Consider the following 259,793-nt stretch of genomic DNA (forward strand, 5'->3'; position numbering starts at 1 on the left):
CTTCCCTCCTACCATCCCTTTGCTCTCCAACTCATCCCTAACCCCATATAACCACAAGACTTAATTCTTACAAAATTTTTATCATGAAAAATTTCAAATATACAGAAAAGTGGAGATAATGGTATAACAAACCTCAGGGGTGTCTGGCTGGCTCAGGTAGTAGAACACTGGCTCTCGGGGTCATGAGTTCGAGCCCCACGTTAGGGATGGAGATTACAAAAAAATAAAGTTAAAAACAACAATGACAACAAAAAGACTCAAGATGCCAGTTAACTGGGTTGAACAATTATTTATATTTTGCCACATTTTATTTATTATTTTTGCTGAACTATTTTGAAACAAACCATACCTGTAATGAAATTTCTTTGCTAAATATTTCAAAATCCATCTCCAAAACGTAAGGGCTTTTCTTTCTTCTGCTTCTCCTTCTTTTTTTTTTTTTTTTACATAACCATAATAACTGACAATTACATAACCCCATAACCACAATTATCATGCTTAACAAAAATAATTTCTTAATATTAGCTAATACACAGATGGTATTTACATTTCCCCAATTGTTTTTAAATAAATTCTTAGGATTTTTTTTCTTTTTTTTTTTTAAAGATTTTATTTATTTATTTGAGAGAGAATGAAAGAGAGAGAGAGCATATGAGAGAGGGGAGGGTCAGAGGGAGAGGCAGACTCCCTGCCGAGCAGGGAGCCCGATGCGGGACCCGATCCTGGGACTCCAGGATCATGACCTGAGCCGAAGGCAGTGGCTCAACCGACTGAGCCACCCAGGCGCCCCAGGATTTTTTTTTCAAATCAGAATACAAATAAGATCCACACATCACATTTGGTTCTTATGCCTCTTAAGTTTTTTTAAATCTAGAGTGGACCTCCTTTTTATTCATATCATTGATTTGTCTTGACCCCATATTCTGGATCTAATTGCTTCCTCATGGATTCGTTTATTTTCTTCCTTCATCCACTTCATTTATGCATGTCAGTATATATGGTATCTTTTTAAATAAACTTCTTTTATTAAAGTATACAAACAGAAAAGTACAGCTTGAGTTTTCACCAAATGGCCATTCATAAGTAAATAACAACCAGACATACAATTAGATCATTAGGGGCACCCACAAGACTGTCCAAGCCACCAACCCACCTCAGAGGTAACCACAATACTGAGGTCTAAAGACACGGCACCTACATTTGAATTTTTTATGAATGGAATTATTAGAATGTTTCCCTTTTATCTGATTTCTTTCATTCTGAATTCTATTTGTGAGAAGCATCCATGTTTTTGCAGGTAGCAATTATTTTATTGTTATTTTCTTTTCATCCATCTATATATTCAATTGTGTGGCTATACCATTATTTATCAGTTTTGCTGATGATAAATATTTGAGTTGGTCCAATTTGGGGGCTACTGCAAATAATATTGCTCTGAGTATTATTTTATATGTCTATTGGTATACATTTGAACACATATTTTGGGCATAGCCCAAGGAGTGAAAGCACTATGACATAGGGTATGCTTATATTAAAACTTCAGTAGATATTGACAGTTCTCCAAGTGATTCTACCAATATACTCTCCTAAAAGCAAATGAGAATTCTAGTTCTCTACATTCCATCAACACTTGGTATTGTCAATCTCTGTAATCTAATCCATCTGTGGGGTGGGTGGTGGCATCTTATTGTTTTAATTTGTCTTTTTCTTATGTTTAATGAGATTGAGGGCAATTCCTATGTTTATTGGATATATGAAATACCTGTTCAAATATTTTACCTATTTAAAATTGAGTTGCCTTGCTTTTTGTTATTGACTTGTAGTTGTTTTAGGTTGTAGATGCAAGTCCTATGATGACTATATGTGTTTAAACAAATCCTGTGTGTGTGTGTGAGTGTGTATTAAAACTGATCATGGGTTTACATGTTGTCAGCCAATCTTGACTTTAGCATTCTTACATTTCACCTAATGATCTTAGCAGCCACTGATGATTATTGCCTTGATTGAGACTGCCCAATAGAACTTTCAGTTAATGGAAATGTTCTAAATCTGTGCTGTCAGTATGATAGTTAATCAATTGAGCATTGAAATGTAATAATGTGACTGAGGAATTGAATTCTAATATCAATTAATTTAAATTTATTTATTTTTTAAAAGTTTTTATTTATTTATTTATTTATTTATTTATTTATTTATTTATTTAGAGAGCGTGAGCAGGGGGAGGAGCAAAGGGAGAGGGAGAGAGAGAATCTCAAGAAGGCTCTGTGCTGAGCTCAGAGCCTGATTTGGGGCTTGATCCCATGACCCTGAGATCATGACCTGAGCCAAAATCAGGAGTTAGATTCTGCTTAACGGACTGAGCCACCAAGCACCCCTTAATTAATTTAAATTTAAATAGCAAATTGTGGTCAGTGGTTACTATATTGGAAAGTACACGTTTAGGTTCATTATTTCATGCTTGTGGTATCCAATTTTATCATCCCTTCTATACTTTTTAGCTGAGATTCTTCTAGAAAAAAGGACATCCAGGATGGCTTTTAAATTCACAGCTTGAAGTTTCATATTCACGAGTGTGCATATGGTCTGCAAAGCAGAATAATGGTTGGTTTATAATTACAAACTTTCGGGTATGTGCTCCCCAGCTACCTTCTAATTTCTTGTAGGTGAGAATATGGGATGGGTTTTCTTCAAGTTCACTCCCTGCTTTGTGGGAAGATGGTTCCCGTTAGAGTCTCCACACTGGGATTTTGTCTTCTGTCATTCTCCTCCCTGGGCCTTGAAAACTAAACCTTAGAGTTTGGCCACGTTCAGGGCCAAAGCATCGTCGTTACTTGACTCATTTTTCTGTGTTCTTTAGACATTGGCCCGATAACTCTTATCTTGTCAGATCTCTGATGATTTACAGAAGACTTCTGAAAATACTTTATAAAGTATTTTTAGTTATTTCTAGTGGGAAGTTTTGTCCAATTTTGTGGTCCACCCTATTTCCAAACTAGAAATGGAACTCTATCATGTATTCTTTAAACTTCACAACAACTCTAAGGAGTTACTATTGTTCCTCTTTTTTTCCCAGATAGGCAGATGAGGCGCATAGAAGAAACTTGCACACAATCACACAGCTAGTGGACGGTGGAGCCAGAATTTAAACCCACTTTTATTTTACTCAAACCTTTTCCTTTAAACACCCAACTACTTATTTAGATTGGTTATCTAGATTGATTATTTAGATTGAAAACTTTCAGGGGCTTTTATGAAAAGTAATTTAACTTTTAATTTTGCTTTTTTAAAGTATTAGATAACAATGAACCCAGATGCTAAATAAAAAGGTGTTTAAATTTTTAAAATTCAGTTTTAGGGCGCCTGGGTGGCTCAGTTGGTTAAGCGACTGCCTTCAGCTCAGGTCATGATCCTGGAGTCCTGGGATCGAGTCCCGCATCGGGCTCCCTGCTCAGCGGGGAGTCTGCTTCTCCCTCTGACCCTCCCTCCTCTCATGTGCTCTCTCTCTCTCTCTCTCATTCTCTCTCTCAAATAAATAAATAAAATCTTAAAAAATAAAATAAAATAAAATAAAATTCAGTTTTATTTTTAACATATTAATGGCTACTACCAAAAAAGTTCTGGAGTTAAAATATGTACCTGAAGTAAATGGTGAGGTGTTAGGATAAAAGAAAAAAGAGCACAAATAAAAATATTATTTGTAGTTGCCCCAGCTGGTAAACTGGCCATAGCTCCTTTACCAGACCAACTGAGTGTTGGCAGCCAAGAACTCACAGCACATTTGTACTGAAACTTGCCTTCAACCAACAGGAGGTAGCACATCTGGCAATGTCTAGAAGGTAAAGGACTCTGTATCTGCGCTCCCCGGGCCCCCACACCCAGTGGTCACAAGCCAATATGAGGGTATCAAAGACCAATCCTCTTGCCTCAAGGAGACACAAGTCTGTGATAACATTCATTCTCTAGAGCTCCCTGTGGGATCAGGCTAAACATCTCTCATCGGTGTCTCGTCTTCTTTCCTGCTTTCCTCACTCCCTTACACATTTCTTCAGAGCACCACTCCCCTCAGGAAATCACTCACATGATTCTTCTCACACTTGGGCTTCCAGGGAACTGAACTCAATAGATTACCTTCCATCTCCTCCCTCTGCTCCATTTTCTCTTCCATAGAAATTCTCACTGAGTGGAAATGACTATGTACTCTGATTTTTTCCAGCCATGTTGAATATGGTCAGACAAGCATCTTGTTCGGAGAAGTTTTCACTAAAAGAAGGTTTTGAAATGGTAGCCTTCGGGGCTCAGTCAGTTAAGCGACTGCCTTCGGCTCAGGTCATGATCTCAGGGTCCTGGATCGAGTCCCACATTGGGCTCTCTGCTCAGCGGGGAGTCTGCTTCTCCCTCTCCCTCTCCCTCTCCCTTTGTCTCTCAAATCAATAAATAAAATCTTTTAAAAAAAGATATTGTAGCCTTGATTTCAAGGGAATTGAGAATTCAAGTCCACATCTTTTTCTTCTATGTCTTTCTTCTGTTCCAGGATCTGAATCACACATAGATGCCATTTTCCAAGGGATTGTACTTACTTTTAAACACACCATTGTGTGGTCCAAGGTAAGTTACCCACTGGTATTAGTAGTCTCTGCTTCCAACAAACATAGCTACACAAAAAATACTACCTATTTTACAATTTGTATGTATTTATCATTAAGTTCTGATCACAATGAGCATGGTTTCTATTCTTATCTTTAGTAGGCAGAATTAACACTTAGCCATGAATTATAACCGCTAAATTGCAAATGATCTCGCTAGAGATTTTTAAAAAATGATACTCCTGTGGCCTGTTAGATTCAATAAAATGCGTAATGTAGTTTCTAAATATATCTAATTTTCAGGAAGAATGTTATATGAAAGAAAACATTGTCTCAATATGTTTGATGATCTCTAAATTTAATTACACTGTCGTAGTGTAAAACATTTGCTTATATCTTTGTAAAAGCAAAGTGTTCCTACATAAAATAGCAATGCTAAAATTGCAAAGTAGTAGATGTGGTGAAGGCACAGGGATAGGAGAGGGTGAGAGGGATGGCAGGTCAAATTCAGGTATGTTTATTTATTTAACATCGTAAGTTATAGTGCTACATTAGATAATTAATATAAGGCATCCCATGTCAGAAATTGGCTCCAGGTGGATTTAAATAATTCACAGTTTAATGAAATGCAATCTAGAGACCCAATACCTTTAGCAAATGATGTAGCCAGTCTCTCAGTTTGCACTTCTCTCTTTTACCCCAACACTAGCTTCTACTTCACATGTATTCTTCACTTTGACCAGTCTCTAAAGTTGTTTGTCCAGTGGATCTCTTCCTACTATCCCAGGAAATGTTATCCTTTCTTGGTCTTTAAACTTCTTTTGGCTCTCTGTTAAACTTCTCTATTGGCTTTTCCCTATTAGATTAAAAATATATTCCAGCCACTTGCATCTTACAAAAACCATTCAAATCAAAACAAAAACTTTTCTGTCCATCTAACATTCAATAAGCAACACTTAAATAAAAGGATCATTATTTTTGTTAATTGTTTTTTAGTTACTTAAAAATACCATGAAATAAATCATGCATACAGAAGAATATATAATATTTACATGGACAATTTAACGATATAAATATGTATGTATCCGTTACTCAGATTAAAAAATAGAACATTTAAGTAACATAGAAACCCTCCATGTCCCTCCATCAATTGCATCCATCTCCCTTCCCTTAAAGATAAACATTACTTTGACATTTGTGTTAATCAGTTCCCTCTTTTAATTTATAGATTTGCTGGGCGCCTGGGTGGCTCAGTCAGTTAGGCATCTGCCGTGGGCTCAGGTCATGATCCTAGGGTCCTGGGAATGAGTACTGCTCTGCAGGGAGTCTGCTTCTCCCTCTGCCCCTCCTCCCACTCATTCTTTCAATTTCTCTCTCTCTCAAATAAATAAATGAAGTCTTTTAAAAATTTTATAGATTTGCCACCTACATATGTATCTCTAAATAATATATTCCTTAGTTAAAAAAAAGAAAAGAAAAGAACAGCTGAGCAGCAAGTGAGTAGCAAGCAGCAATCTTTCTGTATGAGGAAGGGTGACACTGCCACTATCAGATAATGGTTCTAGGAGAAAATCAACTCAACAGAGCCTATGGGTCATGATTTGGCATCAGGTTCCCTGAGCATTTATAGAAATCCTTTCTAGGGAGGTCAGTGGGCAAGGGCCTTCCAGCATCCTGGCAAGCATAAGGTTCACCATAGTTTGGGCCCTTGGACCAGATACTAGACATTCAGCAAAAGTATGGCTAGAGAGCGGCGCCTGGGTGGGCTCAGCTGCCTTCGGCTCGGGTCATGATGCCAGGGTCCTGGGATCGAGCCCCGCACCAGGCTCCCTGCTCAGTGGGGAGTCTGCTTCTCCCCCTCCCTCCTCCCCACCCCCTGCCCCCGCTTGTGCTCTCTCTCTCACACACTCTCTCTCCAAATAAATGGATAAAATCTTAAAAAAAAAAAAAAAGAAGAAGAAGTAGAAAGATCATGGCCAGAGAGAGTGGAGGGCTCTGTTTTCTGCCTATAAACCTCCCCTGGCTACTTGCAGCCCTCAAGAGAAAGTCAAAGCAGAAACCTGTAGAGCAAAGCAGCAGAGCATGGAGGCAGAATAGCTACTTTACAAGCTAAGTACAGGAAAGAATCTGAGCATGGCCTGTGGGGGGATTCTGTCCTCAGCTACAGGAGAAGGAGAAAGAGAAAGGGAGGAGGAAGAAGGTGGTGGCCGATGACAACAAGGATCCTAGGGATGCCAGTGCCCACCCGGTTTGTCTCGAGCTGCACTGCCCTAGTAGGAACTGGTTGCCTTCCACATCTGCTCCCCAGCTGCCATCCTGGGATCCGTATTCAGGCTTCTCTTGGGCATTCTCTTTATCCTTCTTCTGGTTCCATTTCCGGTTTTTTTTGTATCCCACGTTTTGTCTTTACTGGTTTCTCAGTGTGCAGTTTCTCCAGGAGCTTCTTTCTCGGGAAGGGTGGTAAATGTTTTGACACATTATACATCTTAAAATCACACAGTTGTCAGCAGTCTGGAGGTGCAGAGACGACCTAGAAACATAGCTGCTTCTCAAACAACTTTGACAGTAGTCCTCCTTTTTTTTAGCGACCATTCTACTCCCCCTCCCCTTCTTATTTATCACCAATTCCAGGGGTACTCTGGTGTTGCCAATTTCCAAGCCTTTTCAGGATTCTGAGGTATAAGTTAGGTTGGTCCTCAGTTTTCCCCAATATAGGTTGAGGACTTGGCTTTCTCAGTTTTATAAATCAGTTACCCCTCGTTCCACTGCTTTCTAGCTTATGTAATTTCCTTGCTCTTGTCCTCTCCTGTTCTCCGTATCCACAATTCCTCTTATTGGGGTTTTGGTGGGTTTCGGGAAGGAATAAAATTAGATATATATGTACAAGATACATTGACTCACCATTTATGGGTTAGCAGTTCTAGAAAAGAAAATGATAAAAATTAAGAATGGTCTTATGTGGGGCGCCTGGGTGGCTCAGTTGGTTAAGCAACTGCCTTCGGCTCAGGTCATGATCCTGGAGTCCCGGGGTCGAGTCCCACATCGGGCTCCCTGCTCAGTGGGGTGTCTGCTTCTCCCTCTGACCCTCTTCCCTCTCGTGCTCTCTGTCTCTCATTCTCTCTCTCTCAAATAAATAAATAAAATCTTTAAAAAAAAAAAGAATGGTCTTTTCCAAGGATCTATGCTAAAGTCAGTCATACCAAACATTTAAAAAAAATTGAAAGAGTGAAATTTGTAAACTTCTTAAAATTCTAATAATAAAATCTAAGGGAGAGAGTTGTAATTCAGGAAAATTTCACTTAGTAAATGGGCAAAAATTAGTGTACTTTTTTTTTTTCACTTTGTTTTTGGCCTGGCCAATGGAGCTCAATGAGAAGGAATGAAGAGGTGGTCCCAGGACCCTATGTGCTCCTGGCAATACCCATAGCTATCTCGTTAACACTTGTATCTTCACTACAACTATCTGCCTCAAAGACATCGTGATGGCTAATTTTATGTGTCAGTATGACTGGATCACAAGGTGCCCAGATATCTGGCGAAACATTACTTCTGGGTGTGTCTGTGTGAGGATGTTTGAGAATGAGACAAGCATTTGAATCTGTAGACTGAGTAAAGCAGTTTGCCCTCCTTAATGTGGGTGGGCAGCATCCAATCTGTTGAGGGCCCGAATAGAACAAAAGTCAGAGGAAGGGAAAATCTGCTGGAATGCTTGAGCTGAGACACCAGTCTTCTGCTCTTGGACTGGGATGATTCTGTTGGCTCTCCTAGTCTCAGAACTGTACTGCCAACTTTCCTGGATCTCCAGCCCGCAGAAAGCAGATTGTGTAGTTGGTTATGTATATATATAAAATGGATTCTATTTCTCTGGAGATTGATATAGCCATCAAGAATAACCTGGTTATGCCCTATAATTTTATTTATGTCAGTCAGTACAAGACATCCAAGGCTCCCAGCTCCCTCTACCCCCAAACTCTCATCACCAGGCAGCTCTATCCATTCTCTTGCCCTCTCCCCCAACCCCTGCATCTCCAACTCTCAAATTCTTTCTTGGTGTGCTGTGGAATTCAAGATCAAACCTTAACAAAATCCCCTATATTCTAAATTCTCAGAGGTTCCCCCCCACCGAAAATCCTCTAGAACTTCTCTTCACTTTGCTGTGACTGAAACGTAGCTTCCCCCTGAGGACACTGCTTTCCCTGCAGTCCTCTCAAGTGGCAGTTGTTTTTTCTCCCACACTGTCACACCACTGGTGGGAGCTTCACCCCCAGAAGCAACCCCTGTGATCTTGCCTTCTGGGAGTCATGCCCTGTATGGTCACCTCCCACAGTGAGTCAGCCTTGACCCTTTAACCCAATGGGAGGTGGTGTATGTGACAGTGAGTAACTCTTACTGCAACTTTCGGCTTGGTCTTTTGCATCAACATGCTCTGAGGAAAGGCACTGCCATACTATGAGGGCTCAAAGCAGCCTCTTGGAGAGGCCCATGCGGAGAGGAACTGAGGTCCCAAAGCAACAGTCAGCACCGGGTTGCTGGTCATGTAAATGAGACACCTTGAGAGTGGATCCTCCAGTTTCACCCAGACCTTTTGATGACTGGAGCCCCACATGGCTAATGAGGGCAACCTCATGAGAGACTGTGAGCCAGATCTGCTCACCTGAGCCGCTGCCAAATCCTCGACCCACAGAAACCATGAGAGAAAATGTTGAATGATTATTGCTGTTTTTGGCCTCTTGGGTTTTAGGTGATGTGTCATGCAGCATAGTAAGTAACTGGAACATGTCTGGGCCCAAAGTGATTGCCTTTTCTCCTGTTACTTCCAGACTCCTCTCCTTCACTCTTCCCTAAAACCCTAGCTTTGAATTTCATGTGAGAAAATAATGCCCCATGGGGCCCCTGGGTGGCTCAGTCAGTTGAGCATCTGTCTTCGGCTTAGGGGCCTGGGATGGAGCCCCGCATCGGGCTCCTTGGTCAGTGGGGAGCCTGCTTCTCCCACTCCCTCTCCCTGCCACTCCTCCTGCTTGTGCTCTCACTCTTTCTCTCTCTGTCAATCAAATAAATAAAACTGGGGCACCTGGGTGGGTCAGTTGGTTGGGCGACTGCCTTCAGCTCAGGTCATGATCCTGGAGTCCCATGGGGTGTCTGCTCCCCCTCAGCAGGGAGTCTGCTTCTCCCTCTGAGCCTCCCCCCCTCATGCTCACTCGCTCTCTCTCAAATAAATAAAATCTTCGATAAATAAATAAATAAATTCTTAAAAAAAAAGAAAGAAGAAAACAATGCCCCAGACTACCTGTCTTTATTATAATTGTGGACCAACTCACTCATGTTCCGCTTTTTATTGAAGATTTTTGTCCCTTGCTTATGGTCACTTTCCTCTATGCAGCTGTTTTTATACTTGGTGTTTTAGTCCATTTGGGTTGTTATAACAAAATACCACAGACCAGGTGGCTTATAAACAACAGAAGAGAAGTTCACTTCTCACAGTTCTGGAGGCTAGGACGTCCAGGATCAAGGTGCCAGCACAGTCGTGCTTTGGTGACACCCTCTTCCTGGTTCTTAGCTGGCACCTTCTCTCTGTGTCCTTACGCGTAGCAGGGGCAAAGAGCTCTCTGGAGCCTCTTTTATAAGAGCACTAATTCCATTCATGAGAGCAGAGCCTCCCAAATACCCCACCTCCCAAAGGTCCCACCTCCTGCTACCAACACCTTTGGGGGTTAGGATTGATTCAACATACAAATTTTGGGGGGACACATTCAGACCATAGCACTTGGTGATTTCAATATCCACTAAGATTCTATCTCCAATCTCTGGTTTTTTAATTCCTTGACTTCGCCCCCATCATTTTGTCTACTCTAGGCAGCCACCCACTCTGAGGCTCATATCAGAGAACTTACCGTTATAACCACAGCTTGTCCGTAATCTCAGTTGCAAGCACCATATCTTATTTTTCCAACTTATCACCTCTGATTATTTTCTTTAAAAAAAAAAAAATGTTCTGGGACACCTGGGTGGCTCAGTCGGTTAAGCGTCTGCCTTTGGCTCAGGTCATGATCTCTGGGTCCTGGGATTGAGCCCTGCGTTGGGATCCCTGCTCAGCTCCCTGCTCAGCAGGGAGTTTGCTTCTCCCTCTCCTTCTGCCCCTCACCCCTGCTTGTGCAATTGCTCTCTCTCTCTCTCTCTCTGTCTCAAATAAATAAATAAAATCTTTACAAAAAATGAATGTTCTTATGCATTGTGAGGAGTATCGGGTGTAGTATGAAGTGTTGAATCACCATATTGTACACTTGAAACTAATATTACACTGTATGTTAACTAACTGGAATTTAAATAAAAACTTAAAAAAGTTAATGTACTTATCCAAATTTTTATGAATTTTGCCAGGTGAGAAAGAGAATGAGCTTCTTCTTGTCACATTGTTTACATAGAGCTGACAACTCTTAATTGTAGCTATTACCAGCCATCCTTCAACCCCATCTAGATTTACATGCCTTTAATCCTAGTATATTTCACCTGTCTTTCACAGTCCTATAACCTTACTTTACCTCTTACCTAGTTGGGATTCCAAGGACAATCATTACTGCCACACACGCACACACACTCATTTCCCTTGCTCCCCTCTTGCTTTAGCATATTCACCTGGTAAAAGTCAACTTTAATTAAATCCAACTCAGCCCTTTCTGTGCTTGCCCTAGTGCAACTTCAGAAAAACACACACACCTGTGCAGGCTGGTTTCACTTTATTTTGACAGGTTATAATGGTTTTTAATTTTATGAAATAAGGAAAGTTGAAAAATAGTATAAAGACTTCCCATACACCCTTGACTCACATTCCCCAATTATTAACATTTCTGTCTTTGCTTTATTTGTTTGATTAACCTCTCTCTCTCTGCACATAATTTTTTTCCTGAATATTTGAGTTAAACCTAAATACATGACTTAAATAAATATATAGCAGTATATTCCCCCAAACAAGGACATTCTCACCATAGTACAATTATCAAAAATGGAAATTAATATTGAACAAATACTATCACCTAATCTGTAGACTTTATTCAAAGTTTTCCAGTTGTCCCAATAATGTCCTCTATAGGAAAAAAAAAAAGAAAGAAAGAAAAAAAATTCTGGTTTAGGATCCAATCCAAGATCATACACTACAGTTAGTTGCCACATGTCTTTCATCATCTTCTTTAATATGGAGCAATAGTACAGTCTTTCTATGGCTTTTAGGAGCTTGATATTTCTGAGGAATTCAAGTCAACTACTTGTAGAATGTCCCTCAACTTAAATTTCTCTGATGTTTTCTCCTGATTAGATTCATAGCATGCATTTTTGATATGTAGTTGTGTACCTTGCTTTTGTTCTTTAACAATATATTTTGTAGATCTTTCCATAATCAGTACTTAAAGAATTTCCTCATTCATTTTTTTTGTTTGGCCATTATTTCCTCAAATATTCTTTCTGTCTCTTTCTCTCTCTCCTCTCCTTCTGAGACTTTCATTATAGGTATGTTATTCCATTTGATGGTACCACAGATCTCTTAGATTCTGCTCATTTTTTCTTCAGCCTTTTTTCTCTCTCTCTGCTCCTCAGAATTGATAACTTCACTTGACCTGTCTCTAAGTTTGCTGACTCTTTCTTCTGCTGGCTCAAATCTGCTACTGAATCCCTCTAGTGAATTTTTCATTTCTGTGATTGTAATTTTCAACTCCAGATGTCCTATGTGGTCCCTTTTATAATTTCTTTATTGATAGTCTCTATTGGGTGAAACATCGTTCTCATAGTTTCCATGTTTGTACCTGGTTTCCTTTAGCTCTTTGAGCATATATAAAATAGTTGGTTTAAAGTTTTGTCTGTTCAGTGTCTGGGCTTTATTAGGGACAGTTTTGATGAACTTTTCCTATATATGGGTCATACTTTCTTGTTTCTTCTTACAAAAGTCTTGTAATTTTTTGTTGAGAACTGCACATTTTGAATATTATAATGTGGCAACTCTGAGAAATCAGATTGTCCCCCCTCCTCAGAGTTTGTTGTTGTTGCTTGTTCTAGTACTTCTTGGTTGTTTTTTTTTTATTGTGATAAAATATACATAAGATAAAGTTTACCATTTATCCATTTTAAGTGGCAGTAAATCCATTCATGTTGCTGTGCAGTTGTCACCACTGTCCCCCTTCAGAACTTCCTCAGCTTCCCAAACTGAAACTCCATACCCCTTAAACAATAGCTCCCCATTCTACCCTTCTTCCAGCCACTTGAAACCACCGTTCTACTTTCTGGCTCTATAAATTTGACTACTCATAAGTTGAACTAATTTTGTAAATTTATGCTCTTTGTTATGTGTGGCCATAGAAATCTATTCTGTTAGCTTAGTGATCAGCTAGTGATTTGACAGAGATTTTTAAACTCCAAAAACTAAAGGAAGGAAGGAAAGAAAGAAAGAAAGAGAAAGAGAAAGAAGGAGAGAAACAGAAAGAAGGAAAGAAAGAAAGAAATGAGGAGAAAAGAAATAAAAGAAAGAAAGGAGAGAAAGAAAGAAAAAGAAAGAGAAAGAAAGAAAGGAATAAAGAGAAAGAGAAAAAGAGAAAGAAGGAAAGAAAGAAATGAAGAAAGAAAAGAAAAAGAAATGAAGAAAGAAAGAGAAACGAAGAAAGAGAAAGAAAGAAAAAGAGAAAGAAAGGAAGGAATAAAGAGAAAAGGAAAGAACGAAAGAAAGAAGAAAGAAAAAGAAAGAAAGAAAGAAAGAAAGAAAGAAAGAAAGAAAGAAAGAAAGAAAGAAAGAAAAAGAAAACGAAAAAAGAAAGATCCATAGTCTTTGCAGGCCGTGTTTGGTCATGCCTACAACATTCATTCTGGCAGTTTACAACTCTGCCTTTGATTTGCCTTCTTGCTGTGCAGAGCCTCAAGGCAAGAGTTTAGGGCCTCCTGAGGTCGTTTCTGTGCAGGCTTCTGTGAGTATGTGTGACTTTCTAGATCCCCTGGAATTTGGAGGAGCTTTTCAAAGCCCTTATTCCCTAGCCTTTCCTCCCAAACTTTCCAGAAGTGTTGAATCACCATATTGTACACTTGAAACTAATATTACACTGTATGTTAACTAACTGGAATTTAAATAAAAACTTAAAAAAGTTTGTCTCAACTGTTTTCCTTTGCTCTAAGTTGCAGGGGCTAATTCATTTGCCTGCAAATGTTTGCTACCAGCCCTCCCCTTTTAAGTATCTGTCCCACCCCTGGGAGAGTTGTAAGTTATGTGAAATAAAGGCAAATCATTGAGCTGTCCTTCAGGGAGCCAGCAGACAGGTCAAAGCAAACAACCCCAATTCTTTAATAAGTTCTGTGCTACCCCTTCCAAGGCTAGGAACTTGAACCAGGAATGTGGGCTCTTGTGGAGTGGGGGATGGTACTAGAGTAAAATAAAATGTCACAGAGCTCTCTTACTAAGACTCAGCTGGTTTTTGTTTTGTTTTTGTTTTTGTTTTTTGTGAGAGGGGGAGAGGCAGGGGGAAGAGCAGAGGGAGAGAAGAGAGCGAATCTTAAGCAGGCTCCATGCCCAGCACAGAGCCCAAAGAGGGGCTTGATGGCACAACCCTGAGATCATGACCTGAGCCAAAATCAAGAGTTGGACCCTTAATCGCTTAACCAATTGAACCACCCAGGCACTCTTGTCCTTTCTATGGTTAGGTGTCTTAATAAATCGTATGTAGAAGTTGGGAGGAACAAAGTGCAGTGAAAACCGGTTGACAGAGAAGCAGCCGTGACTCCCATTAGCCAGCATAGGGGGATATTCGGTCCTCTTTGTGGTTGGAACCATGTCCATATTTTTGTCTCTGTTGACATGACTATGGAGTGGACTTGTTTTGGTCTTGCTCAGTCATGGTCGCAGAGTGGCTCTTTTAAAACACGGGTGTTGTGTGTAATTTTTTATGTTCAACAGACCACTGTGGCCTGCTAGGAGTACCCTGCCATCTCCTGCCAGTCAGGGACTGCTGGGAAGCAACCCTAAAAAACTTGCACAGAGACTCAACTCTTCACATCTATTCACTGGTCTGCACTGGTACCCTTATATTCTTTCATGATACTAAGGATGATGAGTCCACGTTCCTATTCTAGGCCAGCCCATCCACTTGCATTGTAGATCCTATCCCTTTACCCATTCAAGGTCTTCCCTCCAGCAGCCCTCTCTACCTCTCCAGCATCAGAAATTTTACCTCTCTGTTGGATCATTCCCATGAGTATTCAAATATGCTATTATTGTTCCTATCTTAGAAAAAACAAATAAAAATTTGCAAACGAGGCAAAAGAAAGAACCCTCCTTTGACCCTAAATCTCCCCTCTGCTACCACCCAATTTCACTGCCTCATTTAGAGCAAGACCCTTCCAAGTAGTTGTTTATACATACTGCCTTCTACTTCCTTCTTTTTCTCTTGAATTTGCTCTCAATCCAAAGTTGTTCTTGTTAAGGGCACTAATGATCTCCAGATTGCTAAATACACAGCGATACAGACCTATTCTTGGTTGTCATCCTACTTGAACTGTTAGCAATATCCGACATCTTTGATTTTTTCATCCTCCTTGAAATACTTTATTTGGCATCAGGGTGAGGTCTTTTATCTCACTGGCTATTCCTTCTCAGAGTCTTTGCTGTTTCCTCTTTATCTTCTTAACTTCTAAATCTCTATTTTAAAACTATGTCATCCTTGGGCGCCTGGGTGGCTCAGTTGGTTATGTGTCTGCCCTTTGGCTCAGGTCATGATCCCAGGGTGCTGGGATCGAGTCCGGCATCGGGGCTCCCTGCTCAGTGGGGAGCCTGCTTCTTCCTCTCCCTCTGCCTGCCGCTCCCCCCTCCTTATGCTCTCTCTCTCTGTGTCAAATAAATAAATAAAAACTTAAAAAGAAAATTATGTCATCCTTTTAAAATTGGGTCTAAAACCTAAATAGTGATTCACCTAGCCCAACCCCAGGATTGTTATTAGATTATTTTCATTTTTTTCCTCCTTTACAAATACTTTATTTTATTTTATTTTTTTAAAGATTTTATTTATTTATTTGACAGAGAGAGACACAGTGAGAGAGGGAACACAAGCAGAAGGGGTGGGAGAGAGAAGCCGGCTTCCCACCGAGTAGGGAGCCTGATGCGGGGCTTGATCTCAGGACCCCGGGATCATGACCTGAGCCAAAGGCAGACGCTTAATGACTGAGCCACCCAGGCGCCCCTCCTTTACAAATACTTTAAACCATTTAGTGGGGTGGCACTGTGAGGGGTTGTAAAATCTGAGCAGGGTAAGAAGGGTGTACATGCAGAATGCAGTGACCACGATGCCAGGGCAAGGGGTGTTAGGGTGGGATGGATGAAGAAGGAGTCTGTGCAGGGGGGCATTTAATATTGCACATTGAAGGAGATATAGCAACAAATGGTAGCATGTGATTTGGGGCTAGATTCTTTTACGACAAAGGATATTATTGGGACAACTGGTGGAATTTTAATATGGTGTGAGAATTAGAAGGTAGTAATATAATGTTAATTTCCCAATTTTGTTGGTCATATTATGATCGTTGGGGAGAAATGTTCACCTAAGTATTCAGAGTTGATAAGGCACGCTGTTGATAGTTTACTTTCAAATCGCTCAGGGAAAAGGTTATTGTAACATATTTGCAACTTTTCTGTAAGTTTGAAATTGTTTCAAAATTTTAAAAAATTTAAATAGTTTTAAAATACTTTACATAATAACCACATTCATCTTGTACCATTAAAAAATGTTGGCAATACTAAATTCCTTCAATCCAAAGTAGAGTTCTTGACGTGACTTCATTTCAAAAAATAGGCATTTTTTGATTCAGCCTATTCTTGTATACAATATTGAAGGAAAACACAACTTATGCTGTTTTGCAGGACAAAAACAAGAGTATATTCCTTCTTGATTATCTTATTTGGTAATTATTCTTTAACATGTAATACATTTAAAAAAATATATGCAGTATCTGACTTTTCATGAAAGTGGATTTGACTCTTTCTCTTCAACTTTTATGATTATTTTCAAACATACAGAAATAGAAAAAGAATAACTGAATAGTGGTATACCCTCCACATAGATGGAATAATTGTTAACATTTTGCTATTTTGCTCTCTCTTTCTCCTTATCTATTGTCTTAGTTTATATAGGCTGTTAGAACAAAAAATACCGTAAGTTAGGTGGCTGAAACAACAAACATTTCTCACAGTTCTGGAGTCTGGGGAGTCCAGGCTTGAGACACCTGCAGATTCTGTGTCTGGTGAGAACCCACATCCTGTTCATAGACTGTAGTATTCTTACAGTGTCCACATATAGTGGAAGGGGATTATGTGTCAACGTATGAATCTGAGGAGGACACATTCAGCCTATGGCATCCATATTTGTTGAAGGATTTGAAATTAAGTTGCAGGCATCATGACATGTCACTCCTAAATACCTGAGCACGAATTTTCTGGTAACAAAGACATTCTCCAACATAACCACAAAGTATTAATTATTCATAATGAATATCAATAACTTTATCCACAAATTTTTACTTCTTCCATAACACTAACTCTCATATATATTTCATATTCAAGCTTCCTCAATTGCTCTACGATGTCTTTTATAGCTGTTTTTTGGGAGGTAGGGAACCAGGATCTGCAACACTCAATAGCTTTTATTTGAAGGAACGAGACTGCCATGCAATTCACTTTTTTGCACATTGGAGCAGAGTATGTATTGTGAGAGAGGGTGAGGGGGGTGCTTTATGAGGAGTGACTTGTGCCCAGAAGCCATTTCAAGACAGGCACAGGAGTTTGAGGTTGGGAGGTAGGTAAGGACTGGGGCTCATCTTGATCCTCAGTAAAGACTGGCCTCCAGGCTAACAAATTAACATTACATCCTTACGAGTTAGCCAAAGGCAACTGCCGCCAGAGGGCGTAAGGCGCGCCGGCAGGACCCCAGGTGGCCCTCGGCGGTCTGGCGGCGGGGGCGCGAGGGGCCCAGAGTCCGGAGCGCGCTCCGGGTAGGGGGGGCGGTGGGAGGTGGGCGCGGGGAACGCGCCGGGCCGCCCCCTCCCCGCGCGGGGCGCGCGTGCGCGGTTCCGCGGCGGCGGAGGGAGCCGCGATGGAGGGCGCTTTGACTGTCCGCCAGGTAAGCGGCGCCTCGCTTGGGGCAGCTTCCCTAGCGGTGGCTGGACCGGCAGTTTTCTTCACGATAGTGGTTTGAACCCTCTCAGGTTATGATAATTAATTCGTCCCTTCTCTCGTCTTGGTGCTCTTTGGAGTAATTTGGAAAGTTGTTACCGAAGAAACGGTTTCCTGTGCTTCCTGCGAGCCTTTCCCTCTGGGCGACGGTGGAACGTCTGCTTCTCTGTGGGCGGGGAGAGCTGGCATTTGGTCCCGAAAAGTCCTAGTCCAGATGTCTCAGCCTCAGGCCCCACTGACTCAGGCCCCTTGGTCGCGATTCTGACCCGACATCACGTCGATCCAGTCTCACCCGCTTCCCCTATCAGCTCTTGAATAAAGGACCCAGAACTCGAGTTTAAATCACTGTGCTGTCAACCAAGCTTTTGGTTTCAACCAGTTTTGTTATTTGTTTACTGCCCTATTGGATAAACGGAAGAACTTGCTGATTAATCTTCAGGGTGAAAGCCTACTTTCGTTGCCGGAGTACCTGCATTTCTGAACACGATACTCATTACTTTTACATTGGTTGTGTGCATAGATTTTACTTTTAGAGAACTGCAATCAGTGCGATGCCTTTTATTTGAGAGGCATTTTACAGTTTACAAAATGGCAGAGGCGTTCAAATAATTGTTGAATGAGCAAATGGGTGTACTGTTTCAATTGATTCTTAAAACATTACTATGAAATAGGCATGATAGATATAAATGAACCCAGTGAGTTATTTTTTCACCCCTGTCCCTGGCACTGGGTGTTGAGATGGTGAGCAACAGAGACATGACCCCTGCTCTCAGTGAGTTTATAGTCTAGACCAGAGAGAGTTATTACCCCCACTGCAGAGTGGAGAAAATAGATTTAGAGAGACTGCCTGCCGAGATCACACAATTAATAAGTTAAAGAGTTAGGATTCTGTTGCAGGCACTTTATAAAGCCAGAATGAACCTTACCCCCCCCCCCCAAAGAGTTTGATTTGGGTATAGAATGATGCCACACACACACCGCCACACACACCATGCGTGTATGAAAAGGCTTATTACTTCTATATAATGTCTTATTAAACACCTACCTAATGAAAAGGAACAGCAGGACCGGCTTCTCAAGAAGACCCTAAACGACTTAAAAGGGCAAGGAAAGGAAGCTAGATCCGGGTTTTTATTGAGGTTAAAACTGGGGTCAGGGAGTGGGTTCCTGTGTGTGGACTGGGGCTTGCTTGGTTTGACTCACCCACACCAAAGCTAAGATTGCCCAGGCTTTCTTACCAGTTTCCCCGTTTGAGGGACAGAAGAGGAAGAGGAGGGGCTTAATAGCTGTCAGCAGGCAAACGTAAAAAAATTGAATCAAACTCCTTACTGTAATTCAGCCTGCATGTCCGGTTAATGACTGAAATGTACTATTTGTCATTTAGGTTTTGAACTTTTTAAAGTAAGCCATCATGGCTGTCCATGAGGCCTGCAGCCTGCACCTAGTAGGAAGATGAAAGTTACGTTGAGTGCCCTGTTCAAGAGCCCCTCCGTTTATTTTGAGAAATAAAATGAGTGCCTTGGTCACTGTTAGTAATGTCTGGAACTCTAACAGGGATAGGAGGGTCTTGGTGAGGCCTTTTATTATGGCTTTCGTGTATGAAGAGACATGTGTGATCTTGATTTATATTTTGAATATCTGTGAAACGAGAGATTTCCAGAGTTCTTTACCCCAAAGGGTGCAGCTCTTAGTGCCCCAAGAGTCTGTGAAAACGTGCAGATGAAGGCAATTGTTGGCCCAAGCATCCAGTAAGATGACTGTGGAAAGTTCAGCCAGTTGTGCTGACCTTTGGGTCCTTACCTTTATCAAGGACATCTTGGTGAAAAGCAGTAAATATCCGGTGAGCTCCATTGTGTGTAATGGTGGTGATGCTGTCCACTGAATAGAAAGTTTGTCCATTGAACTTCAAATGGGAGTCTGATTGCATTCACTCAGTTGAACCCAAGTTACTCCTCAGGTTTTCAAGGGATTCAGAAGAGTGGTGACCTCTTCCAGCACCATGACATCTGACAAAAGAATGAGGACGGGGGAGAGCATGTCGTCCTGCAAGTGAGATATGCCAGGGGGCCCAGATTTGGTTTTATCCTGTAGCAAGGCCTTGGTATTTATGCTGAGCTGCAAGGTGTTGGCTCCTAGCATGAACAGCTGGATATGGGGGATCACAGGCACAGGGCTTGTAGATCCTCTATTTCCAGGAGAGTCCATTATGCTGTCAGGAGCTGCCGCTCTAATGGCATGGAGTGTAGGGCTAGGGAGATAGTTTCTTGCATCAGAAGCCCATGGACAACTTACAGACACTGTGGGTGGTCCAGAGACTCCAGGAGTCATGGAAAGAAGCTGCGAAAGTCTCTATGGTGAAGGATTCTTTGTGTGTATGTGTGTGTGTTTGGGGTGGGGGGGGCGGGAGGGGAATAGCACGAATGAGAGTGTCTGTTATATTACAATTTTGACAAATTTTAGAATCATTTTCGGGAGGGGTCCTCATTTAGCATGACTCATTTGCAAGTAACAGTGTAGATAGGCTTAAGTGAAATTTGTAAACGAGGAAGCTATTTCTCTAGACCCCCAAAATGCCGAATAAATGTTGAGCTTGTTTTAATGTTGTGGGTGCTGAGAGGGTTTTCTTGACATTGTTAGGGGTGGAGAGGCCCTTGGTTTACCAAATAATTTTCAGGAATTTAACTAAGGTAGCAGTCCTTACGCTGTGTTTGGGCAATGGTCCATCCCCTTTTCGTGAACTCCTTTGTGCATATTTGTATATCCTGACTGGGTATGTCAGAAGAATGTCTTCAGAGGATGATGTAATCAATGTAATGTCATACCTGTGCTCCTGGAGAAGAACGGATACAATTACGATATTGCCTGTAAAGTCTGCATGTGATGGCAAGCCTTTTGAGGTATCCTGTGACTAGCTAGGTGAAGGTGTATCGTGTCCCACTAGAGGTGAAGGAAGAACATGACTGAGAGGTTATTGAAAGAGACATTGAATAGAATATTAGCCAAATTTAGAATATCAAGTATTTACCAGTTTCTGATTGGATAGAGTCAATAATTTCCATAGTATTGGGGATAGGGGCCTTCATGGGTAGGAGCACAGCATCAAGGGCCAGGTAATCAACTGTGAGGCACCATTCATTTTTCCAACTTTAACAGGCTGTTAAGTGGAGAAGCAGTAGCGATACTCACTCTTTCACTAATTAGGTCTTATATAATAAATCCCAATCCTTGAAGGCCCTGTTTTATGTTATATTGAGTTGTATTTACTGTTTTACCTAGGGATTGAAGGGTAGTCCATGGGGTCCTGCTTTTTAAAAGGCCATTTGTAAGCTCGGGTCATGATCTCAGGGTCCTGGGGTTGAGTCCCGCTGGGGCTCCCTGCTCAGCAGGGAGTCTGCTTCTCCCTTTCTCTCTGCCCCTTCCCCTGCTCATGCTCTCTCTCTGTGTCTTAAAAAAAAAATAAAATAAAAACCCTGAGCTTAAGTTGAGTTTGAATTATCCCCTCGCTATGCCACATGGGTGCGCTGGGTGGTTTTCTCTGTAACCCCAGAGGATTAGGATTTTTGTTGCAGCAGATGTATAGGTGGCAGCAGGAACAGGGCAAGCAGGAACAACAGAGGTATTTAGGGGCCCGGCGAGCTCATTGTTCTCACAATGGGTGCTCCCTTCCCTCCTCCCAACTCTTTTCTCTCTTTTTTTTAAACTCCATAATGACTCTCTTTCACGAGTGACCACCCACTGGGCCCATATCTTGCACAGGGTATAGTCTTTCCCCGAATGCTCCATAGATTGGGGGCCAATGCCTGATTCATTTATTTTTAACTCCACTGGTAGTATGAATCAGAGTGAATTTACCAACTTCCCACAAGTGTTAGTAAGGTTGCTTCCATTCTCGTAGTATTACAAACATGGTTGACTCCATGTACACCGGGTTTCAGTTTATACCCATTTTAGGCCTTACTAGGCATTGCAGATTACTCTCCAAAGAGGTTGAACTAATTGTCACTCCCATTACATGGTATTTTTTGCTCTTTAATGTTCCTCTAGCTGACTACGAACTTCTGGAGGCTAAGGACTTTGTTTTATTCAGTTTTTAATCCCCAGTGCCAATTAAACTACCTAACAAGTAGTAGTAGTTGGAGAATGTTTGTCACATGTGTAAATATATGAACTGTAGAAGAAAAAACATAAATTACTGTTTTCTAAAAGCTTAAATATTGTTTTCAAGTTAATTTATTTAGTTTGAACATTAACTCTTTTCATTTTAAAATGAGCATTTCCCAGTAAGTAATTTAAATTACTGATACTTGTTTCCAGGTAATAAACGAAGGGGAGTCAAGCTTTGCCACTGAGCCACAGGAAGAGTTAGCGGAGACTCCTAGTCCAGTTGTGGATGAGAATAATATAGTTTCAGCAAAAAAACAGGGGCCAAATTTACATAACTGGAGTAGTGACTGGAGCTTTTGGGTAATATTTTTCCTTTCTTATAACTTCATTTTAATCTTAAATGCAAAGTTTCTTTAAGTTTATAGCAATTCATATAATACTTATAGTATTGTCTTATTCGCTTCTAGATTTCAGATATTTAAGTTTTAGTCCAGAGTCCAGGACATTTCTGATTATGCTCTCCTTTGGCCACTAGAATGCACTGTTGTCTGGTTTGTTGGAGTGGAATTGTCTGCTTCCGTTTCCCTGGGAGAAAACTACACCACAGAATTGGTTTCCACTTACACTGTTGTTCACTGTATTGGCAAGACTAACGTTATGCAGAAACCATATTTCAAAGTATTACTGAGAAGTCAGCTATTTTACATAATTTTTATTTAAAGAATTAGTTTCGGTACCTAAAAGGAAGCTTAACAATGTTTGACCTGTAGCATATAATAATTATAAGATAGGTTTTAAAGTTAAGAGTTTCACATTCTATTTGCACTGTACTTACTTGGTTGCATAACCTGAATATGGTTCAGGTTTCCCCCACTGTAAAATGAGACTCCTGCTTGTTGACTAGGTGCACAGAATCTTTTGGTAAGAACAGCATTTCTATTGCTATATGAATGCTAGCATTTATTATCTTAAAGGGCTTGTTCTAAATCTAGCAGTTCCTATGAGAGTTATGAGATATTTGACAGAATCTGGTATAATGCAACTATAAGTGAAATTTATATAAGATTATAAGGCATTTATAGTTCCAATATTAACTTATTAGAAAGCTGATCTCTTGATGATTAGGTATACTTGGTGGCAGAATTTCTTATAATTTTAGAGTAGCTTAAAAAAGACATGATACTAACGGTTATAAAGATTAGTACAAGTACCATTATTCTGTTCATAATTAGTAGCTCAGTTTTTGAATATTATTGAATCTTAATTCCTATTAAGAAACTCAACATAAGTTTTTAAAAATCATATCCTAAGGAAAATGTTTAATTGCTAAGAAATATACCAAATAACTGCACATCCTGAAAATTATGTCATCTATATTGATTATATTATTTTTGGTTACATTCAGAGAAAGTTTGTGACTATTATAGTGTTTTGGCCCTTCTGCACTATGATTTTTGTAGCTTTCTTATGGATTGGAAAATCTTTATAGTTCCAAGAGCTATCTACAGGGCTAAAAAGTCACTCCACAGTGACTTTTTTATTCTTGGCAGACTTAAAGCAAGTGGAAGGGTAAAGCAAGAAAAGGAACAAGCAGGGGAATAAGGATTTAGTAATAGGAGAGAGAAAAAAAAAGAGGTATGTGTTCTAGAGCTTTGCCACTCAAAGTGTAGAATGTGGGACCAACAGACTTGGCATCACCTGTCAGCTGATTAGAAATGCAGAGTCTTGGGCCCAACCTCAGACCTATGGAATTAGAATCTTTATTTCACAAGAATTCCAGGAGATTTGTATGTGCATTCAAGTTTGAGAAGCACTTGTTTAGAGCGTTGAAGGTCTGCTTTGGCTCAGTTGAGGTCTCTGTGCTGATTACAAGCACTTTTATTTTGAGGAATTTTTTTTTTTGAGGAATTTTTATATGAATTCACATGGAATAGATTTATTTATTTATTGTATTTTATTTTTTTAAAGATTTTATTTATTTATTTGACAGAGAGAGAGAGAGAGCTAGCGAGAGCGGGAACACAAGCAGAGGGAGTGGGAGAGGGACAAGCAGGCCTCCCGCCAAGCGGGGAGCCCGATGCGGGGCTTGATCCCAGGACCCTTGATCCCAGGACCCTGGGATCATGACCTGAGCCAAAGGCAGGTGCTTAACAGCGGAGCCACCCAGGCGCCCCCACATGGAATAGATTTAAAGACGAATACAACATCTTAAAAGTCTTACTGACTTTTTCAGAGGTCACTTACCCAGAAACTGTACTATCAGAACTGAGAAGCAAACAAAAACGAAAAGAGCCTGAATAGCTAAATCAAAGGTCATGCTGATGTACCTTGTGGAGGAGAATTCCTCAATTATTCATTTGGAATACCTTTAATATATTTTTGACATATTTTTTATAAGCCTAAATTAGTTGGTTCCCATTTTGTAGTTGAAAAGGATATTGGAGATAGGGGAATTACTTGGTGATAACACATGGACAATAGGAAGAAATGACATCAGAAGGTCAAAAAGTGTAGCAACGTGGGCTTCTTAATGTGGAGGCCAAAGGTCTATGCAGATTAGTTGGCTCTAATATAATACAGTTATTGGTAGAAGTGATGGTTACGAAGTCTGCTTCAGAAGCAGAAGTCTCCATCTGCTTCTACCACTGACACCACCCTGTTGGTGTTTTCACATTCTCCTGGCAGTAAATGAATTGAATGAGTGTAGTAAGATGGCTGCATTCGCTGAGGGATCCAAGATCAACACAAGAAAGACCAGGACCAAAGCAGGAAAATATTCGTGAGGCAATGACCTGGTAGTTAAGCAAAGAATTGAAAAAACATCAGAGCCATTTCACTGGAATACCCAAGGAATCTGGATTTGTGCCTTCACACTTATGGAAGGTTTATGACCAAAGGAATTGATAACTTTTTAAAGTTTTGGTATTTAAAGAGTTAAGCTCCAAGGACCTGAAAAACTCACTGGTGTAGAATAACTCATATATTCTGGCTTGGCTAACTCAGTTGTTCCACAGTAGTGAATTTAGAGGGCAGCGTGAGATCATTGAATGAATTGGAGATTGGGAACAGAAAATCTGGCATAGGAGTGCCTGGGTGGCTCAGTCATTAAGCGTCTGCCTTCGGCTCAGGTCATGATCCCGGGGTCCTGGGATCGAGCCCCGCGTTGGGCTCCCTGCTCCACGGGAAGCCTGCTTCTCCCTCTCCCACTCCCCCTGCTTGTATTGCCTCTCTCACTGTGTCTCTCTCTCTCTGTCAAATAAATAAATAAAATCTTTAAAAAAATCTGGCATAGAGTGTACACTCTGTCCCTGGTAATTTCACTGTGTGGTGCTCTTGAGTATGTTGTTTAACCTGTCAGGTGCCTCATTTATAAAATGAGAGATTGGGCCATAGTATTGCAACATTGGTGTGTCTTGAATCAATATGAGAAAAAAGGTGGAGGGGGTGTTTGGCTAGCAAGTGCTCATAATTTACATTCCTGGTAGCTGCGTATCAGTCATAAAAAACTCTGGGCAAATACAGTGGGAGTATGTTACATGGGGAACACCTTTCCTTAAGAATGGTAAAAAGTGTTGAAAAGTGCTGGATAAGAGGACCTCCTATTTGTAATACTGGAAAATATATTTTGATGATTCCGCATAAATAAAAAAACTGTGAAAACTTGACAAAAGGATACAAGACAGTGAAACAGAGTTCACTAAAAGTTTTTTGTTGTTGTTGAGGTTGGTTTCTCTTTAGACGTTGTCCATTTAATCTTGTGCTGCTTAACAGATTGGCTAGTGAGTGTCTTTCTAACAGTAGGACTTAATTTTTTAAGTTCTATTTATTTATTTAATTCCAGGGCAGTTAACAGCTGACAGTAGGACTTTAATTTAAAGGAGTTTGATTAGAGCGCTTGGGTGGCTCAGTTGGTTAAGCGTCTGCCTTTGACTCAGGTCATGATCCCAGGATCCTGGGATTGAGTCCCACACCGGGCTCCCTGATCAGTGGGGAGTCTGCTTCTCCCTCTGTCTCCTGCTCCCCCTGCTTGTGCGCGCGCTCTCTCTCTCTGTCAAATAAATAAATAAAATCTTAAAAAAAAAGGAGTTTGATTAAATCACCATAGACCTGATAGTGAGACCAACAGCTGCAGATTTTCTATTTCAATCCTGTAATATAGAAAGAGGAATCTTAATTGTTATATTTGTTTTCTTTTTTATTTAAAAATTAAAATATTTAATCCTAGTATGTGGGAAATGAGTTTTATGAGTAACTTTTAAGTCTCAATGTAGCAAAAATTATGTGAAGGGAAAAAAACTTGAAATAAACTTAATGGCAAATAAATATTTATGCTTTTTTGGTCCTTAACTGTTAGTAAAAATACATAGCGGAAGCGACAATAACAACAAAACCAAACCCCAAAAAACCCACAAAACAAAACCTCTTTTTTTTTCCTGACTAAAATAATGGTGTATTCCAGGTGGATTAATGTCCCACAGGAAAAGCATATAGAGATTTGCAGCAGACACACTGATTTAATGTAACTTCTCTTAGTGATGTAGGGCTAGTAACTACTCAAAATAGAAAAAAGCCTTTGAGATTTTCTGTTGCCTGTGTTTAGAAAATGACATACTGGGGTGCCTGGGTGGCTCAGTTGTTTAAGCACCTGACTCTTGATTTCAGCTCAGGTCATGATCTCAGAGTTGTGAGGTCAAGCCCCACACTGGGCTCCACACTCAGCATGGAGCCTGGATAAGAGTCTCTCTCTCCCTTTCCATCTGTCCCCGCTCTCACCCCCCTACTTGCACACTCTCTCAAAAAATAAATAAAATAAAAATAAAAAATATTTTTGTCCTAAAACATTTTTTTAAAGATTTTATTTATTTATTTGAGAGAGAGAGAGAGCACATGGGCGGCGGGGGGAGTGAGGAGCAAAGGGAGAGGGAGAAGCAGACTGCCTGCTGAGCAGGAGCCCGATGCGGGACTCATGACTTGAGCCAAAGGCAGATGCCTAACTGACTAAGCCCCCCAGGTGCCCCTGTTCTAAAACAAGAATAAAACAAGTCTAGATTTTGAACCATTGTATATGTACAAATAAATACTATACTTATGTTTTGTTAGAAAAATATTTAGAATTGAATTTTTCTAGATTGTAATCAAGTTTTTTCTAATTATATAAGAAATCAGAAGTATTGACTCTTTATCATTGACTTATAGCATGATCATAGTCATGTTATTCACAAGTAAGCTTTTCTACTTATAAGTGGGGGGATAAAACTTGTCACAAACCTGATTTAGAGGTAGTTACGTCATGAGGATTAATTAATGTTGCACTGTTAAATAACAATAAAAACAAAAACCCAAGAGGATTAATTAGTATGTTTGTAACATACTTTGGCAACTTTGGAGAGCTCTTTTCTGTAATCACATGTTAGTCTTCCCCAATGTATCTTGGATTTATTCAAGCTAAAAAGGTTATTCTAGACTTTCACTTTGGTAACTGAGAGAAAACAATACATTTATTTTCCAATTTTTGTTGGATTTGAAAATCATATTTTATCCAATTAAAATTTAATTATAGATAGATTTTGTTTGAAAACCTAGATATCTTAATACTTTTAGGTTTAGTTGTAAAGGAATAGGAGCTAGCATTTCTGGCAATATGGAATGAGGACCGTTTAACTGCCGCTACAAAGTACCTGGAAATGCTGGATGAAATGTTACAAACATGTTTTTAAAATGAATGTCTGGGCTCACAAAATAACAAGGGAAATACCTAAGGGCTAAAAAAGAAGAGGGAACTGATTACCAGAGTTGTAAGCCCAGGAGCCAATGCTGAGGCTGCCCTGAGGAGTGTATTTGTCTCAGTAACGAAAGCTTTAATGGCCACACTGGGATCGGAGATGATGCCTTGGACTTGTAGGAATAAAATTGGCCTGTTTGACAGCTTCCTTACTTTATAAGGAACTCCTTATAAAGCCATGATTCTTGAAGAGTTAGACATTCTGTGAAAGGTAGACTAGGAAAGAAATTCACCTACACCTGCCCATTTGAAGACAAGGAAGCTTACCTGCCTAACTTGTGCTTGGAGTAGTGGAGGAGAGAAATCTTCCTGAGAGTACACAACTCTATCAATCTCTCATGATGTTTTGAGACCTGAATTTAATACTTCATGAGTGAGCAGAAGGAGATTCAATAAATAGCATATTAGACCCTCAAAACTTCAGATAAAACTACCAGATAAAAACTATAAAACCGGGGCACCTGGATGGCTCAGTTGGTTGGGCGTCTGCCTTCGGTTTGGGTTATGATCTCGGGGTCCTGGGATCGAGCCCCACATCGAGCCTGCTTCTCCCTCTGCCACTCCCTCTGGTTGTACTCTCTCTCTCTCTCTGCCAAATAAATAAAATCTTTAAAAAAAACTATACAACCATTATTTGATATTATTAAAGACTTATTAGAAGGAATTAAGCATGTGATAAATGGATAAGACATTCTTTTTTCTTTTTTTAATTTAGAGAGAGAGAATGAGCAGGGGGAGAGGCAGAGGGAGAGAATCTCAAGCAGATTCTGTGCTGCACACAGAGCCCAATGTGGGACTTGATCTCATGACCTGATCTGAAACCAAGAGTCAGACACTTAACTGACTGAGCCACCCAGGCACCTCTGGATAAGACATTCTTAAAGACACCAGGCAGATTTGGGAAACAACCAAATACAGTTTCTAGATAAAAAATATGGTGATTGAAATAATAATTTAAAAATTCAGTGGACATGGGCTATAGCAGCTAAAGAGAAAAATCAGTAAACTAGTATATGAGGAAATTGTTACACTGTGCCACTAGAGGTGACAATAGAAAAATTTGAAAGAGAATGGCTTAAGTGATAAGAAAAGAAGAGGAATCCAATATGAATCTAATAGAAGTTTCAGAAGATCAGCATAAAGGCAATATTCAAAAAGATATGCCTGAAAATTTTCTACTCTTGATGAAAGACCAGAATCAGTCTCTCACAGGATAAATGAAAAGAGTATATGAGCAGAGACATTATTATCAAACAAGTGGCAAAGGTAGATATACATGAATTAAGATAGGAATAGCTTTAAAAAAAAGTTTATTTTTTTTAGTAATTTCTACACCCAGCATGGGGCTTGAACTCACGACTCTGAGAGTCACATGCTCTTTTGACTGAGCCAGCCGGGTACCCCAGGAATAGTAATTTAGTAATTCATTTGAGTGTCTTCTGTGCACCAGGCTGTTCTAAATATCTCTGCCATTCTAGAGCTGATTGGGAGATGAATAGTATACACATAAGCAAATGTGTAATATATTTTTTTTTGTTTCAAGTTTTTATTTAAATTCTAGTTAACATAGAGTATAGTATTGGTTTCAGAGGTAATTTAGTGATTCATCACTTACATACAACACCCAGTGCTCATCACAAGTGCCCTCCTTAATACCTATCACCCACTTAGCCCATCTGCTGCCCACCTCCCCTCCAGCAACCCTCAGTTTATTCTCTATAGTTTATATAGCTAATAGTCTCTTATGGTTTGCCTCCCTCTCTCTTTCTCTTTTTTTGCAAATGTGTAATATTATGTCAGGTAGTGATAGAAGACAATAGAGGAATGTAAGGTATAGAGAATCACATGGAAGGGGGTAGCATTTTCAGTTAGGATGGTCTGGAAAAGCTTTTCTGAGGAGGTGGCATTTGAGAGAGCCCTGTATCGGGGACAAGGAAAGAACACAGATGAATCACGTGAGGAAGGGGAAAGGGGAGTGGTGTTCTGTGGAAAGGCAAGAGGCAGGAATAAGATTAGCCTGTTTGACAGCTTACTGATGGGGTCAGATGTCTCCATCAAATGACCCTGAGATCAGGATCTGAGCTGAAACCAAGAGTTGGACACTTAATTGACTGCACCACAACAGCTTATTCCTAAAGCACCCCTGGAAGGTCTTCAGAGATTTGCTTTTATGGTTTTGCTTTTCTCAAAATTAATTTTCTGGGGTGTGTGAGGAAGAAGAAAAAGGTCAAGGATAATGATTCCTAGGTTTCTGATCAGTGCAACTAGGTGCATGGAAGCATCACTTAGGGGAAGAGAAAGACAGGAGAGAAGTAGTTTTGGGGGTTGGGGAAATCAAGTGGATGCATATTTGATATGCAAGTAGCGAAGTCTAATAGGCTATTGGATTTATGACTTGAATCTCAGGAGAGAGATTGAAGCGGGGAGTAAATTTGGGAGACTTTGAGTATGGATGGTATTTAAAGACAAATTTATAAAGATTGGATGAGATCACCTAGGGAAAAAAGTGTGGATAAAGCAAAGAAGTGGACTCTCCAATGTTTAGAACCTCTCTCCAATGTTTAGGTGGTAGAGCAGGAACTAGCAAAAGAAACTGAGATTTGGCTAATGAGATAAAATCTTAGGAAGTGTGGCATGGACAGAGTGACCTATTGTGATAGAGTAAAGTGAGGCCTGAAAATTGACTATTGGATTTGCAAAGTAGAAGCTACTAGTGACATTAAAAAGTATAGTTTGGGGGCACCTGGGTAGCTCAGTCGGCTTAAGCATCTGTGTTCAAGTCAGGTCATGATCCCAGGGTCCTGGGATGGAGTCCTGGGTCAGTCTTCCTGCCCAGCGGGCAGTCTGCTTCTCTTTCTCGCTCTGCCCTTCCCCTCTGCCCCTCCCCTCCCCCCTCTCTCTCTCTCTCAAATAAATAATGTCTTTAAACATGTATACTTCTTTAAAGATGACAACATCAACATGGAAAAATATTTTGGAAAAGTAACATGACTACTAAGAAATTATCAATAAATTAACATATATAATGAATGACATAGAGAATATGGAAAATAACTGAAATAGTAATGTGTTATTGGGATATTAATTAAGACTTCATCCTAAGTATATGCTTTCTATTATCTAGGATAATGAGAAATTTTAAAGATTTTATTTATTTATTTGAGAGAGAGAGACAGCATGAGCAGGAGGGGCAGAGGGAGAGGGAGAGAGAGAATCCCAAGCAGACTCCCCGCTGAGCATGAGCCCGATGTGGGGCTCGATCCCAGGACCCTGAGATCATGACCTCAGCCGAAACCAAGAGTTGCATGCTTAACCAACTGCGCCATCCAGGTGCCCCTTCCTTTAATTCTTTAAGCATGGTTCTCTTCCGTTGTTTAACATATTTATAACTGCTTTGATGTTTTTGTCTGCTAAATCTAGTATCTGGGGACCTTGAAAGACTCTATTGCCTGCTTCTCTTTTTTTAGTATGAGTCACATTTTTCTTTTTCTTTGCATGTTTCATAATTTTTGTTAAGAATTGTACAATTTAGATGATGTATTGTAGCAACTGTGGATTCTGGTCATATCCTTTCTACCCCTAAATCTTGTCATTGATGATTTTTGTTTGTGTAGTAACTTGCCTAGAGTAAATCTGTGAAATCTATTTGTCTGGTCTCTGCTCAGCTTATTGTTATTGTTGTTGTCATTGTTTTTATTTTTAAGGCTGACTTCCCAGTGGTCACCCCTTATGTCAGCCAGTGATTGGTCAGAAATTGTGCTCAAATGCATAGTGCCAGTAGTATTTTTCCCTTCTTCTGAGAGATCTGTGTATAGGTTGGGGAATGCATTCAGTGTTCAGGACATTTTCAAGTTTGTCTCAATTTTTATGTTTTCCCTCAGGAAACTTCTTATGTCTCTAGCCAGGAATGTGTGGATAGTTCGGGAATTCTCTAGTCTCTGCTACACATGCATGCAGCTTCTGTTTAGCCAGGAATACATGGGAAGTTTATCAGGCCCATTTATGGCTATCTCTCCTCCAAGATCTCTTTGTTAAGTCCCCTGCTAATCTGCCATTGTGCTTGTTTCTTGCCCCAATTGAGACTGCAACCTCACACTCTCGTGGATTTTTCCCTTTTCTGGGCATAGCTTTTTTGCTCTCCACTCTGAATCAACTCAGCCACCTCTGTCAGCATAGCTGCTAGTTTTCATGGCCTGTAGAACTGTCACGTTGACTTAATCGATGGGGGAGGAAGAGTAATGGGAGCTGCTGGCCAAGGAAACAGTGCCACAGACTTCTGTGGCTCCTAAGTTCAGTAGATTTTCATGAACAAATACTTCTCAGTTTATTGTATGCCTTTGGTCAGTTTCCAGTAATTTGAGATGATATTTTTGAGTTTTTTTTTCCCAGCTGTATATTTGTTTTTGCAGAGAGAATTTGCTGAACTCCTTATTCCAGTATGCTGGGAGCTTCATTTGCTTCCTTTTGGTGGTTTTTGAAATGTTTATGTATGTGGTTTTTCATATAAAAACATACAAAATATTGCATAAAAAGCATGTTATTTTACAGCCCATTTTAAATTTATTTTCTAAGACACTACATTTCAGTTAATCTAATGAAGATTATAATTAAATGGAAATTTAATCTTTTTATTGTTGCAGATTTCAAGTTCTACCTATAAAGACAGGAATGAGGAATACAAAAGACAGTTCACTCATTTACCTGATACAGAGAAGCTGATAGCAGGTAAAAAAGACAGGAAGTTGTGAAAAAACCATTTTACTATGTCATTATCAAAGTAGAACTGAGGAGTGACAATATTTGTAGGAAATTTAAGCCTTTGTGCTAGACAGAAAATATTTTTCAAGATAAGCTTCATATTAGATCATGTAAAACCAAGTTGTAATTTGGGGAGGAGTGACTTCTTTCTCTCTCTCTCTCTCTTTTTTTTTTAAAGATTTTATATATTTATTTGACAGAGAGAGAGATAGAGAGAGCAGGAACACAAGCAGAGGGAGTGGGAGAGGGAGAAGCAGGCTTCCCGCCGAGCAGGGAGCCCGATGCGGGGCTCGATCCCAGGACCCTGGGATCATGACCTGAGCCGAAGGCAGAAGCTTAATCGACTGAACCACCCAGGTGCCCCAGGGAGGAGTGATTTCTGACATAAAAATATTAAGTACTCCCATGGGTCCTGTCCCTGTACTTTAATAAAAACCACCATTTTGCACCAAAAAAACAAAAACAAACAAACAAACAAAACCTAAGTACTAGCTAAGAAAATAGAACTAAAAGAAAATTATTGTCACAATTTCTTCTGGTGCTTGTTTCATATGATTTTGTAGGAAAAATTTTAAATTTGATGTTCAATATATATTACCTTTCCCTGGAAAAAGGTACTCCTTAACAGATGAGCAGTTTTATAAAACTTTCTAGGGCTATGTTATTTTCGTGTAATCATTCATTTCTTTAAAAGTTTATTTATTTATTCTTTTTATAATCTCTATACCTAGTGTGGGGCTTGAATTCATGACCTTGAGATCAGGAGTCACATGCTCTTCCAGCTGATCCGGCCAGGTGCCCCTCATGTAATCTCTCAGATAGATTTTGTTTGAAATAGACTTTAAGAGGAAAAATTTAGCCATTTTCCTTATAAAAGTGCTTCATTTTTGATATAAGCTTAATATAGATTCTTTGTAATCAAAATATAAAACTCAATTTTAATTTTAGTGTATATTTCATTTAAACCATTTATTCATAGAAATTTCTGATTTCTGGTACTGTTGGGCAATATTCAATAAAATGTAACTGAATTTCTGGATAGTTCAGCTCAGTACCAAAATATCATTATAATGAATTAAAACAATTTCTAAGAACATTTGAAAGTAATGCATTCTCATGACAAAATATTCAAACACTGTATAAGGGCATATAATGAGAAATGAGTGGTCCTTCTGACCAAGACCACTGCAATGTTCTTCCTAGGCTATATAACCACTTTTAGTGATTTCTTACATATATTTCCAGAAATTTTCTGTAGGTATTTCAAGAGGCATATATGCATATTCCTAACAGAATTTAAATGGGAACATACTGTGCTTACTCTTTGAATCTTGTTTTGAGCTCTTTTTATTAGCTTTACTTAAGGATCCACTTCATTCTTTTAATGCCTGCCTGGTATTCAATTAAATGAACTTTGTACCATAATTTATTTAACAAATCTTTTATTGATGGACATTTTGATTGCTTCTTGTCTTTTACTATTTCTGCTAATGTTGCACTGAAACTTTTACATTTGTTTTGGCACATTGTGCACACATATTGTAGGATAAAACATTTTATGAAGTGGAATTGTGGCAAAAAGGTAATGAGCATTTAAAAAGTTTACTATTGCCAAGTTACCCTTCAAAAAGGCTGTACCAATTTGCATTTTCATTAACAGTGTAAGTACCTGTTTTGCCACACCTTAGGACCTTTGCTTTAGTAAAATTTGGTAGGTAGAAATGGTACTTAATCATTGTTTAAATATGCATTTCTTTAATTAAAAGGAGATTGAACATCTATTCATATGTCTATAAACCATTTGTATTTCTTTTCCTGTGAACATTTCTCTTCAAAAACTTTGCCCATTTTTCTGGTGGTTGTTTGTCTTTTTCTTAATTTGTAGTAGCTTGTTAGATGTTTAAAAAATTAGATCTTTTTCATGTGTGTTGCAAATGTTTCTTGCCAGTTTGTCACTTGAAATTAAATACTTTCATGGAAACCTTTACAAAATTTATCATACTTGTCATTGCCATCTTGAAAGAATCTGATGATACAGTGACATATACTCTTTATAAAACATTAAAGCTATACAGAAAAATATAAAGAAAAAAAATTGAAAATTATCAGTAATCCTAACACCTACATATAATTTTGGTTAAAATTGTTTGGATAACTTTCTAGGTATTTTTCAGTGTGTAAATTCACTTTCAAAAATTTACATTTTATAGTTTTCTCTCACTGATATAATAAACCTATTCATTGTATAAAATTTGGAAGATGCAGACTTTTACAAAGTAGAAAACTAAAACCACGTATAATTCTACCAATCTACAGACTGAGAGAAAAAGTTGATAATCCCATATCTGATTTAAAAAAAACCCTTGTCTTTAGAATAAAACTATTCTTAAAAGTCAATAATAAGAACACAACTCACTTTAAAAACAGGTAAATAGGCACTTTACCAAAGATATATATGGATGACAAATAAGCATATAAAAAATGCTCAACATCAATTATTATAGGGAAATGCACCTTAAAGTACAAGTAAACTACTTGTACTGCTAATGAGAATTGCTAAAATTAAAAACAACAACAAAACAACTGACAACACCAAATGATGATGAGGATACAAAGCTATAGGTCTCTCATCCATTAGTGGTGGGAATGCAAACTGGTGCAGCTGCTTTGGGTGGCAAGTTGGCAGTTTCTTGTAAAGTTAAACATACACTTAATCATATGACCTACTAATCCTAGTTATTTTCTCAAGTGAACTGTAAACTTATGTTCACAAAAGTCCTGTACATGATTGTTTGTAGCATCTTTATTAACAATTGGGAATAACCAAGATGTCATTCAACTGGTGAATGAATAAACAAACTATGGTACATCTATACAATGGTATACTATTTAGCGGTAAGAAGGAACAAGCTATTAATATGCACAGCAACATGGATGAAACTTCAATACATTTTTCTTTTTTTTGTTGTTCATATTATTCCTTTATTATCCTTTTACTTTTTATTGGATCTGTAATTATGGCCCCTTTCATTTATTTTTTTTCATTTTTTAAAATTTAAATCCAATTAACATATATTATTGGTTTCTGAGGTAGAGGTCAGTGATTGAAAAAAGCAAAACTCCAAAGGTTACATATTTTATGATTCCATTTATATGACAATCTAAAAATGCAAATATATAAGGATGGAAGACAGATCTGTGGGCACTGGGAGGGGAGAGTGGTTTCACAAGGGAATTTTTACAGTGATTCTATATAGTACTGTGGTGGTGGTTACATAATTGCATGTTAAACCTTTACAGAGGTAACTTTATTGTATACAAATTAAATCAACCAGGTATCAGGAGATCCCAGGTTGCAGTGCCACTGGTAAAAAAAGAATCTAACTGTATTACAAATGAGTGACATAATTGGACTCAAGGGTGGATTAGCATATATACATCTATTCCCTACCTGTGTCTGTTGCTAGGGCCTAGAAACAGTGATATCCCAGTATCAGTGAGCATGTCCGGGACCCAGATATTGGTCTCTAAATACCATTCCCCAATGAAAGGAATGAGAGCTCCTTGAAAAGGTCCATTCTGGGGCTGGGACAGTGAAAATACAAGATGAATGACTGTGGAGTATCATACAGTCTTACAGTGCCAGAAAGTAATGAAGTGCTAAAAAAAAAAAAAAAAGGAAAGAAAGAAAAAAAAGGAGCTAACTTGAAAGAACTCCCAGTGATCAAAGACAGAATAATTTGAGCAATAAAATAATGACAATATCGGATTATAACCTGAAGAATAAAATAAATATCCATGAGTCTATATTGATATAAATGCTTGAATAATTAAATGCATGGGAGAGAAGACACAAATCGTCCTCCAGTAGTATTCCCAGGTAATTTATATGCACATTAAAGTTTGAGAAGCTCTGATGTAGGATAACACTTAAGTGCCATACCTAAGGGTGAAGGCTTAATCGGTTCTTATTCTCTGTGCATATAATAATAATGATGCAGAGGATCTCTAAAAGATTTTAACCAATCCATGTATATTTATACAACTGATTTCACCCATGTGTAGCATCCAATATACTGATAAACAAGCCACTAATTTCACTAATGAAAACCCTTTTCTAATGTGTCTATGCTAATTAGCCAAACATTTGTTGTTAAACAGTAATAAAGGTAACAGAAGGTCTTATAGTAGCCCTGGAAGGAGTGTAGTCCTAATTAAATTGTTAGCTGACCTATCCCAAGTGTGAATTCCTGATTAGGACAACTAACTATCCCTAGAATATTTCTAAACATCTGCTTTAGCTGGAGTCCGCCTTTTCACTTCTAATATTCATTTGTGCCTTCTTTTTTTCTTGCTTAATCTTGGCCAAAGAAAATGTTATGTTGGGGAAATATAATTAAAAAGAAAATATCCTACCCATCCTGAAAACTCCACAAAAGTAGAAAAGAAAGAAAACAGTTTTTATTATTGAATAAGCATTCAACTGGAATGGGATGTGCATCACAGGTAATCTGTAAAAGAGATTGTTAAGAAAGACAGAAAGAAATCTCACCCTTTTAAATAACCAAACAGATACAACCCTTTACACATGTTCTAAAGATAAATGATAACTAGTCCTCAAGTAAGAGGACTTGATAGTACTATTTATCACACACATTTCATCATAAATTCACCTGATAATTGGGGCTACTCTGTGTTAGCTAACTGACTTTATGCAAAGGAAAAATAAACTCATATCTTTATGACAGGAGTTAGTTTTGCAACTTGTAGCAAAGATGCCCACCGACCTTAAGCTCCTACCCTATCACAGAAACTGGGAGATAAGGGTACTATCTCTCTTGATGATTACATTTCAAAGAGATGGCTACTAGGTCCTTGAGAAAACATTCCTGGGTTCTAAAACTGGCAAGGGGCTTATTTTGCTTTTAAAAAGATTCTCGTAGGGGCACCTGGGTGGCTCAGTCATTAAGCGTCTGCCTTCGGCTCAGGTCACGATCCCAGGGTCCTGGGATCGAGTCCCGCATCAGGCTCCCTGCTCTGCAGGAAGCCTGCTTCTCCCTCTCCCACTCCCCCTGCTTGTGTTCCCTCTCTTGCTGTGTCTCTCTCTGTCAAATAAATAAAACAAAATCTTTAAAAAATAAATAAAAATAAAAAAATAAAAAGATTCACATATATCTCAAAGGAGCAAGAAAAAAGAATTTACAAATTTTCTTTTTTTTAATTTTTTAATTGTTATGTTAATTACCATACATTACATCATTAGTTTTTGATGTAGTGTTCCATGATTCATTGTTTGTGCATAACACCCAGTGCTCCACGCAGAACGTGCCCTCTTTAATACCCATCACCAGGCTAACCCATCCCCCCACCCCCCTCCCCTCTAGAACCCTCAGTTTGTTTTTCAGAGTCCATTGTCTCTCATGGTTCGTCTCCGCCTCCGACTTACTCCCCTTCATTCTTCCCCTCCTGCTATCTTCTTCTTTTTTTTTTTCTTAACATATATTGCATTATTTGTTTCAGAAGTACAGATCTGTGATTCAACAGTCTTGCACAATTCACAGCGCTCACCATAGCACATACCCTCCCCAATGTCTATCACCCAGCCACCCCATCCCTCCCACCCCCCACCACTCCAGCAACCCTCAGTTTGTTTCCTGAGGTTAAAAATTCCTCATATCAGCGAGGTCATATGATACATGTCTTTCTCTGATTGACTTATTTCACTCAGCATAACACCCTCCAGTTCCCTCCACGTCATTGCAAATGGCAAGATCTCATTCCTTTTGATGGCTGCATAATATTCCATTGTGTATATATACCACATCTTCTTTATCCATTCATCTGTCGATGGACATCTTGGCTCTTTCCACAGTTTGGCTATTGTGGACATTGCTGCTATAAACATTGGGGTGCACGTACCCCTTCGGATCCCTACATTTGTATCTTTGTGGTAAATACCCAGTAGTGCAATTGCTGGATCGTATGGTAGAATTTACAAATTTTCTACAGAAAATAATAAAAGAGAAGTGAAGAGGGAGTCTTTTTTTCCCATTTTGCACCAGGGAAAATTAATTTTTTTCTTTTTCAATTTGTATTTACCTTTACAGTTGTCTCAAGTAAAAAGCAAACAACACAAAAAATGTAAAGTATAAAAAAGGAGAATGGTTGGGGCACCTGGGTGGCTCAGTCGGTTGGGTGTCCAACTCTTGATTTCGGCTCAGGTCATGGTCTCGGGGTTGTGGGATCAAGCCCCACCTCAGTCTCCACACCCAATGTGGAGATTCCCTTTCTTCTCCCTCTGCCTCTCCCTGCTTGCTCTCTCTCCAATAAATAAATAAATAAATAAATAAATAAGGAAAATGGTTTCTTTTATAATTTAAATATTAAATCTGAAAGCAATCCTAAAAATGTTGTTCTGGGGAGTCTTTTTTAAAGCAATGTTAGCATTATTGGACTCCCAAAGATGATTGCTGCTAGAAAAGAATACTTTGGGATGTGTGTTTCCTGACATGATTGTTTAAAAACACATTCTTTTAATTCACTGTTATCTCCTTTATGGATAGATGATGTCTAAATTCTTTGATAAAACTATAAATAGGACATCTTGTTTATTTATTGTGTAATCTTACTCTAGAAGTATATGGTGCTGATTCATTCCATCTGTATTTCCATAACATAATTCCACTGTAACCTTTGTTATGTTATAGTTAAAAAAGTAAATCTGTAAGAATTAGAGCCATTCAATCGTTTCAAAATTGATTATGTAATAGCTAGTTAGTTGATGTTAACACACACATCAAAGTGATCTATGTTGCTTGGTTAATTTACTTAATTTTATTCTAACTTTCTAGTCACTAATTATAAAGTTATAAAATCCATAAAACAATTTTTGATAAACATTTTCTTATTCCATTCTAGATGAATCAGATTGTTATTTGACTCAAATTAGGTAGAATATTGCCTTCTGAAATGATAATTACATGTTTGCTTAACAGTAGAGAAATTGGGAGTAAAAAAAAAAAGGAAAATCTGGCTTAAAATTTTTTTTTCCATTTCCTGCGTGGACCATATTGCTAGAAAGCCATTTTATACAAATTTTTATTGAGGTATAAGTTTATTCCAATAAAATATATATGTTTTGGGACTCCAACCCCCCCCTTTAAAAAAAAAGATTTATTTATCCATCCTAGAGGTGGGGGCGAGGAGCAGAGGAAGAGGGAGAGAGAGAATCTTCTTGCTGAGCATGGAGCAGGACATGGAGCTCCATCCCACCACCCTGAGACTATGACCTGAGGCGAAATGAAGAGTCAGATGCTTAACTGACTGAGCCAGCCAGGTGCCCCAGGGAAACTCTTTTTTAAACCACTGAAAAAAGTCTGTCAATCTATATCAAATAGTCTTCAGTTAAAATAATCCGGTTGGTTGCTATGGCTTTGAACATAGTTTAATGTAAAATAGTGCCCTGGTTCTCATGGTGCGGTCCACAGGCTAGTGATGTTGGTGTTACCTGGGATCATGTTAGACTTGAAACTCTCTACCCTGCTCCAGACATGTTTAATCAGAAACTCTGGGAGGGTCCTGGAAATCTGTGTTTTAAAATAAGTCTGCCAAGTATTTCTGATCTGAAATGCGAGAAGCACTAAATTAATAAAATGTTTCAGTGGCTTAGATAAACATTTCAGGACACCCCAAGGTGACCTTGAGCCCAATCCCTGTTTTAGAGATGCATACTAGTAATGAGTAACTTAATCTACTTAATTATTTACTAGGATTTTTGTTTGGGGGCATCTCAGTTTTGTTTTGCTGAAGGAAACATTTTGAAAAACTGAATTACTTTGCTCAATTTTTACTTTGCTTACAAATTTAACATGATTAAATTTAAATATTTTTAGGTTTATACCTCAACGATGTTTTCCTAAATTGCTAATCACTTTATATAGTTTTTAAATTTATCAGTTAAACTAAATCTCCTCACAGTGATGAGTGAGCATAAGGCAAGCTAAAGACAAAGCATAAGCTGACACCCTGCAACCTCCCCCCTCCCCCCACTCCTGGGTGGAACATGTGTGACATTTTTCCAGGATTCTCCCAGCTGTCTTTTTTTTTTTTTTTAAGATTTTATTATTTATTTATTTGACAGAGAGAGAGAGAGAGAGAGAAAGCACAAGCAGGGGGAGCAGCAGAGGGAGAAGCATACTCCCTGCTGTCCCAACTGTCTTAATGTTACTATCTTGTTAGAAGGGAAAACAACCTTAACTTGATAATGTGATGGCCTCCGGTGTCTTGTAGGTACCTTGTAGGTTGGTCCTCTTTAGCATATGAAAGTTCTTTTGAAACCTCCCTTTTCCTTACTTCCCCCAACTCCTGAGTATAAAATCCCCCACCCCTGACAGCCCCAGTACCGCAGCTCTTTCTGCCCACCGGGTCCTGTTCCTGTGCTTTAATAAACTACCATTTTGTACCAAAGATGTCTCAAGAATCCTTTCTTGGTTGTGGGCTCTAGAACTCACCCACACCTCACCTATATTCCCAAACCCCATCAACAGTAGCCCTTTATATCTTGAGTTATTGATAATTTAGCCATATTATTTACATTAGCCAAAGAGCCAAATCTAAATCATGGTATTAACTTACTGGTGGATAGTGGCATTTACCAGAACTGGATTTTAGTGCTGAGGCAGAGAGGATCAACTTTGAAACTAACTTAAAATTAAGTATAAAATTTTTGGAGTAATTATTGTTCCTTTCCTCACCCTTTTCCAGTGTCTAACTAATCACCAATCTCCCATCAGTGCTACCTCTTAAATATCTCCGAATCTAACTGCTTCTTTCCCTTAATACTGTCATTTCTTGGTCTGAGCCACCATCAGTGTTCCCCTGGACTTCCAATTCACTTATATGAATCCATTCTCACAGTGTGAAAAAAGTAGTCTTTAATAATATACATCTGGGGGCACCTGGGTGGCTCAGTTGTTAAGTGTCTGCCTTCGGCTCAGGTCATGGTCCCAGGGTCCTGGGATCGAGCACCACATCCGGCTCCCTGCTCGGTGGGAAGCCTGCTTCTCCCTCTCCCACTCCCCCTGCTTGTGTTCCCTCTCTGGCTGTGTCTCTCTGTCAAATAAATAAATAAAATCTTTAAAAAAAAATAATATACATCTGATCATGCCCCTTCCACTTAAAACTCATCAATGGCAAAACAAAACAAAACAACTCATCAATGGCTTCTTGTAAAGTTCACAGTCTACCATAGCCCGTGAACCTTACATGATCTAGTTTCTCCAGCTTCTCTATCCCAGAGTTCTTTGTATAGTTGCTTAAATGTGCTTTTTCTTTCTACCACGGGGCTTTGCACATGCTCTTTCCTCATGGTCCAGCTGACCATTTATTGACCTTTAGTTCTCAGTTTAAAGACTACTTTTTCTGGAGAACTTTTTCTGATATACTCTCTCCCTGCTCAGTCCCCTCATACCTGTGCCCTCTTTGTTATAGTCTCTCAGACTTCCTCTACACTTTGATCATTATACTTACTTTTGTATTTGTTTATTGTATTCCTTCACTTCTAGAATGTTCTACGAGGGCAAGGTCCATGTTTGGTAACGTTAGTTTCCAGCAAAATATCTGGTGTATGGTGCCCAAAGTATCTGAATGAGTGATTGAATGAACAAACTAATGAACAAAGAGTGATGACTTTTCATGTGTTAAAGTAGGATAAGATTATAAAGTTGCCAGATTTTTGTGAATAAGTTGTTCCTTATTCTTGTGTATCTAGATTATGCTTGTGCTCTTCAGAGGGACATTTTGCTTCAGGGACGTCTATATCTTTCAGAAAACTGGCTGTGTTTCTATAGCAACATCTTCAGATGGGAAACTACAGTAAGACGTATTTGGATTTGATTTGTTGATACAAATAATTGCGTAGATAGAAATATATACAGTCCTCCTAAAAACAATATACTTTAGATTCCAAAGTAAATTTATGTATATTTGTATATAATACTTGTATATACATGTAATCGATATGTATACAATGTGTATATTGTAGAAGTGTGTGATCTATTTTCTTAATACATCGAGCTCCATTTGTACATATTTAATACAGTTGGAGAAAGAGATTTCAGGTTGAAAAAAGCTTGAACATACATCCATTTGACTGCCAAAATCATGTCTTACGTGACAGACTGTCTGAATTTTGTTTGTGTGTGTATGTGTTAATATGGAACACGAACACCCACATGTCTTTTCACACTCTATCCTAAACTTAGAGATAAGAGCTGTGGAGGAAATTATTGACGGGGGAGAATGTCTGGCTGCTTACTCTGTTTTTCTCAGAGAATGCAAGCATGTGCTTATTATTATTAATTCCTTACGGTTTTTCAACGGAATATTCTGGATTAGATTGATGTAATACTTGGTATTTTGTGCTTTACATGTTTCTGAAAAATCCATTTAATAATTTTTCATTCTTTTGTGTGCTTAGATTTGTATTGCTTTAAAGAATATAACCTTCATGACTAAGGAGAAAACTGCTCGACTCATCCCAAATGCTATCCAGATTGTTACAGAGGGTGAAAAGGTGAAAAACTTTTCTACCTTTGCTTTGTTATATAATGTGGAGAAAATCTGCATCATACTGATCCGTCAGTGTTGGTAATTCTTCTTGGAGTTAGGAATTTGTAATAGAGATATATTGTATTTAATACTAGATTTCTGTATAAATACTTACTTCTAATTAAATGACTGCTAACATTTTTTTAAACATGTAATCAGTGTTTTTTTTTATTAAATCTGCTAACATTTTTTGTGCTTTATAGTTCACAGAGAACTTTCTCCCATATTTTTCACTGCTGTAAGAGGTAGGTAGGGTAAGCTTTGGCAAAACATCATAATTTCTGAATACCCTAATAATCCCATGATATTGTTTAATCAATAATACCTGCACAGTGGCAACTAATAAAAACAAATGGTTCTGGTGAACAGAGATTTGGGCAGCATATAAGTAAACACATTATCACTATAATACTTTTTTTTAGGATGGCAGTTACCTACAATATCTGCCATTTTTTAGTGGGGATATATGAAGAATCTTTCTGAACCCACCTGGAAGATTGATTAGGGCTCTGTGTGTGACATTAGAAGCATAATGCTGAGAAAGAAAAGGAAAGAAGGAAGGAAAAGAAGGCAAGTATGGAAGGGAATGAGAGGGAAGGAGAAGGAAGGAAGGAAGGAAGCCCAGAAGGAATGAAGGTAAGCAGTGAAAGAAAAAGAGAAAGGAAAGAGAAGCAGGGGAGAGAAACATTATAACATTGAATCATTGTAATGATACTTTTAAATCTTGTAGTTTCTTTCAAATGTACTTTACATTTTATTTTTATTTTTAAATAATCTTATCCTTACAGAATGCTTCCCAGTACAGTATAAAAAACTTTCTCCTCTGAACTATTTGAGAGTAAGTTGTCACTCTGAAGCCTCATCACTCCAGATATCGCTCCAGATATTCTAGTGTGGATTTCCAACAAAGACATTCTCCTGCATAAACACATCCTAACCATCAAAATCAAGAAGTTAACATTGATCATTACCACAGTTCAGTCCTCAGACCTTCCTCAATTCCCCCAATTATTCCAATAATATCCTTTATAGCAAATAGACATAGTTTAGAAATACATAATTACATTTAGTTGTCATGGTCTTTAATTTCCTTATTCTGGGATAGTCCCTTAGTCTTTTTTGACTTTTCTGCCCTTGACTTTTTTAAAGATTACACGTAAGTTATTTTGTAAGATATCCCTCAGTTGTGTTTGTCTGATATTTCCTTGTAATTAAACTTGGGTTATGTAATTTTGGCAGAAATGTCATGAAAGTGATGCTCTGTTCTTTCCATTGCATCCCATCAGATGACCCATGATTTCAATTTCTACCATTACTGGTGATATTCACTTGGATCACCTGATTAAGATGGTGTCTGCAAGACTTTACTGTAAAGTTAGTTCATTTTCCTTTGTAATAATACTTTGTGGCAAGCTACTTTGAAACTATGTGAATATATGATTCCTTATCAGACTTTAAATTTATGCATTCACTTACTTAAATCAGTATGCCCTCATGGTTTCTTGTTTTATTCAATGAGTTCTAATCCATTTCTATCATTATTTATTTATATATTTATTTATTTATTTTAAAGATTTTATTTATTTATTTGTCAGGAGAGAGAGAGAGAACACATGTGTGCACAAGCAGGCTCCTTGTAAGGAGCCCGATGTGGGACTTGATGCGGGGCTTGATCTTAGGACCCCAGGATCATGACCTGAGCTGAAGGCAGACGCTTAACTGACTGAGTCACCCAGGCGTCCCAATCATTATTTATTTTGATGCTCAAATTGTCCCAAATTTGGCCAATGTGAGGCCGTCAGTGTCCTTCTGACTATTCTCAGCATTATTTGAGCATTTCCTTGATTTTTGGCATATTACAGGCTTTCCCTGCCTCAGCCCTGGAATCAGTCATTTCTCCAAAGAGTTCTGATTTCTTTTAAGGGGAGACTGATATTAGAAGCCAGTGTGTTCCTTGCTATTGGGGTGTCACTATTTCCAAGCCCTCTAAATGGTCAGAATAAGGGTATATGTAATATATATATATAATTATATAATATATACACGTATATATCCACTTGTACATCAATGTCTGTCTACTTATCTGTCATAAACCATGAATTTACCCTAATATCTCTAATACCTATCAAAGACCACAGAGTTCATTTTTGTTTTCTCCCTTTCCTGTTTGTAACTCCCTTCCCTGACTGTGAGAAACCAGGCTCCCATTATCCTCAGTATATTTACCTACTTGATCAGTTGGCCTCTATGTAACCAATCTTCCTCTCCTTTGCCACTCCTTCCCCACATGGATGCCCCTCTTTCCTTAAAAAAAAAAAAAGATTTATTTATTTATTTGAGAAAGAGAGAGAGTCTTAAGTAGCCTCTGTGCTGAGCACAGAGCCTGACACGGGACTTGATCTCATGACCTTGACATCATGACCTGAGCTGAAACCAAGAGTCAGATGCTCAGTCACCTGTGCCCTCCAGGCGCCCCCCCTCCATATGGATGCCCTTTTACCTGACTTGGTTTCTGACACTTCATGTCAGGCTGCTGCCCATCCCATCATGACACAGATGCTCTCACCATGTGAAAGCTTTCCTCACTCTGCTTAAGCTGATATCCCATACTAAGCACCTTTCCTGCATTTACTTTACCCTGTGCCAGGTCACTCATCTAAGAGGATGCCCTCCATTCCCTGCTTGTGCTTAATATTCTATGACAGTTTGTCACTGTGTGTGGTTGCCCCCCTCACCCTTTCAGGCTTTGACTCCCCAGCACAAAATCACCCTCATGGACTCCATCACACTATGTCACCCTCACCTGCTCCAGCTCTGACATGCTTTTGTAGGCTGCCACCATTTGTGGTCACATTCTTCACCATGCTTGGGTTCTGATGCCAGGCTACCACCCCTTTACACTGTCACCCTCTGTAGGCTCTGACTCATGCCTCTCACCCTGTTCTTGTTCTAACACCGTGCTCCATGGAGGCCCTTCTTACCTACTTGGGATCTGACACTCCACATAGGTCAATCCTACGTGACAACCTCCTCGACTTTTCTGGTTTTGACATTGTTTTGGGCTACTGCAGCTCCTTCTCCCTACCCTCACCTCTAGTGTGGATGCCTGCTTTCTCTGTTCCACCAACATCTTTATGGCTCAACTGTTCAGGAAGGGAAGAAGAGTTAAAAATCATATTCTTAATTTTATAATTAATACATGAATATATTGCATTCCCTAACAAAATCATCAAACAATTCTTAAACTAACATCTTCCTTCCATGCCTATAATCCCTAATCCCATTGCTTTTCTAGATGCAAACACTATTACCAGTTGGGTATATATCTTTTCAGACTTTTCCTTTGTGTGTTTATATATATAGATACATATATAGGCACATACACACACATATATATCTTTGTGTGTCTATATATATATAGACATATAGTTTTCATTTGTTTTTGAAGTAAATGCTATTTTATACATGTTGTTTTTCAGTTCTTTCTTAAGAAGAACTTAATAGGGGTGCCTGGGTGGCTCAGTCGTTAAGCATCTGCCTTCGGCTCAGGTCATGATCCCAGGGTCCTGGGATGGAGCCCTGCATCAGGCTCCCTGCTCCGCAGGGAACCTGCTTCTCCCTTTCCCACTCCCCCTGCTTGTGTTCCCTCTCTCATTGTCTTTTTCTTTGTCAAAAAATAAATAAAAATCTTTAATAAAAAAAAAAGAATATCTCTTGGAGTCACAGCTTAGCACATCTAGATGGAGCTATTTCTGTTTATTCATATGCTGTATAATATTTCATCAAATGAATTTACCATGGTTCATTTCCAATATTTTGTTATTATTAACACTGCTGCAGTGAACAGCCTGACCATGCCTTCGTAAGCCCAATGTGTGACTGTTTCTCACATATATAGTGACATTTCAGGGTCAAGCATTTTAATTTTAATAATGATAACAACAACTTAACATTTGCTGAACATACTTGTTCTAACACTGTTTTAAGTTCTTTATAGATATTTTCTCTTTTTTTTTTTAAAGATTTTATTTATTTATTCATGAGAGACAGAGGGAGAGGGAGAGAGAGAAGCAGAGGGAGAAGCAGGCTCCCGCTAAGCAGGGAGCCTGATGCGGGACTCGATCCCAGGACCCTGGGATCATGACCTGAGCCGAAGGCAGATTCTTAACCATCTGAGCCACCCAGGCGCCCAGATATTTTCTCTTTTAATTCTCACAAAAATTTGTTACTATAATTATTCCCGTTTTTCTCAGATGAGGAAACTAAGGAAAAGAAAAGTGACCCAAAGTTGTAGAACTAAGTGGTAGATTGTATACAAGAGTGGATAGAATTGATAAGTGATTTAGTTTAAGAAGTGTGGACTAGATAGACTAGGAGATTTTACTTATCTATATATCTGAACAAAAGGTTGTAAGATTATTATAATACAAGAAAGCAAAACAGTTTGGTCTAAGAAAAGGAAATGGAGGATAGTAATTAGTCATCATTAGGTCACATGTTATATATATAATTCCATTTGGAAAATCTCTTCGATATATCCTTGTTATGAAAATTTTTTGCTTTAAAAAAAGAAGATAGCAGGAGGGGAAGAATGAAGGGGAGTAAATCGGAGGGGGAGATGAACCATGAGAGACGATGGACTCTGAGAAACAAACTGAGGGTTCTAGAGGGGAGGGGGGTGGGGGAAGGGTTAGCCTGGTGATGGGTATTAAAGAGGGCACGTATTGAATGGAGCACTGGGTGTTATGCACAAACAATGAATCATGGAACACTACATCAAAAACTAATGATGTAATGTATGGTGATTAACATAACAATAAAAAATTTTTAAAAAGTTTTGCTTTATGGAGAGTATTACATAGCAACATTTCAATTTATTAATTGGAAAATAGCACTTTAAAATCTTTCTGTGAAAAGCGTAAACACCCAAAATATTATTTGTTTGACATTTTATTTAGCAAATCAAACATATAACTGAGCTTTCTCATCCCTAAAAATAACTACTCAATCATGAAAAGTCACTAACTATGGGGTCGGAAGAGATGATACACTGAGAGACTGTATTTAGTGCTGTCACTTGTCAGATTTTCTCATAAAGGCCTATTTTAAAACGTGACTTTGCAAAATCAGTTAAATGCAGAGGAAGAGATAGGGCTAAAAGCAAACATAGAATTATAGATTGAAACATGCTATTTTTTTTCTATAGCATTCAAAGCAAAGTTAAATTTTAACATGGGTGTTTTATATCTATAATTAGTAGAAATTAAGCATTTCTGGATTTTTTTAGACGACTATGAAAGATGATATGATTTGAAATTAAGATCCTTAAAATAAATTGATCTCTGAAATCCACTTGAATTTTTTAAAGATTTATTCATTTATTTATTTTTAGAGAGAGAGTGCGTGCACGAGTAGGGGGAGGGTCAGAAAGAATCTTCAAGCAGACTCCCTGCTGAGCACGGAGCCCCAAGCGGGCTCCATCTCATGACCCATGAGATCATGACCTGAGCCCAAACCAAGAGTCAGTCATTTAACTGACTGAGCCACTTGGGTGCCCCCACTTATATTTTTTTTATTCTTTATGTATACTTGGCTCAAATGGTCACCAAATCAAGTCTCTTTGGAAAGTTCAGAATAAATAAAATTTTAATTTTTTTTCGTACATTTTTAAGATTATTGTAATAAATTATATGCACATAAATATTTACCTATTCAAGCTTCTTTTCTGAATAAATATTGATAAAATTGTATTTGCTGTAAGATAAAGTTTTTAAAGATTTTATTTATTTATTTTATTTGAGAGAGAGAGAGCATTTGAGTGTGTGTTGGGGGGGTGGAGGGAGAAGGAGAGAATCTAAGCAGGCTCCACAATGTGGGGTTCTATCTCACAACCCTGAGATCAGACTTAAGATGCTGAGCCACCCAGGTGCCCCTGTAAGATAGTTTTTTTTTTTCCAGGTTCATAATTTATTGTACAAATTGAGTATCACATGATGAGTTGACATTAGCTTCTCCAGGCATGGGAATTTAACAGATGAGGTACAGGTTAAAAATCGTTTATGTTGCTTTCACAGCTGGTGTTTTTTTAGACCTTAACTTGAAGTATAAGATCATCAAAGCAATGCCTCCATATGTGGCCAGTACACAATTCATTCTACCTGTGAGAGTATAAGAGTTGAAATATTTTTTGATACCAGTGAAATGGAATTGAGCATCAGTTTCTGGACCTGCCATGATTTCAGTCTTGCAGAAGGCACCAATTCCTGTAAGATAGTTTTTAAAGACACCTTGTTCATGCACCAATTACCTGTTTTTCTTTTATTGTAGCAAAGAGCGAAACAAAAATAATATATGAAGTAGGGAATGGTGTCCTACTAGTTTGCTTTAACCATAGCAAGTGCCAACAGATCTTGACAGATACTCTCCCCCACCCCCACTTTTTTTTTAATGACACTAAAATTATTTTACCATTTTTCTTTGCAGTTTTTCTTTACATCTTTTGGTGCCAGAGATAGAAGTTACCTCAGTATCTTTAGGTTGTGGCAGAATGTACTATTAGAAAAGGTAAGTGTTCATACCAGAGGCAGGTGCTTCTTATAATATCAACCTCCCAATGTTTGTGAGTTGAATTTTTCTGGAGTTTTATTTTTCTGGAGTTAATTTTGACTAGATTATTTAAATTCTAAGATGAAACTTGAAGCAAAACAGAATCCATAGTTATGTTAAGATGTTAATTTTACAGTAAGTCTTGACCCCTTTATCTGCAGGGAATATGGTCCAAGACCCAGAGTGGATACCTGAAACTGCAAATAGTACTGAACTCAATATAGATGCTATGTTTTTTCCTATACATCCATACCTATGATAAAATTTAATTTATAAATGAGGCACAGTAAAAGATTAATAAAAATAATAAGATAGAATAATTATAACAATATACTGTAATAAAACTTACGTGAACGTGGTATCTCTCTCTCTCAAAATATCTTATTGTACTATACTCATCTTCTTGTGATGATATGAGATGGTAAAATGACTGCATGATGAAATGAAGTGAGGTGAATGACAGGCATTGTGACATATTGTTAGGCTACTTACTGACATTCTGATGGTATGTCAGAAGGAGGACAGTCTGCTTCCTGACTGTAGTTGACTGTGGGAACTGAAACTGGGGAAAGTGAACCTATGGATAAGGGGGGACTACTGCAATTCCCAGGGTAACCACCAAGAAAATAACTTTAAAAATATGGTAAAAGAAACATGAAGGGAGTTAAAATGGTACACTAGAACTATCTATTTAACATATAAGAAGGCAGTAATGGACGATGTAGATATAGAAAACAAATAGCAAAATGGCAGACATTACATTAAATCATTAAACATAAATAGATTAAGCACTTCAATCAGAAGGCAGAGGTAGGCAGAAAGAATGAAAAACAAAAACATATGATCTGACTATATGCTGTCTATATGAAATACGTTAGATTTATTTATTTATTTATTATTTATTTTTTAAGATTTTATTTATTTGCAAGAGAGTACAGCAGGGCGAGTGGCAGGCAGAGGGAGAGGGAGAAGCAGGCTTCCTGCTGAGCAGGGAGCCTGATGCGGGGCTCGATCCCAGGACCCTGGGATCATGACCTGAGCCGAAGGCAGGTGCTTAACCAACTGAGCCACCCAGGCATCCTGAAACATGTTAGTTTTAAAGATACAAACAGATGGAAAAAAATAAACCATACAAATAGTAACCAAAAGAGCTAAAGTGACTGCAGTTGTATCAGGCAAAATAGACTTTAAGACAAAGATTAATAGAGACAAGGAATGATATTTTATAATAATAAGAGTCAATCCATGTGGAATTCATAACAATTATAAGCATATATGCACCCAATAACAGAGCCCTAAATTACATGAAACAAAACTAGCAGAACTGAAAGGGGAAATAGATAATTCAACAATAATAGTTGGAGATTTCAATACCCTACTTTCAATGATGGATGGAGCAACCACAGAGATCAACAAGGAGATAGAAGGTTTGAACAAAACAATAAACTAGAACTAAAAGACATCTATGGGACACTCAAAGCAGAATATACATCTTTCTCAAGTACACATGGAACAATCTCCAGACAGACCATATGCTAAGGTCATAAAAGAAACCTTAATAAATTCAAGAGGATTGAAATAATACAATGGACTACAGTGAGTGACATTAGAAATCAGTAACAGAAATTTGGGAAATTCATAAAAAGTGGATATTAAACAAAACATTCCTAAATAACCAATGAGTAAAAGAAGAAATCACAAGAGAAGTTAGAACATACTTCGAGTTAAATGAAAACAAAAACACAACATACCAAAACTCATGAGGTACAGTTAAAGCAATGCTTAGAGGGGATTTTATAACTATAAATACCAATATTAAGAAAAGGAATGATCTCAAATCAATAACCTAACTTTCCACCTTAAAAAATTAGGGCAAGGGAAACAAACTAAACTTAAAGCAAATAGAAACAAGGATATGCTAAACATTGGAAGAGAATGAATGAAATAGAGAATAGAAAGACAAGCAACAGAACAAAAAGTTCTTTCTTTGAAAAGATCAATAAAGTTTAACTAGACTGACCAGGAAAAAAAGCTTAAAATTATTAAATTCAGAAGTGAAACTGACAACATTACTACTGACCTTACAAAATGAAAAGGGTTCATACTATGGACATCGTATGCCAACAAATTAGTTAACCTAAGTGAAATGGACAATTGTGACTGAAAAGTCATAAACCATTGCACTGACTCAAGTAGGAATAAAAAATCTGAATAAACCTATAACAAGGAAAGAGATTGAATTAGCAATAAAAAATCTATCTGCAAAGAAAAACTCAGGCTCAGATGGCTTCATTGGTGAATTCTGCCAAGTGTTTACCATAGAATTAACATCAATCCTTCACAAAGTATTTCAAACAATAGAAGAGGAGAGAACACTTTGCAACTCAGTCTATGAGGCCAGTATTACTTTGATAACCAAGTCCAAACAAAGAACATCACAAGAAACCTACAGGACAATATTTATGTTCACTGTGTCTATGAATATAGACATAAAAATCCTCAACAAAACCAAACCAATTTAGCAAAACAAATCCAGCAACATATAAAAACAGTTATATGCCATGACTAGGTAGGATTTATACAAGGTTGATTGAACATATGAAAATCAGTCAATGTAATACACTATATTAGTAGAATAAAGGACAAAAACCACACGATCATTTCAGTCTATACAGAAAAAATGTGACAATATCCAACATCCTTTCATGATAAAAACAAAAACAAAGTGGAACTAGCAGGGAATTTCTTTGACTTGATAAAGCTCACAGTTAACATAATGGCAAGAGACTAATGCTTCCCCGCCTTAGGTTGGGAACAAGACAAGGATGTCCTTTCTTACTATTTCTATTCAATATTGTATTGAAGGTTCTAGCTGGGGAAAATAGGTAAGAAAAAGAAGTAAAAGACATGCAGATTAACAATGAAGAAATATAACTATCTCCACTGGCAGGTGATATGGTTTTATATATGTAAAATTCTAAGAAAGTCAGTAGAAACCCATTAGAACTAATAAGTTCAGCAAGTTGCAGAATATATGATCAAAATACAAAAATCATATTTTATGTGCTCAAAATGAACAATCCAAAAATTAAATAGTTCACTTATAATAACATCAAAAATAATAAAATACTTGGGAATAAATTTAAAAAGGAACTTTAAGATGAACACTGAAAGCTACTAAATATTGTTAAAAGAAATTAAAGGGCGCCTGGGTGGCTCAGTTGGTTGAGCGACTGCCTTCGGCTCAGGTCATGATCCTGGAGTCCTGGGATCGGGTCCCGCATCGGGCTCCCTGCTCAGCGAGGAGCTGCTTCTCCCTCTAACCCTCCCCCCTCTCATGTACTCTCTCTCTCTCATTCTTGCTCTCTCAAATAAATAAATAAATCTTAAAAAAATAAAAAAAATAAAAAAATAAAAGAAATTAAGACAAGTGAAAAAAAAATCTCATGCTCATGGATCAGAAGACTTGATATTGTTAAGATGGCAATACTCCCCAGATTGATCTGCAGATCCCTATCAAAATCCCAACTGGAATTTTTTTTTTTTAAGAAATTGAAAAGCAGATCCTAAAATTCATATGGAAATGCAAGGTACCCAGAATAGTCAAAACAACCTTGAAAAAGAAGAACAAAACTGGATTAATTAGTCTGTTAGGGCTGCCATAACAAAATACTAGAGACTGGGTGGCTTAAACAACATAAATTTATTTTCTCATGCTTCTGGAGGCTGGAAGTCCCAGATCATGGAATAGGCAGGGTGAATATCTGGTGAAACGCCTCTTGTTGGCTTGCAGCCTTCTCACTGTGTCCTCACATGGCTTTCCCTCTGTTCATGCACACTCTTGGTATCTCTTCCTCTTATATGAATACCAGTCCTATTAGGGTAGGGCTCCACCCTCACAACTCTGTCTTAGCTCAGGCTGCAATAACAAAATGCTGAAGACTGGGAGGCTTAAACTACAGAAATTTATTTCCTCATAGTTCTAGAGGCTGGAAGTTTGAGATTGGGATGGCAGCTTTGGTTGGGTTCTGGTGAGAACACTTTCTGGCCTTCTCATTGTGTTCTGACACAGCCGGGAAGGAAAGAGAGAGCCAGAGCAAGCAAACTCTGGTGTCTTCTTATAAGGGCATTAATCCCTTCATGAGAGTCCCACCTGCATTTACCTCATCTAAAGCTAATTATCTCCCAAAGAATCCATCTCCAAATACCATCACATTGGGAGTTAGGGTTTCTTTCTTTCTTTCTTTTTTTTGGAGTTAGAGTTTCAACATAAGAATTTTGAGGGGACACAATTCAGTCCATAGCAACCTCATTAACCTTAAGTTTCCTATATCCAATTATAGTGACTTTGGGGGTTTAGGGCTTCACCTATCAATTTTAGGGGGATGCAATTCATTCCATAACATTGGAGGACTTGCACTTTTTTTTTTAAGACTTTATTTATCTGACAGAGAGAGACACAGCGAGAGAGGAAACACAAGCAGGGGGAATGGGAGAGGGAGAAGCAGGCTCTCCACGGAGCAGGGAGCCCGACGTGGGACTCGATCCCAGGACTCTGGGATCATGACCTGAGCCAAAGGCAGATGCTTAACCGACTGAGCCACCCAGGCGCCCCAGCACTTTTTGTTTTGATGTTTACTACAAAGCTGCAATAATCAAGGCAGTAGGTTTACTGGTGTAAGTCTAGATATATACATTAATGGAATAGAATTGAGAGTCCAGAAATAACATCTTACACTTATCAGCCCTAATTTGATTTTTGACAAGAGTGCCAAAACAGTTCCACAGGGAAAGAAGTCTTTTCACCAAATGGTACTGGAATAACTAGATAACACATACAAAAGAATGAATTTTGATTCCTACTTCAGACTATATACAGAAATTAATTCAAGATAGATCATAGACCTAAATAGACCTAAATGTAAGATCTTAAAGTATAAAACTCTCAGAAGAAACTGTAGTTATAAATCTTCATGACTTTTGGATTAGACAGTGGTTTCTTAGATATGACACTAAAAGCTCAAATGACAAAAGAAAAAAAATAGATAAATTGGACTTACCAAAATTAAAAACTTTTATGCTTGAAAGTGTCCATCAAGAAAATGAAAAGACAACTCATGGACTGGGAGAAAATATTTGCAAGTTCTATATCTCATCAGGTATTTATATCCAGGACATATAAAGAACTCTTACAATTCAACAAAAAAAAAGACAAATAACCCATTAAGAAAATACACAAATGTTTCAAATAGTCATTTCTCCAAAGAAAATATACAAATGACCAATAAGTGCATGCAGAGATGTGCAATGTCATTAGCCATTAGGGAAACATAAAACCATAACGAGATACCACTTCACATCCCCTGGGATGGCTGAAATAAAAAAAAACATTAACAAATGTTGAGGATATGGAGTAACTGGATCTCTCAGACATTCTGGTGGGGTTGTAAAATTTTGAAAACTTTGGAGAACAGTTTGTCAGTTTCTCAAAATGTTAAACATAGTTACTGCATGACCTGGTAATTCCATTCCTAGGTTTTTATGCAGGAGAATTTAAAGTGTATGTTCACACAGAAACTTGCACTTGAAGGTTCTTAGCATTATTCATAAAGCCAAAAAGTGGAAACATCCTAAATGTTCATCAACTGATGACTTATGAGCAAAATGTATATTCACACAATGGAGTATTATTCATCAATAAAAAGGAGTGAAGTACCAGTACATGTTACAACATAGATGAACCTTGAAGCATTATGGTATGTGAAAAAAGCCCGTCCCCAAAGAACATATATTATATGATTCTGCTTTTATGAAATGTCCAGAATAGGCAAACTCATAGAAGTAGAAAGTAAATTTGTTTCCAGGAGGAGGGAGGAATGAAAAGTTGAGTGCTAATGGATTTGGGTATCTTTTGGGTGGATGAAATGTTCTAAAACTTGTGATAGTTGTACAGCTTAAGATATGTGAAAAACTTCTGAATTGTACTTAAAGTGAATTTTGTGGTATGTGAATTATAGCTCAATAAACCTGTTAAATCTGTTATTTAAAAAAAAATGGTTTGGGGGGTGGAGTACAGATTTCCAGCTGATGAGAAAGGCTCCTTTGCTGCTGGTGCGCAAACATGGGCCAGAACTTTCCCTCCTCTCCTCCCCACTCTCCAGCTAAAACCTTCACTGGAGTGGACAAATTGTGGCCTCCGTGGCTCTAGGGTTGAATGGTTTTCCATTTTCCATTTAGGGCAGCTGCTGTGGTCAGGGACTTCCAAACAGTGCCCCACTGGGATGCTTTCACTTCCCCAAGTGCTGGGGACAAGAAGTGGCCTGGAAGTCCCCAGATGGAGGAGAGAGGTGGGGGGTGGGGGGGTTTGCTAAGTCTAGCCCCTCCTCCCTCCTTAAGGGAATAGACAAGGCTGGCAGTGAAGCACCATGTCCAAGCTTGTTCCGTTCTCGTGAGTCTTTCTTGGTATTTGGGCACTCTGACTCCTTGGAGCCCCATGTTCGGATGCATTGTTACAGTTGCAATGGGCTGCTTTTACTGGCATGGGCTGAAAACTCCAGTGTTGCCCTAGGGACCTGGTTAATGCTACCCTACAAAGCCAAGTTTTTTGAGTGCTCTGGAAATCCCCCAGGTGCATTCCCTCATTCTAACAAGGAGCCAAAGACGGCTACTGCATTTGATTATGCACCTGATCTGAGTGTCCTCCCCAAATCCCATTTGCGCTTATCACAGGTGAGAAAGTTGGTATACATCCTTATGAAAACAAATAACTCCAGGGAAGTGACAAAGTTCAGGTTTACCGATGAGCCAAGGAAGAAACTGAGATCTGAACTTTAATAAAAATATTTAAAAAGCTCTTTGGTTTTTTTTTTTTAAGATTTTATTTATTTGTTTATTAGAGAGAGAGTGCACATGAACAGTGGGGAGGGGCAGAGGGAGAGGGAGAAGCAGGCTTCCTGCTGAGCAGGGAGCCTGATGTGGGGCTGGATGTGGGGCTTGATCCCAGGACCCCAGGACCATGACCAGAGCTGAAGACAGGTGCTTAACCGACTGAGCCACCCAGGTGCCCCAACCTTCTAATTTTTTAAAGTGATAAAGCCACATTGGTTAGATTTCCTGATCTTTTGTAATACTATTTAAAAAAAAGGAAAATCTATAAAATACACAACATAACTACAGAGTTCTATAAAACAACACAAGTCATTTGAATAATACGTCTTATATATATTAAAAATATTTTAAGAGAATTTAAGTTAATATTATATTCATATTCACTTGTAATTGGGAATCTGAGAGTAAGAGTAAATATGTCTTACTTAGCTTACTTCTTACATGAGAAGGCCTTAAAAACAAAGCACATTAATCTAGAAAAAAGATTAAGGTATATACAACAAAATGATTTTAAAATTGTGTGTATGTGTATGTGTGTTTTATTGATTTCTCCAATAAAAAAAATCCACAAAAAGGGAAAAAAAACTGGAGACAAATATGGTGCCTTTGAGAAAGAATGATTTTTTTTAAAGATTTTATTTATTTATTTGAGAGAGAGAGCATGAGCAGAGAGAGGGAGAAGCAGACTCTATGCTGAGCAAGGAGCCCAATGCGGGGCTCGATCCCAGGACCCCAGGATCATGACCTGAGCCAAAGCAGACATTTAACCAACTGAGCCACCCAGGGTGCCCCAAGAAAGAATGCTTTTATTTTTATTTTTTCTTAAGATTATTTATTTGAGAGAGAGAGAACTCACAAGCCGGGGGAATGGCAGAGGGAGAGGGAGAAGCAAGTTCCCCACAAAGCAGGGAGCCTGAAGTGGGGCTTGACCCCAGGACCCTGAGATCATGACCTGAGCCGAAGACAGACACTTAACCGACTGAACCACCCAGGCTCCCTAGGAATGCTTTTAAAAGTACATTTTTTGGGGGGGTTGTCTGGGTGGCTGATTCGGTTAAGTGTCTACCTTTGGCTTGGGTCATTGTCCTGGGGTCCTCGGATCAAACCCTGAGTGGGGTTCCCTGCTCAGCAGGGAGTCTGCTTCTCACTCTCCCTCTGCCACCACCCTGTCATGTTCTCTCTCTCTCTCTCTCTCAAATGAATAAATAAAATCTTTTTTCAAAAAATAAAAGTACATCTTTTTCATTCATAAGTTTCCTCTGATGCACTGCTTCAGAAAGAACAGTTTATTTCAGATATTTGGCTTAGTTTGACATAAATCCTCAATGTTTAGACATGTGTTTAAACTGTCAGTATGCTTATTCGTGCAGTAATTTATATCATTTCAGCTTAGTTCACAACCTTTGAGCTTAGCACCCTTTTTCTAGATAGTACATTGAGGATCTGGGATTTGTGCGACCAAAAGACAGTGGCCGCTGCATTCTTTGATACAATTGATGGTTTCTGTCTTTTGTAAATAACTGTGCAACCATGGTTTAAGATAAGACTCTAGACCCTTCCCCACCCTCAGCTATTTTGTTTAGTTTAAAGCTCTTACCCCTTCCATGCTCTATATCAGAGCCAAGCATTCCTGCCAACTGTTTTTATAAGGTCCACAAAGTAGGAATGGTTTTATTTTTTATTTTATTTTTATTATTATTATTTTTTTTAGGGGAGTGAGGAGCAGAGGTAGAGGGAGAGGAAATCTTAAGCAGGCCCCGTTCCCAGCGCAGAGCCCAATGTGGGGCTTGCTCTCACTACCCTGAGATTATGACCTGAGCTGAAATCAAGAGTTAGACACTTAATGGGCTGAGCCACCCAGGCCCCCAGGCTTTACATTTTTAAACCGTTTTTCAAAAAATAAAATAAAGGAATATTTCATGACAGAATAATATTTCATGACAAATTCAGATTTCACTGTTCATTAATATAATTTGACGGACACATAGCCATGCTTGTTTGTTTATTATAGGGCTGCTTTCACACTGAAGCAGCAGAGTTGAGTAGTCCCAACAGAGACCTATTTGTCCGCAAAGCCTAAAATATTTCCTATATGGCCTTCCACAGAAAGTTTTTGACCTCTGAACAATACTACAGCCAAATTTATCTTTTTAAAAAATGTATACCTACTAATATTAGCTTCCTGCTTCATACCCATTTTCCTTGGAATAAAAATCTAAAATTTTTTTATAAGGACTGCATGATCTGGTGGCAGCCCACCACTCCAGCTTCATCTCAGTACATCTTCCCTGTTCTTAAATGCTCTGCCTTTTTTCCCCCCTGCACTAGATCTTCAAACATGGTCTTTGTGCCTGCTTCTTTCCCACACCTTAGTTTGAAGTGATACTCATTAATAAAACTAAGTCAGATCCATTCCTTCACCTTTCTGTAAAATCTTGCACTTTTCCTTTGTAACATTCATTACACTTATAATTCTTGTTTTATTTCTGTTCTCCTCACTTGACTATAAACGTCTTGAAGATAAGGACAATATCTGTCTTGTTCATTGTTTTATGTCCAGTGACAAGTGCAGTGTTTACTATATAACTGGTTTGGCATACATCTTGATTTACCCACTATCATCTAGCACTCTGTCAATAGTGCCCTTTATTCTCAAAAGTGGACAATAATTTATAGGGTTGTATTATAAATAGCTGATGCTCAATACTTTTTGACTCAATTTAGTAAAACCTCAATGATTTAGACTCCCGATAATCATTACATTTAAGTAACAACACTTTTTCACTTCTCTGCTCAAGGAAAAGGCAAATGATGGGGAGAAAACACAGGCATTTAGTTACAGAAACAGCATTCAAGGTATGCCCTAAGTTGAATGTTCATTTAACTCAATTTCTTAAACCTCTTTGTGCCATGAGAACAAATGATTATCTTGAAACACTAAAGAATCTTCAATTGCCAAAAGAATGTTATTTTCTGTATACTTGAGTTATTAAGAAAACAAGACGTAGGGACGCCTGGGTGGCTCAGTTTGTTAAGCATGTGCCTTTGGCTCAGGTCATAATCCTGGGGTCCTGGGATCCAGTGCCCCGCTGGGCTCCTTGCTCAGCAGGAGCCTGCTTCTCCCTCTGTCTGCCCCTCCCCCTGCTTGTGTTCTCTCTCTCTCTGATGAATAAATAAATAAAATCTTAAAGTGGGGCGCCTGGGTGGCTCAGTTGGTTAAGCGACTGCCTTCGGCTCAGGTCATGATCCTGGAGTCCCGGGATCATGTCCCACATTGGCCTCCCTGCTCAGCAGTGAGTCTGCCTCTCCGTCTGACCCTCTTCCCTCTCGTGCGTGCTCTCTATCTCTCATTCTCTCTCTCTCAAATAAATAAATAAAATCCTTTAAAAAAATAAAAAATAAAATCTTAGAAAAAAAAGATGTATATATAAGGTTATTACTTTTAACAGGCTTAAAACTTAAAAGACTTTTGTTTAAAGCTCAAATCTTAATATTAATCCTTTCATGTTCCTAGTGATATTATCATATAATTGGATTTAGGATTTTTGATACAATACAGGCAGGATGAATCAAAATGTTCTTTTTGCACTGTTTTTCTCTCAGATAATAGTGGTCTCTCTTGCCAGTACACAGAGGCTGCTATGAAGCTAGCTCTTCTTGCAAATTTGAGAGTACATTTAAGAGTGATTATTATTATTTTTTTCGTGAGAGAGAGAGCGAGTGGGAGAGGGGCAGAGGGAGAGGGAGAGAGAGAGAATCCCAAGCAGGGTCCATGTTCAGAATGGAGTCCGAAGGGGGACTCAATCTCTGATATCAAGACCTGAATCAAAATCAAGAGTTGGACCTTAACTAAGCCACCCAGGTGCCCCAAGAGAATGATTATTTAAATCCAGGGCCTCTGAGAGCAGAAATCTGCACACATTTTAAATTATAAGAGTTAGGGCGCCTGGGTGGCTCAGTTGTTAAGCGTCTGCCTTCGGCCCAGGTCATGATCCCAGAGTCCTGGGATCGAGTCCCACATCCGGCTTCCTGCTCAGCGGGAGGCCTGCTTCCCCCTCTCCCACTCCCCCTGCTTGTGTTCCTGCTCTCGCTCTCTCTCTCTATCAAATAAATAAATAAAATCTTAAAAAAAAAATTGTAAGAGTTAAAGAGACAGAATGGCTTTCACACTTAGTCCCTAAGGGCAGAAGGAGATGCATGTGTCAGAATTAGGGATGAGGTGGTGAGAGGCACTCTTCAGATGTGTACAGACCCCTCCCTTTCCAAATTATGATATCCCAGCTTCTATTTTGGGAATTGCTAATAGGAGAATGACAAAAAGGGGTCCTGTTCCTCAGGTGGGTTGGGAGAAAAATGGGTTTAAAAACAGTTGATTGAATGTGTTAGTATATATAAAGAAAATATGTCAGTCCGAAGGGGGTTTGGCTGGACTTAGGCCAAGAACTTAGGACTTAGGATAGAAAAATAGAGTCACAGAGGCAGACTGTTATCATTAGACAATGTACAGAGATGAATCATCAGGCCACACCAACATCAAAGTTGGTCCTTGAAAACTGTCTACCTTTGCCCTGATTCCATGCTTATCATGCAAATTTCTGATTACTAATACATGACTGCCAAGGTGTTGAGGCACCCTGTGTGGCAGAAGGAAAGATTTTGGATGATTAGAAAGGCCTGTTCCCCTATTGTGCATTAGCGTATTTACCACTGAGTGAGTATATGAGGTCTGGGAGTGTGGCTTGTTAAAGTTAGCCACTCTGAGTGCAACTCCAGGGCGCTGACAATGCTCAGGCCATTCTCCAAAAAGTGGTCAGTTTATGAAGTTAATGTCAAATTCTGAAACCTTTTGGAAGAGTGTCATCCCGCCTTCTGCAGACTCCTCAGCCTTATCAAATCCCCTTATTCTTTCTTGGGGCTCTCCCCAGTGATCACTTCTTTTGGAATTACTTGGAAATGTAGAAGTTTTCTAGTAGTGCTATAAATCTAGTAAGTGCAACATTCAAACCTACCTGGGAAAAAATAAATGTAAAATTGCTAACTATTTTAGTAACATTTTCTATATAATAGCCTGGTAATGGAGAAGTATTTGTATTCTTATATTGTTCCCTCTTTTTTGCCTTTTTGATTAGTAGAACTCCTCCACCTCTTTTCCCTTGGTCAGTGAAGTGTGCCTCCTTCTACCTGGTCCCCCAAGCCAGAAACCTGGAGGTATCCTTGTTCCTTACCTCTTCTTTTCCAACCATGTCATGTTTTTCATGAAGGCTCTCATCATGTCTAGCTTGAACCATTACAAAAGTCTCCTAATGATCTCTTTTTAACACTGTAATCTGTCCTTTAGATTGTTACCAAAGCGATAATAGTTTTAAAAGAGTATCTTTCAAACACACAGTTTTGAACTTTTTACTTTTCTATGTGAAACTAGTAGGTGACTTTTTATATTTTAACAGTGTAGACCCCATATTCTTCAGTGTGGCATACAAGGCTCCTCATGCTCTGGCTGCTTCCCCTTCCCACTGACTCTTTTCCTTCTCCCTTTCTCTACTTTCCCTACCACCAATGCTAGTCATGGTGAACTGGTTTGCCAGGCTGTTTCACTCCTTGGCACATTTGTACTTGCCATGTATGTGGTCCTTGTACTTGATCTGTCAGCAACCACCATATACTCCCTCCATTTTGAGCACCTTCTTCCCTTGATTTCCATGACAGCATTCCTTCTGGACTTCCCTCTTACCTCTCTGGTATTTCCCTCTTTTTTTTTTTTTTTTTTTTTGTTGGCCACTCCTCTTCTATTCAGCCTTTGTGTACCAGGCTTTTTTGGGGCTAAATCTTAGATTCTATTTTCCCCCTTAAGCCTACTAAATTTACTATATACTCATGGTTTGCTATAGGGATTTTTGTATTTAGCAAAGGTATATAAAATCACTTCTAGTATAGCTAATGTATATTTTTCTCATAGCAATTTGGTTATCATAGTAGAGTAAGGATATCTATCTACAGTTTCAGCCTGTGAGAACTACCATAATATGTCAAAACCACTAATTTTTAGACAGTGGACTCTAGCCCCCATGTGTGCTCTCTAGTTTGAGGGAGTAGTATTCTCCAGTGTTGCTCCGGTCCTTCATTCTGCTATTGCATACAATAATTAGGTTTTAACACCCCCCTGCAAAGGATATCGTCACAGTTCATTGAGTAGCATTTGATGTTGTCCCCACATCTTACTAAATTAAATGGAATAACTAGGTAGAAATTGGGGCAAGCTGTGATTTTTCATTTAGAAGAAAAGTTTTCTTCAGGGAAATACATTGGAATTGGTAGATGAGACTCTCTATAGTGTTTATTACAGTTCAGGTCCCTGCCAGGAAGTTATTCTGAAGAAAGTAAAAAATATTTTTAAAGGAAAGAACTATTGAGTAATGAAGATACAAACTTTTCAGTGGTGAATGATGTGCTGAGTGCTTATTGGAATTGCTGAAATTGAATAGCTTGCTCTTCCTGTTATTTCTTGGCGTTCCATTTATAATACTTAAGAGATAACAATCTTTGATAGTTGTAAAGGGTTAATGCACAAGTCTGATGGGGCTGCTACATCCATACTGAAGAAGTGGCATATGAAGAAGTAATAATGACATCGTCAGAGTTGAAAGAAAGTGTTAGCATGGAGAAAAAATTTAACCTTTAATATATTTAATCTCTAAAATGAGATTGGAATAATATTGCGATAGGCATCTTACATAATTGAGCACAAGCAGATATTTTCATTGGCATTTTATTGTTCCTAATCTTGTGTGGAAAAGAAGAAATTAAGAACTGTCCCTTTAATAAAACCCTGTTTACCTATCTTCTTTTAGTAGGAGTGGCTTAGGAACCTGTAGAGTGAGGTGTAACTACCACTTCTGCATTCTGACCTGCAACCTTGGAAAGTGCTGATTCTACAGACCAGGAAGTGACAAATAATGTGCTTTAAACTCAGTAGAACGTGTCTTTCATAAGGAAAAGCTTCTCATAACGAAATGAGAAGAGTAAAGCAGTGATTTCACATAGTTGTCATTAAGTATTTGGAACTCTGATGCAGATAAAGACTGCAGAATACTGAGGATACAAAGCTTTCTGGGCCAGAAATTGATCTTCTGACTTTTGAGTCTTATCTGATTGCTACTTGGTTCATCTTTATTTTATTAAAGTACTCTCTACAGGCTGAACCCGGGAGACCCTCCATTGTTTGCAGGTAGGTGGTCAGCCTTTGTTGAAAATTTAGGTTTGTTTTAGATTCAGAGAATTATTCAGAGAATCATGAATATCAGTGTGGGTATATGTTTTAATGTTTAAATATTCAGTATGACTAGAAATAACCACATTTTTTGCGACTTTTGACCAACTTTGTAGAAAAAGTTATTTTTAACAAATTAGCAGATCTGTAAGATGGTGAATTTAAAAAAAAAAGGTAAAAAAAAGATAGTGAACTAAATGAGTTGTATTTTGTTTTCCACTAATTTATATATGTACATGCTTTATACCTTTTATATAAAATACTATATATACTTTTATATTTTTATATTTGTATATATAAATATATACTTTATATATGAGTTCATATATATATAAACATAGATAAAAAAGTATATTACTCTATTTACTGTTAACTTCCTGATAGTATTTGATAATATATTTTAAACATTTATTTATGTAGTCAAAGAAAATTGTGTTTTTGTTGTTAATATTTTATGTCTAAGTTTCATATATTTCACTCTTAGGAAGCTGTCTGAATATTTATCATTGGTTTATCTATTTCCTTTAGTCTGTTTTTGGAATACTTTCATATTTATTATTCCAGAGAAGTTTTTATAAAAGGTTAATCTTCCACAAGTATATTGAAATAGTTCTTGTTTCTCTTTATAAAGTTAACCGTCCGTTTATGACACTAAAAGTATTTCAAAGATAGTGTCTTTGAAAGATTGAGTTATTAGTATGAGCTAATTGCTATTCACAAATGTCTTTTCTGGTGTGGGAGTCAGAAAAGAAATGTGTGGGGACACCTTTAGCATCAAGGACAGTGGCTCCTTAACTTTCTCTGCCACTAGTGATCCTTTTTATTTTTCTTTTATGGACACTAATCTTCAAAAAACTTTGCCCACCAAACAAATGGTGTATACCAAATAATAAAACGTTAGAACATTATTGTTCATTAGACACACATTATTTACAATGAGAGTTTCTTATCAGCCTTAGATAACTATTCTAGGCTAATGTAATTCAGACTCAAAGAGCCCTGACATTTTACTTAGTTTGAATAACTTTATTGTAGGTAACTGTTTGGATATTTTTTATTTTTTATTTTTTAAGATTTATTTATTTATTTATTTGACAGAGAGAGACACAGCGTGAGCGGGAACACAAGCAGGGGAGTGGGAGAGGGAGAAGCAGGTCTCCCACTGAGCAGGGAGTCCGATGTGGGGCTCAATCCCAGGATCGTGAGATCATGACCCGAGCCGAAGGCAGACGCTTAATGACTGAGCCACCCAGGCGCCCCCAGATATTATCAATACTTTAAAAAATCAAAAAATATCCTGGGATCAAGCCCCGCATCGGGCTCCCTGCTCGGTGGGACGCCTGCTTCTCCCTCTCCCACTCCCCCTGCTTGTTTTCCCGCTCTCTCTGTGTCTCTCTCTGTCAAATAAATAAATCTTTTTTAAAAAAAAATAAAGTACTGATAATATCTGAATTTTCATCAACTACTCTTGTGGAATCCTAGTAGTCTGGGTATGGCAAATTGAAAACTAGTGGTCTAAACTATAGAAATTTTGTTCTTAATCTCTTTGAGGTTCCATGAAATATAATGAAGGTCATCTAGTGTAATGTAACAAAGATTCCATAGCCACCAGACAGGGAGAAGAAACGAGGAGAAAGAAAGAAGTGGCATTTGTCAAGGGGAGTATCAGGGAGGAATTTAAGGCATATGTATGTTTTGGCCTCATTAAATCTCCCTATCTTTATTTTCTGACTTAAAATCCGACTTAAATTTCTTTGACTTAAATTTTTTACTCCAGTTAGGTCAATAAACTATTAACTGACTTCTGAACAAGTATTACCTGGGGGCACCTGGTGGCTCAGTCGGTTAGGTGGCCAACTCTTGATTTGGGCTCAGGTCATGACCTCAGGGTCCTGGCGTCAAGCCCTGCATTGGGCTTCATGCTCAGTGAGGGGTCTGCTTGAGGATTCTCTCTCCCTCTCTCTGCCCCTCCCCTCACCCATGCGAGCATGCGCGCTTGCTCTCTCTAAAATAAAAATAAATAAACCTTAAAAAAAAAGCAAGCATTACCTATGTTCTTTATGTATTTATTCTGTATTTGTATGTTGGTTTCCCTCTCCCAAAATTTCCTCATTTCTCTGTTTTCCCCATTCATGTCCTTCCTTCAGCTCTGCTGAAGACCCTTTTCCAACATGTAGCCTTATCTGATCACCTTTAATCCACAGTAATATTTCTTGCTTTTAGACTTTTATAGTATGTTGATTCTATCAGTACTTTAGTACTTAATAATATTATAGCCTGTCATATTTAACTTAAAAGTCTCCCATGTTTCTTCAACTATATTATAAGTTGTTTGAGAGCAAGGAGCTTAACTTGTACATTATTTTTTTTATTATTATGTTCAATTAGCCTACATGTAGTACATCATTAGTTTTTGATATAGTGTTCAACAGTTCATTAGTTGCATATAACACCCAGTGCTCGTCACAACACGTGCCCTCCTTAATACCCATTACCCAGTTACCCCATCCCCCCACTCCCCTCCCTTCTGTAACCCTCAGTTTGTATCCTGGAGTCCAGAGTCTCTCATGGTTTGTCTCCCTCTTTGCTTTCTTCCCATTCAGTTTTCCCTCCCTTCCCCTATGGTCCTCTGTGCAATTCCTTATGTTCCACATATGAGTGAAACCATGTGACGATTGTCTTTCTCTGCTTGACTTATTTCACTTAGCCTAATCCCCCTCCAGTTCCATCCATGTCAATGCAAATGGTAGGTATTCATCCTTTCTGATGGCTGAGTACTATTCCATTGTATATATGAACCACATCTTCTTTATCCACTGATCTGTTGCAGGATATCTCAACTCCTTCCATAGTTCGGCTCTTGTGGACATTACTGCTATGAACATTGGGGTGCATGTGCCCCTTGTTTTCACTACATCTGTATCTTTGGGGTAAATATCTAGTAGTGCAATTGCTGGGTTATGGGGTAGCTCTATTTTTAATATCTTGAGGAACCTCCATGCTGTTTTTCAGAGTGGTTATACCAGCTTGCATTCCCACCAACAATGTAAGACGGTTCCCCTTTCTCCACATCCTCAACAATATTTGTTGTTTCCTGTCTTATTAATTTTTGCCATACTAACTGGTGTAAGGTATTATCTCGTGTTTTTTTTTTTAAAAAGCTTATTTATTTATTTGAGGGTGGGAGAGATTGAGAGAACGAGTGGGGGGAGGGGCAGAGAGAGAAGCAGACTCCCTGTGGAGCAGGGAGCCTGATGTGGGACTTGATCCCAGGACCCTGGAATCATGACCTAAGCTGAAGGCAGACGCTTAACCCACTGAGCCATCCAGGCGCCCACATTGTGGTTTTGATTTGTATTTCCCTGATGGCTAGAGATGTTGAACATTTTTTCATGTGTCTGTTAGCCATTTGTATGTCTTTTTTGGAGAAATGTCAGTTCATGTCTTCTGCCCATTTCTTGACTGGATTATTTGTGTTTTGGGTGTTGAGTTTGAGAAGTTCTTTATAGATCTTGGATATCAGCCCCTTATCTGTAGTGTCATTTGCAAATATCTTCTCCCATTCCATGGGTTGCCTCTTAGTTTTGTTGACTGTTTCTTTGCTGTGCTGAAGCTTTTTATCTTGATGAAATCCCAAAAGTTCATTTTTGCTTTCTTGTACATTATTTTTGTCCTCCTTTGCCATGTAGTGCAGTGATACATGTTTGGTAGGTTCTAAATAAATATTTGTTGAATGAATGAGAGAGATAAAGAATCTTGCCAACAGTTGCCTCAGGTGTTATACTGCCTCCCTCTACCTTGCTTAATCATGTAATTAACCACTTGAAATATTTCTAAAAATCAGATCATTGGTTATCATACTATTACTGTTTTTGTTTTGCTATGTAATGCATGAGTTTTTTGTATTAGATGATTTTAACTCTGATATGATACCTACAAAGAAGGAACAAGCTGGATTTTGTTAAAAATAAATCAAAGAAAATACTCTGAATTCTAGCCTCTTGCCTTTTGTATTTTAGGAAAATATAACTTAAAGTTTTCTGAAATATAAGTTATTTTTTTTAAGATTTTATTCATTTATTTGACACAGAGAGAGAGAGAGAGAGCACAAGCAGGGAAAATGGCAGGCAGAGGGAGAGGGAGAGGGAGATGGAGAAGCAGTCTCCCGGCTGAGCAGAGAGCTCAACAAGGGGCTTGATCCCAGGACCCTGGGATCATGACCTGAGCCGAAGGCAGATGCTCAAGTGAGCCACCCAGGCACCCCTGATATATAAGGTTTTTAAAATGGTCAAAATATTCAGATAAATCATGAATTAAGAGGATGGTTCTGAATTGATGATTAGAACTCTGAATGTTGATCCAGTGGTCATAAAAGACTGATTGGATTGTAGAATTTAAATTGCAGATTGGTGATTGCCAGATACCGTGAACAAACTATAATAAGCAAAGGCCATTTTAAACATCTTACTTCCCATTTACAGTAGTTATTATGTTACACACTTTATTTATTTATTTTTTAATGTTTTATTTATTTATTCATGAAAGTCAGAGAGAGAGAGAGAGGGGCAGAGGCAGAGGGAGAAGCAGGCTCCCCGCCTAGCAGGGAGCCTGATGCGGGACTCGATCCCAGGACCCTGGGATCATGACCTGAGCCGGAGGCAGACGCTTAACCATCTGAGCCACCCAGGCGCCCTATGTTACACACTTTAAAATCAGCATTTTATCTACTCCCCCTATCAACCTGGTCAGATAAGTTTTGTGGACCCATTTTTTACAGATACAGAAAACTGACATCTAGAAAGGTCAAATAACGACCAAAGTTACTCATTTAGAATCTGCACAACAGGTCGTTTTGACTTCAGAATTCATGTTTTGAATCACTATGTTGTCCTATCCTATATTTTCCAATACTCAGTGTAATTTTTCTGTCATTTTAGAGCTTGACCAGACAGGAATTCTGGCAGCTGCTCCAGCAGAACTATGGCAATGAGCTAGGCTTAAGTGCTGAAGAGATGGAAAACTTGTCTCTGTCCATTGAGGATAATGTGCAGCCAAGGTAGAGCAAAATGTCTTGAAATTTCACGATTTATTAATCATTAATTCAAGCAGAATTATTTTAGACTTTACTGATTTAGAATTTCTGTTAATTCATCCTTGGGTGGAATTTGCCTCTGTTCACTGTAGTGGAATGCAGTGAAAGGTGAGGACAGCGAGTAGTTTGCTAAATTGGTAAGCAAATACAGGACATATAAGGAAATGTTAGTTTTGTAACTATGCTATCTAGGATTTGCTTAAAGTGTGGTTTTAGTAAAGCTTTTTTTAAGGATCTGGAGAAGTACCTAGTGACATCTCTGATCGTATAGATAACAATAAAATAAATTAGTAGTTATTTTGAAGGATACAAAGATAATTTGATGTTTCCTTGAGGAAACCCTAAAGTAGTGCTTGACATGTAGTTGGCACTCGATGAATATCGAATGCATTAATGAAAGGAATTGATAGTACTATGGGGAATGCAAATAATTATAATATAAGGTTGAAAATGATAAAGGCCAAAGAGCAATAGATAATGTAATAAAGAGATTCAGAGGTGAGAGAGATCATTTTTGACTGATTGTGATTCATTGGGAAGAATGGACATTTCTATTAACCTGTACAAGTAAAAGTGCATTTTGTCCAACGGTAATTGAGGTCATAGCAATAAAAACAATTAGGGATAATACATCAAATTCTATAGTAGACATTATAAGTGAAAGAAGCAAGTGAAAGGAGCAAGTCCCTGAAGACCACATATTTTATGATTCCATTTATATGAAATGGAATCCAGAATGAGTGGATCCATAGAGACAGAAGGTAGATTAGTAGTGGCCAGAGGCTGGGAGGAAGGGAGAATGGGGAGTGATTGCTAATGGGTACAGGATTTCTTTTTGGGGCTGAACATGTTCTAAAACTATATAGTGGTGATCATGACTGTGCAACTCTATCACCAGTGTATTGTACACTGTATTGGGGTGAATTTTATGGTATGTGAATTATATCTTAATAAAACTCTTACTTAAAAATTCTGTAGCAAATAAATCTTAAAATAGAAATCTTTTAGAAGTCTCACTGTGTACATAATTTTTCCTTTATTTAGGTAGCCTTCTAGTTATGCGGATCCTCCTTATACTCAGCATCAACATTTTTGTCTTTTTTATGTGGTTACACATACATATTTTATTAGTTTTCTGTAATGTTAAACATTTCCATTGTACTGCTCTTCTTGTGAAGTTTCCTGGTCTCTCTTAGGTATTGGAGCTGGGTAGAAAAGCAGTTGACATAATGCAGAGAACCTTGGATTATGGTGGAGAAGATCTGGATACTAGTCTGGACTTGGCCACCAAGTAACTGCACAACCTCAAGCAAATCTCTAAGCCTTTCTGATCCTCACTTTACTCATCTCTGAAATGAGATGAGCTCCAAGGTCCCTGCCACCTCGAGGAGTTTCTACTCTTTGAAGAAGAAGGGAATGAATATTTTTGATGAGTTGCTTTATATACTCTAAGGTCCAGCTTTTTGAAATCACCAGAGAAGCTGCTGTTTTCTTCTGGTGATTGAGTGCTTTCTCAGAGAATATGTGGCCAGATCCTCATTCCCTCTCCTCCTTTTCTCTTTCTTCCCATTACCCGAAAGAAGCATATATGTCTCAAACCTTTATTTCCTCAGCTCTTCCCATCTTCTTTGTCTTCATTTTCATTCTCTCTATCACTCTCTCCCTCCTCCTTTTTCCTTTCTGTATTTCTCCACAGCTCACTCCCATCCTTAAAATCCCCACATGCAGACACTCAGCTGCTGAGCGAGTCTCAAGGCCATTTTTCTTGTTGGGTCCCCTTAGCCCTGCCATTCTGCCTGGCCAAGAGTGACTTGGTGGCAGACCTAAGTATTATTTGGGTGGGGTAGAATAGGGGTGTTCCTTCCTTAGGATAACATGGCTAAAGATGATAGCCTGCTACTTTATTTTTAAAAAGCTTTAAGTCTCTATGTAGCAAAGATTACATAGGAATAATTGCTTAGTAAGTTTGAGACCTGGACATTAGATCAGTTGTACTCCTTTTATTTTTCATAGATTTTCCTTTCTTTATGTTCCTCCCTGAGATAGGAAAAGTAGGTCTCAGGACATTTGTTGTAGTCATGTTCCTATGACCATATGAAAGCTGTTCCTTAAACTTTGTTCTTAGGAAGGAGAAGAGCAAAAAGGTGGGCATGGACTAATTGATGGGGTCTGTGCTCAGATATCAGGAGCTCCCCCTCCTGGGAGGGACTCACCACCTCAGCTGGAACTGAATCAGAAGATCTGAAACTGCCTTCTGGTATTGACTGGCATCCAACAAACATCTACCCTGTACCTTTCAAAGCTGTGTGGTGGTCTATAACTGAAATTTAAACAAACTATAATACTCATTGTATTAGTTGTTGTTACAGCCGCTTGTACATGGTTAATTTTTTAATGGTTTCTAAAATTTATAAAATCTCATGTGAGCATATTTTGTTTTCTGAAATGAAGTCAATTTGCATGTGATTTAAGAAGATGGCCTTGTTATAAGTAGGGCTTATTTGTTACATTACAAAAACCCATTTGTTGTCAAAATGCTTTATAATAGCAAAGGACCTCAGTGGGGAGACTAAATCACTCATTTGTATAGAATTGACCTTGATTATATTTCTATAATGATGTGTTTCTTACAGAAGTCCAGGAAGAAGTAGCTTGGATGACTGTGGAGAGAGAGATGAAAAATTTTCCAAGTCCATCAGTTTTACCCGAGAATCAGTTAATCGGGTTTCAGAAGCAGAGTCAATTGATGGAAATCCACCAAAAGGGGTTAGTGCATGGTATCGCTTTTAAAATATATCTGATGCTGCTATGTGTTAATCGTAATGCAAGATCAAATAAAAATACACTGTACAAAATGTTTAAAACTTTAAGATGTCAGGCTGCTCCTTTATCTTAGGAGAAGGATTTTAAGTCTGTAAGTAGCAGAGGTTATATGGGAATAATACGTGGTTTTGTTCAGAGCTGGATATGGAGCAGAACTACCAGTTTCCTGAGCATTAGTCTATAAGGGGGTTGGATGTCATTAAAGATATAATAATATAGAGGAATTCATAGTTAGCAGAATTTTTCTCAGATTAAGTGGAATGTGTGGTAGAAAGAATCTGTTTTGAAGGGGGAGATGAGAACCCTGCGCTGCATGCTTGAGTAACAACGGGTGCTTCTTAAGTTGACTATGAAAGCAGGCACATCTGGTTAATTCATAGTTACTTAGTTTCTTCCTTTATTTTTTCAAGTATCATTATAAGCCCATTGCTTTTTTTTTTTAATTTCAGTGAGTTTCTATCACTTGAGTCATTATATTTATTATTTTAAATACTTGGTTTGTCTCCTCTGCCAACAGGAGCCACTTCAGATTGGCTTCTTTGTTTTTTAGAAATGATCAATAATCTTTGATGGCTTCCTTTCTTTCTAGCACAACTATGTGTCCCAGGCACACTTTGTATACTTACTGTCCCAGACTTAGTATCAACCATTTTCCTAATGGGCCATAGTTCTTAGTGAAGAGTGGCATTTGGAGACCACATTCTGAGTCTTGAGGGGGCTCCTACTGTAGAGCTTTCGTTCTGCTGACTGGGGATGCAAGTCTGGGCCACAGCTGAATTTCTTGGTTTAAAGCAGAGCGTTGCTTTCAGATCCTATCTCTGCCACTTGCTGCCTGAATGCCCTTAAAGAAGTTAACCTAATTACTTAACATTTCTATACTTTCATTTTCTCAGCTATAAGATGAAGACAATAATACCCCATTGAGGTTTTAAATAAGGATTAAATGAATTAATATATGTGAAAGTGCTTTGAACGATCCCTAACACACATTAAGTATTCAATAACCATGAGCTATTATAATTGAAGGTGAATCTGCATGTAGCCAGCAAGGGACCTTTTCTACCTTCTCCCATGGAGCTCCCAGCATCTGTGAAGAAGTGTTGGGAAAACACTGAAACAGAATATGTAAAGGCCACCAAGTTACCAACTGGTTTCAGGCCACCGTCATACGTTTATCCCAGTCTGATTTTGTACTGTGGATTTCTTACAAAACTATTCATCTAGAGACCCTTAGGAACTTATTATTGGTACAAGGGAGGTGATTTTGGATGCCAATCTCTGTATATGTTCGCATTGAGAAAACCAAACCACTCAATTTTAGGGAGGTACCAGGACGGGAGATCTCTTGCAATTTCCTGATCCTTTTACAAAAGCCTGACTTTGAGGACTGCATTCTCAAAACTACTAATCTTGAGTCTTTCTTACTACCGCCGTGACATCATCTTCTGTACCTGCTCTTACAATAGTTAATCCATTGGTTCTTGCCTAAAGGATGTTATATTTCCTTTAGGGAAAGGAAATGGAATATAGAGGAAGACTTTAACGTTTTAAGAGTGATCATACGTTCACTGATGTCTAGTATAGAGGTTTTTGGGTTATGGAATACAGGTAATATAGAAGTTCACTCCTTTTTTTTTTTTTTTTGCATTCGAGAACAGTATAGTGAGGTTCTCAGATGTCAACAAATATCATATGTCACTTACTTTGTTTCATTTATACTTCCAAGAAAGTTGGAAATAACAAAAAGTGAAAAATAACATTTTTAAAAACATTTTTAAATGGAATTACAACTTTCCTAAATTATAAAATTAATATTCTTTGGAAGAATTCAGGAAATATAGAAAAGAATGCAAAGAAATAAAAGTTGTCCAGATGCCAACCACTCAAAGACAGTGACTGTTACTTTTCCTAAAAGTATCTGTCCCTATTCTTTATAATAGGAACCATATCTTAATTACAAACAACAGGAGAAATATGTGTGGAAACTTACTCTACTTAGGATTTGCTAAAGAGGTTCTGGGTCAGCTAAGTAAGCATGTTGCTTTGTAGTGTGAAACTCCAAAATAAATCAAATCTCAATTTTAGCAGTAATCTCTGCTTGAAGAATCAGTCCTCTGACTAGGGTAGTATAATCCTTTCATAAATTGTGTCTTTGGTCCCAGTTGTTATTCTGCTCTCTGAGTGGCCAATAGAAACCTGTCTCCTCCTTGGAGCTTCTGCCCTTCAGTGCTGCTCAAAGATCTCACGGGGCAGGAAGTGTAAGAATTAGAAATATGCTGTCTTTCATCTGCTTACAGACAGATGATGCAAGAAGGTACTTTGCTGTATTGTTTATATTTTTACACTGTTCTATTAAACCTAATTATAATACAGTTCTACTTGAATACTAACATAGCAATAGCATTCATACTTTAATGCCTAACATTAAATTTATTATAGAAATGACGTATCTTGATTAAATCATCCCCAGAAAGTATGGATAGTATGATATATTGAATATCTTTTAATGCCCAATTTCTTAGTCCCTTAACAGCAAAGCCAACTGTGTTCTTACAAGTTTGCTATGAAACTAATGTTTCCTGTTAATCCAGTCTCCTCTACTGTACTCTTACCTGACTCTTATCTATTTCTCTCCCTTTCCCCTGTAGTTACTGGTCTTGAGAATGGGGGAGTTCTCTTCCTTGAGATGATGGGGCAGGTATTGTCTGGGGATACTAATTGGGCTTGATTCCTCTCCCTTTCCCACCCCAAAGAACCTGCTGTTCCATTATTTTTGTCCCCTGTTCCCCTTTCCCTTCTGCTTAAGTGATTTACATGATGCTGTGAGTTCTTTTTATATGATGTTCTTCATAAATTTATTGTTCATTACTGTGTAAGAAGATGACTTTAGAATTTGTTGTAAGATAATATATTATTATTTATCAATATTTTATGGACTGTATTAGAAATGTGATGTAAACATAACAAACATTTTTCAAAGAGCTATATTTCAAACCATCTTTATTATTAAAGCTCCCTCCTTAAAATCTAAGCCAATGAATGTTTTTTTAACTGGATTGTTTGCCTTTTAGGGGTTAGGGAAAGAGGCACCCCAAAGTGAAAAACAGATAAAAAAGAGTCCTTTACTAACTTCAGAAAAGAGGTTAAGTAGAATGCCATCAAAATCACTGGACTTGAATAAAAATGAGTATCTTTCTCTGGACAAAAGCAGCACCTCAGATTCTGTTGATGAAGGTAAAGAATTTCTTATAAAGTTTAATAAGATTTCAATTACATCTTTTAATGTTTATCTTTGTATTGGGTGAATGCAGATTGAGAATTTAGTTGCATTAGACACATTCTCACTCTATAAAGAACCAAAAGAAAGGTGGAAGTTAATAAAAAATAGTGGGAAGAAGCTGCTAGGTGTAACCCATCTCCACTTTTCAGCTTGGAATTTGAAGATCTCCATGAATGGAAAGGCAAATCTGAATAAAAATCTTCATAGTGTTATACACACCATAATTTACTTTCTTTTAACTACTAAAAAAAAAAAAAAAAGAAAGAAAGAAAAAAGGAAGGAAAAGAGAGAGAGAGAGAGAGATACAAAAGTAGAAAATTGCTTAAAGGAAACTTTATAAGAAATCATGTTCTCTCTACCTTCTCTCAGTTAATACCTGGGGCTTGTCATACTTATTAAGTGGGCATTTTAAGGAATCTTTTTTTTTTTTTTAACTGTAAGATTGTTGACATCTGAAACAGTGAAGTAGAGAGACATGGGGAAAGATACAGAAGAGTGACTGCTTTCCAATTTCAGGAAAGGGAGCAATGCCAGTGGATTTTGCTCTTTGTGCTTTCTGTCCAGCAATGCTCAGGATATTAGCATGGGGACATTATAGTGATTTGGATCTGTGGGATATGATTGTATTCGCTAGTCCAGTTACTGTTCAGATTAGACCTGGTGTGGAAGCCCCTGAAGCCTTTTATTATAGTGAGAACCAAATCCGTGGAAGCCAAAACTAAATCCAAGTCAAATCTAAAATCAAATCCAAATCTCAAAGCAAACCAAGACCAAATCTATGAAAACCAAATCTAAATCAACTTTGGTTTGGGAACACTGTAGCAAGTATCTTTAATGAAAACTAAATCCATTGCTCTTGAATACATAAATAAAAATTCAGTAGTTCCTAAAAATCACAGAATGCACTAAGAAGACAGTTGTTGAATTCTTTTGAAAAGATAGTTGAGAATAAGTTCTTTTAAAAGGATTGAGCTCCATGAATGACTAGACTCTCTTAGTGTCCTTACCATTCATGCTTTGGTATGCAGCAGTATGAATTAGTAATCTTGCCTGGCTGAACTTCTGACTTTAGGAAGGTCTGCTCTGGCACCCAGTGGCCACACAGGTAAGTGATGCCAAAACAGGGATTTCTTTTCCTCCTCTGTCTTACCTGCTCTTTTTTATAAGAATGGTTCTTAAAAAGAAGTTTCCTTATTGATCCTATCAAATTAACATTAATGATAAGCTTCATAAAGGGTAATATTAAATCTCATGTGAGCTGCGTTCATATCTAGAAATAAAGAATAGCAGTAGTGTAGTTGCTGTATTGCATGGGAGCCCTGATCCCATTTCCTCCCTTGCTGGTGTCCCTTAAAGACTGGCTTTACAGCATTGAGACGTTACATACGGTATCCAGCCTTCTTTTGTGGAGGTTTTCTTTAAGGTGAACGGGATGACTTTTTTCTTATTAGATTATCATTACATAACAAATCAAGTACTTCCATTGCTTTCGCTAAGCAGATTTCAAAATCTCAGGCTTATCAGACCTATTATGTGCATTAAATTAATGAATCTATTTTTTAGTTTTTGGAAGTTGTGAGGTTGTGAAGACACTTGAAGTCAGTGAACTGGGGAAAATAAGAAAGGTCAAAAGAAGCAAACCATCCCAGGAAATTTGTGTGTGTATTTAGAGGGAGTTAGGTAGGTGGCAGATTATTTTAAACCCAACATCATTTTATTTAAAATGATAGTATTTTGGGGTGCCTGGGTGGCTCAGTTGGTTAAGCGACTGCCTTCGGCTCGGGTCATGATCCTGGAGTCCCTGGATTGAGTCCCGCATCAGGCTCCCTGCTGAGCAGGGAGTCTGCTTCTCCCTCTGACCCTCCCCCCTCTCATGTGCTCTCTCTCTCAAATAAATAAAATCTTTAAAAAAAATAAAATGATAGTATTTTGATCTACCATTGTGAGCACTCAGTGAGAAAATGAGAGGATTTTCTTTTTTCCTCTTTTCTGCCACCTATAGATTGTAATCTTTGGGAGGGGGGCACTGGACCATTTGAAGTAGAGACTCATGTATCCCTGAGAGGAATCAGCAAAGCAGTGCATCATGAAATATCTCACAGAGGGACCAGAAGCAGCTAGTTCAGTCCCTTTGATGTGGAGTTTAACTGAAGCCTGTGTAGGGAAAGTTAGCCTAGAATCTGCTTTGGCTTCTTTTTTTAATGTTCTTACTCTTTGGTAGGCAGTTTAGAACCCACCAAGATTGAAGGGTGCCTTTGTAGGAATATTTCTGTACTTCCAGAAATGGGTTCTGGGCTGCCAGCTCCTGAACAAAATGCTAAGCATTGTGTTTTAATCTGTTAAACCATATACGAACTTAAAAATTTGATATGTAATACTTCACAGAATAAGCTGTAGAACCTTGTTTATCCAGAGTCTTGTTGCTGACAAGCTTTCTTCAGCTTATTAACTACATGCCCAGTTTTGGGGAGGAGTTTAGAGCATATGAGAAGGTGCTAGGGGTTTCCTGGCAGATGAAGATGAGTTGACACAATGTATTCACATCTACAAGTGTAAGGACATTATGGCCATGTTTTCGGCCACAATATTTCTGTTGCTGTTAGGATTTACTTCTTTCACCTGCCCTGCTCTATCATGTCATGGATAGTCTGTGAAACCTCTGCCCCAGGAGGTAGAGCCTTGAGTGGAAACTGACAAGCTGTCTGAGGGCATGAGACGCCTGGGCTGTGTCATGAAAGTTAAATTTAATTTTATATAGCTGGGATTAGAACGTGTGGCAGGATTCCCTAACCAAAGTCACTTATGTTGAGAATGGAAGCTAAGTCAGGCAAAGATTAGGCTGGGGGAGGGGCACATAAGAATAGCAAAATTGAAATCCGTGACCTATAGCTGACAGAACAAGATGAATGGGAAAGCCAAGCAAAGAAAAACAGGAATCAAATATCAGGTGATGCTTATTAATTACTAAAGGTGAGGACAAGTAGACCTCTGGAGAAAGCTTAGCAAAAGCCATGAAATAGTCTAGCACATCAGGGAAGCAGCCATGAGACTAAACCAGGTAACCCTGACATAGTTACCTGAGTCAGGTTTTTGAACAACGCTCTCAAATTGAACTTGGTTTTTCAGATGCAAAGAAAACCCTCAATCTGAGTCAAGAAGACAGCAGGTCACCAGTTTTTGGAAGATAGGAGATATAACAAATTGTGTGTCCTTAGTTACTCAAACTCCAAATCATACGCTGTTCTTGCATACCTACCTAGTACATTTTTCGTGAACCCTCAAAACACTGTCAACATATGTTTTATTCCTTTATGCCCATGTCCTTCTCATATTTATTTATCTGTCTCACTTTTCCCATCATTTCCACTGGCCAAAAACTGATAGATTTGAAAATTTTCAATTCAAGAAATATTCCTTCTTTATTGGAAATAGTAACCTGCTACCAGGTTGAGTGGTGTTCTTTCCCCACTTGAAATACCACTTGCTAGGGGCGCCTGGGTGGCTCAGATGGTTAAGCGTCTGCCTTCAGCTCAGGTCATGATCCCACAGTCCTGAGATCAAGCCCCGCATCGGGCTCCCTGCTCAGCGGGGAGCCTGCTTCTCCCTCTCTCCCTGCTCATGCTCTCTCTCTCTCTGTATCTCAAATGAATAATAAAAAAAAAAGAAATACCACTTGCTAGCTTCATATGTTACAACAATATTATTGGTGATGGTACCTGTACAGGAGGCTTTAAAGTACTGTGAATGTCATAAATATATAATCCCAGGTGGAAATAGTTTATTTCATGTCCTTACTTCTTTGAATTAATTTACATACAAAAGGTATTAATAATTTCCAGTGGTAGTACCATGAATTCTATTCTATCAGTCATAATACAGAACAATTTAATAATGGAGTTTAAGTGAAATATGAAAATATATTAAAATGTTTATATGAGTGTAATTTTCTTTCCTTCATAATTGTGAACAAGAAACTTGCTTTTGAAAAATGACAGTTTGAGAACTCCTTAGAGAAATGACTGCTTCTAGGGCTGAGGTGGGGAATACACAAAATGAAGCTGGAGTACTTTGTAGGCCCAGAAATAAAGAAATGCTTAAAAAAAAAAAAGAAGTATCAAAAGGGCATAGGAGTCAACCTGAAAGAGCTCCTAATGGCCAAAGTAAAAAAATTTGATCAACAAAATAAATAATGATAGCACTGGATTATAACCTAAAGTATAAAATAACTATTCATGAGTCCATACTGATATAAATGATCAAATAAATATGTAAATAGGGGAGAAAGCACAAGTTTCAAATAATATACATAGATACTCTCCCTTCCAGGAGGTGGAGCTTAATTCTCCTTCCCTTGAGTGTGGGCTGAACTTAGTGACTCATTTCTAACAAACAGAACATGGAAAGATGAACATGGTAATGTTTACAGTGGAAGAACCTGCCAGATGCCACCTTAACCAAGTGATCATGGTTACCATTATCATAAATCATGTTGATAGCCCGCATCCCCTGAGTCTGATGAGAAGGGCACTTCACCTTTGCAGGCATTCCTCCCCAAATTCACAACCCCAGTCTAATGGTGAAAAAAAGACAGACAAACCCAAATTGAGGGACATTTTACAAAATACCTAACCAGTGTTCTTCAAGTGTGTAAGGCCATTAAAAAACAAGGAAAGAACGAGGGACTGTTATGATTGGAGGAGACGAGGGAGATAAACAACTAAATGCAATGTGGCATTTTGGATTGGATCCTTGTACAGAAAAAGGACATTACTGGGAAAGGGTGGGAATAACACCCAGCTTCATTAGTTATAAATTAAAAATTATTCCAAAATAAAAAGCTAAAAAATATGGTTGTACAATGAAAGTCCTATAAATAAAAATTGATCCTAATATACTTTTTTTAAGCATCTTTAGTAGTTATTCAAAAATAGTTATTTAACACTTACATGCCAAGTACATAATGTATACAGGTGTTTAAAATTGACATGGTCTCTACTCACATGGAACTTAGACTCTTATGCAGGAGAGAGGCAATAAACAAGTCAATAAGCCAATAAAGATATAATTACAAATAGAGATAAGATCTGTGAGGGAAATGAGCAGGATCAATAGAATCACCTATACTTATCTGCTTTCTTTGTGAATATATGAATTATTTTTACAATGAACATATATTCTCTTTCAGAAAAAGCTATTTTTCAAGCCTAATTGGGAAGTTATCTCACAAAACCTTAGCACATTACCTAGTTTCAGTGATTTATTTCTATACCAAAGGAGCCATTATTTGAAATTGCCATGCCTAGCTTTTGCCTACATATAGTATTGTTGCAGGGAAAAGGTAAATCAATATCTGCCTGATAGCCCTAAGTTCTTTGCACCTGTAGCAAAATAGACACAAATCATTTAATGAGGGAGAAAAATCAATAGTTGGGATGAAGGCAGAGCTAGAAGAATTTTTCTGATTCTTAGACTACTGCCTTTACTTGACCAGACTGCTTCCCAATGGCTTAATATTGACAGATGCTCTACACAGATATTTCTTAGAGCATGATATCTGTAATATGGGGAGCTTTTGTCACAGTTTTTATTCTGTATTGATGGAGCATAATCTTGGAGATAATAAATAATCCCAGTCCTGAAATCATTAAAATTTCACATTGGATTGCTTTACTCTATTTCCTTTACCAGGCTCTTATTCCTGGCTGTCTTTTTCCTTCTCTTCTCTTTTTTAACCTCCTTTCCTTCCCTTCCCTTCCCTTCCCTTCCCTTCCCTTCCCTTCCCTTCCCTTCCCCTTCCCTTCCCTTCCCTTCCCTTCCCCTTCCCCTTCCCCTTCCCCTTCCCTTTCCCTTCCCTTTCCCTTCCCTTTCCCTTTCCCTTCCCTTTCCCTTCCCTTTCCCTTTCCCTCCCCTCCCCTCCCCTCCCCTCCCCTCCCCTTCCCCTTCCCCTCCCCCTCCCCCTCCCCCTTCCCCTTCCCCTTCCCCTTCCCCTTTCCCTTTCCCTTCCCTTTTCCCTTTCTCTTTCCCTTTCCCTTCCATTCCCATTCCATTCCATTCTTCTAAATTAAACTCCCGGCAGTATAAAATAGAGGTTAAGTTTGTGTGCCCTGGAGCTGCAGTAAATTCAAGTTCCATTTCAGTCACTCACTAGTTATGGAGCTTTGGCAATTCTGTTCCTCAGTTTTCCTCATCTATATGATGAGATGATGATGATATCACCCATCTCCCAGGATTGCTGTGAGGATAAGATGAATGGATACTTGTAAGATGCTTAGTATAATGCCTGACTTACAGTAAGTACCCTATAAGCATGGGCTATTTTATATAATGTTTCCAGGGAACATGAGGAGAGGTGAGCAGATATTGTTTCTTTATTTGCTACCAGTAGTTTTCAACATCATTATCATTATCAGGTTCCCAGAAAAATGTGATATTCCATTATTTAGCTTTGAAGAATACTTTTCAGAAGGATTTCTTAGTTCTTTTGTGTGGTATTGGGAATAGGTTGTGAATACGATGATACTTATCTTGGGGCAGTCAGCTTTAAATCAGGCTGGAAGCATTATTCAGCTGACTGAGTTAGTGAGTGCAGCAGATGTTAGAGCCATTCATTATTTAATATTTACTGAATGTATGAGCATTCAGAAATAGGACCTGCTAATTGCTGTGGTAGACACACTCCTATGTGTCCCAGTATTAACCTTGTCACTTTTGAAATACTCTTGAGAGATATATTGTGGAAGTTTGGTATCATTCAAGTTAGATATTTTTGTATCTTTTGGGTTTTGATGACTGAAATATTGATCATATATAGTTTAATTAGATATATATTATGTATACTTACATACAGTACCTATGTATATAATGCCAAATTAGAGTTTTAATAGTGTTTTGGAATGTGCTGATAATTGTGATCACATTTAAAAACCATTTTGTGCCAAAACAAACAAAACAAAATCTTGAAATTACCATTCCTTGGTTTCTTCCCTTTCAGTCTTGTGGTTTGTTTGTTTCCCCAGAAAATATTCCTGAGAAAGATCTTCATGGAAGACTTTATATCAACCGTGTTTTTCATATCAGTGCTGAGAGAATGTTTGAATTGCTCTTCACCAGTTCACGCTTTATGCAGAGATTTGCCAATTCTAGAAATATAATCGGTTGGTCTTGTGTCTATCTAATGATAAATATGGGAGAATTTTATTATCCTTTAAGAGTTGAGCCTGTATAAATTGATTTATGTTGTCAGGGGGAAAATTAATCTTTGATTTTATTTTGGTGATATATGAATTGGTATTTAAGCATTTTGGTTAAATTTACATGTAAACATTGACTAATTGTTCAGTTAGTCAGATCCTACCTACAATGAAGTTCAAACTCTTTGAAACTAAAACTCCATTTATTTATTAATGTAACAGTTCAGTTGGGTTGAACCTTATTTAAAAGGATTCCATTGTGGAACAGTTGGATTCTAGTAGGGTATAAAATGATACAGTCACTTTGCAAAATGGTTTGGCAGTAAGCTGAACATAAAAATTCTCTCTGATTCAACAATTCTACTAGTAGATATGTATCCTTCAGAAGTGGATACATGTGTACTCTGAATGACATGTAGTATAGAGTTCATGGCAGCATATTTATAATGGTCCCAAAACAAAACAGCCCAAATATCCACCAGTTCCTAGAATGGATAAACAAATTGTGTATGTTCACACAAAAGAGTACTGTATAGCAATGAAAAAACGCAAATGGCTGTTTCTTATAACAATATCAGTAAATCTTACAGATTTAATGTTAAGCAAAAGAAGCCAGACACAAAAGAGTACATACTATGATTTCTTGATATAACGTTCAAAACAGGCAAAACTAATTTATGGACACAAAATCAGCATAGTATTTACTGTGTGGAGAGTTGGGTGGGTAAAGAGTGGGAGGGAGCTTCTGGGATGTTGGTAAAGTCTATCTTGATCTGGGTAGTGGTACACATGTGTGTTTTCTTTGTGTAAATTCATGGAGCTATACACTTCAGATTGCAGTATCTATGGTATATCTCAATGAAAATACAAAAAAAAAGATTCCAGTTAGGAAATTAGTTATACTCATAAAAAGGATTTCATTGATTATATGTTGAAAGTTCTATTTTGGTAAACATCTCAAATAAGCTTATAGTTAGTTTGAAACTGAATTTCTCCTAAATATTCCAATATATTTTATAAACTTTGGGAGCACATGGTTTAGCTTGCTATAATTTTCTATAGCAAACAGTAGCAGCAGAGATTCATATAAGTTGAGTCATTTGATACAGTCAAAGAGAAAGTTATTCTGCAGTCAATTTATTATTTATTTTTATTTTTTATCTTTTTTAAGATTTAATTTTTATTTTTCGACAGACAGAGAGACAGTGAGAGAGGGAATGCAAGCAGGGAGAGTGGGAGAAGCAGGCTTCCTGCCGAGCAGGGCGCCCGATGTAGGGCTCGATCCCAGGGCCCTGGGATCATGACCCAAGCCAAAGGCAGACGCTTATCAACTGAGCCACCCAGGCACCATCTACAGTCAATTTAAATATAGTTCATAATTGAACCACTTTATTAACCATTAAGTATTATTGCTTTATGTGAAACTTCTATGTAAACATAACTACATGTTCATAGAATATATCATTGATATAGATTCTAGGTACAAAAAAATACCTTTTTCTTAGTATTCAGAGAGTATAGCAAAGTGATTTCTCATTGATAGCTATTGAGTCCTGTGATTATGTTAAGAACTTTATGTTTAAAAAAATCATTTTTTTCTGTTCTTCTAGTTTTAAGAATGTGGAATATCTGAGGGATATAAATTTTCCTCTTCCCTCAGTAACTTATGTTTAACTATATCTCTTCTGAATCTATTTTGTATTTTCCTGTTATTCGTGTCTATCTGGAGAACTTGATATTTCAGAAGAGCTGAATATGTTATTTTTCTTAATTTTCTAAGATGATGCCTGTTGATATTGCACTGCCATTGTTATGGCTGGAAAGGCCCACGAGGGACTAGCATGGTATTCCATGCTGGTACAAAATGAAGTTTTTTTTTTTTTTTAATAGATTTTATTTATTTATTTGAGAGAGAGAGCAAGGGGAGGGGCAAAGGGGAAGGGAGAGAGAGAATCTCAAGCAGACTCCACACTGAGCACAGAGCCCAACTTGATGCGTGATCCCAGGACCCTGAGATCATGACCTGAGCTGAAATTAAGAGTAGGAGCCACCCAGGCGCCCCTGAAGTTTATTCTTTGACTCACAACTGTATTAGGTGTCTGATATCATATCTAGCTTCAATATGGATGACCATATTTGCTATCTGATGTTATAAGTGGCTTTTGGAAGCAAAGTCTTCTTGCTAATTACAAGTATAAGCAGTAATAGGAATGTTGCTATTTAGACCTAGAATTAGTGAGAAGGTTTGCTCCCAAAGAGATAATCTGTTTATGATTACACACCATTCTGCTATCTTCTGAACTTGTTACCTGGTAATCAAAGTTCAGTTTCCAAGGCTTCTTTTTATTTTTATTATTTTTATTTTTTAAAAAGATTATTTATTTATTTGATCGAGGGAGAGAGCACAAGCAGGGGGAGCAGCAGAGGGAGAGGGAGAAGCAGGCCCCCTGCTGAACAGGCAGTCCAATATGGGGCTCAATCCTAGGACCCTGGGATTGACCTGAGCCAAAGGCAGACACTTAACCAACTGAGCCACATAGGTACCCCACAAAGCCTTCTTTTTAATAATATTAAGAAATATTTCTTTTTAACAGAAAGATTTGTGTATAGTCAATTGTTTGTGGATTTAATTTCAGCACTAAGATGGTACTATTGGATTTTTTTTTAATTACAGAGCTTTTAAATAGGTATTCATTTAAATTTTTGTTTACAGCTTGTGATACTACTTTTATAATTCAAAACTAAGTGTTAAGTCTTCCTATTCAACTTTTTAATTTTGAAAATTGTAAAACTTCAGAAAAGTTGCATGAGTAGTATAATAAAACCCATATGACTTTCCCAAGATTCACCAATTTTTTTTGTGGCAAAATGTACATAACATAAAGTATACCATTTGAACCACTTTTAAGTGTTCAATTCAGTGGCATTAAGTACATTCCTGTTGTGCAACCATCACCACCATCCACCTCCAGAACTGTTTCATCTTCCCAAACTGCAACTCTACCTATTAAATTATAATTCTCCATTCCCCCTACTCCCAACTGCTGATGATCACCATTCTACTTTGTGTCTTTATGAATTTGACTGCTTTAGATACCTCATATAAGTGGAACCACACAATATTTATCCCTTTGTGTCTGGCTTCTTTCTATTTTTTTTTAAGATTTTATTTATTTATTTGAGAGAGAGTGAGAGAGAGAGCACAAGCAGGGGCAGAGGGAGAGGGAGAAGCAGACTCCCCACTGAGCAGGGAGCCCAAAGCGGGGCTCGATCCCAGAATTCTGGGATCATGACCTGAGCCAAAGGCAGCCGCTTAATGGACTGAGCCACCCAGGCATCCGTGTCTGGCTTATTTCACTTAGTATGTCTTTAAGGTTTATCTATGTTGTAGCGTGTATCAGAATTTCATTCCTTTTTAAGGCTGAATACTATTCAATTGCATGTATATTGCACATTTTGCTTATCCATTCATACATTGATGGAGTTTTCAGTTGTTTCTACTTTTTATTGTGAATAATGCTGCTGTGAACACTGATATACAAATCTCTGTTTGTGTCCCTGCTTTCAATTCCTTTGGGTATATACCTAGAAGTGGAATTACTGGATCATAGGTAATTCTATGGTTAGCTTTTTGAGGAACGGCCATACTGTTTTCCATAGTGGCTGCATCATTTTACATTCTGCCCAGCAATGTATAATTACTCCACATCCTTGCCAGCGCTTGTGATTTTCAGTCTTTGTAATAACAGCCATCCTAATGGGTGTGAAGACTCACTAATTTAAAAACTTTATTACATCAAAGGAGTCACAGAATATTCTGCAATTCCTGCTTTTTTATTATCTTAACTCAGTGTATCAAAATGGCACATGTGTCCTTTGTATAGTGTTGCCATTTTTTCTTATATTTTCATCCCCAATTTTTTCTATCATGATGAGCTTTACTTAGGTATTGGGGGGCTTGATTATTCCAAAATATTGTTAATTGTATGATGTTATGGTATTCAGTAGGATTGTTGGCAACATTGGTGACAATACAAGTGGAAGACATACTTTTATCCTTGTTAATAGTTGCTTTGTTAAATAATATGCAGTTTTAACAATAGAATTCAATGATATCTTAAAATTCTGTTGCTAATTAATAATGGATTATTTGTATAATTTATAATTTTTTTGAAACAGACTGACATATCAATTTTTTGAAAATTATTTTAAAGTAACTTTTGTATCTTCTTTCATATCCAACTAAAAAAAATATTTTTACAGCAAATTCTGTATGGTAGGGGTGCCTGGCTGCTCAGTCAGAAGAGCATGCAACTCTTGATCTTGGGGTCATGAGTTCAAGCCCCATGTTGGGTGTAGAGATCATAATAAATAAATAAATAAATAAATAAATAAATAAATAAATAAAATAATATATATATTACAAAATTTTGCATGGTAGATTCTATAGTTTGTGATGCTCCCTTTTTAGTTTAAAGATTTTTCCAGATATTCAAAAGGCAGCTTTGGGGTCCCTCAAAAAATCTGGGACCTATCTGTATGAAAGAAGTTGAGTAAAATTGGCTATATCATAAAGCTTGCTTCATTTTTTTTGATGATGGGTAATGGGTTAGATAAAGACTTCTATATTTTAGGATGCTGACAAATAGCAGTCAAACATACTAATTGCCTAAGTCCATGAGTGCTAACAGCATTAGGTGATTTAGTCAGATCTTTGAAAAGAGTTCACGTTGTTGTTACTAGGAATCTAGTCTTTGGCTTGTTAAATGATCTTCGCTGTATGGTACTGTGTTCTAAAAATATATATGTATGTTCAAAGTATGTTTTTACTCACTGTGTTATTGTTTTTTTAAATAAAGATTTTATTTATTAGAGAGAGAGAGCGCGCGCGCGCGCGTGCAGTTGGGGGGGCAGAGGGAGAGGGAGAAGAAGAAGCAGACTCCCTGCTGAGCATGAGCAGATACCAGGCCCCTGAGATCATGACCTGAGCCAAAGGCAAATGCTTAACCAACTGAGCCACTCAGGCACCCCTCACTGTGTTATTATTAAGCAAATAAGAGGATTTTAACCAAGATCTTGCCATAAATACAGAGAGATTTTCTTATAGCTTTCTTAATTATAGAAATGTTATATAGTTATTTATATTCCATAGCCCCCTCCTTGATTAAAGATTTTGACAGATAAGCCATTAACATTACATGATTTCTCATTACATGATTTCTTATTAACGTGATTTTTCCACAAGTTGGGATCAAGGGCTTATTTTTGCATAATGGCAAATGTCTTTCAAGGTTTTGTCCTCAATAATGGGAATGTTAAAGTGTTGTTTTGTTTGTGTTTGATAAGGCAGGTGCCATTACTTCTCTTCCCAGGTACTGGGAACTTCAAAATGAAGACTAGAGATGAAACAACTTTTAATTTTCTTTTCTAAAGAAAAAAAGCGTATTAATAGACCACAATTAGAAGTAAATGGATCAAAGATGGGGAATATGTCACATACAAGAATAGTGCCTTACGTTTAATTTTATTTTCCTTTATTGTTGAAATGATAACACAGTCATAATGAAGTTAGGACTGGCCAAAAAAAATTTAAATAATTAAAAACTACTTCTTTCCATTAATCATCAGGAAAATGCAAATCAAAACCACAATGAGGTATCACCCCACACCTGTCAGAATGGCTAGAATCAGAAACACAGGAAATAACAAGTGTTGGCAAGGATGTGGAGAAAAAGGAACCTTTGTACAGTGTTGGTGGGAATGCAAATCAGTGCAGTCACTGTGGATAACAGTATGGAGTTTCCTGAAAACAATTAAAAATTACCACATGATCCAGTATTTCCATTACTGGATATTTACACAAAGAAAATGAAAACACTAATTCAAAAAGATATATGCACCCCCGTGTTTATTGCAGTATCATTTACAATAGCAAAGATATGGAAGCAACCCAGGTGTCCATCAATTGATGAATGGATAAAGAATGGTGTGTGTGTGTGTAGATATATATAATGGAATATTACCCAGCCATAAAAAAGGAATGAGATTTTGCCATTTCCAACAACATGGATGGACAAGGAGGGGTATAATGCAAAGTAAAATAAGGCAGAGAAAAACAAATACCATATGATTTCACTCATATGCGGAATTTAAGAAAACAAAAGAAAAAACAAAGAACAAAAGAGACAAAAAGCCAGAGTTAAATACAGAGAACAAGCTGGTGGTTGCCAGAGGGAAGGTGGGTGGGGGATGGGCAAAATACGTGAAGCGTATAAAGAGTACATTTATCATAGGTAAAGTATAGAATTGTTGAATCATTATATTGTACACCTGAAACTAATATAACGCTGTATGTTAATTATACTTAAAAAAAAACCTCTGGTTCCATTTTAAGTTGTACTCTTCAGATTTTTAGAACCAACTCTCTTTTTATGTTTGCTGTGAGTAGATGTAGTGTCCACCCCTTGGAAAGTAGAACCTGGTGGTGATCAACTGAGAACCATGACCTACACTATAGTCCTTAATAATCCACTTACTGGAAAGTGCACTGCTGCCACTGAAAAGCAGGTATGTCTACTTTGTCAGTGTTCCAAAATAATCATGTGTGGGAAGAGAGAAGATGCTTATCATAGTCACCAGTTTACAAGATAATTTTAAGAAACAAGTGGCAAAAAAAAAAAAGGGAGGAGAAACTGTCAGATTAAAAAGAGATTTAAGAGGCATATCAACCAAATCAACACAATCCTAATTCAAACAAACCAAGTAAAAATATATTTATGAGATTTAAGGAATTACTAACTTTTACATGTAATAATGGTACTGTAGCTATATTTTAAAGAAAAGATTATCTTTTAAAGAGATACCATAAAGAAATTGTAAAGAGATACACAGGCATATTTATGAATAAAATCATACTGTTGTCTGGGGTATCCTTTAAAGTTAATCTAGCCAGGCAGAGCATGGTGGTGGAGGGAGGGAATGTGGGGGTGGGGTACAGATGAAGCAGGACTGAGCAAGAGTTAATGTTGTTGAAGCCAGTTGATGAGTTTATGAGGGTTCATTAGACTTAATTTCTACTCTTGTGTGTGTTTGAATTTTTTCATAATAAATGGTTAAAATAGAACACTACTAGAATCTGATATACAGGATCACGTCAAGAGTTAGGGCCAAATAACTAGAGGGCTGCAGTGATGTATGGGAAGAGATTATAAGATAGTCAGTGCTCTACTCAGTGGCCATGCATGAGTATGGCACTGTCTTTATAGTGGAGTTTGTGTTTGATCAAATTGTATTGAAGTATAGTGTATCTGTTCTGGTGGCTCAGTTGGTTAAGCGTCTGCCTTCAGCTGAGGTCATGATCTCAGGGTCCTGGGATGGAGCCCCACGTTGGGCTCCCTGCTCATTCAGGAGCCTGCTTCTCCCTCTCCTTTTGCCCCTCCCCCTGCTTGTGCTTTCTCTCAAATAAATAATTAAAATCTTAAAAAAAAAAAAGAAAATATCTTAATGTCTGAACTAGTTATGTGATTGTGGCTTTTGTCCAGTATTAAAAGGACTTAAATTTTTTTCAAAAGATTTTCTTTCTTTTTTTTTTTTTAAGATTTTATTTATTTATTTGACAAAGGGAGACTGCGAGAGAGGGAACACAAGCAGGGGGAGTGGGAGAGGGAGAAGCAGGCTTCCCGCTGAGCAGGGAGCCCGACGCGGGGCTCGATCCCAGGACCCCGGGATCATGACCTGAGCCAAAGGCAGACGCTTAACAACTGAGCCACCCAGGTGCCCCTTCAAAAGATTTTCAAACATTTAAGAAAAGTTTGGTATTTTGATATTGGGGTCTTTGATAACCTTGAAAAGGTATGGTTAAAATGAGGAAGGATTGGCCAGCAACCACCCCAATCCTGTTTAGGGAAAACAGTGTTTTCTTTGGTTGTCCTTTTCCTTCACTTTTTTGGTGAAGGGTGATTGTTAAATTTTTAAGAATTTTGGTGTGGATCCTTGCTTCGTTCAATTGGATATTGAATTGTTCCCCTATGAGCAACATTTAAAATTCTTTATAAACTAATTACATACACAAGAGACTATATGGTTTCTCTCTCCTCCTCAAACCTAAAAGAAAGAAAATAATAATTGTACAATGAAATGACAGAGAGGCAGCAAATACTATTTCTGTAGGTCCCATCTTCTCAATTCATAGATGGCACAGCCAACATGGAGGCTCTTCTGGTTTGTATGTAGGCTTCTCATGTCTTATAATTTTTGAGAAGGAATTCTAGTTATATATATTCTAAATTGGCAAGGAATTTAATATATTAAACTTGTACCTGCAAAAAAATTTTTAATCTTATTTTGGCAGACACTCTATAAAGAAAGTCGGGAAGCAAAATTTTATTTGGTAGATTCAGAAGTACTGACACATGATGTTCCCTACCATGATTACTTCTATACCCTGAACAGATACCATATCATCCGATCCTCAAAACAGAAATGCCGGCTGAGGTGAGCTATGGTAACTGAGTGTTCTAGTCAGCCTAGGTGAGATTATATTCTGGAACACAGCAATCCTAAAATCTTAGTAGCCTTACACAACCAAGCTTTATTCCTTGCTCAATTTACACATCCACCAACGATCAGCAGAGGGATGGGGTTCCTCACTCAAGGCCCATTGCTGATGGGTGCTTTGACATCCTGGAGCAACACAATCCAGAATGTCTCGTTTCAGTTGCTACAGGAAGAAGAGAGAGTTATAGAACTGTGTTCACAGTCCAGTGGCCAAAACTAGTCACAGGAGTTTATTTAATGTCAAGGCGGCTGTGAGTTCTTGAGGAGCACATGGTGAGCACATTGCTGCAATGCGAAATAAGAAATGGTGGTGCATCAAAGATAGTGATGGGCCACCACGTGCTTTGCCTGGTCTTAGCGAATGTAGTTACTTTCAACCTAATTTTTGACCACTAGAGATTTTATTATAAAAGGCATTTAGAAAATTTAGAATTTATTTTGAGCCTTTATTGCTATTTAAAGTAAAGAAAATTCAGGCCTAGAGAAAGAAAAGAATACAATCCCAAGTACTTAGAAGGAAAATTTCATGAAGTTATTAGCAGCATACAGCAATTTTTTAAGAAATCATCATCAGGGAACAAATTTTCTTTTATAATCTAATGACTGAGTCTTTTTGGCTTTCCACTGAATATAATCTTACACTTAATTGCAATGTTAATAGAACTAAATTCTTTCCTTTAAATAAATATTCTTCTTTCCTCCTTATTTTATTAGAGTTTCTACAGATTTGAAATACAGAAAACAACCATGGGCCATTATCAAATCTCTAATTGAAAAGAATTCCTGGAGTTCCTTGGAGGACTATTTCAAACAGCTTGGTTTGTAAATTTCTTGATTTTTGTAAAGATAGTATTTTTTAACAAAACAGATTGATTCTTCATTTGGAATCATAGCTGGAACTAGTAGATGATATTGGATTGACTCCCACTGAATGGTTCTAACTCTACCCCACTGGAAATTTGAAAACTTTTAATTTTTTTCAAAGATTTTATTTATTTATTTGACAGAGAGAGAGAGACAGCGAGAGAGGGAACACAAGCAGGGGGAGTGGGAGAGGAAGAAGCAGGCTTTCCGCTGAGCAGGGAGCCCGATGCGGGGCTCGATCCCAGGACCCTGGGATCATGACCTGAGCCGAAGGCAGATGCTTAACAACTGAGCCACCCAGGCACCCCAGAAAACTTAATTTTCATTGGTCTAACAAACACTTATGTTTATTATATGCCAGTTGTGTCCTGTGTGCTTTATAATTAGCTCCTAACAACCCTGTGGGGTAGGTATTATTTTTTTTTCCATTTTACTAAAGAATAAATATTGAAAGAGAGAGAGAAGTTAAGTGACTTGTCCAAGATCACACAGTTAGGAGCTATCACAGCCTCTTCAAGGAGCCAAGGAATCTAACTGCAGTGAGAGACTGCTTCACTTGATCACAAATACACACTTCTGCTCTGTGGTGCACGCCCCTTCTCCTGCAATCCTTATAAATGCAGCTTCCCTGGGTTTATGCAGGCCCACTTAGCAATGGTAGCTATCATGTACCTGTATGGATTTGGTGACAGTGGGTACTAGACTGTGGAAGTGATATACTTGTTCTGTTTGAATATTCCTTAAAATAAAAGATGAGAAAAAATATATATATACATGAATATAATTCTGCTTAAAAGCTCAGGGTTAAATTAGGTCTTCATCATCTAATTTGTTGACTATTTTCCTTGCTCTTCTCTCTTGGCTATTCATTATTAAACTCCTAATCAGGAGGAAAGAAAATGAAATTCAAAAATTAGTTTGGCCACTGGATAATGAGCTTCTAATAAAAAATCTGGTGAAGGAAAGGTCGAAACAAATGACAAAAATGAGGTTTTTAGGTTGTTTGCAGATTTTCCTTGCCAATACTTACTTTTTTGCAAACCCTCATTGAAAAGTAGAACTATTATATGCTGCTACTTCCTTTGATATTGACAGTCAACTACCACAATCTATCTTGGAAATCTTTCTAATGATCCAATGTAAGTGGCTAGCCTGTTGTTTTCATAACTGAAATCTTTATGTTAATATTTAATATAGCACATGGTGAATTTGCTCTGATGATCCCATCATTTATTAATACAGATAATTCTTCCTAGAATAGTGAAGCCTCATTATAGGATCACTTTGCCGTCCAAAACTTTTTATTAAGAGTAAGTTTTGAATCTAGGCCATAAGAACCTAGAAAGTTACCAAGGCTTGAAAAAAAAAAGCAACCTAAAAACAAAACAACCCCTCCTGTCCCTATATCTTATAATTGAAGTTTCTCCACTATCTAAAGATTTTTCTTTCCTTCTTAGAATCAGACTTGTTAATGGAAGAATCTATGTTAAATCAGTCCATTGAAGACACAGGAAAACTTAGCGGCTTGCGAAGGAGAAGGCGAACATTCAACCGAACAGCAGAAACAGTTCCTAAACTTTCCTCTCAGCGTTCTTCTGGAGATGGGGGCTTAGATGCCAAAGGGGATATTTCAGGTAGCTTTTATCTGGTAAACGGAGATGGAAGATTTTAGTTTACTTACATGAAGCAGAATATGTGTCCTGTTTATGGACACGTCAGTTAGGAGGTCTCCCTTTTTCCTCTCCTTTTCTGATAATGTTTATCAAACTCTGAGTTCCTTAAAAATAACTAATGTATAAGTGTAAAGAAGCAATCACAAAATGGCAGGCATATGGCCAGTTGATGTATTTTATTGGGCCAATGTAATATTTTAAAAATTGGACATTTTTATATAAAAACTCCAATCTGACAGCTTTGGACTCAAATCCCTTCACAGCAACAATCAGTCAGAGCTTAGTAGTAGCTACTCCAATAGACAGAGCATGTGCTCCCCAAGTCACCAGTCCCTACCACTGTCCCCGGCTGCTGGATGCTTCACTCATGAATTTCTGACCTCGCATTTACAGACATTTGGTTTCTACCCTTGAAAGTACTAAACTGATTATATGCTTTTAGTCCTTATGTACTCTCAGGTCCAGCCCAACAACTTGCAAAGAAGAATTTGACTTTTACTATCCACACTCTCAATTTTGAAGACACCTTGCCTCTACTGTTACTCTCTCCCTCTCAGAACTATAAAACTATCTTCCTTCTCATCCCTCTACATTATCAAATCCTCTTCTAAGGCTTATATCTTAGTGTGAATGTTTATCTGTGATGTAAGCTTAATAATGCTTTAGTTTTGGAATTTAACATTTGGGCAGCAGAGAACAGGTGAGGATGATTAAAAAAATTTTTTTAAGGAGAGAATCACTGTACATAAACCCAGCTCAAATATTATTTGCAGAGATGGAACTTAGCTAGAGGTCATACATGATGCATTGAATTGCTTATTTTAGAGTAGATTAAATTGCAATGTAGGCTGAATTTGCAGGACTGGTATAGGTTTTCTTTTTGTAGATTTGTTTCAAATTAGTCCAGATATTAGAAATCAATAAAGGGTGCTGGGAATTTACCCTACATCAAGTTGTCTTTACAAATCATGTAAAAATTTTCTTCTCCAGTTCAAGTGGAATTAAATTTTAACCAGTCTTTGTTAATCACAGTCCTGTTCTAATATATTTGTGTGTGTGTGATCTGCAGGAAAGAAAAAGGAAATGGAAAGCTATAACATTGCCCTTATTGTGGTGATGAGTATTTTGTAAGTATTTGTTTTGAATGCTTATTTTGCTTGTGTCTTCACTTATGTTTTAATAATTTCCAAAAGGATTTGGATGCATTTGTATGTTGTGTAGAAATTGCCACTATTTGACTAATTTTGGTCTACAAAAACATTAATTTTATATGCTTCAGTGTGATAGTTTTTGGTTTTCAGGAGAATTATTAAATTTGAGGGAATGCCAAGTACACATTCAATAAATGTTTTTTAATTAATTAAGTAGGCTTCGCACATGGAGCCCAACGCAAGATTTGAACTCATGATGCTGAGATCAAGACCTGAGCTGAGATCAAGCATCAGACGCTTAACTGACTGAGCCACCTGGGTGCCCCTAAATGTTTTATTTGTTAAATTAATCTGACTTATTTCTACCATCATAAGTTTTTATTGGAAGTTCCCTAAACTTAAAGAGAATATTTATCTAGGGGCGCCTGGGTGGCTCAGTCGTTGGGCGTCTGCTTTCGGCTCAGGTCATGATCCCAGGGTCCTGAGATCAGGCCCGTGTCGGGCTCCCTGCTCGGTGGAAAGGCTGCTTCTCCCTCTCCCACTCCCCCTGCTTGTGTTCCCTCTCTCGCTGTGTCTCTCGGTGTCAAATAAATAAATAAAAAATCTTAAAAAAAAAAAGAGAATATTTATCGTTGTAGGCTGATGAAATTCCCAATAGTGTTATTTTGCTCTATTTGATTAGACCAGTGATCTTTACCCTTTAGGATCACTTTCTAAAATGCAGATTTCTAGGCCCCAGACCCAGAGATTGAGTCAGATCATCCAGATCCCTTAAGCAGGGATCGAGAACCTCAGAATCTACTCAGGTAGACATATTTAGATGACTATTATCTACATGGCTGTATTTGAGTATTGAGGTAGTCATTTGGATTTAATTGAATTGGTTCTGACTGGGTGATACACTCTTGGTGAATATTTTTTGGAATGAAGTTCTCAGATCAGCTACTTTTTCTAATTATAGATTTCAGAATGTAGAAAATGTTTGATATACCTTTGAGTTTTACAAAAGATTTTCATATTCTGCTTAAGTTGGTTTGCTATGACAATTTTGAATATTAAATATTATCAGTGATTTTTTATAGTACTATGTACTATGTACTTTTATAGTACTATAGTACTATGCAGAAAATTTATAGTCAGTGGTTGAAATGTTGATCTACATGCCATTTCAGTGCCACAATTATATCATAGATTTGATTTTCTTGCTCCTACTTTAGTTTTCATTAAAAAAAAAATCCTCTTCTGGGCAGGTAAAGATGAATACTGCATATTTTTAAGGGCAAGCCAATATTTTAACAGAAAAAATAAGAGAGATACGATGCCACCTATATATTTGCATATATGTGTAATAAGAAATATATCCATTCAATTGAAAGGCTGCTATGAGAACCAATAGAGTAAGTCCATTTAGCATGTAACATTTTATATATGATGCCGTTCATGTATATTTGGGATTTTATATTTCCTTTGTCTAAGTTGAACTAGAAGAAATTTTTCTGAATAGTAATTTAAAAAATTTGTTTTGGCTTTCCACGGGAGTAAGATGCCTGTTCATCTCTGTAAGATCAAGTCCATATTGATCTTCATTTCCTTTTTGAAGTGCAGCATTATGGGGTGTACAATTGCTTAAGCTGAAGGCACCCAAAAATAGATCTTGAAAGCTTACCTGGTAGATTTCTAAGCTGGTGGTCACACATCAGCACTGGCTGGGATTCCTCCCAGAGAGTAGAGATATCAGGGATAATCCCAATTGGCTTTCTTTGAGGACATTACTGTCACTCTAGTTACCTTTCAACTTTTTCCTGTCTATTTAATACCAAAATGTAGTTATTTCATACAATAAAATAGGAGTAACTGATTTAAATAATAACAATTGGAAACTAGTCTAGACAACATACGTTTTTAGAGTTTTTACGTGTATGTTCTACATGAGCTGTGCCTTGGGCCTGGATAAGAGTGGATTAACAGGTATGATTTGCTCTACCTAGTTTGCTGTTGCTAGTTCTGTTGAATGTGACGCTGTTTCTGAAGCTGTCAAAGATAGAATATGCTGCTCAGTCCTTTTACCGTCTCCACCTCCAAGAAGAGAAATCTTTACAGTAAGTCTTTCCCCCTAACCTGTTATTATTTCAATAATTCTTTAGTTGTAGAAAACTTATTCTAGTTTAGAGATTTGGATCTGCTAACTGTTCTGTAGTCATAAACTTTTTTTGTTTAATTTTTTGTTTTGTTTGCAAATTTATAGGACATGAATGATTTTTAGAAATGAAAGATTAGAAGCTATTCCCCTGATTTTTAAGATTTTTTTTTCAGTTTAGCCTCTGATATGGTGTCAAGAGTGGAAAATATTCAAAAGAAAAAGGATCAGGCCCAGAGTCTAAAAGGAGTGCTCCGAGACTCCATCATGATGCTTGAACAGGTAGGCAACTCTGTATCATAGGACTCAGTACTTAGCAGTATGAACCAGTTGCTCTTCTGGTTGTGTGAGAATATTCACGATACCATTATTTGAAGAAACTCCCCTCCTAGAGGCGACTACCCTTGCCAGTTTCTGTATTATGCATTTTATGTGTACAGTCACTTGTATTTTTTTTCAGAATGGAAGCATACACTGTTGCATGCCTTCATTTTATAAGTAGTAATATATTTTGAAGATGTTTCCTTATCAGCATGTACATTTGACTCTCGAATAATGGTAGGGTTAGGGCTGCTGACCCCTGCGCTGTCGAAAATTGTGTATAACTTTTGACTCCCCAGGAACTTAACTACAAATAGCCGACTGTTGAGCAGAAGCCTTACTAACACAGTCAAGTAACACATATTTTGTATGTTATATGTATTATATACTATATTTTTACAAAGTTAAGCTAGAGAGGAGAAAATGTTAAGAAAATCATAAAGAAGAGAAAACACATTTACAGTGCTGTCCTGCAAAAAATCTGTGTACAAGGGGTCCCATGCCGTTCAAACCCATGTTGTTCAAAGGTCAACTGTATACATCTACCTCATTCTTTTTATTGATACTCCTATCAATAAATTTATGCTTAATATTAACTTTTTATAGAAATGGTAGATACTGTATACACTGTTGATTATTTTATCTATTAACCAATATCTTGGAGATGCTTCCATATTAGTATATAAAGGACTTCCTCTTCTTTTAACGACTGCATAGAATTCAGCTGTATAAATGTGGTATAATTATTTTACCAGTTTTCCATTGAAGAATGAACATTTAGGTTATTTTGATGTTTTGCTATAAACATTTATCTCTTGAACACAGTATCATCAATATGTGCTGCTCAGTTCCATGAACCAAAACTTAGAATTCTCTTTGAAAAATAGAGATTACTATTTCCATTATGATATAGTGTATGCATACTTTTCGAGATTGAAAACTAGAGAGTGGTAGAAGAGAAGAAAACCTATAGTTCTAGCATTCAGGCAGTCACTGTTAATACTTTGTTTCCTCCCATCCTTTTCTGCTATGCATTGGTTTGTTTTTTAGAAGATCCATTTATTGAACATTTCTCAGGATATCATGTGGGGCATTAAACTACCTACCTTCAACTAGGCGTTTTTCAGATGCACAGTATCTACAGCTCCTGGTGACATTTTCCACCCCCCTACCCCCCTCAGCAAGAGTGGTTCATATTTGCACTTTTCCTCCTCAGCCTCCTATTTCCCCAACTCTCGACTGATAACCCTGCCTCAAGGAGAAAAGAGTTTTCCTCGCCTTTTATAACCAAATCTACAGATCTCCACTTGCTGCACCCCGTCCTCTTGTTCATGTCCATTGCTCTGTCAGAGCATTGCTCTGCCTGTCAGGAGAGTCCCAGCAGGTGTTAGTGGGAGATTCCATCCATCAGAGCATTGCTCTGCCTGTCAGGAGAGTCCCAGCAGGTGTTAGTGGGAGATTCCATCCGTCAGAGCATTGCTCTGCCTGTCAGGAGAGTCCCAGCAGGTGTTAGTGGGAGATTCCATCCGTCACCCTCCGGCATCTGCTTTCAGTCTCCTGCAGTCAGCTGGGTCTTTCCCGTCTGCACAGAGCCCTGCTCCGGTCTCTCCTACATTAAAGCACCCACACCATCCACATCCTTCTCTGTCTGCCCATCTCTCTCGCTTCCTTTCATGGTCTGGCTCTTTCAGAGTTGTCTGCTGTGGCTGTCACTACTTTGTCCTTCATAACCCATTCACTTTTTAAAGGTTTTATTTTCACCAAAGTGACTCCTTCACATGGTTAACTTTTCTACAAGGTTTGTTCAGAAAAACAGCAATCCCACTATATACTTTACCAAACACAACAATCTTTAACTCTTTTAGTTTCTTTTTGTGTTTACCTCATATTTATAAACAACAAGCATGTATTAATACTTCTTGATTTTTCAGTTTTAGACATGATCTTTCGACCTCCTATTATGGAAGACAAAGCTTTTCTTTCTTCTTGTCCTCTTTTCTGATTCCCCTGTCCTCCCAAGGAAGTTATAATTTTGGTTAGCTCAGTATCCAGTGTTTGCTTTGTTTTGACTAAGTTTGCTATTCTGAGCTGAGCCATGGAATAAACCATGACTACTTTTTCTTTTCTGTGCTTTTTCTTATCCCTGAAATTGTCTTATGACAGTTGATTAGTTTATTGTATTATTTATAAGTATCTCATCTCCTAAAGCTCTGTCTGTTGTAGATGTCTCCTCACCTAACCTTCATTCACCTCAGGTCTTCTATGAGTGGAGCCTTCTGACTGGCTCCAGTCAGGCCCAGGGGCCCTCTCCGCAGGTGCACAGCTCTGGTCCCGGGAATTCCTGTTGAATACCTCCTCTGTTTCCTATATCCAGAATGGTTTACTCCTTTCTTTTAATGAAGCATATCCTTTAGTAGCTTCCTAAGAAAGAGAACATGGACGTAATATTTTAAGACTTCACTAGTGTGAAAAGTTTTTATTCTATCCTTCCCCTTGATTAATAGTTTGGCTGGGGATAGAATTCTAGCTTGGAAACAATATTCCTTCAGAGCATTTCTCCATTGTTTTTCAGCTTCCAGTGTTGCTATTAAGAAACCTGAGACTGTTACCATCCCTCATTCTTCAGTCTGGAAACTCATGCCCTTTAGTTCTGGGAAATACTGAGTTACACAGTTGATGATCTCCTCCCCTCCACTCTCTCTCTTCTGACTTTCTACAGCTCCTGTAATTCAGATGTCTGCCTTCTTTTGGACAGGCTGTCTGATCTTATTTTTTCTTTCCAGCTTCCATGTTTTTGCCTTTTTGTTCTGCTTCCTCAGAGTTCCTCAACTTAATCTTCACATTCTTATGTCTTTCAATTTTTGCTAACAAGTTTTTAATTTCAAAGACCTACCACTTGTTTGACTTTTCTTTTTTTTTAATGGCACTGTGATCTTTTAAAATGACTATAGTATCTTCATCTCTCTGATCGTATTACTGATGGTTAAAAATGTTTCCCCTTCTTGCCTACTCACTTTCCATCAAGATCCTTTCTCCCTGTTTTGATTTCTATCCTTAGAGTAAGGGGATTTCATTAGATGTCTGTAGTCCTTGGTTGTCTGCTTGTGTGGATCAGAAGCTCTTAAGCTCTTAATGTGGGTTGGGCCGGTGTACCCTGAACTTCTCTGTAGATCTGGCAGAGCTATTGGTTGAGAAATCCCGGTATCACTATCTTTAGGTCTTTCCTCTTAGATTGGTCAGTTCCCATAGAGGAGCATCTGAAGGATTAAGGGCTGGCTGCCAGCATTTTAGAAGCAGAGTGAAAGTAGAGGGATGGAAGAGGGCAGGGCATAGGGGGATGGCCTCAACACTTTTTTGTATAATCATTTTTAGTCCCTTTCTCTTTATTCCGACTTCCAGAGATTCCTGTCAATTCCTGAGGCTTTTGAGGATTCTTCAGGGTAAATGTGGTTGGTTCTCAGCTTTCTCCACAGTTGGTTTAGGATTCCACTTTTTTTGGTCTGCGAAGTCATCCGCTTTCTAGTTTCTGATGTTGTGTTGCTGCTTTTGCTGTTTCTGTGCTCCCTGTCCTCCTGGATTTATGCCTTAAAAGATCCCTTTATTGTGCTTTTAGTGGGGTTTCAGGAGGGAGCAAAATTAGATGCCTATATTTAAGCCACTAATTTGCTCTTCACCTCACTCCTGCCTTGTTTTCTTCCCTCATATCTTCCAATGATATTGCTCAAGCTAAGGTCCCCAGTGACCTCTGGCTTTTAAAATTAATATACCTTTTTTTAGTTTACATCTTACAGTGTGAGCATTTGACAAGAGCTGACCACTCCTTTCTTGAAGCGTATCTAATCTTTCCTTCTTTAAAACCATAAAAAAACCCAGCCTTATTGTGATATAAATGACATACAATAAAATTAACCTTTGAAAGAATTCCTAGTATATTCACAAAGTTGCACAACCATCACCACTGCCTAAATCCAGAGCATTTTTATCACCCCCAAATGAAACCCTGTTCCCATTAGCAGTCTCTCAGCTCCTACAATCACTAATCTACTTTTTATTTCTATAGGTTTGCTCATTCTGGACATTTCATATAGATGGAATCATATACTATATGGTCTTTGTGACTTGTACCTAGCATAAAGTAAAACTGCTTTTTGCTGGTTAAAACCATCTCCTCTCCCTGGCCTAGTACTCCAGGCTTTCTCCTCTGCTTCCCTTTAGGTGGTCTGATCCACTCCCCTTACTTGTGCTACACATGTCATTGATTCCCAAACCCATCTCTCTTATCGGACCTCTTCCCTGAGCTCCAGGCCCACACAGTCACCTGCTGACGTGGCATATTCACCTGGATGCTAAGAGGCCACCACTGATTGATCATGTCCAAGATAGAATTCAGTTTTCATCCTGAGCCAGACTGATTCTCCTCTAGCTGATGTATTTCAGAAAATGACACTGTCATCCTCCAGTCAAAAACTTAATGCCTTGTGGAAGTACATATTTATATATGTGATGACTCGTTTTAGTTCTGTATCCCTCACTAGTCTGTAAGCTCCATGAAGGCAGGGATAGTGCCTATTTGGTTTACCATTGTATACCCAGTGCTTGGCTTAGCACAGACCCAGCATGTAGTAGATAAACAATTAACATTTGCTGAATGAATGAACAAATGAATGAATATAAAGAAGCATAAAACATAATTCTTGCTCTCAAGTCACCTATAGTTTTATTAGAGAAATCAGATGTCCATGTGTATTGTTAAAAACTACAAAAAAGTATAAAGTGTCAGGTAAGTAATAATACTTCGGGAGTTTAAAGGCAGGATGGTTAGGGAAGGTGACACGGAGAGGGTGGGGATGAGTACGTTTTAAATGGCTGAAGACAGGCATGAGCATAATAGCAAGCAGAGGCCTGGAGGGAGAACTTGAGTTGTGTAGGGGATAGTGGAGAGGCCAGTGCAACTTGAGAAACCATTTCAGAAAACCACCTGCTGGGAGGCAGAGTGCACGGCAGGAGAGTGGGGAGGAGTGCAGGACCAGAGTGGACAGGAAGAGCTCCTTAGCAGTCATACCGACGTAAACCCCGAGCAGCCATGTGTTTTATAAATTCAGTCTTTTATTTGGGCGTCAGTATAAACAAAACCATATTGAATGTAAACTTTTGGCATAAAAATAAGAAAAAATGTAAACAAACTGATTTTGAAAATTAATTTTGTTTGCAGTTAAAGAGCTCACTCATTACGCTTCAGAGAACTTTTGATCTACTAAATAAGAACAAGACTGGCATGACTGTCGAAAGCTAGTGATCTCAAGGCCTGAAAATGTAGAGATACTTGGAAGTAAAAGAAAACATCTTAAAGAAAACCAGAGGATGAAGGATTTTAATTGTCACAGGAACATTTCCACATTTTCTCATTATTGGTACTTCTAATATGAACATTCTTTTTAATAACATTAATTTGATAACTAGTTTCTGATAGCCTTACAATCAATTCTTTCACTTCTTATACATAATTCTAAGCAGTGAATTTCTCTAGTGAAGCATGAAATATGTTGTGGATTTGAATTTCTGATACAAAAAGAAAATGAGACACTCTGAACTGATTTTTACAGTGGGGTTTGAAGCTTGATGCTTTATCTGTTAGCACAGAATCAGTAGATGTCCGATAGGCTGCTTTCCCCGTTGAGATACATTCAAGAGGCTAAAGAAGACAATAAAAGAATAAACCTCTTTATCATTACTACTTTTGAAGGACCAATTTTCAGGCATATAACATTTCTAAGTTTGTATACTGTAAATATTACAATGTCTTCACTTATTTAGCATGCAAATTCAGTAGTCCAACCTTTTGAGTCTGCAAGTTGGTAATTATTATCTGAAACATTCTTGAGCCATGTTGTATTTTTCTGAAGAAATGGTTGTTTCTTCTTCAGGTAGCTATCAGAGGTGAGATTATCTTGCCCCTTCATTTATCAAATGGCAGAAGAGTCAGTTCTGGAAAAGGAAACATAGGATACCAACACTCAAAATGAAGAACCATGCTCTGATTTTAAGAACCAGAGGATTATGTTAAAATCTGGGCATTTAGTGACAGATCAAATGAATACTTGAACTAAGCTTGGCTTCAGCTTAGCACTCTTTTATGGTGGAAGTGAAACACCTGGTTGAAAATAATTTGTGGATTACTTTTCAGTAGCTACATATGTCTTCATTTATTCATTCATGTGTGCGACTTGTTTCAGCTGGTAAGTTATAACCAGACACAAACTTTAGCTCTTCAATAAAAACTTTTGGGGGCACTATGTCCCAATACTAGGGCACTGACTGAAGTCTGAAATCAGACAGAAGCTTTGGCTCTTTCATGAAAAGTTTTTAGGCATATATGTCTCAATACAAGTGATGTCTTTGGAACAAGAGAAAGACAGTGCCCAATAATTGGTATATATTCTTACTGTTTGGACAATGCTTGCCTTTAGTTACATGTTTCTCTCTTTCCCCAGAGCCACAGGAGATAGCTAAAGTCATTTTTGAGATTAAGTACAGGGAAAATGGATTTCTCTGGGTGATTCCCAACAAACCTACCTTGGGGTACCAGTGTACTTACCCGGGGGTTTTTTGATTTATGAAGTGGGGCTGTGAGTGAGTCACTGGATTATAAACTTGAAGACTTTGTTAAATTCACAAAAAAGATCAGTGGCAAACAATATTTTTGTGATGTTTCTGTAAAACTTGTACTTCATAAATATACCTCAAAGAAAATTACCAAAGTTGCTTTATATATTAAGACTAAACATGTATGTATGCAGAACTTAATTAATTGCATTTGAGCCTGTTACGTAAATTGAATATCAATAAAACCCAAAATGTCTTGAGTTGTAGTTTTTTTTCTGTTAAAAAACCCCCAAAACACAAATAACTAGAAACCTGCTACAGTGAAAACGTGTATATGGGCCTACACTCTTTAAAAAATTTTGTGCAAAAATAAAACTCAAAGAGGATTCATTTCATTTCAAATATGCAGACTGTTTCATTTCAAATATGCAGACTGTTGGGACAAAAGTACTAGTCGGCCTGCCGGTCGAATGTAGAATCTGCTCGCCAGAAATCATGAAAATGAACAAGCTTTATAAATGAACAGATCAGGGACAGCGATGGGCCTTTAAGGGAAGGCTGGAGAATGTGGGGGCGGTACCTTGGTAACAATTTGCGGTGGAGATCTCCACCTAAGCTTGTGGCCGGCGTCCGAATGAAGACTGGCCGACCCACGGGTCTCCAGTGCTTAGGGAATCCTCCGGGTTCCCGGGTTTCCCGTCTTTCCATCGGCACCTCCCCCCGGCCCAGGGCTCTGGGGTTGCCCCGCCCACGTACCGCCCGCAGCCACCCGCGGGGCCGCACCGGGGCCGGGCGGGGCGGGCGTGCCGGGCCAGCCCTAGGCCCCGCCGCCGGCACCCACTCCCAGGTGCCGGTCCTCAGGTCCTCGCTTCTTCCCGGCGCCAGGGCCTCGGGCCGGGGGTGGGGCCTGACCGGCCGGCTCCGCCGGGCTCCGGGCGGCGCACGTGCGGGCGGGAGGGGATCCCCGGCGCCGGGGGCGGGGCACCCGGAAGCGCGCGCGGACTTGCCACGCCGAGCCGGCGGGCAGGAGAGCGACGGGAAGGCGGGCGAGCTGCCCGGGCCGCGGCCGCCTGTGCTCACAGGTGGGCGGCGGCGGAGGCGCGGCGGAGCGGAGCCGGGGTCTCCGGGACTCCAGCCGTCATACAGAGAGCCCAGCGGAGCAGAGCTCGGAAGACGCGTCCGCGCCTCGGGAGGAATCTACCCTTCTCCCCTCCACCTGGGCCTCTTTGGCTGCAGCCGCACCTCGGCCCCGGAACCCAGGTAACTTCCCTTCCAAGGTCATTCTTCGGGCGGGGCGGCGCTCGCGGCCCGCCCACGTCCTCACGGTCGGCGGGGGCGGGAGAGGTGCGCCCTGCGCGGAGCTGGAGACACAGGGCTGGACGGCGACCCCGAGCGCTTCACGGGCGTCTGGTGGCCTCCCCAGAGCCGGGTGCGGGCGCCGGCCCCCGCGGCACACGCCTTTCTCCGCCCGCAGCCCAGAGGGTGAGTTTCCACCTGCACCTGGGCTTTGGGCGGGGGCCGCTCGGCCCTCCCCATCCTGCACCGGCAGGTGAGCGCAGCCGCCCGCGTCCCGGCTGTCCGGGCCCGTGTGGTCGGCTGTCACCATGGGAACCGCTGGTACCCAGACGGCGCCAGCCCTGGTAGGAAGGGGCGGTGAAGGCGGTTGGGAGCCCCTAGAGCTCCCTGTCTGGCCGAGCCGAGCAAGAAAAGCCTGATGAAAATGAGACTCCCCCTCCCCCTCTTCCCTCTCCTGTTTGATTTCTCAGGCGTTGGCGGATAATCAGAGGCGTGGATGCGTTTACAAGATGTGAGTCGTGTTCTTTTCGCCTTTACCTACTGAGGGCTTCTTAAACCTCGTGGTGACAGGTGGAAATCGTGACACAGAAGGGCAGTATGAAGCCACTGAAGAAAAACAAAGCGGAAGAACCTGAATTGGAGCCCCTGTGCTGCTGCGAGTACATCGATCGAAATGGGGAAAAGAACCACGTGGCCGCTTGTTTGTGTGATTGCCAGGATCTCGATGAAGGGTGTGATAGGTAAGGGCAGAGTCTTTCTTGAAGTTGACCCCACTGGCTCTTTGGAGAACTACCATGCTTACTTTAAGCTTAGCCATCCAGAACACTAGAATCTGCTCTTGATGCTATTCCCAAGGATCTAAAATTGAGAGTTGTCTTATGTGTCAGGTGTGAGGATTTTATGAAGGTGAATTACTCAGTAGTGCACAACTGCGCAGCTGTCTATTCCGCTCAGTTTAGTAGGGCATTATTATTTTTCAAGGGAGAAGATGATGGAGAGAACAGGCAAATAAAGGGATAGTGGCAAGTTAAATGTATAAAAAATAAAGTGCAGACCAGCAGAATCTGTACATTTAAAGTGAACACATTATTACTAGGACCTTCCTACATTCTCAGTGTTCTCAGCATCTAGAGATCGACTACTTGAGGCTGGACTGCACCTGGCCACAAAGGGTTGAAAGATCATGTTCTTGCTGTTCCCATTAGTCTCACCCCTTCTCCCTGGGGAGGAAATCCAGCCGGGGGGGGGCATGGCCCTGCACTGGACTGGCTGTTTTCAGCATGGGTAGCAACGTCTTGACTGATAATCATCGTATTTGGCTTTTATTTTCACCGTTATCCCATCTTGCAAATTACTATCCAAAAAGATGATTTTTAACATCAGAGAAAAAATTTTGTACCAAACAGTAATAATGAGGTTTTAATCTATTTTCTAAATAATTATATACCTAAAAATTGTTGCCCTATGGAAAGCACAATGTGGGAGGAGAATAAGGATGTTGGAAACTTGCTTATCCTATTAATGATTACTTCCGGTCAAAAAAAGTCACTGTAGTGGCACGTTGCTGACTTAGAGCTTGGTGCATTCATCTAGATGTGAAAAGCGTCTTGGGACCACTGTAGTTTACTACCAGAGCCCTCAAGACCCTATAGACCTTTTGTAATTCTTCCTTGATAGTGTCGTTAGTCTTTTTTACAGGTATTTTTAAATGGACTTAGTCTAAAATCCATATGGAGAAAATGGAGCACTCTGCTTTAATGAATGGAAAAATGATGCTGTTTCCATAACCTCCATCACTCGAGACCACAGCTCTTCCATTAACCTTCTCTTTCTGTCTCCTAGCGCTTGAGACCTGGGCCGTCCCTGAGCTCTCCCGCCTGCTCCTGCCGTACCCTTCCCTGGAGATAGGCTCCCAGTCTTCCCTCTGTCCTGCTGCTCTGTGTGACTCCCATTTAACTTACCGCCCCTCATGTCCAAGTTGTTGCCTTACTTTTCTAAATTATTTGTCTACAATCAAGAGTTATCGTTCCTTGTCTTGCTAGCCTAAGCGTGCAAACATGTCAATAAATGCCGTGCGTCCACGAAGCTTGGTCATTTCGCTCTGACTAGTTAGCTCTCCACTCTTAACTCGTGCAGCCCCCTGGCCCTGCTAGACTCGTGACTCCCCGGGCACAGGACGGGTTTGTGCTGTGCACGTGCCACTCCACTGGAACGCCTGCCTGCCTCCCCCCCCCCCCCCCCCCCGCCACATGCTGGCCTGCTGTCGAGGTGGGGCGCAGGTCCCACCTTTTTCACAGCGATCCCTCTCATGACTCCACCCAGCAGTGTCCACTCTCCTCTGAGCACACCTTACGGATTTTGGCCACGATAGTTCACTGGGCGATTTTGCTGCTTTGTCCCTTCTCTGATCCTTCCCGAATCCCTGTTGTCTTCACAACTAGATCATGAAATTTTTTTTGAGGATCTATACTCACCCAAGTCTGGACAGTACTTGTACAGAGTATGTGTGTGTATTCCTGTGTGTTTGCTTTGTGGAGAAATACTGTTAACTGTTAGATTTCTAAACACTGTCTTCTCTTTCATATTAAGTAAGTGCTATGTGATCCGAAGAGCTCGTGTTCAGTGGTATGGAAGGAGAGTACTTGGCCTTTGGCCTCTTTTATCATTTATCCTGCTGTTTAGCCTACAGTGGTCCGTGGTTTTGAATTTAGCAAACCCATGTGAAGTGCCTTCTCTTTGTGCTCTTCTGACTAGATGGATCACATGTAAATCCATGCAGCCAGAGACTTGCGAAAGAATCATGGATACTATTTCTGATCGCCTCCGAATTCCTTGGCTTAGGGGAGCCAAAAAAGTTAACATTAGCATCATCCCCCCACTCATCCTCCTGCCCGTCTTCCTCCGCGTGGCTTCCTGGCATTTCCTCCTGGGGGTGGTGGTTTTGACCTCCCTTCCTGTGCTGGCTCTGTGGTACTACTACCTCACTCACAGAAGGAAAGAACAGACTCTGTTTTTCCTGGGCCTCGGACTGTTCTCTCTGGGCTACATGTACTATGTGTTCCTGCAGGAAGTGGTCCCCAAAGGGCGTGTGGGGCCCACTCAGCTGGCTCTTCTTACCTGCGGGTTATTTCTGGTACTCTTGGCCCTGTACAGAGCCAAGAAGAATCCAGGCTACCTCAGAAATCCAGCAAGCAAGGACAAATCTCTCAGCAGTAGCCAAGTTGAATGCCTGAGCAGAGACGGGCTGGAGAGGACCAGAGGGCTCCCTGGTGCGGGATCGTCGGGCAGTCTCAGCAACCGCACGCCGAAGGACGATCTTAAGGGCCCTTGCAGGGTGTTGGCCGGAAGCCCTGCCAAGGTGAAGGAGGACTGGTGTGCCAAGTGTCAGCTGGTGCGGCCGGCCCGGGCGTGGCATTGCCGGCTATGCGGCGTCTGCGTCCGGAGAATGGATCATCACTGTGTCTGGTATGCTGGAAAAATTTGGAGGCTTGCAAGGTGTAAAATCCCCTAAGACCCTGGCCCTGTTTGATCTTCCTTTGTGCCATCCTAAAATTTCACTCCTTCCCAGCTTTGCACCTTGCAGATATTTGTGGGCTGGTATGATGTTCCCACTTAGTCATCCGCTTTCCCAGTTCCGCAGATGTAGTTCCTTCAGTCATTTCCCGAAGGGCGTTGTTGTTGTTGCTAGTTTGCTGTTCTCTTCCAAGCCGCCCCTCACTGACTTTCTCCTTTGTAAAAGAGAAGTATTTGCAGGTGAGTGACGTTTTTTAGAAAAGAATGGATCAGAATCAATCTAGGTATATTTCCCTGGCCTGTGCCTTTTGAACACGGAGCTCAAGAAAGTGTTCCCGTAGTTGTAGGTGACTTTGTCCCCTCGCCATACATCCTTCATCATTTTGATTTCTCCTAGCCTACATTGTTGAGATAAGGCCCCGCCAGGTAACTCCCTATTTTGTTATTTGCTATTTGCAGATAAATGGGCTTTTTTAGTGCCTGCCAGCTGACCAGTGCCTAATGAGGACACGGAAGACCCCTGCCATGTGAAGCACAACTTTGAAAGATAATATTGCTGCTTCACTGAGTAAATCTAAAAGGGGTTAGCGTTTATTCAGATGTGAATGCTGTAAGTAGCATGTTTGCTACTCTCTAGCTCTTAGCTCTCAAGGCACTTGTGAGTGAAGTACGCTTTTTATGGCTAGGATTCTGGTCATGCTTGTAGCATACCTTCCTCCCCGCATGGGAGGGCACGTAGGGGACGGAGAGGGTGCAGCAAGGCCAGGAGGGCCTTGGAGTGGACCTCAAGCACAGGGATAGCTCTTTTCTGGGGCTTTCTTTAGGAATAAACAGGTATTTTCACTTTTAGATTTTAACTTCTGAGTCTTCATGTATTCTTGTGTGCGTGTGTGTGCGTGCGTGTGTGCGTGTGTGGTGGCCCATTTACAAGAGTTGGTTTGCAGGGGGCCTGACAGCTCTGAATAAAAAGCTCTCTGCCCACTGGGGCCTCTTGGTGTGCGGTGGGCTGGAGAGACGCCCGTACATTCCGCCTGACAAATGGCCACGAGACAGAGCTTTCTTCCTGACAAGTAGTCTGCGTATTATCGAGTTGTTCTCCACCCCACAACACATTTCTAACCTCTTGGGATCTTTGTATTAATATATGTATTTAACACATATTTTCCCATAGTGTGTAATACTTTCGGTTTTTTAAGTTTTCCTAACTGATACCAGCCTTTCCTTATTGTGGTAGTTACAATATTAATCCTCTTCATGGTTGGGTAATAGACTCATTACGATTTAGAAAGATTTGTTAGCTGGGTTCTGCTTTTTACTTAGCTTTGTCCTAATGATATGATTTCACTTTGGAAGAAGCGGAAAATATGACTACATCTCTCAGTGGGCAAATTTTTAATTCCCTAAAGTTGAAAAATAAGAGAACTTACTTTTTAATAGCTGAAATTCCCATGATCCCTGTTTTGAAACTTTCGTGTTCATTATGTGAGTTATATGGAGAACATTTTTTTCCTTTCTCATTGAACTATAGTGGATCTACAATGTTATATTAGATTTAGGTGCACAGCATAGTCGTTCAGCGTTTGTATTCATTATGCATTGATCATCAGCATGATACATTTAGCTCCCGTCTGTATCAAGAACTTTAAAAAATGTTTGCTTTTTCTTCCCCCTCTGCTGTTTTGAGGATAAATAGCTGTGTTGGAGAATCAAACCATCAAGCATTTATACTTGCCCTTTCGATCTTCTTGCTCACCTCGGTGTACGGGATAACATTGACCTTGGACACCATTTGTAGAGATAGAAGTGTCTTCACAGCTCTCTTCTATTGTCCTGGAGTTTATGCAGATTACAGGTGAGATGTGACTACCAGAGCACCGAGGCCCAGAGACGAGAGAGTGGGCACTGCTGTTAATGCAAGGGGCCGTGCTTTGCTGCTAGGTTAGGAGTTTTCAGCCAAAACATAGGACAGGTTATTGGATGCTGGGTATCTTTGAAATGGCCAACAAAATTGTGAGTTGTTCTAGGGTGATGGCAAAAGGTTCTTTGACCTTTACAGAGTGAGGAACTAGTACCCTGCATTTGGACCGGGTCACTCACATGACCACTTGCGTGCCCCCGCCCCATCCCCGCTAGCAATGGTGAACCGAGAGCCGTAAACTAAGAGTCCCAGGGGATGTGTGGGGTCTGTTTTGTCCTAAATGATCATGGCAAGTCACTTGATTGTGGCTTTCTCGTGCTCTTTAGCCCTATCTTGATTTATTGCTTCTGACCCTTTTGTGGAGCTCTCACAATTTCTATAGCATTTACTTTTTAGCCTCCACTGGTTTGTCCTGTTCTACTTTTTAAAAAAATCACCACTCATGATTACTGTGGTATCTAGGTCAAAATTTCCTTTGTTAGGTTGGGGCACATTTATATATTGTGAAGATCTCCATGCCTTGTCAGAAGCTGGGCTTTTGCAGCTTTGGGCCCAGCGAGCCCCTCCCCAGATCACTGCGGGGGGCGGGGGGCCCTGCCTGGGTTCTTTGTGCCCTCCTCCTCTCGTTTCCCTCTGATGCAGATGCTGTTTGGTATCTCTGGCCAACCCCTCCCCAACTCCCCCAGTCCGAGCTAGGACAGCGCCGCCCCCCGGGTCCTTTTCTTTCTTCCCACTCTTTTCTCAGAATAATCCCTGCTTTACCCACCTAGTGCCCCTGTGAAGGTATTTGCTTCTTAGTCTGTGGACAGATCTTCCATTGCCATCATAGATCTAGATATTTGTGGGCATTATTAGAACAGACTGGTCCTCCTGCTCGGGGTAAGTTCCTTTTATTTTTCTATATTGAGAGTGTTAGTAGGTTGTGAAATTCTGCAGTCACACTGCGCATGATAAATGTCCTAACAGCAGAGCACGTCTGTATGTCACTAAGCATGAATTTTGTGGACTTTCTGTGGATCGCTGACGTGGAATGAGGAACACAGTCCGCCATGGGTACCCACCCTCTGTATGGGTGCTTCACGTCACCCTGTTGAGCCCTGGTGTTCCTCATCTTTATGGTGGGGTAATCATCTCTGAGTCCCTTTCAGCTTAACAAATGAAGATTCAGGATGGGTTCATTTCCCGCTAACTCATTTGCGAATGTTTGAAAATAATCATTTGGCGGACATTAGTCAGCCTCTCCTCCTGTCTTTGTAAGGAGCTGAAAGGAGCTTTCTTGTCCTGTGTGATTCGGTTCGGCTGGAAGAAGCTGGACCTGAAATGTGACGGTGCTCCTACATGGAAGTAAAGGACTCACGTCTCCCTTGCGTTCACCATTGTACTGAAGACAGTGGAGACGGACAGCTTTGGCACCATTCCAGCTTCCTGGGGGACATTTATAGCATGTCATGGTGCCTTCGTTTTCCCCTCAGTTACGAATAATTTAGGAATTGTTCATTCGATAGCTTTTGAATGCTGTTATGTCAGGCGCTGTGTTTGTGTGGGGGATACCAAGTGCAAAAATGTCCTTGCTATTGTAATATAACATCCTAGGAAAAGAGGCAGCAAGAATGACAGTATAAAACAGGACATGTGAGTAGTCACAGGTTAAGCATTTTGGTGTTCTGAGGGTAGAAAAGCATCTTCCAATTGGGATAGTTGGGGAAGGCACCAGAGCCCTTGGTGATGGGTGCTGTGTGTGTCAGACGTGAGGATGGTGCCGGCTTTCTGACCGAAACGGTCGGCATCCTGACCCGCCCTTTGTCCTCCCAGCTCCGCCCTGTCCTTCACCTGCGTGTGGTACTCCGTGATCATCACGGCGGGCATGGCGTACATCTTCCTCATCCAGCTGATCAACATCAGTTACAACGTCACCGAGCGGGAAGTCCAGCAGGCCCTGCGTCAGAAGACGGGGCGCCGGCTCCTCTGCGGGCTCATCGTGGACACGGGCCAGTACAACCGGGGCTTCCTGCGGAACTGGCATCAGTTCTCCACCCTGGGCGCCGCCCCCTGCCACCACCCAGCCGAGGACATTGTCTGAAGTGCCTTCTGTGTGGCTCTGTGAGGGGTGGCTCTCCCCTCTGCGCCCTCCCAGTGTACACGTCGGCGTCCGTGCAGGATGTTCGCTTTTATCCCCCGTTTCTTAAAGGCTGTCTAGGGCCATGCTCAGGTTTAGACACAGGACTGGGAAGAAATGAATTTTTCTGATTTCACCTTAAGAGATTTTTATATCGAAGCAGTAAAAGTAGAGCCATTCTTTTCCAGTCACCTTATTCACTAACTCAGTCACCAGGAGCGGGAGACGATGCGGATTGCTAATGCACAGCTTGATAGAAGCCATTCCCATCCCTTAGCAGGGGAGAAAGAGTTTGGATTAGGATCGTTTCCAGTCCTCCTTTCAATTCCTGATAGCCATGTGACCCTTCGTTGAGTCACTTCCCCAAGTCTCAGGTTCATCCGTAAAGTGGGGTGCTGCCGCCTGCCCTGGCTACCTCACGGTCGGGAGGGTCGTGCAAGGGACCAGGTGTGTGGAAAGCACTGGAAAATGACAGAAGCACCCAAGAGGGATGAAGTATTATTAGGAAAACTCAAAGACCGAGAAAAATGTTTGTAGGTCAGAATACAGAAGCCAAAACTATCCGAGGAATCCATTTTCAGCATTTCAGAGTGAAAGAAAGATCCTGAAATACTACATTGTACCACATTGTACAGTTACGGTAATTTCTCTTTCTGAAGTATTAGACATTAGCTACTCAAACAGAAGATGATTGGATGGATTCGCACTGTCATCTAATTCTGAAGGGACAGTCAAAACAGTTCTATTTATTGGTAGTATTAAGTTACAGTGGTCATGAGTTTAGATGGTGAGTCCTTACATTTATCTCATTTCTTCTATATTTATTGTTTGGATTTACTCTAACTCCAAACTCGAATAGGCATTACTGTTTTTTTCCTCTTTCCATGTTTCACCTGGGAAGGTGCTAGCACACTTTTGATGAGGCTGGAAGAGGGGAACAGACACTCCTGTGGGGGAACAGTTTACACTCTTTCCTGGGTAGGGTGGCTGGTCAATATCAAGGGCTCGATTTTTTTTTTCCCCCATGTAAGTAATGCAAACACTGTCAGTTACAGTACTCGGTTGCAAAAACCAGTTTTTTGGCATTTATATTCTTCTGGCATGAACTCTCTTTGAGGAGTCGATGGGCATCTTCCTACTTGCACATTACTTCTCATTCACCTTGCCCTAGACAAAATATCTCACTTGGAGAGAAAAAACAGGGTATATATGGTTTCCACTACTTAATGGATATGGTTCTTCCCTAGCTCTTCCTAAAATCTTATCTTTTTTTGTATCTTGAAACTGAAAATGTATAAAAGATTAAATATTTATATAGAGAATGGGTCTGTTCTGCCATAGAGTTAGGATGAGGCAATTTTGGATGGGGAAAATGCCCTCTTGAAATACTTAGTTTTTTACATGTGCTTATTTTGCAGTCCCAAAGAAAATTCATGAGTCCTTAAGTTTACTTTGGTTTATAGCTTAGAATTGGGGAAATGTTGCCAGTTTTTTTCAGTCTGTCTGTGCATGCTGCTGTCATAAGTTCATAAATGTTGAGAGGAAATACTGGTACTTCCTGCGACTCTGCCGTCTGCAGCTAGCACCATCCCTAGTTCTGCCGGGAAACAAAGCTGTCCTTAAGACAGTCACCACCTCTTTATACAGGCTTGTTGCTGCTCTCCCCAGAGATGGATTGTTTAACCAGTGAGAGGCTCCGTATTCCACTGGGATGAGCCAAAGAGCAAGTCTGGGGTATTAGCAGTCTGTGGTTTCTACAGTGATGCCCTGGCTCTGGCCCAGAGTCAAGCATTCATTTGGAATTAACACTGGATCTGAGAGAACTAATTCTGTTCTGCTAGGTTTGAGATAAGAGAGAGAGGAATAATGTCAAGGACAGCACATGTGGCCAGAACTCTAGTTGTAGTCTCTTGAATGCCAGGTGTATAGCCAACTCTGATCGTCTAACGGTTGATAATAGAATTCATAGAATAGTATGATCGGTAATTTTAGCCTCTTGGCAAATCTTTAACAACCATCAAAATGTGACATGATAAAGATGAGTAGTACCCAAGAGACCGCAGTCATGTGGGAGAATCAGGAACGACTGCCATTTTTATAATAGCACAGCCCTAATGGTTTATCTACATGGGGCCTCTCAGGTTCCCTTACCTCCATGAGGACTCCTTGTATATTACTCCGGCTGGTTGGGATGAAGTTGCTTGTTTTAAGTTCCTTGAGATCATGATTGGCATTTTACAGGAGAAAGCTCAAACTTTTGAAAAAGTTCTGTGGTTTTATGGGGATAAAAGCCTACTGAAGTATTTGCACCACAAGGAGCAGCAAACAAGGGGCTCTTTGTGAGCAGGGTTTCTGTAGGCCCCGGGACACCCTAAGTCTACGCTCCTAGATTTTTACACCTTTTTATGACCTGGAACTATTTGAGGGATTTTGTCCTTTTAAAGGACAAGGTCTCCAGGAACGAAAGAGTCCCAGAGAAACCTGTGGTGGTGGTGGTGGCGGCGGCCACGGGAGAATTGCGCTGCAGTCCTATAAACCAGCAGTTTGTTGGCCATAGAGGCAAGCCCTTCCCCAGCACAACACAACTCCCTTTTCTCCACCCTCCTCCCGCCCCTGCCCTTGCATCCTCAGCCTGTTAATAAACATACTGATATGGAGCTTTAGCAAACCATCTACTATATTCTGACCACTTACATTATGGTCATGCCATTGTGTGCTATTCCTGGGGAAGGGAAATGGGTCCATTCGCAAGATTTAAGGGAAAAATAGTTAAGGATCAGGATTGCGAAAGGAGAAACGTCCTTCAGTATTTAAAATGCTTTTTTAATGATACCCAAAGAGTACTTTGTGGTTCTAGCTGGGCCCACCTGAAATGAACTGACCGTGAACAAGCCTTAAGTGAGTTTTAGGGACACTGCTGGTCATCTCACCTCAGCCACCTCTCTGTCTGCTTAGGATACCGGAAATCTTTGCTATTCAAGTAGTGTTGTCCTTTGCTGAATGAAGTAATTGTTGTCATCCACTGTGCCACCTGCCTAGCAGAAAGACTGCTATGAACTTTTTCTTATGCAATAGTCCTTGGTACTTCTAATATTTTTAGTAAGAGAAAATTTTCTATACTAGAATCTCCCACTGCCAGAAAACACAATACCAGTAAGGTTCACTAGAATACTGACCCATCTGCTTCATAGACTATATTTCCTTTGGGTAGGACATTAGCTTTTTATTACAAAACTCAACTACCGTAAGCAAAAATATGACATCTAGAAGCACAGTTTTAACCAGGATGTTTAACAGTGTTTTGTGAAATTTAAGGGTCTCTTTAAATGAGGTAAGTGGGTTTATATGACTTCATTTTAGCCATATGTGGGTACCCTGCATTTGAAAAAAGAAAATTTCCTCAAACAAGCAAGGGAGGATAGAGACTTTCGCTTGAGGCATCTGTTGGGAATCTGGTTTTCTCAGCAGCAGCGGGGCAAGTATGCCGTTTTATGTTAAACACCGCCAAGGTGTGATGCAGGGGAAGAAGGAGAGCTATGCTTAACTCTAATAAAAAAGTCCCCTGTGTTCCTGTGGGTGTTTGCTGTGATTAACAGAAACTTTCTGCAGAATTAGCTACATGTAATCTTGTTGCTAATGGGCTGTTACCCCACTTGCGTCGGCACCCCGTGCTTCACTACAGTGGCCGGCAGTAGCCAAAGACGGAGTGGTTCATGGAGACAGATCTCTCAGAGGCTGCAGCTAATTCCAGCTATTTCTGAGTTGGGCTTTTGACTTAACTGCTACTCTAGCCTTCGTGGTGGCACCTTCTCTCCTAGAAAATTCATTCCTCAAAGGCAAAGCTTTAAAACCAGAGCCAGTCGATTCTAGTTACCGATGCAACACACATCGTGTATTTCTTCCCATGGCACCACTGACACGATGCCATGTTCCAGAACTGGGAAGCTCAGTCTGCTCTGACCCTGTGGTCTGGGGGGATTTGATGATTTGCGTTGTTAGGACTTTTGAACCTTTTCATTTGATTACATTTCTGGGTCTCATGTTAAGCTAAAGGACATCCAGGAATATTTAATGTTCGATATTTAATGCAACTGGCCCAGCAACATTAAAGGGGATTCCTGCCGCCAACGCGGGAGGCTGTGGGCTAGACGTTTTGCACTGTTTTTATACATGTATTCGTATCCTCTTATCACCTCAGACTCAGACAAAAGGCCTTTTAAATGGAGATTTAAACTACTGCCATTTATGTAAAATAATGTACTGTGACCAATTTGCTTTAAATGGAAAATAAAGTGCTTTCTTTAAGGGAAGTAGTTGGTGTGTATTGGTGTGTCTCCTGAACTCTTTTGCCTCGAGGGAAGCCTGTGTTAGAGCTGGGCCGCTCCGCCGGCTCCTGAGGTGTCCCGTCCTGCGGGCCTGTTATCTCTGGCCCTAAACACCCCGTTTCCTGGTGGTTACTTTGTCTCGTTTTATAGGCCAGGGGTACTGCTTGTTTGGGCATTTTGTCAGCAGCACTATTTTTAATCATGTCTTTAGGATAGCCCGGCAAGAACTACAGGTCATTTACTAAGGGATTTTCCTGTGGGTCTTTAGGAGGTTCCATAAGTAGGTAAAAAGTCCTCACTGGCCCAGTCAGAATATGTGCTGCTAAAGACTCAATGGCTAATTGATGCTTGAGGTGAAGTAAAATAAAGGAAAGCTTAAGAGAGGAAACTTAAGCTTTATGGGATTTAAGACTAAGCGGCTTAGTCTTAAAAAGAGTTTTTAGATGACAACTGTATAATCATATTAAAGGAAAAGAGATGTGGGGACAGGGACACTGTAGAAGGAATAAAGTTCAATTTAGGGTGTTTTGTCATTTCTGAGTAAATCCTCACACATGTTCCACAGAAAAAGGATGTAAATCATTGTGCAGGTGGTGGAGCTGGATATCCCTTCTAGGAAGTAAGGACAACAACAATTTATTGAACACATATTGAACTTTATCTTACCAACTCGAATTTTCAACCTAGCAACTACTAGCAGTTACCTCAGGGCTGCAAGGGACTTTCTTGTTCTACCGGGTGCACTTATTACTTAGATTTGTTATAACGAACATGTATTTTGTAATGAAAAATTTTTTTCTAGCAGGTAATTCAGACAATTCATAGAAGAGCATTTTGCCAGTCTCTATAGTCATCTGCACCTTAAAATCGTTCTTTGAATTCATCTCGTTATGTGGATCAAACCGAGCGGAGGACTAGAAGAGAGACGGAGTGTATTATTTAGAAGCTGTAGTTGGAAGCATGCAGACGTTTTAACGAACTGCTGGACTGCCCCTGAGAGAGTCATTAGCTTCTGGATTTCCCTTCATGCCTGTCAGGATGCACTGAAGAGAAGGATCTTTGGTGCCAGAGTTGCCCTGCAATGAGGAGACAATTGCTGCCCTTTGCAGCAGCTGCACTGGGTTCCATTTGAGATGCGGCTCTCCGGCAGGGTGGGCACAAAGGATGGCGTCGGGCAGAGGGCCTCTTGCCGATGCTACGGTACTAGATCACGGACCACCTGTGACTCCTTTTCTGTGTACTCACTGCCTTTAATTTCTATTAAGTTAACATTTGTCAACAACTCATGTTAAACTATAGGGACACATTTTCTTTCAGAGACTCAGGCAAGCAAACACTTGTACTCTTTAAAAATTTCTGATGCTAAAAATATATAGGATGCATTTGAATAGTTGAGCTTTACACTGTTCTTTGATCCTGCTGTGATAAATGCTCTAGTGAACTAATTAGCAATCCAACAAAGAAGGAAGTAAAAATTCCCCAGAGAGGCCCTTTGATCCAAGAAGTGCCCAGCAGGCCACAGAGCAGGTGTTTGCGTGCGGACGCCCGGCCCACACGCGGCACCCGCTCTCAGCGCCAGTGTCCGCCGCCACTGCCGCACCCGGGCTCAGCGCGGCGCAAGCGCCTGGAAGTCTGGGAGAATTTCAGCCACCTTCCGGCGGAGTTGCTCTCGCCTTTCTTCTTTTATTCTTTCCTCTTTCATAAATTTTACAAACTTCTTCCATGTCTCAAATGTGATCCAGAGAGTCCTCCTTTAAACAGAAAAGGAAGAAAAGTTAAACTCGATGGAAAGGTTGACTTTCCATCTGAAGTACATTAAAAACTGTAGAAGAATTCTTTGAACACAGTGTTAAAAGATACGGAGCTCAAATTGGAAATGGGACAGTGAGAAATGCTAATGAAGAAAATACAGCGGCGAAACAGGATGGAGGGACTGCTAGGTCATTTTTATTTTCCATCAGGCGATCAGGGAAACCCTCTGTGAGGTGACATTTGGGCAGAGCACCCAGGGGCCTCTGAACACGCAGGCCATGAGACACCCCCAGGTGATCTGATCACAGCCTGCGTCTTGTGCTCAAGACAGGACCAGTGGACCAAAGGCTCCAGCAGCCAAAGCCCTCAAGGCAAAGATGTTGGAGAAGCAAATGCAGCACCACAGTTACAGGCACTGAGGCCCAGGTACTTACAGACTTATGGACCTACCTCCCGTAGTGCACTTCGCAGATACTGCCTTTTTTATAAACTGAAGGTATGTAGCAACCCTGCACTGAGCGAGTCTGTCGGCACCACCTTTCCCAATAGCATCTGCTTACTTCGTGTTTCTATGTTGCATTTTGGTAATTCTCGCAATATTTCCAACATTTTCATTATCATGGTATTTGTTACGGTGATCTGGGATCAGTGACCTTTAATGTGAACATTGTAACTGTTTGAGGCATGAACCACGCCCATATGAGACAGCAAACTTAACTGATAAATGTGTGTGTCCTGACTGCTTGACTAGCCATTCCATCTCTCTCCCTCTCCTCAGGCCTCCGTATTCCCTGAGACACAATGATAACTGAAATTAGGATTGAAATTAGGTGAGTTAATAACCCTGCAGTGGCTTCTGTGTGTTCAAGTGAAAGGAAGAGTCACATGTCTCTCACTTTAAATCAAAAGCTAGAAATGATTAAGCTTAGTGAGGAAGGCATGTCAAAAGCCAAGACAGGCCAAAAGCTAGGCATCTTTTGCCAAAAAGTCAAACTGTGAATGCAAAGGAAAGGTTCCTGAAGGAAATTAAAAGTGCTAGTCCAGTGAACATACAAATACTAAGAAAGCAAAACAGCCTTATTGCCGATAGGGAGAAAGTCTGAATAGTCTGGATAGACGATCAAACCAGCCATGACATTCTCTTCAGCCAAAGCCTAATCCAGAGCAAGGCCCTAACTCTTCAATTCTAGAAAGGCTGAGAGATGAAGAAGGTGCAGAAAAGCTGGAAGCTAGCAGAGGTGGTTCATGAGGTTTAAGGAAATAACCATCTCCGTAACATAAAAGTGAAGGGAAAGCAGCAGGTTCTCCAGAAGATCCAGCCAAGATAATTCATGGCGGTGGCTACACTGCACAACAGGTTTTCACTGTAGATGAAACAGTTTTATTGTGGAAGATGATGCCATTTAAGACTTTCTTAGAGAGAAGTCAGTGCCTGGCTTCAAAGCTTCAAAGGACAGCCTAATTCTCTTGTTAGGGCCTAAGGCAGCTGGTGACTTGAAGTTGAAGCCAGTGCTCCTTGACCATTCCAAAAATCAGGGCCCTTAAGAATTCTGCTAAATCCACTCTGCCCGTGCTCTATAAATGGAGCAATAAAGCCTGGATGACAGCACATTTGTTTACAACATGGTTTACTATCTTAAGCGCACTGTTGAGACCTATTGCTCAGAAAGAAAAGATTCCTTGCAAAATTGGACTGCTCACTGACTATGCACTTGGTCGCCCAGGAGCTCTGATGGAGATGGACAATGAGATTGTTTTCATGCCTGCTGGCACAATATCTATTCCGCAACCCATGGATCAAGGAGTCATTTTGACTTTCAAGTCTTTATCATTTAAGAAATACATTTCTTAGGGCTATACCTCTCTATATAGTGATTCTTCTGATGCATCTGGGCAAAGTAAATTGAAAAACTTCTGGAAAGGATTCACCATTCTAGATGTCATTAAGAACATTCATGATTCACGGGAAGAGGTCAAAATATCAACATACACAGGAGTGAAGAAGAAGTCGATTCCAACCATCATGGGTTGAGGGGTTCCAGACTGGAATGGAGGAAGTAAGTGCAAATGTGGGGGAAACAGCAAGAGAACTAGAATTAGAAGTGGAGCCTGAAGATGGGATGGAACTGCTGCAATCTCATGATACAACTTTAATGGACGAATGGTTGCTTCTTATGGCTGAGCAAAGAAAGTGGTTTCTTGAGAGGCGATCGACTCCTGGGGAAGATTGTTGAAATGACAACAAAGGATTTAGAATATTACATAAACTTAGTTGATAAAGCAGCAACAAGGGATGAGAGGATTGACTCCAATTTTAGAAGAAGTTCTACTGTGGGTAAAATGCTACCAAACAGTATCATATACTACAGAGAAATTGTGAAAGGAAGAGTCAATCGGTGCAGTCAACTTCACTGTTGTCTTTTTAAAGAGATTGCTGCGGCCACCTCAACCTTCAGCAATCACCCTCCTAATCAGTCAGCAGTCAGTTACATCGAGGCAAGACCTTCCTGAAAGCTCAGATGATGGTTAGCCTTTTTAGCAATAAAAAATTAAGGTAAGTACATTGTTTTTTAAAACAATTCTAATGTACATTTAATAGTATAGTATGAACATAACTTTTATGAGTACTGGGAAATAAAAATTCACTCGACTCACTAATTATGACATTCGCTTTACTGCAGTGGTCTGGAACTGAGCCCACAGTATCTCTGAGGTGTGCTTGTGTATACTGTTTAAAACGCCACTGGTAACATCACCTCCAACAATGAACACCACCACCCTTGAATTTTAGTTGAGAAAAGATTACCCTAATGTCCAGGTTCTGGAATCAACGGTTCTGGAGAATCACAAGTAGAAGCAAGGATTATCTGCTGTCAGAGGGGAGACATACAGTGGCCTTTTAGGATAACCAACTACCCGCACACTAGGGATGTGAAGGTAAGCCAGATAGTCTCTGCCCACAGACGGAGTTACCCCGGTGAACAGATCACTTCAATGCAGTGAGGAGCTGTCACGGTGGAGATAAGCACTGGGTACTTCTCCAGTCTGGTGGTGAGGGACATCACAAGTTTTTGAAAGATTATCTGAACTGAATTTTTGTCAGACAAAAGGCTTTCCTAGAAGAGGGTATGTCTTGAGTAAAGGCAAAACAGGCTAGAATAGCATGGTGTGTTTAAGGAATTATAAGCAGAGTTATGTTGCTGAAACAAAAATGCAGAGTAGCTAAGTTTATATTTTCACAACTCGAGGCACAGATGGGATTTCTTCTAGCTTCTTGACCTTCTCATGAAACCCTGGAATGCATCACAGTCCCCATTAACTCTATGGCTGATGGTGGTTTGCTATTTCTGATAATGTTGATTTTTGTTGCTGGAAGTTAAAAACTAAAAGGCTACAAGGAGTGCAGCTGCTTCATTTGCTTTCTTCCTTTGTCCATCCAGGCCTCCACTTAGAGCCACTGTCCTCGACTATCTGCCCACTCAGTCCTTGCCTGTCTCCCACTCTTATCTCTGTTCACATCTTTCTCCTGGCTACCCCTCCACTTTTGACTTCTACATTTCATCTCCTACTCTTCTCCCCTGATGGAAATGCTCTGCCCCCGCTAGAGGAAATCTTCCTAGACCATCATTGCCTGCATTTATCTTTCCTTCCTCTGAACTCCTACAGCATGTGGTCACAATCACTGGTTTGGTACTTACTTAGGGTATGTGTATAAGTATGTATCTAATCTGTTACCTTTTTTTTTTTTTAAAGATTTTATTTACTTATTTGACAGAGACACAGCAAGAGAGGGAACACAAGCAGGGGGAGTGGGAGAGGGAGAAGCCGGCTTCCCGTGGGGCAGGGAGCCCGATATGGGGCTCGATCCCTGGACTCTGGGATCATGACCGGAGCTGAAGGCAGACGCTTAACGACTGAGCCATCCAGGCGCCCCTCTAATCTGTTACCTTTCTACTGAATTATGAGCCAGATACCATGTTATTATTTTTTATGCTTGGCAAATATGATTTGATAGATGAGCTATGGATGTATTATGTAATAAATGTGATTTAAGTCACAACATGAGAGTTCTTACCCTGTGGTCCACAAACTCCTTGACATTTTATGTAACACTGTATGGGATGTGCATAGGTGCATTTTTGGGGGTCTTGGTATGTGATTTATTACTGTGAAGGGACCTATGACTACAAAATGCTTCAGAAATATAGTACCAAGGCAATATTGGAAATATAAGAAGTATTTCTTTGTCGCTTGTTAGAGTCTTTGTTTTAAAATGTATTTTGTGGGGCGCCTGGGTGGCTCAGTCAGTCAAGCATCTGCCTTCGGCTCAGGTCATGATCCCGGGGTCCTGGGATCAAGCCCCGTGTCAGGCTCCCTGCTCAGCGGGGAGCCTGCTTCTCCCTCTCCCACTCCCCCTGCTTGTGTTCCCTCTCTCACTGTCTCTCTCTCTGTCAAATGAATAAATAAAATCTTTAAAAAAAAAGAAATAAAATGTATTTTGTCTGACATAAGTATTTCTACCCCGGTTTTCTTTTCACTTCCTTTTGCATGATAAATGTTTCTCCATCCCCTTACTTTCAATCTTTAGGTGTCTTTTGGTCTGAAATGAGTCTCTTGTAGGCAGCATATAGATGGGTCTTGCTTTGTTTTCCATTCTGTCATCCTATGTCTTTTGATTGGAGCATATAGTCCATTACATTCAAAGTAATTTGATAGGTATGTGCCTATTGCCATTGTTTCATGGTTGTTTTTGTAGTTCTTTGCTCCTTTCTTCTCTTGCTCTTCTCTCATGGTTTGCTGGCTTGCTTTAGTGATATACTTAGATTCCTTTCTCTTTATTTTTTCCATATCTATTAAAGGTTTTTGATTCGTGGTTACCATTAGGTTTACATATAACATCTTCTGCATATAGTGGTCTATATTAAGTTGATGGCTGTTTAAATTTGAACCCATTATAAAGGCACCAAATTTTTACTCCCTGCTTCCCCCAACCACCATGTTTTAGGTATATGGTATCATACTTTATATTCTTTTATTTTGTGAGTCTCTTGACCAATTTTTATAGATATACTTAATTTTACTGCTTTTATGCTTCCTACTTTTCTTACTCCTGATTATGGTCTTTCCTTTCCACTCAAAGAGTCCCCTTTAGGGTGCCTGGGTGGCTCAGTTGGTTAAGCGACTGCCTTCAGCTCAGGTCATGATCCTGGAGTCCCGAGATCGAGTCCTGCATCAGGCTCCCTGCTCAGCGGGGAGTCTGCTTCTCCCTCTGATCCTTCCCCCTCTCATGTGCTCTCTCTCTCAAATAAATAAATAAAATCTTAAAAAAAAAAAGAGTCCCCTTTAACATTTTTTGTAAGGCTAGTTTAGTGGTGGTGAATTTCTTTAATTTTTGTTTGTCTGGGAAACTGTCTCCTATTCTGAAAGATAACCTTGCTGGATAGAATATTTGTGGTTGCAATTTTTTTTCTTTCAGCACATTGAATATACCATGTCACTCCCTTCTGGTCTGCAAATGTTGCTGAAAAATCAGCTGATAGCCTTATAGGGTTTCCTTTGTATGTAACTGTTTTCTCTTGCTGCTCTTAAAACTCTCTATCACTACCTTTTTGCCATTTTAATTACTATGTGTTTTGGTGTAAAAAGAGACAAAGTAGATTTGTCAATTACAATTACTACATAATTGTAAAGGGAACAGTCTAACAAGAAGATATAACAATTGTAAATGACTATGCACCCAACATGAGAGCACCCGAATACATAAAGCAGCCAGTAAACATAAAGGAAGTAATCAATAGTAATAGCAATAATAGTAGGACACTCTAACATCCCATTTATATCAATGGATAGATCATCCAAACAGAAAATCAACAAGGAAACAATAGATTGGAATGACACATTGGACCAGATGGATCTAACAGATATATTCAGAACATTCCATCCTAAAATAGCAGAATACACATTCTTTTCAAGTGCACATGGAACATTCTCAGAACAGATCAGATGTTATGACACAGACCAAATCTCAACAAATCCAGAAAGATCAGAGTTATACCATGCATCTTTTCCGACCACAATACCATGAAACTAGAAATCATTCGTAAGAAAAAATCTGGAAATAACACAAATACATGGAGGTTGAATAACATTCTACTAAACAATGAATGGGTCAGCCAAGAAATCAAACAGGAAGTCAAAAAATACATGGAGGCAAATGAAAATGAAAATAAAATGGTCCAAAATCTTTGGTTTATGGGCAGAGCTGTTCCAAGAGGGAAGTTTATGGCAACACAGGCCTACCTCAAGAAGAAAAACCTCAAAACTAACCTTATACCTAAAGGAGCTAGAAAAAGAAAAAACAAAACCCAAAACCGGTAGAAGGAAGGAAATAAGACTAGAACAGAAATAAACAAAATTGAAGCTAAAAACAAAAATGAAACAAAAAAGACCACAATAGAACAGATCAATGAAACCAGGACCTGGTTCTTTGAAAAGATCAACAAAATTGCTAAACCTTTAGCCAGACTCATCAACAAAAAAAATAGGACTCAGAAATGAAAGAGGGGGTGCCTGGGTGGCTCAGTTAAGCGTCTGCCTTCAGCTCATGTCATGATCCCAGGGTCTTGGGATCAAGCCCCGCATTGGGCTCCCTGCTCAGTGAGGAGTCTGCTTTTCCCTCTGCCCCTCCCCCCTGCTCATGCACTCTCTCTCTCAAATGAATAAAAAAACAACCTTAAAAAAAAATGAAAGAGGAGAAATAATAACCAACACCACAGAAATACAAAGGATTGTAAGAGAATATTATGAAACGCTCTATGCCAACAAATTGGACAACCTAGAAGAAATGGATAAATTCCTAGAAACATATAACCTCCCAAAACTGAACCAGGAAGAAATAGAAAATTCGAACAGACCAGTTACCAACAATCAAATTGGATCAGTAACCACAAAACTCCCAACAAACGAAAGTCCAGGACCAGATGGCTTCACAAGTGAGTTTGACCAAACATTTAATTTTTTTTTTTTTACTTATTCGTTCGAGACACAGAGATACAGAGAGAGTGAGCATGAGCAGGGGGAGAAGCAGAGGGAGAGGGAGAAGCAGGCTCCCCGCCGAACAGGGAGCCTGACGTGGGCCTCAACCCCAGGACCCTGGGATCATGACCCGAGCCAAAGGCAGACGCCCAACCATCTGAGCCACCCAGGAGCCCTGACCAAACATTTAAAGAGGAGTTAAGATCTATTCTTCTCAATCTATTCCAAAAAGTAGTAGGAGGGGACGCCTGGGTGGCTCAGTTGGTTAAGCACCTACCTTCAGCTTGAGTCATGATCCTGGGGTCCTGGGATCAAGTCCTGCATCAGGCTTTTGCTCAACAGGGAGCCTGCTTCTCCCTGTCTGCCACTCCCCCTGCTGTGCTCTCTGACAAATAAATTAAAAAAAAAAAAGTAGAGGAAGGAAAGCTTCCAAATTCATTCTGTATGAGGCCAGCATTACCCCAATACCAAAACCAGATAAACACACTATAAGAAAGTGGTGCCTGGGGGCTCAGTTGGTTAAGCATCTGACTCTTGATCTCAGGGTTGTGAGTTCAATCCCCACATTGGCCTTCAAGCTGGGCATGGAGCCAACTTAAAAAAAAAAAGGCACTACAAAAAAGAGACCTACAGGGCGCCTGGGTGGCTCAGTTGGTTAAGCGACTGCCTTTGGCTCAGGTCATGATCCTGGAGTCCCGGGATCGAGTCCCACATCGGGCTCCCTGCTCAGCAGGGAGTCTGCTTCTCCCTCTGACCCTCTTCCCTCTCGTGCTCTCTATCTCTCATTCTCTCTCTCTCAAATAAATAAAGTCTTTAAAAAAAACAAAAAAAAACAAAAAAAACAAAAAGACCTACAGGCCAATATCTCTAATGAACACAGACACAAAAATCCTCAACAAAATACTAGTAAACCTAATCCAACAATACATTAAAAGAATCATTCACCACAATCAAGTGCGATTTATTCCTGGGATGCAAGGGTGGTTCAATATTCACAAATCAATGTGATACATCAACAAGAGAAATGATCATTTCAGTAGATGCAGAAAAAGCATTTGACAATGTACAACATCCATTCATGATAAAAACTCTCCACAAAGTAGGTTTAGAGGGAACATACCTCAACATAATAAAGGCCAGATACGAAGGAAAGAGAGAAAGAAAGAACAAAAGGCCATACATGAAAAACCCACAGCTAACATCATACTCAGTGGCGAAAGATGGAGAGCTTCCCCCCTTATCAGGAACAAGACAAGGATGCCCCACTCTCACCATTTTTATTCAACATAATACTGGAAGTCCTAGCCATAGCAATCAGACAAGAAAAAGAAATAAAAATCATCCAAATTGGTAAGGCAGAAGGTAAAACTTTCACTATTTGCAGATGGCATGATACTATAGAAAGCCCTAAAGACTCCACCAAAAAATTAGTAGAATAAATGAATTCATAAGGTTGCAGGATACAAATTCAATATACATAAGTCCATTGCATTTCTATACACCAGTAATGAATTAACAGAAAGAGAAATTAAGAAAACAGTTCCATTTACAAGTGCACCAAAAATAATAAAATCCCTAGGAATAACTTTAAGGAGGTGAAAGACTTTTGCTCTGAAAATTATAAAACATTGATGAAAGAAATGGAAGATGATGCAAACAAATGGAAAGATATCCCAAGCTCATAGATTGGGAGAACAGATATTGTTAAAATGTCCATACAACTCAGTTAATCTACAGATTTAATGCAATCCCTATCAGAATACCAATAGCATTTTTCACAGAACCAGAACAAATAATCCTAAATTGGTATGGAACCACAAAAAACTCCAAATAGTGAAAGCAGTCTTGAAGAAGAACAAAACTGGAGGTATCACAGTCCCAGATTTCAAGATATACTACAAAGCTGTGGTAATCAAAACAGAATGGCAAGAGCACAAAAAAAGACATGCTGATCAATGGACTAGAATAGAGAGCTCAGAAATAAACCCATGATTATATGGGCAATTAATTTTCAACAAAGGAGGTAAGAATATGCAATGGGAAGAGGACAGTCTGTTCAACAAATGTGTTGGGTAAACCAGACAGCTATATGCAAAAGAGAGAAACTGGACCACTTTCTTAGTACACCATACAGAAAAACTTAACATATTTAAAGACCTAAATGTGAGAATTAAAACCATGTAAATCCTAAAAGAGAGTATAGGCTGTAATTTCTTGGACATCAGCCATAGCAACATTTTTCTAGATAGGTTTCCTAAGGCAAGGGAAACAAAAGCAAAAATAAACTATTGGGACTGTATCAAAATAAAAAGCTTCTGCAAAGGAAACAATTAACAGAACAAAAAAAGACAGCCTACAAAATGGAGAAGCTATTTGCAAATGATATATCCAATGAGGGGTTAGTATCCAAAATATATAAAGAACTTACACAACTCAACACAAAAAAACAATCCAATTAAAAAATGGGCAGAAGACATGAAGACATATTTCTCCAGAGAAGACATACAGATGGCCAGCCAGTGCATGATAAGATGCTCAACATCACTCATCATCAGGGAAATGCAAATCAAAACCCTAAGAAATAACAAGTGTTGGCAAGGATGTGGAGAAAAAGGAACCCTTGTGTACTGTTGGTGGGAATGCAAACTGATGCAGCTGCTGTGGAGAACGATGGAGGTTCCTCAGAAAATTAAAAATGGAACTACCCTATGATCCAATAATTCCACTGGGTATTTACTCAAAGAATATAGAAACACGAATTTGAAAAAATATAAGCACCTCTATGTTTATTGCCCAGGCACCACCATTTGTTATTTGTGTACCTTGGGCAACCGACCTGCTTGTAGCTTCAGTGTGCTTGCCTGAAAATGAAATTCCTCACTCGGCCCCCTCCTCTCTGGCGTGTATGAAAGCCCTGTCAAGCTGTCCTGTGCCACATCGGGCAGCCGCCCCAGGGCGTCTCTCAGTCTGTACACAGCAGCTGAGAAACAGAAAGAAAGTAGAGGTGGGCAGACAGGATGTTTAACAACACTTAAACAATGACAGTAAACAAAAAGTAGCTCTTATTTGGGGGCTAAGCATGTGTCGAGTGAGGTATTGTGTTACCCTGTTTAGTCTTCTCAACAACGCCCTAAGATTGGTTCTGTTGTTATCCTCATTTTCCAAAAGAGGAATGGGGAGGCTCTGAAAGGTTATCTGTGCAGGGTCACACACAGACCCTGAGTCTCAAATTTCAACCTTCAAAGTGAAGCATTTATTCAAAGACAAGTCCTCTGAGTACCCTCACTCATTGCTTATTTTCTTCTAGATCAAATTAGAATCAACTTGCTTATCGTTTTCCCAGCCCGCAGATTTCAGTAACCTGTAAAGCAAGCAAGGGTGAGCAGGGTTTGCTGGTGGTGGCGACACCTTAGTGGCAAGAGAGGAACACTTTCATAAACACCAGACATTAGCACAGGCACATACACACAAATGAAAACACAGCAACCAAAAATTAATCTGGGTGTAGTGAGGAAGGGGTCCCTTCTCCACCTAAACTGCAGTCTTCCTGCCTCAGAGCTTGGAGGCATATGCCCACCACGTCATGCTCCATAAGCAATGACTACTGATCATCGAAACACAGATTGTTTGTTTACTTGCAAGGGGAAGTATGTAATGAAATTTAGAACATGTCTTTCCAAAATATTTAAAATTAGAAATCCAAGAAAAAAAACATTGACCTCAGTGGTGCTGACATGGGTGTCCACTTGACAGTAATTCATTAGGCTGTTTCTGTATGATTTAAGTACTTTTCTGTATTTGTGTTATATTTCACAATAAATGTTAACAACTGAACTTCAAAGATAAACCTGTATGACTAACAGACAGTACACTTTGCTCAGGTGTGATTCATGTATTTCTCATCTTTTTACCCTCTGGACAGCCCCTGTGAGGCAGGAAGGGCAGGCATCCTCCTCCCCCTTTTAAGATGGGGACCCTGGAGTTCCAGGGGTTTCCACGTAGTCAGTGCGTGAGCTGAGACTCTCCCCGCTGTCTGGTATATGTTTTACTACCCAGATCTCCCAGCCCCCACCTCATCTTTCAGCCATATTCTGGGCATAGAATATGCTGCGGAAGGGTTGTGAAGTCTGAGTGAGTTTCCTCAGAGATTGGAAACTCACCTGTCATGATGTTGCCCTGCAATCTCACGCTTGCTCTGGGAATCGGTCTTGGCCTCCCTGACCATGTTAAACCAGGCCCTGAATATCTTTTTCTGAAGAAGATGCACCCGCAGTTTTTGTACTTCTTCCTCCATATCAGTCAGGTACTGGGGATGAGGGCAGGAACAGAAGTGAGACAAACAATGTCGTAGACAAAGAATTAGAGCAAATAAACAGTACAAAAGAGAACTGCAACCAATACAAAAGAACAAAGGACACTGGGGGCATAAAGAGAAAAAGATAACATGGCAGCCAAGATAATATCCTCTGCAATGTATAAAAAAAAACAATGGAGCCAGAGGTGTGGAAACAGTTCTAAGCCTGAGGGGGTAGGTTTCTAACAAAATTACTTGAGCAATTATGGGACAAGAAACAAGAAATGAGTATAAAAACAAAAGCTAATGTAATGATACATTACAGTTTATGAACAGTTTATGGACACTGTGAAAAATGTTTTATACTAAGAAAGAAGTGATGTGACATTTTCATATTCATTTCAAAGCAAGGAACTGGATTGACTATTCTATATTGTTCTTGAAAAAACAATGGTTATGGACATCTGGATTGCATCTAATTTTCTTACATAGGATTGAGCAGAGACATATATTTAAAGCTTCCTTCTCTGTGGCCTTACCTGTTGCCAGCTCCGGATAACTCTCCTAAGCAATATTTGGCAATAGAGTTGATCGGCCCGGGCTGTGTTCCTAGCCAGGATTTCCTGACTATACTGGAACCAGGACAGCAGGCATTTTCTCTGTAGAGCCAAAGAGTGATGTTCTTCGGCCACCTGGACAATTTTTTAAATGAGAAAAGGAAATTATTCCTTATATGTTTAATCATTTAAGGAAATACACATCACCTTGGCAAATGATGCTATAAACTACACGTAGGCAGTTACAGAGGGAAAAATCTTAAGGGCATTCAGACTATGTCTTAAGAGCTCTGACTACTGACCCTATCTTATAGGGGTTTTAGATTCACATCATGCACAGCCTTTCAGCGCTGACTCCCCGAAGACCACAGCGACTGGCTGGTTATTAGGAAAATGGAATAAACCTCCAAAGCCATTATTCCACTTGTGTCAAGTTTTGAAGTGCGTGGCTGATGATATTCTCAGTTTGTTCTCCTGGAGCTTGGACAGCAACTCCATAATAAACCTCTCTATTATGTACTTAACCACCGTCTAATTGGGGAAATGCCAATACTTTCAATTAGTTTTATAGTATGAGCTGTCACCAGCATTGAAATTTAGACATTATCAATAAACCACAAAACCATTTGATAGGAAAACAACATGATGAATAATTAAATGTCTTACCAACTTAAAAGGGTCAGAGAGAGCATCATTCTATCAAAATAAACATGTAACTCAGAGTTTATGAGTTTTAAAAGGTAACTGTTATATTCTTTTAAGAGGCAGGAGGGAAAAACCCTTCTCTCTTAATCCTGTCCAATCACACATTTTTCTAAGCCTTGCCTAGCCAGCCAGCACCGTGAATGGGAATGATCCAAGTGAATCTCTTAACAGTCCAATTTATTGGCCAAAATGACCATCCAGGAGGTCACTGTGGCACCTGAGACCGCTGTCTGGCCTGACTCATCCCACCTGTGAGCCAAAAGGCACGGGGAGTCTCCTATGCTCCTTGCTCTTCGTCCTCTGGGAAAACAGAGAACCAGGAAGAAAAAGATTATCAGAAGGTCTCACAGAAGCTCGGAAAATGGTTTTTGGATTAAATATCCTATAGTACACATGAGTTTAAGGGAAAATGCTAAGTAACTCTTCCGAAAAAATGTTACAAACAAGGCAGGGACTATTTAACTGGACCTTTCTTTTTTCTTAATTTTTTTCTATCCCTTCCTGGAAGCCAACTAAGACGGGTAAAGAAGCTACCCGTTCCTTTTACTGTCCTCCAGAACTTTTCCTTTTACTTCTTTTTATTTTTTAACTTTCAACTGGTGGTTGCCATCTACATAAACTCTCTGATCCTTATACAGTTTAACGGTGTGCCAGAACCGGGCCGCGTTCCTGGGCTATGTTCACAGGTGCTCGCTACACTTTAGCTTTGTAACCAACGTGCTATGTGACTTTAAGCAAGTCAGTTCTCCTAAGGCTCAGTGCCCTTATTACAAATGGAAAGAGGTGGAGAGGACTGTTAATGTTCTAGAATTCTGTTATCTTGTTGTGATAGACTGAATAGTGGCCCCAAGGGATGGCCACGTCCTGATCCCTGGAACCTGTAAATATGCTACCTTAGGTGGTAAAAGGGATTTTGCAAATATGATTAAGTGAAGGATCGTAAAATGGGGAGATTATCCTGCATGATATGCAAGAGCCCTAAATGTAATCACAAGAATCCTTGTCAGAGGGAGGCGGGAGGGTCAGCATCAGTACGTGTGACCTGAAAGCAGAGAGCAGAGTGATTCGAGGAGGGAGCTGAGAGCAACAGGATGCAGGTGGCCACTGGAAGGTGAAAAAGGCACGGAAACAGACTCCACTCCCCTTGGAACCATGAGAAAGAATGTGCCCTGCTGACACTCTGACCTTGGCCCAGCAAGTCCAGTTTTAAGTTAATAAATGTGTTATTTTAAGCCACTAAGGTTGTGGTAATTTGTTGTAACAGCAATAGGAAGCTAATACACTTGTTATGAGCTAGAGAGGTGATTCCCAAAATGTGGTGCTCAGACCACTCAGAATCCCCTGAGCTACTTTTTTTTTAAATTAATTAATTAATTAATTAATTTGACAGAGAGAGATATAGTGAGAGAGGGAACACCAGCAGGGTAAGTGGGAGAGGGAGAAGCAGGCCTCCTGCCGAGCAGGGAGCCCGACGTGGGGCTCCATCCCAGGACCCTGGGATCATGACCTGAGCTGAAGGCAGACGCTCAACAACTGAGCCACCCAGGCGCCCCCCAACCCCCACCCCGGGCTACATATTAAAAATGCAGATTCCCTGACACACACCAGCCAACAACTCAGACCTACTGAGAATACCTGGAGGTGGGACTAGGAATGTGCATTTTTATAAGTTCTCCAGATGAACAGAAAACAGGTTTTATGAACAGAAAAACTTGGAAATGCTGGTTTCAGATCTGTTTTCCTGTTTTTATTTTAATTGGGTTTTTCTGTACTTAAAGCCTATAGTTGTCATTTTGAGCTCAAACTCTTGTTTCTATTTTTATATTCTAATAAAGAAATTATAAAATTTTAATTTGGTTATTCCCCCATAGATACAATTTTGTTTCAGAATTTTATACCTTTTTTAAATTTTATTCAGTCAAATACTAGGACCAAAAAAGAAGAACTGATAGGAATATAAGAATGAATCTTTCCATTCCCTGCTTTTCCTTTGTATATTAATAAATGACCACCCCCCAAATATACAAAAGCCAGATAATACAAAACTAGAAGCATTGAGTTGAATAGCAAATGATCTTTGTAGTAGTGTACTGTAAGGAAAATTTCAATTCAAATTTCAAAAATTTTATTTCCAGATTCATTCACTCAGAAGACTAGAGAGTCAGCCCTCCCCTCTCATTACGAGGAAAAAGCCACAGCAAAATAGCAATGACCTGGGGCACAGATGGATCCTCTTGCCCTCAGGCCTGATCACCACAAATGGGCTTCCTCAGCTGGTTTGGAATACTCAGTAATTCCAGAACCATTGGTAAGGAGGCTGAGGACAAAAAATGAGGGACAGAGAAAAAACAATGGGAAGGGCATTTTGGGAAGGTAAAAAGAAAGTATGAAAAACAGGAAGACAACAAAGAATGAAGAACGAATAGGCAGGGAGCCTACGTCATGTTTCCAGAGGTATAATCTGCAGCATTACTCAATTTAGTGGGACTCTTACGCTATTTGGTTTTCATAACCCAAAATGCTAGTTTTACTTTTCAATATTAACCTGGCCAAATGTGTAAGTAAGAGTTGTCATACCTAGAATAGATTACTGTGCTTATTTTTATACAGAATTCTAAAAATAACATTTCATCTATTTTGAGCTTCTGATCATTTAGTTTAGAATGCCCTGCCCTATGTACTGGGTAAGTTTGAAGTTTCATGTTATTTGATTTTATATATCTCCGTGTGGCAGAGTAGGTTATTGTTCCCTATAATAGGATTATATATCCCTACTCTTTGTATGTGATTTCATAATGCCTCCCAATGAAGTAGATGGAACCTTTTCCTTCCCTTAATGACCCTGAGTTTGGATCTGTGATTTGCTTTGGCCAATGAAATGTCAATGGACCTGATACAGGCAGAGGTATCGTATGGGTTTACATCATTGGGTTTAGTTGTTGCACTGTAGACATTTGCCAGGTGAAAAGCATGGCCCGAATTACTGCTGAAATCAGAAAGAGGCTGTGGAGAGACCTGAATGTAATCCACAGCTGGCCCATAGATGTGTAAGAAATAAATGCCTAAATTGTAAGCTGCTGATTTTTGAGGGCTGTTTGTTATGCTGCTTTATTGAAACAGAAACCTAATACTTTATGGTAATTATTTCCTTTTTATGAGAAACATGGCTAAAATTGAGAGACGCCTCTATTCATCTTACTTTGAAAGTCTTTAATAAAAAATCTACTCATTTTGTTCCCATCCTATCCAGTTATAGAAATCTTTCTCTGTCTTGGAAGACCAAATCTGAACTGTTATCCAAAACAAAGAAATACATACACACTCAATTAGCTTATATTTTTGGCTTTTAAATCACCAAACAACCCTCAAATCCTAATTGGATATTTATTTCATTTGAAAAGTCCATTTTGGGGCACCTGAGTGGCTCAGTCGTTAAGCATCTGCCTTCGGCTCAGGTCACGATCCCAAGGTCCTGGGATCGAACCTCACATCGGGCTCCCTGCTCGGTGGGGAACCTGCTTCTCCCTCTCATGCTCCCCCTGCTTGTGTTTCCCTTTCTTGTTGTCTCTCTCTCTGTCAAATAAATCAATAAAATCTTAAAAAAAAAAGAAAAGTCCATTTTGTAATTTTGGGAGGAAGTATGTGACACTATACCTGGATGTTTTGCTTGCTTTGCATTCTCAATCTCTTCCAAGGCTCCAGGCCTTTTTTTCTTAGCAACACCCTTTCATAATGTTCTTTGGCTACTGCTTCCAGCTGCTGGGTCCTCTTAATTCTCTTCTGCTTCTCTAGTTCTTTCTGGGAAAAATTAAAAAGTAAAAATGCTGAGGAGGGACCAAGATGGTGACATAGGAGGTCCTGGACTTCCCTCCTCCCTTGGATGCATTCAGTGTGTAACTACAAATGGAGCATCTCCCTCTGAAAGAAATCTAGAAACCAGCTGAGTGACTCTTCCCTATCAGGGAAATACCCACATCAAAGTGGGTAGGAAAGGCTGAAACACACTCTTGAGAGAAACCCCATCCTTAGCACAGCACCATACAATAGGGAGGGAATTCCCAATTCGGAGCTTCTCTCTGAGGAATGAAGGGTTTGGACTGCACATCTAGCACCTCCTCTTTTAAAACAACCACCCAGAGGATGGACCCCTAAAATGAATGGCTCTGAAAGCCACTGGGGCTTGTGTCCATGAGATACATAAAACGACAGGAAACAAAGAAGTGGTTCTCAATGGATGTGTGCGCACTCCCTATGGCTATCCCCCTAGGGCTCATCCCTGAGGGAGCAGACAAACATGCCCATCTCCCAGTCTCTCTGAAAGCGGTTTGACTGTATATTTTATAAGCTAATGCCTGAGGGTCCAGCTTCTTATTTAGTACACCTTTAGGGGTTGGCTGTGGTCCTCCCCAAAGGAAGTGCCCAATGGACCCTTCCCCTGCCTTCTCCCTCTAGCTCATTCCAGTGATAAAACCAAACCACAAGCATCTCTCTGGAAGGAGCTTGGACACAATCTGGTCACCCAACATTTATGATTACCACTTTAGGGATGGGACCCTGGTTTGCCTGGCTCTGAAAGCCAATGGCGCTTACATTCACAGGTCCTACAGGACTATAACAAAGAAGTAACTTTTAAATGGATGTAGGAGCACCCTTCTCCCCTTGTGGCTATATACCTGGGCTCAGTGCAGAGGGAGCAGGCAAAACACATCTCATAATTTCTCCCTGGAAGGGGCTTAGTTACCTACATTCCCAGCTGCTGCCTGAGGGTACAGTTTTTAATCGGCTTGCATCTAGGTGCTGACTGAAATTCTCCCCTTTGGAACACTGGCAGGTGCTGGTACAGCTCAACTACTGGGAGCTAAGAACAAGGAAAGCAGATTGGATGATCACAAAGGTTTGAGAGACAACCAAGAACCTGGGCGAGGCTGACTGACAAGGTTTATCTCCCACATGAGACCACTCTGTAACGACTAGGAGAGGTGGCTGCTTTATCTAATATGCAGAAACCAACAGGAAGAGTCAAGAAAAATAGAGAAATGGGAATATCTTCCAAACAAAGGAACAAGATGAATCTCCAGAAACCAATCTTAATGGAATAAATGATTTACCCAATCGACAGTTCAAAACCATGATCATAAGGATGCTCACTGAGGTAAGGAGAGCAATGCATGAACAAAGACAGGATTTCACCAAAGACATACAAAAAAAAAAAAAAAAAACAAAAAAACACAACCCCAAACATAAATTATATAGCTGAAGAATACAGTAACTGAACTGAAACATTCAATAAAGGGGTTCAACAGCAGACTATATCAGGCAGAAGAAAGGATCAGCCAACTTAAAGACAGAGCAGAGAATTCATCCAATTAGGGAAAAAAGAATGAAGATAGCATAAGGGACTGATGGGACACCATCAAGAGTACAAATATATGCATTATAGGGGTTGCAGAGGAAAGGAAGGGGCAGAAAGCTTACTCAAAGAAATACTGGCTGAAAACTTCCCACACTTGGGGAAAGAAACAGACATCCACATCGAAGAAGCCCAAAGAATACCAAACAAAATGAATCTAAAGAGGCACACACAAAGACAATTAAACTGTCAAAAGTTAAAGACAAGGAGAGAATCATAAAAGCAGCAAGAAAAAAGCAACTTGTTACATATAAGGGCACTTCCATAGGACAATCAACAAGTTTTTCAGTAGAAACCTTGCAGGCCAGAGGGAGTGGGATGATATATTCAAAATGCTAGAAGAAAAAGCCTGCCAAACAAGAATACTCTACCCAGCAAAGATGTCCTTCACAATTGAAGGAGAGATAAAAGGATTTTCCAGACAAACCAAAGCTAAATGAATTCATTAACACTAGACCAGCCTTATGTCATACCCAACCCTGAAAAGGACTAATTCAAGGGGCACCTGGGTGGCTCAGTCAGTTAGGTGTCTGACTCTTGATTTTGCTGACTCTTGGTTTTGTCGACTCTTGGTGTCCAACTCTTGGTTTTGCCTCAGGTAATGATCTCAGAGTCCTGAGATCCAGCCCTACAATGGGCTCTCTGCTCATCAGGAGTCTGCTTCCCCACCTCCTCTCTTTCTGCCCTACTCCCCACTAGTGCACTCTAATAAATAAATAAATCTTTTAAAAATAAAAGGGCTTCAAGTTGAAGTAAAGGATACTAGTAACATAAAAACATGAAACTATAAAACTCACTGGTAAAGGTGTATATATAAATAGTTTAATTGAGAATAATATGGTGATGGTGGTAGGTGAATCTCTTATAATTCTAGCATAAAGGTTAAAAGACAAGGGGCGCCTGGGTGGCTCAGTCGTTAAGCGTCTGCCTTCGGCTCAGGTCATGATCCCCGCGTCCTGGGATCGAGCCCCACATCGGGCTCCCTGCTCGGCGGGAAGCCTGCTTCTCTCTCTCCCACTCCCCCTGCTTGTGTTCCCTCTCTCGCTGTGTCTCTCTCTGTCAAATAAATAAATAAAAAAAATCTTAAAAAAAAAAAGGTTAAAAGACAAAAGTATTAAAAATAACTATAATAATAATTTGTTAATGGATGCACACTATAAAAGATGTAAATTGTGGGGCACCTGGGTGCTGCAGTCAGTTGAGCATCTGACTCTTGGTTTTGGCTCAGGTCGTGATCTCAGGGTTGTGAGATCAAGTCCCACGTTGGGCTCCACATTAGCACAGAGTCTGCTTCAGATTCTCTCTCCCTCCCTCTGCCCCTCCCACTCATGGTCTCTCTCTAAAATAAATAAATAAATCTTAAAAAAAAAAGATGTAAATTGTGAAATCAAACACAAACTGTGGGAGCAGGAGTATAAAAATGTAGAGGTTTTGTATACATTTGAAGTTATCAGCTTAAAACAGACTGTTAAAACTACAAGATGCCCTATGTAAGCCTCATGGTCACCACAAAGCATAAACCTACAGTAAATAAGCAAAAAAGGGTTAAGAGAAAGGAATCAAAGCATAACACTACAGAGAATTATTAAATCACAAAGAAAGCAAGAGAGGAAGAAAGGAATATAGGAACTACAAAAGAGCTAGAAAACAGCAAAATGGCAATAAGTCCACGCCTATTAATTATTTTAAATGTACACAGACTACATTCTCCAATGAAAAGCCATACAGTGGCTGAATACAGGCCATTCAGTCCTGAAAAAAAACCAGGACCCAACCTGCTGCCTATGAGCAGCTCATTTCAACTTTAAGGACACACAGAGACTGAAAGTGAAGAGATGGAAAAAAGATATTCCATGCAAATGGAAGCCAAAAGACAGCAGGAGTAGCTAGCCTTACATCAGACAAAGTAGACATTAAGCCAAAAACTGTAAGGAGATAAAAAAAAAAAAAGGTCATTATATCATGATAAAAGGGTCAATTCATCAAGAGGATATAACAATTATAAATATTTATACACCGGTCTTCCTCCATGGTTCCCTTGGCTCTCCACCCCTCCTTCCTGTGGTGCTCAATGGGTCATGGTCAAGCCTCAAATGAGGTAGATCAAGATCAAAACCGGCATGGTGAAGCGATTGGGCAAAGAAAAAATTATGCATGAAAAAGAAGCAAAACAGTAAGAAGAAAAGATTTAAAAAAATGAAAGCTGAAGATGGTGAAAATTATCCAATTAAAAAGCAGGCAGAGATCCTACAAGAGTCCTGGATAATGATCCCAGATTGCCAGCACAGGTTGGAAGCCACATGTACTGATCTTTTGCAGTTAGTAGAGAGTGGAAAAGACTTGCAAGAAGCTGAGGAATATAAGGAGGCATGTTTAGTACTGGATTCAGTGAAGTTAGAAGCCTGAAGTTTTCTGTAGAGGGTGTTTTTTGCTTTAAATCTTGGGATCCATTCCACAATTATTTTTGACCACTGCTGTGTGTTCAAGTAGTATGAGAATGTGCTTTTTACTCAGTTGCACATATTTTTCTTTGCCTAATTTATCAAATGAGTTCATCTAATAAAAAAAAATTATGCACCCAATTTTGAATCACCTAAATACATAAAGCTAATACTAACATTCTCAGGGGAGATCTAGACAGCAATACAATAATAGTAGGAAACCTAAATAACCCACTTTAAACAATGGATAGATCACACTGACAGAAAATCACTATGGAAACATTGGACTTAAATTATATGTTAGACCAGATGGACCTAACTGACATATACAGAACATTTCATTCAGCAACAGCAGAATATGCATTTTTCTCAAGTGTACATAGAACATTCTCCAGGATGGATCATATGTTATATGCCACAAAACAAATCTTAATAAATTGAAAAAAACTGATATCATATCAAGCATCTTTTTCAACCATGGTGTTATGAAATTAAAAATCAATTACAAGAGGAAAACTGGAAAACACACAAATACGTGGAGATTAAACAGCATGCTTACAAACAACCAATGAGTCAAAGAGGAAATCAAAACGGGAATCAAAAAACATCCAGGCAAAGGAAAATGGAAACAAAATATACCAAAACTTATGAGATGCAGCAAAAGCAGTTTTAAGAGGGAAGTTTATAGCAGTAAACACTTACATTAGAAAAAATGAAAGATCTCAAACAGCCTAACTATACATCTCAACATACTAGAAAAAGAAACTATGCCCAAAGTTAGCAAAAGGAATGAAATAAAGATCAGTGCAGAAATAAATGAAATAGAGACTAGAAGAACAATAGAAAGGATTAAAAAAAAAACCAAAAACCTAAGAGCTGTCTTTTTTAAAAGATAAAATAGACAAACCTGTGGCTAGACTAAGAAAAAAAGAGACAAATAAAATCGGAAATGAAAGAGAAAACACAGAAATAGTAAGGATTGTAACAAACTACTATGAACAATTATATACCAACAACTTAAATAACCTACAAATGGATAAATTCCTAAAAACATACAACTTTTACTAAGACTGAATCATGAAGAATTAGAAAATCTGAACAGACCGATTACTAGTAAAGAGACGGAATAAGTAATCATAATCCTTCCAACAAAGAAAAGTCCAAGAACAGATGGCTTCACTGGTAAATTCTACCAAATATTTCAATCAATACCAATCCTTCTTAAACTCTTCCAAAAAATATAAGAGAAGGGAACACTTCCTAAATCATTTTACAAGGCCAGTATTACCCTGATGCCAAAGCCAGACAAGGACACAAGAAAAGAAAATTATAGGCCAGTATCCCTAATGAACATAAATGCAAAAAATCTCAACAAAATATCAGCAAATCAAACAGTACATTAAAAGGATCATACACTATGATCAAGTGGGATTTATTCCAGGGATGTAGGGATGGTTCAACATCCACAAATCACTCAACTGTGATACTCCCATGTTACAAAATGAAGGATAAAAATCTCAATAGACGCAGAAAAAGTATCTGACACAATTCAACATCCTTTCATGATAAAACCTCTCCACAAATTGGGTATAGAAGGAACGTATCTCAACATAATAAAGACCATACTTGCGAAGCTCACAGCTAATATCACACTCAACATTGAAAAAATTTTCCTCTAATATTATGAACAAGACAAGGATGCCCACCAATTTTATTCAAAATAGTGTTGGAAGTGTCAGAGTAATTAGGCAAGAAAAAGAAATAAAGACATCCAAATTAGAAAGGAAGAAGTAAAATTGTCTCTCTCTGCAGATGACATGATATTATATATCAAAAACCCTAAAGACTCCACTAGAAACTGTTAGAATAAACGAATTTAGTACAACTGCAGTATACAAAATCAATTGCACGTCTATACATAATAATGAGTTATTAGAAAGAGAAATTAAGAAATTAATCCCATTTACAATAGCATTAAAGAGAAAAAACTACTTAGGAATAAAATTTAATCAAGGAAGTAAAATATCTGTACATTGGAAACTATAAAATATTGGTGAAAGAAACTGAAGAAGACACAAATGTCCTATATGGATAGATTTTTTTTCTGTGATTTGTACTGCATAACCAGCCACCTAGACCTGCACATACGTAGGCAGGCTAAGGAATGTTGTTTGTGAGACTTGTGATGTGTGAATAACCTTGGGAGCCTGGCTGTTGAAATATATTATCTGGCCTCCAGGTCAGAACTGGCCCTTCTGTTCTGGATACCAAGATCTATAAATCTTGTCTCACATCCCCTCCTGCTCCAGGCTGCACTGGCTCCCTAGAATAGAATCCAGGCAGGGAGGCAGACACACATAGCCCAGGCTCCTTGAAAACATAAAAACATGATAACAAAGAAATGCAGCTTGCTCCAAATTGCATGTAGACAAACAAATGTTTAACTTCAAACCCTGTTATGTGCCCTGTAAATATTGTCAGTTGGAAGTCTCACCTGAGGGGAGGATGCTCTGCCCAGACCTCTCAACTGGAACTCCAGCCTAGCTGTTTCCACGGGGCTTCCCCAGCTAATGAGGTTGGATGTTGTAAATACCCAATTTGACGTAACTTTGCCTTATTCTCATTTCTTGCCTACTATTACCTTCATCTATGTGTAGATTTCTTTCCTCTTCTGTTCCTATTAGGTTTCTATATTAAAAACAATAAAGTTTTCTTTCCTTTTCAAAAACCAAAACACAGCTGTTGTGAATCTTTTCACGGAATAAATAAATGGAAAGACTCACTGTGCTCATGGATTGGAAGAATTAATATTGTTAAAATGGCCATACTACCCAAAGCAATTTACAGATTCATTGCAGTCCTTATCAAAATTCCAATGGTTTTTCACAGAAATAAAAAAAGCAATCCTAAAATTCGTATGGGACCATGAAAAATCCTGAATAGACAAAGCAGTTTTGAGAAAGAAGAACAAAGCTGGAGGCATCATATTTCTTGGTTTCAAACTATATCACAAAGCTACAGTAAGCAAAACAGTGTAGTACTGGCATTAAAAAAAAAGACACACAGATCAATGGAACAGGATAGAGGGCTCAGAAGTAAACCCATGCATATGTGGTCAATTAATTTTCAACAAAGGAGCCAATAATATACAAAGGGGGAAAGTCTCTTCAATAAATGGTGCTGGGAAAACTGCGTAGCCTCCTGCAAAACAATAAAACTGGACCTTTATCTTAAACCATCCATAAAAAGCAACTAAAAATGGATTAAAGACTTGAATGTAAGATCTGGAACTAGAACTCTTAGAAGAAAACACAGTAGGTAAGCTCCTTGACTCTGGATTTGGAGATGAGTTTTTGGATTGAACACCTTAAAACAAAGGCAACAAAACAAAAATAAGTGGGATTACTTCAAACTAAAAAGCTTCCGCACAGCAAAGAAAACCATCAACAAAATGAAAAGGTAATCTACGGAATGGAACAAAATATTTGCAAACCACATATCTGATAAAGGGTTAATACCTAAGATATACAAGGAACCTATACAACTCAACAGCAAAAAACCCCCAAATAACGCATTTAAAAAATGGGTAAAGAACCTGAATAGATGTTTTTCTAAAGAAGACATACAAATGGTCAACAGGTACAGGAAAAGCTACTCAATATCACTAATCATCAGAGAAGTGCAATGAGATATCTATCACCTGACAACTGTTAGAATGGCTATTATCAAAAAGACAAGAAATAAATGCTGGCAAGAATGTGGAGAAAAGGGAGCCCTTGTGCACTGCTGTTGGGAATGTAAACTGGTGCATCCCCTATGGAAAACGGTATGGAGGTTCCTCAAGAAATTAAAAATGGAACTACCATATTATCCAACAATCCCAGTTCTGAGTATATATCCATAGGAAACAAAATCACTATCTGAAGAGATATCTGCACTCCCATGTTTATTGCAACATTATTCACAATAGCCAAGATGTGGAAACAACTTAAGTTTCCATCAATGGATAAATGAATTTAAAAATATGGTGTATATATATATATATGTATATATATATATATATATATACACAATGGAAGATTTAGCCTTAAAAAAAGGAAATCCTGCCATTTTTGACAACATAGATGAACCCTAAGGACATCACGCTCATTATGCCAAGTAAAATAAGCCAGAGAAAAACAAGTACTAGGTGGTATCACTTATATGTGGAATCTTTATTTAAAAAAAAAAAAAAAAGGTTGAACTAGAAACAGAGAGTAGAATGTGATTGCAAGTGGTTGAGGGGAGCGGGGGAAATAGGGAGAGCCTGGAAAAAGGGTACAAACTTTTAGCTGTGAGATGAATGTAGTCTGAGGACCTAAAGTGTAACATGGTGGCTGTAGTTTTTAATACTATATTTTATAACTGAAATTTACTAAGAGAGAACTTAAGTGTACACACACACACATACAAACACACACAAAAGGTGTGTGACAGATGTGTTAACCCAATGGTGAGAATCCTTTTACAATGTATAAGTACATCAAATCATCCTATTGTACATTTTTTTGGCAGGGGGGTGGTTCCTTTAATTTAAATTCAATTAATTAACATATAGTGTATTATTAGTTTCAGAGGTAGAGTTCAGTGATCAGTTGCATAGAACACCCAGTGCTCATTCCATCATGTGCCCTCCTTCATGCCCATCACCCAGTTACCCCATCCCTCCCACCCACCTCCCCTCCAGCAACCCTCAGTTTCTTTCCTATGCTTAAGAGTCTCTTTTGGTTTGTCTCCCTCTCTGATTTCATCTTGTTTTATTCTTTCCAGGTTTTTTGCTTTTTTGTTTTTTTTTTTTTACTAACCAGAATCATGCTGTATGTATTGTTCTTTGATGTGCACGCTGGAGATGTTCTCAGCCTAGCACACACCTTTTATCCATTCTATAGTCCACAGAAATAGTGTCACTGTTTGGGTTGCTTCATTCTGCTGTTATAATTAAGCCCACTTCTGTGCACAAACTTGAGCACAGGGGCTGGAATTTGTGGGGAAGAGTGCAGTCTGAGCCCCTGGCAATCTGAGGTGAAGGCATGTTGACTCGGCATTGGGCATGCTGACTCGGGCAGGAGGGCAGCTGGACTGTGAATTTGGGACCCAAAGGCCGATGGCATGTGTGACAGGGATGTGGCTGGTTTTGCTTTTAACTTTTGTTTTTCTGGGAAACTCTATCTCTCCTTCTATTCTAAATGAAAGCCTTGCTGGATAGAGTATTCTTGGCTGTAGATTTTTTCCTTTTAGCAGTTGGAATTGATCATGCTGCTCCCTTCTGGCCTGTAGAGTTTCTGCTGAAAAACCCACTGACAGCCATATGGGGTTTCCCTTGTATATCACTGCTTTCCTTCCCCTTGCTGCTTTTAAAATTCTCTCTCACTACTTTTGGCCATCTTATTTACTTTGTGTCTTGGTGCAGACCTCTTTGGGTTGGTTGTGTTGGGGGCTCTCTGTGCCTCCTGGATCTGCATTTCTCTTTCCTTCCCCAGATTCAGGAAGTTTTTAGCTATTATTTCTTCAGACAAATCTTCTTCTCCCTTTTCCCGCTCTTCTCCTTCTGGGATCCATATCATGCGACTGTTATGCTTGACAGTGTCACTGAGTTCCCTGGGTCTATTCTCATTTTGTGTATTTTTTTTCCCCTCTCACCTGCTCATCTTGATTACTTCCCATTACTCGGTCCTCCAGGTGGCTGATCCGTTCCTCTACTTCCTCTTGTTTGCTATTTATTCCAGGTGGTCTATTTTTATTTCCATTTAGTGAGTCCAATAGCTCTAACTGGTTCCTTTTTTACATCTCCTATCTCTTGGTGGAGGGTCTCATGGAGGTTCTGCATTCTTTTCTCAAGTCCAGTGAGTATCTTTATGAGCATTACTTTAAATTCTCTATCAGACAAATTACTTATCTCCATTTCACTTAGGTCTACTTCTCTGATTTTTTTTCCACTCTTTCATTTGGGACATATTCCTCTGTCTCCTCATTCTGTCTATTGCTGTGTCTGTTTCTCTGTGTTAGGAAAGTCAGCTATGTCAACTGCACTTGAAAGTAGTGGCTTATGAAGAAGAGGTCCTGTAGCGCAATGTCTTCTTTTCACCAGAAAGTGGTGCTGCAGGGGGTGTCTCCTATACATGTGTTGCTCCAGGGGTGTCCTACCGTTGTGGCTGGGATGTGTTTACCTTCAGTCCAGCCTGTGATGGCTCTCTGCCTGTTGTGGGCAGAGTCTGGTCCCCATGGTGTTAGTGGGCCGGTCTGGCCGGAGCTGCCTTGGGCTTGAGTTGAGTCAGACCAGGTGTTTGCCAGAGATGCAGTAGCAACAAACTGCAGGCACGTTCCCTGTGTTGTCCCCTGAGAAGCTTTTGGTGGTGGGTGGGGCCTGCAGACAGACCAGCTGCCTGGCCCCAGCCCACCGCTGGGGTCACAGTCAGACGGGTGTGTGTTATCTTCCCTCTCCCTGGGGCAGGACTCACTCTGGAGCGGTGCTGACCCTCGTCTGGGCCGCGCGCCCACTGCCAGGCTTGTGGCACCGCTTTGATGGGATCTTGCCAAGAGCGATCGGAGGGGGTGGATCTGCTTCGCTGTGGCCTCTTGTCTATGCCGGGCTGTGGAGAGTCTGTTCTGCCAGTTTTGGGGCTGCTTTCTGGGTTATTTATGCCGATGTGGGTGCTCTCTAGGCGGCCACGTGGCAAGAGGTGAGCCCAGGGACGTCCTACTCTGCCACCTTCCCAGCAGCCATCCTACTGTACATTTTAAGTACCTTATAGTTTTATAAATTATACCTCAGAAGAACTGAAAAAATAAGTAAAAGTGCCATGACCAAAACACTAATGAATTTCATATCAACAAATAGCTAATTAACTTAATTTTGAACATATAACCACTAAACAGTGTGCTAATCATGGTAACAGAACTCTGGAGCATTAAAGGAAACAATTCTGCCAAGTGGGTAAGGAAAAGGTGGTCATGAGTACTACAAGAATCAGTGCTGTACATAGTCTTAGATATATTCAGTGTTGTTCACAGATGATTTGTATCTCACTATGTTACTCAAAAGTAAAGTATCTAGTTAGGAGAGCAATTAATATTTCTCCCTCATTATTATGGGAAACATAGCAATACAGCCCCTTCATTTAGATTATAGAGTAGAGATATGTAAATAACCCTATTTAAATTTAAAGATACTCCATACTGCATTAAAAGCCTAGAATAATATTTTTTTTAAAGATTTTATTTATTTATTCACGAGAGACAGAGAGAGAGAGAGAGAGAGAGAGAGGCAGAGGGAGAAGCAGGCTCCCAAGGAGCAGGGAGCCCGATGCGGGACTCGATCCCAGGATCCTGGGATCATGACCTGAGCCGAAGGCAGATGCTTAACCATCTGAGCCACCCAGGCGCCCTAGAATAATATTCTTACACTGTGCTCTTTTTAAAAGTGATGAACAAATAAAATAAGTCCAGAAAAAAGTTAAAAGTATTTGATGATCATTAGGCAGCCCTCCCTCCTCTGAGAAGGATTAACCATTTCTGGTAATACCCTGAGAAAAGATAGCCCCCATGCTCCTCAAAGAAGAATGTACCCCTTGAGGGGCTAAGATGACAGAAGCATAATGGTTTACTGTAGAGATATGATTTTTTAATTTTTCTATTTTTAATAAAAGTAGGCTATAATAAAAGTGAGAGAAAAAAATTACCTAAAAATGGTCAGTGGTAGCAAGTGATACCCCTTATGAAAGTCACAAGAGCAAAGCAAAGACTTCAGACTGTCTTCACAATAGTTGTCATTTATGTAGTATAATTACAAAAACATTTAAGCTTCTCCCCACCCCACCTCCCCATTTCACTTCAGGAAAAGTGTGGTGAATTGGCTGATTCTGACAAGCTACTTAATTGCTGAGTATTCTGTGAGAAAAAAATGAGAGCACACAGTGGAACATTTCTACTATGGAAGGGAGATTTGCCCTGATCTTCCAATCCAAATTACCTGTTTCAGTACAAATTCCTCAAGATGAAATGTCCACATTCTCTAAAGCACTAACCCCAAATTATCTTTGTAACCTTCCTTTCAGACACCTGAGATGTTGAACTGGACGGCCAGAAATAAAAATTATTTACAAGAATTTTCTTATGAATAACAAGTACAGCTGAGGGTTATGTGGGGGGTGAAAACAGAAAGTAGCTATTTTCACATCCATTGAAATGTTCCGGTAGCACTGAGACAGCAGTTGTGACTTACAGACAGGAATCTAACACAGATAATAAGCCTTTGGAGAAATCCTCAGGCTGGCCAACCCTGTTCACATGCACACCTAAGTTACAGTGTAACTATCTTCCTAGAATTATAACTCTGTGGCTGGTGGTGTAGGCGCCAAAGGAAATCCATTTTCTGATGGAGTGGGGAAAACTAGCCTTTTTTTAAGTCTACTTTTCCATGAAAAAAGAGAAAAACATTTAACAGAGATCTGCTTGAGCCAAAATTTTGTATTACACAGCATTTTATATATATATAAAAATATATATATTATAAATATATAAGATTTTATCCACTTATTTGACAGAGAGAGAGAGTGAGAGAGAGCACAAGCAGGGGGAGCGGCAGAGGGACAGGAAAGCAGGCTCCCCACTGAGCAATGGGATTTAAGAGGAGTTTAGATTTTTATTTTCAAAAGGTCATTGCGTGAGGCCATCATACTGCTACATCAGAGAGGCTATCCTGTCAGGGCCACAGGAACACTAAAACACACTTGCACATCAATGACCATGCTGTCCCAGGTGGTACTTCCTGCCACGGTTAGAGTGGCCGCCCCCCCGAAGAATGCAGCACTTCTAGGTCCAGGGGAATTGTCGGTAACAAGGATCATAGAGGGCAGCCATGTCTTACTTAACCCTGAACCACTTCCTGAATATGGAGGACAAATCTGTCATGGGCTCATCCCTGAGAAATTCCTCCAGTTCTCTTATCCTAAAACATGTCAAAGGACTTATCTTGCATTTTCTATCCAAAGAAATTCATGTGATTGCCCTAGAGAACTTCTCTACCATATCGGCACCTCATCTATATAATTAGAAAATATGGTACTGCACACCATAAACTAATAAACTTAATGAGTAAAAAAAATGCCCAACTAGAAGAGGTGAAGCAGGCTCCCATCAAACACATCCAGGATGTGACTATTCAGAGAAGTCATAGCAGGTACTGGCTCAGAAGTGTCGTTATCTTTTTGATGTCCAGAGGAATAATTCTGCCATGGCCTTGGTGACTGCTTACTGGGAATGGCTATATAAAGTCTACAAGGAGGTAAAAAATCACCTGTGCAGAATATGATACATCAGATGCAAAATGACCTGATGATAAACTGGGTGGAGAAATACACTATGTGGAGCATGATTGTCCAGAAGCAAAGGAGACAACTGCCAAGTGCATTTTTGTTTTCTGAGAGAGAGAGCACGTGCACGTGGTAGATAGGGTGGGGTAAGGCAGAGGGAGAGAATCTTTTTAAAAAAAATTTTTTTTAAGATTATTTATTTGACAGAGAGAGAGAGGGAGCAAGTGAGCAATGAGCAGTGGGAGCGGCAGGCAGAGGGAGAGGGAGAAGCAGGCTCCCTGCCGATCAGGGAGCCCGATGCGGGGCTTGATCCCAAGACCCTGGGATCATGACCTGAGTCGAAGGCAGGCACTTAAATGACTGAGCCACCCAGGTGCCCCGGAGAGAGAGAATCTTAAGCAGGCTCCATGTCCAGCATAGAGCCTGATGTGAGGCTCGATCTCATGACCCCAAGATCATGACCTGAGCTGAAACCAAAGGTTGGGACACTCAACCGACTGAGACACCCAGGCACCCCACCAAGTGCATTTTAGATCTGAAGCGCTTGCAAAAAAGCTCAAACACCATCAATGTGTACATTTACTAAATGGAAACTAGTCTATGTGATAAAGTCTTTTTGTCTACTGTTATGGACTGAAGTTGTATTTTATCTGGGGGTCATAGTCATAGGGACGTTCCCGCCTTTTTGCAGGCTTTTGCTCTAGGAACTCCATAGAGTTTCCACCTTTTTGCAGGCTCTCACAGAGAGGATCAGGGAGAATCCAGATAAAGTTCCTACCACGGTTCTGGCTGGTGGAGAGGAACAGAAACCACTGTAAAATCTGCCCAGACCATTCTCCCTTGGAAAATAAAAGCCTTCATCTGTAAGTGGCCCCACCTGAGGACACTAGTGGAATGCTACTGCAGCTGGGGGGAAGGGCTTCCCTTTACAGAGGGAAGGACTTTAAGGTTAAAGACTGAGCCAGTGGATACTAAAAGGTGGGAACAGAGGAGTAGGAGCAGATATTCTTCTGACTGCCCAATACTGTGCACTCCAAAGACTGAGATTTAATAAGATTGTTATAGAGTGCTTCCCCTCATCCACACCCCACCAGCATGCAAACAAACAAACCCCCAGTCATAACAGTGGAGTACAAGTGAGAGACCTGCAAAAGAGATAGACTCACTCTGGGGAACAGCACAAAGGGAAGACCTGAAGCCAAAAAAAGGAGACAAAAACAAAGTTGCTAGTGTAAACTGAAGTCTATGGTGCTCATAGTAATAGCAAACCTCATCAATGGTAACCATGGCAACAACAAACTTGAAATGTAGTCCAACTCCTGGTTGGATTAACACAAGTCTCCACACTAAACGCCTATTTATCTCAGTTTCTATTGCCCTGTACAACAAGCCTGGCTTTCAACAACAACAGCAACAACAAAGACATACCAAAAGATAAGCAATAAACACAGTCTAAAAAGATAAATCAATCTTTACAACAAGACTCAGATATGACAGATTTTGGAACTACAGAGAGGGAATTTTAATTTTTAAATAACTTATAATAACATTAAAGGCTCTAATGGACAAGGTAATCATCATTCAAGATCAGACACATAATTTTAACAGCGATATGGAAACTATAATAGAGTCAAATGAAAATGCTAAAAAATAAAAAACCATGTAACAACATATGAAGAAAGCCTTCAAAGGGCTCATCACTAGACTTGACAGAGACAAGGAAAGAATCAGGTAACTTGAAGTTGAATTAGTAGAAATTACACAAACTGAAAGGCAAAGAGAAAAAAGAATGAAAAACATAACAGAGCATCCAAGAGCTGTCGGATAGTATTAAACAGTGTAATGCAAGCATTGCAACAGGAATCCCAGAAGGAGAAGAAAAAGAATGGGACAGGTGAAATATTTGAAGAAATAATGGGTAAACATATTCCAAAATTACTGACAGATACAAAGCCACATATCTAAGAAACTTAGAGACCACCAAGCAGGGAAAAAAAACAAAGAAATCACATTTGGGCATATCATATTCAAACTGCTAAAAACCAAAGACAGAAAAAGTCTTGAAGGCAGCTGAGGGAAAAGAACCCACCTTACCTACTGTTATAGACTGAATGTTTATAACCCCCTCTGGATTCATATGTTGAAGTCCTAACAATCAGCGTGACTATTTTTGGACATGGGGCCTCTAAGGAAGTAATTAAGGTAAAATAGGTCCTAAAAGTGAAATTAGTATACTTTTAACTCACCAGAGAGCTCATGTACTCCCTTTCTCACTAGCAGAGGTCATGGGAGGACACAGTGAGAAGGTGGCCATCTATAAACCAGGACTAGAGCCTTCACCAGAAACCAACCATGCTGGCACCCTGATCCCAGATGTCCAGTCTATAGAACTGGCAACCCAAGTAAGACACCTACAATAAAGGAACAAAGATAAGAATTACAGCAAACTTGTCAGAAACCAGGTAAGCAAGAAGACAACAGAATGACATAGGTAAAGTGTTGAAAGAAAAACTATCAACCCAGAATTCTATATCCAGTGAAAATACCTTCCAAAGTGAAGGAGAGGGGCACCTGGGTGGCTCAGTTGGTTAAGTCGGTTCTCTTTCTCCCTCTCTCCCTGCCCTGCTCATGTGCTCTTAAAAAAAAAAAAAAAAAAAAAGTGAAGGAGAAACAAAACCTTTCTCAGACAAATGAAAACTAAGAGAATTCACTACCAGCAGACCTATCCTACAAGAAATGTTAAAGGCAGTTTTTCAGGCAGAGGGAATATGATATAGGTTACAATCTTAGATCTACACAAAGAAATAAAGAGCATCAGAAATGAAAGAAATGAAAAACTATAATCTTTTTTTTTTTAAAGATTTATTTATTTATTTGAGGGAGAGAGAATCTTAAGCAGGCTCCATACCCAGCATGGAACCCCACACAGGGCTCAATCTCATGACTCTGAAATCATGACCTGAGCCGAAAACAAGAGCTGGATGCTTAACTGAATGAGCCACCCAGGTGCCTCCAGCTTATTTTTAGTCACACTAAAACACAATTGTTTAAAGCAATAAAAGTAAGAAGGTATTGGGTATTTATATTATATATAAAAGTAAAATACAGGACATATATGACAGTAAAGATGAGAGACTGAAACTTCCCTGAGATCTGGAACAAGGCAAGGATGTCTTCTCTCACTACTCCTATTCAACCTTGCACTGGAATTCCTAGCTAGTTCAATAAGGCAAGAAAAATAAAAGGCATATAGATCAGAAAGGAAGAAATAAAACTGCCTTTATTGGCAGAGAACTTGTAGAAAATTCCAAAGAATCTACAAAAAAATGCCTAGAACTAATAAGTGAGTTTAGCAAGGTTGCAGGATACAAGGTTAACATACAAAAAATGGACTGTGTTCTATATACCAGCAATGAAAAAACTGAATTTGAAATTTAAAAAAAGCATCATTTATCATAGCACCAAAAAAGAAGTATGTAGGTATAAATCTAACAAAACATATATAAGATATGTGAAGAGCTATAAAACACTCATGAAACAAAGATCTAAATAAATGAGGAGATATACCATGCTCATAGATTAAAGAAACAATGTTGTTAACAAAGTTGTTAATTCTCCAATTTGATCTGTAGATTCAATATGATCCCAATCAAAATCTAGGCATTTTTTTTTGTACACATTGACAAGATAAGTCTAAAACTTATATAAAAAGGCAAAGAAAACAGAATAGCCAAATCATTCTGAAAAAGAATAAAGTAGAAGGATTCACATTGCCCAATTTCAAGATTTACTATAAAGGTACAGCAATCAAAGGCAGGTGGTAGTGGCTAAGGAATATACATAAAGAATAAAAGAACAGAAAAGAGATCCAGAAACAGATCCACACAAATACAGTCAACTCATTTTTGACAAAGGTATAAAGGCATTTCAATGGAGAAAAGATAGCCTTTTCAACAAATGATACTGAAACAACTGAACGTCTATATGCAAAAGAAATAAACTTACTACAAATGATGCAAGGAGGTGGGAAAAAATAGAAGCTGACCTAGAAAACCAAATTTTAATTGAAAACTGTAAGGTTAAGAGCAAAAGAAACTGTATAAATACTGTACTCCAGGTGGTAAATTTTTTCATGGGGGTACAGTTCTGAACTTGCTTTACATGTATACGGGAGCTGAACGACTTAGGTAAGTGGATGGTGAATTGTGGGAACTAGATCTTACACTGTCAAATAGGGAACTTACAGATAAGCAAGAAGGGAAGGGAAAAATAAATCATCTGATGTGGGATTAGAGCCAGAGATATTAGTATGAACTCATGTTCATACTAATGTTTACTCAGATGGATAGATACAGAAATAATTATGGATAGGTGTGTACATGGTTTAGTATACATATGTATATTACTTAGCTCTCTCTGCCGAGGTGTTAGAATTAATGACATCCCAGAAGCAATGAGTACACTCACTGCCCAGATCTCGCTTTCCAAATACCATTTAGAACCAGGGCATCTTGGTTAGGGTGAAAATACAAGAACAGTGTTGGAAAGTAAAACATCCCAAAACCAAAAAAGGATGAAGGCATGTCAGAGGGACACAGGAGCCAACATTAAAGAGCAACCCATAGCCAAAGTGGGAAGAATTTGAGCCACGAAATAAATAATATTTTTTAGAACTCAGAGTATAAAATAAATATTCATGAATCCATGCTGATGTAAATGATTAAATAAATAAACAATGGAGAAAGAAAAATAAATCTTCCTCACAGAAGAATCCCAAATAATATGTGTAGACACCTGTCCCTTCAGGAGACAGAGCTTAATTTCCATTCCTCCCTACTCTGGGAGTGGACCAGACTTAATGAAATGCCTCCAAAGAATAGAGTATGAAAAGGGAAAAACAGTAACTTCACAGTGGAGAAACGTGTCAAACACTGCCTTACACAAGTCATCAAAGTATCACCAGAGATAAGTCATCTTTTTATTTATTTTTTATCTTATTTTATTATGTTATGTTAGTCACCATACAAGTCATCTTAATTTAATGTAGCCCCTGCTGTGATGAGATTAGGAGGGCCCTTCATCTAGGTAGCATTCTTAAAACAAAGACCATAACCCCAGAAGAATTTAAGAAAAACATCAGACCAACCCAAATTGAGGAACATTCTACAAAATACCTTATAGGTACTCCTCTCAAAATTAACAAGGCTATAAAAAACAAGGAAAGATTATGTGCTATGGTTTGAATACGTGTCGTGTGTCCCCCGCCCAATCCTAATGCCTGTGTGATAGTGTTAGGAAGTGGGGCCTTTGGGAGGTGATTAGGTCATGAGGGTGGAGCCCTCATGAATGGGATGTGCTGTCATAAAAGAGACCCTATGAAGCTCCCTACCTCCTTCCACCATGACAAGACACAGTGAGAAGTCAGAAAGACTGAAAAACTGGTGAAATCTGAATCAAGTCTGGTCTTAATGTACTAATGTTGGTTTCTTCATTTTGACAAATGCACCATGGTAATGTAAGGTGATAATATTAAGGAGAAACTGAAACTGAGTGATGGGTATACGAAAACTCCCAGTACTACCTTCGCAACTTCTTTATAAACCTAAGTAAACCAAAACAAAAAGCTGATTTTTAAAAAAATAATGAGTATTAAGGAAGGCACTTGTGATGAGCACTAGGTACCGTATGTAAGTGATGAATCACTAAATTCTACACTCGAAACTAATTATTACACTGTATGTTAGCTGGAATTTACATAAAAACTTAAAAAAAAAAGAAAAAATTTACCTTCAACATATAAATAAAAAGGTTTTGAAGAATTCTTAATGGTAAGTGAAAATACTGATGAGAGACTCTTAAACGCAAAAAAAGCAGATTAAAAACTATATATACCTCCCCCCTGCAAATTATCAATCTATTAAGAGATGCTTAGAGAAAAAGAAGTAAATATACTAAGATATTTAGTTACGTCTTATTGCTGAGCTCATATTTTTTCATTTTTTTTGTAGTTCTCAAATGTTCCACAATGAATAGTAATATAAGATGTATTGACTTTGTATCATTGTGTTTAAGTATTCTTAATTTTACATCAGAGTATTTAAGTCATGGAATATCAATGAGAAGAGTAAACATCATTCAAGGACTTTATCTTCTCTTCTGTGGAAGGGGTTAGTACGTTTTTGGTTGTATGCAGGATAGTTGAATCATGTTAAGCAGAATTATGATCTTGTCTTTATTTGGAGATTAAGTATGGTTTAAGGAGATGTGTATGGGTGCCAAGTTGATAAGGGGTAGACTTGTGATGGTTAATTTTATGTGCCAACTTGAATGTGCCACAGGGTGCCTGGATTTATGGGTGTATCTGTGAATGTGTTTTGGGAAGAGATTAGCATTTGAATCCATGGAGCCTGTGGGACTGCCCTCCCAAATGTGGGTGGCTATCATCCAATTCCTTGAGAGCTAACTAGGACCAAAAAACCCCCCAAAAAAACTAAAAACCAGAAGGAGGAATCTGCCCCCTTTTCCTTTCTGCCTGCCTGTTTGAGCTGGGCCATCGGTCTTCTGCCCTTGAACTAGAGTTTATAGCATACATTCAGATGAGGACGGGAATTACATTGCTGGCTTTCCTGGGTCTCCCGGCTTGCAGATGGCAGACTGTGGGACTTTTCAGCCTCTATTATCATATGAGCCAATTCCTTGTAATAAATCTCTTCCTACACATACAACTTATTGCTTCTGTTTCTCTGTAGAATCCTAATACAATTTCTAATTCAAATCTCTTTTCTATGAAAATGTCTCTACTATCCCCTCAATCTTTATAGGTCTTGCCTTCTATGGCTCTCTTGATCTCCTTTGGTTTTTTTTTGTTTTTTGTTTTTTGTTAAGTAGGCTCTGCGCCCAGCATGGAGCCCAACGCAGGGTTTGAACTCATGACCTGAGATCAAGACCTGAGCTGAGATCAAGAATTGGACGCTTAACTGACTGAACCACCCAGGTGCTCCTTCTTCATTCTTTGGGGCACAAGACAACATGTGTTGTACTATATTGTCTGACAGGTGTGCATATTTAGGCCTTATCTTTCCAACTAGAATGCAATAATCTTGAAAGTAAGAATTTTATCTCTTATTTCTTGGGTGCTGTTTTCTTCCATTTTTTACTTTATTTGTTCATTCACTTACTCACTCATTCAACATGCTTGCTGAGCTCCTATTATATGTCAGGGACACTGCTCATCAATACAACAGTGAGCAACACCAGACTGCTCCCTTTATTCTCAAGGAGATTCCAGTTTAGTTGGAGATGCTGAAATCAATAAGACAACCACAAAACATATGCATAATTATAAGCCCTGGTAATGCTTTGAAGGAAATATATTTCAGAATCCACAAAGGGGAACGTAACCTAACCTTGGGTGGAGAAGAGAGTGTACAAGGCAAGAAAGGCTCATTTGGGAGAAGCCATGTTGAGCTATGATCTGAAGAATGCGCAGGTTTTCACTAAAGTGGGTGAAAGGGTGGAGGTGCGAAAAGAGTGTTCTGGAGGGAAGTTCGGGAACGGAGAAGGTGCACAGGGCCACAGTACTGCACCCAATAGGCTTTAAGCAGGTGACCGACCAAACAGACTCTACGAACCATTTTCTGCAGTCTCTTCTCTTCTCGTTTTTTCTTAAGCTGAGCCTCCTTTTCTTCTGCTTCCCTTTTCTGACGCTCCTCCTCTTGGGCCTTTAACTGGGCCTGTCAAGATGAGAGTCAGGAAAAAGTAAGAACACTATGTTTGTATGGAAGATTTTTTACGTTGAGGAAAGTCAAATATCTACCAAGAGTACCTGTCCTGTCTCTGAAAGAAGCCAATACTTCCTGATAAAAGTAGAAAATCCAACCAACAGGTGGTCAGTTGTGTAACTTAAGTTTCTCCGAAAGAATCCTCTTCTACTTGGGAAGGTGATACTGAGCAAGAAAGGAACATTAATTTTTCATCAAATAATGATTCCTTTTTAGTTATTTTTACCTGGGAAATACTAAGTCCAAACTCCACAGAGCGTAGGAAAAATTTTTTCTTTCGTTTCACACAAAAAAAACCCCCAAACTGCTGGAACTGTTTATTTTTTCTTAATAGATAATAAAATTTGTTTTTGACAGTCTACGTCAAAACCGTGCAAGAACTACACCTTGTAGTACAACTTTTGTAACTGCAAAAGTTACACCTTTGCAACTTATCAGGTTGGACATTTAAATCTAAATGTGTAAATCTTCCTCACTGCTGGCTCCCATCAACTTTTATAACATTTCCGTCTTGCTATAGTAATAGTGTTACTGTTTTCTCCCTTTCTCTTCCTAAAATTTCCAGAGTTCAGGCCAGTGGATAAAAAGCTATTTCTGAAGTTGATCTAGCTTGATTGTCTCAAGACACTTAAGCTAGGCTTCATTTTTTTGGGGGGGGGGGCGGAGAGACAGAGTGGGGGAGAGACAGAGAGAGAGAGAGAGAGAGAGAATCTTAAGCAGGCTCCATGCCCAGCGGGGAGCCTGATGCAGGGCTCGCGATCTCATGACCCTGAGATCATGACCTGAGCCAAAATCAAGAGTTGGACGCTTAACCGACTGAACCACCCATGAACCCCTAAGCTTCATTTCTTTTAATAAAGACCTATATAAATCCTTCTTCTTGCCTCAGATTTCATTCTTGATTTACCAATTTCTCCTCTTCTTGTTTCTTCTTCCTCTCTGCCAAGATCCGCCTACGTTCAGCTCGCTGAACTGCTCTCTCTTCCATGGCTAGAAAATAGTAACAGAGTTCCAATATAAACAATATAAGGAACACAGCAAGAGAAAATGTCTCCACATTTTATAGCAAAATTTTGTGTTAATGTTAGGGTTTTCTTGCAAGTTGAGTGTTTACAATTTCAGAAACATTTGTTTATAAATATATAAATATAAAATTTATATTTTAAAAATATAAGTTGTAGTTGTATTTATAAATATATAAGTATATATATGTTATTTATATACCCCCATGGGTTAAAGACCTACCATCCTACCCTCAGCAGTGATGAACAATTGGCAAATTGTTTTTACTTTTCTATTAGAATAACTGTTTACTGGTTTAAATAAGATAATGTGCCTCGATGATACTTTTGTTACTGAAACCCAGAAACCAGAATTTTAATTTGGTAATTCTTTAATGAATGGAGAAAACTTTAATTACATCTAAAAAATACTTTGACAGTACAGTCAGTCTTCAAATCCCATTGAGTCTGCTATTTTTTCCTAAGTCATTATACATATGTCTGTGTATGTAACAACAACAACAACAACAAACTAAAGTTTAGGGTCACAATGAATACATTAAAATCTAGTTTTAAGGCCTGGATAGATATCCAGATGGGCAGGAAATGGAATTGTACTAGGCATTTGGAGAACTGGCATCTGAACAAATTCAAGTGTCAGACTCCTGTTCTTGACAGTCTATTAAATATCGATCCAAAAGAAGCAAATGTGCAAGATGGTCTGAAAATATGACTCTGTCATCAGTCGGGGCTTTTACAGGAAGAGGGGAATGGGTGGGAGGAGTATCAAGTTCTGCTCACCTAAGTCAGCCAGTAATTACTTTTGCTTCCTTGTGCCATGTTATAGAGAAGAAAATTTAAGTCCAAGTTTCAAGAATTAATAAACAAAAAACTCACCAGGCTATTTCTTACATATATTAAGTATTTGCATTGCTGAAAAAAGAAGAGAGGGGGTGCCACAGATGGCGGCAGTGAGGCTGTCTTGGAAGAGGCAGAAATAGACTAAAGGATTAAAGTGAGAGCCCTGACTCAGTCATTAAGTGTCTGCCTTCGGCTCAGGTCACGATCCCAGGGTCCTGGGATCGAGCTCCGCATTGGATTCCCCGCTCTGCAGGAGGCCTGCTTCTCCCTCTCCCACTCCCCCTGCTTGTGTTCCCTCTCTCGCTGTATCTCTCTGTCAAACAAATAAATAAAAAAAACTTTAAAAAAATAAATAAATAAAGTGAGAGCCCTGAGAGGCAGAGTCTGCAGTAATAAGCGTGTTTCCCGTCTTTTCTAGAGTTAATCGTTAAAGACCACTTGAAAAGTAGCGGGAGTTCTAAAATATGGTTAACTCCTTGGTCAAACAATACTTTTTTAAAAAATAACCACACTGAACTGAGCATTTCCTGATCATCCTCAGTGTAGGCAAAGATGGCATAAACTGCTGTCCTGGCAGAGAGTCGACGCAAAGACTGCTAATTTCTTCATTAAAAGGAATTGACTTCGGGCATGACGTGCTTCAGATGACATCACTTCTTCTAAGGGCAGCAATCCTGCCGAAGGTGAAAAATCAGACTTATAACCACAATATAATTGCCAACGTGCCTACCTCCATACACAAATATATGCACAGTGCATGCCTACGTATTCAGTAAAAACAATTAGTAGATTCACTAGATGGCGAATGTTTTTCTTCTCATAGTATTGTTTGGTTTAAATAAGTGATTTCTTTTTTTTTTTCCCCCAAAGATTTTATTTATTTATTTGACAGACAGAGAGACAGAGAGGGAACACAAGCAGGGGAGTGGGAGGGTTCGGAGAAGCAGGCTTCCGCCAAGCAGGGAGCCCGATTCGGGGCTCGATCCCAGGACCCTGGGATCATGACCTGAGCCGAAGGCAGACACTTGACGACTGAGCCACCCAGGGTGCCCCTAAATAGTGATTTCTACATGCTTCAAAAATGTTATTAAATTAAAATGTCTGATTTGTAGATTTCATTACTAAAAGCCTATCATCAAGGTACAACTCATAAAATGATGTGGATTGCTATAAATGGATCAATAATTTAAGGTTAATGAAGTACAGTGATAGGTGATCTTTATCAATGTTTGTCCTTAGCAGCTATTCAAGAGTTTTCTCATTTGTGTAACTGTCCCATTTTTTTTCATAATCCAAACCAATCCAAAATGATATACCTTTCAGCCACTGGTTTTTTTTTTTTTTTTTTTTTGGTATTCTTTGGGAAGGCCAAAAAGTTCTCTAGTGCACTGCACTCCTCACATGTCCAGCCATCTTTGACCAGGTTCTGCCAAGTCTCAAAACCTGAGTTTCCCAGATTCAGTCCTAGCATATTCTATTTCAGGAAGGAAGATAACCACCCCCAGACCACCACCAAGACTGCCCTGCCTTTCAGTATGGGGTGGGATGCCATCAGCTGCCTTGGGTTCCTTCTGGGTCCAGACAGAGAATTTGGGGAGTCACTTCCTCTACCATCAGTCTCAGGGGCAGCAACAGGTGAACTGGGGGTTAAAAAAAAAAAGGAAAAGAATTCAGAACAATAACCAGCTCTGTTCAAAGCTCTTGAACCTGAGAAACTCAAAGCATTTCACACATTTTAATTAATCTTTACTCTCTAAGATAACTATGTATTAAACGAACTCGATTTACTGGTGTAATGAGGCATGGAAAGGCTGAGTGACTGGCCGGAGTCTGCAATGAGTCAGGTGCTCTGACTCCCATACCAGTGCTTCAAATCAATGGGTATTTATCACCCACTTCTTATCCTTATCACATGTATTGAGTATGTCTCAAACACATCTGAAATCATAGTAAGTGGCTTCTGAGAAATTTGGACTCTTATTCTAGCCTCAAAGATGTTTACTTTTATCCAAAACAACTATAAATTTAAGCTAGGTAATTAGCCAGCCCAGAGGCTGCTCCATTTGTACCTGACATAGTACAACCCGGCTTCTCAGAACTAAACATAATCAGAAACCCAGAAATTGAGGTAGAGCATGTAAGCATTGTTCTCTTTTACTGGTATAGTAACAGAGCTCCCCAAAGGTAGCACAACACAAATGCTAAGTGTATAATTCACAGGTAACCAGTTGCCTCAAATACTGTTAGTACCTGTCACAGACCAATCACAATGTAGGGGGGCTTCTTTGTTTTGAAAGTATACAATAAAAGAAAAGGAGAGATCATGGAGTCTGGAAGCTGGGCAAAAGAGGTTCAGGGGCCTCTCTACCACAGGGTGAAAAAACCCAAATCATGAGTCCAAAGCATGTTCTGATATAGTGGACATACTTTGGAAGCACCTGGCAGGTTCTCTTGGGTTCTTTTCCTCTGGGATTTGATAGCAGGCAGCTCTGGGCATCTGTGACTGCTGCAGCCCACCGAGCCTCTGCCAGCCGTTGGCTTTGCTTCAGCTCCAGAATTGTTTTCTGCTGTTCCTGAAGTTTCTTCTTTTGCTTTTCAATCAACTGTTGCTGGAAGACATGGCGGTTGTGGAAATGACCGATGCAAATGGATTCTGCTTTCTGGCTGGTGGTTCTGAGCTTCTTGCTGCTTCCAGGCTGTTGGGAGGGCTCGACATCCCTGGTCATGTGCTGCTTATTGTCGGATGTGTTCAGAGGGACATGCTGGAGGGGAACCCGCAAGTCGCTCTTTGTTGGTCTTCCTAGGTGGGGGCTGGGCATGCAATCACGGCTCCCTGAGGGAGACTTTTCCCACAGAGGCGGCCTGGCAGTCACCTGAGAGAGAAGGAGCATGTTACGCTCAGCTGTTTAAAGGACTGTGCAATAAGAAAACCGTGCTCTTAGAAATGTCTGATTTGGATAGTTGGTTTGTGAATGAGGCAGGATTACTCCAGGTACATAGTACAGGAATTTTAAGCTGCATGAATTAACTCTGAATTTTGTGGTGAAGGATATATTCTCCCTCAAGAATGTTTGAAACTAACAAATACCTTTACAAATCAGTAACAGCTCTGTTCTCTCAATGCCTCTCTTGCCACTAATAAATTAATCACAAGGTATGTACGTATGTAATTACGTATTCACTCTTTCATTCATTCATTCATTCATTCATCCTCAGGATCAAAGCCTGGATTAAAGCTTACAGTCTCCAGACTATTGCCAGACTATCTGTGGGAAATATCTGTAAGCCCAGGATTACTGGGCAAATATCTGCATTACATAAGAATATTATCAATAATATTACATTTTAGCATATGGCTTAATAGTTTTCAAAGCTTTATCATGTAATGGATCTCATTTAATAGACTGAGGTATCATACTCAATTTTAAGTTCTATATAGAGGGGGAGGAAACAGAATTCTTAATCGGAAAAACTTTTCCTGGCCAAAACAATGCATAGTTAAAATGTCTCTTTTAGAATGGTCTGATTCCATGGCCTAAGGTCTAACCAGCTTTTGATTCTGCCATCTGCAGTGGTACAAGAAGAAAAATACTATGAAGTATTTGTATCCTAGAAGCTTCTCACTCCAAGGTACTCAAAAATATTTTTCATGATGATGGAAATATTTCCTATAGATTCAGCTCAAGTAAAAAATGTGATATATGACATGCTAAAGACTAAAAAATAACCTTCTATTTCAGAAATGTCAATGGACATTTATTCATGAGAACACCTGCTTAAGTAATTTAGCATCAAGCAGGGTATATGTTTTAGGCCCTTTTAAATTTTGTGATAATGGTACATTATTAACCCAGCAAGACTGTAAAAGCCTTGAGTATAGCAAAAAGATTTCTTTTGGATCACAGTAACTTTTCAAGGTGAAAATAAGAGAATGAAACAAAGCTTAATGGTGCAGATTGTACTTACTAGAACAGGACTGAATAGTCTGGCATAATTAGCGAAAGTCATCTATTAGCTATCTGATAGTTTTGAAAATTTTCAAGGAATAATGTATGCATTTGTGGTACATGAGTCCCTATGATTGTATAAATAAGTGGGCATCTAACTAAAGATATCATATTTGTTCATGTTATACTCTATACTCTGGAAAAAATTAGGATTTATCTAATAACCTAGAGAGTCCATTACATCCTTTTATTTTCACTTGCTCTATTTTTTATAATATCCTTTCTTTATAAAATTCTTTTCAGAGTTAACTTCAGAGATTTAAAGGTTTTTATTTCTTGAGTCATATATATATATACACACACATATATATATACATTGTGTGTGTACATATACGCACTAGATACACATAGTAATTTTTCTGTTTTATGCAAGTAAAAAATACTTTGTTGACTTTTTAAAAATTTACAGATAGTAACAGTGTAACTTTGTAAAGTAAAAAGTTCAGACAGCTATTTCTTAAGATAGAAGACTCTGCTGTCTTAATGGAAACAAAATTATCTAACTGACATAAAGGTAGATAAATTGCCTAGAGGACATCAGTCCCCATAAGGATCCTCATGATACCCCTTTGCTGAGAGGCTAGGCTTAAATTAAAACCAGCCTACTTGCTGGCAGTAATCATGGTAAAAAGCAAGACTGGGGCCCCTCTGGTGCCCAATTTAATTTTACATGTCTGAGTTAAGTACCCAATAGCATTATGTGGAGGGGTTTAGGATGAAGGTGAGGGGATAGAGGATCTTCTCCAAAGGACTTTTCAAATATGACAAGTGCAATTATGAAAGCAAAAACTGACAGTATTCACTTTATAAAAACTTAACTCTGTAGAGTACCAAAACACCAAAAATTACCCAAAAAGACAAATGAAAAAATGAAAAAAATTGCAAAATATATAGTAATAAAAACACCAATAGTCTTAAAAATATAAAGAGCTTCTATAAATAAGAAAAAGATATATAACCAAGTAGAAAAATGTATAAGGGCAGGAATAGACAAGTCACTAAATATCTATCTATATCCATTTTCACATACATATATATGTAAATGGCCATTATAAAAAATGTTTAACCTCACTAGTAATAAAAAAATGCAAATGCTGAAGCAATAAGATGAAGAAAATATTTTCCTATCAACTTAGCAACAATAAAAAAGGTGTTAACCAGGGAGGAAAACAGGCATTTCTTTGGCACAACCCTTCCAGAAAGGAATCAATTTGCATTCTATTTTTAGGTATTTATTCTAAGTAAAGCATTTAAGTAAAGTGTATGTGTGCAAAGATTTTGTTACAAGGATGATCACTGAAGCACTGTTTGCAATAGTGACAAACTGGAAACAACTTAAATGTTCACCAATACAGAAAAAGGTAAACAGATTCTATCTTAGGGTTCATGACTGAATATCTGAGAGCCATTACAAAATGATGGCACAGAATAGCAGTCCTTAATCACAGGGTATTCATCAGGTACACCTGTGAAACTTAAAAAAAAATAATACAGGTGCCCCACAACCAGAAATGCTGATTCTGCAGGTCTGATCTGTGGTTTACTGTCAGTTGGGAACTAATGTTGCAGATTTAGTGACATAGAAAGTTCTCATGTTATAATGTGAAATTGCAAATTTTTTTTAGAAAGACAGAATAGGGGGCAGCTGGGTGGCTCAGATGGTTGAGCGTCTGCCTTCAGCTCAGGTCATGATCCCGGGGTCCTGGGATCGAGTCCCGCATCAGGCTCCCTGCTCCTTGGGAGCCTGCTTCTCCCTCTGCTTCTCTCTCTCTCTCTCCATCTCTCATGAATAAATGAATAAAATCTTAAAAAAAAAAACAGAATAGTTATATTATTAAGAAAAAAAATGGCCTACTTTCTCTGCATTATGTATTATGAAAAAGTAGATATCCTCAATAACTTGACTGAAGAAAATTTAAAAGCTAAATAAAATATTACAGAGAAAAATTTGCATATGCCTGAATAGAGAAAAGACTATATGGCTATTCAACATGTTACTTGTGGTTATCTCCAGATGATGGAATTATAGGCTACTTTGCTTTTTCCTGTCATTTTCTCCTATCAAATTACCATAATTAACACATATGATTTTTCTTACTAGAAAAATAAAAACTTAAAAATTTCCCACATATATGTGTGTATGAATGTATATCTAAATGTATGTGTGTGATATATATATATATAATCAAGCTCATTTAGATAGGAAATGTCTGATGATCAAGTAAGAGGAGTTCAAGAGGTATAAACAATGCTTTATATAACTGTTCCTGAAGGAGTCTTTCACTTAGTTGTTTTAAATTCCCTCTCTATATTATGTCCCTACCAAGTCTCAAGTATACCGAAGATTATATGTGATATATAAAATGAAGATTCGGTTCAAGAAAATAAACACTGACTGAAAGGTAACCTTTGTGCACTGTATACAGCTTTCATCCTCTAGATAGTCCAGGCAAGGCAATCTGACAGCGGCTAATATAACCCAGGCTGTATACATGTGTGGAGCCCAAACGCCACTGTTCAATAAGCAGAAGCCCGAGCAAAGGAAAAACAATGTACCTCTCCATTTTTTATAGGCGGATGCACCACAGTTCCTGCCTCAAGTAGACTGATGCCTGATGACCCATTTGTGCTCAGTTTCCCTAGTGATGCCGCCTCCAGCAGCTCATTCATTTTCTTCCTAGTTTCCTCTTTTGTTAGAGCCAGCTCCCTCTTCAGGATCTCCACACGGTGCCAATGCTGCCATTCTGTAAAGCGGTGTCGGAGAACTTGTTTCCGGTTATACTCAGTGGCCAGTTGTTGTTTTCTAAGCAACAAAGTATTTCCCATTAAAAAGAAGCCATTTACAGCTTGTTTGTTGGTAATATAAATGAAACACAGGTCTAAAGGAGTCCCAGAAATGTTCCATCTTCGATCCAGCATATCCTTCTATTTAAGCTAAATGGAATCGCTTTATCAAATTCCCTGGTGCAAAAGGTCTGCTTGTAGAGGGAGCTGGCACCTTAAGAGATTACCTCAGAAGAAAGAGTTCTATCATGTCACAGAGGCATATTACATTTTTTAAATTACCACAAAATAGTTTCTGAGAGCTTTTGGAGAGGAAGGAGCAAAAGAAATAGGCATATAAATCGCTACTTTTAAAAGGATGAATGCGTGAGGGAGATTTCAGCCATGCTTGCAAATCTAAGGAAGACAGAGGTTTTGGAGAAAGGCAATGGAACAAGATATAACAAGTGCACTGTCAATAAGTATAAGACTTATAAAAAGTCAGTATGAAACCATGAGGGTGGATCTTATGAAAGAAGGACTTGATCAGGGACAGGATCTCTAAAGAAAAGGATTCATTTATCAAACCCTTAAACTGAATGAATGAAGCACTGCCTTGTGAGGAGACCTGAACACTGGAAACGTGTAAAAGACATGTCAAAGACAAGGCACTTGCTCTCATGGAACTCATTCACACCCTTCCAGTCCAGTAGAGGGTCTGGTTCATTCTCTTTGTAAGGAAGAGCTCCTTTTGATTCCTGGAAACTTCATGATGTTAGGGGACATCACTGAGTGGAGCTGGGAACCACCTGCTACATTCCCTTCCCAAAGGGGATCTCCATTAGGAGACATTTTTGTGGAGGTCTCTGAGTTCTATCTATAAGTGGATGATTACTGTCCCTGAAGAAGGTGTAGAGCTTGGGACTTATTATATTGCATCAGGGGTCAGTTTTGAGGTTTAAAATCTATTGTATAGACACCTACTTGATTTTATTTTGTAAAGGCGACTCAAATAAGTTCTCTATAATACTATTTGCAGACCCATTTCTGTTAAACATCCCTTAATGGTTAACTCTCCTCATGGACTCTTTGGGGTTATATATATAAAAAAAAAAATCATAAAGTTCTTAAGTCAATGAGTCAGGAGAACATTTCTAGAGTTCTTAAATGCTTAAGTGACTTAAATCTTTTTTGACTGGCACCTACAGTAAGAAAAATGTTACACTGTGACACAATATACAAGTTTAAGTGTGTGTGTATGAAACAAAAGTATATATAATTGAAACAGAAGTTTTAGCAAACAAGATCTATCCTTACTACCAGAGGTGCATTCTGGAATTTCTGTTCCATTCCATTTCTTTGAAAAATACAGCTCATCTGGAGCCTGATTTCAGGACCCATTAATGGGTTAAAACCCTTAGCTTGAAAAAGACTACTCTAAAGTCACAGAATTTAACCTATGTCAGAGGAGTTGGATGAAACAACCAATTAGTGGGAGTAGAGTCAACTGAAATGGTGAAATTCAGAATAAACACTAACAACAATTCTGCCAACAGTGTATTTCATTGTATTTAATTGCTTCCCTCTACTGTATTAATGATACTCAATTAATACTTGATTAACTGAAGTTTTTGTAATAAAAGTACAATATAAGTGGTAATATAAATATTTATACATGGAATTTAATTTGATGCAAATAAATTATCTAATATGGGACTGAATAACCTCAAAATACAAACTTTAGAGGAGATAAGGATAACAAATCAGGTAGCAACGCAGGTAAGAAAAAAGCTCCAAAAATATCAATGTTTAAATAGTGAAACAAATAAAAAGCCTACAGCACTTTTCTTAAGTAAGTGAAAATCATAAATTTCCACTGGACAGAAGATGTATACTGCTCTGTCTGATTAATGTGAAATTCAATCTACATCAATCTGCTTAGGAAGGGGGAGTGTGAAATTTACCTGATGTGTTAATTTCATGTTTTTAGAGCATAAACAGCCAAAAGCAGCACTAGGGTTTCGACTGTTATGGAAGAGATTATTTGGACGCTATAAAAAGGTAAAGAGAAAAATATTTCTGCAACTATAACAAAAAGACTAAACAGTAAGAAAAGAGGTAAAAGTTGCATGTTGACCATAGTGCCTAGGGCCCACTCTATAGTGGTTATGTAGGGGATTTCACAGTATTGGAGATAGCTACATTTGTGCATTGAGATGGAAGAGCAGAAATGCAGAAGCTAGGGATCCAGACACAGGCTGGTTTTACTCCTGCTCCTCTGCAGTTCACTTCGGCAAAGTGATAATATTCCAAATAAGCTTAGTTTCCATACTTTTTAAAAGATGACACTAAAAACATAAATATTTCTGAAAGTGAAAAATCACTCAAACTTCTTAAAACCTCAATCTGATACATAATTAGGTATGCTAACCAAAAGAAATGGTTTCAGACACAGTTCCCAGATAATCATACAATGAAGGGCAGAGTTCCCTTATGGAAAACACCCTGTCCCAAGATGCTTCCAAGCTGAAATCTGGGAATTTCTGACAAGAGTATATAAATTGATCATCACAGTTATGTAACTGCACGCACAGAAAGGCTGTCCCTAAAGACCAAATATAATGGAAAAACTCCATTCTCCTTCCTCTGCAGGGAAAAACCTGGTTCTTCCCCACTGTGTTTGTCTCCTGTGTGTCTCCTTTACCCTTTCAGAGAACACCTCACTTCTGGCACTATGGTTACCAAATGTGTGGAGGTTCTTCCCCACACCAACAAGCAACTAACTCTTGGACATGCAGCATGGTATCCAAGAATTCAACTCAGTTCTGATACTACCTACCCCAAAGACAGTGTCAGATCCCACAGGTTAAGGGCTCAGTCCCATAACACTCCCTCCGCGCCCAGCTTCAGATGCTAGTCACAAACCCAGGTTATCTATCACCTGTGCTTCTGATCAACTGGCTATAGATTAGAGGTTCCAACCACTCCATCCTTGGGTTTGATAATTTGCTAGAGTAGCTCACAGAACTCAGGGAAACATTTATGTTTACCAGTTTATTAAAGAACATGATGAAGGATACAGATGAAAAGCCAGATGAAGAGATGCATCAAGTGAGGTATGGGAGGATCCTGAGCACAAGAGCTTCTGTCCCCATGTACTTGGGGTGTCAATGTGGATGTGTTCACCTGCCCGGAAGTTCCTTGAACCCTGTACTTTTGGGATTTTATGGAGGCTTCATCATGTAGCTATGATTGATGTTAACTCCATTTCAGCCTTTTTCCTTTTTCAAGAGAATGGGGGGCAAGGCCAAAAATTCCAAGTTTCTGATCATGGCTTGGTCTTTCTGGTGACTAACCCTCATCCAAGAGCCACCCAGGAGCCAACCCAGAGCTATCTCATTAGAACAAAAAACACTCCTATCACTCAGGAAATTACAAGGGTTTCAGGAGTTCTGTGTCAGGAGCAGAGGTCAAAGATATTAGAACAAGAGATGTTCCTAGTACTCTTATCATTTAGGAAATTATATGGGTTTTAGGAGCTCTGTTCCAGAAACCAGGGGCAGAGACCAATATGCATTTTCTACTATCTCACACCTAAGAATATAAAATATAAAGGTTTAAATAGAAACTTAAATATGAACTGTGCTGTTTAGAATCAACACCTCAAATGACGCTTAGTGATAAGTACATGTTCTAGAACCTGTAAGTCAGAAGAATACTAACTAGACAGGGGACACTAGATAAGCGCCTGGAAGTTTCTAAGCCTCAGTTTCCTCCTAAAAATGGTATCACCCTAAAAAACAAAAAACAAAACCTACATTGCCTGTCCTACAGGATTTTTTTTTTTAAAGATCTAATTTAAAACACACACACACCCACACACACACCCCTGAATATATAGAACAAATTCTCATGGAAGATAACACTATCTTAGGACAAGACCACCAGATATCTAAAAAGTGTCTGAAGTTTTTAAAAGGAAATGAGAAATGATAAATAAATAACCACATACTCGTGATCTGACTAAGTGCCGAAATCTGACGCAGAACGCGAAAACAGTAGCAGGGCGGACAGCTGCATTTGGGATGAACAGGAACAGGGATGGATAAGCTAATGCATTCAATAACGCACCAGGCAGCCCCCAGGGAAAGAGTGGAAGCTAATAACAATTCTGTCTGAAAGTGTTTTAAAGCAAGCCAGGCAGTGCAAGTGTGGGCCCCCTGCCTGTCTGATAGACCTATGAGGAGCTTTACCAGCTTCGGATGCCATGCAGTTTCTGGCATCTCGCCTGGATACCCAGGTGAGCATGGAGGGAAGGGCACTGAACATGATTCACAGAGGGGCTCCATAAGTGATTGCCCAAAACAATGCTAAAACAAGGAGTGGGGATATGGGGATATCTGATAGTCTATTTTCAACTCAGCTTCCCCACCTCTAGGCTAGCATTTGGGCTCACCCCAGCCTGCTCTCCCACAAGCTGCCTATGTGCTGGTTTACCAGTTTTTCCCCCCAAATTAAAAAACGCCCTCTTCTACTTAGCCACATTTCTATATCTCTCAGAAGATGGGGCCCGTGAATTCCTATTTTTAAAAAGCTCCTCGGGGGATTATAATGCACGATAGCCAAGTCTATGTCATTCCTAAGTACTTTTCTTATGGTGCCTTCTGTTGTAATTATTTTTAGTATTTGGGTACCATTTTTTCACTTCACTTAGACTGAAAACTCCTAGAAGGTAAGTGTTTAACACTTTTTTCCAAGTCCCCCTCCCTGGACTTAGGAGAGAGCCTAGTACCCAGTAAACGTCAGTAAAGCTGGTTGGCTGAAAGAATAAATTCCATCAAACAGAATGAAAGAATAAGTGAACAAATGAATGTCATGGTTTGAGGGATGTCAAAGGACCAGTTTGTCCACTGGCTGGCCACAGGACCCTCAAATCCTCAAATCCCCATCACTGACATTTTGCGCACTGTTTCCAGACAACACCGGTGAAAATACAAGTTTCCTGAGAGGGATAACATCAACTGAGGATCACAGTAAAAAAGCACGAGGGGCTTGAGGGACAAAGGGAAAAGATAAAAGCATATTCCAGGAAAGGCCCAGAGCTCTGGCGCAAGAGAGGGCAGGACTGCAGGCAATGTGGAGGTTAATAAGGGAAGGACAGAGATGCTTCTCAGGGAAGAACTGAGAAATTGGGGGCTCAGGAAGGGCTGGGGGAGGATGCTGAAAACAAACCCCACTTCTTCCTAATTTTATCCAGGGCTGGCCATAAATTTGAGAGTGGAAGGGAGAGAGGAGCAATGGAAGAACTAAAGGCAGCTTTGAAAGTGAACATGCTAACAATCAAATTAAAAATACAGTTCAAATTCCAATACCATCACATCAAAGGGCCTAACTTGGTGTGTACACCAGGGTTTTGCTGTATTACCTAAGCAAGTGAATTCTCAGGGTCTGGGAATATTTGTTAATGTTGAGATTGTATTATGATATTGTATTGAAATTTTATAATACATTTCCATAACTACTTTTAAAAGAAAAGAGATAGATAAAAATAGGAGGGTGAGAGAGAAAGAAAGAAAGGAAGAAAAGAAAATAAAGAAAATTAAAGAAAAGAAAAGAAAGAAAGAAAGGAAGAAGGGAAGGAAGGAAGGAAGGAAGAAGGAAGCCAGGAAAGCTGGCCCTTGCACAGGGGACAGGCCAGTGAGGGGAAAACCCCAGGTGTCAAAAACAAAAGTGGATGCAGGAGCTGGAGAGTGAAGACACAGCTGACATCCGAGTAATGGGCACAGCAAATGACTTCCATGTCCAGGTAGACAGGCCACAGAACGACCTGTGTTTTGCCAATCTGGTGAGAGTTTAGTTTCTACAGTGAGTAACCCATTATATTCCTTGAGCTCATTATTAGAAAAAAATGCTTGAAGACACTATCAAGTTAAATTACAAGAGAGGAAGCAAATGAACTCATTCACTCACTTATACTCAACAAATGTATATTTGGTGTCCCCTGAGGTACTAGGAGAAACTCTGATGAACACAGAAAAGAGGCTCTCCAGACACTCTCAATCCCACTGACATTTCTTGGTTTCTGCTCACAGTATCTACCTCTGAGCTTTTCCCGCCACCTGTAATATCCCGACCTTCTTGGAACAAAATCACCCAACTTAATTTCTAGAACAAAGAAAAACATGTAGAGAGCCAGGGATCTGCAGGAAAGCAGCACAAAGGAGGTTTGTATTTAATAGCTCCTTTCTTCTCATATGCTTCTGGCATGACTTGTTATTTATTAATTGCTACTTTATTTTTCATCTGCAACCACCTAAAGTAAATTGCCATATAACTGAAAAATATGGCTGTCTTAGGGAACCACCACCTAGATGCAATTTAACATTTAACACAGAAGCAGGGTGGTATAGGAAAAAGTATCTGACTCAGAATCAAAAAGACCAGACTCTCGTCGTGGATTAGCTACTCTTACCTCACCTCGTTTACTCTCTCCAGACCTTACTTCTAACATCCGTAAAATGACAGGCAGGATTAGACGATCCTTGAGGTGACTTCCTACTCTAAGATTTTTTTGCTCTAAAGTTTTGTAGTAAAAAAATTATTATGTGTTTTCTAACTCTGGCACTTTAAAAAAAATGTAGTACCCATTCTGAACATTTAAAAATAGACACCTGAAAATAATTCACAGATATGAGACAAAAAGTTCTAAGATCTTTAAAAAAATTGGCACATCATGCTATTATGAAATCCCCATTTAGTGATTTTTATATTTAAACAGTTTAATTGGAATGAAATCTCAAGTTCTTCAGATTTTTCTTCTACAAGTTTCTTCTGGCATGTAAATTTCACAGGCCACTTTTAACTTTACCACTCAATTTCCACTCCCTTCATGCCCTCACTCATGTTGCTTCCCCTTTATAGCACCTCCAGTTTCCCTCCTTTATCCAGCAAATCCTGCTAGCCAATCCTTTTTCAGTAGGCTATCATCCCAATTCCTTGTATCAATTACTGGATCCTGAGAACTTAGAAACAAATTATGGGAAAGAGTTTTCTATGCTGCCTTTTCCCCCCCAACTGAAGATTCCCCCTGGCATACTGTAAAGAAAGGGAAATTGACTAGGTCATTCTTCTGCTTAAAATCTGTCAAGATTTCACCTTTATTTAACAAAGAATCCCTAAACTCCTTGTCTTGGCATTCAAGGCCTTTCACAGGTTGATGAACTTGAGAACCACATACTTGATGATCTTCCAACCAACCTGGATGGCTACACTACATGCCATTACCTCATCTCCTCGTCCCTACCTAGGAGCGTTCTACTTATGGTACGGAGTCCAGCTCATGACCCACCTTCCTGATAAAGCCCTTCCTGGCACGCTGTAGGAGCCTCCTCAATCCCTTCGACACTTCGTTCTGCTAAATTCTCAGCAACAGAGAGGATGCACACCTGTCCTATTTCTAGATCTTGTCTTCTCCACAGAACTGTGAGGCCAGGCATTAGGCTCCTGTGTATCCACCCCAGGGCCTGATGCTGTCACAGGGTTGCACAACTATAGGGGGAACCATTTCCCTCTACGTAACAATGATTTCAGACACCATTCATTCGACTTTCACCCTGAATGACTAACAGAGTAGCCGGTGAGAGAAGTGATTACACACAAGAACATAAACTGTCCCCGCCCCCAAATAAACAAATGGTTCCTTTTAAAGCCATGATTTTGGTTCAAGGTGCAAAGTTGAACTTGGAAATGAAAAGAAGAAAATGTATTTAATTTTGAGATGACAGGACAAAGCAAGTTTTATTTGAAGACAAATTCTATGTCATTCACAAGCCTAAGAGGGAGCTGATATAAAGGTATCAAAAATCTCTAAACAAGGTGTGGAATAAAAGATGGAGTGGGAGAAATCACCTTGGCAGGTCTGCCCTCCTAGATGAATGTTCTCTGTGTCCCTAATTAACATTCTGTGTGCAGACAGGGATTTCTATCAATGAGAATTACTGGCGTATAAACCCAACTCTGTCTTCTGAATTGTAAGATGGTCCAAGGTAGCAATTCTAGGACACCAGAAGAGAAAAAGCATAATACTTGCTTCCATCAAAAAGGAAAGCATGGACATTAGCATATTTTAATTAAAATTTTTTTTGCTTACATTTTTCAGTTAAAATTTTCTAGTTTGGGATGTGATACAGAAAAACAGGGATTACCACATTTTATAATGGATGACGTACTTTTTAGAGTTTATTTCAGAATTCTTCAGGAGGAAAAAAGTCCTAAACACACCAGGGTTTTCATGATACAAATAACAGTACCTGTTTTCTTCCCTAAGGTCACTCTGCATGGCTTGAGTCTCCCGCGCCAACTTCTGGGATCTTGTGTAGTCTCTCCAGGCCCGCAGGACCTTCAGTTGGAACTTCCAGTTGGACAGGGTCCCAGCTTTTCCCAGCTTAATCCTATGATCAAGGATCAGCTTGTGCCAGGCAGAGAAATACCGTTTTTGACACTGCAATGGAAACATGTGGAAAATCACCACGAATGAGCACTAGTTTCTCTAATATCTGATACTGAGAGCTGTCACCTCAGATTTCCCCCTCACACTTTTTCTAACAAAGCTAGGAACTGTTGTCTTGATGGAAGGGGAGCAAAATATAATTGCTTTCTGCTAATAATGACGACAAATATTCAAGTCATGCAGCTGAGGTACTCCCGGGCTCATGACTTAAACTTCAATACTTAGTTCTCATTGTAAGGCATCGGTCCGATGGGGAGCCCGAGTAACAAACAGTCACATCGAAGACCCGAGTTCAGGAACTCGTTTGAAAAGCTTGAAACACCTGCTTCCAGTAGGCTTGCCAGCTTGTCTTGGAGTTTAAATACTACCTGAGTAATTCATTCCTATTACTAATGCTGCTGATGTCCTGCACAAAGGAACATGGAAGATCCCATGAGGATAGAATGGGGGACTCTGGTCCCTGGAAACAAGACGGCTAAAACAACAGCTTCAGCTGCGCCACCACTGACCATGACAGAGCTTTGATGAGTGCCTAGAGAGACCAGATGCTCAGGATGCTTGGGATCTTCCACTACATGCATCTGACAAGTAAGATAGGTTCTACTGAGCCTAAGGATGTCCCTAGAGAAGAACTTTACTCATGGTCCTAGTAAATCTCTGAGATCTAGCCCTTGCCTACATCTCCTACCTTCATGGTAAACTTAATGTTCCCACTACATCACATAACTTTCGCTCTTGGCCTTACATCAACCACACTGTTTAACGCTTTCCTATGTTCATACTAATTTCTTGGTCCTCCTTTTCTGCCCTTTCTTTGACTGACTACTTCAGGACTCATTTCTCTCTGGAAGTTCTCCTGTTACCAACTGCTCTCCCCAAATATAAGTGTTCTTCCACTATGTTCCCAGAGCAACCTCTGCTTTCCATCAAAACACTCATTACACTGTATTATAACCACCTGTTTACTGGTTTCCACTAGACTGTGAACCTCCAGAAGGAAGGGACTGGGTCCCATGAATGGAAATGGCAAATCTGAGAGTTGTACCAAGTGTTGATAGCAATAAAATAGAAAGTAACCTCATAGAAAGTGACTCTGTGGGAGACAGAGGGGGTGCCTGATGACCAGCTTCAAGCACTTGCTAGCCCTACCAGGGTCAGCTGTTATTTACGGCTTCTATCTGTGTAACAACACTTATCTTTCACTATTTCAACATTTAGTAAGCAGCCACCACTGGGTTTAAATTGGGGAACTCTGAAGAAAATTAAGAGGGCAAATAAATTAAAAGACTAATAACCTAAGGGAGCATATGTTAGAGTTCTTAGAAATAGCCCATTTGGCCAGGAATGTTTTCTTACACAAGAATTCAGTTCTATTACCATTTAGACAAATTACAGAATCTTCTTTATTATTATTTTTTAGGAGAAACCACGGCAAACTTTAAAAAGCTCTCATTCCCTTTCCATTATGTCAAATGAGGGTGTACTGTCTAGACCTTCACCTTAGATCCCACGGAAGTGAGGGAAGAAGAAAAGAGAGGGAGGGAGGGAGGAAGGGACATTTGCTGAATACAGGATATGCCTGCAGTCATAAAAAGGCAAAGACACATAGCGGCCAGGATGAATTTTTGCCTTATTATTTGCCTGTCTAACCCACAAAATAAAGCATGAAAAAAATATATTGTTAACTTGTGTGCCATAGTCAAAAGAAAATATCCTCTGTCTACCAGATTCATTTAAGAGACTCCTCTTGATGTACAGCTATCTCTAATTTTAACTCCTGGAATATTTCTAATGATGAAATAGTATAAACATAATCCACCTGGACAATAATAACACTATTAATAACACTATTAATCCATGCTTCTTGGATTTCTACATTCCTTGTCTATTAAGTTCAAGGCATTACTGTAAGCACAATATTACATGCACTATTTTATTAATTTGTAGACCATCATTGCAAAATAGAGAGACTGCAGATATTATTATGATTTACCATACCAAGCTGAACTTCAAGTAGAGACGTTACTTGGGTAACAAGTCATTAACAAGGGTTAATGACTAAATTCACAGAGTGAAAAGTTAGTGGTACACCTAAGGCTAAAACTGAAACATTCTGGATCCTGATGACCTAATCTATTAGGCAAAAAGTCTCCTAAAAACGAAGGGCAAAATCTCTGCTGCTTTTATACCGAAAGAGAAAGAAGTCAGTACATAACTAACTATGGTACGAGAGCACCACTAGAACATAACTGAATTTAAGAAGGGAAAATTTGAGCTCCTAAATGCTATAGTCAACATATTTCTTTAAAATAGTTAAGTTTAGACTTCGAAAGCAAAATGATCAGTTTTAAAGGTCTATAATTCAGTTTCACTACATAGAAGTTAGTAATAGCAAAGCGACAGACTCATAGCAACTGCTTTCTTGAAATCAACTTACCGGTTTTTCCTGCCTATTCAAAAGAGCAATCTCATTAAAATTTAAATGAAAAAATACAAGTGTGAACCAAGAATAGCCACTTATTCTTGATTCAGAGCAAATGTTATTCAGGCAAACAGGAGTCCCATAAATGTGCTTGGAGGAAAATATTTGGGAAAGGAAAATATTCTCAGTCCTGTCTTCTCTGGAAGATGCTAGCACTCTGCTTTTATTTAGAAGGGATGAGAAGTGGCATACTTCCATAGTCATGATCTATTTATTCTTTCTATTACCTCTCCCCCCAGCTGAGTCCCTGCTGTTCCCAGGCCTGCTTCTCCTCTTCAGTACTACGCTCGGGAGTGACAACCCTGCTCTATCCTTTTGCTCTCAGAAACAAGAACTATTATTTAAAAGCACAATCGGGTTGGAAGAGGAATACACTTTAATTCATTCTATTTAATAAGTTCTATTTCAGAATTTAATGTTTTAACTAGCTGGATGACTAGGCTGACCTCCCTCCCTTTCTTACCTAGTTCCTTTATTTCTGCACCATGTTTTATTTCTGAAGGATTTTCAAATATAGTCATGGATTTTAACTTCCACATCCCTTTAACATAGTGGTGGTAGTGAAAATTAAGGCTTCCTACAGGTAAGTAAAATACTGAAAATCACGGTGGGAAGAACTATTCCTAAATACATTATCTCTATCTCTAATAATTTATAAAGTCAAATACTACAAAGTGAAATTTGAAAGTTTTTAAGGGAAATGCTCTTCTCGTCTCAAAATCTTCTATAAGACATCACTTGATAATGTTAAGGATTCCACTCAAGAGAAGAAATGACAGCTCGCCCTGCTAAATTTATTACCTGCACTGGAGTTGCCCTCGTTTTGTTGGCAAGAAAAGCTCTTCCCTGAAGTGTAATCACACTGCTGTCACGGAGAATGATTGACGTTAGGTGGAACAGCAATTTGCTATCTAATCTTCATTGTAATTCTAACCCTGTCACTAGAGATGCTTGTTCTGATTAATGAAGTGGGTAACTCATCAAAATTCCTCAGCTATTTCCCTTTTGTCAGAAAGCTCAGTGATAATTGCATCAAAATTCTCAGTCATGGAAAAATAAACAATGCATTGTAAAGAGGACAAAAATGTCAACAAGTTTACAATTTATTTCTGCTTAACAGAACTAACTGTGGTGCAACCAGTGGTCGAGGGGAGTTGGCCAAGGCTCGCCTCCATGTTAGCAAGAAAGCTACACGCCCCCTAGGACCCCAGGTGACTCTCGTTGCTGCTCCCTGGCCAAAACGAATAGGCACTCTATAGCTACCCAAGGAAGTAACTTTTTTCCTTTTGGGGACCACTCCAGCTAGGGAAAAGCCCCATGGAACCTTTGCAGTCCCTGGGGGTTGGGGAGAGGAGGATCCTATCAGGGCAAAATGAATGCCCCTGGGAAGCAGTATCCTGTGTCCCACCCTCCTCCTGATTTTCATACTTATGCCCCAAAGAAAAGAGAGGAAGTCATTGTGCCCCCTACCCCACAGCATAAACACTCCTATAACTAATTACATTAGGGAAAATAGATTCAGTTCCCTGCACACAGTGCTAAGACCTGGACAATGCCTGGTTCCATGGAAAAGCCCAGAGGCCTAAGCTTTGACAACCACTGCTGTGTGAAATGCTAACCCTGGTTACAGACAAAAAGCTACTTTTGTTATATCCTGGAAGATGCAATGCTCTTTTAACTTCTGTATTTAAGTTTTTTCTCCTTCCTTTTTTAAACTTAAAACAAAAACAAAAAACATTTCTTGTTACAGAAATTTAGCAAACATACCCAAAAGTAGAACAGAAGAATAAACCCCTCATTCAGCTTTAAAAATTACCAACATTTTGCTGATCTTATTTTCTCTCTCCTTCATCCATTTTTTTCTGGAATATTTACAAATAAATCCCATACATCAGACATTTTATCACTTCACTCATAAATGTGTGAGTATGTATGGCCAACATTAGGACATTTTGTAAATTCTTCTTAATTCTGCTAAGAAGTTTAATCAATAATATTGCTTTTATTAATCTAATTCTGTTTCACTTCAGAAACAATACAATTTCAGAAAGCAATTGCTTAGTCTTACCATATAGTAAATTCTTAACAAGCAAAACTCTGGGATCTTTTAAAGAAGAATGATCACAATACAGCCTATAACCTGACTATTCATTAGGACAGTCCTCCTTCCCCAACGTAGCTTAGACCAGTTTTCAGGGCCTCGTGTCTTTAGGGAGGGCAGACCCGCTGCTTCCCATGAACTCTCTCCTTTCCTCTTTCTTCCTCTTCTAGACTTCCTTCCCCCCTCCACCAATCCCCACTCCCTGCCCATTCTCCACCGCCCCCCCCCCCACCAGCCACACACACTAGAACTAAGCCAAGAGTAGAGCTCACCTCAGAATATATTAGACAAATGTTAGGTTCACCTCCAGCGTAGTCTGACAGTAAGACAATGATGTGATGTCATTTGTTTCTATGTTTCTATGTCATTTGGTTCTCAAGATCCTTAAAAATAGTCACCTGAAATGTCTAGTATTTAGGGGAAAAGATATTCTACGCTGTAAAATTTTATGGAATGGGCTCCATTTATGCCAAAGGCTCTTTTCTTATTTCTTTAAAAGCAGAATTTAATCAGTACTTTTTTCAAAAGACAAAAAATTACTCATACGTGAATTGGAACCTCTGGCTCAAAAACGGCTTCATGGCATTCTGAAAAGCAAAACACCAACACGATATTTTGGTAAGATGGCCCTCACTGTCCCTTCTGGGAGAATGGGAAATGTGAGCAACTCACAAGGTGAGGGTAAGGAAGAAAAGAACAGCAGAATAAACAACCTCCTTACTAATGCCGATAAAATTTTAATTGGAAATTTCCCAGAGTTAGCTGTATGAAGTAATATATAATAATGTTTCAAACCCCTCCTAAAATACACACCACACTTGCTCTTTGGCAATAAGCTTAGAGGGGAGAGTTACATGAATCCCAACATCCTTCACATGTGTGCCCGGCATTTCTTTCTCTGAAGTTTTATTTGCCAAGAGGTTTTTCCTTCATTTCCTTCCTCAAACAGAGAGGATGGTTGCTATGTTTCCACTCAGAAATGGCTTTACTTCAGTGGCATGTAGGCAGTCCCAACAGAACAAAGATCTTTGGGGATGAATCGTGCTATATAAATGAGGTACTTAACTACAGGGGAACTCCATGTTCCCCTGGTTTAGTTTGGGGTGGCCTTTTGGAAGCTGCTATGCCGTAAGAGCAACATTAACAATGATTCCTTTGGGTCACTATTATCTTACTCTCTAACAGAAAAACCCAACCAAACAAGCAAACCAAAACTTCCCGCACAGAATTAAGTTAGTATCAACTCATCTTTCATTGTTCTCTTCAACTTTCACAAGCAGCAAAGATCACAGACTTTCTTAAGAAAACATAAAATGTATTTCAGAACAGGGTGAGAGTTAAGAAGGCCATTTCCCAAATAGTATAAGAGTTTCACAGTTAATCCCTTGTTGTTTCTGCTAATTAGCAATGATATGAGGATTGCTGTATCTCCCCAAGAGATTTCACAGCAAGATCAAAGAGAAAATAGGATGGAAAATGGAAGCAGAAAGTTTCTATACAGAAAGAGATGTTTTTGATATAACAAAGAGACCAGGCAATGAAATATGTGGGGAAGATGCATGCACAGCACTGCACCTGAACCTCTGTTTGGATAAGAGGGCCAGCTCTGTTTCTCTCAGAAAGTCTCCTATTGAATAACTGGACCCACATGTGATGTTAAAAGAGACTGTTTGGGGGAACAAATACAATCCAGAGTCAAAGCACAGAGAATTACAAGAATTAAAGGAGCTTGAACTGGAACTCCTCCTAGAAACAGATTCTTTAAAGTCTTCCTACAGATACTCCATATAGCTTGCTGTTGGGCTTGTGCCAGTGAACCATTTTGAGGGTGCTGACAAGAGTTTCCTGTTATCTAGCCACTCACTGCAAGCCAGCTAGGCATTTTCCCCCTTTTTATCCTGTGGTAATATTTAGGCTGCTGAGTGTTCAAGTTTCATTACCCAAGGGCAGCTTTAGGCTCCTTTAGAACCAGGCTAGGAATGTGGACTGGGGCCAAGGTAATGAGCCCGGGGGTCTGCTACTCCGTGGCATTTACCAGAGGACTGTCCTGTCTCCAACCAAATCTACGTAAAAGCCTGAGGAGTCTGGTAGGGGGATTTTCCCCATGTCTCAGTTATACTCATATACATGGGGGAAATAAAAATTACAGGTTCACTGGCCATGTTGCAAATAAATAACATAATCACACTGAAATGGAAGGGGAAGAACAGAACCTAACCTATAACCTAAGTAATAATATTCTGGCTGAATGTGACTGAAAATGAAAATAATGTACAAATATTGTACCCTGGTTAGAGAATTTGTTTACATAGCAGTATGGGTTAGCAATTCTGAAACTACTTTTATAGTATAGCAGGATTAAATAAGTAAATATATTTTGGGTAATGAGTGCCAGATTTCTCACTGCCAGAGAAATGAATCATAAATAAGCAAAGGGGAAAGGGTGTGGTGCTGGATTAGGGTTGAAGGCATCATTATGAACTCATGATTATTTTAATAAACATACAGATAGTTATAGAAAGAAGTTATAAATAATGAAGAGCAAAGGATACCATGACCCCTGTGTTACTGCACTGGAATTTGAGGTATCAGTATGAACTCACAGATTTTAATATGTCTACAGATAGACAAACACAGAAATACATATAATGTGTATATATGTGTAGGTTAGTACACACACATTTCCCAGCTCTGTCTGCTGAGTAATGACACCCCAGTAGCAGTAGCAGCACCCAGTATTCATATTTGGGTTTCTAAATACTATTCTCCAATAAAGAAACCAGAGTTCCGTATAGAAGTGGTTGATTCCGGGGCTAGAACAGGGAAAATACAAGATGGGCCTGGAATGTCCTACAGTGCCAGAAAGAAAGGAAGTGCTCAAAAAAGGATGGAAGCATTTTGAAAGAACAAAGAAGTCAACCTGAAAGACTTCCCAATGGCCAAACTCAGAACAATTTGAGTAACAGAGTAAACAATAATAATCACCCACAAAATAAAATAATACCCATGAGCCCATGCTGATAAAAGGACATAATTGAATAAATGAATAAATAAATGGGGAGAAAGGACAGGTTTTCTTTCTAGAAGAATTTCAATTAATAAATGGAGAAGAAATGAAATACATTTCATTTGTATCATAATGATGATACAAAATCATCATTAGACAAATACATTTAATGTTATAGGCAAGACCTACCAATGGATGTTAAAATTAATAAGTGAAAGTTTAAGGAGAAACAGGATATTTGCATAATTTTACTATATCTCCTCTAAAACATTCCAAAGGAGATATAGTAACTTTACAGTACGGGGGCACCTGGGTGGCTCAGTCAGTTAAGCATCCAACTCTTGGTTTAGGCTCAGGTCATGATTTCAGGGTTGTGAGATCGAGCCCTGCATCAGGCTCTGCACTGGGCATGGAGCCTGCTTGAGATTCTCTGTCTCCCTCTCCCCCTCCGCCCCCTTACTCTCGCTCATGCTTGATCTCTCTCAAAAAAATAAGAAAATAGGGCGCCTGGGTGGCTCTGACGGTTAAGCGTCTGCCTTGGCTCTGGTCATGATCCCAGGGTCCTGGAATCGAGTAGTACATTGGGCTCCTTACTCAGTGGGGAACCGGCTTCTCTATCGGCTTGCTGCTCTCTCTCTCTCTCTCTGAGAAATAAATAAAATCTTAAAAAAATAATAAATACAATAAAAAATAAAAGCAACTTTACAGAAACCCAGCATACTAACATTGTGTACCCCCAGCATGATCCTGAGAAGGGCACAGCATCACTTCTTGTAGTAAAGTTGCCAAAAATGCATAATCTCAATCTAAGCAGGAGAAAATATCAGAAAACCCAATGTTTTCAGAATGCTAAGAGACATTCTACAAAATACCTGATCAGTACCCTTAAAAAATTGTCAAGGCCATAAAAGATAAGGAAAGACTGAGGAGCTGTCATAAAGCTGGAAGAGGCAAAGGAGACATGACAGCTATATGAGACAGAATTATGGACTGAGTCCTAGATATATACTCCCAGGCATTCTTTTTTTTTAAATTTTTTTAATTTTATTATTCCTAGGCATTCTCTAATGTAGAATCATGGGCTAAGTACTGGAATAAAAAAAGGACATTAGTGGAAAAACTGGTGACATTCTAATAAGGTGTATAGTTTAGTTAATGGTATTTGATGGTATTGTACCAAGGTTAATTTCCTAGTTTTGATAATTATGCTACATTTACATAAGATGTTAACATTGGGGAAAGCTGCATGAAGGGAATTCAGGTATTCTGTGTCCTGTTTCGGCAATTTTTCTGTATGTCTAAAATTATTTCAAAATAAGAACTTAACAATATAGTATAGGTTTAGATCAAGCAGAATCTGTGAGGAGTGGAGATAATTTATTCATAATCTCACATTTTTAAGTTACACTGGTTGTTCTTTTTAAAACTGAGTAATCGGTTTTAGGTGGACCACTAATTTTGTAAAACTCTTCACAAGTGTCTAAAATCCATAGCTAGCCACTTCCACCTAAAACATGTATTATTTCTTCCTGTACAGTGAATTTAAAATTTAAGTTTCTAGAAAACACATGTCTTATTCATCTCTCATTGGATGGGTGACATAACATGGCACGTTTTCCTCACTCCTTCTCTAGATGGCCCCCTGAGTATTCATCTCCTTTCCCATTTTCCTTCAGAAATCTGAACTGTTATTCTAGGACACACGAATTCTATCTGTCTTGTGAAGGATACAACATCTGAGTCCTTGCCAATCTTTCTCAAAATGTTAATGTCAACTCTTAACATTTCCTCCTGCTAACTCTTCCCTCACTATTCCTAAAGCCAAAACTCTGACCAAAGCTTTTGTTGTTTTATATCTCAATAATTATGACTTCTTGCCCATCAGTCCAAAATACCTCTATCAAACATGTCTCTGTTTTTTTAAGATTTGAGAGGGAGAGCACGAGGGAGAGGGAGAAGCAGACTCCTCGCTGAGCAGGGAGCCTGACACGGGGCTCAATCCCAGGACCCTGAGATCATGACCTAAGCCAAAGGCAGACGCTTAAGCAACTGAGCCACCTAGGCACCCCATGTCTCTTTTTATGTTGTTTAGATTACATTACTTTCTTGCTCATACCCCAGTTATCAATATTATATTCAAATTCCTGATACTGATTTCCAGGGCTTCTGTAAATCTATCCTATATTTATCAAGCTCCCTCAATATCATCTTGACATTGTCTTTTCTCTTGTTAAATCTGTGCATTCCTGCATTCACTTCACTAACTTTCACTGAATTTCAGCGAAGCCTAAGGCTCTGGGTGGGTGTTACAAGAAATATAAAATATCATACTTATCTTTTCTCATCCAACCTTCTCACTTTAAATATCTTCCAACTAATCCCTTTTACCTGAAATGTTATAAGTTTCAAATGCATACTGCTGTCAATCCCACTTCACTGAAAGAAACTTCTGCTTAAATGGCCTGAAAAGGATGCTCATTTGTCAATAAAAATAGACTAGTTTTTTTGTTGTTGTTTGGTTTTGTTTTTTACAAAAAGTAAAAGAGAAGGAGAAAAGAGTAAAATAAAATGCAGACCATGAAAAGGAGAAGTGTATCATTGCTTTAAGATCTTAGCTCCCAGAAGGCAAGTAACTTTTCTGAGTAATTCTTCTGAATAATCCAGAAGACTGTGGTAGCCAAGCTTTCAAAAACCTACCAGAGATCTACATTAGTAGTTACATGCTATTCTGAAAAGAGAAATTTAGGAAGCCACCCTAAATTCACACCAATTTCCCAAGATCACACAAAGTATCTGTAAGAATAGCCCCTGGACAGCGGACTGGAGCACGACCCCATGCCCTAGCCCAGGTGGGCAGCATAGAACCAACGGTGTGGGCATTTTGGTATTTGTGATGAGGCTCAGTTGGGTTTAGTGTGACACTGGCCCATCTCTGATGGAGCCCTCTGTCATTTACACCACAGAATGCTGATAAAAGAGAAGTTATAATTCCCACCTGATGATTTTCCTTGAAAGTTTGGATTAATAACTCTCTCAGTTTCTTTTTTCTTTCTTTTGCCATTTTTTCTTCACCCAGAAGAATATAATCACTCTGAACCATGCCTTTTTCTGTATTTTTGGGAGAATTTTCTTCCTGCTTTTTTCTCTCTCTGTTAACAATTTTAAAAAATACATGTATGAACAACATAATTAATGATGGGTAATTACAACCTACTATAGAGGAATGAACACTGAATTTTCCATGAGAAGACAGATTTTTATTTATTTATTTTTTATTTTTTTAAAAGATTTTATTTATTTATTTGACAGAGAGAGACAGAGCATGAGAGGGAACACAAGCAGGGAGAGTGGGAGAGGGAGAAGCAGGCTTCCCGCGGAGCAGAGAGTCCGATGTAGGGCTTGATCCCAGGACCCTGGGATCATGACCTGAGCCAAAGGCAGACGCTTAACGACTGAGCCACCCAGGCGCCCCCAGAAGACAGATTTTTAGATTTGGTTCTAAAACTACATTGTAGGGTGTTTTTTTTTTAAACCTTAGTTTACTCCTTTATAAAATATAGATTAAATGAGACTGTTACACTCTGAAAAGTAGAAAGCCCTATAAATATTTTGGTAAAGTATTTTTATTGAGTTTATCATCAAGGGATACTTTGATCAAAATTTGAGAGTTAACAATATGTAGACATAAGCTCTCTCTTTTCTTCTAAGGGAGAGACAAAAAAAAAAAAGGACCCTCAGGTAAGAGAGGGATGAGATTTTTACCCCAAGGCTTTTACAAGGCTTCTAGGGAGAAAAATAATAAAAGAATCAGGTATTCTTATATAACGAGTGAAATTTATATTAATTCTAAAATAGTTGAAAAGAGAAAAAATAGAACTTAATAACAATAAGGAAAAAACTTTCAGGCAAGTGACAGGAATCGCTCTGTAAATTTGTTGCTCATCTCTCTGGTCATCTGCTGTCTCGCCCACATATCCTTTCTCATCCAGGTCATCCCTCTTCCACATACCCATTCAAGCAAGTTCACAGTCACTGCCTTCTTACTGGAGTGTACTAAAGTATATGTATGTGTATGTGTGGAAGGTATATATACTACCAGTGACACAGTAGAAATAGTCAGGAATCAGGATTCATGGGCTCTGGCCACAAACCAGCTGTGAAAACTCACACAAGTCACCTTATCTTTCTGAATTTGACTTTATAGTTGTGGAAACTCAAGTTGAGAGGGATGCCAGGATACTCTATAGACATTCTCATTAATTCTCATATACATACGGAGGACACACAGTGTTATATCTTATTATTGGTGATGTTAACCATCACTTGGCTAAGGGGACCTCTCCAGTATGAAGTTGCCATTTTTGCCTTAATTAATTAATAATTAATAAATCTCTTAGAGGAGATATTTTGAAACTATGCAATAAAGCAGATTTAGGATAGCTTACAAATAAATTAAAAACTCTATCAATAATAAAATTTTACTGACTCTATCCAAATGCCATAACAGTGTTATGTTAGACAGTTATAGGCCGACCACAGTGGCCATTTAAAGAAATACAGTTCTAATACCATGGATCTGACTTTCAAATAACATTAAAATATGTATCTGTTATAAAAGGGATAGCCACTTATTGTGAAAAATTGGATATAAAAGCCATCCATATTTCCTCCCAGAAAAAAACACTGACAACATGTCAGTGCTGCCTCATTGTATAACCATTTTCATTAATTTCTCCAGTATTTATTAATGCCCATTATAAATAATATTATATTATCTTTGTGCACAAATCTTTGGATTTCTGATCATTTTCTTAGGGGTGTTTTCCTAACACTGGAATTTCCAGGTCAAGTGGTAATACCATTTTTATAGCTCCTGTTTATTGCCAAATTGCCTTCTGGAACATTTAAATCAGTTCATCTGCTAGCAGTATAGCATGTTACCTGAATCACTGTAACCATGGATAAGATTTTAATGAGTGGTCAGTGAGCATCTGTTGAGTGCCCACTATGAACAGAGCGTCCTGCTCCCATCAAATGTTAACTTGTTTTCACAATTTATTTTAGGTCAGCCTAGATTTTTCAGGGTTTAAAAGCAATCTAAAAGTAAGGTTGACCTTAGCAAGAACTCACTAAAAACCGGTGATTGCTTTCTAAAAGGAATGGTGTCTGGAGGAGGCCTGAGGCTGGCACTTGAAAGAGCAAAGCACTCGTCCACTGCTGAGCTGTTTTAAATTGGGTAGAATAAGAGCAATCAGGAACACAGGGGGAAAAGCTGTGTAGGCTGATGGGGGCAGGAGGGATTATCGAATAGGTCTTACAGGCCTCCGAGTATGAGTATTCAGTCACTTCGGGCACGTTACTCCAAGGCTTTTTGCAGTTCATGCATCAGTGCTGTTTCTCAGAATGAATACATTAGTTATTTCACTTAGAAGCTCATTTTCTGCATGAGGATATAAAACAGTACTACATCCTGTGAGGACTATTTTGATTTTCCTGTTAGGTCAAATATTCCTGTTTTTATCAGTGGTTGGAAGGCAATGATGACTCTGTATGATTATCAGAAGATAAGACACTCACACCCTTCACATAGGCTGAGGCACAATTAGCAAACAATTTTAACAATGTTCAGGTAACCAAAGAAATGCAAACTAACCAACATAATACCTATTAAAAGTGCAGAAGTATTGCAAATGATATTTCTTCCCAATGCTAAAAAGTGTGGTAACCTCGTCCACTGCCAGCAATGGTGTAAGTACAACCCATTTAGAAAGCAATTTGCCAATGTTTCAAGAGTCATCAAAGGCCTATACCATTTAACTCTAATTACATGCCTAAGAATGTAGAAAGCTCTATGCTTAAGGGAGCTCACTGCATTATTATATGGTGAAAAACCTGAAATAGTTGAAATGCTTATCAGATGGGGGGGAAGCTCATTACATAAATTACGGTCTAGGAACTCAATGGAGTAATAATATACAGACCTCAGGACTCTGGGCAATGTGTTAACTAAAACAAGCAAAATAAATGTACTTTATGGTTGCAATTAAGTATGTAAAGGGATCAAGACCCAGAGGAAACAGAAAAACTTAAACTTCCAAAATGACTGCTTAGACAAAAAAAACTTCACACCGCTCACCACGGCTGGCTTACATTTTCCATGCTTCTTCCACAGTTCGTCTCCTCTCAATTATCTCCCTCCGCAGCTTTACCATCTCCCTTTGAATCTCCTCCTCCTCTTTCTTGGCCTCCAGAGCCTTCTTTTTCTTCTCTTCCTGCACCAAATACTGAGCCTCTAAGAAGACCGATTTTTTCAGGGCCTTTTCCATTCTCTGGCGCTCCAGTTCTTTCTCATGTCTCATGCGATTTTCTTTTACCTTAAAGAGAACACAGTGAGGGTGGAATGCAGCCTTTCAAGTAGAAAAGGATACACAAAAGCTTAGAATACATTTTCAAGTTCACAATATGCCCAGTTTGAAACATTCTGGCCCAGAAGCTCACTGTTCACTGGAAGAATAGGAAGAATTCATTTGTTTACTTGGGTAAGAGCCAATACAAAAGTCTAGATGAAGTCAGGTCAGAGGACTCCCAGCACTCTGGGAATGATCTGCACCATGGAAGGTTGAAAATTTACTGGGTCAGATGCCGAGTTCTGGATTCTTACTTAGTAATGATATCCCACCCCTAAAATTTTCCAAGGTGTATACTACAGCTGTTTATTTAGGCCCTCTGTGCACGCCATTTAAGAAAGAATATGGATATAGTGGGGAGGCTACATCGTGAAAGATACAACAGTGATTTACTGCCTGAGGAACACAACACTATTCACTTTGATCATTATTTAAATGTATCAATGATTCTGGCTCATATTTAGAAATCAAAACCACGATATTCTGAATAAGCACAATCAATTTTTCAAACCCATTAATTCTCTAGAGGCTCTTCTAGCTATGAATTAAGGAGTGCTCCTCTACCTCCCTCTTCACTGACCTTGTCTTATTCTTTACTTATAAGACTTCTAGATATTGGCAATCTCTTATTGAACCTTCTCTCCTCCCTTTTATCAAACCCAAACTAGGATCATACTTCTACCCCTTTTTCTAACATCCTTAGTGCTGATTAGGCACACCTTAATGCTTTAAAGGAATCAGAAATTCAGGGTTATAAAAAGGGTTATAGGGTTAAAAAAATTTCTATTCAGGGTTATAAAAAATGTCTATACAATGTATAGACATTCATTCTAGTTCAGTCTTAGTTCTGGACATGTGGAAAAGACTTGGTCATTCTGATTTCCTGAAGCTCCCCTACAAAGAATTGAGACGCATCTTTTTCCTATAACCCACTATTTATTCCCTTTGAAGAAAGGAAAGTTCCCAATGCCTTTCTAATTCAAAACAGCTGAACTAGATTTAATTCAGATCTGTCCTCCCTTTTAAATTATAATCACAAAATGAGTGAATTTTTCAGTTGTCTGGAAAAGAATTATCATTATAACATTCACTAGAATATTCATGATATTAATATTTTGATGTCACAGTTCAAAAATCAAATTCAAGCAAAACCAATCTACATATTTATAATAGTACCATATACAAACTAATATAGTTCACCACTCCATTGTTCAAAATCAATTATTCCTTTTTTTGGTTTTTTTAAATAAACTGTTTCCTGTCCTCAGTTTATGAGCATTATTTTTCTTCTGAAGTTCTTATATTTTATTTTTATTCTTTCTAACCAAACCACAGATGGCACTCTTTTTCATAATAAAGCCTAAGTCTTTATTTAAGCTTATTAAATGTGCTACACAAAGATTGCTTCCTGTTACCCATTTTAATTTTGTTTTTCCCTCCCACCTGCTTATGTCTCATCTCCATGGTAAGACGAGGATCCTTCTGCTGCTGCTTGTCTTGGTTTCCATTCATTCCAAGATCTTCCAACATTCCAGAATCCACCACTTTTTTATGGAGCAGATGGTCTATAAATTTTTGAACGGTGGTACTTTCCTCTTCTTCCTCCAAATAGCCACACAACTCTGGGGGAGACAGAGCAACAACAAAAAAAGGGAAAATTAAAAAAAAATTTAGTACAATTTCCATATTTATATAAATAATCTTGGTACAATAAAAATACTAAGCTGTGAGTGTTCAATAAATAGTAACTGATAATGCCAATTGGATGAGTATAGCCCTCAGCAATTAACTACCTTCAACTGAGAGGAAAGAAAATTCCACTCATGAGGAATTATCATCACCCAAGTCACGAAAGACTCCTTCACTGCCAAATGTAAAAGATACTACTTCAGTCTAAACATCCTTGAAGACTCCATTGTTTTTTTTAAATGGCTTTATTGAGGTATAACTGACATACAATACACTGTAAATATTTAAAGTCTACCATAAGTTTTGACATACACATCTACCAGTAAAACCATCACTATAATCAAGATAAAGAACATGTCTGTCAGCTCCAAAAGGGTCCTCAAGCTGATTTGCAATCTCTTCCTCCCACTCCTCCCCATGTTCCTGGTCTTATCCCAGGCAACCACAGACCTGCTTTCTCTCAGGATAAATTAATTTACATTTTCTAGAATTTCTTATCAATTAAATCATACACTATGTACTCTTTTTTTGGTCAGGCTTCTTTTACTCAGCGTAATTATTTCTGAGATTCATCATGTTGTTATATCAACAGTTTATCACTTTTTATTGCTGATTAGTATTCCACTGTATGGGTATACCATAATTTGTTCATTCATTCATGGATAGACATTTGGGCTGTTTCCAGATTTTGGCTATGACAAATAAAGTTGTTATAAACATTTGTGTACAAGTTTTTGTATGAACATATGCTTTCTTTTCTCTTGGAAAAATGCCTAGGAGTGGAATGGCTTGATCTTAGAAGTATCTGTTTAACTTTTTAAAAAACTGTCAAACAGTTTTCCAAAGTGGTCACAAAATTTTATATTCTCACCAGCAGTATTGGAGTGTTCTGGTTCCTCTACATCCTCACCAATACTTAGTATGGTCAGTCTTTGGATATAAGCCATTTTGATAGGTATGTAGTGGTTACTCAAGGTAGTTTTAATTTGCATTTTCTCAATGACTAATGATAGGAACATCTTCCTTGTTGATGTTCTGTTTAGTTCCATATATCATTGAAAATGGGGCATAAGGTCTCCAAATAATTTGGAGAATTGTACAATTACCTATTTCTCCCTTCGACTTTGTCAGTTTTTGCTTCATGTATTTTAGGGCTTTTTTTAAAGATTTTATTTATTTGAGAGAGAGAGAGAGAACATGAGCAGGGGGAGGGGCAGAGAGAGAGAAGCAGCCTCGTCGTTGAGCAGGGAGCCCGATGCAGTGCTTGATCCCAGGACCCCAAAATCGTGACCCGAGTTGAAGGCAGATGCTTACCCAACTGAGCCACCCAGGTGCCCCTGTTTTGGGGCTCTTTTGTTAGGTGTACGTATGTTTATACTTGTTATGTTTTCTTGATGGCTGACCCTTTATCATTATCAAATGCCCTTCTTGGTCCCTAGTAACAATTTTTTATGTTACAGTCTATTTTTTTCCTGAATTAGTAAGCTGCTCTCACTTTCTTTTGGTTACTGATTGCATGGTATAGCATTTGTGTCTTTGAATCTAAATTGTGTCTCCTGTGGATAGCATATAATTATGTCATATTTTAAAAATCATTCTGCCAATCTTTGTCTTTTAATTGGACTATTTAATCCATTTACATTAGATGTAATTCCTGATAACGTATAGCTTATGTTTGTCACTTTGGTATTTGTTTTCTGTATGTCTTCTGTAAATGCCCTTTGTCAGGTTGAGAAATTTACCTTCTGTTACTAGTTTGCTGAGCATTTTTATCAGGAATGGATGTCAGATTTTGTCAAGTACTTTTTCTGAGTCTATTGAGATAATCCCATTAATCAGTATTTTTGGTAAACATCCTTTTTAAATGGCTACATAATAGGAATGTTGCAATCAAAAAAAAAAAGGAAATAAAACAAAAAACTCTACAAGCGTAAGATGAATGAGGCCTGGTATGATACTAGATGATAACTGCCAATCTAAGTAAAGAAATATAACTAGATCTATTAGCACCATATAAAAGGAGTCATAGTTTCACTATATTCTGTATATGTTTCAGAATAAATATGAAGTATGGAAATGCCTCACTTTAATAATGACATTAATAAATTAGAAAACATCCAGAAGGAGGCAACCAGCATGATAAGATTTAGAAACAATGTGATATAAAGAACTACTGTGAGAATTGGTATATTTAAGCTAGGAACATTGAAGTATATGAGATCAGATATGATTATATCACGTGCAAAAAACAACAATAATACTACTTTTCTTGGGAAAGGGAACATGGTATTATTTTCTCTTATACTAAAGGGTTACAGAGGTCAAACTCCTAATTCTCCTGAGAGAAAAATATATGAGGATTAGAGCCCCACAACAAGTGAATGGGCTCCTCCTATCCTGGGAGATGTGCTGGCAGAGAGTATATCACCCCATGTGAGGGATACTATAGAAGGATCTCTCTCAGAGGGGGTGAAGCGGGGAGATCAGACTAGGTGATCTGGAAGGATTTCTCTAACTTTAAGAGCTCATGACTTTGTGATTCCTGGGCTGGGGATTTTGTAGATTTTTGTAGAGTCCTAAACAAGGGGAATGCTGCCAGGTGAGATTACCAAGGGTGTGTGAGTCACACATGAGGAGCTGCTGCCCACCACCATCACCAGGCCTATCTTTATGCTGAGGAAAAAAAATGCCAAATTCTGAGTACATTTGAGGAACCCTCACTCACTAGTTGTGTGTACAAGTAGTAAACTCTTTTACAAATATAAAATGTTTAAATGTAGCCCCATCAAAGTAAAGAGTCATCCAATAATATATGGGAAGAGACACTCAAAGAGCATTAATTGCTATTATAATCATAAGAAGAATTACAAATAGAATATTTTAATTTAAAAAACACCATGAACATACTGAGGATACAGATAAGTAATTTAAATTGAACCAAGAAAAATTAAAGCCAATTATAAAACTAAGCAAATCACAGAAAAGTCAAATAATATATCATTTATTATTTAAAATAATTAAAAAGACTTCTTAGATACATTCATTAGATGTTAAAGCTTAGAACAATCAGACAAGTTCTTACCATCAAACTTGCCATATTTCAAATGATCACTGGCTTCTGGCACAGGAAAGATATTTGACACAGTGTCTTCAGCACCATCTTCACCATCACTTGCTAGTTCTTGCTTAAGTTTGGTGTCTAACCAGTCATTGACTAGCTCCTGAGCTATCAATAAAACAAAAAAATCTTTTTAATATTCCTATTACTTCAGAGACTTTCTTCATTCACTGTTTTCATTCATTCAGTAAATACTGAGCATCTATCATGTGTCAGGTACTGTGTTAGATGCTGGGAAAAGAGCAACAAATACGACAAATAAAACTTATCACCAACGAAGTTTACATTCTAATTGGAGAAGAGAGACAATAAATAAGTAAATCTGAAAAACAGAGCAGGCAAAGGAGAAATGGTGTGTAAGAAATGGAAGGCAGGTATTGATAGTTTTAAATTTGGGGTTCAAAGAAGGCCTCACTGAGAAGACATTTGGGCAAAGAAGGGAAGAAAATGAGGGAGTGAGCCATATGGTTATTCCATGCAGAGGGAAAGCATTTGCAAAGATCCTAAGGAAGAGAATGTCCACAGTGTTGGAGAAGTAGAAAGGAGGCAGTGTGGCTAGAAAGGAGTGAGTGAAGGGGGAATAACAGGAGATATAGTAAAGAGGTAATGTGGGGATCAGATTTAGAGCAGTGGTTCTAGATCAGGGATGATCTTGCCCCCCAGTGGATACCTGGCAATGTCTGGAGCCATTTTTGGTTATCATAACAGGGATAAATGATACTAGCATCTGATAGGCAGAGGGCAGATATGTGGCTAAACATCCAACAATGCATGGAACAGCCCCCACCCCAAAGATAATTATCTGTTATATCATCAACAGTGCTGAGGTTGAAAATCCCTTGCACAGAAGCAGGGGACACCAACTGGGAGGCAAATGCAATAATCCAGGAAAGAAGTGATAGTAGCCTGGACCTGGAGAGGAAGTATTAAAAATCGTCCAGTTTTAGAAAGTATTGTTTTGAGATGCAATTGACGGATTTGCTGATGTAGTGGATATGGGAAATCAAAGACGTCTACAAGGTTTCTGGCCTAAGCAACTGCAAAAATGGAGATGCCATTTACTGAGACAGGGAAGGCTGAGGGAGAAGCAGGTCAGCAGGGAAGATCAGGAACTCAGTTTTAGACTAGTTAGTTGGGTTTGAAATCCTTAGGAGACATAAAAATAAGAATGTCAAACAGGTATTGGCTATACCACTCTGGATTTCTGGGGAGAGGTCCAAGCTCAAGAAATAAATGTGGGTGTCGTCAGCATATGGATAAAATTTAAAGCCACAGAAGTGCGTGAGAGCACCAAAAGAGGAAGATGGATAGAGAACTGGTTCCAGCAATAAGCCCTGAAGAACTCCGGCATTAGGGGTTGAAGAGATAAGGCAGAACTGGAAAAGCAGACTAGGAAGGAGAGGCCATTGAGGTAGGAGAAAAATCAAAACAGTGTGATTTCCTGGAAGCCAACTTCTATTTGAATTTCTTTCTTGGTGATATTCAGAAAATCTTAAATATATAGGTATGAGAGAAAATGTCTACTTTAGCAATACCTTCATCACTATCATCATTATCAAACAGCTCTATGGGTAGGGCATAGGGGTTTCAAAGAATAAAAGTATATATTTCAGCACTATCTTCATCACTGTTACCATGATCATATAGCTCTGAGGGAATGGAATGTTTCTTACATTAAATGAGGCCAAAAGGCATTTAAAATAGACAGGAATGAGGGACATATAAAATAGAAAACAATGAATCAAGATAGTAGAAATCAAGTGTAAAAAGTATACTAGCAAAAAATATTATTGGCTTTCAGAGGAAGGTAGAGAAAGGGGACAGATATTTACTGATTAACCCTGTGCACAATAAGTCAGACATTTATATGTATAATAATTTATATGGAGACTAATTCAGATCTACTCAATGCCATTCATTAGTAAAGAGGGGTTTGCTATGAAGTGCCCCAAAAGCACAAAGAAAGCGAACTACCCTTGGAGAGTTCAACTGCAGGAACATCTCCTGTTGGATCAGAGGCTCTAAGGCTACATTAAGGCAGAGTTTCTCAAAATATGTTCCTCAGAACACTGGTTCTTACTGAATATTAACAGATGATTGATGAGAGGAGAAAAGGGATATAAACCTTTGAAAACCATGTTCTGTTCATACACTAGTACTTTCTAATGTGTATCACTAACTCTTCAGGATAAGAATATGGATTTCAGGCTAAAAGGAGTTTCCAGGTATAGGAAGCTTGGGATTTGGGGTAAGTAAACATTATTTTTTAGACAGCATGACTTCTCAGAAACTTTAAGAGGCTAAAGTATATTGTGTATTCCCAATAGTGGGCTGGGAGATGGGGTGGGCAAGACATAGCCTTGCCAATTTCTGAACCAATCTCTTTTTTCCATCTCCAGTTCTACCAACCACCCAAGACCAAGGGCCTTTACTGCTCACCCAGACCACTGCATCAGCCTCTCACAGATCTCCCTCTTCCCTCCTTTTCTCCCCTATAATCCACTTTTCATATATTTAAAATATTGATCTGTTGTACCTCTGCTTAAAACCCTTCAATGATGTCTCATCATACTCAGAATAAAATCTAAATTCTTTTACCAGGCCTATAGGCCCTATGTACTAGGTCTTCTGCTCACTCCTGCTAGCTCATATCCATTGGGATGTTCCAGCCACACTGGTCTTCCTTCAGTTCCTCAAACACACCAAGCTTGTCTGTACTTTAACTCTTGATGCTACCTTTCCCTCTGTCTAGGATGCCCCTCCTCCATTACTGCTTAGCTGGCTCCTTCTTATTATTCAGGTCCAAACTTGAATGATTTGTCACTACCTAATAATTTTAAGTTTCCTTTATTCTCACACTAGCATGTATACCCCATGAAAGCAACGGCTTTGCCTCACTTGTTCAAAATTTTAGGTTCGTCCAGTACCTAAAATAGTACCTGGCACAGAGTGATAATTTTTTTAATATATATAATAGATTATATTATAAACATGTAAGTTTTTATCATATACTTATAAACATAAAAATTATATATATATATTTTGAATAAAGACATGCTATGAATAAATAGAGACATTTAATGGAATAAGTTAATGGAATAAAAAGAGACAATCATCCAAATGGAAGCTGGCTTCCAGGACATGGCCACTCTGACTTTCTTCCTACCTCCGTGGCTTCTCCTTTCCAGTCTTTGCTGGTTCCTCCTGATCTATTCATCCCTAAATGCTGGAGTTCCCAAGAGCAACAGAAACTAAAATACTAAATTCCAGAGGAGTAAATGTTTTGGGGAGGTAGAAAGGTTAGATCAATCTTAGACTCTCTTCATAAAGAATAAAGTGGATTTACAAACTAATGGTCAAATGATCTCATAATACTAGATCAAGTGATCATGTTGCCCTCCATGTCACAGGAGGGATACCTTATAACACTCACTAGTTAGTTGCATCATATCAACCTGCCTCTTGATGTGGTTCCATTTCAGGAGACAGAATGAGCCTTAAATATAGCCTTACCTATAATATTGGGAGTTCACTCCAGGATAGATTAGTTTCAGAGAGGTGGAAAAACATGAAACTTAAGCGCAAGAGAAAGAAAAATTTCCATTCTGTACTTTGAAATGCATTACAGGTTATGCTTTAATAAGCTGTATTCTAAAGAACTGTTAACACCGCAGCAAAAAAATGTATTCTCTTACCTTCTGCATAGACTTCATCATGATCCCCGATTTGCTCAGACGTTTCCAAATCTATGAGTTGGTTGCAAAGCCTTCTGGACAAATTGGAATTTGTAGGAGAAAATGCTTTCGAAACTGCAAATTCTGAGGCTTTCTCCACCTTCTTCAATATCATAGAAAAAAAAATCCATTAAGATGATGACAACTTTGTTCAGGGCTAAAGAATTTTTCTCCCACTCAAGAAAACTGATTTTCTACCACCTACTAAGATACTTCCACTGTTCCATTTTTAAAGGAACTCTGGAGGCTTAACTACCCCAAATAATTTCATTTTTTAAACATGAAATTAATTGCAATATTTTACCAAATTTTAACATGTATTCACAATATTTATTTTTGAACAAAAGGTTGTTTAAACTTTAGTTAACTTTTGTTTAGAGCATTAGTGATGAGATCATGACACCTGGATATTTTATTTTAAATAAAAAATACAATATTAACTCCCATTGCCACTAGGATTTGCATATGAATATGAAGCAGAGGCACAGTAGCTATACTTCCTCAAATTACTACCCCTGGAATGAACCTCCCATCATATAATAAACTATAGACTAAATAAAATTGGGATAGAGTCACTGAACTGTAGTCATCCAGAAGGTTTTAAATCAAGAGTAAAAACACAGCCCAATTCATGGGATTGGTGGAGGTGGGCAAACTGTGTTGGCACTTTGGTTTACCTGCACAATATAAAAGAACTTCTTGGGGCGCCTGGGTGGCTCAGATGGTTAAGCATCTGCCTTCAGCTCAAGTCATGATCTCAGGGTCCTGAGACTGAGCCCCATAATCAGGCTCCCGGCTCAGCGGGGAGTCTGCTTCTCCCTCTCCCTCAGCCTCTCCCCCTGCTTGTGCTTTTTCTCTCTCTCTCTCAAATGAATAAATAAAAATCTTAAAAAATAAAATTAAAAAAAAAAAGAACTTCTTTTACAATTAAATCCCTGACTTTCTCCCTCCCTACAAACTTGCTTTCCTCCACATCTGCTGTGTTCCCAGGCTTCCAACCTAGGTGACAATGCCACTCTTTCAGGTCTCAGGATGAAAACCTTGGAGTCCTTGAATCTATTCTCTCTCTCTTACCCCACAAACAATCTGTTAGGAAATCTGTTGACTCTATTTTCAAAATATATCCAGGATCTGACCCCTTCTTGTCACCTCTACTGCTATCACCTGGTCCAAGGCACCACAATTTCCTGACAGGTTTTCTGTGATAGTCTCCCACCACAGCAGACAGTCCCTTTGAAATGAAAGCCATACATAACTCCGTTCAAAACCCTTTCATGGTTCCCTATTACACTCAGAATAAAAATCAAAGTCCTTACTATGTGCTTCAAGGTCCTGCACCATCAGGCCCTTTGTGAGCTCTACAACCTTCTCGTCTGCTACGTCCCTTTGCTCACTTGACTTCAGCCACACTGACCTTGTGCATTCCTTCTCAAATATGCCAAGCACAGTCCCACCTCAGCGCCTTTGGCTTACTTCCCCTCTGCTGGACTGCTCTCCCTTGATAGCCATACAACTTTCTCTTGCCTCCTCATGTCTTTACCCATATGTCACCTTCATAGTAAGGCTTTCTTGAATTACCCTACATGAAACTGTAACCACCCTCCTCACGGCTCTCCCTATTCCCTTTCTCTGTTCTGACTTTCTCTATAGCACTTATGACCTTATATTTTACCATATACTGTCTCCCCTTAGCAGAATGTGAGCAGGCATGTTTGTCCTCTTCATGTGTGAAACCCCCAGTACCTATTACAGTGCTTGGCATATCTAGGTGCCCCATAAATGTTAGTTAAAAAATGAATACATGTAAAATTTTATTATTTTATTTTTTTAAAGATTTATTTATTTGAGAGAGAGCTTAGCATGAGTCGAGGGAGGGGCAGAGGGAGAGGGAGACAAGCAGACTCCCCGCTCAGTGATCCCAAGACGCTGAGATCATGACCTGAGCCAAAATCAAGAGTTGGACACTCAACCAACTGAGCCACCCAGGAGCCCCTAAAATGTATTTATTTTTTTTTTAAAGATTTTGTTTATTTATCTGACAGAGAGAGACACAGCGAGAGAGGGAACACAAGCAGTGGGAGGGGGAGAGGGAGAAGGAGGCTCTCCACTGAGCAGGGAGTCCGATGCGGGGCTTGATCCCAGGACCCTGGGATCATGACCTGAGCCAAAGGCAGATGCTTAATGACTGAGCCACCCAGGTGCCACCCCTAAAATTTATTTTAAAAAGCTGTACTTTCCCCACAGTTTATATTGCTGCCTGACCTATTTTGAAAATGATTTTTCCTCTTGCCCTTCATGGAAAGACTGGTAGTACCTCTGCCAAAACTTGCCAGGGACTTTACCTTTTATTTTATTTTAAAGATTTCATTTATTTATTTGACAGAGAGAGAGAGAGAGAGAGACAGCAGGAGAGGGAACACAAGCAGGGGGAAGGGGAGAAGCAGACCTCCTGCTGAGCAGGGAGCCCGACGCATGGCTCAATCCCAGGACCCTGGGATCATGACCTGAGTGGAAGGCAGACGCTTAATGACTGAGCCACCCAGGTGCCCTGGGACTTTACCTTTTAAATTCTCAAGGGTTTCATATATTAAGTTTGAATTAGAAACAGAGGAATAAAGTTGAAAAGCTAAGGGTGATTTGAAAAAGATGTAGAAAATAGAACACACAGGAAAAGATATAAACCAGAAGAAAACATGATCTAATCAGGGTTAGAATAAAGAAAATATCATTCACTCTTTATGAGGTCACTCTGGAGAGATCTGTCTCCCACATTATTTCTTGGCCTCTGATGTGCCCAAATTTATGATGGTCGATATGCCATTTATTGGATGGTCACATTATGCTTGGCACACAGTCCTTCCCTTAAAAATTCTAAGACAGCAAGATGAATTTCGCATGTATCATTGTGTATGTTATATACACATATATGTAAATAATGTACAAATAGATCAACTTTCAGTTTTTAAACCAACATTCACAAACAAAAAATAAATAACAAAACAGGATTGTAGACGTAGTTCCTCAGGCTATGAGTGAAAGAACGAACTCTGTATGATAGGTCATCTCACCTGAATTGGAATTGGTACAGATTCTTAATGAAGGAGGTAGACAGAGCTTGGACACAGGGGAAGACTGATTTTGGTACTCAAGAAGGACACAGGCTGGGACTTACAAGGAAGGGAGTAAGGAGAAATGTTTGCTTGGGCTCTCACAAAGCATGTATTTGGGATATCACTTAAAATGAAGATTTTGGTAAAAAAAATACTAGATGATATTAAGGATTAGAAATAGTCTCATGTTGGGCGCCTGGGTGGCTCAGTTGGTTAAGCGACTGCCTTCGGCTCAGGTCATGATCCTGGAGTCCCGGGATCGAGTCCCGCATCGGGCAGGGAGTCTGTTTCTCCCTCTGACCCTCTTCCCTCTTGTGCTCTCTATCTCTCATTCTCTCTCTCTGTCAAATAAATAAATAAAATCTTTAAAAAAAAAAAAAGCCTGTTTTATGGTAAAAAAAAAAAAAAGAAATAGTCTCGTGTTTCCTTGGTTAAAATATTACATCCTTACCATTTCATTCCAAATAAGTACGTGAGAGACAGAAGAGGTCTATCTTAGGGGCGCCTGGGTGGCTCAGTCGTTAAGCGTCTGCCTTCGGCTCAGGTCATGATCCCAGGGTCCTGGGATCGAGTCCCACATTGGGCTCCCTGCTCAGCGGGAAGCCTGCTTCTCCCTCTCCCACTCTCCCTGCTTGTGTTCCTGCTCGCACTCTCTCTCTCTGTCAAATAAATAAATAAAATCTTTAAAAAAAAAAAAGAGGTCCATCTTAAATTATATTTCAATAAAACAAAGTGTCAATTTAACAACTTCTTCTTTAAGCAAGTTGACTGAAGGATTGAAGGCTAGCACTGTTCCCACTACCTTAGTGGACACTGAGGGGAAAACAAAACTAAAAGTGACCATCAAAGAGTTCACTTTTATCTACCTATCTACTACTATTTACTGTGTCCATGTGCCACATGTGCAAGACACAATTCAAGAACAGTTCTAAAGGAACACAGGGTGATAAGAAACCCCAAATACCTTCAAAAGTTTCCTACTCAGTAACTGTGTTACATGTAAATATATAATTTGTAAAGAAACTATCTTAGTTATTTCCATGATCTTATAAATGCTCAATAAACGCTCCTTACATCCCATGACACACATCAATCCCAGTGTCCACTGGACGGCAGGAACAGCAGCTACAATGCACTCTTTCATTTCCTCAAGGCTGGGAGGTACAAACACAAGTTTCTTCATATACACTCAAGTGCAAACTGCATGTTTATAAATAATAGTTTTGGGAGTAATAAATTTTTGAAAGTGTCCAATTCTTTTTAAATCTCTCTGTACACAAGCAAATGCTGGATGCAGTCTCTGTTGTGTATGAATGTCAACATAATTCCAAGGGAAAAAGTATTAGAAGATGGGATTAGGTGGTTGAGGTGTGTCAGGGGAGTTGTTCACTGAGAGGGTCATCTCAAGCTGAGCTTTAAGGGAAAGATCTGGATTGGCCTCCAAGAGAGGAATGGTATATTCCAGGCTTGGGGGATCAGTGTGAGTCAAAGTGAAGGGAAGACAGAAGGGGAAGGAGACTGGCCTGACAAGTCACACAGAGTATCAGCAAAGGGGCTGTTACAGGTGGGTTGATATTACAGCTAGATTGACAGAGGGCTGTAAGTGCCCATCTGGAATTTACAGTTTCATCGGATGGCATACAGAATCCCTGAAGGTTCCAGAATAGAAAATCAATGAAAATGTTTAGAGAAAGCTTAAGCATCGAAGTAACAGAATGCACAGGAGTAAAAAGATGAGTCTATCAAGTCAGGATGAGGATAAATTATAAATCATGGTGAATTGTTGCATTTTGGGTGACCTGCCCCAGAACTCACAGTTCTCAAGTATCTGCCTGATTCTAAGTGACTTCAGCGTCCCTGAGGAAGACTCACCAATATTTCAGCCTCAAGGTTTGCTTCATCTCCTGTATTCCAACAGCCTTTCCTGCAATTGTACTTCTGCAACCCACTGACATGGTCATCCTGAACCACATCACACAGAATTCCCCATTGTTCAACCCCAAAGCCGATAACCCCCTCCCCAACATCAGCCTCTTATCCATCTCCCTGTTTTGCTCCCCCTCCTCCACTACATTGGTGTTGCACCTAACCAAGTCCTTCGTCACTACAGGCCTCCTCCTCCCAACCTAGGAGTTCTTTGAAGGGTCCCCTCCTTCCTACTCTGCATGGATATTCAGCTACTCTCTTACATAAGCCTCAGATCACTTGTATCTTTACCTCTCCAATGAAAACTTTCGAGGCCAGGTCAATCTGATCTACCAATTTTGGGTACCACATTAAGATTCTGGTTACCTGCTTCAGCCAAGTCCCAGTGCTGCCCCAGTGATCTTTTTTGTTCTGAAGAGAGCCCTTTCTTGATCTTCACCATGCTTCACAGCCTTTCCATATTCTCTCCCTTCTTTCATGTAACAAGGTCTAAACTGATTTTGAGAGGGTGGTGCACTCAAGGGGATTTGGAGGTCTTAGGTTCAGAAGTCCTGTTTAGGATACACCCAGAGTTGGGATACATTAGGGAACAAAATCAGAAAAGAAGACAGTAGTGAACAGAAAAGTAGTAGGAGAAGCAAGAGAAAACAGGGTTATAAAAAGATAACGAAGGAGAAGATTTCTAGAATAAAAAAAAGTGATAACTGGATCAAACGAACCTTACAAAGTTTGAGGATGAAGAAGAGAACACTGGATTTGATCAGGAAGTCATTTAGGACAACCATTGCTGTGAAGTGGTGAGAAACAGGAGGAAATTACTGTAGACAACAGAGGATAATAAAAATGCAAGGGCAAGGAGTCTGGGCTATACGCTCAAAGACTTGGATAAGAAAAAGATGCTGTACCATAATCAGAATGGACTGCAGGGTCAAGTAAGGACTTACTGATTTTTTTTTTTTTTTGAGATGGGAGATTTGAGGGCATAATGGAGACAGAGCTATTGCGGAAATTTTAGAGGAATGATAAAAATCTAACCGGTCAAGCTGTCTGACAACTGCATAAAGTCAGAGCAGAGTTTTATCCTTCTCTTTCACTTAAATCTTCCCCTTTGGAGGAGACAGTAACTAAATGTGCAACTGAGCCCTGCAGGGGCTTGGCACTGGGACACTCAGCACGGACATGGAAACTAGGCTTAGTAGGAGGCTGAGGAGTGGGCTTCCCAGAGGCCGGCCTCCACAAGGGCAGATCTGTTTTAGTGGTCTTCTAAGTCGGACCTTCTGCAGGAACCAGGAAGCCTTCTCTGGCCTGTCTAGACTAGCGTCCCCTACCACCTGCTTCTATTACATCTTTAATTCTCCCACTGGTTTTAAGTAAGTTGTTTAATCCCCACTGGACTATAAACTCTGGGAAGGCAGGGATTATACCTGTCCCGAGCACGGTTTTATCTTCAGTGTTCAACAGAGTGGACTAGTACTTAGAAGGCACTTAATAAATACTGGCTGGATAAATAAATAGTTCACAGTGATTACATCTGGCCTAGGTTCCATCTGGAACTTATGCCTGTCAATTTTGATAAGTAATAGCTCTTCAAAATACTACCAGGCAGAATGATATTTTCCCAGGAAAATGCTGCATGATTTTGAAACATGCTGCACAAATGAATTGAGTAAGGCAAGTTGCCAAACTGATACTCAAAGGCATGCACCTGAAGTAGTTTAATAGTACTTTCAACTTAAATGGTACTTGTAATCAAAAACATATCTCAGGCCTGGAAAAGAGCTCAGAAAGTTACCTAATTCAATCCCCCCCCCTCACAGAATGCTCAAACATAGTCTTCATTAGTCCTAACATTAAGTGGCCATTTAGAATCCACTTGAACACTTCCATCGATAGAAAATACATCTTTTTTTTTATTATGTTATGTTAATCACCATACATCATTAGTTTTTGATCTCTTTATGAGAATGCCCGCTCCATTTTTGGATCCCTCCAGGCATTAGAAAATTCTTACGATGCATGCACAGCTTTCACCTAATGCACTGGTCCCATAGATCAATGTAACTACAGTACAGTCTTTCCAATATCTGAGGAAGGCCACCACATCCTCTCTTACAGCTTCTCCTCCCCTGCTCCTTTAGTCCTCTTCATGGGATCCTCACAGCATTTGAAAGAGCATGTCTAGGGGCACCTGGGTGGCTCAGTCAGTTAAGCATCTGCCTTTGGCTCAGGTCATGATCACAGAGTCCCAGGATCAGGATCAAGCCCCATGTCAACTCCCTGCTCAGCAGGGAGTCTGCTTTTCCCTCTCCCTCTGCCCTCCCCCTGCTTGTGCTCTGTCTCTCTCAAATCAATAAATAAATAAAATCTTTAAAAAAAAAAAGAGCATGTCTATACCCATTTTCTTGTCATTCATATTTTCATGAAAAGCAACAGAATGAAAAAATACTAAGGAATATAAAACTAAAGCAACACAGCCACATGAGAATAAAAATAGCAAAACATGTGCAAAATGGAGGTCCATCAGTATTCCTTCCCATCAGATTATGTCTGACTCGTAACTCTCTATCTTAACTGTGCAATATCCTCACCTTAATCCAGTGTTCCACATTGTCAGGGTCAAAGGCAGGCTGTAGATAATATATAGAGAATATTAATACACAGCAATAACTTTTTCAACTTTGCCATTTTAATCTATCCTTCTGACTAAAGCATATGGAAAAGTGTCCTTTTTCCTTCCCCAAGCCATTTCGTCAGGAAGTTCAGCAAGGACACAGAATGATGGTCAGAGGAAGAAAACGTGAAGCCTTCTCTGGGATCTCTTCTGTTTTTATCTCCTGCCTAAGCCCACCTGGAGATTCTAATTTAATTGGTCTGGAATAGAGCCCAGGTGTCAGTATTATTTTTTTTTTAAAGCTCTCCAGAGGGACGCCCGGGTGGCTCAGTCGGTTAAAGCGGCTGACTCTTGATTTCGGCTTGGGTCATGATCTCAGGGTCCTGGGATGGAGCCCTGCGTCTGTCTCTGCACTCAGCATGCAGTCTGCTTGTCTCTCTCCCTCTGCTCCTCCTCTCATACTCTCTCTCTAATAAATAAGTAATATCTTAAAAAAAATAAAGCTCTCCAAGAGCCAAAATAGAGGAATGCTAAATCTATTCTTTATAAAAAACCAAACAAGCACTGATTAACGAGCCAGATTATTCAAATGTCATGGAAGCAAGTCTGCTTGGAGAAGGGTATGCCCCTTTCCTCGGGTCTGTCTTTTCAAGAACAACCTGTAGCAAGGGGCTTTCCTATCTTACCTGTAACAGGAATACTATTTGGTCCGATAATAACTGGGGGAGGGGTGCTGGCGGTAGGAGGATGTAGTGGGGGATAATCAATCTTCTTACAAAGCAGAAAATGAAGTAAAGATCACATATATTTTTACCCAGGTCAGTCAGATATTAATCTGAAATTAGAAATCAAACCAGTAGGGTACCTCCTTTCTTTACTCTCTGTAACTCTTAGAAGCTTGTGGAATTCCCTCTAACAGTCACTTAACAAATAGAGGTATTTGCTTTGCTAATAATTCAGGTGGATCTTTAAATAAAGGGAATATCTAAATTAGCATACCGTCACATGGAGGAAGGAAAGGTATAATACTCTCTTTCACTTACATAACACTTCACCTTCAAAGCACCTTAAGAAACTAATTAATGCAGCTGTACTGCTGAATAATTTTGTCACTGCAACAAAGAAAGAGCTGATCCTATTAAAACACAACTGAACTTCAAGAAGCTCTTGTGCTTTTTCCTTTTTATCCTCTAGGCAGTAACAAAGAGCACTAGCAGCAAAAATCTTTCCTTCTGGAGTCTTAAGAAACTCCCAGATTTTTACCTTTCATCATCAAGTCTATACCCATAACCTATTTGGGATCCAATCTATTGTGGAACTAGCACATTACAATAGGAGCTGACTCTGTTTCCAACTCTCTCTAATGCTCCTATCTACACCCTCTGGTATCTGGGGCAAGATATTCACCAAGTGGAATATGTCCAGGGCATTATTTAACAGGTATATTTAGAAAAAACTGCAAGCACGATTGCCTAGAGCCCTAAGAATGCCACGTGTCGAGTTTTGTTTTTTGTTTTTTTTTAAGAAAGTATAACTTAAGGGTGAACACAGCTGGTGAAAGTGCTCTGGAGCTGGAAGCTGAGAAACCACTCCATTTTGGTACTCTCACTTACATTTAAAGCAGTTATTTTTGTGACTGTTAAAAAGGTAGTCCGTGGAAAGCACACACCGTGTGACTGTGACTTTGCACATGGCATTTATGTATGTTTCAAGTTTAAAATAGGCTTACCAGTTTTCCATGTCTTTGGATGCTAAGGCATCAAAGGAGGTAACATATAAAAAGGAAATGTCGGTTGAATTCAAAAAAATTCAAGTGAATCAAGTATTGATACGTCCAATATCCACTTGCATTCCTGAGTTCATTTTTGATACTTTATGAAAAATTAGAAGGGGAGAAATATGAGGCTGAGGACTTAACATGAAGGTCTTCCCTCTCCAATAACATCTAAAATTAGGAAAGGAAAGTGAAGGAAATGGGAAGGGAAGGAAAGAAAGAAATGTGCGGGAAATTCCCTAAAATTGCGGGGGTGGGAATGCGAGGCGAGGGAGTTCGAGAATTCTCTTCACCGGGATGGGCACTACCAGACCTCTCCTGTTTAAGAAAATGGAAATAGTTCTTTCACGGTACTGCCCACCAAAGCCGTAAGTTATCCAGACCCCAAAAGTTCGTAGGCCCCCTTCACCAGGGCAATGCCGGCTCCAGGGCAGTCAAGGCAAGGGGCAGACAGCTAAGGATGCCCCTAGGGGAAGAGGGAGGTAGCGCAGCCCAGCCGGTTGCCTCGGGGCCGGTCCCCGCCCCCCCAGAACTCCCGATTGGGATGGATCACCTTGGGACTCGGCCTCCTTGTAAACTGTTTCCAGCGATTCGGCCCCGTCCTCTTCCTAGAAGAGGACCTTTCCTTGGGCGCCAGCAGCATTTTCCAGGTTCGGGCCCGGACCACCGCGAAGCTGGAACTACCGCTCCCTTGCCTAGGCTGCTTCCTGGTCGTCCTGGGAGTTGTAGTTCCTCCGGCCGCAAAGAAGGCAGGTGTGGGGCGCCGCCGAACCACCACTCCCAGGAGGCTTTGCGCAGGCGGAACGGGTTAGCTCAGTAACCCATGGCAACGGCCGCGGTCCCGCGGCCTCGCAGTCACCAGAGCTCGCTTTGATATTACCTTTGCCTTTTCCTGGCGCCCGGGGATGACGCAGTGCTCCCTGATTGGCTCTGCAGCGGAGGCGGTGGTTTAGGGGGCCGAGAATTCTGCTCGCCGGACACGTGGTAGCGAAATACGAGGAGTTTGAGGGGTCTCAAGGCCAAAACAAGGTGGGAGGTGTGCAGGTAAGTGCCCCCTTTTCCTGTTAGAATGGGGGCTACCACGGGTGGATGAGTCGCGTCGCGCTCAGACGCGTACTCGTTGTGTTGTAGTAACTGTAGTTGTACTCCTGACATGTTTCTCCTTCCCTTTTCTGGCTCTCCTGGTGGATCTTGGCTTCTCTAAGTCCAGATTCTCCCAAATCGTGTAAGCTTCACTGCATCTCAGAGAGAAAAGGGCCTCCTTTCCACCGGCCTCTGCTCAAGAATCAGGCTCTCAGCCGGAAGTGTTTTCTGGACTGCACAGGATACTTAGGAGGGTTGGGATGATCTCGAATCCCTGAGCTAAGGGCTTCGCGAGGTCTGGGGCCAGTGGAGGGGGCCCATGGAGTGAAGAAAAATCCATCCTTATTGACTGAACTCAGATGTTCCCGAGGCAGTACTTTCTAGGATACATGGATTTGTAAGGAGGGGTAGTGGTTTACGTGGGAGCTTTGAACCCAGCTTTGTGGCTGTATGACCTGAGGAAACTTTAATAACGCGAACCCTGGATTTACTCATCGGCAAACCTAAATCACTGGAATATTGTAACGAAGAAAAATCAATGTAAACATAGCGCTTTGCCAGGAAACATAAACTAAACTAGACTTGAGATTGGTGAAAATGAGATCAGGGAAGTTGTGTCCTCGTACTATTGCAGAGATCATAGGACCTGCTCTGTAACTTGAGTGTCCATCAGAAGGGTGATGGTTGAATAAATTGTGTCACATCCAATTTACATAATATCATGAAGTAGTTATTTTAAAAGGGTAAGTTAGTTCTGTGTCTTCTCCAGGAAAGATATCCATTTCCTTCTGGGAAAAAAGCAAATTGCAGAGAAGTGCATACAGTGTGGTATGTTTCCATTAAAAAAAAAAAAATCCCCTCCCATATACGAGTATGTTTAAATGTTTGTATGAGTGTGGAGAAAGGTTGTAGAGGCTGGGAGGATGGATAGAAGCAGAGAAGAAAGGTGAGGGAAAACAAAGAAAATAATAAGAACACTATAGCAAAATGGAAAATATGATTATAAAATTGTATCTTAACATTACAATTAATATAAACATTGCATATGTGTATGGACAAGATGAGACTTTTAATAGGCTATCAGCCTATTAGAGTACAATCTCTAAAGCCAGACTTCCCTGATTTAAGTCCTGGCTCTGCCACTCCCCAGATGGTGACTCTATTACCCTCAGTTTTCTCATGTAAAATGCACTTAATAGCATCTGTCTTACAAGGTCGATATGATACATTTTAGCAGGGTTAATATGTAAAAGATGGTAAATGCCCAATAAATGTTAGCTGCTACTATTGTCATTATGTGAAATTGTTAACTTATATTGTGATCACTGACATATTTAGGTTTACTTCTACCATCTTATTTTGTATTTTCTATATTAGATGTGCTTTTTGGTCTCTTTTCCTCTTTCTTGCCTTTTATTGTATTAACCAGTTTTTCTTTTATCATCCCCCATCCCTCACCAACGGTTTCAGAAATTATGCATTCCGTCATTAATCTTTTAATGGTTACTTTGAAATTTTTGGCACACATACTTAACAGTTTGACATCATTCATTATCTCTCTCCCCCTCCCAAATAGTGTAAGGATTTTAGAATACTCTGCCTCTGAATAAGCTCTGTCTCATCTTCTGTTATTGTTTTCTAGAATTTAAAATCCATCATTTCTGTGTCTTTCTGAGTCAACTCAGTGCACCATATTGTTCGAAGTCCTTCAGACTTTTTTGTATGCATGTATAAAACATTGTAGCGTGTGTGTGTACATATATGTTTATAAACATGTATACAGTTTTTCTTTCACAAAAAAATGTGCTCACCTAAGCTTACTCTTTTTCCTTAGCATATCACAGTCATGATAGTCAGTAGAGAATTCATCTAAAAAACATTTAGAAATCCCTTCTTCTGAGGGAATGCTGGGGAGGTGGGGTGGGGCATGTGTAGCACTGGAACCGTTAGGACATGTTGGTACAATGCTACCAAAGGTGCAGGGAATCTCTGTTAGCCCTTGTGAAGGCATAGTTCCATTGACAGCTTATCACTTGTCCTTAAAGTGATAAAGTTTTTTCCATGAACAATTTCCAGGTGGCTCTTGTTAATGGTTTTTCCTTTAGACTTTCCTAGGAACTCCATTTGTAAAAGTGAAGTGTGAATGTGTATTTAGAAAAGCATAACACCACAAATCTTAGAAGGTACCTTCAGTGAGTGACCCACAGGGGAGAGGGTGATGATGAAGGCAAATAAAAGTCAGCTGGTATTTTGGAGACTATTGGTTTGTTTCTTGAGAAATTTGCTTGGTTTAGATTGTATCCCTCCCAAAGCATTTTTTTTTTTAAAGATTTTATTTATTTGATAGAGAGAGACATCGGTACAGGGAACACAAGCAGGGGGAGCAGGAGAGGGAGAAGCAGGCTTCCCGCCGAGCAGGGAGCCCAATGTGGGCTCCATTCCAGGACCCTGCGATCATGACCTGAGCTGAAGGCAGCCTCTTAATAACTGAGCCACTCAGGCACCCCCCAAAGCATGTTTTAAAAAAACATATGCGTGAATATGTGTATGTGCGTATTTATGTTTACATTACTCCGTGATAAAAAACTTGTTGTATTTGAGCCCTTAGAAAATGGCTGCACTTATAAAAATTATCATAAACTGAATAGTGAATGGGGAAAGGAAAGTGTGGTTCTTCTAGCTCTGGGCAAAGTTGCATTTTTTTTTTTAATGTTGATTTCCAGCTGAAGGGCATTTTCTAATGCCCTCTAATATTTGTATTCATTCTCATGATACAGAGAATCACTGACAATAGCAATTTATCTATTACAGTACTTTTTCTTGGGGCACTTGGGTGGCTCAGTCGTTTAAGCATCTGCCTTCAGCTCAGGTCATGATCCCAGGGTCTTGGGATCGAGCCCCACATCAGGCTCCCTGCTCCGTGGGAAACCTTCTCCCTCTCCCACTCCCCCTGCTTGTGTTCCCTCTCTCGCTGTGTGTCTCTCTGTCAAATAAATTTTAAAAATCTTAAAAAAAAAACAATACTTTTTCTTAAATGCAGCCATCTACTTTTCCTTGTTTGCTTTTTTGTTTGGTGACATGTCGATTTATCATCATTAGGATGGGACTCTGAAGAAGCCCCAAACAGCAGGTGTGAGTACATAGCATCAGAGTCCTGCACTATGGAGAGAGCCAACTGGATATTCCTTTCTAGCTGACCTAGTAGGTTCAGTATACGAAGCTGAGGACTTTGAATTTATTTTTAAAAATATGGGGATTAAACTTTTGTGCATTGTATCACAGGAGAACCCATCTCTGCATCCAAGAACATGGCCAGTGTCCTCTAAAGCTCCCAAGGACCTAATGACAGACCTTGCATTAAGAATGAAGAAATCTGTTTCTTCAATTGAGGGAACAGTGGGAAAGGAAGATAAGAGAAAATGCTTTCAGAATTGAGCGGATGATTAATCACAATTGAAACTCTTCTGTCAGAAGATGGGGACTCCTAGAACATGTTCATTGTTTCCTTCCACAAGGATAGGTCTAAGAGGTCCCCAAGAGAAAGCTAAGTGTTGGAAGCCAAGAGTCTGGGCTTTCAAATCTAGTTGCTGCTTCCTTTTTTTTTTTTTTTTTTTTAAGATTTTTATTTATTTATTTGACAGAGAAAGAGACACAGCGAGAGAGGGAACACAAGCAGGGGGAGTGGGAGAGGGAGAAGCAGGCTTCCCGCGAAACAGGGAGCCCGATGTGGGGCTCCATCCCAGGACCCTGAGATTATGACTCGAGCCGAAGGCAGACGCTCAACGACTGAGCCACCCAGGCACCCCACTGCTTCCCTCTTGGACAGTCCCTGTGTCTAACCTTGGGGAATCTGAGGACCAGTGGGTTTCCTTTCAGTTATCTTTACATAGATATGTAAATCATTACTTACCCTTCCTATTCCAGTTAATATACTCATGTGGCATTTGGATTCCTGTGTGGTACGCCATAGGGCATGAATACAGGAACTGGTCCTCTTTCCTTTTTTGGTTCTCAGATTAAATAATGTGCATTCTTATTTTGTTGTTCAGTCTTTGAGATTGGTTTGTTTGAGCCTGACCCTGAGGGTGGATCTGTGCTAGGTGTATGGACAAGATCCAGGGCTTGCTACACAAAAGGACCAGGGACTAGTCACCAAGATCCCTGATAAAAGTAAAGCTGAATTGCTTATGAATCGCACGTATGCTCCATGTGGTTTCTCACTTCTATTTGGACACCATATAAGAACAAATTAGAAAATAATCTTACCTCTCAGAGATAATCTCTATCTTTTGATGTATATTGTTCCATATAGTTCCATAAACACCGGGATGCTGTTTTGGAACCTGCTTTCTTTACTTAACATATTAGGAGAAATTGCTATGTTGCCTAGCATTCTCTCAAATTAAAGGAAAAAAAGGATCAAATCAATAATCAGTATAGCCTAAGCAGGGTGGCCTTCTTTTATATACATTTTCAAGGCTGAAAGCTAGCCTTTGGCAAAAGAATGCACACTCTTTCTGTGATTAGTCATTACTCCTGTCCTTCCATTTGTTTGATTTTTATCAGTGCAGACAAAAATTCCATGACCGAATTTAAATGTGGTTGATGTCATCATTTTGCTCTGGGTCTTTGGGGAGAGATATCTTCCCTGATATCTAAAACAATTGTAGACTGGAAGTAGTAATAAACATGCTGTCATTCATCATCGTGTAGGTTACTTTCTTTGTAAAATGCTTAGCCTTTAGATGTCATGGAGCTCCTGAATTTACTCTTCTTTTCTTAATTAGGTAGAGGAATCTCTTAGGATGAAGCTGAGTCTTACCAAGGTAGTTAATGGCTGTCGCCTAGGAAAAATAAAAAACCTGGGCAAAACAGGGGACCACACCATGGACATTCCAGCCTGCCTTCTGTACACCAAGACCGGCTCTGCCCCACACCTGACCCATCAGACACTGCATACTATCCACAGGCTTCCTGCCATGGCTCAGCTTACGCTGTCCTCGTTGTAAGTATTAAACCCGATCACTTAAGTATCAATTCTGGCAGCAGCTCAGATACCTTAATAAGGTGCAGTAAAGAGAAAGACTTTTTTGATTATATGCACGAAATTTATAGATTTTTAGAATGAAATCAGATGTCAAGTGTTAATACGTCATCTGGCCCTAATCTGGAAGCCATAGGCCGGACCTACGTGTCAGAGCTGCTTCACTATTCCTCTGGCCCAACTGTGCCAGTATGGTGGCCCTCATTGCCTCCCAGAGGTGACAGGGCAGGAAATGATCTGTGAGAACCAAACTTGGTCTCTAGGGGCTGTCTTCACGCACCAGCCTCAAACGTTTCCCTGTATCTGCACATGTACTTGCTAGTACTACATTATGAAAACAAAACTAATGGAGTTAGATCATTTTATGTAATGTACATACTGACTTTATGCTTAATTGAAGAACCTGCTGTATGATGAAATAACTGCAATATTGTGTTAATAATAGTGATTTTAAAGGGGAGAGGGGAAGAAGAAAATGGGGCATTTGGAAGCAGTTGATCTTTGCCAGTTTCTGTTCTCACAGAACTACTTGTAAATTGAAGACCTGTACTCTGGCTAATGAACACAGCCTAATGAGTTGCGACTCTTGAATAATGGCGTACTTTGTTGTTCAAGACTACTACTACTATTGTCACATAGCTTGTTTGGGTGCAGGGAAGTGGGTTTCAGTTGTTGCATAGAGTGTCTATAGAATGATTCATCATTATGTATTTTTCTGTTTTGCTTACAGGGCAGAACACCATGAAATCTTGGCAGACTATAAGGAAGGAATTGGAAAGTTTATAGGTAGAAATCATGTTATTTGTGTTTGCCTCATGACATATTAATTTGAAGTTTGGAGGCACTGTTGACTGATCTTTCATTCATACATTTACTTATTCATTAATTTAATGAGCATTTATTGGGCATCTAAGAAGTACACACTGGGGATTCAGAGATGAATAGAAACAGTTGCTTCCCCAATGGAACTCAGAGCCTGTCTGAAATAAAGATAAATAGGTAATTCTAGTAGGATGCAGTGACCACATTTGCAGGATTAGGAATATGTACATGTACCAGGAGAGCCCAGAGGGAGGAGCACATAACTTGCTGTAGGGTTCATGTGGATGGAGGTCAGACTAAGGAAAGGATTCTTGAGAGAGGGAGGAAGAAGGGGTACCTTTTCTGAGTCAAGGAAAAGTAGGACTTAGCCAGCTCGGGAGGTGGGCGCAGTAGTGGTGGTAGACAGGTGTGGGCAGACATCCCAGGCACAGAGCAAAGACCCAGAGGTAAGAAACTACATGGGACATACCTAAGATCCAAAGCAGTCTAGCCGTGTTTGAGCCAAACCATAAGATGAAGCAGAAGATGAAGTGTTTATCTATAGCTGTATTCTGGTATGTTAATATTATCTTTTGTTCCAAAAATAGGATTTTATATACAGATGCATGTGTCCATTTGATTATAGGAAAAGCTTTGCAGTGGCAGCTAGAGAATCCATTCTTCTGTGGATCACTTTCTCCTGAGCTTTCTCCCAATATCTAAGACTCACTTAAGTGAATGAAAATTCTGTTTCCACTGGTTATTCAGTCCTCTGCTTCTCTGGGGAATTGCATGACGACTTGTTGGTCACAAGGCCCTGTTTTTAAGTAGAAGGATTTATGTAATGTTTTCCTTGAACTGAATCCAATTTTAAAACCAGCTTTAAAGTATACAAGCATATAATTAAGTGAAAATAGCTTAAAAAGCTTTCTAGAGATAACTATAATAATTGAAATTGTGGAAAAATAGGTGGAGAATTGCAGAGTTTTTTGTTTTTTGCTTGCTTTATTTTCTGGGTCTTTTTTCAGTGAAATCCCCCCCTTTTTTTTTTAATGAAGATATAGGGTAGCATAGGAAATTTAAGCACATATGGTTTAGTAAACACTTTAAAAAATTTTTTTATATGACTATATTTTTGACTAAAGAACCTAAGAAATTGTCATCTTGAGTCAATGAAACTTACTGAGAATTCGATCCATTTTCATTCAGTATGCTATAGCTTCCCTGTAATTCTGTCCCTAGGTCCCATGATGTGGGATAGCTTTATTATTAATCAGATTACCTTTTGACCATATCATTTTGTCTTTCCAGTAGCTTGTTCCTTTGGATGGTACCTAACATGAACATACTTGATATTATATTTTTCTTCAAAATAAATCAAGTAGGGTCAACATCAACATGGCACTAAACACTTTTATTGTATTTCGTACTTTAAGAAACACTTTTCCTTTGTAGCAACTCAGTCATTAGACATGAACCTTCAGTTCTTTTTTCAGATGAGTAGGTTTTAAAGGTAATCTTTTCATTCATGTTGACAGGCCTCTTATAATTCTAAGATCGGGTATGAACAGTTTACAACGTCTAACAATACTTACTTTATCCAGTAGTACACATATGAAGCTGCCCTCTGTTACAACACTTTGTAATTGTTGATGTAAGTGCTTGCAAGAGTTCTTTTTTATGTTTATACAGGCATGCCAGAATCACTCTTGTACTGTTCCCTGCATGATCCAGTGAGCCCCTGCCCAGCTGGTTATGTAACAAACAAGGTGTGTTCTCAGAAGGACCTCCACGGCTGCAGCTTTGTCCCAGAAAGTCAGCCTATTGTAGCTTTCCAGTGCTAGATCCCACTGCCTGGGATACTAGCCCATTCCTGACCCCTTTATACCTTCTCCTTATTTCAATGAATATAGTGGGATGAGTGGTTTATAGGAATTAGAGTAGGGCTGCCTGCAGATGGGGTAAGGAATATATCCTCAGCATTTTCATTGTTGCAAAAAAATTTGGGGATGAAGGAGGGTCAAGTACATGGCAAAAAAAGAAATTGCTATGATGGTAGAAAGCAATAGTTTTTTTATGCCATGCTTTATTTGCAGTTTTAACAACCTCAGGAAGCGCTAGGAAAGTTGCTGATGAGTGTTATCACATGTATAACTATATATAGTAGAATCTCCGTGTAATACTGCTTGCTTTTAGAACAGCATTTGAAAAAGCTGGGTGCACAGCCAGAGATTTTAGCTAGTGACGAACAGTATCAAAAGGACTTCATTAAAAGTTTCCACCTGAGACATGGCGCATTGGTCTTGTCCCTGAAGACTACATTCTGGCAAGGCCTCCATATATATGCTGCTGCTTTACAAATGCAGCTACTTTTCCTGCACCTGCTTTATTGTTGTCAATAATATCTATTAATCTTACCTAAGAGAAGTGTTTTAAATGAGTCTTCTGCTTTAAACTTCTTTTTATTTTGTAATTTTAATCCAAAAGAGAGTATTTTTACCTCAGTTACCTACCTTACCCATTTGTAAGGGAGAGAGGATTCATTTAAACAGTGTTCTTCAGCCTTAGGCCAGAATAAAGAGACTCTATGTGGCCTCCCCATTCATGTCCTTGTCAGTCTCTTCTAAGAAGAAAGATACTAATGGGGAAGGAGTAACCAAAGAACGTTACATCGAGGTGCTTACGTGACTTCTTTGTGTCCGTATCTAACTCAATCCAGTAAAAACTTACTAACCTTCAATAATGTGTGAGGCCCTACACTAGGCTTTTGGGGCACAGACATGAATTGGGATACTCAGTACTATCGTTTCCATAAAAGACATAAGTACAGATTGCTGTAAGAGCTTAGAAGAGTGAGTGATGGATTATGCCCAGATACGTTTGGGGGGCACAATAGAGTAGATGATATTTGGACCTTTCTTGAAGGATGCATGGTATTTTACCAGGCAGAGAAGTAGGGGGAGGGCATTTCAGCCAAAAGGAACAATGTGATCAAAGAGCAAGATCAAAGTCTGTGGTGTGTTTACGGACAGCATGCATGGGGTGGGGTCTCGGAGAATGGAAGACTGGGCTGGAAAAGTATCCCAAAGAATTCTTGGGGCTAGCTCAGAAGCTGGCTGTGTGGCTGCTGAAGGATTCTCTGTGAGCTATAAGGTGCTCGGAGGATTGGAATATAGTACAGGAAGCTTCTTCTGCCCCCCCACGTCTAAGATAATGAATGCCACCATCTCTCTATTTGTAAGGAAGGATTAAATTCAGTATTGCTTTATCATTTTATTATTTCCTTTTGATTTGCATTTTACTCTTGCTGATTCCTCATCATTTTGTTCCATGGCAGTCTGTGTCCGTGTGGGGTGTTGGGGGACGAGTGGAAATGACTGCTTCCAAGTTCATGGCAATTCAGCAGGCCCTTCAGCCAGACTGGTTCCAGTGTCTGTCAGATGGAGAGGCATCTTGCGAGGAAGCAACTTCCATAAAAAGAGCCAGGAAGTCTGTTGATCGATCGCTTCTATTCCTGGATAATTGTCTACGGCTACAGGAAGAGTCAGAGGTAAGGCTGCAGCACCCACCACTCCTTGCTGTTTAAAACTCTGGCTTACTGCCGTTCCATACTACTGCCTTCTCAGCTCCTCCTCCTGCTTCCTTGCTTCTCACTTCCTGGTCTCTGTTACTCTCCTGTTTTCTTGTCCTGAGCCAGACGTGTTCTAACTCTCCAGAATTCTGCCTTAGGCTCTCTTTTCTCCCCACTGTGGATGTTTTCCCTGGGCAGCCTCCCCTTGGTTTTAATTGCTGAATAATTCACAAATTGCGTGGATAACCAAGCTCACTCTGCTTAGCTTCAGAATGACATAAAGTGGACTGCAGCTGGATTCTACTAGAGTATCCCTCACATGCACCTCAAACTCAGAGGAAACCAAACTCTGTATCTGATCTCCTCAAACCTTTCTTTTCCTCTCTGTCTTAGTTCATAGCAGCCACCAAGTTCCTCAGCCCAGAAATTTGAGTCTTTCAAGACTCCTTTTTAAAAAAGTTTTATTTAAAATCAATTAATTAACATGTAGTGTATTATTAGTTTCAGAGGTAGAGTTTAGCGATTCCTCAGTTGCATATAACACCCAGTGCTCGTTACATCACGTGCCCTCTGTAATGCCCATCACCCAGTTACCCCATCCTCCTGCCCACCTCCCCTCCAGCAACCCTCAGTTTGTTTCCTAGAGTTAAGAGTCCCATATGTTTTGTCTCCCTCCCTGATTTTGTCTTTTTTTTTTTTTTTAAGATTTTATTTATTTATTTGACAGAGAGAGAGAGACAGTGAGAGCAGGAACACAAGCAGGGGGAGTGGGAGAGGGAGAAGCAGGCCTCCCACCGAGCAGGGAGCCCGATGCGGGGCTCGATCCCAGGACCCTGGGATCATGACCTGGTCCGAAGGCAGACGCTTAACGACTGAGCCACCCGGGCGCCCCCTGATTTCATCCTATTTTATTTTTCCCACCCTTCCCCTATGTTCATTTGTTTGGTTTCTTAAATTCCACATTCAAGGCTCCTTTTAATACCCAATTTAATATCCAATTGTTTGCTCCTTCTTGATTCCATGTCCCTAAATATATCTAGGATCTGCCCCCACCTCCCCATCTTTCTTAGCACCACCTTGAGGCACAATAACCTCATCATCTCTTATGTAGACATTACCTTTTAATTACTCTGTCTCTTCTCATTTCCATCCAATCCATCTTTAGCCCGGCTATCTGAGAGATCTTCATAAGACACAAATCGCTCATGTCCACTTCCCTAAGAGAATTTAATGACTCTCTATGTCAACTCTTATGTGACATGGACAGGCTGCTGTGACCTGACCTCTGCCTACTCCTCCAGCTCAGTGCCAACCTCTTTCTCCTGTGTTTGAGGCCCTTCTGAGTCACCCACAGTTCCCAAGGCATTTCCCTGTTTCATTTTGCTGAGGCTGTCCACGGACTTCCTTCTGGACTGTTTCTTTTTTCTGATCTCCAGCCATATTGCTTCTCTTGCTTCCAGACCCGGCTCATTCCATTTCATTCATTGTTCTAGGGAACTGTCCCTGATCCTTCCAGGAAGTTCTGTTCATCCTTTGCCATCCGTTTCATTTGTATGTGGCTGTATTATAGCTCCAGTCATATTATAGTGCAATGATTTCTTAATGGCCTTTAACTTTATTAGATTGTGACCTCCTTAAACTCAGTTTGTCAGTGTCCTTTTTGTATCTCCATCATGTAGCATAATCCCTGACATAAGTGAGCCCTCAGTAAATGTTTGCTGATGGTGGCTGGTATTGACGGGCTGGGGAGGATGAAGCTGCGGTGGTAGATCAGATACCCTGGTAGCAGAATGAATGAAGCTGGGAAAGGATGTAGTCACGAGAGAGCAGAGCTGGTGAGAGAAGAGAAGGTGTGACCGGAGGGGAGAATTCAGTGTTCAGATCACTTATGTGGAGTAATCCTGAGCAATGTGATCAGGTCCCACTGTGGCAAAGTGCACTGAGGTTGAGGAACATTGTTATCTTGAGTGTACCAATGAAAAATATAATTGGCTGATAAAGTTAGTATACATAAAATGATTGGAGGAAACTTAGTTGTCATTCTGAATAGAACTCTCATATCCACAGTAAGAGTTCAGTGTGGGGACATTGCTGTGGGTCCTAATTGTTAGTGTTGCTCACTAGTAATTGTTTTGAGCCAATCATTATCCTTGTAGGGTGAGTAATGTTTACATGAGTAGAAAGGAGGACAGGGAGTGTGACAGCATGATTATTAGAACAGCCGGATGAGCCTCAAGTCCCTCTTCCATGCTAGTCAGCCTTATCATTTCACATTATTGCTGTGTGGTGGTCCCTCTTTCTATCCCTATGATCATGCCTTTTTCTTGACATAATTATTAATAGCGCCCTCTTTTACGCTTACATGTGTCCTAAATTTTTTTTTTGAAAGAGAACTTTTTATTACTTTTACGTACAGAAAATTCAATGGTGCACACTTAGCCCAGTTTGGTGGCCAGTTCTTTAGCCTCTGCCTTTCTCAGCTTGGCCATGTGAACCACCGACTTTGGACCCAGGACATTGCCTCTCCAGTGATGGCAGATCTCATCATATCTGTCACTGTAATTGGTTCTGATAGCTTCCAGCAGCTTAGCCCGAGCTCCTTTGTCTTCCAAGTTAACCTGTGTGACAGCAACAGTGGTGCAGGTCTTCCTGTGGGCGAGATGCTCCAGCCTGGCCTTCCCCTTGATAATGCAGTAGGGAACTCCCATCTTATGACACAGGATGGGCAGGAACACAACCAGCTGAATGGGATCCACATCATGTGCAGTCACTACCAGCTGAGCCTTCTTGTTTTCCACGAAAGGGGTGACTGTTAACCCCAGCTGGAAGGACAGGTGGCATCTTAGTGGGGACATCCCCTTTGCTGGCAGCTTTCTTCTCAGCCCGGACCAACAATCTTGGCTTCTTCTCTTGCTTGGTCTCTGGTCTGTATTTGTGGGCCAGCTTAGGCAGGTCGAGTAGTTGTTTGGCAGTCCAAGGCCAAGGTCTTGGGTGAACTTGTTAATTGCGGGAGGTACTTTCGGATATTTATAGAGAAAAGCCCTTTGCCACTGCAGCTGGATGTAGCGGGGCCATTTGACACAGCGGGTGAGGTCCCTTTTGGGCTGGTTGTCCTGTCCAATGCCAAAATTCTTGGGCCTTTCCTCAGGCAGGGGTTAGGGCTCTGCCAGTCACGTAAAGGGGCAGGCCCATTTAACTAGCTGCTTTGTATGTCTGCATCCATCTTTCCCTTTTCCTGTGATTTCTTCCTTTTTTTACTCACTGGATCTTCTTATTCTGAATGCCCTTGAATACTGAAGCTCCCCAAAGTTCTAGTGTTGGCTCTCTTCTCCACATATTTCCTGGGCCAGGGATGGCAAATGGGTTTCATCCCAAGGTGCTTGGAGCTGTGCCTCAGTGCAGCAGGAAGAGAGTACCTATCTGTCCCCCACATCTGCCGTGGGGAGTGGCAGCAGTGTGCCAGTGTTGCTGTTCCAGCCTGGCTCGTCACATTTGTATCACACGTGTCCTCGGCGGCTGATGACCTCAAACTCAGAATGCACAAAACACAATGATCATCTTGCCTCATCCTCCACTATTTTCCTAGGATTCCCTGTCTTTGCTCTTCCCATTGTCTCCCTGGACTTCTAGAACAGGAGCCAGGAGTCATCCTAGACTTATCATCCTCTCCGTGAGCAAGTAATCGGTCAAGTTTGTTGATTGTACCGTCTTTTTTTTTTTTTAAGATTTTTATTTATTTGAGAGAGAGAGAGAGAGAGAACATGAGCAGGGGGAGGGGCAGAGAGAGAGGGAGAAGCAGACTCCTTGCTGAGCCGGGAGCCCAGCGTGGGGCTCGATCCCAGGACCCCGGGATCATGACCTGAGTCCAAGGCAGATGCTTAACTGACAACTGACTGAGCCACCCAGGCGCCCCTGTTGATTGTACCTTCTGATGAAGTTTCGGATCCTGTCCTTCCCCTTTACTCCTGCCACTGCCTTAGCCTGGGTCTTCTTTGTCTTTCACCTGAATTATTAAACTTGCCTCCTACGTATCCTTTAGCCATACTCACTCTTAATTCATTCTCCACACAGCTGCGCAAGGGTTCTTTCTGATTGTGTCCCTCCTGCTTAAACTGAGAAGCAAAATTCCCTCTTCACCACATTCCAGGCTTTCTCCCCATTCCTCTCTTCTACCAGAGAGCCACTCTTGATTTGCCTTTTTATTTTTTAGTTGCATACACATAGTTTTTACATACGTGCATTACTGTATGGGGTTTTCATTACATGAGTATGATCATATGTTCAGAAATGTGCTTGTTTTTGTTTAGCAATATCTCAAAACTCTTTCTCTGTCAGTGCATACATTGCTATATCTACTGCATTTTTTTTTTAAAGATTTTATTTATCCATTTGTCAGAGAGAGAGAACACAAGCAGGGGGAGCGGCAGGCAGAGGGAGAAGCAGGCTCCCCGCTGAGCAGGGAGCCCAATGCGGGACTCGATCCCAGGACACTGAGATCATGACCTGAGCCGAAGGCAGACGCTTAACCATCTGAGCCACCCAGGCGTCCCTCTACTGCATTATTTTTAAAACACTTGTGTAGGAAACCATACTGCGAATGTATCATAATTCCTGTAAGCCTTTACACTATGGATGTATGTTTGTTTCCAGTTTTTCATTATTCTAAACATTTTGTAAATATACCTTGATGTGTATGAATGAATATATTTGTAGGATTGATTCTTAGAAGTGGAATTTTAGGACATAAAGATAAAAGCATTGACTTTTTTTTTTTAAAGATTTTATTTATTTATTTGACACAGAGAGAGAGCACAAGCAGGGAGAGTGGCAGGCAGAGGCAGAGGGAGAAGCAGGCTCCCCACAGAGCAGGGGGAGCCTGATGTGGGACTCGATCCCAGGACCCCAGGATCATGACCCAAGCCGAAGGCAGTCGCTTAACCAACTGAGCCACCCAGGCGCCCAAAGCATTGACATTTTGAGAAGTGTTGTCTACTTGCTCTCCCAAGAAGCTGAACTAATCTTTACTCTCTCTAGTTATCAGATTATGTCATTTCTCTAACACTTTACCTCTACACTGTTGCTATCTGTCTTTTAACTATTTTGTCAGAGTGATGGGCAAAAGTGGTATCTAACTATTTCTAATTTGTATTTCCTTCCTGGTGAGCTTTAGTTAGCTCTCCACATGTGTACAGGGTATTCGCATTTACTTTTCTGAAGTTCATATTCACATATCTGCCCAGATTTCTATGGGGTTGTCATTTCCATAGAAGATTTGTTGGAGGTTTCCTATAGTATTTGTCTATTCCAATGAGCAGTGAGCTCTCCTTTGCCTTTGTCGAGAGTATATTTCACTAGAGAAGTTTTGTACTTAAATACATTAGCCTTTTCTGGTAAGCTTTAGCTTGCTTAGGGAGGCCTTCCTTACTCCAAGATTATGTAAACTTGAATATATCTTTTTGAGACTTGGGTAACTCTTTTGTATGTTTAGATTAGAGGGCCATTGGGATTTATTCTTGAGGATGGTGTGCAGTGTAGATTTATTTTTTTCCAAATGGATTGTCAGTTATCCTAACCACAGAGTTCTTAAAGTTATCTCTAACAGGGAGACTTGGAGGTAGCTTAAAGAGGGCCTGGATAGTCATTTAAATGAATGAAAACTGATACTTTTGTCCTTTCCCTCTCATACTTGCTCAGTGTGTGTGTGTGTTTTGTTTTTTTTTAATTTTTTTATTTTTTTTAAAGATTTTTATTTATTTATTTGAGAGAGAGAGAATGAGAGATAGAGAGCACGAGAGGGAAGAGGGCCAGAGGGAGAAGCAGACTCCCCGCCGAGCAGGGAGCCCAATGTGGGACTCGATCCCGGGACTCCAGGATCATGACCTGAGCCGAAGGCAGTCACTTAACCAACTGAGCCACCCAGGCACCCTCAGTGTGTGTTTAATTTAACCTAAGCTCAAACATGACTGCATGTACTGATTGCTCAGTTTCTCTTTTCTTACCTATTTGGGTGGCTTTCAAGTGGTGTGTTTTGGGGAGGAGGAAGCCCTATCCCCCTTTCATGCTTCAACCGTAGCAGCTGCACTGAGATCTCTTCCATGTGAAGTTCATTTAAACGAAGGTCTCCACTATTGGAAACAGTTAAAAGCATTTAGTCCTTTTTCCCCTTAGGTCCTTCAGAAAAGTACCATCATCGGAGTGATTGAAGGTGGAGACGTGATGGAGGAGAGGCTGAGGTCAGCACGGGAGACCGCCAAGCGGCCCGTAGGTGGCTTCCTTCTGGATGGCTTTCAAGGGAATCCAGCAACCCTGGAAACTAGACTGTACTTGTTGTCATCAGTCACCGCAGAGCTGCCGGAAGACAAACCAAGGCTAGTGTTCAGTGAGGATGCAGGCCACGCCTTGTGGGCTGCAGGGCAGGAGTGCTGGTGTAGTGTATTATGCAGAGTCTCTACATGGGCATGTCTTTTGATGAACTGATTGTGTCTTTTCTGGGCTGAGTCTGCTGAAGCAGACTATGGGGGGAGTTTCCATCACAGCTGTCCCACCTTCAATTTCAGAACGTAGATGAGGACAATTGCCAGGTGAATTAGTTTATTTGATTGATTGATTGATTTAAAAGATTTTATTTATTCATTTTGACAGAGAGAGAGAGAGATAGCGAGAGCAGGAACACAAGCAGGGGGAGTGGGAGAGGGAGAAGCAGGCTGCCCGCTGAGCAGGGAGCCCGATGTGGGGCTCGATCCCAGGACCCTGGGATCATGACTTGAGCCGAAGGCAGATGCTTAATGGCTGAGCCACTCAGGCGTCCCCTGAATTAGTTTATTTGATCTTCATAAGTGAGGGCAAGTGTTATACTGTTTCACCTCATTTTTATGCCAAATGCAAGTTTTGTTCTTTATTCATTATACCATGGTGCCTGGGGACAGGTATAAAATCATGTGGAACTCTGGCCTTAATCAAGGAAAGTTGAGGACAGATCTTGGGTGCCTAGCAGAATGAACATGGGCTGTAGTAATAATAAGGACGTTGAAGAAGTTCTTAGATTTGAGGCAGGTTGTTAAGTCACTTTTTGAAGTCAAGAGGACTGGCAACACTAATGGGGCTGGTTCTTTCCATAAACACGGGATTCACTATATACTGGTGTAGAGAAACGATCTGCAGGATTCAAAGCTCAAAATCTCAAGGTTCTGAGTACAGCTGATGTCTTTAATAGACTACCCACATTTTTCTTTTTTTTCTTTTCTTTTTGTTTTAAATCCCTAGTCTTTCATCCAACTTGGTATGAATATTCATGCTTTTTTCCTACAGATCTATTAAGGGGTTTGATTATAGGATGCTGCTTTATGCCCCTCAGGCTGTTGAATGGTATACAGTATATGTAAATTTTACCACTTAAAAAAAAATCCAGGTATAACTTGCAATAAAGTGTGTGAATCTTATATACAGTTTGATGGATTTTTACACACGAATACAACCTGGAAATATCAGCCAGAGCAAGATACTTCCAGTAGCCTGGGCAGTACTTGCCCCACAGTTTTAACCTAGCTCTCTTGTGTTCATTGCCTCCCCATCCTGTGCTGATTTTGTTCTGATGCAGATAATAATTCAGCACTAGTATTTCTAGTTATTTTCTAGACTTCTTTGAGCTAAGTGCTCACAGATGTCTGTTACTGGATTTGAGAGCTGGGATTGTTTTCATTCTATAACGTGCATAGAAATGCCAGCTTCAGTTGGAGAGGAGTTCTAAAACATTACATTAGTTGAAGGAAACTATAGTCAGAAAAACCAGCATATATTTAAGTGTTCTGGTTGTTTAATATTACATAAGCCTTTTTTGGACTTCTCTTAGAAATCAGGGAGTCTGTAAGCTTTTCTCTGCCAGTTCATAAAAGGGACTATGGGTAGAAAAACAAACAAAAGATAGCAGCCAGCCAGCCAGCCAGCCAACCCTGATCAAGTGCACCTCCCCCTCTTGTTTTAGTGGCAAAACCCAGTTGAGTGGTATGATCACTCCCAGAATGCCTTACCGATTACCTCTGAAAATACCATCTCATCCCATCATGCAGACTTTTTATTAATGGAGAAAATAAAAGAAGAATAAAGAAAGTCAAATAGAGTCTCAGATCTTATGGGCAGAGTTGAAATTCTGAGAGCAAGAGTTGCTTTGCAAATGAACCTATAAAGAATACAGTAGATAAAAAATGTCTTTCTTGAGCCAATTATGAAAAAGAATTCTAGGCAAAATACAGTTAAAACATGGAAAGTATTTGAGGGGGAAATAAAGCACACAGCTTTGCACTCTTCAAAAAATTTTTTTAAAAAATTGATGTACAGTTGACATATAGCTTTGCACCCTCAAAAAAATCTTATGTTGTGGATACACAGGCTGTAAAGTTCAGTTGAAGACTAGAGAGGTTGTTTAGAAGGAATGGGAGGGGAAAGGAAACTAACCTTTACTGAACTTCTCTTTGGGACCCAAAACTCCACAGTGTGCTTTTTCAAATCTCTTCTTAATCTTTACAACAAATCTGTGAGGTATATATTACTGCTCTTGTTTTTAAGATTAGAAAACTAAAACCCAGAATGGTTAAGAAACCTTCCCAAAATAGTACAGTAAGTAAATAAAAGGCAGAGCTGGGATTCGAGCCCAGGTCTCTGCTGCCAAAGTCCTATGTCCTTTCTATCACACTGTATTATCTGTTGCCTGCCATGCAACCGTGATTGGTGGGTTTCATTACTACTACTTTTTTTTATTTAAAGATTTTATTTATTTGAGAGAGAGTGCGCATGAGCAGGGGGAAGGGTAGAGGGAGAGGGAAAGGGGGAGAGGGAGAAGTGGCCTTGAGCGTGGAACCAGACATGGGGCTCAAGCCCAGGACCCTGGGATCATGGCCTGAGCTAAAGGCAGATGCTTAACCAACTGAGCCACCCAGGTACCTTCATTGTTACTACTTTTAACACCCTCTGGGAAGAGTCTCTGCTTCCATTCCTGGCATTGTCCTCAGGTCACTGTTCTTACTGTTGTTTTCACAGGCTCATCTGTGGAGTCAGCCGGCCAGATGAGGTCCTCGAGTGTATTGAAAGGGGAGTGGACTTATTTGAGAGTTTTTTCCCTTATCAAGTGACAGAGCGGGGATGTGCCCTGACTTTCAGCTTTGATTACCAGCCGAACCCTGAAGAGACATGTAGGTCTTCTGAAGTTAGTCTGTTATCCTCAAGTTTCTTTTATTTCATTATTGGCCTTGAGTCGCAAGCCAGAAATATGTGCATACTATAACGCCAGCCTTTTATAAAACTACCGTGTTTGTTTCTTATCTGTATGCTCTGGCATGTTGGCATACAAAACCGTAGCTCCTCAATATTAGGGAGTGATCTTAGAGTGAGCAGAACCAAGAAAAACAAAACCCTTTCTATTAACAATCTGAAAAGAGAACATTCAGGGTGAATAGTGATGAAAATCTAAGAACAGAAAACCTTTGAACTACTTAGTAAAAGTTAATTTAGTTTTTCACAAAAGAGTTCTTGTCTGCTTTTTGCAAACTCCATGCTATCAAAATACAGGGAGTCTCTCACCCCCTCTGATCCTAGTGTTACTTTTGCTTTTTTTTTTTTTTTTACACACAGGGATGTGAAAGCTAATACTCTTTGAAGCACCACCATTTTCTTGTATTGCTTAGTTATTCAGAAGTCAAGAATATCAGTTTCAGAGTCTGACATTTGACTGACAATAGAAAAAGAATTGGGATATGGGCTTTGGGCTGGGGTCCCTTAGGATATCTACCCAGTTTTTCTGGAGAGTGTTGCATGCCCTGTCTGCCCTCTGGCCTTCATAGGTGTGATTTCCTTTCCCATTTCCTGCTGTCCTTTGAATTCCTCCTCTGTCACCGCTGGCCCTGCATTTAGCTCGGGCCAGAGACTTCCTTAAAGATTCATTTTCTTCCCCACAAGTTATTAAAATTTCATCCAGAAGATGTTACAGTTTTGTAAAGTAATTTAACCACTAACCGAAATTGAATTACTTCTGGAAACAAAAAAATCAGATTGGTCAAATTCTTATATATAAGAGGTCAGTTTTGCTGTCCTTTAAACTGCCTAGAACATAATGTATACGGGTGGAAAAGCATACCACAAACACTATAAATGTTCTTCACAAGCTTAATTATTTCCACAAAGACATGGGTAACTGTTAACCATTCTGTACCATGAATATGCAAAACATAAGAACCTGATATTGAGTTCTCCAGAACAGACAAATTCCTTTTTGGCTAGAGAAAGCTGTTTCTTTATAAAGATCAGGAAAATTGAAATAGTTTGAACGTTTTCCACTAAAGTATTATTATTAATCATATTTGTGTGTGTGTATATGTAGTAAATTAAAGTCTTTTGTTAATTGCAAAGTGAAAATTACAAAGGAATAAGTTGCCTAATATAGGAACTAATATAGTTCCCCCTAGTGATAAGGATTTTCCAGAAAGCCAGGGCATTATTGTGGTTTCCCACATCAGCGTGCAAATTCATGGCAGCAAAATAATAGCCCTCTGCTCAATGCTCAGGTCACTTCTCTTTTTCCTTTGATGTGGACAAAATTACCTTCTTAGGACTGTCTGCCCATTCTCCTTGGGCTGACCCTGTGTTTGTTACTACTCCTTCCCAATAAAACTTCTCTACTTGCCGTTGTTCAAGACAGCTGGCTCTTTGCATAGTAACTGGTATTTTCCTTATATATCCAGTAATGTTCTTTCTTAAAGAGTTCAAGGGAACAACTCAAGTCCCCATCTAGTTCTGGATAATCTGAGTTCCCTGGAAGGCTAGGGTCCCCATAAAATACATAAGTTAAAACCATATTCTACTTTTAATCTATTTGGAACACAAGCAGTTACAAAGCACAATTAATTTGCATGTGTATGATGATGAGACATAACTCCAATATACACACACATTTATCTCTCTCTCTCTCTCTCAAACACACACACACTCTCCCCAACTGTTTTCTTAAAATCACTCCTTGACAGTAAGATTATATATTATCTACTTGTAGCCATAGTTTGCTTAGACATTGTTGAATCTCCAAGTTTTGATGTTATAGAGAATATGTCAGTGATCATCTTGACCCATATTACTACTTTTCTTATGTCATTTCCTTAGGATAAATTCTTATGAGTGGAATTTACAGGGTCAAAGGCCATAAAATAGTTACTAAAATAATCTCCCAATGGCCAGTCTTTATCTGATTTTTATTCAAGACTTGTTGGTTTGTCCTTCAGTATTACAACAAAATGGGATACAGGAAGAAATAAAATATGTGGATCAAACAAAGAAAATTAAAACAACCAGTTGCAACCAAGAAATGACATCATTTGAAATTAATCTGAAGGAAAAAAAGTAAGGAATTTTTTTTTAGATTTTGATTTCTGACTTTTTAATTTTAGTCTGTTTTAAAAAGTTTATGTAACTGTTCCCTTTTCAGTTTATGACTTCATAAAATATTTATAGTTGGATATTATTTGGGCCTTCTTAAATTCAGTTCCAGAAAAACTCATTTTTTCTGCAGATGAGTTTGTGTACTTTGTCTTGTCAGAAAACCGAGGCTAGATAACTGGTGTTTTAGAAGAGCTGTCAGAAAGATTAGACCAAATCTATTGTCTGGTGTCTTTTACTCTTTCCGATTACTTTAAATAATGTCAGAGCAAAATAAAGATTTCAAGATAAAAAACAACAAAGTGTTTCAATTCTAAGGAACTTAAGTCATCTTGGTTATATACAGGTCATAAATCTTAATAAAATATTTCCCTCTATAAAGAATGAACTAAGGGGACGCCTGGGTGGCTCAGTCGTTAACCGTCTGCCTTCGGCTCAGGTCATGATCCCGGGGTCTTGGGATCGAGTCCCACATCGGCCTCCTTGCTCAGTGAGGAGCCTGCTTTTCCCTCTCCCTCTACTGCTCCCCCTGCTTGTGCTCTCTCTCTCTCTCCCTCTCTGACAAATAAATAAATAAAAATCTTAAAAAAAAAAAAAAAGAATGAACTAAGAGATCTTGTAACTTTGTATTTGGCCCAAAGTAGTAATTATTAGTGAACCACTGAGAGGTTTTTCTATGAGTTTGGTATTCTCATTTTAGTGCTGGGGTGTTTTTTGTCTTATGTAAAGGAACATTCTAGGGATTCAGATTTAATTTATGCCCATCTAAGAATAGTATGGACTTGAAAATTTATGAAAGAATATGAAAATCCTAGGACTGATCTATATTCTATAGAGGCTTCTTGATTGTAGGTCTGAAATGGTGATGTTTACTACATTTAACTTGAAAAATAAGCCAAGGAGATTCATTTCTGTTTTTCAAATGCTAGGGTAATATAAATGGGTTACTACTAAACTTCTCTCACATTATAGATTTAACTGGAAATTGTAGTTCTTTTATTGTCAGCACTAGACTTGAAGTTCAGAGCCTAGCACTACTCATTGGCTCTGTGACCTTGGTCAAGTCATTTAACTTCCTTTTTTTTTTTTTTTTTTTTTTTTAAAGTAAGCTCCATGCCCAATGTGGGGCTTGAACTCAACAACCCTGAGATCGAGAGTTGCATATTCTACTGACTGGGCCAGCCAGGCGCCCCTTAACTTCTTTTTAATAGCTGATAAAAAGTAACACATATGTAGTGCTTGGTATGTGCCCAGCAGTGTACAAATCCTTTGGTATTTTTTTTTTAAGATTTATTTGACAGAGAGAGAGAGAGTACACAGCAGGGGGAGTGGCAGGCAGAGGGAGAAGGAGAAGCAGGCTCCCCGCTGAGCAGGGAGCACGATGGACGTGGGGCTCAATCCCAGAACCCTGGGATCATGACCCAAGCCGAAGGTAGACGCCCAACAGACTGAGCCACCCAGGTGGCCCCCCCTTTTTTTAAGATTTTATTTATTTGACACAGAGAGAGAATCCTTTGCTATATCAACTCACTTAAGTCTTGTAATAACTCCCTAAGGTAGATGCTGTTATTATACTTATTACCACTACAGATGAGAAAACAAAGACAGAGGGAAGTTAAGTGACTTGCCCAAGTGAGTTGTGAGCTGGGCATCAAACCCAGGCCCAGTAGCTCGGGAGCCCTTCCTCTCTACCCCCTTAGTAGTCTTCATTGGGAAGTGACAATAAAAATGCCTGTCTTCAAAGGTGGTTGCAGAGGTTAAGTGAGACTGTGTATGTCCAAGTGCTTTGCAATCCACACACACACACACACACACACACACACAAATGCTCTGCAAGTGAAAGGTCATACCATGTCTTCTGTACTAGTTCTGGTGGTGAGTGGGAGACGTGTGTCATGCATCAGAACAGCATTTATTGTCCTTGTGTGCCGTTACATTGTGACTAACAAAGCTCAGCATGAGGGAGTGACCGGGGGACTCTCTCCTGATGCTCTTGTGTAAGCCTCAGTCCAGGAAGTTAGGTCTGTCAGGGGAAGACTCCCGAGTCTCCTGACTCATTATGCTCTAGGTTAACTTTTCACCACATTGTCATCCTAAGCAGGTGCCCAGCACTACATTTGCCAGTGAGGTTATTAATTATTGGTTATGTACCAGCAGAATAGATAGCCAACGCTGTGGATCGCTTGTATTCCTCATTTTCTGGACTATTGTTGTAACTTCCTTTCTCAGGTACCAGGAAGACTTTGATCCACTTGTGAGAGGGTGTTCCTGTTACTGCTGTAAGAATCATACTCGTGCGTACATCCACCATCTGCTGGTGACCAACGAGCTGTTGGCTGGGGTCCTGCTTATGATGCACAACTTTGAACACTATTTTGGATTTTTCCACTCCATCCGGGAAGCACTAAAAAGCGACAGACTGGCACAGTTGAAAGAGCTCATCCGCAGGCAAGCATCTTGAGACCTGGCATACGCAAGTCTGACTCTTAGCACTGAGCCTGTCCCGCTGTTGGAATGTGGAAAGAAGAGAACAAGAAATGATCTTAGCTTTAATCATTTATATTTGAGAATAGAATCTGCTTATAAATAAGGAACGTTTGAACAAACTCTGCTGACTTGAGGCTAAAGAGATTTCTTCCAAAGACTTAAGTGACCCCAACTGATCAGAAAGAATTGAACCATGACCTCTAATATTTCAGTGCTCTTTCAGTGGAGATTCATTTAGTCAAAGACAAAAGCTTTAGTTGTGAAGGGGCAGCCCTGAAGCAGGGTTGATGAGATTGTGTGGGTTCGCAGAGTTGGATCAGAGCTTGAAAAGAGATGATTGGTCACGAGCAGCATGACTTCTGTAGACACATGACTGCTGACTGTAAAAGGAATCTGGCTGATTTTAAGAGTTTCCTAGCTTTAATCCTTATATTCTCAGGAGCCTCTCAGACACTTGTTCCTTCCAAGCTGCCTCGCTGCTGCAGTCAATCAGAAAAGGCTCTTGTGACTTAACTAGGCTCGTATCCTCATGGAATGTGGGGCTCACACATTGCTCCTACGATCAGTTGGCCCAGGGCGCCTTCGTTTGACCACATGATCTATGTGTGACTTGTCTCCTGAGAGCCCATGCAATTTGCCTGTTATGAGGCGAAAGTTTGCCCAGATGCTTTCATCTGGTCATACAGATCCACTTTGGTCTGCCCTTCAGGCCATTAATAGTCTGGCCACATAAGAACTGTAGCCCCATCAGTTGGGGAGATTCATTCACCATGTGTTCACTTGGACAGAGCCCTGGCCTGGCAAATGGAAGCTTGGGTTTCAGTTCTGCTCAGCTGTGACACCAGGCAAATCACTTAACCCCTCCATGCCTGTTTCCTCCTGAACACAGACAGGCATGGGGGGTAGGACTACATGAACTTCCAAGATTCTATCTAGCTGTAATGTTGGGGGAACAAAAAGTTGTCAATGATAGTCGTAGCTTTCTTATGTCCTTGTTTACTGATCAGTGTTGGCCTAGTGAAAAGTGCAGTGGTACCAGGAATCAGGCAACAGTCGAGATGTTTGAGAGCCTAGAAAGAGGTTTGGCCTGTGACTTTTGAAGTGATTGGTGAGTTGGCATCAGCAGATCCTGAGACTGGGAAGACCTTCCTGGATCATCTTTGATTCTATGAGTTTTTTTCTGCTCTCACCAAAGGAGTGACGTTCGTGTTGATTTGACAGGTGATTTTTATTTTCCTTGGGCTTTTCTGTATTTGTCATGTTTTCTGTAAGAGTACATTCACACGTAGTTTTTGTAAAAACAACCAACAGAACCAAAAAAATGCCTTTGTTTTTGTAGGAGCGTGGAATATATTTGTTTTACATTCTTAGGCTATATTTTGCTATTTTTTCATTTCAGTGGGCATTACTGACATTGTTTTTAATTATTATGTGGTTACTCTATTTTTGTGTTAGGTATCTGTATGTTTTTCTTTTATTAATGATTTAGGAACGTCCATGACATTCCTATAATCTCTCCATGAATGGCAAGGGTAGTTATGAAAGTTCTGCTCTCAAGGATCTGCTTGCTTTGAAATATATTGGACTAGACTCGTTCATAGGTTTATATTCCTGTTCAAGGCCAAATCCATTGTTGGGGGAGTATTAATATCCCAGAATCCATATAAAAATTACGAGTTTTATTTATGTTCAAAACACTGAATGTTCTGCTCAAGCATTGTTCATTTTTCTGGGTCTTTTTCTTATTAGCACATTTGGAAAAAATGTTTTTTTCCTTTAATGTAAGTCGATTAAAGTCAATAGCCAATAAACATTTTTAATTAAAAAAATATACTGTCTTGTTTCCTGTAAATACTAGTGAGTCTATTAAGCAAACTATTAAATTTCCATGGTACTAGAAATGTTCTCCATTGGAAAAGAATTTTTTTCTACATTTATTTCATCTGTGGTCCATTGTTTTAAGTGCACTCACACTAAATGCAGAATCCAAGGAGATTCAGCAATGTATCTGTCTCTTTAAATTATATAATTAGGGACCTTAAGGCCATGCTAGCACATAATAAAAATAATAATAACCATAACCTATGGAGAGCATTTTTAACGAACCAGTCACCTTAGTAAATGCTTTCCTTATATATCTCGTTGACCCTTAGAGCACGGTTATGAGGTGTGGATATTATTCCTATGTTAAGACCTGGGTTTCAGGAAGGGGCGCCTGGGTGGCTCAGTCGTTAAGCGCCTGACTTTGGCTCGGGTCATGATTCCACGGTCCTGGGATCGAGCCCCACAACGGGCTCCCTGCTCAGCCAAGAGCCTGCTTCTCCCTCTCCCGCTCCCCCTGCTTGTGTTCCCTCCCTAGCTGTCTCTTTCTCTCTCTCTGTGTCAAATCAATAAATAAAATCTTAAAAAAAAAAAAAAAAGAACTGGGTTTCGGGAAGGCTGAGTAGCCTGCCTAAGGGCCTACCAGGAATTTCTGGAAGGTTGAGTAGTTTGCCTAAGGGCCTGCCACTAGTCAGCTTCCAAGTTAAACTTTAGCCGCATCTAACACTCTGCAGTTAAAGCATTGCACTAAATAACTTCTTGTGACTTGCCCCTGGGTTGAAGTAGCCCCTAGTTCCTCTAGGGGGAGAACTAGAAGGGCCATATGGCCCCGAGGTGTTGGGGACTTCTGGAGCCTCACTGTGGTGTGGCCTGGCTCCCACTCCTGCCATGGGGAAGGGCCCATGGTGGCCCCTGTAGGTGCTCAACGTGAGTTGCCATTCCACGTCCCCCACTTCCTCCCGCCCCCAATCTGGGGACTGTAATCACACCCTGAGTGGTGTTGAAAGGGTTGGGGTCTGCAGTCAGTTCAAGCAGACTCAGGGAATCAATGGCAGTCTGAAGTGTCCTAAAGTGCCCTGGGGGAGCGCTACTCTATTCTTTGGGAATAAAGGGAAAAAGATTCTTCTAAAATATTTTTTTAAGCCAAATACTTGGGTAATTAAAGCATTTTAATAAAAATTTCAAACAAAGACCATTAAAAGGTCAAGATTAGAGAGTGTAAGCAACTATCTTATGCAGGATTTTTTTTTTTTTTTTTTCCTGTCAAGGCAGCTTGGAGCTCACTGAGAAACCACAGAGTTAAATGATGATCCTGTGCCTTCCTGATTAGGAACAGGCTGCTCTCTGCAGTTTGATTAGTCTCGCTCGTAGCTATGGGATTACAGCTTATTAAAACTGACAGTGCTGTGGAGGGCAGGGAGCCTGGAAGGTCAAACTTACATGCTGAGCCAGCCACCAGCAAGGCTCTGCCTCCACCTGAAGGTTTTGTGTAATTGGCATTCATTTGAATATTCTTTTTCATTTCTTTCCCTGTTTTTCAACGTTCAGGTCTCATCCTCACTTTATACCTTTTCTCTCCCTATTTTCCTCAGGGGAGTCCCTGACTTATGACCACATAACCCAAGTAACAGTGGGCAAAAAAGAAAAGCAAGCCCAGTGTAAGCAACAGGAATTAGGGTAACCATACATCCTCATTGCCCATAATAGCCCTCGTTTGTGTCTGTGCATCCAGGCATAATTACAAACAGCACCCTCTTTTACTTTCAAAAGTGCCTTAGTTTGGATGACAAATTATGTGGTCCCCATGATGAGTGGTAGAGATGGTCAAACCGGAGAGCAGGTGCCTCACCTAAATGGGACAGCTGCTACCCACCTCTCACCACTTGCTGATGTGGGGCCAGTGCCATTAGATCTTCCAGTCTCTCAGCGAAGCCCCAAATCTGGATTTTCAGAAATCTCACAATTTGTAAACGCTGGTTCAAGTTTTAAAAAGTATTCTGCTAGACAAACAAAACCCAGGTGCTCCGAGTTGGCAGCCTCGGGATTAGAATTTGGAGCGAAAGCTTTGTGACATCTTTTAACATTTTAAATTTTCTCGGTGACTCGTCAAAACATACAGAAAAAGCACCTCTGGTTTCTAGTTCCTGCAGCTGATTACAGATTCCCACATTAGGAGATCCCCACGTTGTCCCAACTCCATGGCGTGATCCCCAGAAAACTCCCAGCACCATTTTGAATCTGCTCAAAGGGAAAGAACGCATCATCCTGTTCAGCCGATTTTATGGATGAGAACTGCTAGGCCCGGAGAAGGAAGACCAGCAGTCAGTGGGTCTTTCCTCTCCAGGATTTTAAACAGACACTTGTTTCTTTCCAGTTACCACTTTGGCTCTCCTACACTTCCCACGTTTTCTGCTGAGCTGTGCCCTTCCAGGGTCAGCAGCAATTTCCCAGTACTCACTTTCCAGTGATCCTTTCTGATTCACAAAACCGGTTGGTACCAGGACATAAGGGCTCCTAGTGCACCTTCCAGCATTAACAGCAATAGTCCTGGCTGACACAGTGAGAGCTCAATTATGGTTTGTCAAGTGAACGAATAATTCTTGGAGCAGCTGAGGCCTTCTCTTCGGATTGTAGCCAGCTCAGCACAGGTTAGAAGTGGCTCGCACAGCAGTGCGTGGTGGGACCTGGGCTGAATGTCTTGTCAGTGGTGGTTTTATCTCGCTCTACGCCAGGCAGGCTCCCGGTGACCTGGCACATTTTTTCTTCTTCTTTTACTTGGTTCGCTTTCTACCATTAGCATCTCCTAGTGCTGGCCTCAAAGCAATTTCCCCTGCTTTGACAAGAGGAACTCGGAGTGAACTTTTCTTTTGTTCTCATTCCTCACGAGGTACTTTGAGACCAGGCTGCTGCTGCCAAGGAGTTCAAACGGCCCTGAGCTTCTGCTGGTACGATTCAGAGCGATTAGCACGTCCTCTCTGCACACTCTCCCTGATCCTGTCGCCTCCTTCCCTGAGCCGCTGTCCCCTGCTGTCTGCTCCTTTGTCTGAGAAACACATTTTCTCTTATTATCACCTAGTTCCCTGCCTGTTTCGGATGGCTTCAGCTCACCTCCTAATGAAATCAAGATGTTGCTATTAATGGCCTTCTCTTTCCTAACAGCTTAGAGTCACTTCCTTTTATTTAGTCCTTTTCCCTTCCCTCCCAAGCCACATACTCATCTCTGCTTCAAATAAAAATTTCCTAACCCTTTCATAACTACTGCTTTAGAGCTGCTACCAATAGGGCATGAGAGGGAGGGGATAAAAGGGGAGGCAACCCAAAAGGTGGGGGGGGGTCCTCCAATAATTGAGAAACAGGGCAAGCATCTTCAGGAGGCTTCTTGAGTGAAGAAATTAGGCAATGTTAGCCCCCAAGACTGAACATTATAAGCCCAGTGGTCTGGTGAAGTTTTCCCATAGTTTTTACGGATGGAATGGGAAGATGGTTTCCCCTCTAAGGAGCTGTCTTCCTTCCAGATAGTTAAAATAATGCTTTAGCACCATCCTAGTATCATTTATATTAGTCATAAATCCATTTTTAGGATCCAGTGACATAAGAGACATAAGAGTTTTTCAAATCATGCCCCCCAAAAGTTAAAATACTTACCCCCATAATCCAGCATTTTGCATTCCCTACTTACTCATTTTTATTTTGGTTTAACAAACTTATATAACATTTCCATCATAATTCTGTTTATCATTCCCCATGCTGAAGAAAATACAAGCTATGCAAATATACTCAGTTCCCCCACATGGTAATTTACACATCAAAAGAGAAAAAAAGAGAGTGACAGAGTATGTTCAATTTTTTCTTTTTTTACCCTATATCTGATTTTGGTTAGACTCTCCAATTTCATGTTGTTTGAGTAGAAAAGTTGCTTCTAGTCATGTTGAAAAAGTCAGTTCAACTTTACTTTTTCACTTGAACATTCAGCTATTACCACAAATCCCAAGTGTCAAAAACCAGATTTATTCTCCATCGTCAATGACACTGGTTCTCAACTTCAACTGCCTTAACCTCTGTCAGTGGCATCTGTCTTCCAGTCAATCCAGATGGAAAACTTATTCCTTGGATAAATGATATAGTTCACAGAAGGGATGGGAATGAGATATTTCAAGGGAGAGATCAACCAGATTTGATGACTGGCTCAAAGGCAGGATTCAGCGCAGATTACCACCTGTCCTGTCTTCATCCCCTTTCTGGCCTCCCCCACTCTTCCCTTCCTCCTTTACCTTTATCATTCACTGCTACTAGGCTAAGCTGTTGTAAGTATTATCTTCCATAGGATACTCTGACTCAAGACCTTCAGTGGCTCCCCAGTGCCATCCAGGGCAAGGGCCGGCTGGCCGATGAATTCCTCGGCCTGTCATAAGCTGACCCTATCCAATCGCTGTGGTCTCTCCCACTTTTCCCCAAAGGTCATATCCTAATTGTACCATTCTTCAAGGTCCAGCCTGAGAACCAAATCTTCCATAAAAACTTGCTCTTCTAGAATCCTAGACGCTCAGGATTGAAAGAGGAGGGGCTTCTGTTCTGGTTTTCTTGGTCCATCAAGGCACCAACAACCAGTGCTCTAGGCATTTGGTTTGCTCAGGTCTTTAATTCTGTAAGCCTCATCTCCCAACCAGACTCTCAGCTGTGAGGGAAGGATAATTCCTCAGGGAGGAATATTTTCCCTGTCTGCGTCCTCACCCCCTGCTCTAGCTTGCAACAGTTGTGTCCACTGAAATAATTAAAGGGGGAGTGTGAAACTAGTTTCCTTCCCACCATATGTCTGTGGTGTGTCTTCTGCTCCTCTGTCTTAACATACTGCTTGTCCCTTTCCTCTTTGTGTTACAAGTTGTCCAATAATTCCTGTGCTTTAGCATACTACCTTCTTTACTGCTCATGGCGGACCTCCGAAGTTGATATTCTCCCATTTACAGAGAAGAAACTGACTCAGAGAGGTGAAGTGACTTGCTTGAGCATACAAAGCAGGAGACCCAGGATTTGAACTGGGTACTATGACTCCGAAGCCCAGCGTTTTTCCATTTCACTCCCTGACCTCCCCAAATCATGTTTTTCTTATACAGAGCATCTGCTCTACTTCAGGAACAAAGGCCAGAGGTAGGTGAAGGCCTCTGCCAAATAAAACTTCCTCCTGTGATCCATCACCTCTCCTGGTTGTCCTCCGGGCTACTACCCCCATAATTACTCCCTGGCACTCAGGAGTGGTAAATCAGGATGACTTTGTAACTGTTTTTCTTTCCCCCCTTTTTTCCCAGAAATCTGAAGCTGCATTTTAATGATGAGAAAGCTGAGGAGTCACCCAGAGATCATAATTTTGTTTTGGTCAAAGGCTCATACATTTACATATAAGTGAAAAACAAAAGGACATGTAAATTGTAGAAAGGGGTGGGGAAATTAGCTTAGCCTTTCTCCTTTTCTTTGGTGACCCAGAGAATATAATTTTAGAACCGGAAGGAACGTTACAGATCATTTATTCAACTTCCTCATTTTACAAAGGGGAACCCAGGCCCGGACAGAGAGTGTGACTAACCCGAGGTCCAACAGGACATGAGAGGCAAGGCTTCCTTTCTCAGTCCCAGCCCTTCTGCCCATCCCTATCTCTTGTTCTGCTTGGATGCAGCCTCAGTATTCTACAGCTCTTACATCATATACAAGGGGCTTATGGTGGTTAATTTTATGTGTTAACTGGACTGGGCTAAGGGATGCCCAGAAAGTTGCTAACACATTATTTCTGGCCATGTCCGTAAGGGTGTTTCGGGAAAAAATTAGCATTTGAGTCAGTCGGCTGAATAAAGATGCTATCACCAGTTCAGTGAGCTTCATCCAATCTGTCGAAGGCCTGAATAAAACTGAAAGGTGGATTTGCTCTTTTGCCAGAGCTGCGACATCTATCTTTGATGGATCAGTGCTCCTAGTTCTTGAGCCTTCAGACTTGGATTAGAACTCATACCATTGGCTCCCCTGGTCCTCGGCTTCTCTGGGCCTCCAGCTTGCAGATGGCAGATCAGATCTTGGGACTTCTCGGTCTCTATAATCATGTGAGCCAATTCCTATACTAAATCTCTCTTTCCTGTCTATCGTCTACGTGCCCCCAATGGCTCTGCTTCTCTGGAGAATCCTGACCGATATTATTTCACCACTTGGGCAGTGGCACTAGCCCTCCCAGCTGCTGGGATAATAGCGATTCTTGAACACAGAGGTTGTTAGGGTGGTTGGTGATATGGGGGGGAGGGGGCGGGGGGCACAGAATTGCACAAAGAGGGGAGCAGCAAGCAGGACAGAGTTTATTCTCTCCCCGAGGGAGGAGAGGGGCCAGACATCTAGAGAAATGCCAGCAAGTTTCTGTCCAGCTGGGCCTCTTAAGAGGTTTTGAAGGCTGTGAGAGGGTTGCAGCTGTGCTCACGGCGGGTGTGGGGAGGGTGTCAGCTCTTGGCCAGGTAGAACAGCAGGTGGCAGGTTTTTTAAGGGGCTTTGTCTGGGACTCGTCCAGGATGTGCGTTGTGGTCAGGCCCAAGAAGAATATGTTTTGTAGTTGTGGTCTCTTCTCTGAGAATGTAGGGCCCTGTGACCTAGAAAAACAAAGAGTTAGGGCCAAGGGCAGATACCTGTGAATTTTGCCTGTCAGCTTGGCTGGGGCCACGGCGGGGGGGGCGGTGCTTTTGAATAGATTCCTTTCAGAGGTTATTGTTTGTAGATACATTCTTTTTTTTTTTTTAAGATTTATTTATTTATTTGAGAGAGCGAGAATGAGAGAGAGTACATGAGAGGGGGTTGGGTCAGAGGGAGAAGCAGGCTCCCTGCTGAGCAGGGAGCCGGATGTGGGACTCGATCCCGGAACTCCGGAATCATGACCTGAGCCGAAGACAGTTGCCCAACCAACTGAGCCACCCAGGCGCCCTGTAGATACATTCTTAAAAGACTTCATTGACCTCATTAAGACTGTGGGCATCATGGAAAGATGTCTCAAGCCCTTTCCAATGTGCGATGCCATTTATAGTCTCCTATGCCCCTCCCATAATTATAAAACGCCCACCAATTTTTGTGGGTTGCTGGTTTGTCTCAGGAAAGGGGAAGGAGGAAGCAAGGGTGCTCCTCTTCTAGGGCCCCATCAGGTGATCCTATCTTTTTTTCATGGGTCCTTGATGGCCTATGGAATTTAGTCCAGCCAATCAGTACATAAAAACCCACATCTTGATCAGGGACTTCCCATATTTTGTCACCAGGAATATTGCTCGGTCACATACATCCTCCTCACCCTAATTCTCTTTAATACCTAGTATTCATTCTTGCATCTAGTCAAGAAAAAGTTATCTGCTTCCAAATAAGTGTCAGGCACTCTTGACACTCGGGAGTCAATGACAAACATCCCACAGAGAGCACCTGCCTTCTTGGAACTTTCAGACCAGGAGTAAACTCCAAAATTGCATGTATTCTACAGAATTAGAAAGTCTACTTTGCTCATGTAATCTACTAAATCATATTCCAACTACAGAAGATTATAAAACTGTCCCTAAGAATGTGGAGAATCATAGATGACAATTTTAGTAGATAAAAAAATCAAATGTTAGAGATTTTTACTATTCATCATCAAAGGAACAGAACTATGGGCCAAATCAGTAAGATGAGTTTGCCTCTGAGCTGGTGGTTGGGGCACTCACACTAATTCAGTCTGCATAGTCTTCATGGTAAGGATCCCAACAAATCCATAATCCCTCAAAAAGTATAATCATTCCCATTTAATATTTGGGGAAACAGGCTGAAACAATCAAAACGACTGCTTCAAATTACTTTGATTTCAGGAATATCTGGTTCTGAAGCCTGTGCTATTATTTCTGCCCTGACCCCCTCCTTGCTCAGTGGCCCTTGGGCCCAGGGTAAGCCTCTGCAAAGGGTATAAAGATAATATAACCTGCCTACTCTTAAAAACGTGTTTCTGGGCACTTGACTGGCTCAGTCAGTGGAACGCGTGACTCTTGATCTTGGGGGTATGAGTTTGGAGGCCCACACTGGGTGTAGAGATTACTTGAAAATAAAATCTTTCAGAAAAAAGTAAATAAGTATGTTCCTATGGAGCCATGTCACTGATTTTTTAAACAAAATTTTGAAAAATGCAATTTAATCTTGATGTCTCAGAAGATAATCATGGGAATAGAGACTTTTTCTAATGACCTTGCAATTACTCAAAACCTTTTTGGAGCAACATCTGGAAATCAATTTTGGAAAGGAGTTCAGACCAGAAAGTATATCAGTGAATATTTATAATGGTAACACTGTATATGTGCTTTAAATTTTAGAAAATAACAGAAGGTCATTTGAATCCATGTTCCACGAGAAGGTCAAGCTAAGTAGTTCTGGTGATGATTTTTTAAAGGGTGTGGGTATATGGGTTAAAGTGACTGCAAAGTAACGTACTTTTCTTGTGTGATTTTTGAAGTCCATTAACGAGATCCTAGTCACGTAGCCACATTTGGAGTGTTCATTTGGAAATTAAAAAAGCAAAAAAGTTGCCATTTCATAGTATCTGTTGCGAGATATCTCTTGATGAATGATCTATTCATTCCACAAACATGTATCACCTGCTTATATATCCCACATTTGCTAGATGGTGGAGATTCAAAGGTGAAAATGTCAGGGTTTTTGCGTTTGAAATCACAGCTTAGTGGAGAAAATAAAAGCTTCACTGCAAAACAGCACAGCAGTCACGTTGCTGGTGGGGTATACAAAGCACCATAGTATGAAAGTGTGCAAGTTTTTCTCATCGTGTTTTCTGAACCAAAATAAGAACATGTAGTCTGGGCGCCTGGGTGGCTCAGTTGGTTAAGCGACTGCCTTCGGCTCAGGTCATGATCCTGGAGTCCCAGGATCGAGTCCCATATCGGGCTTCCTGCTCAGCAGGGAGTCTGCTTCTCCCTCCGACCCTCTTCCCTCTCGTGCTATCTCTCATTCTCTCTCTCACAAATAAATAAATAAATAAAATCTTAAAAAAAAAAAAAAGAACATGTAGTCTGTGAATCTACTTACGGGTGCCATAGGGAGTATAGTTGACTTGGCAACTTAAAAAAGGATGTATAGTGTTTTACCAATGGAAGAAGGTTCCAGGCCACTAATAAAGTGGTCTGAGAATTCCTCCCAGATCTGCCTTGTGTTCTCTCCACAATGCCCTGTTGCCTCTGATTATCATTCTGTTACTTACCACAGACTCACTCAACCAAAACTTGCTGACTGCCAGGCAGGCAATGTAAGTGATACAAAAGAAAGGAGCATTGCCTTTTTTGATCAAACAAAACCCAGAACCTCCAAAGTTTAGCACTGGAGGAAGGTGATGCTCCATCAGGCAACGGCCAACTAGTAGTTCCAGTACCCTCCCTCTGAGATTTAACTTCCTCTGAAGGTCTTGGGCTGTCTCCTTCCTGTGAGTTTCTCCCAAGAAACACTCTGGCTTATGCTGGATTTGAAACATTTGTTTCCTTCCCAGAAAGCAGTTGAAATTCCATTTTCTTCGCATAACTGAGCAGATTTAGACCCACAGTCTTTTTTTTCCCCTTCAGAACTGGGGATGATGCAGAGTGGCAGAGGGAACACAGGGGAGATGGTGCCAACAATTGGGTGTCTGTCCAGCCACTATTATACCATTCCTGGAGTCAGAAGTGATTGCTATATTAACAGCTGATTCTACCTTTATTATCTCCTTTGCAGTGGTTTCAATAAACAAGACCCTCTCCATTCTTTGATGGTAACATTAAACAGCAAACAGGTGCCATTTTCTTAGTGGTAGCCAATCAGCTCATGGCTACTCTCATTCCTTCCCCTTACTCCCACCTGGATTATTTTGAAGCAGATCTCAGACATGTTATAATTTCACTTGTAAACATTTCAATATGTATCTTTAAAAGATAAAGACTCTTTTTAAAAATGTAAACACAGGGGCGCCTGGGTGGCTCAGATGGTTAAGCGTCTGCCTTCGGCTCAGGTCATGATCCCAGGGTCCTGGGATCGAGTCCCGCATTGGGCTCCCTGCTCCTTGGGAGCCTGCTTCTCCCTCTGCTTCTCTCCCTCTCTCTCCCTCTGTCTCTCATGAATAAATAAATAAAATCTTAAAAAAAAACAAAAAATGTAAACACAGTACTATTATTTCACTTAAAAATTAATAATACCTTACTGTAGCCAAATACCCAGACAGTATTAAAATTTCCTCCATCATCTCATAATTTTTTACAGTTGTTTTGTTTGAATTAGCATCCATGCAGCTATTGAGTTCTTGAAATGTGGCTAATCAAAATTGTGATATGCAAGTATAAGATATACAATGGATGCTAGAATCTCAACACATAAAAAAGATGTTAAACATTAATAATTTTACATTTATAATGTTTCAATAATGATACTTTTCATCTGTTGGGATAACTAAAATATAGTATTAAAATTAACTTCACCTATTTATTTTTACATTTTAGATGTGGCTAGTAGAAAATTTTATATTACCTATGTGGCTTACATTCTATTTCTATTGGATAGTGCTGCTGATCTAGAGAATTGATCAGTTTCAGGTTTGATTTTTTTTTTTTTTTTTTGGCTAGATGATTTCGTAGGTGGTGTTGTGTTCTTCCACGTGGAGGCACATAATGGTTGGTTCAGTTTTTGTGCTGTTAAAGATTGATCAGTAGTCCCAGCATTGCAGCTGATCCATCTGTGTCTAGTACTCCATCAGCTTTTCACCTAGTGCTTTGAGCAGCCACTAATGATCATTTCCCAGGTCCACTCTTTCATTAGAGGGTGCTGTGGACTGAATGTTTGTGTTCTTCCCCCAAACTCTTATTTTGGGAGAAATAAGCAGGGGGAGCGGCAGGCAGAGTGAGAAGCAGTCTCCCCGGTGAGCAAGGAGCCTGATGGGGGCCTGGATCCCAGGCCCCTGGGATCGTGACCTGAGCCGAAGGCGGATGCTTTTTTTTCCCTTTTTTTTTTTTAAAGATTTTATTCACTTATTTGACAGAGAGAGACAGCAAGAGAGGCAACACAAGCAGGGGGAGTGGGAGAGGGAGAAGCAGGCTTCCCGCCGAGCAGGGAGCCCGATGCGGGGCTCGATCCCAAGACCCTGGGATCATGACCTGAGTCTAAGGCAGCCGCCTAACCAACTGAGCCACCCAGGTGCCCCTCAATCATAGTTAATTTAAATACACTGATTGATAATTTGAAAATCTGTCATAGCTGGTGCTTACTTTGTTTCTTCAGATAAACAGTACTTTTTTCTTGCCTTCTAGTATGCTTTGTATTTTTTGGTGGTTGTTGAAATCCAGAAATGATGTATCAGATAATAAGAACTCAGGCAAATAGACCTTTAGTGTGAGGCTTTATGTTAATCTGGCTAGGAGTTGGGCTGTGTTTAATGTTTTTTATAGCTGTAGGTGTTGAAAGCTTCAAATTCTTTCAGTGTCCTTGTTTCTTCCCACTGTTGTTTTGGGTTTCCTTAAGAACTCCTTCTTAAATAGGACCTGTGCCTTGCAGCTCTTTCAACTATAATCTAGTTCCTACCCTGGGGCCCTGTTGATATGGCAGTAAGGTGTGTGGGGGGAAAACATTTTATAATCTTATTATTAAATCTCAGTCTTTTAGTGAGGCTGTGTCCCTGAGGTGACTTTTAGAATGTTTCTTAGTTTTTTTTTTTACTCCCTACCTCCATGCTCCCTGCCCAGCAGGTGAGACAGGAAGGCTGGAGGGCTAGGGGAGGATTTGTGTAATGACCCTTCCCATGAGGTGGTGTAAGACTCTGGTAAAAAAATCTTTCCTCTGTAATGGCGTTTGCTATGAAGAACATTCTGGACATATTTCAAAATGGTTATATTTACCCTCTGCTGCAAGAGACATGAGGAGATTTTTCTTGGTTCTTCATCATGAGAAGCTAGTGTGGGAGCCTCCCAATACTGTGGCCCCTTGGAATCTCTCATTCTCACACTAGTTCATACTTAGCTTCCAGCAATCTGTTAAAATTACCATTTAAGAGTTCCTCTCAGTTTATGGCTCCAGAAGCTTCTGCCCCAGGTGAGCTGGTATCAGAAAAGCTGTGCTTTTCTGGATTTGCTTGTATTGCCAGGTTTCTAGGCAGTGCATTGCCCAGAGGCCTCAATTCTCTAATGGGTCCAAGAAAAGTTGTTGATTTTCAGTTTGTTCAGATTTTTTCTTGTTGTATGTATGGGAGTAATGTCTACCAGCTTTTTACATGTTGGAGCTAAAATTATAAGTCCTAACACATTTATTTTAATTTATTTGGGATCATTCTTTGTCCTGGCTTGTATACTGATATGAAAAACCCCTTGAACTTTCATTTATCATTAAGAATGTTCCCATGTTATGAAAATTCCATATAAATATCATTTAAAATATTTTCTAAATCCCTACATCTGCTCTGGACCAATGCTGTCCAGTAAAACTTTCTGTGATGATGGAAATGTTCTAATATGTGCTGTTTCTAGAGTGGCCACTAGCCACACGTGGTTACTGAGTATTGAAAATGTGTCTAGTGCAACTGAGGAACTGGATTTTTAATTTTACTTATTTTTAATTAATTTAAATTTAAATAGCCATGTATGGCCAGTGGCTACTGGATTAGACAGCACAACTCTTGACATACCAGCTTTTCTTAGGAGCTTCTTTTAAAAGCTTGAACTCACAAGTGTTTTTTTTCCCCTTCTGGGACCTTCACGTATGTTCTTTGCTTTGCATGGGATGAGCTTCCCCAGACTCATTTCATGAAAAACTTTTTCTATCCTAGAAACTTCTCTACGTATTCCTTCCTCAGATTGGTCTTCCCTGGCCCCTCAGTCTATAGAAGGTTAGTTTCCCCTATTATTCTTGCTCATAAAAACCTCCTTGCCTTTTTTATATTTATCCCAACTGACAATTATACTCACGTGTATGCATCTTAAATGTCTGTTTCTTCCACCAAGTTATCAGCTCCGTGAAGACAGATATCACACTTGAATCATTCATCATTGTGTCTCTGGGGTCCAGAACAACTTCAGCAATCAAAGGCAAAACAGTGAGTGGGGTTGTTTGTGCAACTACCAGGACAACACAACAAGAACCAACGAGTTACTTGTTCTCGTTATGTTTTGTTTTCTTTGACAGGAATTAAAACACACATTCCGATTTCAACCTCCATGATATTGCTTATGGTTAAACAAAATTGAATAAATAATTTAAGAACTTTGGAATTTCTCCTACATTGCCCCAGGGTGAAACCTGGCAAAGGTTTGAAGACAATGGTGGTAGGTGTGAGTGGAGAGGTAGGTGGGACGGAGTTAGCAGGCAAGCTTTAGCTTTCTTCTTCATTGAAAGGATTTACTCCTTCCAGTTTTCCAGCTTTGTTCTAGAATTGTCACTGAATTCTTTCTTTCCTACTAACATGTCTCACAGCTGCTCTTTCTTGTTTCTCTACCATTGTTTAATTTATTTTCACTTGATAAAGCTATTTCCTCCTTCCTTTCTATTTCTACTCTACTAGAACAACTTCCCTTAACTCACAGGAACTTGGCTCCTTCACTTCACCTGCCTTTGCAAATCCTGAGCAAGCCTTGCCCTTCTCTCCATTCTCCTCTCTCTATTTCAGTCTTCTAGACAGCTTTGTCTTTATAATATTTTCAAAAGTGAAATAAATCATCTAAGAGGATCATCACTTTGTTATCTCCGAGTTCTTCAGCCTTTTCTCAATCCCCATATATGTGGGGACAGGGCAATTCTTGATTTAAAAAACTCAGTGCTCCTTGTTATGATGAGCACTGGGAGTTGCATGTAAGTGATGAACCACTGCATTCTACTCCTGAAACCAATATTGCACTGTATGTTCGCCAACTAGAATTTAAACAAAAATTAGAAAAAAGAAAAAAAAAGCCCTCATTGCTCAATGTTCTTTGCTCAAAATCCTCCCTCAAGACAGTTCATTTCTACTCCATTTCACACTCAAAATCTCGTCCTTGATATTTTCAGGCAACATACCTATGATTAAGCACAAGTAGTAGATATTCTTTTATAGATAGATCACACTTTCCAATCTAAATTTTCTTACACATGATTTTTTCCCAACACTCTGTAAGCTATACAGGACAGAGATCATTGCCTTCATTTTACTCCTCAAGAAGCTGAGGCATAGAAAGATTTACTCTTTAGAATTTGTCAGCAGAAGAAGGTGGATTTTGATTGAAGTTTATAGACGCAGGTCAGTGAGGAAATGGAAATCCCCAGTTGTCAGGGGTTACAGAGACAGCCAGTTCCCTCTAGAAGTGCTTTCTTCCCTTGGCTCCACTCAGAGACTTCTCTGGAGGCAATGCTAGGTGAGTTTGCCTGGTACCAACAAAGACTTGCTCCATACATGAATGGAAAGTATTAAAGCCCAGGGGGCATACGCAAAACCTGGAAGGAAGTAGGAAAGCAACCAGGACAGGAGGACAGTGGGAGGGGGAAGGAGAATAAGTGACAGAGGAGGAAAAAGGTGCGAAATAATTGCCCCCTAATTGGTCCTTATGAAAATTTGATATATGAAAATTCCTACTTGAAAATGAGATAAATAAAGAGGTAATTATTTGCATTACAAATTAACTCTTCACTTCAAAAGAGTATTTACCACAGGTGTGATTCTGTGATGTGAACATTTAGAAAGGAATATGACTTGGGGGAGGGAGGAGATTTAAACAATAAAATCCTGATTATATAATATAATAGGAAATAATCCGCAGATAAAGGGGGAGACATCTAAAGAAAGACGTCGTTGTACAGGGAGCTCTCTGCAGAGCTCAGGTTTTTAAAACGTACATGAACAAAAGACAGAGAGAAAGGATTATAGATAAGCTTAAACACAAAAGACTATCATGCACCTTCAAGAACAAAATAAAGGAGGCTAAAGTCAGGAATAAACCTAGCTTTACAAGAAGTGCTAAAGGCTGCTATAAGGATGTGAAAGCTTTGCTTAGAGTTGAGAGAACAAATGTGGGGCAACTTGCTCTTTGAGTAAGTGAGGTGGTGCAATGTTAACAGAAGTTAGGTAGTTTTTACGTTTTTCTATTATTTATTTTGCTTCTGTCTTTTCCAAGGTGCAAAAAGACAAGGAAATTGGATTTTTCTTAGAGAGATGATGTGGAAGGAGTGTATTGATATTAGCCCACCTGGGCAAGGAATGGAGATTCCCAGGGTCTGGTTATCAAAGACAAGAGAAGACGGGGCCCCTAGGTCAGATTTGGGAGAAAGCTGGGGAGAAGACATAGGAGAGGGACAAAGCCAGGAGGATGGTGATCTGTCCCTTCCTCCACAATCTGCTCAGATCTTGAGTAAATTCCACTAAAACTTACTAACTGCTTAGTTTAAGTGTATTTCTTATGGAAATAGAAGATGGAACTCAGCCTGGCTCCCAAGGGGGCCTGGGGAAAATGAAAACCAACTTCCAGATGCTGGGGCCAGAGGAAAGGGACAGCAGGATACACCACCTTCGATTTTGAAAGGAAGGTGCAATGAGAATTGAAGTCCCACGTGAGTGAGAATAAGTGGATTTAAGTTTCTAGCGCTAGAGGAATTAAGTGCCAGGAAATGGAAGTCGTGTGCAGTGCAGAGGGGTTCTCAGAGCCACTAACAGTCATCTATTGGTGATGACTGCTAATGGAAGAAGTGCCTAAAGGCTGAAGCTTTTCACAAAGGGGAACAGGTTAGAGTCTACCAAATGTGGATCGGTAAGCCCTGACATACATTCTACTGCAGACGATTAGTATAAACTGAAGCCAATCACGGTATTCCATTCGCTTTGCCGGTGTGGATTTTAGAGTGCAACAGTGACTTACTCCTGGTTCATAAGACACAAGCAGAAGTCTGCGAGGGATAACAGACAAAGAAATGACACGAAGAAGAGGAGAGAGGGTCTGCTGCTGGTGGACATCGTTGTGTGGGATAGGACTCCTGGAACTACCCCATCATTACCTTGTACTAATGGAGGTAGGGGGTGAGGAGCCAGCTTGAGCGCAGAGCCAATACAAGATTCCCCTGGGATCTGAAAGTGAGTATTCCTATGAAGTCTTTTATAAGCCCAGGTGGAGTAAAGGGAAGAAGCAATTACCATTAATTTATATAATCTATATAATTTATATAGAATTTATATAAAAACATCTTGAGCATTCCCTAACCCCCCAAATAACCTCGCGGGCCCTTTCTGATACCTTAGCACACATCTTGCTAACAGATGCACGAAAGAAATCAAGATAAAGCACGGATGCTCACAGACACCGTTCAGAGCTCTGACAGCTGGCTGCTGAGATGCTGTAAGGAGTTCCTGGGGAAGGAGCTTGGCGGGGCCATTCTGGCTGCCCCAAGTGCGTGCATCCTCTGTAATGGCTGGCTACAACACCAGCTCTGAACGCTATTTTTGCTTTTCACCTTTTTTTTTTAATAGAAGAGAAAATCCTCTCTGGATTTCTTTGGTTAGCAAAAACAGGTATTTATGTAGGTCTTTGTGAAAGCAAAATGGCATAACTTGAAATTTCAAAAAGCGGGGGATACCTGTACTCTGAGGTGAGCAGAGAGGTGACTGGAAAGAGCCTAAGTCCATGATGACGTGATAAGCCACTGAATCTGCCAATCCGAAGCTCATACTACTTAGAGTGTTCTTCATAAGTGAGAATAGTAAACTTGCTCCTTAAGGCAATTGGAGACAGGGTTTTCTCCCATTTGGGGCAAAGAAATCCTAGCTGATACAATGGTATACATTGAATTCAACAAAACATTTTACAGACATTTTCATAGCATCCTTGATATAAAGCTAAATTGGGGCTAGACAACAATGGCAAGTTGTATTTATGGATGGCCAAAAGAGTGGTGATAACCAGTGCATATCCTACAAACATTGTTTGACTCTAAAGATTCGAGCCTCAATGTTCTATCAATAACCTGACCACATTCCCTTTGATATCTTCTTCCATCTGAAGGTAATTCAAATCTCAAATCCAGTCTAAGGCAGAAGATAGAGTTATGATTCAAAGTGACTTTGCAAGCTAGAATGCTAGGATACAACCAACAAGTTGAATAGATGACAAATACAAGATCCAGCACTGGCTCCAAAAATCTAGGACACATCTTAGGACACAGAAGTTCAAGATGAGAGAGACTTGGTTTAGTAGAACTTTAATGGAAGACATCTGGGAACTTTAGGTGAGTATGGATCGTGGATATTATTGTCTGCTGCCTAGATTCCTCTTTCAAAACTAAGGCAACAATTCTCCCAGCTGTGGGTGTTTTGGTGGCTAATGGCCAATGGCTCTCAGCTGAGTCCCTCTCCAGGCATGGTCCTCAGCTGAAGAGAGCCATGCCTCTCACTCCCCAAGATGGGCCTCTTCCTTGGAGATAGCTGCATTTCATACTTGATCAATATGGGTGTATGAAGGCCTGGTCCATGTACCTAAGGGTGGGAGAAGTCTGAAGGGCCATTTCAGATCCAGAGAATCCTAGGTGATCTGCTAAAGCCTTTGTTATAATTGAATCGGAGTGACTTGGTTCATATGACCCGGGGAACTCTATGGTATAGGAGATAGCATTGATAGGAAAAATGCCCTGTAGATTTTATGGTAAGCCTCAACAGGAAAACCGAAATAGACTGCTAGGATTCAGAATGAGGCAAGCTACCTATAACAGGGATCAGTTTTTTTTTTTAAGATTTTATTTATTTATTTGACAGAGAGAGCGAGAGAGCACAAGTAGAGGGAATGGTAGAGGGAGAGGGAGAAGCAGGAAGTATATACCTTTTGAAAAATAGCTCCTGGTATGCCACTGGTTCTTAGCAGAATCAGAGAAACTGACCATGTGATACCAAGCATCCATGCAGCCAGAACTGCCCATCATAAGTTCTTTCAGACCCCCAACAACAATCAAAAGGAAAGAAAATTGTACATCTGGGGTCAGGTATGAGCAGAGCCAGAGAGCAATAATAAGCTGATGGTAGGTGGCCCAGATTTCTATGTCATTCACCACTCTTGCACTAATACTTCACACTTAGCTCATAATTATGGCTAAGGGGAAAAGCTGAATTTGGTTTATGAGTAGGTAAGATCAGTATGTGGTTGAAAACAAAAGTAGACTATTGCTGTACTTCATGGATGCAGCTCCACTTAGGGATGTCTCTGAAAGATGGGAATGAGGGGAATTCTTCCTAAGGGACAAAGCCTGTCAAGAGAGATACTTTGAGGTAAGAATATATATCACTCATGGGCAGTAGTGAATGACTTGGCCAGTTAACTCTTCACAACCTAGGAAACAGATTGTCTTAGCTAGTTGTTGCTGGCACAGTGGGGACATTAAGGGAGAAATGGAATCACCATCCTAGCAAGGCTAATTGACCTTGGTTATCAGGAGGAGGTAGTTCTGCTCTTACATAATGGAGATAGAAAAGAATACTCCCTTGCCCAATTTTGATGGTGAGGGACAAATACCACAAACATGGCCTGAGAAATGGTGGCAAGAATGGAGGCTATGTGTGGCCCAAAAACTTGGGCTCCCGCTTGCTAAGGCTGATCTAATTACTGCTACTGTTGAATATCCAGCCTCCTAGCAACAGACACTTGCGCTGAGCTCCCAATATGGCCCCAGCTCTTGAAAGATCAACCAGCTTCTTAACAGCAAGTTAATTACAGCGTGTGCTTCCATATTGTGATTCACCTTGATAAGAATTGACTGAAACTAATACTCCAGTATGGACTTGCCCTTCCTACTCATATAACCTCAGCCAGACAGTGCTTATGTAGCATTTGATCCACTGGAATAAAATCCTGCCAAACGTTGCATCAGACCAATGTAATTGCTTATATCAATGGAGGTATGGTCGTGGGCACATGACCATGAGCTTCACTGCTCCTATTATATATTACACCTCCCAGAAGCTGCTAGCCTGATGGAACACGCATCAGCTTTTTGGATGCACAATTGAGGCATCAACTTGGAAATGATATTCTGATGATGGGGCATCAGCCTTCAGACACAGGATACACTCCAAATCAAAGACCATTAATGGTGCTTATCCCTCCAGTAGAATACATGGATCTAGGAAACAAGAAATGGAAGAAGTACCCCTGCTTAACATTATTTTCCCTGATCCACTTGAGGAGTTTTGTATTTCTTGTCTCTGTGCTTTTGGACTCTGCAGATTTAGAGGTCCTTGTTCTTATTATTTTTTAAATAACTTTATTGAGGCATATTTTACATAGCATATAATTCACCTACTTGAAGTGTATAATTCAATGATTTTTAGTAAGTTTACCAAGTTGTACAACCATGACAATAAATCAGTTTTTTTTTTTAAGATTTTATTTATTTATTTGACAGAGAGAGTGAGAGAGCACAAGTAGAGGGAATGGTAGAGGGAGAGGAAGAAGCAGGCTCCCCGCCAAGCAGGGAGCCCGATGTGGGGCTCGATCCCAGGACCCTGGGATCATGACCTGAGCCTAAGGCAGACGCTTAACCATCTGAGCCACCTAGTTGCCCTGACAATAAATCGGTTTTAAAATGTTTGTTATTGTCCCAATAATATCCTCATGCCCATTCACTATTAATCCCCATTCCCACCCTCTGCCCTAGGCAACCACTAATCGACTCTCTGTATAAATTTGCCTTTTCTGGACACTTCACATAAATGGAATAATACAATATATAGTCTCTGGTGGCTTACTTCTTTCACTTAGTAAGAGTTTCCGAGATTTATCTATGTCATAGTATGTATCATTAGTTTGTTACTTTTCATTGTTGAATAGTATTTTGTTATATGGATACACCACATTTTGTCTATCCATTCCCCAATTGATGGACATTTGGGCTGTTTCCAACTTTTGGCTATTGTGAATAATCTTATAAAGAATATTAATGTACAAGTCTTTGTGTGGATATTTGTTTTCATTTCTTTTGGGTAAATGCCCAGGAGCAGAATCACCAGATGATACGGTAAATCTATGTTTAACTCTCTAAGAGACTGTCAAACCATTTTCCAGAGTGACTGCCCATTTTGCATTCTTACCAGCAATGTGTGAGGATTCCCATTTCTCTACCTGCTTTCTAACATTTGTTATTCTCTGTCTTTAAAAAAAAATTTTTTTAGGCACTCTTGGATGACTAATGATGTTGATCATGGTTTTTTTTTTATTTTTTTGATCATGTTTTTAATGTGTTTATAAGTGATTTTTATATCTTCTTTACTAAAATGTCCATTAAAATATTTTGCCTTTCTTTGGATTGGGTGATTGGGTTGTTTGTTTTCTTATTATTGAATTGTAAAAGTTATTTGTATATTCTGTTATATCTTTTTTTTTTTTTTTTAAGTAAGCTCTATGCCCCATCATGGGGCTTGAATTCATGACCCTGCGATCAAGAGTTGCATGCCCTACTGACTGAACAAGCTACGCACCCCCTGTATATTCCAGATGCAGTCCTTTATCAGATTGTGTTTTGCAAATATTTTACAAGCCAGTCTTATTGTTTCTAAATGATGTCTTTTGACATGCAAAGTTTTGAGTTTTCATAAGATCTAATTTATCTTTTCTTTCTTTTTTTATGGTGCTTGTAGTGTCATGTCTAAGAAATCTTTGCCTATGTTAAGGTCTCAAAGATTTTCACTTACATTTTCTTTTAAAAGTTTTATTGTTTAGCTCTTATATTTAATTCTATGATCCATTTTGTGTTAATTTGGGGGTATGGCATGAGGTGGGGCCTAAATTTGTGTTTTTGCATATGAATATCTAATTGTCCTAGCACCATTTATTTAAAAGGCTGTCCTTTCCTCAATAGATTGCCTTTGTTGAAAATCAATTGACCATAGATACAAGGTTTTGTTTCTAGACTTTCAGATCTGTTCCATTGATCTATGTATCTATCCTATGCTAATACCATACTGTTGATAACTGTAGCTTTATAGTAAATTTTGAAATTGGGAAGTAAACATCCTCCAACTTTGTTCTTCTTTTAAAAATTTATTTTGGCTCTTCTGGATTGTTGGCATTTCCATATAAATTTCACAATCTGCTTATAAGTTTCTGGGGGTGGGGGTGGAAGGTCTGTTGGACTTTTGGGAAGGATTGCATTGCATATACAGATCAATTTCAACAGATTTACCATCTTAACAATATTGAGTCTTCTGATCAGAGAACATGGAACCTCTAGGTCCTGTTCTTTTTTTATTTTTTTAAAGTTAAGAAAAATTATTAAGGTAAAATTCGTATAACAAAAGTAACCATTTTAAAGTGAGCAATTCAGTGTCATTTAGTCCTTCTATCTATTGTGAGACCACTATCTCTATCTAGTTACAAAGATTTTCATCACCCCCAAAGAAATTGTATATCTATTAAGCAGTTACTCCCCACACCCTCCTCTCCCACTCTTGGAAACCACTAATTTACTTTTATCTCTATGGATATAACTATTCTAGATATTTCATATAAATGAAATCATACAATATGGGACATTTTGTGTCTGGCTCCTTCCACTTAGCACCGTGTTTTTGAGGTTCATCCACACTATAGCATGTATCAGTACTTCATTCTTTTTATGGCCAAATAATATTCCATTGTATGGGTATACCGCCATTTGTTTATGCATTTGTGTGTAGATGGCCATTTGGATTCTTTCCAAACTTTTGGCTCTTGTGAACAGTGCTGCTATGACTATTTCTATGCAAGTGTTTTTTGTTTGTTTGTTTGTTTGTTTTGAATCCTTGTTTATAATTATTGGAGCTATACACCTAGGGGTGGAATTGCTGGATCACGAAGTAATGCTAGATTTAACTTTTTGAGGTAAAGATCTTTGTCCTTTTTTTTTTTTTAAGATTTTTTTCTTTATTTTTCAGAGAAAGAGTGAGAGACAGAGAGCGAGAGCAAGAGAGCACAAGTAGGAGGAGCGGAGGAGCGGCAGGCAGAGGGAGAGGGAGAAGCAGACTCCCTGCTGAGCAGGGAGCCCGCTGCAGGACCCGATCCCAGGCGCCTGGGATCATGACCTGGGCTGAAGGCAGACACTTAACCAACTGAACCACCCAGGCGCCCCAAGTTCCTTGTTCTTAAAGGAGGAATATGTGTAGTAAGGGATGAAAACCCCATTAAGCTTTAAGTTATGGCTTTCACCTACTCATTTGGAGCTCCTTGTGCCAGGAGACCAACAGATAAGTGATGGAGCCTCCTGGCAAGGATAATTGAATCCTGATAATCAGGAGAGGTTGAGGATGTTGTGACATAATGGGGACAGGGAAGAATACATTTGGTGCTGGATGATCCACTGAAGTGTCTCTTTGGATTCCTTTGTTTAATTTTACCACTACAGGGATAAGTGTAGCAGCCATGGCCTGAGGAGGTCACCATATCCCTCAGGGTCACTCCATCAGATATGCCCTTAAACCAGGAGAGTGCTAATCAGTAGTGAGAGGACTCTAGAATAGATGACAGAAGAAGGCAACGATGAGAATTATTTTGGCATTGAGACCAGTTGCTTTGACAGAAATTATAGTCCATCCCACTCAACTTCCACAGGAAGAGAGACCAACTAGATTCCTGATGAAGCTGTTCTAGAATTTATTAGATAAGGGAAGTGGACCCAAATGGCATACAGTGCATGCTGCGGTGTGCACCCAGATCCCCCCTTCAGAATTGAGGAATTTGGTCCCCCCTAATTGCCAGGAGAGTTGACAGTGAAAGCTTTCAACTGCACAGAGCTTCCTTGCCTAAGGCACATCTCCTTCCTGGGGAGTAGTCCACCTCCAGTTACTGGCTGGGGCCATAAAAGGCCTTGCCCCATGAGAAATCCCAGTGAGATTGTCTGTGTTCCTTTTGTGACTACATCACAGTTCAACTCCTCCCTCTGCTAAATCCTACTTCCTTCACATACAGGTGTTGATCCCTAAGGCATATCCCATTAAATTTATCCATTCAGTGTGCAGATCTCCTTCTTAGGGTTTCAATATGAGCCCTATGAGTCTGTGTAATTTGTTGGGTCATTAAAAATTGAATATTCCAGTCATGCAGAAATGAGTCCACGGCACTCTAAACTTGTTAAACAAACAACATTTAGAAGATTATATTCTATCTGGGGCCTCGTATTTTAACAGAAATACTAACAACATGGCTATATCCAGAAGAAATCAACAAAGATGGAGAGTGTAAGAAAATGTTACTTGGAGTAGAGAAAGAGGAATTGAGACTTTGGCAAACTGTCTAAATCCCACAAAGGCTGTCATTGGGGATATGGAATAGAAGTTTCTGTGCTGGAGGAGAGAATAGGGGGCACAAAGGTAGATTTCATAAGAAGGCAGATTTTGGCTGAAAGGAGGGAGGAATTTTCTAAAGGATAACCTGTCAAATGTCTTGGGAAGAAGTGATCCAGCTTTTTAATACAGCTGGATGATGATCATGGGTCAGGGATATTAGAGAGAATTTCTAGATTCTGGGATAAAATCCCTTGGAGACTGGGATAAAAACCCTTCCAGCTTTCAAATCCCATGATTTTAGGTTGTGATAAATTGCAAACTTTTCAAGGGTCTTTAATATGGAGTCTTATTGAATCTGCTCAAAACATAATGCAAGACTCCATTATGTAAGTTTTTCTTAAAGGCAAAACACCATCCTTCACCTTAGCCCATCTGGAGTGGTGCTACATGAAGTAGGAAAACTACATGATATTCCCTCAGCTTTCCTCAGCTCCAATGAGTTTGCTGTTGAGTTTTATTTTATTTTTTTATTTTTTAAGACAAACAACTAAGGATGGTCTTTGAACAGTTTTGACTTTTATTAATAAGCATGCTTCTAGGTTTTTAGGGCTCAGAAGATAATTTATGTCCTTCTAGAATTATTTTTACCTTGTCTTATCATAGCTAGGAATTCAGACTTATCACTTTTATTGATAACAAAGTTGAGCACCAGGAAGTTTGCACACTTGACTCAGGCCACCAAAAAGACTATATGCCAAGGCTGGAATCTGACCTCTTACGCTTCTGAATGACAGAACTTTTGTGCATTAACTCAAGTCATCCAAGTTCCAAGTCCTCTTGCCTTCCAAACTGCTTTCACCATATTTTATGGATTGATGTGTGTCCCCCCAAAAGAAGTGTTGAAGTCCTAACCCCCAGAATCTGTAAATGTAAACCTATTTTTAAATAGAGTCTTTGCAGATGTACTGAAATTAAGATGAGGTCACATCAGATCAGAGCAGGTTTTAATTTGATGACTTATAAGAAGAGGGAAACTTGGACACACACACACAGTGGGGGGAATACCATGTGAAGATGAAGGAGAGATTGGAGTTATTCTGCCCCACTTAAGGGACACCAAAGATTGCTGGCAACCACCAGAAACTAGAGAGAAGCAAAGAAAGATCTTCCCCTACAGCTTTCACAGAGAGCATGGCCTTGCCAACACCTTGATTTTGGAACTGGAGCTTCCAGAACTATGAGAGAAGTCTCCGTTGTGTTAAGCCACACAGTTTGTGGCCATTTGATATGGCAGCCCTAGGAAATGAATGCACTATATCCAGTGCACTTCTTCCAGGAAGGAAGAGATGGAGCAAGAGGAAAGGTGTTAAGCTCAGACATCATGAGGAACAAAGACGGAAAGTCTTGAGGAGTATGTGCATTCTGCTCCTCATTCCCTGGCCAGGAGAGGAACAGAGACCCCTGGGTCACCCTTAGCAAGCACGAGTCTGCCATCAGCCTGGCTTCGGATCTTGCTATACTTGGGCACGTGGCTGGCGGAGCAGGGAAAGGGTGTGCTGCTAGGGACTAGCCATTTGCCTAACAACTTCACTACAAATTCCGCCAAGTATCCTGGGCACATGTAGGGAATAAAAGACAAGAGAAAAATCAGATTTCATGTGGGAGGCTGAACAGATTGTGCCTGATAACATGAGACAATTAGAGAATCAGCAAAGAGAAAGAAAGATGGGCTGTGAACCAGATAGGAATAAAAATAGCTGCTTAGGGGGGATGATGTTGGTGAGGATGATGATGATGATGATGATGATGATGAGGCTATCAATGATAACAATCTCTCACATTTGTTAGAACTTTGTGGTTGGCAAAGCACTTCTAATTCATGATGTTGTCTAATTTTTGGCTAGTTAGGAAGGCCACTGGGGTGGGTGGGGCAACAGGTCCTGGGACTTGTGCTTGGCACCGACTCCCAGGTTCTGCCTCTGTCAGTGTGTGCAACAGAGCCGAGCTGACGTTGGCATCACCCTCCACTGAGTCTCCGTGTCAGGAGGTAGTCATGGAAACTCACTCTCTTCCTAAACTGATGAGGAGAGAATTAGGTAGAAAGTAGGAATCAAGTTAATTGCCTGTCATTCCCTCTCTGCTCTTTGTGTGTTGATTCAAATTAAGCTTTTTCAGTTTTCTGATGTCAGCAGATACCAGAGGATGAGAGCACAGGCCTGGGAGTCAGGACCTGCAGGAAACAGCCAATTGTGAGCAAATCCCTGAGCCTTTCTGCTTCTCTGTTTAGTTCTGACCCAAGCATTCAGGAAAACAAATTTCTTTGCCTGACCCCGCCACCCCCCGCCACCCTGCCCCTCGATTTCTGACCCAAACCCTCTGAACTGCCTTCATTTTAACCATCTCTGACTCTACATCCATTCAGCCAGCCATTCCTCCTCTTGCAGAGAAAAGAGCAAAGAATTCAAATTGAATTCTGCGTTTATTGAAATTCACTATAGCTCAGAGGGAAGTAAATAAGTCAGTTAAGTAAGTCATCTGGGATGTGTGTTGCCCACATGGAGGGAAATGGAGGAAAGATCTAGAGGTTTTCTGCAAGTGGTATCACCACTAGCTCAGTTGTCACCTGAACAGAGCTGGAGGAGGTCTCCAAAGATGAGGCCCTTTCCTGTCCTATGGGCTCTTCTCTACAGCCAGATGGAATTATTTGAGATTCCTTGCATGCTGCTTGCTTGTTCTCATCTTCAGCTCTTCAAAGGTTTTCTCTGCCTGGAACACCCTTCCTACTTCTTAATTATGTCTTAACCCTGACAGTACTTGTCTGGGAAGCCTTCTTGGGGCTGAATATAGGACTTCCAAAAACCATGAATTTCCTCTACTATAGACAAAGAGCAGGTCATCAGTGTACACACAAATGTGGCTTCCCCACCGTACTACAAACTTTGGGGGCAGGGACCCTATCTCGCTCGATGATATTTCCCAGCACTAAGCACCATGCCTGGCACCTAGGAGGTGCCATTTAATAAATGGGCCTTCCTTGAAAGGAATTTTAGAGGATGGTGTTCTGGAAGAAGAAAATATTTACTTATGATCTAGAGTTGAATGTTGGTTGTAATCTCTCTGGATTTCCGTGCTATTTGCATTTCACCCCGATAATATGGCCAGCTCTGAGGCTTCTTCAGGCCCCAGAACAGGTTTGCCCCAAGAACTCTGCCCTGCTTCATTCAGGCCAATGTCTCTCCTGGCAGTTTTGGCCATGCTGGCTCTGAAAGCAGTGAACTCTGAGGTTAAGTGCTGGTTCACGGTGGGAACTACAGAGGTAGAAGGGGTAGAATGAAGAATCCCAGGCTGAAGAGGCTGAAGAGAGTGTTTGGAATTCCTCTAGAAGGCTCTTCCTGGATCAGAAGAAAATTCTGGGAAGGGGATGTTGTCTCAGATTAGGAATAAGAGGCCACTGGGCTAGGGGAAAAGATGCCTCTCAGTTTAACGATGAAGGTGACAGGATGACTTTCTCCTTGTATCTATCTGGAGTTTATAGTTTTTATAGAAGTGTTCAGTATATTGGCACGCTTGTCTGTCGGGAGTGAACGGGGACAATAGTTCTGGACTTCGGTTTCCTTTTATATAGATAAAAGAGAGAATAGAACCAAATGCTCTCTAAGGTCTGTTGCCTGATTTTATACAAATAGATTATGAATTTGCTGTGTGACTGTTTTAGAAGTTGAACTTGGCAGGAGAGTGAGAGCAGTGTGTTGCGCTGGCTGCTTCAGGGGCCAGTTTAGGGGCCGAGGTGGCTCAGGTAGGTTGAGGCTCTTCCAGGGACCCTGGCTCCATTTTTTTCTCCCCATCTTTTCCTCCCACCCCTTTCCCTCTCTGGTGGAAGGCAGTGTGTCATGGTGCTTAGTTGGACAGGCTTGCCAGTCAGGTAGACGTACACTCGAGTCCCAGCTCTGTCACTTACTGTGTATGACCTGGGCCAAATTTCTTGACCTCCCTTAGCCTGTTTCCTCACCTCCAAAAACTGAGTTTATCTTTTTAAGGTCATCCTAAGGTTTTAATGGCTTGGTGGCAAGGAAGGATACACCATATTTGCCATCCTTCTTCCTCATAAATATATTAATACTGACGCTATGTTTTTATTTTTAGAACTCTCATTTTGACATGGAATTTTATTAATTTTAACCCACTGTCCTATTTGTTTTCTGTTTATTTTGCATGGAAAAACCTAGGATCATGTCCTTTTACTTCTTTAGATATGTAACAGTCTCAGTCCCCAGTTCTGCTTGCCGCATAAACCTCTTGAGCTAGATGGCACGAAGTACAAGAACTAGTGGGCACAAAGAATTTTCCCACTAGACTTACAATATGAATACTGTTTTAGGCAATAACATTTTAAAAATGCTGGCATTAAAAGCATTCAGGAGTAGCAGGTAACAAAGTTGCTGGGGGTATATATTTGCTTCTTATACACTTAAGGGTTAGAGGAATAAAGATGGGGCAAAGAAGCCTTGGATTCTTCGTTAAATTCTTGTGCACTTAAAAATTTTACCAGCATTACAGTGGGCATCTGTCACACCTATGCACTAACAGCCCTTCACAGTAAATTTACTGAAGTTCAGGATGATAACACTTCATAAATTATCCATAAATTGTATCTGGATTCTCTAGTCAATGAGAAATAGCTTCTGTAGGTAAAAAGGGAAGTAGTGAGAATATTCAGGTTCCTTCTAAATGCAATTTGAATGACATCGACACATTATTTCTATTATGCCTTTCATTTCAGTTGTTGGAGTGGTCCTGTTCAGGCTCTGCACTAGGCCTTTATGAAGACTGTCCATGTGATGTCTTTGGACAGCTACTCTGCCTGGTGCCCCCGGTTCTGAGGTCCTCTGACAGTCTAGGGGAGTCCCTATCACCCTTACATGTAAATGAACAAACACAGGAGCAGGTGGTGGGCTCCTTGAGGGCAGGAGCTGTCTTCTTCATTGTCATTGACCCAGAGCCTGGGAGGTGACTGGCACTTTGTAGACATTAAAAACTTAATGGGGTTTAGGGTCTCAGAGTATTGGGTCTCTGTTAAGCAGGAGATGAAGATGCCTCGGTAGGAAAACCCTATGGCGTTATGAAAAGCGTATTGAAGGCATGTTATGAACCATATGGTTGAAACGGATACCACAAGTGGGAGCCACCATTCCTTTTTCCCTTAACATCCTCATCCTGAATTATTCTGGAGTTGAGTCTCCAAGAATAAGGGAATGGAGTCA

General features: G+C 39.8%; 5 protein-coding genes and 1 pseudogene across 9 annotated transcripts; 4 read left to right on the plus strand and 2 right to left on the minus strand.

Annotated features, from left to right (window-relative positions):
- The first annotated feature begins 17,689 nt into the window (after window positions 1–17,689).
- Window positions 17,690–103,616, plus strand: GRAMD1C (GRAM domain containing 1C). Of its 3 annotated transcripts, XM_088027318.1 has the most exons (19): window positions 17,690–17,716; window positions 22,084–22,233; window positions 32,296–32,380; window positions 42,183–42,286; window positions 42,891–42,986; window positions 49,505–49,585; window positions 68,720–68,838; window positions 71,508–71,640; window positions 74,769–74,931; window positions 76,050–76,082; window positions 81,994–82,131; window positions 88,616–88,734; window positions 90,518–90,660; window positions 91,438–91,541; window positions 93,045–93,221; window positions 94,330–94,387; window positions 96,400–96,510; window positions 96,725–96,830; window positions 102,082–103,616. In XM_088027318.1, exons 1-19 carry the CDS (start codon window positions 17,690–17,692, stop codon window positions 102,160–102,162), a joined length of 2,028 nt encoding a protein of 675 aa, XP_087883444.1. In that variant the 3' UTR covers window positions 102,163–103,616. The 3 variants fall into 3 exon arrangements, with proteins under 3 accessions (XP_087883444.1, XP_027966428.2, XP_027966429.2); XM_028110627.2 differs by lacking the exon at window positions 76,050–76,082; XM_028110628.2 differs by lacking the exons at window positions 17,690–17,716; window positions 22,084–22,233; window positions 32,296–32,380; ... (2 more) ...; window positions 49,505–49,585; window positions 76,050–76,082 and adding an exon at window positions 63,579–63,740.
- On the minus strand, window positions 48,979–49,276 carry LOC114214781 (ATP synthase F(0) complex subunit k, mitochondrial). Its single transcript, XM_028110629.2, has one exon. It carries the CDS (start codon window positions 49,253–49,255, stop codon window positions 49,079–49,081), a length of 177 nt encoding a protein of 58 aa, XP_027966430.1. The 5' UTR covers window positions 49,256–49,276; the 3' UTR covers window positions 48,979–49,078.
- Window positions 103,617–104,513: 897 nt separating the features above from the next.
- On the plus strand, window positions 104,514–116,620 carry ZDHHC23 (zDHHC palmitoyltransferase 23). Of its 2 annotated transcripts, none has more exons than XM_028110679.2 (5): window positions 104,514–104,732; window positions 105,239–105,508; window positions 107,523–108,233; window positions 109,966–110,133; window positions 112,012–116,620. In XM_028110679.2, exons 2-5 carry the CDS (start codon window positions 105,366–105,368, stop codon window positions 112,277–112,279), a joined length of 1,290 nt encoding a protein of 429 aa, XP_027966480.1. In that variant the 5' UTR covers window positions 104,514–104,732; window positions 105,239–105,365; the 3' UTR covers window positions 112,280–116,620. The 2 variants fall into 2 exon arrangements, with proteins under 2 accessions (XP_027966480.1, XP_027966481.1); XM_028110680.2 differs by having other exon boundaries at window positions 109,975–110,133.
- A 729-nt stretch (window positions 116,621–117,349) lies between these two features.
- CCDC191 (coiled-coil domain containing 191) lies at window positions 117,350–205,728 on the minus strand. The gene is made up of 17 exons (XM_028110639.2): window positions 205,619–205,728; window positions 203,269–203,307; window positions 195,606–195,747; window positions 191,875–192,018; window positions 188,547–188,725; window positions 186,847–187,070; window positions 183,692–183,845; window positions 172,907–173,097; window positions 164,391–164,637; window positions 160,255–160,700; window positions 159,355–159,467; window positions 156,873–156,955; window positions 155,816–155,917; window positions 134,638–134,781; window positions 130,261–130,413; window positions 129,588–129,733; window positions 117,350–118,391 (listed from the first exon to the last, which is right to left on the minus strand). The coding sequence occupies exons 1-17, from the start codon at window positions 205,706–205,708 to the stop codon at window positions 118,247–118,249; spliced, it is 2,742 nt and encodes a 913-aa protein (XP_027966440.1). The 5' UTR covers window positions 205,709–205,728; the 3' UTR covers window positions 117,350–118,246.
- LOC114214788 (tubulin-specific chaperone A pseudogene) lies at window positions 138,472–138,799 on the plus strand (annotated as a pseudogene).
- A 239-nt stretch (window positions 205,729–205,967) lies between the features above and the next one.
- QTRT2 (queuine tRNA-ribosyltransferase accessory subunit 2) lies at window positions 205,968–231,269 on the plus strand. 2 transcript variants are annotated; one of them, XM_028110676.2, is made up of 9 exons: window positions 205,968–206,109; window positions 210,936–211,153; window positions 211,923–211,978; window positions 213,686–213,762; window positions 215,331–215,543; window positions 221,733–221,932; window positions 224,598–224,749; window positions 226,829–226,946; window positions 229,212–231,269. In XM_028110676.2, the coding sequence occupies exons 2-9, from the start codon at window positions 210,954–210,956 to the stop codon at window positions 229,441–229,443; spliced, it is 1,248 nt and encodes a 415-aa protein (XP_027966477.1). In that variant the 5' UTR covers window positions 205,968–206,109; window positions 210,936–210,953; the 3' UTR covers window positions 229,444–231,269. The 2 variants fall into 2 exon arrangements, with proteins under 2 accessions (XP_027966477.1, XP_027966478.1); XM_028110677.2 differs by having other exon boundaries at window positions 221,733–221,797.
- The last annotated feature ends 28,524 nt before the right edge of the window (window positions 231,270–259,793 follow it).

The sequence above is a fragment of the Eumetopias jubatus genome, unplaced genomic scaffold (assembly GCF_037043125.1).
Source record: "Eumetopias jubatus isolate StellerSeaLion01/CBP00866 unplaced genomic scaffold, mEumJub1_p1.0 scaffold_1, whole genome shotgun sequence".
In the NCBI taxonomy this organism is placed as follows: Eukaryota; Metazoa; Chordata; class Mammalia; order Carnivora; family Otariidae; genus Eumetopias; species Eumetopias jubatus.

Excerpts from the sequence above, each read along its gene's own strand:
- GRAMD1C (XM_088027318.1), top strand. The coding sequence starts at position 17,690 with ATGGAGGGCGCTTTGACTGTCCGCCAG. Across the intron at positions 82,132-88,615 it reads CAATTCTAGAAATATAATCG|ATGTAGTGTCCACCCCTTGG; the intron begins GTTGGTCTTGTG and ends TGCTGTGAGTAG. Across the intron at positions 91,542-93,044 it reads GGACTATTTCAAACAGCTTG|AATCAGACTTGTTAATGGAA; the intron begins GTTTGTAAATTT and ends TTTCCTTCTTAG.
- LOC114214781 (XM_028110629.2), bottom strand. The coding sequence starts at position 49,255 with ATGGCAGGTCCAGAAACTGATGCTCAATTCCATTTCACTGGTATCAAA.
- ZDHHC23 (XM_028110679.2), top strand. The coding sequence starts at position 105,366 with ATGAAGCCACTGAAGAAAAACAAAGCGGAAGAACCTGAATTGGAGCCC. Across the intron at positions 108,234-109,965 it reads ATGGATCATCACTGTGTCTG|GATAAATAGCTGTGTTGGAG; the intron begins GTATGCTGGAAA and ends TGCTGTTTTGAG. Across the intron at positions 110,134-112,011 it reads GGAGTTTATGCAGATTACAG|CTCCGCCCTGTCCTTCACCT; the intron begins GTGAGATGTGAC and ends TTGTCCTCCCAG.
- CCDC191 (XM_028110639.2), bottom strand. The coding sequence starts at position 205,708 with ATGCTGCTGGCGCCCAAGGAAAGGTCCTCTTCTAGGAAGAGGACGGGG. Across the intron at positions 203,308-205,618 it reads CAAGGAGGCCGAGTCCCAAG|CCTGCCTTTGACCCTGACAA; the intron begins GTGATCCATCCC and ends TATTATCTACAG. Across the intron at positions 187,071-188,546 it reads TGGAGATGAGACATAAGCAG|GTAAAAGAAAATCGCATGAG; the intron begins GTGGGAGGGAAA and ends GTTCTCTTTAAG.
- QTRT2 (XM_028110676.2), top strand. The coding sequence starts at position 210,954 with ATGAAGCTGAGTCTTACCAAGGTAGTTAATGGCTGTCGCCTAGGAAAA. Across the intron at positions 211,979-213,685 it reads AGGAATTGGAAAGTTTATAG|GCATGCCAGAATCACTCTTG; the intron begins GTAGAAATCATG and ends ATGTTTATACAG. Across the intron at positions 221,933-224,597 it reads CTGCCGGAAGACAAACCAAG|GCTCATCTGTGGAGTCAGCC; the intron begins GCTAGTGTTCAG and ends TTGTTTTCACAG.